General features: G+C 39.0%; 1 protein-coding gene across 1 annotated transcript; it reads left to right on the plus strand.

Annotated features, from left to right (window-relative positions):
- Positions 1-101,017: 101,017 nt before the first annotated feature.
- CDH6 (cadherin 6) lies at positions 101,018-243,582 on the plus strand. The gene is made up of 12 exons (XM_012459927.3): positions 101,018-101,061; positions 177,686-178,041; positions 212,270-212,564; positions 216,232-216,351; positions 218,369-218,536; positions 221,157-221,344; positions 223,928-224,181; positions 232,208-232,344; positions 235,223-235,344; positions 236,386-236,503; positions 236,659-236,910; positions 241,825-243,582. Exons 2-12 carry the CDS (start codon positions 177,814-177,816, stop codon positions 242,313-242,315), a joined length of 2,373 nt encoding a protein of 790 aa, XP_012315350.2. The 5' UTR covers positions 101,018-101,061; positions 177,686-177,813; the 3' UTR covers positions 242,316-243,582.
- The last annotated feature ends 34,363 nt before the right edge of the window (positions 243,583-277,945 follow it).

Below are 277,945 nucleotides of genomic sequence, written 5' to 3' on the forward strand. Positions count from 1 at the left end.
AGCTGACAGAGGCTCTTCCATAGAGAACTACCCATTACTGTGGCAGAGGGAAACAGAGCACAGAAAAATGGTATAAAGTGTTTTAAAGCTTCCACCCAGAGTGTTATGTTGACTCCAATCACATTTCATTGTTCAAAGCAAGTCACATGGTCATGTTGAATTTAAAGAGAATAAGTCAGTGCAATTCTATCGCATGCCCAGAAGGAAGAGAGCCAGAATATCTGAGACAGACTCAGGACAGTCACTGCAAACCAGCCAAAAACAGTCTGAAGGAGAGATGTAGTTTAAGGGCTTTTGCTTGTGGAGACTGCACCAAAGAGAGCATGACACTGTAATTTACCAAAGTCTAGATTCTCTGGCTCTGAGGTCATAGAATATTGGTAAAAATGCTAAACCATTCTTACAAATCTTACAAATCTTGTGACAAAGATTTCTTTAGCAGTGTGAAGAGTTATTCATCTGACTGAAATGTTAAGTTTTGGTTTTCTTTTTTCTGAACTCTTGGGCATTCCCAGATTCCATTTATTTGATGTTAATAATAATTCCTTGGTAATTTCCAATACTTAAAAATAGCCACCAAAGTTTACCTGTGAGTATTCTTAATGTTTATAAAAATTTATTAGCCACACAAGTAAAACGTATTTTTAAAATCATTTTTCCACTATTAGAAAGTACATTTAGGCTGGGCATGGTGGCTCAGATCTGTAATCCCAGCACTCTAGGAGGCCAAGGCAGGAGGACCACTTCAGCCCAGGAGTTTCGACCAGCCTGGCCAACATAGTGAGACCCCATCTCAAAAACCAAAAAAAAGAGCATTTAAATCATAGTCTATTTTAGTTTCTAAAATTACTTTCCTGCATTTTTGAAAGAAAACAATTAAATTAGAACTCACAAATGATGTGCCAAATTCTTTTCATTTAAAAATCTATTAAAAGGGAATGAATTTGGTTGTACTTAACATGCTGCATTTACATGTTAGTTACTTAGCATACCGGAGTGGTCAGACATAATCAAATAATTTGTGCCAAGACTCCCTTTTGAAAGTTACATCTTTAAATGCTATTGATCAATAAAACTTCCAACGCAACATATCAGAAAAAAGGATATCACAAAATCATTTTCATATTGCAAAAAAAAAAGGAAAATTTTCGTTTAAGGTTAGTTCGATATGGGATTCAGAAACTCCATAGTAAATCCCTATATTTAGTGAACACTCTTAAACTCTTGTTACAGTACAATTAATAATTAATATGTAGGCATGGAACTGTTCTACACCATCAGTATAGGATATTTTTTTGCAATGATGGCTTAAGGAAAACAATTATCAATAAAATATATATTGCTTTTTTGGTCAAATACAAGTTGATTTTATTTAATGCAAAAAACAAGATTATTTTCAGTCTGAGTGTCTTCACTATTGATAAAATAGGCTGTGGATGGGCTCCTCTAGCTAGAAGGACCATATGCACAAGAAACTGCTCGCAGTGAACATGACATATGTCATACCATGTGCCAAACACCATCCTAGATCTGGAAGTGACAATTTTCTCATATATACTGGCACTTCGAGCTCTGTAGCTCTGGATTCATTTTCTCCATAAGAGCTCAAATGTGTGTTTCTGAAAAGCTTGGTAGGAGATTTTCTGGCAATTAGCTGTACTGCATTTTATATTTCTTATCTAGTATCCTTTAATTAATATGCTTTGTGGACTATTTTTGTTGTACCTCTCAAAGGTCAGACATGAGCTTGAATAATGTACTCTATATAATCTTCCGATTTCTAAGGAAAATGGAACCATATCATTGGACAAACAAAATAGATATAAACTTTGCTCCTTTATGAAATTAACCTAGTTTCTCTAGAAAATGAGGCTAATTCTACTGTCTTTATGTACCTTACCATTCTAGTCAATTCATAAAAAAATCCATATGCTGAATGGCCAACTGCCATATTTATTAATGAAATCGATTGATCAAAATAGTTGTTTTTAAAAAGCTTCTAGCAATTTATAGGATGAGATGGTTTCTGATATATTGAGGGTTCCTGCAAGGTTTTAGTTGACTGATTTTTATTTCAGAATTTTATATGGAAATTTTTCAGTTAATGCTGATGTTTCTCCAATTCTTTTGTGTCATTTCTGCTTTTAAAAATATACACCTGTGAAACTCAAAAAAACATGTTGAGATTCATTTACCAATTTTCATGTAGCATATCAACATTAGTAGGTGATTTCCAGCAATCGATAGCCAAAATGTAACATGGAACATGATTGTTTTTCTCTTTCCCTAATTCAAACTTCCTATTTAGCATATTTAAGGTTTTATGATTTTTAAGATTTAACCAAATTCATGTGGGGTTTTTTTAGCCGTATATTGCTCTTTTCACTTGCGGTTACTCTCTTTCCATTGTTATCGTAAGTGTTAGTGACACCTCCCATGCATTCTCTCTTCTTTCCGCTACTTTGAAAGGTGTCCGAGTTTTGTCTTGAATCTCTTTGCTAACAACTGCCAGGTCAACATATTCCCCTTGTTAGAAACCAAATTTTGCGGGGGGTGACATGATTATTTTGGCCTCTTCCGATTTCTATTACGCATGTCTAAGAGTTATTTACTTTCTATTTTTAAAATAAAGTGTAGGTGTGTTTAGTATTCCACGCCAATTCTTCAATTAGTACATAAGCCTTAATTTGTGTTTCTAGTAATAAAGGTTTACATTTCAATGTGATGTGACTTTTTTTCACCTGCTTTTGAATATCCAAAGTTTTTGGGGAATGGATACAATTGAACACGTTGGCATGCTGGATATTTGAAGAATTGGCCATTCACTTACTTGATCATTTATTGGCTTGGTTTTGGATAAATTGGACTGCTTTCCTAAATAAAGAACATCTGGTAATGAGGAAGATGGAAGAGGTGTATGTTCTAGTCACACATATACACGTTATGAGTTACTGTATTTTTCAATTTAAACATTGAATTGAAACTCCAAGTTTCAAGTATCATGCTGGGAAAGCAACATTTCTGCCTCATTTTACCCTAGTTGTCCACTTGGCAGTGGCTCCCACAAATAAGTATTTCCAGTTTCATCCCAGATCATGGTTCACCTCAGCATTGATCACAGTGCAAAGTCTTAGACCTAGGAGTCCCAGTGTGAGGCTTTTTCCTCTCTGAGAGCAACAGAGGTGTGTGGGACAGACAATACTTCTCTCTGCAAGCTATGAACTTCAGCAGTTAACAGGAATGGCACCGTAGGACATAAAAATGGAAAGCTGAGCAACACTAGTGGTTATTCCTAGGTTTCAAGGGTAAATGACGAAATTGAGCCCTTTAGAGGGAGCATTCTCTGGGCCTGGCTTAGTCCCAACCTGGCCCCTAATCTTCTAGCCTCAATCAAGCCATGGAACCCTACCTCACCTCCTTCCAGGTGTTTCTCCTGCTCACCCCTCCCTCCGGAATCCCTTTCCTCTAGTCTGAATTTCAGTCCAAAGCAGCGGTACCCAGGCACAGCTGCATATTCAAGTCATCCAGGGAGTGTATTTTAAATTTCAATGCCCAGACCTTACCCAAAAATTATTATTTGATCGTTTTGTGGGGCCTAGAAGTGAGTTTTAAGACTTGACGTTCCCCAGGTAATCCTAAAGTACAGCTAAGCCTAAGAACACATATCTGCAGAGATTACCAAACCTTTCCATGTTACTTTCCACATTACAATCATATTTGGGGGGCACACTGCGGTGAACTGGGAAGGCTGCTGGGGGCTGGGGATAGTGTGGTGGTTTGTGGTGACAGCAAGCAGTGAGAAGTTCTTCTTGACCCTATCTCAGCTGTTTAGCTAATGAAGCTCTACACAGATAAGCCACGTGTAGCATTCCTGTTTATTTGTGGGAAAAAGATTTGGCTGCTGTGATCTATAGCAATAATCAGGGGAGCTTCCACAGACTGGTCAGAGACGATCATGACATGTCAAGTGCTGAAGCACTGTCCCCCCCCAGTCCATGGTAGGCGTGGCCCTCCCAGTATGTTTCATTTGGAGATCACCCACTGCACACACACACTTTCCAAACTGTCCATGGACTTGCTAGAAAACATATGTGCACTTAGAAGGCAAGAACCACGTAGGATGATGGGAACTATGTATTCCTCCTCTTAGATAGCCTAAACATAGACCCACAGGACACTTCTCATAATATTAACTGACTAGTTAAAATCTAATCATTCTGATCAGCAGCCATCATTAAAAGCCCATAATCAAACTCATCAAGTAGTGAAATTTGGAGAACAGGAAAAAGGCTGCAATCTCACTGACAAGAAATGATTAGTTCTAAAATTTACTGTCTTACTTGGGTAAGCAGGTAATAATCATTCCTCCCCACTCCAATCAGAACTGCGATGGAGGAGTGGAAGGTCCAACACTGAGCACTCAGAAGCCACCATGTCATCCTGTAGGAAGCTAAACAGACAGCGCTGTTTAGGAAGAATCAGCAGCAGATTGTCCTGGATTTAAATAAATTGACTTCATGGGGAGTGGGTATAGCACGTGCTCACACATGAGCGCACCAACACAACAAGCTGCAGAGCTTAAGGCAGGAAATAAGGTAGTGATGGTGCACAGACCCTGTCATGTCCCTTTTCCTTGGCCAAGATAGGGGAGCTGCCTTCTTTTTATATAGGTCCCTTGTATGTCATGTTAGGTCTCTATATACCATGTTAGGTCTTTGTGAATGGTTTAGATGATAACACAAGCCTACTGGATAAGCTCACTCAAAACTTTTTGAGACTAACACTGTCATGACTCTATCTTGAGCTTTTTTTTTTTTTTTTTTTTTTGGCTTTGCTTTAGTTCTGTTATTGTTGTTTTGTCTGAGGCATATTTTCACCTATGAGAATTAGAGTGCACAAAAGATTTTCTATTATGATGCCTTTAAAAAAATATTGATGGCACCTGCCTATAGGTACAAGCAAAAAACAAAAGATTTGGAATGCATAGGATAAGCTTCCTGCAAGGAAAATCTTTCCTTCTATGTTAAATTCAGACTTTGAAGTATCATGTTGCATGCCTCTAGTTTCAGCTACTCAGGAGGCTGAGGCAGGAGGATCCTATGAGTCTAGGAGTTTGAGACTGTAGTTCACTATGATTGCAGCTGTGAATAGCCACTTCACTCCAGCCTGGGCAACATAGCAAGACACTATCTCAAAAAAAAAAAAAAAAGGCAAAAACGAATTCAGACTTTGGTGTCCAGGAGGTAACATTATCCATGCATGCCATCCTAAGTAGTGGAATAATCAGAGGAATAATAATCAGCTGGGATTAGCTGATGAAAGCTCAAATAAAAAAATGTGGCTTACTTGGAGTAGACAACCATTACCTTTCCATTTCCTAGTTTCAAATGTTATATCATTTACTGAAAGTTGAGGGACCATGAGTCTCATTCAGTCAGAATATTGATCCAAGGAATTGATCCCCTCTGTTTGTTAATGTTGACCCTTGCCCTGTTTTCTCTAATGGAACAAATGTGACTCAGGTTGAAATTATTGGTAGATTATGTGATAAAAGTAGAAAAACGTTGGTTACTTCACTGCAAAAATATGGGACTCCATGTGGGAGAGAAGTTGACTGCTCTGTAAGATATCACAAGGGTCAAATATAAGGCTGTCTCAAACCAAACAAAGCATTAGGTGAGATGAGTGGCAGTCCATGTTTCCCCTGGCTTTGTCTACTCCCCTTGAGTTCATCAGAATCCAAGGAGAGCTGTGTAACTGGGCATTCTTCCCAATTGAAGAGGCTCAGGCTGCAGAAAAAAGCAAAATTGAATCTGTATCTGTCTAGGCATAAGAGACCAACTTGGGAAGATGGGAGCAATTCCACAAAGCAAGGGCTACCATGATTAGCCCCACCTTTCTCCAATCTCACTTAAAAAATGCAATACAAGGCTGGGTGTGGTGGCACATGCCTAGAATCTCAGCACTTTAGGAGACCAAGTCAGAAAGATTACTTGAGGCCAGGAGTTCAAGACCAGCCTGGGCAACATTGTGGGACCCCCCCCATCTCTACAATTTTTTTTTAAGTAGCTGGATGTGGTTTCATGCCCCTGTAGGCCTAGCAATTCTGGAGGCTAAGGCAAGACAACTGCTTGAGCCTAGGAGTTGGAGGGTGCAGTGAGGCACGACTGTGCCACTGCACTACTGTACTCCAGCCTGGGCAATAGAGAGAAACCCTGTCAAAGAAGGAGGAGGAAGAGGGGGAGGGGGAGTGGGGGAGGGGAGGAGGAGGAGAAGGAGGAAGAGGAGGAGGAGGAGGAAGAGGAAGGAGAAGGAAGAAGGAGAAGAGAAAAAGAAAGAAAATAAAAAGGCAATATTACATGACCTAGAATTTTATGTTTACTCAATTGTAATTATTTGGTGATGTTAGGCAGAAAAGTTTCCCCTGTTATTATATAGAGAAAAGAGCCCAGAGCAAAGATGGGATAAGGTGCAGTGCAATAGAGTTGCACTATCATTTACTGTTTAAGATCACCACTGCAACTTTCTTACAGAAAGGTGATTTTAAACATCAAATCTCTGATTGATCTAGGAGGATTGCAATGTATGTATCTGAAAGAGCCCATGAAAATGACTCTTATCCTAGAGGGATAGAGGGAACAATTTCCTCTGAGCTCCAAGTGGAAGGTAAAATAGAAAGAACACTGGGGACGTGGCGTATCAGCAATTATCTATTGCAAGAGCAGCGTACATTTACAAGTAAGGGAGCCAATGAATCACAAAGAGTTCACAGCACAGGCTGCTTTTATTCTAAGCAGGTAGCTCAATCCCTTTTAATTGTTCTGGTCAGAGCCTTACTATTGACATTTCTAGAGTGTACTAAAATGAAATAGAAACAAGGAAATTTGCTTTTTGGCCCCCTGGCAGTAAGTGGCAAGAAAGTTTAATTTTGGAGGTGCTGTTACAACAACTAACATTGCACTGGGGACACAGAAGAAATCAGACCCATTTGCTCAAGGAAACAAGCGCAGAAATGTTCATTGAAACACTGTCTATCGCAACTCAAAATTAGACACAAGACTAAAATGTCCATCTTCAGGCTAAATGAATTGCATGAATATTGCATAGAACATGATAGGAGAGGTAAAATAAATAAATTTGAGCCATGTGTTTCAAAATCATAATATTGAGCCAAAAAAGCAGTTTATAGAATGGTACTTCATAAAACGTCACTTGCTAAATATCCCTATTTTATTTATGGATATATGTGTTAAATAATGATAAAAATGCATGCATAGATGTAATAAACAACAAACTTAACGTAGCACTTACCTTGAAGGAGGCCAGAGGTCTCCTCCAAGGCGAATGAGAAGAGAGAGAAAGGGATACCCAGGTGACTATAATTGTTTCTGCAGGTTTTATTTCTTTGAGATAACTATAACAGGTTTAGAAAAATGTCAAGATTTGATTGAACTTGCTGGTGAGCAGGTATTCAGTGTTATTTTCTATACTGTTCTGCATGTTTGAAATATGCCATTTAAAAAAATACCAGAAAACAGTGTGTATGTTATGGGGCAGGCAGATTACAGTGGAAGAAAGTAATATGCAAAGAAAGAATGAGCAAGAAGCAGAACAAAGTTATTTATGATGGGCAAAAGTCACTGTTTCTGGATTTAGCAATTAGGTTTGATAAAGAGGTAGTCACTTTTAGAAGAATAGAGTGAAAGAGCTGCCTTATCATAATGAAAGGTCATACTATTCTTTTAGTGTTGCATTGTAAAATCCATCATTAAATAAAAAAAGAAATCAAGGAAAAACCAAAAAACTTGTCATAAATGGGGTCTTTTTACACAGCAATCAAATTAGAAAGACACATAAAAGTTAGAAGATGTTGCATGAGTAGATTAATTAGAGAGGAAATTTGGATTGGAGAAACAAAATGTATTACGATTATTATTAGAAAAAGAATTTGTAAAGTTAGTGACTTTAGAGAAAAGTGTATATGCTACCAAAATATTTTAGGAAAACAAACATAAGAAGAGAAAACAACAAGAAGTATAGAAGTTCTGCATTTTTGCAACAAAAATCAGAGCGAGAGAAGAGATACAAAAGGACTGTAGGAATTTAAGCCAATTAGGTTCCAGTTTTCTCTAAAAGAAACCACATCCCTCTTTGCCTTCACTGGGCTTCTTTGCTTTTTGATAGCATTTCACTAAGAAACCATCTGAAGAACAGTAAATTGTTCTTCCAGGCACAGAAGCACTTGATGAAGGTAGTTGCATCTCAGAGGAAAGTTGGAGAAACCATGAACAGGGAGGTGTGGGAGAAACAAAAGGTCAGAGTGAGGAGACAGGAGGGAAGCCGGACCCTGGCTCTGGATCCAGGTCTCCAGTTGTGCCCTCGTTATTGCTGCTGGGAACACGCTTGGCCTGTTCATTCTTCTTCAGAGGAAATGGATGCTCTAGAAAAGTCTCTTGGACTTTTTGCAGTGTCATGGTATTTGTTCATCAGAACATAAAATGCAAAATATGCCCAAAGATTCTACCAATCCAATAACAAGCAAGCAAGCAAAAAACCCTTAAGCCTGTTTTGTTTAGTTAATTAGTTTAGTGAGTGTCCTGTGTAAGCCAGTCAGCAAGTAGAAGTTGGAATCCAGAACAGAACAGTGAATTAACACCCGCTCTTCCACAAGAGCTCAAGCAAGTGTGCACAACAGAGTTAGGAGGGGCAGCCTGCAGAGAAATTTGGAAATCATACTCATCTTCTACAGAAGGGGCCAATGCAAGTCCTCTCCACCTCTTTCTCTACCCACTCAGTCCTCATCATTCTTTTCTAAAATAGCCCAGCACAGAGAATAAGACAAGAGTTGCAGACACTCATCCAAGCTCCTCCACCAACGATGTGACTTCGAGGCCCAGCAAGGCTGAGGACCTTGATCAAAACCCCACAGGCAGTTACTGGTGTGTCTCCATTATCACTCCTCTTTATATATCACTACTTTGTGAAAAAATAACATTTTTCTTTCTGGCACAAATTGACAAATAAATAATTGGCTCCTTCTTTTTAGTTAGTTTAACTAACTAAACAAAACAGATTTAAGGAGGTTTTTTGTTTGTATGCTTGCTTATTGGACCGGCAAAGAGTCTAGATATATTTGCATTTTTTGCTTCAATAACCAAATTCCATGACACTGCAAAAAATCCAAGAGACTCCTCTAGAGCCTAAATTTCCTCTTGAGTATATTTTGAGATTTAGAAAGCCTTCCTAAACATGGTCAAAATGTTGTTTTATTTTTCAGACAGTCTTGCTCTGTTGCCAGGCGCCAAGCTGGAGTACAGTGGCGCGATCTCAGCTCACTGCAACTTCCACCTACCAGGTTCAAGCAATTCTCCTGCCTCAGCCTCCTAAGTAGCTGGGACTACACGCACGCACCACCACACCCAGCTAATTTTTGTATTTTTTAGTAGAGACGGGGTTTCTTCATGTTGGCCAGGATGGTCTCAATCTCCTCACCTCGTGATCCACCCGCCTGAGCCGGTCAAAATGTTTTAATTGCATTCAAACAGGCCATACTATGTTATCACATGGCCAAAGCCAAAGTAATTGAGATTGAACGAAACAGGATGCTTGCTCTATTTTTTTAATGAAACATACACACATAGAAAATCTTTAAAAGACTAGAATGTTGTGTTCAGTGCTCTGGTAACAAAAAGTTATTCTGTTTTAGCATTTATTTACTAGTCATGCTCAATGCTGACTACACAGGCAGATCACCTGGAGTGCTTTTAAAATATCCTGATGCCAGGGCACCATCCCTGACCAATTAAAGTGGTCTCTCTGGACGTAGGCACTAGGCATTGGCAAATTTTTAAAACTCCCTAGGTGATTTCTAATATGCAGTCAGGGTTGAGAACCACTGATTTAGACATTGCTGTCCCAATTAATATTTAAATAGTCACAGCCCGTTGGCTCCACTAATCCAGTTGCATTACCAGCGGCATATAAAAGATTATTTTTTAAATACCATATGAAAAGGAAGATCAATTGGCTCACGAAGTACAAGTTACTCTGTAATCCTTCTGATGAACTGTCCATTCTGGGAGTCCTCTGGTGTTTTAACTCATCGCCCAGGCTTTTGTGGAACTGAAAGTGTTAATCCCTTTTCACGGACTCTAGTGCAAACCTCAATACTGAATAATCTACTGAGTTGTGTGTTTAAGATCTTTGCTTCATTAAGTCACCAGATATTCCTGGCAGCAGAAGAGTGGCAAGATGTCAACCTGAGCTTTGCTGAGCCAAAAGAATTAGCTTTTACCGTATTTCTAAAGATGAATGTGCTCTTACAGCATGTCCATTAGCCCCGATACTCTAATGAATGTATGGCTTGACAGACACAATAATTGGCATAGTTCAGAGTGTAAGAGAATCAACTTGATGAATCAGAATAAGGTCAAGTGAAAGAAGAAACAAGGATTTAGTTTGCACATATTTCTAACCATAGCAACAAGAAAGTTTAAATAGTAAAAAACAGGATTAGGTAGTCTTTGATAATCCATCAATGTGGGGCCCTCTCATTTTGCTAATACTAATCAATAGAAAGGTGGCTGCACTGTAAAACAGTGGCATTCAAGTTCCATAGGAGTCCCTGCGTATCCTAGCAATGTTCTTTTTTTCTTTAGAAGTCTGGGAATCTTATCTGTGGCAGCTAATCTCTGGAATTTCTGGCCTTATCTCCTCATTATTACCCAATGAGATAATTCACTTGGAATAGTATATGATTTTATTTCCCCACTGGGCTGATCATTACTTTTTCTCTGAAAATATCAGCCCTGACCTTAAATGTATCAGAGCTTTCTCTGTTGGCCATGGAGACATTTATAGCACTCAGGTATAATTCTTCTGATTGAAATATGTTTTGCTTCCACTCTTCAGTGAAACAATAAAGGCAGATTGCAGAGTGAGCCCTTGTATTCCTCCTAAAAGGACCTGCTGTGAACTACAAAAGAGAAATACAAAAGTAAATCACTTAAAACTAACATGAGACCTGCTCACTCCTGCTGGGTCATACTAAAAGAGACTTCCTTCTTTCCTGGCAGTACCGAAGGGAGGTCTAATTTCTAACCAAGCTTGACATGTGTCTGAGACAAGATTTTAGTCATGCTTGGCTTCCCCTTCTCAGGAATCTCTTGTTTAATTTAACTCGATGACTTAGGATTGTAAAGGAGGAACTGATCCTAAACCTGAGTTAGATGAAAAGAATCCAAACAGAAACTTAAAACTATTTCTACCTCCTCTGCGTTCTGACTTTACCATAATGAAGAAAAACAAATCAAGCTAGAAGAAAGGGATACTTTTCCCTGATAGAATCAGAGATTTGAGGGTTAGAAAACTGGAATCGATGGTGATAAGCTATTTGGAATTTTTGAAAGGTGCTTTTAATGACTGATAACTATCTCATGGCCTATTTTTTAAGTAGATTCAAAACAGATTTGACTTAAAAGCACAGGCAGATAGAAAAGTGATGGGCCTACTACTGATGGGCAGGGATGATGGGTAAAGCTACAGGGTTATAATGCTGAGCTAGCCAAAATAATACAGGTTTGATCTCATCTTCTTTGGTTACTCACCTCTGTATTCTTTCAATTGGTAAATTAACAAAAATGTTTCATATGAGTACTTCGTACTTCACATTACAAGACATATAAAGAATTACATGGCCACTCCTACCTCAAGCACCTTAACTTCTGTTGGAGAGATCAAAACACCGTTAAACAAGTTATGTTTTAGCAGTGACAAAGACCGTGGGGTTCTGTTTAAGGGAATTATGAATCATAGAGTCCAATGCCTTCTCTTCTTTGTTTCAGCAGTTTTCTACTTCACAAAGTTAAGGGAAAATTTGACTTGCGCCTATTTGGGGACTGGTCCTTATACCCTTGGAAAAATTTTCTCTGTGAATTATTCTTTATTTTATGTCTGATAAACCCAATCCAACCCAATTCGACATTTTCTGGTGGCTTTCACAGATTTTTGACCCCATTCACAGTGAAAAATGTGTTTTACATCATGATATCACACACGCTATAGTCATATACCTGATAGAAAATTTTTATGAAACTGTTGCAGGCTTTACAATACATGATGCCCTCTGATACTTTCTATTTGATTTAACTTTATTATACTTCCCTAAAAAAAACAAAAACCTACTGATCATGACCCACTGAATTGATTTTACAACTTAGAAATGGGGTCATCCTGCTACAGTTTGAAAAATATTATTTCAGAGTCTAGATCGTTATGTGGAATGGGCCTAGTGAAATGGGTCATGGATTTAAGAATCAGACATCCCTTAAATCAATTACAACTAGTTTTCAGACAGGGGCTTTAACAACATAAGTTGGCTTCATAAGCACCTGTAGGTATGGGTCATAGATATGTGCTTGAATCAGCCCTAAGTCCTCACGCACTTCATACTTTCAGCTTGAGTGAGTCAGAGATTTGTTTTTCCTACTTTGCAACCTTTTGGGCACTACCTCCAGCTTCTAATAATAAAACTGAAGCTTCATTAGACAAAACTTGTTTTGATATGTAGCTTCCACTACAGTCCCAGCACTGTTACTTTGGGTCAATTTAGAGAAAAAAAAAAGTGCCCCTGGGCATGAACAATCCACTGGTTTTCTTGTTAGGCACCACAAACTCAAGGGCAGACCTCTCCAATACACTTCTTGGAAATATGAAGATCTTTAAAACATTTGGCCTCAGGATCCTAAAATTATGGATGTCTTTAACTGAAACTAAAATTAAAGAGATAGAAGGGAAAGATAAACATAATCTGTCTTAATGCTGAAGACAAAATCCAATATTCAAATGCATAAAATTTATAATAAAAAAATATCAAATTACTTTCAGTCCAAGGCCAGTAGAAATTCCTTGTTAACAAAAGAAGCACATTAGAGATATTCTGTGTTATTATAGGAAAGACACATTTTATCTCATTATTTACACAGGGGACACAATTAACCAATTGGATTAGTAATGGACCTAGATTTTTTATCATTTGTTTGCAGTCTGACATGCCGGGTGTAAAAATGCAAAGATTATTATTCATTTAGTAAACAGTTACTAAGCATCTGCTGCATACCAAATACTATCCTAGGCTCTAAGGAAGCAGATGAGCAAGCCAGGCATAGCCATAAAGATCTGTAAGACCTAAAACCATAAAAACTCTAGAAGAAAACCTAAGCAATACCATTCAGGACATAGGCATGGTCGAAGACTTCATGACTAAAACACCAAAAGCAATTACAGCAAAAGTCAAAATTGACAAATGGAATCTAATTAAACTAAAGAGTTTCAACACAGCAAAAGAAACTAGCATCAGAGTGAACAGGCAACCTACAGAATTGGAGAAAATCTTTGCAATCTATGTGACAAAGGCCTAATATCCAAAATCTACAAGGAATGTAAACAAATTTACAAGAAAAAGACAAACAACCCCATTGAAAAGTGGGCAACATCGATGATAGACTGGACAGGAAAAATGTGGCACATATACACCATGGAATATTATGCAGCCATTAAAAACGAGGAGTTCACGTCCTTTGTAGGGACATGGATGAACCTGGAAACCATCATTCTCAGCAAACTGACACAAGAACACAAAATCAAACACCACATGTTCTCACTCATAGGCGGGTGTTGAACAAGGAGAACACATGGACACAGGGAGGGGAGCACTATACATGGGGATCTGTTGTGGGGGAGTGGGGGGGACAGCGGGGGGGTGGGGAATTGGGGAGGGATAGCATGGGGAGAAATGCCAGATATGGGTGAAGGGGAGGAAGGCAGCACATCACACTGCCACGTATGCACCTAAGCAACAACCTTGCATGTTTTTCACATGTACCCCAAAACCTAAAATGCAATAAAAAAAAATAAAAAAAAAAATAAAAAAAAAAAATTAGCTGGGCCTGGTGGTGCAGACCTTTACTTGGGGGGCTGAGGCAGGAGAATCACTTGAACCCAGGAGGCAGAGGTTGCAGTGAGCTGAGATTGTGCCATTGTACTCCAGCCTGGATGACAAGAGTGAAAATCTGTTTTTAAAAAAACTTTATATAAATAAAATAATGCAGCATAAAAAAAAAAAAAAAAAGAAAAGTGGGCAAAGGATATGAAGAGACACTTCTTAAAAGAAGACATTCATATGGCCAACAAACATGAAAAAAAGCTCATCATCACTGGTCATTAGAGAAATGCAAATCAAAATCACAGTGAGATACCATCTCATGCCCATTAGAATGATGATCATTAAAAAGTCATCAGATGCTGGAGAGGATGTGGAGAAATAGGAATGCTTTTACACTGTTGGTGGGAGTGTAAATTAGTTCAGCCATTGTGGAAGACAGTGTGGCGATTCCTCAAGGATCTAGAACCAGAAATAACATTTGACCCAGTAAATACTCAAAGAATTATAAGTCATTCTACTATAAAGACACATGCACATGTATGTTTATTGAAGCACTATTTGCAATAGCAAAGACTTGGAACCAACCGAAATGCCCATCAATGATAGACTGGAATGTGGCACAGATACACCATGAAATATTATGCAGCTATAAAAAACAATGAGTTCATGTCCTTTGTAGAGACATGGATGAAGCTGGAAACCATCATTCTCAGCAAACTAACACAGGAACAGAAAACCAAGCACCACATGTTGTCACTCATAAGTGGGAGTTGAACAATGAGAACACATGGACACAGGGAGGGGAACATCATACACCTGAGCCTGTCAGAGGGTAGAGGGGAATGGAAGGGGGAGCATTAGGACAAATACCTAATGCACACGGGGCTTAAAACCTAGATGATGGGTTGATGGGTGCAGCAAACCACCATGGCACATGTATACTTATATAACAAACCTGCACATTCTGCACATGTATCCTAGAACTTAAAGTATAATTAAAAGGGCTGGACATGGTGGCTCATGCCTGTAATCCCAGCACTTTGGGAGGCTGAAGCAGGCCAATCATGAGGTCAGGAGTTCGAGAACAGCCTGGCCAATATGGTGAAACTCATTTCTACTAAAAATACAAAAATTAGCTGGACGTGGTGGTGTGCCTGTAGTCCCAGCTACTTGGGAGGCTGAGGCAGAAGATTCGCTTGAACCTGGGAGGTGGAGGTTGCAGGGAGCTAAGATTGTGCCACTGTACTCCAGCCTGGGTGACAAAGTGAGATTTCATTTAAAAAACAAAAACAAAAACAAAAAAAAAGTATAATTTAAAAAAAGAAAGAAAGATCTGTATTTTGCCTGGCATGGTAGCTCACACCTGTGATCCTAGGAATTTGGGAGGCCAAGGCAGGTGGATCACTTGAGTTCAGGAATTCGAGACCAGCCTGGCTAACATGGCAAATCCCCATCTCTACTAAAAATGCAAAAATTAGCTGGGCATGGTGGCAGGTGCCTGTAATCTCAGCTACTCAGGAGACTGAGGCAGAAGAATCATTTGAACCTGGGAGGTGGAGGTTGCAGTGAGTCAAGATCACACCATTGCACTCCAGCCTGGGTGACAAGAGGGAGACTCTGTCTCACTAAACAAATAAATAAGTAAGCAAATAAGGTCTGTATTTCATTGGGTGAAAGCAGCCTAAGCACAAAAAGTATAAATAAGGGAGGTGAACACCTATAGTGGTAAGGGTATGGAGTGAATTGAAAGAGGTGATACGATGCAGCATGAGGCTACTACTGATAGATTGGTTAGGGAGAGCCTCTCTGCAAATATGACAATGTAATCAACAGGTATGTGACAGTAGAGGGTGGGCACAGAGTTAATGGAGGAATGAGCAGTCCCACCAAGGAATAGGCCTGCAGGGCAAGTGGTACCAGGGTGTGGTAGGCAAGAGGGGGAGCAGTGCAAGGTGATGTCTGGGAGAAGGCAGGGATCACATCATGTTTGGATTGTAGCTTAATTATTATAGAACGCCTTGGGAGTATTTCAGGCAAATCTGACCCAGACTTTTAAAAGACCATTCTGATTGTCATGTAGAGAGTGAATTGCAGGGAAACGGGAGTGGAAGCCAGGAGGCCAATCAGAAAGCGGCTGTGGTAACCAGGAGAGAGATGCTGTTACCTTAGAATAGGGTGGCAGTGGCAAGAGCTTTATTGCTTGTTGATAATGGATGATGTAGCTGATCGGAGGGTGAAGGTAAAATAGTATACATAAAAAGTGATCTGCAGGATATGTCCTTGTGTGAATGCCTCAAAAATAAAGCAGAAAACAAACACAGGGATAGAGATTTCACCTTTTATTCCTGTGTAGGTTTTCAAGACGCAAACAATTGTAATTCTGGCATTTTCTTTGCACTGAAAGTCTCAGAAACCACCATTGTTCTTGGAATCTTTGTTAAAATAGGGGATCATACATGACAGGGCTCAGAAAAGAAAATGAGCTTGAGAATCATTCATCAAAGAGACTTGGTTCCATAAAGAACTCATCACAATAGAGTAAGAGATGAAAATGCTAAAAAGAAACTGAGAGAACTCAGAGAGAAAAACAGTACTTCATAAACAAATAACAAAGAGGAGTTTCTGGAGGCCGAGGCGGGTGGATCACGAGGTCAAGAGGTCGAGACCATCCTGATCAACATGGTGAAACCCCGTCCCTACTAAAAATACAAAAAAATTAGCTGGGCATGATGGCGCGTGCCTGTAATCCCAGCTACTCAGGAGGCTGAGGCAGGAGAATTGCCTGAACCCAGGAGGCGGAGGTTGCGGTGAGCCAAGATCGCGCCATTGTACTCCAGTCTGGGTAACAAGAGCAAAACTCCGTCTCAAAAAAAAAAAAAAAGAAAGAGAAAGAAAGTCAAGAAAGAAAAAGGAAAGAGAAAGAAACTTTAAAATGTTCCCAAATGTTTCGGTCAAAAGTCTTCTTAACCCAGCAGGCAGCAATATAGAACTATGACTTCTGCAAGTCAGGATGGTATTTCAAAAGGCCCCCAGAGATCATCTAGCCTTCAAAAACATTTGTAGAATCAGATTGAATTCAACTGAATTTTACAGAGAAGGAATTTTTGCCTTTATCCTCACTAAGAGAGCTCTGTTGGTGATTTCAACTCTGCACTAACCACAAAATTTGATGCATTAAAATAATAATCCAATTTCGAAAGTGCCTAGGAATAAGCTCTGCCATCCATTTCTCTCTATGAGTTTATGTTCTGGAAATCTCTTTGTTTGTAAACTCCTTTTGTTATGCAATATGTGGGAATATACCTTCTCGTTATAAATTAAAACTCATTGAGAGTTACATTTTCACAGTTGGCGGGTTTTGCACCTTAGGTTACTTTAGAAACCATTACTCAGATTACCTTGAAGTTTCGTTACTTAGTTAAATAAATTATCCCTATTTCCTCCTCTTCTGGACTCACATTTTTATAGTCTAAACCCGCTCTTCCCTGAAGCACATACTTCATTTTGTCCCTACTTTGGCTTGTTGCCTTTTCCCTTCATAGTAACCAGAATTAATTTTAATCAAAATTCCTCCTCTACAGGTTTCCTTAACATCAACATTGCAGTAATGTAGCTTTTTATTTCAAAAAGAAATATAGTTACAATTCCTTGGGCTACGATGTACATAATTTCCGTAAAATAAGCTTTTTTAAAAGTCAAGATATTCTGTGTCTTTTTTTTTCAGTACTCACTTGATCGAATTTTATAACTACTTTCAGGTCTATACCATTTATAGCACCACATCTTTCTTGTCCACCTCAACCTGACTCATTGCTCTTGGCTCATTCCTAGAACTAACATCCAAAAAGGCTAAAACCAAAGGAAGTAGGGAACTGCTAGAAAAGGGATTCTGGTTACGCCAAGAGCCAATCTCTGGTTCTTCTCAGCTATGGTGATCATCCCAATCAGTATCTCTGAAGTTAGACGTATGAGTTTCAGTTCTCTATTCATCTAACCATTCTTAGAAAGAAAACTTTTCCCATCCCATCTGTTCTTTATGATTGGCTCTTCAAAACATAAGATTAAGTAGGACAAAGAAGATCTTATATGTATAGTTTAAAGTAAATGGGATTTGAGACCTAAATTATTCAATTAATTGCTTAATCATTCATTTTCAAGTGAGAGAGTGAAGAGGGAGAACAGAAGACTTCTATAAATAAAATACAATTTTTTTGAAAGCCTGGCAGAGTTTTAAAAATAAACCCAAATTGTTCAATTGTCTCTACATTTTGCCAGGAGTATAACCCCAAACAAAAATTGTGAAAAAGAGTACCTTAACTATTCCAGGGCCATTCTCTCCTATTACATGGTCAATAGGATCTTATCACCTTTGCATAGTTGACAGTGGTAGGCAAAAAAAAAAAAAAAAAAAAAAAAAAAAAAAAAAAAAAATCCTAAAATGGAATGATATAAAACAAACAAAAAATGAATGGATAAAATCTACACTTCTTGTATGCTGCAGTTGCCAAAATTATAATGCATAACAAAGATCAAGTCTATTTTTTTCCAAATTAAACAAGACTCTCAGTGTCTGCCCTCTAGGGAAGGTTAATTAATTCATATCAGGGGAGAAATAATTCCTCTGGCTCTTTCCTTCCCCTTCCAGATGGTGGAGGAGGGGAGATGGGACAAGCCAGAGCAGCCTGTCCATTGGCAAGCACAGGGTGTCAGGGAGTTTTTTAATATGCACAGTTAGGCTCGGAGCGACCCTGAATGTTGCCCTTGATAAGGTAGAAGAGATTTGCTGGAAGCCGTGGTGTTTCCAGGAGCCAGGAGAAAGGGGAGAGATTGGATGAGAGCCAAATGCATTGGAGGCTAGAGGCTGTCAAAGAGAGTTACTCAAGGATTTTAGACAATCTATGAATTTGCCTAGTAATCAATTATATGTTGTTTGTATTACAATGCCTCCTACATCTTACAGATGCATTAAAAAGTTCACTATACATGTGGACTTTTTAATGGGCAAGGGGGCTGGGGATCAAGGAAGAAGAATATTGTCACGTTTGGAACACCAAGGCATACAATAGGGTGGCACACTTGGAATGGCGAAGCAACTCATAAAATTGGCAGCTGCAGTTGAAGCCAGAGATGCCCAAAGAAACCGGAGAGGGATGCTAGAGTCCCATGACATATGGGTTGGGCTTCATTAAGACGATGTCACTTGCATTTAAATATAAAAAAGAAAGAAGAAAGTACAGGAATAGACAAGGAGCTGGAGAAGAAGTGAGGAAGGAAGGAGAAAAGGAAGAGAGGGAGGGAGGAAGGAAAAAAGAGAAAAAGGTAACTCACTGAAATTTCAATATTTGTCCTTAGGATCTTGAGATAAAATTAACACTCTCTATAAAATATGAACTTTCTGGCACAAGTATCTGACTAATACAGTAGACCCCCTAAAGGATTTGGCTCTGTGTCCCCACCCAAATCCCATGTCAAATTGAAATCCTCAATGTTAGAGGAAGGGCCTGGTGGGAAGTGATTCGATCATGGGGGCAGATTTCCCTTTACTGTTCTCATGACAGTGAGTTCTCAGGAGATCTGGTTGTTTAAAAGTGTATAGCACCTCCCTTCACTCTCTTCCTCCTACTCTGGCCATGTAAGACATACCTGCTTCCCCTTGACCTTCTGCCATGATTGTAAGTTTCTTGAGGTTTCCACAGCCATGCTTCCTATATAGCCTGTGGAACTGTGATTCAATTAAACCTCTTTTCTATATGGTACATATACACCATGGAATTCTAGCCAGCCATAAAAAGGAGTGAGATCATGTGCTTTACATGGGCATGGATGGAGCTGGAAGCCATTATCCTCAGCAAATTAACACAGGAACAGAAAACCAAACGCTGCATGATCTCACTTGCAACTGGGAGCTGAACGACGAGAACACATGGCCACAGGGAGGGAAACAACACACACTGGTGCCTGTCAGGGGACAGGGAGAGGGAGAGCATTAGGATAAATATTAATAGCTGATGCATGCTGGGCTTAATACCTAGGTGATGGGTTGATAGGTGCAGCAAGCCACCATAGCACACATTTATCTATGTAACAAACCTGCATGTCCTGCACATGTATTCTGGAACTTAAAATAAAAATAAAATTTTTTTAAAAACCTCTTGTCTTCATAAATTACCGATCTCAGGTAGTTCCTCACAGTAATGCAAGAACGGACTAACACACCACCTTATCCACAAGCCATCAAAATACATTTCAAGACCTCCAGTGGATGCCTGGGTCTGTGGAAAGCACCAAAAACTATACATACTATGTTTTTTCCTAAATAAACATGTTTACGATAAAGTTTAATTTATCAATTAGACACAGTAAGAAATTAACAATAACTAATAATAAAATAGAACAATTACAACAATACACCATAATAAAAGCTAAATGAATGTGGTATCTCTCTCTCTCTCTTTCTCTCCCTCTGTCTTAAAATATCTTCTTGTGCTGTGCTCGTTTATTTTCTGTCCATGACTGACAGAAGGTGACTGAAACTGCCAAAAGAAAAACTATGGATAATGGGAAACAACTGTATAGCATCAGCCCAGAGGCTGAGTGTCCTGGCCTCTTAAAACTGGCCCCACTTTAATAAGAGTTATTTAGGCAGATGCTATAATTACATTTAAATTGTTTTCCATACACCACTAATCAATATCATCTTTTCCACAGGTTTGCTGGTTTCATAAACAATAATTCTATTTCTTCCATTTGGTTTTCCCCACTTGCCAGTAAGCACCATATCGTGCTTTAAAAGTATGTTAAAATGGCAAGCGTGGTGTCTCACACCTGTAATCCCAACAGTTTGAGAGGCTGAGGGAGCCTTGAGCTCAGCAGTTCAAGACCAGCCTGGGCAAAATAGGGAGACCTCATGTCTACGAATAATTTTCAAAGATTGCTGGGTGTGGTGCCACATATCTATGGTCTCCACTATTCAAGAGGCTGAAACAAGAGGATCACCTGAGCCCAGGAGGTTTGGCTGCAGTGAGCCATGATCACTCACATCACTGCACTCCAGCCTGGTTAAGAGAGAGAGACCCAGTCTCAGAAAAAAAAAAAAAGTGTGTTAAATACAAAGTCAGTCTCTTCATTCAGCCTAATTTTGCAATAATGAAGTTGAAATAACAAAAAGTAAAACTTATAAATCCTATTGCAAGATGACTTGAATTTTGTAAGCTTAGGGTGATCTCTGTGTGTGTGTGTATGTGTGTGTGTGTGTGTGTGTGTGTATAAATACACATATATATACACACACACATATACATGACATGAACCATATTTGGAGAAACAATAACTTGACAAAATTTAGTACGCATGGTATATAACTTTGTGTTTTTCTATAGCTGAAAGGATGGCAAACTCCAACCCTTTGGACCAAAACAAACAAACAAACAAAGAAAAACCTTTATTGGACTTAGTCATTCATTTGCACTACAACAGCAGATGTAGTTGCAACAGATACCACTATATGGCCCAAAGAGGCTAAAATTTTTGTTAACTGGCCCTTCACAGAAAAACTTTGCAGACACCTGCGACTGCACATTATCACCAGCAGTTATTACCATGGTCTGTGTAGGTGCTCAAAAATATTTAATGAAAATCTGAATTATATAAAGGTTTATTAAGGTTAAAACAGTCTGAAATTTTTCCCTCTGCCGCTTCAGATCCCTTAGCCAGCTCTGAGCCCTGGAAGCTCGCCCCGTATGGATGAAACAGCAACAGGGTCCTTTGCCCGTGGTTTCCTATTGGATGTGGGTGTTCATCAAGGGGAGTTCATAGGGTGGAAGGCTTTAAGGTGCTCCCACCCCCAGGTGCCCTCCAGCCTAGCAGCTGTTCGGTTGGTTGTATCCCTCCATACTCCTGTCTGTCAGTCCCCTCTGAAGGTCTAGCCACTCGTTATGGGTTATGATCACTACTCCTTTCCCTGAACCCCTCAGACCTAGCGTAAGGTCCAGCAGATGTTGGTAGGGGAGCTTCACCATTCTTTGTCAGTGTTCCTGCTCTCATGTGTAAATATGTTGTTTGGTGAGGTCTCCTGGGTTACCCCATTGGAGTGGCCATTTTCTTTCAGGGACTCTGACTGAGGCACAAAGTCAATCTCCAAGGCCTGTACCCATGTAGATGTGGACTTAAATACTATGCATTTCAGTGACCAGCTGTGCAACTTTGAGAAAGCTCTTTTGCTTCCCTAGTCTTCTCTGAAAGAGACAGATAATAATACCAACTGCAAAGAATAGTTGCAAGAATTGAGTGGTATGTTGATAAAGTGCTTAATACAATGTGGGACATTCAGGAAATTCTCAATAAATAGCATAAATGGCAACGAGTATTGTTTTTCAGTTTAAACATCTATGGCATTCCCACATTAAGAAAAAAAGGATTTCAAGAATTAAGTAAAGAATGCATCAGGATGTTCATATTATCTTAATAATTTTATAGTCAATTCTACTAACGTTATTTCTTCTTCAGGCATTTTGCTTTGAATGACTACATTAAAGCAGTGATTCTCAATCTGCAATAATTCCCTCACCTTCTCCCACCCAGGGGACACTGGCAACATCTGGAGACATGTTATATTGTAATAATGGGGTGAGGATGTGCTACAAGCATCTAGGGGGAGAAGTCAAGGATGCTAGTAAATATCGTGCGATGCAGAGGACGGTCTCTCAAAACAAAAAAATTTCTGGTCCAAAATAATGAGAAACTCCAAATTAGTGGGATAATCTTAAGCCAACTTTCTGGGGAGCCCAGAAGAATGAGGAATCCAGTCAACTTTATATTCCATACACTTTCCAATTTGCAATAGCTATACATGCTAAGTAGGGGGTCGAGAGTACAGTTTTTCTAACATTTCAGTGCTAACAGGAAATATTCATCATAAATAGGCAATCCCCTAAAAAAACTGGTTAAAACTTTTTTAAGCAATAAAATTTCCACTGCTCATTAAACATGAAAGTGAGCCAGTGGTATTAACATCCATTTTAATAATTTTAAAATGGAGGAAAGCAATTAAGCACTTTGTTCATCATTACAGAATTTAATCATAATGCAGGTGGCCTCAGTTATTAATTTTCTCTTCTTCCCCATCTTCTCTCCACTCCTATGGCCTCTTCCTCTAAATCCTACAACACATCAAGGCATTTCTGCTGAGACACATTACTTTCCACTTTGCCCTGCAATTTCACCTACTACAGGTGTATGGGGACTTTCAGCAATCAGTCAAAGCAGTAGAGTATTCTTGTTGGTTTGCTTTTGGTTTTATGGGGTGGGGGGTGTTGTTTGTTTGTTTACAAAGTGGACAGACATTCTTCCCACTTTTTGTGTTGCAGCTTAGCAGTGTTGGTACCAAGACAGTGTCTGACAGAATCACTAGTCCATCCATGCTTTCAGTTTTTACTTAAGCCATCCTTCCCACCCAGGCTTCTTACACACACACTTCACAGAAACTCAGAATCCACAGGAAGGAGGCCATGGGCTGGCCTGGAAGACAACTCAGCTACAAACAAGACTCCATGCTGAACTCAAAATCCCTACTTCTTTCTGAAGATTAAGTCTTCGTTATTGGGTCAAGCTTGACTGCCGCCTCCTCCTCTCCTCAGAAAGCATCCTCTCCCAGGAAATTTCCTCCATCCTTTGTCCTTTGTGCAATGAGGAGGAAGTGCCCTGCAGGGTTTCAGAGATGACCAGACATGTCTGTATCCAAGGCATCTGGCTCAGGCAAGACCCCAGCTCATGGTATTTATAGGATTCTCACCTCTCATGTAATCAAAGCCATAAGCTTCAACCCTCCCTGATCCCCAAAATTGCTTGGAAGACCAATATTTGGCTTGCTGAACTCTTTATTAACTGATTTTTATCAAATAATCATTATCCAAATATTTAATTTGATAAAAAATTAATACTATCATAGAAGTCTCCCAAGTGAACACGTTCAATGGACACTATGGAATATCCCCAGAGAAAGAGGCATTCAGATGATTCTTCAGGTACGTGCCTTGATTATGCAACTTTAGGGAAAAACACAATAAAACCCTATTATAAGTTGCCTTCCTATACCACTAATCCAATTATAGTCTGGGACAAAATTGTATTTCTGTGTTAAGATGAAATATACCTTATTTCTCCTTCTATTATATAGAAAGTGTATTGGGTTATTTTCCTTGGTAAAAGTGACTTAATGGTGATGAATCACACTTGACTACCTTAAAATTAACTCCCAATATATTGCATTATTTTCGAATATATGAAATAAGAGCAAAAAAACTATTTTTTGTACTAAAACTCCTATTTTCTCTTACTGTGTTAATGTGCAGAACAAGGGCAGTTCATGTATTATAATTACATCTTTTTCTCTCTCGATTCAGCAGAGGATACACTAGATTTTAGAAGCTCAAACAGAAAGACCTTTGAATAGGTTTAGAACTGTGAAGATGAAATGCAGAACTGAATGTACAAAGACGTAATACTCGGGGTCATTCTTGGGCTTTGTCTCCAGAGAGTCACTTCCAATGGCACCAGAAAGGTTTGTATGAGGCAGCTGTCTGCCCACAACAGCGGGATGACTGTCTATGATTACGGAATCTTGGAGATGGTATTCTGCCAAGGTCAAAGAACACAGAAAGAGGACCATACAATGACTTACGTTCTGAGAAAAAAACGTTCTGCTACATCTAAATGTGGATTGAAGAGAAACGTGGCATTTTAGCACTTTTATGAAAATAGAAGGTACTTCGTAAACTAAGCCTGTGTTCTTCTCAGGGTCAGCTAATGTGACTCCAAAAACTATTCTGTTTAGTTAAACATGCATGAAGAAGTTATATTTTGTGTAAATGTACTTCCCAGTGTGATTAGCGTTCTTTCAAGGAGATGCCTTATTGAATAGGTTTTTCAACTTCACATGTTCACATTCTTGAAAGACTAATGGATCCTTCATTAAAGACATCACAGCTTTTCAGGTGTCATGCTTGAAGACACACAATGAATTGGTCATTAAGGAAATTCAGCCACGCAGAAAGGACAGGAGAACAACTAGTTGACTCTTCTAATGACTCAGACAATGCTGGCAAAGCTGCTTTCACTTATGGCTGGCTTATAGTTGCAGAACAAGCATTAACTTTTCAGACACAACAAATAGGTGAAAGATTCAACCACCTCAGGAGCAAGTGTTCATCTCCTGGAAAAACAGTTTGCATACTGGCATTTTTCACCAAAACAGACCTATTCACATGTGACTGCTGCCCCATCCTATTGCTTTTAGCGGAAAACTTTTGTGCATCTTAGATATAAGTCACAGTAATCATACTTGAGTACCTAATTACTTTCTCATTCGATCATATGGATTCAAGAGAGCGCACCTTTAAGGTTATAGTATTCCAGGTTCAAATCATCTGTGATTTGAACTTAGACCTGGAATAAGCAAACTTACATTTTTCTCAGTATTGTATTACACTTATTTTGAAAGTGACTACATAATTGGAAGTAAATCACTCTTCAGCATTTGCAAAAAAAAAAGATTATGGTATTTTGCAATAGAAATGCATGTTGCACTACGTTCATTGCTCTGTGTGGCTTTGTTTACCTTAGGCTGAGTCCATTTTGATTTCTTACTAGCAATGACAGCCCATTGTGTCTGGGAAACCAGGCCTTCCCATGAAAGGCTCAGGAATGAACAAATCTGTATTCCTTCATCTGAGATTGTCTAAATATTTGAACTCAAGATTTTTCTGTGTCTGGCTAAAAGGTGAATGAGAACTAGAGAGGAAACCCAGTGTCTGACAGCAACTTCACAATCCCCTTCTCCTCCCCTTCGTCACAGGGAAAAAGGTTCCGGTGAAGGTTGTTCTTTCAAGGATAAGCTGACAATTTCCTAAGCCTGTGTAAAAGTACTCTGGCAACTTCTTGATTAATTTTGAGGTTTTTTTTCACCTTGTGGTGCTTCAAGGCCAAATGAGCCTTCAAGGAGGTCATAGGAATGTAAGATCATAAGAAATGCCATCATAGGTCAAATTAATGAGCCAGTTAGTGCAATATGCTGTCTCTGAGAGTGGCAACAAGGTACATTTTGTGCATGTTGTCAACTTCAAAATATTTGAGGCTATAAGCCAGTGTTTCTCACATCCTGACTTCCTTTATTAATATGTAATACATCTCTATCCATAAATTCATTTAAACCCATCTGATGATGTTTTAAAACATGCACTACTTTTTGTATCATGAGCTTTATAAATGTTTTCTCTAATTTTGCCTAAACTGCTTGTGTCACATTTTCAAGGGTTTCCTGATTGGAACTGATAGACCAGTGACTGTGGCTGTGTGCACTTCATTTGATTGAGGTCTCTGTACTGAGTTGACTAAATGGTAAAGCCTTTCAAACAGGTAGTGGTAGACTGCCCACCTACAACTCCTAGCACTTTCGGCCAGCTTCTTACTGCTCCAGGGTCAATGCGTTCTATCTTATACTCGACTGCAATGTTTCCATTAGTTAGTTTCTTGGTCAGCTTGGGCTGCTATAAGAAAATACCATAGGCTACGTGACTTAAACAATGGATATTTATTTTATTCTCACAGTTATGGAAGCTGAGAAGGCTGAGAGCAAGGTGCAGCCCATTTGGCTCCTGGTAAGGCCCTTTTCTTGGCTTACAGATGTCTGCCTTCTCACTATGTCCCCACATGGCAGAAAAAGAGACAAAGTGGGCTCTGGTTTTTCTTCCTCTTGCTATAAAAGTGCTAATCCCATGATGTGAGCTCCATTCTCATGACCTCATCTAACTCTAATTACCTCTCAAAGGCCCCATCTCTACATACCATCACATTAGGGGTTACAGCCTCAACATATGAATTTGGGAAAGACACAAACATTCAGTCCATAACAGTTAACTAATTTCCTCTTTTTACCACAAAGAACTAATCAGGATTCTTCTCACTAAATAAATGAATAAGCAGTATTTCTCAGGACTTCACAACAGTGAAGTGGACAGATACTGGAACAGATATTTATTGTAATGGATTTCCTGTGGTGTGAAATTTTGTCATCCTTGCACTACCAAGGATGTATGGTGTACACTCGAAATGGGTCCATGAGCAGCTGGGCTGTGGAGATGTATTTTTAATTGACGACAAAAAAATTAGCAATTCAAAAACCCATTAAAAGGCAAGAATAAGGAACAAAAATGTGTATTGTGTTCTTTTATCCACAACAATAAAATAACTTTGGTACAAGATCTGTCTGTCATGTTCCAGAATAAATGAAAATCCAAATGAAACAAAATGACATTCTATCAGACTGAAAGGAAGTGAGCATTTAATTTTTAAAAAGGAGAGAAGAGGAATCCATGCCTAGAGTTGCAGAAGTTCAAATGAGGGCCTCCCTGCCCCTGCTAAACTGCCTCCTGTCTTGCCCCACTGCTATCATAATTTTTGTTTGGTTAAGAATAGAATGGCTCAATCTTAGAGCCAGAAGGGATGTGAGAGATTTTTTCTCGTATTATAGGTAAAGAAACTGGACTCCAGTGAGTTTAAATGGCTTTCTTGCAGCCACACAGCTGTTTATTTGTTTGTTTGTTTGTTTGTTTTGGGAAAAGATAGGTCTTAGATGCCAGTATGTAGGCCACCAAGCAAGCATGGACAGCAGGGCTGCCCTGACTCCATGCCTATAGAAGGGATCCGTTCCTTCTTGGGAACACTTCAGGTCACTACCAGGATGTCTTCTTGCAATAAGACCTTCTTTTCTTCTAAACTCACATATCACATGCACTTATTTAGTGAGTAATTAAAAAGAAAAAGGCAAAACAAATACACCCAAATCCTACCTTCATTTCTCAATCTATTGAGTAATCCAATAAATTATTTACTTTTGGATTACTTGGGTTAAACAGCATTCCCTGCATACTAGATGAGATGTCTTTGATCTTAGGCTTGTTTTAAATAAATAGTTCTATCAAAATAGAATGGCCTTAACTTACAGCCCTGGGAATAAACAAATAGTCTCAATCAATGATGCTGAGACAACCATTTAATATTTTTCAAGAGGCTAAGAAAAGAAATATTTTTATGCTTACAACATTAAGTCAGAAATAGCCTTTGGCACATATTTCTCTTGGTCTTTTCAAAGGTTGTGGGAAAATATGGGGAAAAATATATAAGCAAAATTAGCAAGACTACCATGACAACAGCAAGCATGCAGAGGCAGAGCTAAAACTCTGGAACTCTCAGAGGGAAGGAGAGGTGGGTCCTTAGGATAGTTTATCAGGACAGAGGCATCAAGCATAAAGAGAATTATTGCTAAGTGGACAGATACTGGAACAGATATTTATTGTAATGGATTTCCTGTGGTGTGAAATTTTGTCAAAAGGGCACTGTTACTGGGGAGAGACCATTTGTCTGAAATTATAAGTGGTTTTTATTGTATTGAATTCAATGTAGAAATAGATGTCTGACACATTCATTTCTGTGGACTGTCATTTGTTTTGTTTAATGCACAGAAGAAGCTGCATGTTTGAGAGTAAGGAAAAAAATATGTAGAGAAGTTTTTTTTTTAATTGAGTTCACCAAAGTGGCTGAGTCAGGACCCGAGAGTAGACATCGGGCCTCCCACTGCTGTTTCAATCGCAGCATGATTTTTTTTTTTCTATTTAACTTACAAGCCTTAAATGCTTACATTCTTTCATTCAATCAGCAAATATTTATAGGTAATTACTGTGTGCTGGTCTTCCATAGCTGTTGGGAACACAGCGCCAAACAGGAAAGAGAGCACCATGACCTCTGTGTGAGGGGAACAAGAAAAGACACAATAAACAAGTGAACCAATATATCAACAAGAAAATGTCTAGACAAGAGGACCAACAAATACAAAGGCCTTGAGTCAGTAAAGAGTATGGCATGTGTCAGGGACAAGAGGAGGCAAGTCTACCTGGAGTAAAGTCAGCCAAAGAAAGTATGGTGTGTGATAAGGATGGAGACGTAGGTAGGAATCAGACCATTAGAGTGGTGCAGTGGAAACTTACCATTCATCTACAACCAGATGTTTTTGAGACATCTATTAGAACTATCTAAAAACATAACTAATCTATCATCTGGATTGTTGTAGTAAACATAGATTCTTTATTCACAAGGAATGTTGAATCTAAAACTGGTAAGACATGAGAATAGTGTGGATGTGGGAATATAAAGGAAAGGAAGCAATAACAACTCCAGTGTTTTTAGCCCAAGGGAATGAGTGGATGCTGCCATTTACTGGCATGGGCAAGCCATGGAGCACGAATTCGAGGGGAAACTGCTTGATGGACATATTAACTTTGGAGTGTCTGTTAGGCATCCAAACAATGTGGTCAGGTGGACAGTTACATACATAGTCCATAGCTCAGGGGAGGGATCAGAGATGGAGCTATAAATTTGCATGGCATGTCATCAGCCCAGCAAAGCAATCGGCCCAAATGAAATCACCTAATGTGCAGAGAAGAGACAGGATCCATAGCCTAGCCCTGGGCATCTTTGATGTAGAAGAGAACAGGGAGTGGAGGAATCAACAAGAAGCCTGAGATGTCAGAAAAAGATATTAAGAATGAAGTTAGTGTGTATCAAAGAAACCAAGAGAGAAAAGCATTTCCACAAAGATAGAGTAATCAGTGAGGTCAGATACTGCTAAGTAAGGGACTCAACAACAAGGAAACATGGAAGTGTATGTTGGATTTGACAACTGGAAGCTCATTGGTGATATCTAAGACTAGTTTTCCTGCAGTGACAGAGATGACTAACAGTTTTGAGGGGATTGAATCATGAATGAGAAATGTGGAAGGAAAAGCTATTAAGTATAAGTAAACATCTGTTCAATAAGGAAAGTTTTATTCTACAAGAAAATAGAAAAAAAAAACTGAACACCTACTGAAGTAAAGGCATACTTTGTTTTATTGTTCTTGATGTTATTGTGCTTTGTAGATAATGCATTTTTTACAAATTGAAGGTTTGTGGCAACCTCCCATTGAGAGAGTCTTTTGGTGCCATTTTTCCAATAGCATGTGTTCACTTCATATCTCTGTCACATTTTGGTAATTTTCATATTTCAAACTTTTTTAATTAATATTATATGTTGTGGCAATCTGTGATCAGTGATCTTTTATGTTACTATTGTAATTGTCTTAGAGAGCCATGAACCATGTCCATATAAAATAGCGAACTTATATTTTAAATGTGTATGTTTTGACTGTTCCACCAGCTGACCATTCCCCTATCTCTCTTCCTTTTCTCAGAGCCCCCCTATTCTCTGAAACACAACAATAATGAAATTAGACCAATTAATTGCCCTACAATGGCCTCTAAGTGTTCAAGTGAAAGTAAAAGTGACATCTCTCACTTTTTTGTTTTTTTTTTGAGACAGGATCTTACTCTGTCTCCCAGGCTGGAGTGCAGTGGCACAATCTCAGCTTACTGCAACCTCCACTTCCTGGGTTCAAGTGATTATCATGCCTCAGTCTCCCTGAGTAGCTGCGATTACAGGTACTTGCCACCACACTCAGCTAATTTTTGTATTTTTTTATATATTTTTTTTTTTAGTAGAGATGGAGTTTCACCATGTTGGTCAGGCTGGTGTCAAACTCCTGACCTCAAGTGAACGCCTGCCTCGGTCTACCAAAGTGCTAGGAGTACAGGCATGAGCCACTATGCCCTACCTCTCCCTTTAAATCAAAAACTAAAAATAATTAACCTTAGTGAGGAAGGTATGTCAAAAGCTGAGATAGGCCCAAAGCTGGGCCTTTTGCATCAAGCAGTTAGCCAAGTTGTGAATGCAAAGGAAAGGTTCTTATGGGAAATTAAAAGTGCTACTCCAGTGAACACGTGAATGAATAGAAAGTGAAACAGCCTTATTGCTGATATGGAGAAAGTGTGAGTGGTCTGGAAGAAGAAGAAACCAGCCACAGCATTCCCATAAGCCAAAATCTAGCGCAGAGCAAGGCCCTAACTCTCTTTAATTCTATGAAGGCTGAGACAGGTAAGGAAACTGCAGAAGAAAAGGTGGAAGCTACGAGATTGCTCCATGAGGCTTAAGGAAAGAAGCCATTTACATAACAGTGCAAGCTGAAACAGCAGACGCTAATATAAAACCTGCAGCAAGTTATCCAAAAGAGTTAGCTAAGATAATTGATGAAGGTGGCTACACTAAACAACAGATGTTCAGTGGAGGTGAAACGGCCTGCTATTGGAAGAAGATGCTGTCTAGGACTTTCATGGCTAGAGAGAAGAAGTCAATTCATGGCTGCAACGCTTCAAAGGATAAGCTAACTCTCTTACTAGAGGCTAATACAGCTGGTGACTTTAACTTGAAGCCAATGCTCATAGACCATTTCAAAAATCCTAGAGCACTTAAGAATTATGCTAAATCTACTCTGCCTGAGCTCTATCAGAGGAACAACAAAGCCTGGATGACAGCACATCAGTTTACCGCATGGTTTGCTGAATATTTTAAGTTCACTGTTGAGATCTACCGCTCAGAAAAAGATTCCCTTTAAAACATTACCACTCATTAACAATGCACCTGATCACCCAATAGCTCTGATGGAGCTATAAGAGGAGGTTAATGTTGTTTCATACCTGCTAACACAACATCTATTCTGCAGACCATGGATCAAGGAGTAGTTTGACTTTCAAGTCTTACTATTTAAGAAATATATTTCGTAGGGTTGTAGCTGCCATAGATAGTGATTCCTTTGATGGACCTGGGAAAAATAAATTGAAAATCCACTGAAAATGATTCACCAATCTAAATGTCATTAAGAACATTTGTGATACATGAAGGGAAGTCAAAATATCAATATTAACAGGAGTTTTGAAGAAGTTTATTTCAGCCCTTATGGATGACTTTTAGGAGTTCAGCACTCCAGTGGAGGAAGTAACTGCAGATGTGGTGGAAATAGCAAGATAATTAGAATTTGAAGTGGAGCCCAAAGATGAGACTGAATTGCTGCAACCTTATGATAAAACTTGAGCAAATAAGGAGTTGCTTCTTATGGATGAGCTAAGAAAGTAATTTCTTGAGATGGAAACTACTAGTGAAGATGCTGTGAACATTGTTGAAATGATAACAAAGATTTAGAATATTATAAAAATTTTGTTGCTAAAACAGTGGCAGAGTTAGAGAAGATTGACTCCAATTTTGAAATAAGCTCTGCTGTGAATAAGGCGCTATCAAACAGCATCACATGCTGCAGAGAGAAATCTTTTGTGACAGAGTCAATCAGGAGGCCAAAGCAGGTGGATCACTTGAGGTCAGAAGTTCAAGACCAGCCTCACCAACATGGTGAAACCCCATCTCTACTGAAAATACAAAAATTAAGGTCAGGTGGGGTGGCTCACACCTATAATCCCAGCACTTTGGGAGACCAAGGCAGGTGAATCATCTGAGGTCAGGAATTTGAGACCAGCTTTGCCAACATGGTAAAACCCCAACTCTACTAAAAATATAAAAATTGGCTGGGTGTGGTGGTGCACGCCTGGAGTCTCAGCTATTTGGGAGGCTGAGACAGGAGAATCGCTTGAACCCGGAGGCAAAGTTTGCAGTGAGCTGAGATTGCACCACTGCACTCTAGCCTGGGCAACAGAGTTAGACTCCATCCCAAAAAAAATTTTTGTTTTTATTTTTTAAGTCAATCAATGTAGCAAACTTCATTATTGTCTTATTTTAAGAAATTGCCACAGCCACTTCAGTCATCGGCAACCACCAACCTGACCACTCAGCAGCCATCAACACTGAAGCCAAACCCTGCACCAGCAAAAAGTTTACGACTCACTGTAGGTTCAGGTGATTGCTAGCATATTTTTAGCAATAATATATATTTTTAATTAAGGTGTGTATACTTTTAGACATACTGATATTGTGCACTTTTAATATAGACTACAGCATAGTATAAACATAACTTTTATATATTTGGAGAAACCACGAACTTTATGTGACTTGCTTCATTGTAATATTTGCATTATTGTGGTGTTCAGGAACCAAACCCACAAAATCTCCAAGGTTTGCTTGCAAATACAGAAGAAAAAGATAAAATTTGAAAGCATTATGTTGGCCAAAAAAGACTCAACATGTGTAATCATGATCAAATTTATTTTTACCTCCAACCCTTTTTTTTAAATGCTTCTCTTTTTCCTGAAAGAAACCTTGGGCAATCCCATGACTTTTTCAACTACTCTTAGTAATTGCAAACTCCCACAGTCACCTTAAGTCACAAAACATGATCTCAGTTTGAAAATTATAATCACAATCTCCAGGGCCATTTTCAGTCAAAGCTTTCAATTTCATTCAAAGGAAAGTCTTATATATAAACTATAGTTTTATATAAAATTTCTATATAGAGTTCCAACCTTAAATCCAATAATTCCCATAGACGTAACACCATGTAAATTCCCTGGATGAGACAAGATATTAGACAAAGGAATGAGTTTATTTTCTCTTTCTCAATCTCCCCTCTCCCAGGACCAGCTACTCTTTTTCATGCAGCCTGGGGTGGGAAGGAGGAAGAGGGAGGAAGCAGAGACCATGAGAAATAAAGAGTATAGGAAAGAGGCCAAGCATGGTGGCTCACGCCTGTAATTCCAGCTCTTTGGGAGGCTGAGGAGGACAGATCACGAGGTCAGGAGATTGAGACCATCCTGGCCAACACGGTGAAATTCTGCCTCTACTAAAAATACAAAAATTAGCTGGGTGTGGTGCCACGCCTGTAGTCCCAGCTGCTTGGGAGGCTGAGGCAGGAGAACAGCTTGAACCCAGGAGGCAGAGGTTGCAGTGAGCCGAGATCGTGCCACTGCACTCCAGCCTGGAGACAGAGCCAGGCTCCATCTCAAGAAAAAAAAGAGTATAGGAAAATGCTGATAGGATTGGCACTTTGTAAGCTGACTCTGTTGTCTTGGCTTAATGGATGTTTAAAGTTGTCTTTTGTGAAACTTTCTGCACAGGTTTCCTAGGATCTTTGACACTTGTGGCCTCTCACTTGCCTTTCTCCCAGATGACTGGGCTCTATTCTAGCAGGTCCCTGATCTCTCCTCAGGTTATCTCCAGCTTCTTCTCTGCTGAAGCCTTTTCAATCCTCTAAAGATGATCTTATTAGGTCAAATCAACAATGACCTCCAGAACAGCTTTTTCTCACTTCAGGTGCTCAACAAATCCCCAAGAAACACACAAATGTTTTTTGCCCAAACAGATCCTGGGAATAAAGTTAGACCTCAGGCAGTGTCAATATGTCTTCACTTCGGTTTTCTGAACCATTCCATCTCTGCCTTTTAAGTGTCTCACTATGGGGTCGCACACCTGAGTTAAGACATCATCATGCTCTCAAGTGGTGTTTCAAAGGTCCTCTCACACACCTGAGATGAGAGACAGCGGAGAAGGGAAGAAGACTCGTCTCACAGGGGCTACTTATGTTCAAAGAAATTTTCTCCAAATATTGTTTTTAATCTGAGCCTTTTCTACTCAAAGTGAATTTAGAATTCAAGGGTCATGCAACAACTTTTCTAAAACTCCTTTGAAAATTCTGAATATTCCTACTCTGGAGTGCAGGACCTATCTTTTTTCTTTTCTTTTTTTTTTTTTTTTTGAGACAGAGTCTCACTCTGTCGCCCGGGCTGGAGTGCAGTGGCATGATCTCGGCTCACTGCAACCTCCACCTCCTGGGTTCAAGCAATTCTCCTGTCTCAGCCCCCCGAGTAGCCTGGATTACAGGTGCACACCACCATGCCCAACTAATTATTTGTATTTTTAGTAGAGACAGGGTTTCACCATGTTGGCCAGGCTTGTCTCAAACTCCTAACCTCATGATCTGCCTGCCTTGGCCTCCCAAAGTGCTGAGATTACAGGCATGAGCCATCGTGCCTGGCCACATCTATCTTATGATACTCAGCTGACATTGCAAATTTAAATCCTGTTGCAGATATTTTTAAACACAGAAAAATCCAGAGAAAGCTCATATATTGATGTGAATGATCAAGAGGGAAAAATTGATGATCCAAGAAAGAAAAGGAGTAACTACTGAGCTGGGCCTGAAAAAATTTTAAATTTAAATATGTATTTTCAGGCCCCGTGCAGTGGCTCACACCTGTAATCCCAGCACTTTGGGAGGCCGAGGCAGGTGGATAGCTTGAGGTCATGAGTTTGAGACCAGACTGACTAACATGGTGAAACCCCATCTCTACTAAAAATACAAAATTAGCAGCACGTGGTGGTGCATGCCTGTAATCCCAGCTACTTGGGAGGTTGAGCCAGGAGAATCGCTTGAACTCAGGAGGCGGAGGTTGCAGTGAGCCAAGATCGTGCCATTGCACTCCAGCCTGGGCAACAAGAGTGAAACTCCATCTCAAAATAAATAAATAACTATGTAATTTCATCTCATTCTCTTATGAAACAAATAAAAATGCTTGCATCTGTATAAACTAGTTATCAGTAATACTTATACTATCTTTACATCAACATTATGACAGAATATTTCCAAATATTTTAAAGATATTATATACATTTAATGTTTTAAAATAATCTCACTATGCATTTTTTTATTAATAAACATTTCAAAACTTCACAAAGTCTACCAAGTTGCAGCAGAAAAGCAAAATTGGTACAGACCCATAAGTCTTATTTGAAATTCCAAAATCCAAAAAGCTCTGAAAAACTATTTTTTCTTAAGTTTTGGTGACAAAATCTGATCTGAACTGAGGAGAGCATGTTCTCTATTTATCCTCCTTACTGCGAACGTTCGTATTTTCTGGAAAAAATATTAACGTGTTTGATAGTGGGGTTTTACCTAGACTTTGCTGATAGTATTGATTGCATCATATACAATATGTGCACAATATTCTCTTTCTGAAATTTGGGGGAGGGAGAATTTGAGTTCTTAAAAGCATTTCAGGTCGCAAGAGTTTTGGATGAGAGATTGTAAACCTTTTGTATAAACTAACATGCATTATTTTTGTGATTTTATGCATTTGAAGAAGCCCAAATTTACAGAATTTAATTATAATGCAGAAACTCTGCCTTAGAGTAATAGAAGAGAGACCTTTTTGTAACCTTGCCTTACCTGTATCACCAGTAGCGTGCACAGACTCCAAGGAGCAAATTAAAGCAAGACAGAGTGTATTGTCTCCAAAGAAAGCTGGGTTTTTCTGCTGCCTTCCTTATTTCATCTGGCCTACAACATTAAGCATGTTAATAACCAGAACACTCCTGGAAGTCATTTGACCAAGCCGGCCTTCAGGTCCCTGGAGTTCACGCAGAACTGAACAGTAAATCTGTTGTAGTAATTTGAAATATGTATTACAAATACAAAGGAATCCACATTTAATCCATCTCTAAAAATCATATTTAAAAATCATTGGAAGGGAGGATAAAGTTTATGGGGCATAATCCTATCCGTGTGGAATTTTGGCTGGCCATCAAAATACCTTTTGATACCACAAATCTGTTTTAATCTTTAAGAAGTTCTGCACTGAACCAAAAAGGTTTCCAAGAGTGACGGTGCTGAAATGTGTGCAGTCGACCATGGTGTTCAAGTCCTGCTCCACTCACTGTTACCACCCAAGGAAAACACTACCTTCGACCTCTTGATAATCATGACCATGCAAACGTCTCATTTCTTCTGTGTTAAATCTTACTCACAATTACATTAGACAGTAAACACAGACATGTGTAAATACCAGATAATATTTCTCAACCTGAGTTTGGGGAACAAAAATCTTTTCAAACCTTTTAATGACAACCCACTAAATAACTGAAAAATGTGCACTTGGCAACGCAGTGCTGCTGTATTCATTCCTCTGGACGCTTGACTGCAGTGAAAACAGGATACTCAAAAAGACGATGAATAATGAAAATGTAATTTTGCTTAGAAATAAATAAAATGTCTAAATGTGATTAGAACTTATACCTAAGCATCAAGTGTACAGTGGCCAGCCTGACTTCTAAAATATAAGTTCAGGGAATAAACTGTAAGCTTAACAGAAAGCTATAACATAGGTGCTCGTTACATTCCCCCAAAAACGATGTCATAGACAGAGTTCCACCTGAGAACATTCATTTGATGTCTGTATCTCAGAGTACTCAAAATATTATTTTCTGTTAAAATGATTAATTTTTATGGTTTTTTTTCTGTTTTATCCTGGTTCTTAGTAAGTGTGCTGTGCAAGGATTATTAATTTGTTTAGGTTTGTCTATCAATTTTCTTTTCTGCATGAATTTCTAGCAATTATCATGACAGAGAAGAAGGGAAAAGGGAAGAGAGGAAGAGAACAAGATCAAAGTAAATGAGGCAAGAAACTGTCCCACTTATGTACAGCAGTCAACTGACATAAATACTAATGACTGCTTAATTTTGATATGCGGGGATTTTCTTTTTTCTTTCTCTTTAGTTCACATTCTGTTTCTCTTGGTTGGGTTGTTGTTTAGTCTCTATTTTGATTTTATTAGAGACTCTACACATTACTGAGAGTAACCATTTCATCCTATCTTTTGAATTGCTGGTACTCGGAATAAATGAAAGTAAATATCCAAAAAGGCTTAGCAATAACTTACTAAACAGCCTTACCACATATGCTTAAAAATAAGCAAAAGCCAACAGCTCATCAAATGAGAGGCTGTGTAGCTGATGTTGCGTTTTGGACTTTCAAACTCCATTTGTTTTGTTTTGTTTTTTATTATTTATTTATTTTACTTTAAGTTCTGGGGTACATGTACAGATCATGCAGGTTTGCTACCTAGGTATACACGTGCCATGGTGGTGGTTTGCTGCATCCATTGCCCTGTCATCTACATGTTTTGTTTTGGTTTTTAAGATATAGGATGCCCTTGGGAGGCCAAGGTGGGTGGATCACGAGGTCAAGAGATCGAGACCATCCTGGCCAACATGGTGAAACCTCATCTCTACTAACAATACAAAAATTAGCTGGGCGTGGTGGCGCGCACCTGTAGTGCCAGCTACTCGGGAGGCTGAGGCAGCAGAATTGCTTGAACCTGGGAGGCAGAGGGTGCAGTGAGCTGAGATCGTATCACTGCACTCCAGCCTGGCGCCTGGCAACAGAGCAAGACTCTGTCTCAAAAAAAAAAAAAGATATTGGATACCCAATTGTACTAGAGTAACATGAAGACCAGCCGAAGCTTTTGTTGGGAGTTTTCTTCTGGGAAATAAACTTGCTTTCCTGGCTTTTAATGTCCTACCTAAATAATATGATTTAAGAATGTAAAGCTTGCAACTCAATTGTAGCAATTGTTTACAGACCTGATATTAGACCAGTGCCCAGATTTGCACTGTGTGATGTAAAGGACAGTGCTGCTGAGGTCAGAGCTATTGTTACAGCTTTATTTGCCATATTTTTAAGTGGGAAGTGCATGTTTCAGTCAAGTTCACTATTTTTGTTTCCTGTCTAATGCACAGCTTTCATAATTAAAAAATATTTTTAAAATAAAAATTTTAAAAGCAGAATCAATAGAAATAATGAAAATACCTATTCAGTCTTGATTCCCCATACAGGTTAACATGACCAGAAAGAAACCTCCAGCTGTAAAGAGGTACCACACATCCCTAAATGTTTTTCAGTTCCGGGTGGGAATGGAAAGCAACCTTACTTACACACCTTCTCCTTTTTCTCTAACTATAATGCTCTCTAATTCTACTTACGAGTGTATCTAATTGATTTTTCCAGTTTAGCAAGACTTGCCCTAAGTCATTTCCTTTTTCCTCTTTTTTTTTTTTTTTTTTGAGACAGAGACTTGCTCTGTAGCCCGGCTGGAGAGTACAGTGGCACAATCTCGGCTCACTCTAACCTCCGCCTCCCAGTTTCAAGCGATTCTCCTGCCTCAACCTTCTGAGTAGCTGGGATTACAGGTACCTACCACCATACCCAGCTAATTTTTGTATTTTTAGTATAGATGGGGTTTCACCATGTTGGTCAGGATGGTCTCGATCTCCTGACCTCGTGATCTGCCCGCCTCAGCCTCCCAAAGTTCTGGATTTACAGGCATGAGCCACTTTGCCCGGCCTCTGTTTCCTCTTTTGCTGTGAATATAGACACATCTCTGCAGAAAGCCTTTCCATCCCATGATAGTCTCCTTGGACCAAGCATACTCTAGTCCAGCGCTGTGCAGCCAGGAGGATGTCTGCTCCCGTAAGAACCCACATTATAGTGTGGTAATAAACAAACAAGGGAATGCAATGCAATAACAAAAGAAAGCAACTTAAAAGCTAAGGAAACCTAGCTTCAAAGTCCCTGAAAAATAAGTACACTTTGAGACAGTCCTATTTGACACTTTTTAAAGAATTTTTGAATATTTCATAACATAGAAGCCTAGACTCTCACCCTTTGTCTATTGTTTGAAAATCTTTATTGTTGAAATTAAAAGAAATTAGATAATAAAGGTCTGTTCTTTATTAAGAAAATAATTTCAAGTACATCCATATCTTGACCTCACTACTCATTATTTTCCATCAAGGGCATTACTTTCCACTTGACATAGCAGTCACTTGAATACTAAACTTCTGCTCAAGAAAGCATACACCTACCTTTTATTTTTTAATTCATACTAAATGAAAATTATTTTATTTTGGCTTACATCTCCTTAAGCTGATTTTTAAAATAGCCTTTTTGATGTGTACTCAGGCCAATAAAACCTCTCTACCACCCTGGGTCGTTCCAATCCCTTCTCAAAAATCACACTCTTACCTGCCACCATGGCAGTGCTGTGGTTTCCATTTTTGTTTGCTTCTCTCTCTTGCTTTTCTTTTCTTATAATCTGTCAGTGGATTGGCAATGGAAAAATATGAATACATCATGTGATTATTAGACACACTAAAAAAACATGATTTTTGATTTGTTTTGTTTTTAATGGGCACTCAGTTCAGAGGGGAAAAAGTATTCAAATTTTTAAAGTAGTCAAGAGAATACTGGACATATTGGGGAGGAAGCTGTGTCTCCTTACTATAACCAGGTTAAGGATTTTACTGTATTACTATATAGCAGACAATAAAAGCAATAGATATTGATATCCAAAAAAGTCATCATTTAATCATCTTAAACTTCATACATATAAGTAAACTTTTAAATTGATCATCCTTTGTGCAATAATTCACTTATTGTTCAGCCCACAAAGTTTAAAATTATGTATACTTCCTGAAGATGAGTATAGGCAGGAGAGAAAAAAAGGTAGCTTATAACAGCTACAGCTTATCTCTTACTATCCACCATCAATGCCTTCAATTGAAAACCAGCTCACAGAAACATAAAGGTAAAATTGTGTATTAGTCCATTTTCACACTGCTATAAAGAACTGCTGAAGACTGGCAGTTTATAAAGGAAAGAGGTTTCATTGACTCACAGTTTTGCATGGCTGAGGAGGCCTCAGGAAACTAACAATTATGACAGAAGATGAAGGGGAAGCAAGGATCTTCTTCACATGGGAGCAGGAGAGAGAAGAGCTAGCAAGAGCAGGAACAACTGCCTTATATAACCATCAGATCTCATGAGAACTCACTCACTATCATGAGAACAGCATGGGGGAACCGCCCCCATGATCCGGTCACCTCCCACCAGGTCTCTCCCTCAACATCTGGGGATTACAGTTCAAGATGAAATTTGGGTAGGGACACAAAGCCTAATCATATCAAACTGGTTTGTGTGTTTTGCAAACACAACCTCAGAAAGCAGCCCCAATTCACCTTTTCAATCCCCTCTCTAGTTACCAGGCACACACATGACAGGCTTAAGGGCCATTCGCAAAGATCCCAGTTCTCCACTGACTTTGTGGGAGGGTTGTGCTTCCTATCACGTCATGTGACTTGTTGTGGCCAAAGAAATAGAAGCACAAAGGAAACATATCATTTAACAGAAGTTTTAAGGACCACGTTCTCTAGTCCCTGGGAAATTCATGTCCAAATTGAGCCTCCACTGGCTTCTTCTATCCATGAGTGACAGCAATGAGTAGTGCCCCTTGTCTCTGATTCACAATGAACATATAACTTGAGCAAAAAATAAACTTTTGTGCTAATTCACCAAAACTTTGAGATTTGTTTGTCTTACAGCAACTTAACCTTCCCTTATACATCATCTCATTTAGAAACATAAGCGATGCCACAGGAGACAGCAAAAATTAGCAAACATCATAACAGTTTTATTCAAAATGGCATGAATAAAATATTACTAAAAATCTATAAAAAGTTGTTCTTATTAAAATCTAAAGATTTGAAATCTAAAAATTCACTGCTTTTCCTTAAAAAATAAGTTTTTACATATGAAAAAAAGCTCATCATCACTGGTCATTAGAGAAATGCAAATCAAAACCACCATGAGATACCATCTCACGCCAGTTACAATGGCAATCATTAAAAAGTCAGGAGACGACACATGCTGGAGAGGATGTGGAGAAATAGGAATGCTTTTACACTGTTGGTGGGAGTGTAAATTAGTTCAACCATTGTGGAAGACACTATGGCAATTCTTCAAGGATCTAGAATCAGAAATAACATTTGACCCAGCAATCCCATTACTGGGTATATACCCAAAGGGGTATAAATTATTCTATTACAAAGACACATGCACATGTATGTTTATTGTGGCACTGCTCACAATAGCAAAGACTTGGAACCAACCCAAATGCCCATAAACGATAGACTGGATAAAGAAAATGTGGCACATATATACCACAGAATACTATGCACCATAAAAAAGTGTAAGTTCATGTCTCTTACAGGAACATGGATGAAGCTGGAAACCATCATTCTCAGCACACTAACACAAGAACAGAAAACCAAACACTGCATGTTCTCACTTATAAGCAGGAGCTGGACAATGAGAACACATGGACACAGGGAGGGGAACATCATACACTGGGGCCTGCCAGGGGGTAGGGGGTGAGGAGAGGGATAGCATTAGGAGAAATACCTAATGTCAATGACAGAGTAATGGATGCAGCAAACCACCATGGCATGTGTATAACTATGTAACCAACCTGCACGTTCTGCACATGTACCCCAGAACTTAAAGTATAATAATAATAAATTAATAAATAAGTTTTTAAACTATAGTGATGTTTTCAGCAGTTGTGTTAAAATAGTATTTAACAGTAATAGCGATAATACATTTGCTTAGCACACTGGTTAGGCAAAAAAGAATGAAAAAAAAAAGAGTCACATTTACACAGCACTCCAAAACAGTTTAAATCTGTGTTTTGTGTTAATTTAATTATGATTGAAGGATGTCTCATTAGAAGTTTCTCAGTTTTATCATGTGTGTTGTACAGAAAATATGACAATTCCAATGTCACACTGAAATGCATTTTGAAAAATAATAGGAGAGTAAGTAAAAATATTAGACTTAAGTGAGTAGAAGGAAATTAAATACTATTTCTATCAAAGAGAGAATATGGTCTTATTCTAAATGCTGTAATGCAATATCTATAAGAACAAGAAATAGCTCCAGGTTACACTACTTGTCAGAATCCTAGAAATGTCTCAAAGAAATTATTATGAGGTTCAAGAGCAGTAGCTCGAGGTCTCAGTGTGCACTCACATGAGATGGCAGGGTTGCAAATCCTTGCTGAATGGTGTGGCTTCATCAAGCCTCTCAGGAAAGTAAAATCACAGAGAAAGCCACCAAGTGCTATCACCTACGAACCACGAGATATGACAGTGTCGAAAGTGACTGATCATTTTACAAAGCTGGACAAATGACACTTCTCTGATGGTTTCAGGCAATGTAATTAACAGAAAAATGTGTGAACTGGAGGAAATATTAGGACCCAAGGTCATCCAATAGTATTTAAAAACTCAATAAAGGATACAATTATTAGTCCTATATGAGTGTGTGTGTGTGTGTCTGTGTGTGTGTTCGTTCTACACAACTGACCATTATTTGACAAGTATCTACTGAGGACTTTTTTTTGGAGACAGAGTGTCGCTCTGTCACCCAGGCTGGAGTGCAGTGGCACGATCTCAGCTGACAGCAACTTCTACCTCCCAGGTTCAAACAATTCTCATGCCTCAGCCTCCAGAGTAGCTGGGACTCCAAGAACGTGCCACCACACCAAGCTAACTTTTTTTTAATTTTAGTAGAGATTGGGGTTTTTACCATGTTACCCAAGCTAGTGTCAAACTCCTGAGCTCAGGCAATCCTCCCACCTCAGCTTCCCAGAGTGCTAGGATTACAGGCGTGAGCCACCACACCCAGCCTATTGAAGACTTATTGTGTAAAATTTTCTCCACTTGGCAGCATGGACAGTACAAAAATGTTTGAAAAACAACCTGTGGTCTCCAAAAAGTTACAACCTATTCCATGCCAAGCACACTAAGCCCTGGAGGCATGATATATGCCCCCTAGAGCACTTTGGAATCCAGCCCACGCTTTGATTATAGTAAAGATTTCATAGATACTTACTTGAATGAATAAACAATTATTTAGAATTAACCTCCTCCATTTATTTCTTATATATAAACCTCAATTTCTGAACATTTGCTGTTCTTCATTTAGGATATTCACAAACTCCCTGAAGTATAGTTTCTCTCTACCCCACAGCACGACGAAATATTGTGACAACTTTGTAATAATAATGATATTCCAATTTAAAAGCATATAGCCAGAGTCTAATATATGAAAAAGAGTGAATAGTTGAGCTACAGACAGCCAAAAGGGAAAAAGGGGTTAAGGAAATAATGATTCTAACCAAGAACATTGAAGTAAAATATCCCATGAGATTTTGAGTCAGCTCATGTTCATTTCTTGTTAATTAGAAACAGTGAGGACAAATATTTGGTAGTTAGTCTTTAACTTGTATACTCTTTCTATATTTAAAAATACAATCCTGGTGCAGCAACTCATGCCTGTAATCCCAGCACTTTGGGAGGCCGAGGCAGGTGGATCACTCAAGCTCAGGAGTTCGAGACGAGACTGGCCAGCATGGTGAAACCCCATCTCTACCAAAAATACAAAAGTTAGCTGGGTGTGGTGGTGCAAACCTGTAATCCTAGCTACTCAGGAGGCTGGGGCAGGAGAATTGCTTGAACCCAGGAGGCAGAGGTTTCACTGAGCTGAGACTGTGCCACTACACTCCAGCCTGGGCAACAGAGCAAGACTCCGTCTCAAAACAAAAGCACAGAAGAAAAAAGACAATAGGGAAAAGTAACATTTATCAAGTTTTAACCATATAACAGATAGTCTATATGTGTATATATTCATGTATATTTTTATTTTTTCTCTCATCTATTCCTAATACTGGTCTTTTGGAAAATAAAGCCTACTATCTAGATGTTTTAGGATGCAAATAATTAACCAACAAGGAAAACCTACTCACAATGGCATAAAGGTTTCACATATCAAGAAGTCTTGGTTGGTTAATTCTGTTGCCCATCAATATCCTAAAAAACCTCAGTCCTGTTCAAATGGTTTTTGAGTCATCAGCCTATCTCCGTGGTTTCAGAGGCCATCCCTGCTGTCTGCTGTTCTAGACAGGCACAAAATCTTTCAACAAAAAAAAAGAAGAAGAAGAGTATCTCTTCTGGTGTGTCTTTTCATCAGCAAGAAAATCTCTCTTCCCTCCACCCCATCCCTCATTAGCTAGACTGAGTCACATGCCCTTCCCTAAACTTTTCACTGGCAAAAGGAATAGGGGTCCTCATGAATGTTGGAGTTGATTATGGTTTAGTGGGGGATGGGGCTCTCTGAGCACATGGCTATACACAAAACAGTTGGCAAACAAAGCACAAGCTGGACACGGAGGGTAGAAAACCGAGAGTGTCTGCTAGCAACACATCCCTTTTCATGTACAGTTCATCTACTATCCACAGACTGAGATCTGAAAATGCATCTACTCTATCAAATTTACTTTAACTCCCAAATCAGTACTCACTGCATCTTTTCAGTCATTTCCAGACATATGCAGCAGGGGATGAGGGCTGGTAGACATGAATATTTTGAGTCGCCCAATGTGCACTTCCATTCCAGACTGAGGCCAAACCCGGTGACTCTGTGTCTTCTTGTTTCAGCTCCCAAACTATGAACAAGTGTCCTTTTCACAGTCTATTTGAAAGTGCCATGCTTTTTGGAGTTTTGTGCTTTGTTGATTTCACCATTTAAAATGGCTCCCAAGCATGGTACTGAAATGTTATCTAGTGTTTCTAAGTGCAAGTAAACTGTAATGTGCTTTATGGAGAAAATATGAGTGTTAGATTCATTTGAGCATGCATTATTATTCTGTTACCCAGGAGTTCAATGTTAATGAATCGACAATATATACTTAAGAAGGTGTTAAAGAAACACATGTAAAACAAGGTTATATATTGATCTGTTACCAAAAGTGGTGTAACCAGAGGCTCACAGGAACCTAGCCCTGTATTTTCCCAAGGAGCAATGATTCAATATTTGCTAATTTAGTGTTTATGGAAAATTTGCAGAGCATGACTACCACAAATAATGAGAATCAATGGTGAAATGAAACTGAGATGTAACTAGGTCAAGTCACACAGCCATAAACAACAAGCCAGACCTCAAATTCAAATCCTATCCACCTTGTTAGGGACTTTAAATTTTATTCTGAAAGCAATGGGAAGACATTAAAAAGGTTCTAAGTAGGGAAAAACATGAACAGATCTGTATTTCTGGAATATCGTTATGGTTGCAGCCTGGGGAACAAATGAGGAAGTAGGAAGATTGGATTTAGGGAAACCAGGTACGAGGGTTTTTGCACTAATTCAGACAAGACGTGATCATAGAGAGTGACAGTAGAAGAGGAAGCCATGAACTTAGGCATCAATTGCTTTCCTCTGAGACAACAGAAGATAGACCCTCACAAAAATGTAAAAACTAGTCACCAAGAAAGGATATAAAAGGAACATAATTTTGAGAGAGAAAGGGATACAGGATACAGAGTTTTTAAAAGGAAAGAATTGTCCAATTTTTAAATATTGCTAGGTACTGGCTAAGTCTGGCCCATTTTCAGATTCTCATCTGAAAATCTTAGCAAGAACCTAGTTCATAGCCTCTATTAATATTAAAGCATTAAATTTTAATGAGTGGAAAAATGGGATTTCTAAGCTTTCTCAGTTGCATCCAATAGGGAGCTGCCCAGTCATTTGTGATTTTACACATCTCTTGGTTAAAACAAAGTTACAAACACGTAACTCAGCATTGGGATGCATCATGCAAATGCTTGACTCTCCCTGGAGGACTTTGTGTCCCCAGAGTAATGACGGAATTGCAAATGAGTTATAAATATGATATTTCCACCTATGATCAACAGTAAAACTTTCCTGATGTAGTGTTTTAAAATATATCCCAAACCCCTCAAAGCCTTCAGGACTATTGCACATTTGAATGAAGGTAAGTAAGATGAGAATTATGATCTTAATTTTTACTATCATGTCACATTTTCATTGAGACATTGTAGAATTTGAAGTATTGTCAAGTCTCCATGGAATTATATGAGAGAAGGAAAGAGTAAGGAAAGAAAGAAAAACGTCCATGCTAAATGACAGTGAAGACTAGAATGTTGGGACATGTATAATCTTTTCCTTATCAAGTGTTGATATCCAGTGTACTGTCATTTCTAGTTCTTATGACATGTGAACAATTTTAATTATCTCACGACAAGTATATCATAATACATTGTGCTGTACAATATTCAAAACACGAATGCCAACACATGGGCCCATGCAAACCCTTACACGTCATACCTTTGAATCACATGCTGTATATTATTATACATAAATGATACACACACCCTTGGATGACCCACTATACAAGAAACCTGTAAAATAAACCGTCCTTTGAAACTTAGCCTTTCAAAGGGCTTATAAAAGCCTTTCAGGCAATACTGTCAGTTAGGAAGATAATCAATAAAACTAGAAATAAATGAATCATTTTAGAGTATTTTCCAAGTATTAAGATTAGAAAAAGGCACACAGTAAGGATGTATTCAGTTTGATTCTTCCTACTGTTGACTATGCTGCACGTGATTTGTGCTGAGTATCCCAAAACCAGAATAGGATATTTTTCATATTACATTTATCAAAGTATTAATAAATGCTAGCTGCTGCACCAGAATTTTTTTTTTTTTTTTTAGATGGAGTCTCACTCTGTCACCCAGGCTGGAGTGCAGTGGCACGATCTGAGCTCACTGCAACCTTCGCCTCCCTGGTCCAAGTGATTCTCGTGCGTCAGCCTCCCAAGTAGCTGGGATTACAGGTGTGTGCCACCACACCCAGCTAATTTTTGTATTTTTTTAGTAAAGACAGGGTTTCGCCATGTTGAGCAGGCTGGTCTCGAACTCCTACCTCAGGTGATCTGCCCACCTCAGCCTTCCAAAATGCTGGGATTACAGGAAAGAGCCACCAGCCACTGTGTCTGGCTTGCAAACAGATACTTCTCACATCAGAATCAGTGAATGTCATCTTGGTTGGGTGCCTTCCACATGATCTCTTCTTCCATCTTAGGCCATGGGATGCTCTTCACTCAGCTGGTAGATGGTGAAAGACACTGTGGGGTGCCAAGGCTCACCTGTTTCTTAATCACACTGGTATGGATGTCACTCCTCTTCATACTCCATTGGTGAGAACTAGTCACATAGCCCCACCTAGGAAGCACAATGGGACTGGGACACGCAGCCGGGAGCTGAGCTGTTCACTGCCCAATAGCATCTCCTCATTGGACACACCCCACAGACTCCTCAGCTATGTGTCTCGGCCACATGTGGCATTTGCATTTCTTGCCAATATTCTTTGCCTTTAAAGATCCAAAATTGGTTACAGAGGGAGTCAAATCAACACACATATTCCATATGCAATGAAACTTTCTTGTTATGGGACAGAAATAACCTTGATGCCTCTTTCATATACTAAATTAGACTGCAACTGCATCTGGATCTTTATATAAAATAGTACTGCTACTACAAATAATAATTATGATTATCATTGAAAACTGGGGTGAGAAAAAGAAAAAAATGTCAGAATATACAAAGAATATTCTTTCTTTCCCATTCCACTCTTCATTCCTCTTGAAAGTTTTGGCCAGGCACGGTGGCCCACACCTGTAATCCCAGTACTTTGGGAAGCCAAGGCAGCCAGATCACGAGGTCAAGAGATCAAGACCATCCTGGCCAACATGGTGAAACCCCATCTCTACTAAAAATTCAAAGATTAGCTGGGTGTGGTGGCACATGCCTGTAATCTCAGCTACTCGGGAGGCTGATGCAGGAGAATCACTTGAACCCAAGAGGTGGATGTTGCAGTGAGCTAAGATCACACCACTGCACTCCATCCTGGTGACAAGTAAGATTCCATTTCAAATAAAAAAGAAAAAAAGAAAGTTTAAAATCTATGATGAAACATATTTTCCCATTTTCTAAACAAAAAATTATAGGAATATTAGGTACTACATTAATGAAGAGTCATTTATCCATTAGGGCCTCCATTAGCATCTTGTAGGCTGAGGCCCGACAGGATAGTGACCTCGTTTATTTACGCTTTTTCAGATCTTACCAAATCGCTAACCAAGATTCACACCAACATCCAGACCCCACTGATCAGAACGCAGTTTGCTATGACTATAACTTTAAGTTGTTGTGCAATCCAAGACTTGCCTTTTTTCCTCAGTGCTAGAGAATAAATCATGTGCCAAGGAAAGTAAGTGCTTATCATTTGATTTCATATCAATGAGCAGTAAATAGAAGATCTGTGTGAACTATAAATGTAAAAATTACCTAGAAATGATCCTAGAGATATTTTAAGTAAAAAAAGAAAATGAAGGGATCTCATTTAAGATGAGGCAGAGATCTTACAGACAGTAAGAAAGAAATGAGATGCCTTTAGGCTCAAAAGAAATTATGCTGAACTTCAACAACAGGATCAGAAGAGAAGAAATAATGCAAAAATGTTGAGGAGCACACTGGCATGGTTAATTAAAAATGTTCTTGTTCTTGAAAGACCATTTAATTGCCATAATGATATTTCTTTTCTTTTGAGATGGAGTCTCTCTCTGTCATCAGGCTGGAGTGTGATGGTGTGATCTAGGCTGGCTGCAACCTCTGCCTCCCCGGTTCAAGTGATTCTCCTGCCTCAGCCTCCAGAGTAGCTGGGATTACAGGCACGCGCTACCATACCCAGCTAATTTTTGTATTTTTAGTAGAGACAGAGTTTCACCATGTTGGCCAGGATGGTCTCCATCTCTTGACCTCCTGATGCACCTGCCTCGGCCTCTGAAAGTGCTGGGATTATTAGGCATGAGCCACCATACCCAGCCCAATACTTCTTTAAAAGCCTAATAATGATGGGTGGTGATGCAATGAAGTAAGGGATGTGTCTTCTGAGTACTTTCTAACAGGCACCTGGCAGATGATACCAGGTAAGGGTTCTGGGGCTGATAGACGGAAAACATAACATGGAAAGAAATGAAACAAAATGTTTTTGGTTTTCCCCAGCATGGAGGTTTATCTATGGTTCAAATGGGATTCAGATTTAACAAAAAGCAGGGATCAACCTTAAACAATAATTTTTCCTCCTTCAAATAATTGTCCTGAAATTATTTCAAGCCTTAATTAGAAAATCTGAAAAAAAAAGAATTTTCTGGACAATGAGATTCTCCCTAGTCTGCTGCTTTTAGCAGCTCCACTCTGAGTACACCTCACATTGCTCCTAGCTAGTGTACACCATGCACTGAATAGAACATTTTCAGATTGAAAATGGCATTTATTGGTTGTCAAGATAACCCTTTCTTTAACAGCTCAATTTGGCATGACTTTGTTTTTAATTTAAACTGAATGAAAATTAATTTTGTCTTCAAATTTTCATGCCACTTTCTGGGATGATTGGAGCTACCCTGGAGGGTGATGAAACTGGAATTGGGGATCAGTTTTTGGTCTCGAGAGAGAAAGAAGCAATTGCCATAATTTCAAAATCATTTCATTAGTGAATATAGATGGTTTGAATTCTCAAATCTAGGGAGCTAACCATATGCTCCCTCTCCTCTGACGGAAATAGTGGCAAATTGCCACCATCCAACCCAGAAATAATGGAAGATGTCTAGCAACAAGGAATTATAAATACAAATATAAGCATACTTCATGACGCATATTATTTAATATAAATGTATAGTATCTGTGTTAATTGCAAAGTTTTTTCTTTCCCAAAAGTTAGAGAACAACGTATATTATCTTGGAGTTACTAATAGGTCAGGCAGAAGCCAAATGCTGAGAAAGAAAAATGCATTGCAAAATAGGCACTATAATCTACAGGAAAGAGTCTACTATGTAGCAGCCTTACCTGTGATTTGTATTTTGTGGATTGTTAATAGGACCTCGGGTTCCAGTGATGGCAATATTCACTGGGGACCAGATTCACTCCCTAGGTTCAAATTAACAGCACAGTGTTGCAGATTTCTCGGGAAAGATATATAAGGCTGTCAAAAACACAGCATATTGTTAAATCATGTGTTAAAAATAAGTTCCAGAAGTCACAGTAAAAAAAATTCAAAAACTGTAATTGTGCAATGGAAATATTATTCCTAAAAAACACACATTGTTTTCCAAAACAAAATCTGCTCTCTGTTTAACATTTCTGTATTAAGCCTTTTTAAAAGCATTCTTGCATGGAATTCAGAGAATTTAAAGCAACTTTCACACATGATCTGAAAGCTCCTGGCATCGCTGGGAGTCCAGGAAGGTAAAATTATATTCTCTTTACTATTTTACAAAGAAGGAGGCAGTGAGCAGATAGATTTTGTGGGTTATCCAAAGTCACAAGGCAGAAAAGGGGCAGACCCAGGAATCAAACCTCTAACAACAAATTCTGTCCAAGAAAGGGGCCACCAAGTGAACACATGATCTAACGTTGTCCTCTTACCTTCCCACTTGTCTAAAGCATGCATGGCCCAAGCAAACAGAACCCTAATTCATTCTTAAATTTGTAAGGTAATAAGCCTAAAATGAATTAAAAGGCATATCATGCCATGGCCTTGGGAAAAAACATCCTCTCTCATTGCCATTACAGAGAGAGACGAAATCATATCAAAGTAAGCTAGACAGTTGAAAGGGAATAGGAAATAAAAAGGAAGTGGCCAAGCGGTGCTGGTGGCAGCTGTCTGAAAGGGAACATCAGCAGGATCAAATAACAAAACTTTCTTAGTTGATTCTTGAAAGCACAAACCAAAAAAAAAAAAAAAATCATACACACTGTTATGCTGAATCTAAATACACATCCACACACACAGTTTAGTTTTAGAAGGTTTAATGGTGAGCCTCTCACAGGCAGACCAGATTAAGCACCAAAACTAAATGCCTTTGAAGTCAGCGTAGACAGTCACTTACATGGCCTAGTTTGAGATGAGTTGAAAGCTCACGTCTCTTCATGCCTGGTATGGGGCCTGCAATCTCCTCCAGTAAAGCCATTTCTGAGGATTCCAGCTCAAATGCAGATATATGACAAGGGAAGGATAATATTAATCTAGACTTACCCATTATTACAATAGTTTGTCAGGTTATCTGGGAAAGAATCAGGCATTTTAAAACGCAGAGAAGGGAAAACAATAAGGAAAGGTCCAGAGGCCTTTATGGCACCTACAGACTGTAAGTCCTGCCACTAGGAAACCCAGGAAATTGCTCTATTTGGTTGAAACAATGTCAGTTTATGGATGCTAGAGAGCAGCCTGCTAGGTGGTATAATAATGAATTCATTTGGCTCCAAAGCAGCATATCAAGTAAGTTGGTCTAACCGTATGCAATTGATTACTTGTTTGAAATCTTTCAGAAAGTGCCCCTTGCCTCTTCACCCTCCCTCCTACCCCCAAATGAACGACTCAAGTCATTCCTCCAGAAAGCCATAGCCTAGGCAAGATAATAGGTTCCATTTTTATGTTTCAAGCGCACCATATCGAAAGAGATCCCACTTAGAATCTTGTGATACAGAGTTGTTCAGAAAGTTGGATAAAAACAACCGCAGAGCAATTATTGTCCAAATCAGGATGCCCATTGACTACCACAGCTCAACACGTACAAAAGGAACTGGAGGTAGTCCAAAAAAAAATATTCAAAGCAGTAACCTGTAGCTCAGATAGTCAAAACAGAAGACTTAGCCATAAAAACAGAATCAAAGTGCTTGCAAAGGATCCATGTACACGTGAAACTCTTCTTCGGCTCTTAGAATATTTCCAGAACTCTCAATCTTGAGTTATCAAAACAATAAAGTGGCAAGGCATGGTGGCTCGCACCTGTAAATCCCAGCACTTTGGGAGGCCAAGGAGGATAGATCACCTGAGGTCAGGAGTTGGAGACCAGCCTGGTCAACATGGTGAAACCCCATCTCTACTAAAAATACAAAAATTAGCTGGGCATGGTGGTGCACACCTGTAATCCCAGCTACTCAGGAGGCTGAGGCAGGAGAATCACTTGAACCCAGGAGGCAGAGGTTGCAGTGAGCCAAGATTGCACCATTGCACTCCAGCCTGGGCAAAAAGAGAGAAACTCTGTCTCAAAAAAAAATAAATAAACAAAGTATGGTTCAAGGTGAGGGGTCTTTTTGCCCTTCACATACTAGCTCTAATGATGAGAGGAAGAAAAATGCAAATATGTAGCTCAAAGTTGGAAAAAACATATGATTTCCCCATCCACTGTGTAAAATGTTTCTTTCCTAAGAGAGCATACTCCGCCCACTAGCTTCTTTAAAACTAGAACTAGAAGGGAGGGGGGATTATTTAGACCTTTGAATTAAACATAGTAGCTTGAAGCTGGGCCTCTAACCTAAAAATAAATAAACCAACAGAGTCAAAACCAAATAGCAATTAACTTTGAAAATAATTAACTGGAACATCTGTACTATCCAAGTGACCCTTTCTTCAGGAACAAATCCTAGAAAATATAAAATAGTATAAATTGCTTAATTAGATTTTTGGCTGTCTAGGTAAGTGTGTTTTTACTTCAATGTATTATGCTTCCATGATGGTAGCCAATTTTTCAACACTGTGTATACCCTATGTACTTAGGAAAAGGTAATTACTTGGAAATTAGTGAATAATGATAACTCATTCATTATTATTGATTCTGATTATACAGAATGATATAGGGAAGGAAAGTAGAGATATAAAGACCCAAGTTTTATTTCTGACTCTGAATTTGATTATACATAGTCATGGAATTTGACTGGAATTCTAGTTAGCCTGTTTTGGAGGTACGGAATGGATAGATCATGAACTGTGACCAACCACTGAATTAACATTGTGTCAGGTAAAGATATATGAAGTCTCATTACTAATGGTGGCAACATTTGAAATATATCTGTAATCACCGTGTCTATCATTGGTTCTATTTTTTAAAGTATCAGTAGATCATGAAATAAAGTATTTTATTTCCTCTTGACTGATAGCAAACGAAACTGCCAATATACATATGAGAAGCAGATGCTTTCCAAAATTTTGTTATGAAGGCCGTTGAAGAAAGTTAGCCATAGGATGACCTTCACCATTAGAAATCATGAAGCTGAATATCTCTGCTTTTCATGCAGTTTTCTGTATCAAGAGATACCATCCAAGGTGGGATTCAGAGCATGAACATAGGCATGATTTAATCAAAAGTCCTTGGTGCCTAGTCCAGCATTTCAACTTAAGAATTGAAATCCAGTCTCTGCATTTTAAAAATCAAATCCATTCTCTACAGAAAATTTTTACAAAACATCTTGGCACCTGCATTGCTGAAAATAGAACCAATTCTATTTAAGAGAAAGTAACAGCAAATCAGAGATTTGTGCAATGGCAATAAAATGCAGTTAAGTGTGGTAGTGCCAGGTTTTAGTCCAGAGACAAGAGGTTTTTATAGCACATTATAAACTTCCGAAAGGAGAGGTTATTAGAGGATCAGTTCCCTAACTGTGTGGTTCTAGCAGGCTCTGCTCTGTCGCACTCTTTATTCTCCTGCTGGGAGTTCCGTCTTCTGAGGTGCAGAGCACATCCATCAGCCTTTTCAGCTGTTAAGGCACTTCATTTATTCTAGTGTTCCCTTCATCGTATTCCCTTGCCCCTGCCCCTGTGGACCTCAGAGATCTACAGTTCTCTTTGGCCTCTTAACAGGCGTAATGGATCACCAGCTGAATGAACCCTCGTCACATAGCCCTTCTTGCTCAGAAATTATTTCTCTCCTGCTTCAAATATTCTTCCTTTTCACTTGGTGGCTTTCCTTTTGCTGCTATTCTTGTGGTGCAGTCGCCTATATGCAAAGAGATAAAACTTAGTCCAAAATACTGGTTTCCCTTTTGAAGTGGCCTCTTGAATACTGGTCTTTTGATCTTTTCCAACTGACAGTAGATATATAGAGAAAGATAGATCTATATTCAGACATATATCTAGAGATATATATAGATACCTATGTCTGAATATAGATATATATATCTAGATATATGTATATAGATACAGATATATGTGCATAGAGATATATGTATATAGATATACATATGTCTGTGTACATTTCCAATGTGCAAATATTTGCTCAAGAATAATGAGTTATTATTATTGCATGTTATTGGTGTCCTTCATAGATTATTATTTATTTGGAAAATTAGCTCTATTATTAGTATTAGAATCCTTTCATGTTCAAAGTCACTTTCCTAGCTCACACCTGTAATCCCAGCACTTTGAGAGGCTAAAGCAGGTGGATCACTTGAGGCCAGGAGTTCGAGCCTGGCCAACATGGTGAAACCCTTTCTCTACTAAAATACAGAAATTAGCCAGGTGCAGTGGCACACACCTGTAGTCCCAGCTACTTGGGAGGCTGAGGCATGAGAATCGCTTGAACCCAGGAGGTGGAGGCAGTGAGCTGAGACCATACCACTGTACTCCAGCCCGGGTGACAGAGCAAGACTCTGTTTCAAAAGAAAAAAAAATGGAATGAAAGTCACTTTCCTAAACACAATATTCAGTTTTAGGCAAAAAGAAAGCTACTACATTTTGTGAGTAACCAGGGAAAATAGGAGGTACCAAAATTCCCCAAAAGAGGCAATCCTGCACCCTTGGGATTGTTAGCCATCTTGATGTGTTGATGTCCATATATGTTCCACACTATTTTCATTCATTAATGATGATCTGGCTGATCTAATACCTCCAGGAATAACTAAAATATGTACAAGTAGAAACACTGGGTTGGTGGCTGCAAGACCCAGATTCTAGTTTTAGATCTATGTTGATTAATTAAATGGCTTTGGGAAAGTCACCAAATTTGTGGGGCCTCAGTTTCCTTGTCTGTATTAAGAGTGGGGTGGAATCGATCACCAGGATCCATTCTAAGTCTAGAACTCTGGGAGAAATTTTCAACTAGCTCCTCCTCCTGTTGTTGCTGGACTCTGTCCTTTACTTGCCTCATATATTCTTCCCTTTCCCTTTTGCTCCCTTTTTTTCTTTTTTTGCTGAGTCATTGTCTTGCTTTTCTCTAGTCACGGCTCATTCATTATAAAGCATCCCTCTTTATCAGTTCAGTTTCAGGACAGCCTTGAGCAGGGAATTTTTTCAGCTTTTAGCTTTGAAGTCCTGTTGGTTCCCTACTATGTCCTAAAGTGAAGGTACATTCAGTACCAGGATTAACCAACCAACAGATTAAGAAAGATGTTGTAATAGAATAAAGATCTCAGGAATACCATGGCCCTCCTCCAGTCTAATCCCAATCCAGTATTACATAATGGATAAAATTTAAAGATAAACAATTCCTATTGAAAACATGGGAGCAATGTAATTAATCACCAGGACAGATTATTTTTGTTTAGGAAAACATACTGAGGGTCTTTCTTGATATGAAAAGCTGGTTCCCTCTACTCCCTGCACTGAAAAATAGAGAACTAAATTGCCTTTGGAAAGGTATTTTAAGTTTCTGCCCCTGAAGTGGAAATGATGAGTGCCCCCAAAATTAAGGAAGAGGGCATATGTAAGGCACCTTAAGGAAAAGAAGGATTTCTAAACACCACTCACTTTTAGGGGCCAGCCATAGTGGTTCATGACTATAATCTCAACATTTTGGGAGGCTAACGCAGGAGGATTGCATGAAGCCATGAGTTCAAGACCAGCCTGGGCAATAAAGCAAGACCTCGTTCTACAAAAAGTAAAAAAGTAGCTAGGCGTGGTGGCACATGCCTGTGGCCCCAGCTACTCAGGAGGTTAAGGAGGGAAGACTGCTTGAGTCCAGGAGTTCAAGGCTGCAGCAAACTGTGATCACACCTCTGCACTCCAGCCTGGATGGCAGAGTGAGACCCTGTCTCTAAGAAAACAGAAAGTAAATATAAATATAAGTAAACTTCAGGAAACACTTAGACCTAAGTGTTGAATGTATTCTAACAATTTACTCCCTTCACCACCAGCATCTTCTGCTGCTGCATTCTAAAGCTACAATAAAACTCTGCTGCCCATAACAGGCTTGTCTTACTGATACTTTAGGTAAAAAATAAAAGAGGTGATGTGCAGTATGTGGTGAAACAGTAGGAAAGTGGAGCCTCCAGAACCAAGGGAGACAAGGAATGGGAGGCAGGCTCCAGCATGTGCACGTGGAAGAGAGGTGTGAACTCTCATTGTCGTGGGCAGAGCCACCCGGGCCACTGCTGAGCATGCCGGGAAGCTCCCAGGGCCCTATCAGTGCGTGGCATGGAGGCTGGAATCACTTTATTTGAATATTGAAGTCTACAATGCCCCCTGAAGTCTGAAGATGAGAACCCTTCAAGGTGACAGGCCTCGGCCCATCCCTGAACCCTTTCCCTCACCCTCCCAATAGTCCTTCTCCAATCCCTCATTTTCTTCTACTTGCAGCAAAAACCATTCTTATCAACTCAAAAATTAACATGTCTCCAGAGTACAGCCATTCAACATCCAGTAATCAAGGAGAAGGTTATGCAGCCTCAGGCTGGCTAGTGCCCTCTGCTTGCTTTGTGGGTGTCTAGTCATCTCCCTTGTATATCAACACTGCTACAGGAGAGAGGTATGGGAGACTCACTATCTTCTAGACCAGATGCCTGTAAAGCTGCACACAGGTTTGGGACCAGCTCCAGGTAAAAAGTAGGTTGTAGATGCAATTCACCTCCCTCCACATTTTCTAAGAATTGCAAATTAGGACAAACCACTATCTTCTCCCTCTTTCTCTCTTCCTTGGCTCTTTCTCAATCTGTATTACCCTTTCACTTACACACACACACACACACACACACACACACAACTTAGACTAGAAGAGTCATTTAATATGAGAACATGAACGTCTAGAGATATGGATTGGCTGTGTCCCCACCCAAATCTAATCTTGAATTATATCTCCCATAATTCCCATGTATTGTAGGAGGGACTTGATGGGAAATAATTGAATCATGGGGACAGTTCCCCACATACTGTTCTCATGGTAGTAAATAAGTCTCACGAGATCTAATGGTTTTATAAGGGGAAACCCCTGTCACTTGGTTCTCATTCTTTCTTGCCCACCACCATGTAAGACATGCCTTTTGCCTTCCACCATGATTGTGAGGCCTCCCCAGGCCTCCCCAACTGTAAGTCCATTAAACCTCTTTTTCTTTATAAATTACCCAGTCTCAGGTATGTCTTTATCAGCAGCATGAAAATGGATTAATAAATCTAATCTTTATATGTTGCTTAATGATGAAATATATATTTTACTTCATTTTTCCAAAACAGACACAGCTTTTTGTTTTTTATGCTTATCAGTGCTTATCATAAAATAATTAGAAATTGTAGAAATAAAGAAAGAAAAAAAAAGGTCATTTGAGATGGTACTAGCCAGATGACATAGTTTACATTTTAGGATATAATCTTCCCTGTTTTTTCCAAATACGTTGTTTATTTTTCTCATCAATTATTCATAGAATTTTATACCCTGCTTTTTTCAACTAAATATTGGATCTCTTTTGCTATCAATAAATAGATATCTGCCTTCTCATGACTAAGTAATATTCCACTTTATAAGAGTACATGAGTCATTTAGCTGTCCCATTTATTAATACTTGTTCTTTTACTAATTTTTCCTGTTAAAAATAACACTACAATGTTTAGCCCTGTGTGACTATTGTGTTTGTTGAACTATTTCTGATATAAAATTCCTAGAATTAAAATTTTGGTACATAATGTCAAACAACTCCCTAGAAAAGGTAATCCAATTTTTGACCCTGACGAGAATAGTATAAAATAAAAATTATCCTCCCCACTCTTCTTGCCGACATTGGACATTGTTAATTGTTTCAATTTCTGCTAATTTTGTTGTAATGAGAATTCATTTGGTTACTGCAAATGAGATTAAAGAGCCTTTCATTTGTCAATCAGCCATCTTCATGACTTCTTAGGTGAATTTTTTTTTCTTTACATACTAAAAATATTAGTTCTTTTATTTTATATATTTTGCAAGCACATTTCCAGGTGGCAATGGTCTATGTTGTTATTGCCTGGAGAGATTTTTAATTTTTATGCACCCCAATCTAGCAATGGTTTTCTCTATCTTCCTGCCTCTTTGATGCCATGCTTAGAAATGCTCTGCACAGATCAAGATTGTAAAAATATTCATCTCTATTTTCTGTTATTTTTCTTTTTCATATTAAAACATGTAACGCCTTTCAAATTTTATTCCTATAAGATGTAATTTTTAAAAGCTACATGGTCAGCAGGTTGCCCAACAAATTTCTCATCTATTCACTATTAAAATGTCATTTGTATCACATATTGAAGTACTATACTTATGTGGATCTTTTTCTAGAACTTCCACTCTATTGTGTTAATCTGTATATCCTTGTAATCGGTAGAGGGGTCATGAAGACACTCTACTCTTATGCACAATCCCTTCTGGTTTCTCTACACAATACCCACACATTTTTTAACTGTTCTATTTTTATATCCTTCCAAATTTTCTATTTTTGTGTGCTTTCTGCTTCTTGTGGAGGCCCTGCTATGCCCACACTATTTCAATTACAATAGCATTCTATTATGTTTTAATACTAGAAAAGCATTCCTCTCACTATTCTTTTTTTCTTTCCTTTTTAATGTTTTTCTCATACAGTTCTTCATCCAAGTCAATTTTAGAATCATTTGCACTTTCAAAAAATATCCAGTGCTGTCTTAAAAGGAAAAAAAAAAGTCACTAAAGTGAAAATCAGATTGAGTTGTCTGAAAGAAGAGAGAAATTTTGACAGAGTAGAAAGAGCCAAAACCTGCACTTGAGGTTTGACTCCCAACTAAAGCTATAAATTTGGCAAGATTTTTAGCTCGTCTGAACCTCAGCTCCTCATCTGAAGATGCAGTTAATAAAACCTACATGTAGCAGGCATCTCACATGCTCCTTGGCCACCCACCATTGGAACCTCATTCCTAAATTTGGAGAATTCTTTTCTTAAAACTCTTGTGAGATGCACCGATAACTCTATAGAAAGCTAATAATGCTGAGAACTCACTCTTCCACCCTCCTTTGTAGTGATGCTCAGTCAAGAGATCTAGGTTCTGCCAATCATAGGCACATGCCCTGGTTGGAATTAGTAGCTGATAAAACAAGGAAAAAGGTCCATGAGGAAGAATCTCTAGCCATGAAGGCATCTTCCACTGTGGCTGGAGTCTTGGAGCAGTCGCATCTGTGATATAAGCACACAGTAAGCAGCTGTGGTGTCCTCCCTGAACCTGGCTCTCCAGCTCTCCCAGAGATCCCAGAAGGATCTCAGTATCCTCTCCTGTTTGAGCCAGCCAGTCGGTTCTGTTGTCTGCAATTAGAAATGCTTCCTGATGCAATTCACGCTGAGATAGTGTACAATGAGATTGCACAATGAAATGAGATAAAGCATGCATTCTCAGTACATTTCTTCCTTCTCTACCCTGATCTGTCCACTAAAATGTTAATGGACTGCACTAAGGAGCTCCCTTCTGCTCTGGTTTCCGGTTGACTTCAGCCAATAGAACGCCTCAGCATGAGATGTGATGGAGGAAGGAGAGTTGGGGAAAAGCATCCATTCCTTCAGCTCTCTCAAGGGTTGCTGTTCACTGCCTGCATGGTTCCATAGAGCTAGAATTCCTGAGTCAGCCATGTATCTCTGAGTTCCATCTGCCCTTCTGGTTTAGGGGTCATGAATACCTCCTAGCCTCGAGGTAACACAGGATCCCTTCTGGTTCTTCTTCTGTGCAATACCCACAGATTTTTAATTGTTCTATTTTTATATCTTTCCCAAATTTCCTATTTTTCCTTTGCTTTCTGTTTCAATCTGGGATCCCAACATGCACGCAAAAGCTCTTACTCCAGTACCTGGCTTATAAGAGGGCTCCAGAAAATTTCCATGAATAAAGATACAAAATGTATTTTTTTTCTCTTATTCAGTGGATGTGGTAGCAAGAGAGCCAAGAATAAGATAAGAATTAATTGTATGTATATCTGCAGTCCTCTGGTATTTTCAAACAAAGGTTACTGGAGTTTTTTACCTCCTGAGTCTCAGAGCAGAAAATCAAAAGCAGGTCCCTCAAATAGAAATTTTCCCAGTTTAGCATTCCCAGTAGACCCTCATGCCAAAGTTTCTGGAATCTTTGCTAGGGTATGCATTTAGGCACATTCCTAGGTGTCAGAGTGCACACACATATGCATAAGAATGTCACCACTGCCACCTTCACCACAGCCACCTGTTCCCTGCTCCACTCACCTCTCAAATCTAATGGGCATCTATCATAACCATCAAGATCCCCCCTTCCTGCCCTCATCCCCATTCCACTTACCAGTACTCAGGTCTAGCTTTGGATGGATTCAGCAATCTATCAAACCGACTCTTGGGAGCAGTAAAACTTCCCTTCAAATGCTCTTTCTGTATTCATATAATAAATGATCATAGAGGCTCCTTTGCTGTCCGGTTTTTTGCATCAATATATGAGTGTGAAGTGCAATTAGCCATTGAAATAAAATTGGTAATGAATGCTAATTACTTCATTCTATGGGTTTTGGAGTAATGTATTCCAGGGTTTTTCTCATTACTTTCAGAAATTGAGAGGTGGCTCTGTAGCGATCTACAGAAATTCTGAAACATACTTAAAGCATCAGACATTAGCTGAAGCTCTGTATAATTGGATCTGCTCTGCACCCCTTGCATATAAGTTTTCTTGATGCAGAGCCCTGAATGCATAAAGAAAAGAGAACGTGGAAAGAAGAGCAGCTTCAATCTGCTTTGCTGTCATTTGGATCTTTTGAGTTCTGAATTCTTTTGGCAGCTCTAATATAACAGAAGAGCTTTTCCTTCGGCGACTATAAAATCCCAATTTGGAATGTTTTTCTCACACATTTATGTGAACGTTGCCAATGGCTACTTTTCACAAAATTAATTCTCACCCTCAATAATGATTTACAAAAGTTTACTGAAGTACTGATGGTAAATACTAGGGACTGTAAAACAGAGAACTTTGCCACAGAAGAAAAGTGCCTTCTCTACCTACACAAATGCTCAGGAATCAAACACAAACAGTTTCATTCGATGCTGAAATAAATTTTGAAAAACGAAAAATGTCACCTCTTATAATTTATTATACTCTACATTATTATCGGTAATTTTTGTCACAACAAAAGCAAAATGAAATCACTCTATAAGGACCGAAAATTCCTGACATAAGGAGGAACTTGTTGTTGGAAATACACAGAAAACAGAAGCTTTTTCTATCAGGCACATTTTACACCTGAAGTAAAGCTAGATTGTGGTCCCCACCCCCCACCCCCCGCCGCCACCCGCCACTAGCAGACCTCGAGAAAAGTCACTTGACTTCTCTTAATCTCTCCCATCTAAATGATGACTGAGTTAGCCTAAATTGTTTCAAAGAGCTCTCCCAGTCCCAATCTTGGTTTGTTTTTTAATTTCCTATAAATATCCAGTAAATTTCATCAAGGCAGAATCAAACTAAATCAAATTTAACCCCTCCTATTCTTTAGTAGTAAGGATTTTAAAAATTCACTTTATTTGAAGGTTTGCTTCAACTTTTAATATTATAATAACGATAACGATTAAATTTGAAAGTCCTAGTCAGAAATCAAAGTTTGCATCACATAATACATGTTTTGCTTTTGTGCCAAGATATCTGCCATAGCACTGGTAAGGAGACACTTCTTAATAGGTAGCAGCTCTCTTAGTGATGTACAGTGTCCAGCAGGAATGGTCTGAAAAAATGCCCACTTTTCCTTACATCCTATTCTGATCACAGGATATTAAAGACAGACTCTCGCCATCTTCCTTTGGGGGCTGTAAACTTTGTGTGGATCTTCACTGGTCCTCCTGAGACAGGAGGCATGACGCTGTTGCCCTCACCAGGGTCTCACCTCTCATTATTTGGTTCTGAATTGCCCCAGGCTGTGGATGAGAGACTATGGAGAATGCGGTGTGTGTCCATCTGCAGCCTGGGACACTGGCACAACTAGCCACTTACTCTGGTCTTCGGGATTGCTGGACGATGAATAGCACTATGTGGAGTCATATTCTGTTTTATTCTAGTCCATTTATTTCTGATGAGCTCAGGAGCAAGTGGATTGAATACATGAAGGTCAGCCAGCATCATGGCAGGGTGAGAGAGATGAGAGGGCTGAACTTCCAGCTCCCAGCACTAGTTAATGGAAATAATAGAACCAGAAGAGATTGGTAACAGTTTGCAATGAATGACCTCCCTCTACAAACTAACATACACATATTTCCATTTCTTTCCTTTTTAACTACCACTATTAATAGGATACTTGCATGAATCCATCAATCCATTAATCTGCTTTTTTTTAGAACCAAAACATGCATAGGAGAAGGTTAATCTGTCTTCTCTCTCTCTCCTTTCTCTCCCTGAAAACAGAAAACAGTACCAGCAAGAGCAGCAGTAGAAAGGCAAGGGAAATCTAGCCCAGAATAAATTGGTTGTGCTGAAACATTTGTAATTAAGCATGATAACCAATTACAGAAATACCTGGGGTAGTTCAGTGATTCTTTCTCCCACATCAGAGGTCTCCTAATCAATTTGAAATAACCAAACGCTATAGAAAATAAACAAGATCACAGCGTTTGCTAATGAGTCTCAAAAACGGATTTCACTGCATGAAAATGTTCATTGTCAAGAGGAAGACTGTTTTCACAATCTTGCAGATCATTTGCATTTGCATTTGATTGGAGAAAAGTCCTTTGTTCTTTTCTCCCTTCTCATATCCTTTACAACACTACCGATTTTTTTTCTTCTGGTAATTTAGTATTTTTGTATCAGAGTGTTGTACCAAGCCCTAAAAATACACCAAAATAAAACCTTTTGTGCTGAAGTAGCTAGTATCCACTTTAATTATTACTTAATTTCACTGCATTGAATGGGTTTCCTGGAATTTAAATGAGCTGATTTATGACATTGAGAGAGGTCGTTGGACAGAAGTTGCAGTTGTAGAACTCTGAAAGCATCATGAAAACCACACACTATATCATGGACAATGCCATTTAAAGATCTCTACACTGCCTATGAGTGAGAACATGTGGTGTTTGATTTTCTGTTCTTGTATCAGTTGAACAATGAGAACACACGGACACAGGGAGGGGAGCACTATACACTGGGGTCTGTTGGGGGGAAATAGGGGAGGGACAGCGGAGGGTGGGGAGGTGGGGAGAGATAGCATGGGGAGAAATGCCAGATATAGGTGAAGGGGAGGAAGGCAGCAAATCACACTGCCATGTGTGTACCTATGCAACAATTTTGCATGTTCTCCACATGTACCCCAAAACCTAAAATACAATAAAAAAAAAGTTAAAAATAAATAAATAAATAAAGATCTCTACACTGCAAAGCCCAGCAACCCTCTCATCAGAGATTTGAATGGGCAAGCATTTGAGGGCTCCTGATTCAAAAAAAAAAACCCAGACCATTCAAAATCTGTGATGGTCCATCACAACCCAGATGAATTTCTGCCATTTCCACAGAAAAGAAACACAGAAAGAAAGGTCATGGAGTTGGAAGAGGAGAGAACAGGACACGTGATACTTCCACTTTCTTAAAGGCATCATTACATAAGACATCTGCAGCGCTGTGCTGGTCAACGCTAGATCGGGTGGGTCTCTTAGTAAGTTTCATCTGAGTCTCTTAATAAAGCTATAATTTATTCAAAAGTCTCTCAAGTTCACGGTTTAAGTAGTCTTTCCAAAATCATATGTTAGGGGAATCTGTGTCTCTTCTCTCATCTTTCTCTTCCATCCTATCCTATTCCACTACTATACACTCTATGATCCCTCTCTTCTCTCCCCCATTCCCTATTCCCTCACTTCTCTTTTCTCTTAGCTGTTCTAGCTCTCTGTGTGTATTTGCAAAGCCTGCATGACTGAAAGTATGTTATCACTTCCTGTCTTCCTCAGGACTTAGACAGCATGTCCTCCAATGTGTGCATAGCTCAGCCATATTCACAGCAATCCTAGCCTTGCCCTCTTCCTGCTGCCTCTTTTAACAGAAAATCGTCACGCCCACAACTCAGTGTTCCACTCAGAGAGGTGCCTGGTCTGTGCTAGCTAATTTAATCCTTCACATTTTTTAAAATTTTAAAATAGAAGACATTTTTATTCTGAATTATTCTCACAACTCTTGCTTAACTTTTTACACTTGACAAAGCACTCACACTTTTTACGTTAGTTAGGAGACTATTTATCAGACCCAGTACGAGAAAAAAATGATCTAATTTCATCCTTGGCAAATATGAGAGTCCTATGTCTTCCTAGAAACGTTCTGCAAAATTCTGGGGTCCAATCCTTGAAATAGTTTTGGTTTCTGCACTTACCTTTCTTCCTTTGCTTCCTCAAGATTTCCTTCTTTCATTCTTACTACCCTCCTAATACACACCTGCTCTCACGTGCACACACAGCCAAGGGGAACTAACAGGATATTAACAAGTAAATGTAAAAATATGTACCTTTGCTTGCCATGTTTTTTCTTCAGCTCTTCCCAGTGCTGCTTTATTTGTATCTTTCAAGTATCAACTCAATTGTCTCTTCCACAGAACCTTGCCTGAGTACACTGAGTGGAGTTCATCTCCTGCTTCCACCCTGCCACTGTCACTTCCCATCATATACATTTAGTGGCTTTTATCAGTATACAAAATTATCCTACTCATACATTTGTGTGCACGTGTATTATATATAAACATCTGTATATGTGCATATATGCATATGCATGTATATATACTGTAGGAAATAAGAATAAATAAAAGGTTTCTCTTCAAAGCTTTCCTCCTAGTTTATTGAGAATAAATAACAGTTTCTTCAAAGGTTAATTTACTTTAAAGCTTTTGCTAATAATCTTAAAGTAGCTATTGGTCATAATAAAGAAATAAGTGCATCCTGTGTTCTTAGTTCTTACGCTTTAACCTAGATATTTGCCCTGACATGCCTGGACAAGCCCAGGCAAGTCTTAGGTCATCACTTATCCTCCTTTCTTATTTGGAAATGTTATCGCTTCTCTAAGCATTCCTCAAGTTACTTCCTCTTTTCCTTTGTTCTCCTCTACCCTTACCACTTTAGAAAATTTCCGAGTTTTTAGCCAGTCAGGTCAAGCACAGAATGTGAGGTCCCATTCCAGCCAATGGAAACTGGACACAGCAACAGGGGATTGCATCAAGTTATGAAAGTTATAAATGTCCCTGTCTCCTTTGTTCAGGTGTGCTCTCATGGCAAGACTGCCGGCGAGCTGCACCCTTCCTGCAGGAAGTGAAGTAGCCTTGCTGAGTGATCCATTGTCTCCGTGTGGATTGTTCCCGATGCTATAAACTGGTTTCCAACATATACACATTTGTATATGTGTATATATGTGGGCGCATATACACATATATGTGTGTGCAGCATTCCTAGGAAGTAGTCCCCAAGTTTACTGTGAATCCCAACAGAAACAGGAAACTTCAGAGCAGCCAGACCCTGTGCCTTGAACCAGCTAGCCCACACCAGAGTCCTGCAGCCGTGACAACTTGTTGCACTTTCCATTTCCATCTTGAAGGCTTTAGTCTCATATCATCTTAATAATCGTTATACTTTACACTTATACACTCCTCTAGACTCTTGTAGAACCTGTCTTTGGTCTCACAAGTGTCCTCTGGACCTGATACTCAGTACTGCTTCTATGATACTGAAATCAGCCCTCTTCCTCCACTGCAATCTCTGTTAAGTCTTACTAGATACTATAGGAGAAACCTCTGCCTAGTGGATATCAGTCCTTCTGTTCTACCCCATCACTATCTTATGCAGCCTTTTTTAAAGAAAAGTTTTAAGTCTACAGAAAAATTGAGTAGCAAGTACAGGGAGTTCCCATATCCCTCCCTCACCCTCAACTCCCACAGTTTTCCCTCTTATTAACATCTTGCATTACTACGGTACACTCATTACTGTCAGTGAACCTGCAATGACACCTCATTATCTGCCAAGTCCATAGTTTAAATTAGGGTTCACCTTTGGTGGTGTACATTCTGTGGTTGTGTGTAAACATATAATGGCATGCGTCCACCATGAGAGTATAATGCACATTCATTTCACTGCCCTAAAATTCCCCTGTGCTCCACCGATTCATCGTTGCCTCCCTCCCCCTGAGCCTCCACCAAACTCTGATCTTTTTACTGTCACTATAGTTTTGCCTTTCCAAAATGTCATATAGTTGGAATTCTACAATAGGTAGCCTTTTCAAATTTACTTCCTTCATTTAGCATTATGCACTTGTTTCCTCCATATCTTTTCATAGCTTGATAGCTAATTTCTATTTATCACTGAATAATATTCCATAGTTTGAATGTACCACAGTTTGTTTATCCATTCACCTATTGAAGGACAACTGTAAACATTCTAGTTCAGGTATCTACATGGTCGTAAATTTTGAACTCCTTTGGGTAAATACCAAGGAGCATGATTGCTGGATCATAGGGTAAAAATATCTTTAGTTCTGTAAGAAACTGCCACACTGTCTTCCAAAGTGGCTGCACCATTTTTCATTCCCAGCAGCAATGAGTTCCTGTTTCTCCACATCCTTGCCAACATGCGGTGTTGTCAGTGTTCCGGATTATAGTCATTCTAATGGGGGACAGTGGTATCTCATTGTCGGTTTCATGCAGGCTTTTTCTTATTGGTGCTTTCCTCTTTTAAAAAGAAACTGGACAACTCAATGTTTCACTGGGCAAGCTATGACCTAATCAGGAGCTGACCATGAAAAGTTTTTCCTTTAGATTTAGCCAAAGTTTCTTCCCTATAACTTCTAGATACTAATGCTAGTCAAACCTTTGAGACCATGAAACTCCAGACAAATATCTTTTCTTCATGATTACCCTTCCACTATTTTTTTTTAAAAAGACTATATTTTCCCTGAGTTTTATCATAGAAAAGTACTCATTTAACAGCATAGATTTAAAAACTTTTGACATTGTCTAACTACATTCCAATTTGTCTATGTACCTCTGAAAATATGGCACCCATAATTGTCCATAAACCATATGTAAATTGTACATAAGCAGATGGGGTCTGACCAGTACCAGGGGGTAGGTCTTCAACTTCCTCCTTCCCTTCTCCAAATAAGTCTAAGATTTCATTGACCTGTGTGGCTACCCTATCACAGACGACCTTCTCTGAGAATCTGCTACATTCAGTTGCTAAGCAAGAAGATTTTTTGCTTTTGAGGTAGGACTTTACCTGTATCCCTATTAAATTTCATATTGTTAGAGGAACCTTGTCAAAACGTTTTCAGATTCTGATTCTGTCATCTAATATATTTGCCATCCATTCCAGCCTCAGGTCATTTGCAAATCTGATAAGCATACATTCTATCTATTCATATACATCACTGATACATGAATATAACAAGATATGGCTAAAAGCAGAGCTCAGCAGTCCACTGTTAGAATCGCCTTCAGGCTGGCATCTTCGCATTAATCAGCATCCATTGAGCAACTCTGTACAAGGCACCATACTAGGCACTGCAAGGGATGTAAAGTGGCCCAGTTTACTCCTTCCTAATAAGGATGTTTTAAAGAATTCTTAGTAAAGAGAAGACATGATGAAAGAAGTGTTTCTGGAAGATAAGCCTGACTGTGTTGTCCACCAGGAATTGAGGTACACCAGAAATAGGAACTTAATACTTTCTTATAATATTACAAATGGGAAAAAGAACAGTCTGAACTACAATCGTTATTTGAGGAGACAAATTATTGTTCACTCATGAGATCACAGCAATTTGTTGTACATCTTTCTATAAAAATGAAGCAACCCCCCTAAATTTTCAGATGAGAGTAGGATTTACTTTTATTCATCTCAATAAGCAATAGATAATATGCACCGTCTGTGCCAAATACTGGGCTAAATGATGAGTAAACCAAGATACAAATATAATTTTCTTCTTATCTTCTCCATTCACTCAAAAGTCAGGTACATACACAGCTTATACACAATCAACCATAATATATGTGCTATATTATTATATGATAATAATGTAACAGCAGTCAAGGAATACTTCCCTGAAAAAAATGACTGTTGGATCAGAAACCAGGAGAGTAAGATGTTATTTAATGAAATTCAGATCTTTCATGAGGTGGGATATTACGATCAAGCATGATTCAGTAGATCTATGACATCTGTACACTGTCTCAAATTCCAGAGTGAAAAAACTCAAGCAGACATGTTGGTCAAGTTGCTTTCCTATCAAGTATAAGGATTTCTTGTCCTTAAAGTTGACCAGTGCTTAAAAACTTCATGGAAAAGACAGAAGCAATTTCACTCACAACAAAATAAAAAGATGAATTACTAGCATTCTTAGGAGGAATTAAACATGAAAATGATAAATGTTTGGCTAAAAATAGGAACCTAAATGGAAATGAAGGAGCACTCCTTTTTTCTGGGTTATGTGCCCTTCTTGGAATCTTGTCTTTTTAATGCCTTGCCCTAGGCTAATTTGTCTGGAGCAAAGTTCACTTAGGGTATGCACAAAAGAACAAAGGATGTGATCACCAAGCAGGAAGCTTCTGAATACATTCCCTCTGTCTATAAAGTCCAAAGGCTCTGGAATGTCTGTCAAAGCAAATTGTAACTTTCACTTCCTGTGGTGTGCACTCAGAAGAAATAAGAAGAAAGACAAGAGAAGGTGAGCCTTGCAGCCCAGCAGTAAACCAGTAACTCAGAATTGCAAGCTAGCAAATAATGCATGCCATCGAGTCACCGAGGATTCAGAGACAAGCTCGTTATTGCCCTCACCATTCACAGGCCATTCACTGCTTATCGGCAGCTCCTCTCTTCTCATGTTGCCTTTCTAAAACTGCTTGGCAGAACTTCTCCAAATATAAGCACATCATCAGTCCTTAAACCAGAGTGCCAGAGCGCTTTTCCCACTGTTACCAGAACTAGCCCAGGATATTTGAACAAAGCTTGAGGAAATCGGTCCTAATTTTTTTTTAAGCATTTGACTCTTTTTCTTTAGTTTTGCAATGTTGCCATTCATCTCAGGCAGGGACTTTGAAATTCAGTGTGATGTTTCTTACTTTAATGAACTAATTTGATAAGCACCATTAAGACCAAAAAAAATTAATACAATCCAATCAAATAATTCTATAGATAGCTATTAAATGTCAAAACATTGCTAAATAGTTTAATGCAATGGAGGAAAAAAATACAAGAAACATACATTAATCTCCGAGACTCTTATTGGATTTTTTTCTGAAGTAATACACAATTGTAGAATCTTTGAAGAAATATGTAATATCTATCCCCAATTCTGTTGTTTCCTCTACACATAACTAATCAATAATAATTTCCTTTTAACCGGATTCTGTGTCTTCTACACAATTCACAGTTAATTTGAACAGTGTTTTCCTAGTCCATCTTTCCCCACTGAGCGCTAGTCAAGAAACATTTTTTGAAAGCCTTCTAAAGAGCCAGATAGCTCTTAAATGTCTGTTCTCTTAGGCCTTGAGAATAGCAAGACAAATTATCCTCAGCAAACTAATGCAGGAGCAGAAAACCAAACACCACGTGCTCTCACTTATAAGTGGGAGCTGAACCATGAGAACACATGGACACAGGGAGGGGACAACACGCACTGGGGCCTGTTGGGGGATGGAGTAGGGAGAGGGAGAACATCAGGATAAATAGTTAATGGATGCTGGGCTTAATACCTGGGTGATGGGTTGATCTGTGCAGCAAACCACCACGGCACACATTTACCTATGTAACAAACCCACACATCCTGCACATGTACCCCAAGAGCTAAAAAAAAATAAAATAAAAATAACAAAAGAATACCAAGGCAAAAGTCAAAATTCCTTTCGCTAAAGAACTCACTGTTTTGTCAGAAAAGTCAACGTGTAGAAAGATAGCAACTGTTCGATATGACTCATAAAAAATAAAATATTGGAATAATACAAAGCAAAGAATAATTACCTATGTATGGTAATCAAAGCAAAAGAATCATATAATTTATATAGACCTATTATGAAAATTCTGAACTCCAACCTGACCATTCCTGGGCATGATGCACTATCCCTTCTTTGAACAGTAACTTTGAACAGTAACTCCAGCTCAGTCTGGTTCATACACTCCCTGGATGACATGCCAATCAAAAAAAAAAAAAGGTAGGGGATCCTAATTTGATTCTGGTTCAGCTGCCTGGATTCTCCTCTTAGACTGACATGGTCTTAGACCATAAGGACAATGAACATTCTGGTCTAACGATTTTAGACAAGGAGGCTACTACCCCTAAAATGTCTCAGCGGGTCAAAGTTGGGATACTTTGGATCTTTATAAGTTTTATAACAATGTTCTCTCCTAATATCTCACATTTCTGGATTAAATGTCTGAACATAACGAGGCAAGGTTTGGAAAATGGTAAAGTAATTACTACTTGAAGAAGAAAACAGGACAATTTGTGCCATTGGAGGAACAGCAACAGGAAATGAGAAAGGGAACATCTTATATCCTGGAATGTTCAGAGGAAAGAGAAGCTTCCCACTTGTGACTTCCTGGGGGTGTGTTGCGGGGAGAAGCCCCAGTGAAGGTCTCCCAGACTGCTGACAGTCTGTTAAATTTAACTAGCTGACAAGGTCTACCATGCCCCGCTAGATAGCTCTGATTGCAGTTTGCTCACCATTTTTCTCACTGAGACATCCATCAGAAAGAGCAAGGAAGGCCTCAGCTTCTGTACCTTCCATGCAAAATATACATCAATACTGGCTTGATGTCTCCCAGCCAGTTTCAGTCATTCTATGGGGCACACCAATGCCACCTGGCTACACGTAAAAAAACAGAAAAGATTGAACTGACTGTTCTAGGTCATTCCTTCCAAACACTCAATCATTCAGACTGCACTGGGAACCCAAAGGCTTATCAGTGAGCCAGAAGTCAATGTTGGAAGCACTGTCAACCTGTCTCTAACATAGGTCCCACTTGGGGGGACTTCAACAAATAGGAACAGCGCTTCCTTTCCAAAGTCCCTATGTGTGCCCCAAGAATCATATTTCTTGTAACTGACTCTTGGTGGAAGATAATTAGCTCAATTTGAACTTGTTGAGGTTTGGGAGTCTGTGAAGCAACTGAGTGGAGAGATCTAAAAGCAACTTGATCTAAAAGCAAAAAGAATGACCATGTCAGACTTTTTCCATCTGTCTCTCTTCTGCTTACTGTTCTCATCCTCTCTGAACAAAAGCATTTTCTTCGTTGAATTTCCATAATTAGTTCCTTTCATAACTCATTTTCACTTCTCCATTATTTGTAAAATATTCATCAGATGATTGCCCACACACATGTGCACACTCACACATATGTGCAAAAATGTAAATGTATTTGACTGAGTAATTCAAACCCTTGCTGCTCAAGGTGTAGTTCACAGACTGCAGCGTTCATGTCACTTGGGACTTGGGTAGAATTGCAGAATCTCAGGCCCCACCCCAGGCCTTCGAAATAAGAATCTGGACCTTAACGAAATCCCCCAAAGATTTGTATGCACATTGATGTTTCAGAAGGTTTGTTCCAAATTATCTATTATTCTTAATCAAATATAGGCACATAGAGGGGGCAAACACATATCAAAATAAATATATCTAGCTTACATGCATATAATAGATAGCTCTTTCTAATACTTCTCTAAAATATAATGATCTAACTCAAATAATAGGAGAGGTGTATGATAAGGCTGAGGTGGAAATATTGCTGTGCATATGGTTAATGCCGGCCATGTATTTAGCAAGTGGTGGCTAAACAGATGACTTGTAAAGTTCCAACTCAATAGTTCTGTAAGTGATAATGTAATAAAGAGCTTTGGACTGAAAGTCATGAGATGTGGCTTGAAGTCAGGCATTAGTCTGCTATGGGATCTGGGGACTCTGTTAATACTTCTGAACCAGTTTCCTCCTCTGTACAACACCAAGCCTTCTGTCCTTACTCCACAGTGTTGGTGTCAGAATCAAATACAATATTACACAGCATAGGAGTTGTGAATTATAAGCAAAAGTGAGGTGGTATTGTTTTAAGCTAGCTTCTACATATACAATTATACAGAGACATGTACTGTTGTATATTCATCCACCAGAATTCTCAACATGCCATGCCTATTTTTAAATTCTGTATTTCTGAATCTAGTGATATTCATTGTAGAGACTCATATGTTACAAATTCATTTCAGATAAAAGGAAAATATAAAGATTAAGAATATTTACTGACTGCCCACTACAAAAATGCCTTGACCTAACTTCTTTACATACACGAGTTTATTTAGTTCCCTAAAGCAAACCTATGGGGCAGAAACTATTGCTATCAGGCCCATTTAACAGATACAGAGACCGAGGGGCAAAAAGTTTCAATAACTTGTCTGAAATCACATAACTATTAAGCGACATAGCCAAGACGTGGTAGGGTATTCTGGTCCCAGAACCCATGCTCCTACCTACAGTGGTATCCAAGCTCACCACTCATTCATTCCTGCATTCAACAAATCTTTATTAAGCACCCACCATCTGTCAGGCCCTGTTCAAGGTGCTGAAAATACAGAGATGAACAAAATATACATTCATGTCCTTGTGGAACTTACATTCTGGTGGTAGGAAACAATGAAAAAGTGTCAAATAATGTATAATTACAACTCACATAAAATTCTATGAAGTAAAGGATTGGAATGCAGTGAGAACGGAAAATAGAAAAGGGTAGAGCTTATATTAGACTTGGAAGGACTCTCTAATGAGGTAACTTTAAATTGAGATTGAAAAATGCTTTCTAATGATTTAAAAGAAGCAAAACCATAAATGCATACATAAGCATTGCCACAGTAAACATAATAACCTGCTTATTATTGACAGCATTTGACAATTCAGAGGATGCAAAATTATGTCAAAAACTATTATTGACCCACTACATGTAAGGAATCCATGTCGGCAATCACACCATAACCTATTTTCCCTATCTTTCTCTTCCTCCTTTGCTGTAAAAACCAAATATGGAAAAAGGAATTTATTTACCCATATCGTCTTTCTAATCTCCCAGGGAAAGCATAGGCCTACTGACTCTCCTGCCCTCCCAGGTGGAATATACATTGTTCTATTAATACGTGTGTACTATTGTCTTGCAAGAACAGACAGGAAACCATATGAAGCCACTTCCTACCAAAAAATGTTTGTCTCCTTCACAATCGCAAAGACTTTGATTTGCACATACGTAAAAGAGAGCCACCCGTATTTTTTTATGTGAGCAATTTATGGAACTCATTTACTGTGAAATTAAAAAGGGAAAAAGATAAACATGGTTGATGACTTTTGTCCATAGAAGAGAAATAAGGTAAAGTCTTTGATGACTCTTAGTTTAGCTTAGAGATCTTCAAGAGAAAAATACACACACAGAGGAGACAAATACACACAGACACAGATACACTTGCACGTGTGCACACTTAAACATACAAGTGTGTATACATTACACATATGCATTATGGGTGTATATATTGCTTTATATTCCTCTTCTTTCTATAATTATGTAAATCCTGAAGTGAACCCATGGAAAAGATGGTGATATGGAGAAGCTTGGCTTATTTATTCTTTTATTCACCCGTGGAAAAAAAAGTTTCCCACTACATAAATGGACTTGAGAGAGTATTGTTGCCTTTAAAGGTGGTAACATTGTTCTCATGGGGAGGTTCAAGGTGAGACCACACTGAGGGCAAAGTGGGTCACTTGAAAACTGGTTTGAAACAACAATCATATTTATACATCAAATATAAAATGAATGTACATAAAATATAGAATTATGTAAACATACGCTTATATGTTCATATCTATGTATTGTATGTATACATACATATGCATGTACATATATGAATATATGAAATGTTTTATATGACTTCAAGTTTTATTTTAGATTAAGGGGTAAACATGCAGGTTTGTGAAATGGGTATATTGCATGATGTTGAGGTTTGGGGTACAAATGATCTCTTCACCCAGGTGGTGAGCATAGCACCCAACAGGTGCTTTTTCAGCCCATGCCCTCTCTCCCCTCCCTATATATATGAAATTTAAAGAAGATGCAGTGCTATGTCCCTTTTCCAATGGAATGTCATCCAATCATCACCCAGACTAGCCTTAATCTTATGAATTGAAAGTTTCTATTTTGAACCCTAATTTTGAAGGGAGAATTTTTGAACTCATAGACTTCATTTTTTTAGAGCAGTTGAGAGGAGTCAAAACATGCTATCCCAAAATATGGCACCTTGGCATTTGAGAAAACAGCAGAAGCAGGAAGGTCTCTCCAAGAAGGTCTCTCTGACCTTTTCCTTCCCTTCTTCCCTGAGGAAGGCCATAAAGGCAATATCTGACCTTCCTCTAAGTAGGTGACAGACCCTCATTCAAGAGGTGCCTACGGTATACTAGAGGAAAGGAATGTCACATAAGAACACAGGGAAAAATCTGAATAAACAGGCCTTGCTAAATTCACCCCAGTTTATTACCATTCTAACATGCTCATTTGTCCTCTGATCATAATTCTGCATGGCTGTCCATAAAAATATACACTTTCCCCTGTTGTTTCGTGAGGTTTTCAATTCTAAAGGCTTCCATGTCACATAGAACTTATATTAAACACATTTGTATGCCTTTCTCTTATAAATCTGTCTGTTGTTATAGGGATCTCAGCCAAGAACCCAATAATTGGTAAGAAAAGAAGTCTTTTCTCCCCTGCACAGTTTTAAGTTTACAGAAAAATTGTACAGAAAAAAAGAGTTCTCATATATCTCCCCCTCCCCTTCACACACACAGTTGCCCCATTATTAACATCTCATTAGTGTAGTACATTTGCTATAATTTATGAGCCAATATTGATACATTATTATTAACTAAAGTCCACAGGATTCAGGTTTTATCAAATGTATAATGCAATAGTCCACCATGCCAGTATCAGACAGAGTAGTTACACTGTCCTAAAATTCAGCTGTGCTTCATTGATTCCTCCCTCCTCCTCAGCCATCCCACCCCTGTCCCTGGAAACTACTGGTCTCACTCTGTCTCTGTTGTGATGCCTTTCCTGGGATGTCAAACAGGGGAAATCATACGGTATACAGTCTTTTGAGACTGACTTCTTTCACAATTCTCTATGTCTCTTCACAGCTTCATAGCTCATTTCTTATCACTGAATAGTATTTCATTGTATGGACATACTAAGTTTATGACCCTCTTCACCTATTAAAGAACATCTTATCTCCTTACAAGTTTTGGACATTATCAATAAAGCTGCAGAAGAGCAAAATTTTAAAAATGTATCTCTACCTCTTCATTTCTAAGGATCCTAATTTCTAGAAAAGTCAACCTACCAGAAATCCCTCTAGAGTCGTGCTGTTGCTCATGTATTTTAAACCATGGCAAGAAAAAAAATGGGAAATTTTAACAGTGACCTTACCTTCACAGAACACACACAGAAAATTATTTTAATGTTCAGCTGACACTGAGGAACTTGAGTATACACTCAATTATTTCAATCTAAATGTTATTAGATTGCCTAAGCAACTTATATTTTCATTCTTCTCAGGAAATGTATAATACTGTTCCATAACCTGAAAAATACTATGAGTATCATATACATATGTGCTCATATGTCGTAAATGCATGTGCAATGGTCCTGTTTGTAGAGAGAAAAGGTACTTTTCTCTAAAGAAAAATCTATCTATTTGTAAAAATAAAATTTAATAAAACATGTTTGAATTATCACACCCAACTTGCCAGTTTCCACAAATTAATTATATCAATGTCTAGGACTGCAATTCAAGCTAATCATTCTACATAATTAGAATGTCATTTATAACATATTGACAGCCTGATTCCTTGTTTGTTCAAGGAAGTTCAAACTAAGCCCGCATTATCCATTATTGATAGTTATCCATAAAATAACATTATTGTATCTTGTAAGTCTTATATTGATTTTTTAACCCAATGTCAGGTATATTGAAAATATAAGTTCTAAATTAAATGGACAGATCCCTTCCTGACCAATAAATGTGGAAACAAGATGAGGGAAGTCCAATTACTGAGCGGGCATAGGGAGATGGATGGTGTGTGCCTTTGCTCATCATCTAACCACACCAACTACAGAGCAGCATCTTTGCTCCTGGCCGTGTGCCTCCTCCGAGCACCTGAGGCATCTGACCTCATTTAGTGCTGTGTAAAACCCAGGAAGCGGGCACAAGGCTGCCCTTTTGCATTAGTGTGGGTCACCCTTAGTCCCTCCATAATGAGTGATTTAGCTCAGCCTCCATTTGTCACCAGGCTGCTCTTCACGTAGGTCCCCTTAGCCTGGATCTAAATGCTGCCACAAACTTTATTATATCACATTGCTTTTCACTTAATGTCTGCATCATTTTATTACTAAACCACATATAAATCATTTTTATCCCAAGTCCACTCCATGGTATCATTTAATATTATTCCAACTATTTTGTGCCTTTTTCCCTCTTTTGATTTCTAGCCAGAAAAAAAACCGTCCTACTTCCGAAGCTGACATCAAGGACCTTCCTGCCTAGGAACTGAATTACTAGATAAATCTCCCTAACTTTTCCCCAAAGTATTCATTCTAAAATGGCTAAGTGCCTGCTCCCATATATAAAATCCTCATACAAATATTCACTTATGTATCTATGTTTTTTGAAATATGCCTTAGTTTTGACTTCAGTTTTGTTAGGTTTTTATATCAGCTTTTGCCTTCTCTCTCTCCATCTCTTTTTTTTAATAGAGGCTAGATAAAAAAAGTATCCCTTATGTGAGAGTTGCTTTTCCTTGTAACTTCTTAAACAACAGGTGAGCTCTTTCGAAGGCTGTCTTCCACCAGGTGTTCTTCAGCATTCCTCACCTCTTCCAGATATAATGGAGTGGTCCCAGATAGTAGAGAAGGCCAAGGGTAAATGCTTTATTTCATTTTACCAAGCCTAAAAGGTGCTAAAGGATATAAACATTAACAGATTTTGAATAACAAATTGGTAATTCAAAAGCAGCATTTTGGTGAAGTGGACCTTCACCAAAGGAATTATGGATTCCTTCTCTCTAGGTTTTATTATTAGCTTAGTATGGGGCAAAGGCCATAATCACTTCTCATCACTAATCTCTGAAATTATGATTTTTCTGGTGATTTTTCTACATAAGAACAAAGTGTTTTCTCAGAAGAAATGACAACAGTAAGCTGCTGTTGATAAACAGAAGTTAACATATGACCTGGCAGTGAAATATCTCCCACGTGGGAGATATCATAACTACAAGTTGGGACACTGATCAGGGTAAAAACTACATATATTTAAATATGAAATTTTAAATGTCTAGCTTGATGTATGCTGCATAAAAACATAGAACAGGCCAGTTGCAGTGGCTCACACCTGTAATCCCAGCACTTTGGGAGGCCAAGACAGGCGGACCATGAGGTCAGGAGATTGAGACCATCCTGGACAACATGGTGAAACTTCATGTCTACCAAAAATACAAAAAAACTAGCTGGGCTTGGTGGTGCATGCCTGTAACCCCAGCCACTCGGGAAGCTGAGGCAGGAGAATCCCTTGAACCTGGGAGTTGGAGGTTGCAGTAAGCTGAGATCGCACCACTGTGCTCTCTAGCCTGGCAACGGAGCAAGACTCCGTCTAAAAAAAAAAAAAAATAGAACAAACCCATTCCAAAAAACCCATCACAGAAACTGTTATATGAGAGAAAGAAGGAATAAGACTGGAAAAAAGAAAGCGATTTTAAATGCAGTTTGGTACTTTAGAAACAAATTTCTTACTCTGAGAAATCAGAAGACAGATTTCCATGCTGTCTTATAAAAACATAAGTAGAGAGGACAAGTTTTGCATTTTAGTAATTGGAAGTTGTGATCCACTTCTTTGTTTGAGGAGAGATGATGAATTTTCTCCTTGATTGAAATGCCAACTTGACAAGAGAAACTTAAAACTTTTTACAGAAGAAGTTTGAATCTATAGAAGTGCAAGAAAAAAGAAATAATGATCTCATATTTTAAACCTTCACAGATTATTAAAACATGACATTTGAAGACCTAATGTTTATAAAAGTATATCTTCCAATTGACAATTACTTTGCAAAATTGGTATTTATTGAGTCATCTTATGGTCAGTACTACATGTTAACAAGAAAAGGAACCAAATGGCTCTGAAATTCATTATCAGCAACAGGAATGCAAGCACTCTCCCAACAGACATGGAAGGGACACACTTTCCTCCTCCCTATAGCCCAGTATGGAGCATCCCTTGAAACCAGGTTGGTGCTTTGAACACTCACCATGGCCATGTCTGAAGAGCACCTTCAGTGATCAGGCTAAGCCCTAATGATCATTGCTGCTTTACCCCTATTGGAAAAATGAAAGTTGGCGAGAGTACAAAGTTACATGGCTGTGTAATCACAAGCCTAACTCACTAAAAAGCCCCAAACTTCAACTCTGGACAGTTATTTTTATTCCCATCCTTTTTAACAAAGTTCAAAGAAGTAAAAGCGCTTTCATGACTTCTCCAGTCTATTTGCCCTTTCAACTACTTCACGTTTTTAGCTTTTTTTTTTTTTTTTTTTACCAATTGGGGTCATATACTACTTAATATTTAATATTTTCTTAAGGTTATATAGAAATACATGCAAATATTAAAGAACTGTCATCACACTACTCATTTTTTTCACTCATCAATATAACACAAATGTTTCTCTTTTTTTGAGACTGAGTCTCGCTCTTGCTGCCCAGGCTGCAGCGCAATGGCACAATCTCAGCTCACCACAACCTCTGCCTCCCAAGTTCAAGCAATTCTCCTTCCTCAGCCTCCCAAGTAGCTGGAATTACAGGCATGTGGCACCACACCTGGCTAATTTTGTATTTTTAGTAGAGACAGGGTTTCTCCTTGTTTGTCAGGCTGGTCTTGAACTCCTGAGCTCAGGTGATCTGTCCGCCTTGGCCTCCCAAAATGCTGGGATTACAGGTGTGAGCCACCGTGCCCAGCCTTTTTTTCATGTTATTACATATAACTCTACCTTATTCTTTTTGATGGTTACATAAAGCCCATGTGAAGATTTATTCTACCATTTTCTTAGAGCACTTAGAATGTTAATAGCTATTACCAAACTAATCTCCAAAGGTCTTACAAATTTACTTTAATACTGTAGGGAATGAGAAGGTTATATTCATGCCACAGATTAGCCCAGTATAGCACAGCACAGAATGTTTATTTTCTTTATATTATCCCAGTCTAAAAGCCAAAAAGGGATGTTATGTGTTGATTTTCTTTTTTTAATTAATGCTGAGATTGAGAACTTGTATCTGTTTATAGGTCGTGTCTAATTCTTCATCTCTGAATTGCCTATTCATATTCTTTGTCCATTTTTCTGTTAAGTGGTTATTGGTTTTCCTCAATGTACTGATGTCTTAATGTAGTGATTTAGTGTCTTTAAATATTAGGAATATTTGTACACACACCTATTACATAAGGGACAAATATTTTCACATTAGCTGCTTGTATTTTAGCTTTTCATTTGCTGTCCTTTAGAGAATTTAGAATTTTAACAACCTCAAATCTGCCCAGGACGTTTTCTTTATGGGGTCTGGTTTCCATGTCTTACTTAAGAATGCCACTCTAAGCTTATAAACATTTTCTATACTTTGTAGTTTTTACATTTAGATTTTTTTATCTATCTGTAGCTTGTCCTTTTCATATGGTGTGAGGGAGGAATCTAATTCTGTGTTCTGCTTCTGAATACCCAATTGTCCAAACCTCTCATGGATTTGAAATAACCTGCTTAACAAGTACTATGCTCCCTTATGTAGGGATGTGTTTTTGGCCATTGTCTAGTTGGGTTTCATTGATCTGCCTGTCTGTTTATCTTTTGATATCATTTTGTTTCACTGAAGCAATTTTTATCTCTTTCAATATCACTGAACATACTTCATCAGTATTAATTCTACTGGATTTTTTCATATGAAATTTATGTCTTCTTTAGATACTGATTAGTATTGAAATATACATATACACATATATACACAAATATACATATGCATATGTGCATACATATGTATATATGCATATAATTTGAAATATATATACATATGTATACATATATACATATTATATATTATATATAAACAAAGGTATATGTGTGTATGTGTATGTGTGTGTGTATATATACATACACATACCTATATATACACACACACACACACACACATATATATACCGGTATATATATATAGGTATGTGTACGTGTATGTCTGTGTGTGTGTGTATATATGTATATATATGTGTGTGTGTATATATGTATATGTGTGTGTGTGTGTGTGTGTGTGTGTGTATATCAGTAGTTTTCTGATCTCCCTAGTGGATGTGCTATATATATATACTTTTGTTTTTATGTATTTATTTTGAGACAGGGTGTGGCTTTGGCACCCAGGCTACAGTTTAGTGGCACAATCATAACTCACTGCAGCCTCAACTTCCCAGCTACCCTCCTGACTCAGCCTCCCAAGTAGCTAGGACCACAGGTATGCACCACCATACTCAGCTAACTTTTTATTTTTAGTACAGATGAAGTCTTGCTGTTTCCCAGGCTGGTCTTGAACTCACGGGCTCAAGCAATCCTCCTGCCTCAGCCTCCCAAAGTGCTGCAATTACAGCATGAGCCACCACACCCAGCCAGGATTGAATTTTTATTTTTATATTCATTTAGTAAATATTAACATCTTATTATTAATTATTCCTACCCAAGGAAGGTTCTTCGAACTTCATTTTGTGTAAGAAAAAGATGTTTTTAAAAATGTTTCCATGGGTCCTGAAGGACAAGCATTGATGAGAGTAAATTTTAAGTCAACTCTCTAACAGGATGTAAAGAAACTATGATGTTAACTTTATGAATCTTTTAAATCTACACTTTGCTCTAAATGAGGAAAAACGTGTCATTTTCAGGACTATGTTTTTTTTGTTTTTGTTTTTGTTTTTGCTTTTCTAACACTGCTTTTGTCCCCCTGGGGGTGAAGATGCTGGACTAAATTCAGCATGAATAAAGATTTGGTCACAGAGATAATCAAAAGATTGAGGACATGTCATTTAAGATGGGCTCAGTTTAACTCAGGTTGCAACAATGAATGGTTTCCTCCTCTCTGCCTAGTGAATAAGATGACCTGGTGCAATGAGCTCAATACATGAGCAATGGTGTGAAAAGACAGAGCATTTTGTCACCTTTCCTTATGACCCCTTTAACCCTGTTGCTGAGACTATCAACCAGGGAGACAATTAGTACCAGTTACATTCTAGTCTTGTGACATGGACAGCTATTCACTAGGAAAGAGACCAATTCATTTCATCCAGGTCGCTGAACAATCGCTGGATCATAAAGACTTTTAGTCACTGCCAAGCTGAACTACATTTGAACCACCGGACCTAGTTCTGTGAGTCCATCGATCACTGCCATGCCAACTGGTCACCCATACAGACATTGCATTAAATGCAGTAGCCCCCAAGATGATTTATAAGTTTTCTTCTAAATACAAGTATATGTATTGGATATGGGGGGAAAGTTATACAGCAGGAATATAATTATACAGAAGATTTTTTTATATCTCCTGCTTCTTCATTCTAATATGTCTTATTGAATGCATCATTATTTACTATTTGCAGTTGTAAAGCGTAAGTCACAGATAGTTCTTATTTCTCTTCTATCTCAATTTCTCTTGGCTCATACACTGCTTGCTTCACATAAATACTGTAGAACATAGGAAACAAAGGACCCAAGGTTTAAAAGCATACCGAGAGTGTCTTACAAAAGACAGAGGTTTGTAATATCCAAAGGTCCAAGTTACAAAACCTTTTATAACTGGTCTTTTTTCTCTTCTTCAGACCTAGACACAAGTTTAGTGAATTTGTTAAGTGTCCACCTAGAGTGGACAATAAGAGATGGTGGTTGTATAAAATAATAGAAGCCTGAAGAGTTTCAGATGCTGCTGGGGGCTGGCAAAGTGCATAGTTTGGATACTGGCTATGCCTTGTAAATACAATATGAGGTCTCAATGGGATAAGTTTTCCGAGCCATTCCTGAAGAATAACCAGTGTTTCAGCATCTTGAACATTGAGGTTTTTTGTCACCCAACACAAATGAAGATAAACCAGTCTTCTAGGTTAAAGAAAAGAACAATTTTGTGTGTGTGCGCAACCAGAGTTCATTTTGAATGAACAGCAAATTCTCAAGTTGAGAGTAAATATAGATATTTCCATCACTTTCTCAGATTAATTATATTTTTTAAACTGAATTAATTTTATGGGCAAATCAAAAGAGATTTCTTCACTTGGAACAAGCACTAAATGAAATCACAACCAGTAGTTTTCTGGTCTCCCTAGTGGATGCTGTAATGGAAATGGACAAAGGGTCTGTGTATCAGATGTCAACATACCATGCCAAGAAACCATGTAAATGCACCAAGAGATCCTGTTTTTGAAGTCTCCTCTTTAACACTCAGAATCAAAATGGTAACATCCATGATGGAGAAGGAAGACGGTCCCCAGCCCCCACCAGCCAGGAGAACTCTGATGAAATTCAATGTGCAGTCATGGCTTGGTATCAGAAACCTCAAGGGAGTCGGCATCTTTTCTATTATGGTCATAGTCTTGTAACAAATCATCTATTTAAAAATGTAGAGCCATTTCCTTACTTTGTTTCAAAGGACTCCTCTGAGATAACTGATAAAAAGCAATTCATCTTCCAAGGTTGGGGGGGAACCTGTCAGTGACAAGAAAACTCTAATTTGAAATTAGAAAAAATCACAAACTCCAACTAAGGCGTGCTGTATTTTTATAAAACTAAGCTCAAAGAAAGAACTGAAAGTTACTTTTTGCAGGAGGAGTATTTTGTAAGGACTATATGAATAAACAACACCAGGTATGAACCTGAGGTTTGCAAGGTTTTAAAATACTGCTCCACGTTGCAGCTATGAAAAGCATGAGCAAGTGAACTGAAAGAAAGTTTCAGTTGTGTATCGGAGCACATTACATGGGGCGTGAAAAATAGACGCTAGTAACCATTGCTCAGTACAAGAAGCAGCACCTACTGAAAAAGAGCAAACAATTTATGCTATAAATAAAATACAGAGCCTCAAATACAAAGCTGTGAGAAAAGGAGAATAATTTTACTTGCTTAATGGGAAGTATATTCAGGACGTTTATTGTTTTTACCCTTGCTTTCTCTCCACAGAATATATAACTTGAGCTCGTGTTTCTGTCCCAGGAGAGAGAGATGACCTTCTTCCTGATGCTTTCCCACTTTAGTTTTCATCTTCCATAATTTAAGAATAAATGCATAAATTGGAAATGGACTTGAATATGACACACAATTGAAAAGAATGAAGTGGAAGTGCCTAGCAAAAGAGCAAAAATGTATTAAATGGTTGAATTTATTTTCATTGATCACTTTGTATGCCCTTAGCCCTGGATTAGGCACCTTACACAGACAATCTCAAGTTTTTTTAAACCAAGAGGTTTCAAAAAATTACAGTGAAATCGAGGTGACAACGATCGAGTTTAAGTAAAAATTTCAGGCACAAAAATGATATTCAAGAGCAGAATAAATCACAAAAACACATAGAAACAAGATCTTCCTATGTTCAGTCAATAATCAGCAGGAAAGGAATTAATTTAACAAACATTTATTAGTAACTTGCCACAGACAACCCGAAGCACTAGGTTAACTGTTGGGTTACTAAGATAGTAAATCAAGACAAGTAGGAAAGGAAAGTGCACCATCAGAACACAAATGAAGAATGAAATGGGACACAGCTTTTGGTTTCATTTCCATAGACTATAATGGTAACAGCGTCTAGCAGTTCAGTACTCAAAAGCACACTAGTATTTGATTTCTCGACCAGATCATAAGCTCCCAGGAGGCTCCAACCATGTCTTGTAGATCCATTATCCCCAGCACAGTCCTAGATATACTCAAAAAAAAACTGGTTTATTGAGTATTGATATTAGAAACTAGGATACTTGAACAATCAATGTTCAAGATGTTTTAAATTCAAGATAACCAAATGAGATTTTTGATCACCCCAATTGTAAGGCATGATGTATCTTCAACTATCAAGGAGGTAATACAGTGATAAACACCAGCTCTACACATCCAGTTACAGTGTGGGAATGGGCAAAAAGAGATGAGGCATTTTCAGGTTTTCCAGCACTTATCATCAAGAGGAGAATATTGCTTTAAGGCCAATTGATATTCCCCGACAGTCATAATTGTTCCATTTTATATGGTATGCATTCAGCATTTTTTGTCTTCTTTGGCCCAGAGGGGAATTGGGAATTCAAGCCAGTCATTTGAGAATCCATGCTGTGCTATGGAGAAATCCTGCTGATATCCTATGGCTGTGTTGCTGCTGGTCCTGTTAGCTAAGTCCTTCCTGGCTCAGCAATGTTGTGTTACACTACACACAGCTGTAGGGAGAGGATCATGCCAAAAACCAACAGTCAGGGTGTTTTTATAGACCTAACATTTACTCCGTGCTCATAATGTGCCTGCAAATATTCTGAGCTCTTTACAAAGATTCATACAAGCCTCACACCAACCCTATTGGATGCATACTGCAATTATTTCCAGTTTAAGATGAAGAAACTGAGGCAGAGAGAGAGAGAGATTAGGAAACTTGCTGAAAGCCACACAGCTATTAAAGGGCAATACTGGGATGTAGATCCAGGCTCTGAGGCTGCTAAGTCCAGAGTCTCAACTGTCTGACACTTTATCAGACTTCGGAGGTCCCTGCCATGACATCACCTTTGCTGAGGGCCTCTGCTCCTGCTTGCTGGAATCCCTGGCCTAACAGCTGCCCAACTGTTCTCTACATGCCTGCTACATGGCACAGTAGGACCTGAGCACTGCATCCCTTCATTCCACCTTCTCATCCTCATGTGATCTGGATCTGTGTCCCCACCAAATCTCATGTTCAGTTGTAATCCTCAGTGTTGGAGGTGGTGCATGGTGGAAGGTGACTGAATCGTGAAGCTGGATTTCTCATGAATGCTTTAGCACCATCCCTCTTGGTACTGTCCTCATGATAGTGAGTTATCTTGATACCTGGTCATTTAAAAGTGTGTAGCACTGGCTGGGCATGATTGCTCATGCCTGTAATCCCAGCACTTTGGAAGGCTGGGAGGTGGGGGTAGATCACCTGAGGTCAGGAGTTCAAGACCAGCCTAGTCAACATGGTGAAACCTCATCTCTACTAAAAATACAAAAGTTAGCTGAGCATGGTGGTGGGCACCTGTAATCCCAGCTACTCAGGAAGCTGAGGCACCAAAATCACTTGAACCCAGGAGATGGAGGTTGCAGTGAGTTGAGATCACGCCACTGCACTCCAGCCTGGGCAACAAGAGCAAAGCTCCATCGCAAAAAAAAAAAGAAAAAACAAAAAATGGGTAGCACCTTCCCCTTCTCTCTCTTGTTCCTTCTCCAGTCATGTAAGATGTGCCTGCTCCCCCCTCACCTTCCACCATGATGGGAAGTTTTTTGAGGTCTCCCCAGAAGCTGAGCAGATGCCAACATCATGGTTCCTATACACCTTGTGGAACCATGAGTCAATTAAACCTCTTTTCCTTGTAAATTGCCCAGTCTCAGATATTTCTTTATAACAGTGTGCAAACAGACTAATACATACCCTAAATCCTTTCTTTCCATATCCCCCCATGTGCCATGTGCCCACTGCATACCTGCCATATTTCTGCCAGTGGCTTGAGACTATATCCTGTGGAATCCCCTGTTTAATCTTCTAACCCTTTCTCAGGAGTACTTTCAAAGTAGGAACAAAAAAAAAGAGGCCATAGATACAGAAAGATACCAGGCAGATGCAAAAATACATGAAGGTTTGGTGCAATCAGATAAGCACAATTCCTTAATTGTCTTTGCCAAGTGTAAGATAGCTATACACGAATATTCCAAAGCCTAGTGGTGAGAAAATACCTATGTTACATAAGGGAGTGAAAATAAAAGTAACTAGGGATCTTCAACACCAGAAACACCATAAAAAATACTTTGTGTGACTGTCGAGACAGGCCTTCATGTTCTTCATGTTTGTAAAGATCTATTCCTGGTACAATAAATATCACTCCCAAAAGTCACTTTGAAAAATTCCAAAACTGCTTTCCAGATTCATTCATAAAGAGTGTAAAAAATGTACCATGCACTACAATCAGCATCAATGACCACGGAAGGATGATCAATTCATTCCCGTAGCCTCCCCAGCTGGTGATGTGGGGTAGGCTGGGCTTCTGGGGTAGAGCACTGCACTCAGGCCAGACACAGCTGGCTGAGAGTGTGGGGACATTAACATTTCTCTGGACAGAATCTGTGGACTTCACCTTTTCCCTTCCTGTTCCTGGATGATACGCTATTAGATATAAACTCAGAAGTGTAACATTATTTATCTCTACATTTCTCACCTGAAATGTTAGTCTTTGCCTTGTTATTATCAATTCCACCATGAGTATAGTTGGCTCCATAAACTATAAAGGGAGTAGAGAGAGAAGGCTGAAGTTACTGTAGGGTTTGATGTCACTTCTTTACTAGGTAGAAAACTAGACTTATGACTGTCAGGTGTGTTTTTGTTATTTCACTTGTAAGGAAATAAGAGGCTCTGAGAGAGGTTATCTGTGAATGATCATTTCCAAATGGGCTTCATATTTTTGCTTCTGTTTCATTCAAAATTAAGTAGAGTGACCATATAATTACTTATCATCGAAGCCCAAACACTTTTGACAGTGAAATAGGGCACAATTAATAATTAAATCAGTGTAACTAGTATACCGGAACTATCTCAGACCAACTAGGATGGATGATTACCCTAAAGCTAGGCTATCCTACTACAGAATGCTTTTCTACTTGGAACTGAGATTGGTAGAGTTTACCATTAGTGCTCTCCCCACACGAGCTGAGCCACCTGACCAATATTTCACGTGACGTCCACACCAGCTACAACCACAGCATCTCCTTCACCACGGATGTACTCTCCATCTCTTATTCTCTCTTGTTATTACCGCTCAAAAATATGGCTGTCCATGTAAGTATGTATTAGCTCGAATTGAACATATTTATTATTTCCCTGGCTGACTTACACAATGTGGCCAATCATCCCTGAGTTCTCTTTGCAGAAAACTAGATGCAGTTTAACTGCAAGGTTTATTTTGCATTTGTAGTATCATTAACTCAGCAAGCTTGTCATGGAGTCAAAAAGAGTGACCAACCAATACATCAGCTACAGCTCACACTATGGATGGGAGTTCCCAGTGCATCAAGCTTAGATTTCTATTCCCTGGGAAGGTGAAAATGAAAGTTGGGCAACTACTTATAGAGCTGAAACAAGCTGGATGAATTTGTCTTTAAAATCTTCCTCAGTATCCAAAGCATGGAGATCATCATAGCTCAAGAAATGAGTGAATCCTCATTCTGCATCAAATTCTCACAGTACCTCATTGCCATCATAATCTAATAATTTAATACCAATGGGTTACCAGCATATAGTTATTTGACCTATTGACATTTTAATTTTAACAGGCAGTTTGTAAAATGAAAATGTCTTCAAGGCCCACAGAAATAAATCTCCATACGAATGACATCAGATATTTGACCTTCACCAGTATTCCTTGAATCATTATTACCCAGGGAAGAACACAGTGTTTGATTTGATATGATGCAACTTGCCTGCAAAGCTACCTGACCATCTGCATCACTGGGAACTAACTATTCCACATAAATGAATTACCAAACTATCAAAGCACAGCTATTCAGCTGCCAAACATCATCAACTCATTCTTCAGCTTCTTAAAAAAGTGTTAGTAGCATTCTAAGGGAAAGTGACTATAAATTAACTTTTCTTGAGTTTTAGAGTCATCTTCGTGAGGCTTCATCATAGTATTTCCACAGCAATACCCTCAGTGTCGGGTTGTTTTTTTTTCTTTGTGGTGGTGGTTGTTCTCCTTCCACTCAAGGTCAGCTGTCACTTCCACTGTCAATAAACTTCCTTCTAACATTATGTCACCTCCTGTCCTTCTAATTTATTGCTGCAAAACTGCTAAGTGGCCAAAAACTAGATGGTGAATATAATTAAGGATGGATTGTTAAGAAACAGTCACGTGGATACTATCTTTGTTTTTCTGCTTTTGAATTTGGAACTAAATTGTCAAAGTTCAAAATGAACCTTCTAAGCAGACTGGGACTATCATCCCTTACTGAGTCTTCCTTCTAGCCCTTTCTGTGAAAAACGTGATTTTCTTCTCTTGTTAGTCATTTCTTAGCATTTTGTGATTTTTACATCTCTTATTAGTTGAATAAATCCAAAATATAGGGTTCTTCATTTTTTACACTATATTTTAAGAGTTTCACAAGAATAAGAGAGTCAAAAAACTAAACAGGTGAAAACCCATTTCCAAACATCTGGTCTATTCAAGAGAACTACAGAAAATGAATCACGATTGCCTGAGCTGGGCTTCAAGATGATCCGAGAGGGGAATAGAAAACGAATGCACACAGCTGCCAAGCATTCCATTTCAACCTCACGTTCTAAATTTCAAAATTCTCGTGCTGGAGGCAAAGTCATGCCAAATTCCCTCATCCCGTGACATCAGGCATTCCTGAATTACCATTGTTTTGAGTTCTCCTGAAAATAGCATCATAGAAGGTCCAGAACACTGATCAGAACAAAATAATGACTGGTACCCCAGGCTGAATTACACAGATCACAGGATGCCATCAACGTGAACCTGACTGTCACTGTCATCTCTCCCAACCTGCATAAACCAGAATGTCGTCAGCAAAACAAGGCAGAGCACAGAAGTCATTGCCTGGATAATTCAAACAGAAATAAATGCCTCTTGTTTGTTGGCTACATTATTAAGGGAATCCAGGCGGAAGTGTCTCTCCTACCTGAATTCTCTAAGCAATTACCTCAAACATCCACTTCATTCCGAAGCCTGTCAAAGAATATCCAGTCCTCAAATTTATAAACAATAGTATCTCTAAGCAAATTACTGAAGTAACATTTAAATCCAGCTGTCGATCCCTCCAAGGTAAAATTCATAGCATTTTATTCTACAGCTAGCTATGCAGAGGAGGGAAATGGTTGAAAGAAATGCTAAAATCCCCAGCACAAATTTGCTATAGAATTAATATTACAATTTGTCACTGATAATGAAAGCATATAAAACAGGTCCTGACAGCATGTTATTTCTGTTGCAGATCATTCTTCATAAAATCCAAACAAGGTTTCCCTTGCAAGTGTGGAAATTATTTTTTCCTTACATTTACAAAGCAAAATAATATTAATATTGTGGTTAGTAGCCATCTGCTTCATGAGAATCCTGCGCAATCATTAGTCTAAACTGATGGCATCATGGCAAGCTGCCACCTCCCAAGAGGCCAGCCTCTAAAACCCATCAGCATCTTGGAATTAGTGTCAAATCCAAGAGGGCAAACCACAAACCCAGAAGTCGGCTCTATGGGAAGATCCATGTCATTAAATTCTATTCCTAGATATTGAACCCCAAAATATTTTCATACCCCAGTTTACATTCAGAGCCATGCATCAGCTGGGCAGTCACCGGGCAGCAGCAAATAAACATGAGGCATTTGGGTCCAATGCCAAGTCCAGCAGAGAAACTAGCAACCTGTATTCCACTCAACAACAGTGGTTTTCACTACAAAGTCAGAAGAGGATCAAGCTGTGAGGAGTTCAGCTTATCACAAAATCTCACTGAAGTCACTGTAACTTTTTAGTTTAAAAAAAATAAAAAATACTGCCACAGAGGCAGCACCATGCAGAGGGATTCAAAGGAGGTGTGAACTAAGTAATATTTCTCACGCCATAAAAACTTGCACCAGAAATATCTGAATTTAAATGTTTCATCCGATAGGCTGTGTACTCTCTTGCCATTTTTACTAGCCTGTTCTAATGATTTTCATTTAGAAATGCAAAAGGATGCTATATTTTTAACATTTAATCAATCCTCAAGAACTCTGTATGTTTGTAATCATGGGCCATATGAATGCTAGCAGAGTAAGATACGTGCCCAAAAATGATTTAGCAAGGCACACTGTAACTGCTCTTTTCTGGTATCATAATCACATAATCATTTTCTTTTTGGGTAGCCTAGATGCTCCAAACAGCGGGTGGAAAGGGGGAAGAAGAGGTAATAAGGAATGAAGAAATCAAACTAGGATGTCACAGTTAAATGTAATCTTGCAATACTTGTGCAGATAATTCAAGTTCCACCAAACCTTTTGCCTCATGTAGAAGTTTATGGGAAAACCTGAGAGCAGGAATGGGGGATGCATGTGATGGAATTAGGGTCTAACTACATGTACACATGGAACACGTCACACTGTGAGAATCTACTTGTTTTCAGGATAAAAATGATATTTTTTGATGAAACTTAAGTGGAGCCTACATGCATTTGTAGATAAATGTACAAATAAAACTAATACATGAAACCACCATCTTTAAGTAGAGCCATATAACTTGCATGCACTTATCCAAAACCCTCATTGACAAACTGTCAGAGATTTTTTTTTAAAAAAGACAAAGCAGAGACATATAACGTTGTGCGATGTATTAAACTAATCTTATATGTACCATCAGTTATTTAAAATAAAACTCTTAGAAGAAGAATCATCCATTTAATTTTGAACTGTCATATAAAACTATCAGGTCTTTCCCCTTGTCCCGTGGCGTCTTGAAGGTCTGAAGGAACCTGAGGAGAGGCAAGCTTTGGGCTTCCTTCTTCTTCCATTTTAGGTAAATATCAAATTAAAATGAACAAAAAGCAAAACGAATCTTAAGAGATGAAAGGCTGAGCTGTGAGGATCAAGTAGAGACAGAAGAGTCTATCACCCATTACTAGAGGTGGCAGAAACACTAACTAGTTGGATATCATCATATCACTAGACAGTGTTTGGGCTCCAAGCACCACGATTCACTGCTCAGACCCAATCCCTCCACGGTAACAGCCCCAATTTGGTGTACAATAGGATAGCTCTGCACTTATTTTTCACTAAAAAAAAAGATCATATTTTGCAAAATAAACAGCAGACTAGCAGAAACCTTACCCTCCTCTTCTATTGCACATAATCTCTCACCTCCACATAAAGCCACGGGCTTCTTTCCTGCCTTATCAGCTGCAACTTGGGTCATATTCATATCTAAGAATAGAAAGTGTCACCACAACCATTTGAAACAAATAGAGACCTTGAACCTCATTAAGTGCATTGAGTTCAAATCACTCGTAAGATTTGGGTTCAGCTCTGACCGCTCACTGGCTCAGTGACTTACGTATGTTATTTAATCTCTCTGAGATACAGGTTTCTCATCAATAAAGTGAGATTATAAATAAAGTGAGTTACACGACTTTAGAAAGTTTTCGTAGGGATCAAAAGACAACTTATAAAGCACCGTTTGTGCAGTTCCTGGCCCATAATAGGCACTCAATAAATGCAGTGATTATTGTTGTTCAAAAACATGAAGTTCTAAGTTTTCTGAGAATTTTACGGTCTTGTTTTTAAGTTAGAGACAAGTAAACTAGAAGAATAAGCTTTTCAAAACAAGGAGCTCAGGATTTAGAAGTTTTTATCTCATCCCCAGATTCTATTTCTAATAGTTGAAGATAAAGTACTCTTGTGTCTACTATAAAACCACCAGAAGAAAACAGAGAAAACACTTCGGAACATTGATCAAGGCAAAGAATTTACGGCTCAGACCTCAACAGCACAGGCCACAAAAACAAAAACAGACAAAAGGGACCGTATTTAACTAAAAAGCTCCTACATAGCAAAGAAAACAATCAACAGAGTGAAGAGACAACCTGCTGAATGGGAGAAAATATTTGCAAATTAGTCATCCAGCAAGGGACTAATATCTAGAATATACAAGGAACAAAAATAACTCAACAGCAAAAAATTGTAATAATAATTTAAAATGGACAACGGATGCAAATAGACATTTCTCTAAAGAAGACATACAAACGACCAACAGCTATATAAAAAAGCGCTCAACATCACTAATCATCAGGGAAATACAAATCAAAACCACAGTGAGATATCATCTGACCCCAGCTAGAATGGCTAGTATTTAAAAGACAAAAAACAGATGGCAAGAGTGTAGAGAAAAGGGAACTCCTATACACTGCTGATGGGAATGTAAATCAGTACAGCCACCATGGAAAACAGTATGGAGATTCCTCAAAAAACTAAAATTAGAGCTACCATAAGATTCAACAATTTCATTACTGGGTATTAATGCAAAGGAAAAGAAACCAATATGTCAAAGGAATATCTGCGCTTGCATATTTATTCCAGCACTATTCACAATAGCAAAGATACGGAACCAATTTAAGTGTCTATCAAACGGATTGCTAGATAAAGAAAATGTGGCATATATACACTATGAAATACTATTTGACCATAAAAAAAATGAAATCAATTCATTTACAGCAATGTAGATGGAACTGGAGATCATTATGTTAAGTGAAATAAGCCATGCACAGAAAGACAAATATCACTTCTTTTCACTCATATGTGGGAGCTAAAAAAAAAAGTTTATTTCATTAGGTAAAGAATAGAATGAGAGTTACCAGAGGATGGGAAGGATGTGGAGAAGAGAGGAGATAAAAAGGGGTTGAGAGGTTAGTTACTGGGTACAAACATACAGTTAGATAGAAGGAATAACTTATCACGTTCCATAGCACAGAAGCATGACTATAGTTAACAACAACACGTTATATATTTCAACATAGCTAGAAGAGAGGACTTGAAATGCTCCCAACACATAGAAATAACAAATACTGGAGGTGATGGATACCCCAAATACCCTGACTTGCTCATTACACATTTTGCATGTAACAAAATATCATGTTTCCCAAAAATATGTACAAATATTATATATCAATTTTTTAAAAAAACCTCTTGTTTTTAAATCCCTTCTGCCTAACTTGAAATAGTAGATTGTTGTTTAAGATTCTCAGCCTGTCTGCATTTGCCTGCCCTACCTGGGAAAAATAATGGCCAATGTAAATGCACCCTCTACTGAAGAGAACTGGAGTGAACATGCGAGGAGTAATGGACATGAAGCATTTCATAATCTGGAAAGTGCTGTATAACACAGGCTATTACATGTGGCAGTGATGTGTCATACTGATGTGGGGTGCCAGAGTTCAAAGCTCCACTCTGCTACCAGCCGGCAGTAGCAGTGTGAGAAGGCATGGTCATTAAGCTCTGTAAATCTCCATTTACTCACAAGCATGATAAGAATGATTACTTCACAGAGCTGTCAAGAGAAACAGAATATAAACAAAAACTTTTAATGCATCACCTGGCACACGGTAAGTGTTCAATAAAGGTTAACTACTAAAATATATTATGGACCTTTTTGATTTACAAAATATTGAATTCCTTTTCCACTTTGCAATTAGAAATGTTTCATTTGTGTTGCTTTAGTTTTTTTAAAGATTAATTATTAGCAATTTTAATAACCACTAAAAAATTTCAGAACATCCTTTAAATGTCTTTATCTGCATTTTTAAGACATCGTGGTCTGTGATATTTTTCAAAGAAGACTTATATCCCTGATTTTTAATGGGCTTAGTGAAATCTCCTACATGGTAATATTCATGGAGATACGTGATTACGCTTATAAAGACTTTACTAGTCACAGAAACAGTAATAATCGCTTTCCTCAAATTCTTAAATTTTACAAAGAAGTACCAGTTCATATCATACTGTAATACCAATTAATAAAAAGGCATTTTAAAATATTCAATGCCTCATTAAGAAAAATCCGCTTTCCCTGTGGTTGTTCTTGAAGACTATTATTCAGAATCCGTAATGGGCAGCAACAGTCTCAGTGGAAAGAGCGTTCCTTAGTCCCCCTAGTGGCCACATGCAAAATAACAACAGGTAAAGAAAAGGTTTTCAGAACTACTGGAGTAAAAAAACTATTCAACGCCTTCATTTTACAGAAGAAGAAACTAAAGCCAAGAAATGAGGACTTGGCCAAAACCACACAATTTTTCAGCAAGCCACCAGCTTATGAAAAGGATTTTGGATATTATGAATATTATGCCGTCTAGAAAGGTACCCCCAAAATGGACTTACCTAAGATTTTACAATTTTCTTGTCAATTGACACTGAGAAGCTTTATTTCCAGTTTTCTTTTTTTTTTCTCAGAGAGATAATAAGTACAGTTTCCCAGGGGCAAAGATAAGACCTCAGCTGTGACCAAGAATTCTGCCTGAATCCTTGGTGAAGGATTCCTTTTTGAGGAATAAAGCCTGCCCCCGAGGGTTGAGAAGTGTACAAAGATAGCTCTCCACAGAAAAGATCAGCGAGAGTCAATGCATCTTTTTAGATGCCCAAGGGCCACAATGAATAAGACATAAAGGTCAATAAATAAGTTAAATTCCATTTTTCCCAACTTTAAGTTACCCGAAAATAGGGAAAAATTGGAAGCAGGCAGGGTACACACGTAGCAGAGGATAAAACTGAATTGTCCTGATTTGAAAAAAAGAAAAATTACTTACATTATTAGTAAGCCTTCTGTTAGCCCAAAAATTTAACAAAAGTACAGATTTTGTTTGAACATAAATTAAGGAGCTGAAGCCATAATCCAGATATTTTGAGGCAGATAATAAAGAAGACAGTCACGTAACACCCAAAATATGTTTATCTTAAAATTAGAAATTTCAGACTACAGCAGGTTTTAATTTTTGCATCACTGCACATAGATTCCACAGAAAGTTCTGTCAATCAGGAAGCATCTACGTGATGGTTAAGAGCACAGAAATTCACCTCAAAGTGTATGTTTAAACCTCAGCTCAGACTCATACTGACTGCGTGATCTTAGGCAAATTACCTGACCTCTCATTCCTCAGTTTCCTTATCTACACACAAGAATGATAACAGTGTCTACTGCATAGCCTGTCAGAGGATTAAATGCGAATAATATACACGGAGAACAAGTACTCGGCACATTGTATATGTGCAATAAATGTTAGTTACTGTTCTTATCAAAATATTGAGGAACCCATTTTCTATACATTGCCTGAAGAGAAAGCAAAGATAAGCAGTGAATAAAAGTAGCTTCAGACTGGATCACGGGAGGCATGCTAGTCTGGCCTCTCTAGCTCTAATGAGATGTCTGGCTTCGGAAAAAAAATCTCTCCACTGGTGTGATTCTTGTTTTCTCATCTGCCAAAAAATAAGAGGTTGGATCCAAGTTGAAGAACCTCAAGTTTGACAAAAATGTAAAAGATCACTCCATTCCAAATCTCATACTTGAGCTCATTTACAACAAGTGCTTGTCCAGATTGTGATTGAATGTCTTCGGGGATGGGGCTCACCTCTATCCTAAAGCTGCCAGGCTCTTTCATCTTGAACACAAATGTCTTGAAAATCCTTTTGCATGTGGAGCTGAAATCGACCATCTGCATGTCATCAGGGCTGCAATACCAATGGTAAGAAGTAGCACCATTCTTTGAAGTGTTACTGAGAAAGAAGAGATACTGAGAATTATACCGTGACATGATGTTTTCTTATCATGTCAATCATAAAAGACATCAAAATTTCAGAGTGGTTAAATTATGAAAATATGGGTGTCTTAGAATCAACTAAATGCACTTATCTTCCAGTGCCTTCACCAGCTGATCCTAATTGAAGTCTATGGCACATTAAAACCCAGTCTAATTTTCTTCCATAGGACAGTTCCTAAAGTATTTGCAGAGTATCTATGACCAACTTAAACATTCCCTTTTCCAGTCTTGCCACTTTTAGCTCATATGCAAATCTTAAGACTATAAACCATCTCCAGCTTCTGTCTACAGAACCCATTCTAGTTTCTCTGAATCTCTTCTTATTCATACATGCAAGCACTAAAGCACTTTTTCTACCACCCTAGACAATGACTCTGTCATCAATAATTCAATAGATATGCACTCTGGAACATGTCAACAATGACATCAAGCCAGAGTACTATAGGTATTCTATGAAATGCAGTGAAGACATCAGCAAAAGGGGAAAAAAGTAAATTTAAGTGTAGTGTTTAAAAAGCAACAGAAGGCTGTAGGTGAGGTCTGCTCTATTCTGAAGGAAATACTAAAACCTAGACAGAGGGTGGTCTTCTTTCCACCTTCTCATCTTAATCTTTGTCTTCTTTTTGACAGCCATGATATACTGTAAAATTTTGATGTTCTCACAATCTATAAAATCCCAAAATATTTTTTAACACATGCTATTATATTGTCTTTCCCACTCCAACCTGTCACTCTTCCCATCAAGTGCTTCTATAATTGGAAGGGGGTTGGTGGGAGAGAATTATTTTTCCCTCTGGAGGAAAGTATAAGATGTTCTGTTTATTCTGGTCTATACCACTTATTTAGAAGAACGTTCTGATGCAACACTTTTCCTCTTAATGAATTGTTTCTTCTAAACAAGGACATGCCCTTTCATTGCCATAATACAGTCTTGATTTTCAGTCTACCAAACTTGAGTTGTACATACCTGATCAGGCAAATTTATATTTTACTACAAAGCAGTGAGTAGAATGTAAAAAGAATTCAGCAACACTGAAGTCCACACTACCTGCTATGAAATACCCAGAGTACTAAAATACCCTGTGTAGGTCAATAACATTTTGCTGCTGTGCATTTAGCTCATTTGGAAATCTTCTGGTTTATTGCAATCTACCTAGTGATGAGTCCAATATAATGATCAAGAGAGAAATGTCTTAATGCATCCTGGGATCCAACCCACTTAAATATAGTACTGGAAGCTGTCCCAGGATTAGAAAACCTGGATAAGCACATGAACTTTGTGTGAATTTATTTTAGCTTGTATTGAGACGTCTATGGCTCTTACAAAAAGGGAATTCCATCGAGATTTCTTGTCTCCTTTGTTTCAATTCAACAATATCCAGAGTGGTTAAAGCCTTTTTTCCCTCCTTAAATACAGTATGTGTATGGGTGTGTGTGTGTATCGGGGTGTGTGTGTGTGTGCGTGCGCGTGCGTGCACAGCAGAGGTAGGGGATGGTCATTTATTCCTCACTGAAATCTGTTTGCTTGTGCACTCCGTGATGATCAAGCATAAGCATTGCACTATGTGGCTTTTCCTAGCAGCAAAACATTTAGGGTTAAGTTTTAGATCGAAGATTTGGATTGGTTGACCAGAACTGCCGATGCCAAGATTCTTAATTAAGTTCATGGTTTAAAAACTAAATTTTTTATCCTAATCAAGAATCATCGTTAATGATCGTGAAAATGTTTTTATCAGATAATCGTTGCATACAGATGTGTATTATCTAAAAGAAAGTCAGAAAGCTTGTAATTATTTATGTATATGCATCCCCATTATAAAGATAAGATAGCCTCTTAATTATCTGAAGAGAGATTTAGTGGAAGTTGGAAAATCCTTCATCAAAATTAATATCCCTAGTAATGGTTTATAAAGGAGATTTTTTTAAAAAAAAAAGAAATTGAAACTTTGCAAGCTGTGAAAGGAGAGAAGTACCAGTGATTTTGACTGAGGCATATAAAGTAATGAGGTAGCCTAAAAACTGATGACATGTTTCAGCTGTACCAAACTACTGAACAAAACAAGAGGATATGGGGAACAGGACACTTTCTAGATTGTCTTTCCAGTGTACAAGGACATTCCTTAAATGCTCCCCCTCTCTTTGGTCCTGAGGGTGCCAGCCCCACCTGATGGGTACAAGACAATGCTACCTGACCAATCAGGGCCATTTCCTTTTTTTTTTTTTCTTTTTTTTTTTTTGAGACAGAGTCTCACTGACGCCCAGGCTGGAATATCATGGCACAATCTCCACTCACTGCAACTTCTGCCTCCTGGGTTCAAGTGATTCTCCTGCCTCAGCCTCCTGAGTAGCTCTGCCCTGTGGGCTGAAGGATGAAGGAGGCAGGTGTGAAGGGAGACAAAAGGAAAGCAGAAGTTCCCTGAGGAGGAGATCAAGCTGGGGGTAGAATGCTGGCGGCATCCCATGCCTGCCCCTGGGCCTTTCCAGAGACTGCAGAATTTCCACTCTTAACTTTCAGGAGAAAGCCTATTCAGTAATAAGAGACCTGTTCATTTGTTTAACTGTCTCTGATGGGCTACTGTTACTTGCCAACATGTTTTGGCATGATGATAGAGAACAAACCAGAAACAGTACTTACACAACTCCAAGTAATCATTTAACCTCAGTTAGTCTCAGTTCCTGGTCTCCAAAATGAGGATAAAATAATTCTGAATATTTACATCAATCCTGTATTTTAAGATTAATTATTGCTGTGACAAATGTTACTAGAAAGCCTCAAAAATCACATAAAATCCTTTAGTACAAGTGCTGTCTTTTATATAATTTAATGCTGCCACCTGAACTGTTGAGAAGGAAACAGATTGTCCACTCATAAAGTAGTTGTTCTAACCACCTTTGACATGTAGCTTAATGGGGTTTGAAGAATAGTATATTGCAAACAATTAGAGGTTTCCTCTGTGAGATATTCACTGGTTCAACAGATAGAAAATCAGCTTCACTATCAACCCTCTTATACCATAAAAATCAGCCAATTTGCACATTTTTTTCTGCTAAAGGTGGTCTTAAAATATGACTTATTTTATTGACATATTTATATATTATGTATTCATGCATTAGCCTACCATATATGCTAATAAATTATACCTGCATATATAATCTGTGGGTCTCTATGTCTGCATATACACCTGTACACCCTTTTACCAGTAATATTTCTGCTTCTTGTGTGTTCCAGTTTCATCGCCTTGGGCATATTATGTAACCTGTTGTCTCCTCATCAATCTGTTTTCTCTGTCTTAATAGAGAAAATATTACACCACTTGTTGAAGGAAGGATTAAATAAAATAGTCTACAAAAGTACTTTGTAAGCAGTAAAGGACTACACAGACACACAGAGCTAATATTTCCAATTAAATGTATAAGAAATTTCATAATCTGAAGAATGAACTATGAATCTGAAGCAGCTTTCTTCTCCCCCATTCTTTCTTCATAGGTGTTTAAAGAGCTGTAGAAAAATAAAATGTTCAGCCTTTTTTTGCAAATTGGTAGCAATTCTTCATTCAGCGAAGGTCTTTTCCAGAAAGAAACTCAAGTCTTTCCGTCATCCATGTGCGGAACATCTGTGCTAAAACCTTTCCATGCACGCTTCTTTGAAGCACTGGCTGCCTAGAGGAATACTTTGATTTGAGCTTTATTTAAATGCCTGAACTTCTATTGGAGAAACAAAAGGTTTTCTAGTAAGAGCTCAGTTGGGAACAGGACCAACCTCCAGCCAGTTTAACCACTCAGAGGCCAAGCAGCCTGGCACTTCTTAGATCTCTGTGCAGTGGAAATCTTCCTGAGAACTTGCAGCACAGGCCAACAGCTAGTTTGGGAGGCTAGCGACCCTACGTGCAATCACTGTGGTAATTAGATTTAGTTTTCCTAATCCAGCAGTGGCTGATCCCATCATGCTTGTGTCTCCTATGTAGAAAATCATTACTCTCGTTTAATAATACTTTGACAGTTTTCATATTTTTGTAGCTTAGTACCTTAATAGTAGATATTACCTCTTTGTAGCTATTAATCTAGCCATTCACACAGCTCCGTGTACCAAAGAGTTTAATTTGGTGGTTATCCTACTTTGGTAACTTTCCAGAAGGATCGTCAAACGTGAAGCAGACCTTCAATATCATTCACTGAATACACCCCTCTTCTGCAAGTCGTGTGTATGCTTGTATCCGTTCATTTAGAACGATGGCATCAGCCATAAGTCATTGGCAAGCCTGAGGGTCTGGGTTTTGAGTGTTTCTGCAAGCCCAGGGAAGCATGGCTTCGTACTACGACATCCTGGGGTCACTCCAAAAGAATCACAGAGATCATGGGGCTACGTGAAAACGTGTCTTCCTGGAAGGAGAGAAGGAAAGACACGCATGAATCTATCCATGTCTGCTCGCGTCTGGAGAAGGGCTGTTTATGTTGTAAAGAAAAGCCATCGGTATTGTCATCTCAGGAGACCGGCTCGTTTTATGTGTGTGCATGTTATGCGTCCTATCACACGAAGCTGGCCAACTGATAGCGTGACGAGGTACTGTGTCCCTGGGAATTGTAATTGCTTGGTCGGCGAAAAAAGAACATCAGATCGTTGCTGATAACAGCACAAGGTGCATTTTATAGTATAAAAGAGGAAACAGACGGAGTCATACAAGTTCTGAGTATATCTTAAACCCCCGCCCAAGAAAAAAAGAAAGAAAGAAAGAAAAAAGGAAGGGAAAGCCTGGGGCTGGAGGAGTGTTCCAGGGAGCGAATTGCTCAGGACTTCAAACACTGGGAGTCATTCTGTCAAGGGGAGGGGGCGGGCGGGGGCAGGCTCCGGGCCTCTTTAACAAAGTCCTCCTCTCTTTGCTCCCTCCCACTTCATTCACTTGCAAATCAGTGTGTGCCCACAAGAGCCAGCTCTCCGGAGCCCGTAACCTTCGCATCCCAAGAGCTGCAGTTTCGGCCGCGACAGCGAGAACGGCAGAGGCAGCGACCGCGGCGGCGGCGGCGGAGGCAGGAGCAGGCTGGGCGGGTCGCAGGGTCTCCGCGGGCGCAGGAGGCGAGCAGAGGTGGGTTCGGGCTCCGCTGGCTGTGCCTACATCTCCCCTTTTTTTTTTTTTTTTTTTTTTTTTTTTTAATTCTGTAGCGTTGATGGAAGCCAATCAGAGAGAGAGCCCTCTCCGCCCGGTGGGTGCCGCGCGCGGAGTTGGGAGGGATGCTCTCAGCCTGCGAGCCCGGGTCGGGGCGGGCGCGCGGGTCCGGCTTTGCGGGCGGCGCTGCTGCCGCTGCCCGGGACCGACGCCGCTTCCCGGGGAGCCTGGGCGCCGCTCCTCCGCCTCCTGGTAAGCCCGATCCGCCGCGGGGCTGGGAGGGGGCACCGGGAAGCGGGCGCCGGAGAAGAACCCGCCGCCTCTCTCCGCGCCGGCAGAGGCTGCCAGGGGAGCTCCGGCATTTGCAAAGTTGGCTGGTCAATGACCAAGGGCGCCGGTGCGTGCAGGACCCGCCGAGCCGTTTGGGGCTGGATGTATCTCCACCTGCCCGCATCAAAAGGGTCTGTGCGGTGACTGCTTGGGCTGGGTTACGTTTCTTAGCTTTGGGGGGAAAACAGAAAATCAGGTAGTCTGAAAACTCTGCAATGCTCCCAATAAGGAAAACTTAAACTAAAGAGACGATTTGACTGGGAGAAGGAGCTCAAGAAAACTGTTAGCTTGCACGTTCCGGGCAACGCCTGCGTGCTCATCTAGGACAGAAATGCTTAGGTTGCAAGGAAAGTCTAACATTGGACTCGGAAAATGGAGCACACTGTCCAGGGAAAAGTCATGTGGAAGGCGCAGCTCGCTCGTGCTGTTCACGGCTGGCCAGCCTCAAATCTGGGGGAGAAAGCCTTCCCTGGGCTGACTGGAGAGTGCTTGGAGTGCGCTTGGTTTTAGGTGCCAGATGCAGAGAAATTGGAGACCCCAGTGCGTTAATCCCAGATAAAGACGGACGCTGCAATGTTGTGGACTGCAGCAGTTGCAGAGCTGAGATTACTTCTTCTGTAGTTAAGAGATTCTTCTGCCAAGAGTTACCGTAGATCACGAGATGGGGGATGCTGGAGAGGTCAGTCTGGTGTTAAGAAGTGTTGTCACTGCTGCAATAAAATCCATATTTTATGGGGAGTTAAATGCAGGTCTCTGTTCGTGCAAGGGGCTGGCCACCTGAGTTAACTATGACTTGGAACATTTAAGAACCAAGAAGTTTAATCATCTGGAATAGCCACACGTTTCTCTCTCCCACTCTCATTAAAAAAAAAAAAAAAATTAATTATGATAGTCACCCTATAGAGGTGTATCAGACCGCGTCTCTGCCAGTCTTCACTTTCACTTTGCAAAGCACACAGTGGGAAAGAAGGAAAAGGTTTTCCCTGCAAGAATGTTGAGGAGTGGCTTTTGTGTACATATATGGCTGCTCTGGACGGGTGCAGACCAAAATATGGGCTTTCTGAGTGGTTAATTATCAGGGGGTTGCAAACTCCTCCCTGTTGGAAAAGGAACCCGGGGATATGCCTAGTTAAAGCACAACTCTTCCAAGAAGGACTAACAAATATGCTTATGTGAACAGTGCCAAAGCGTTGCTTATTTTCTTTATTTTCTTGCTGAAAGCTTTACCTGAAAGGGAAAATCCTTAGGATTTTACTTTGAGAGAGAGAGGGGAATAAAAATCTCTTACAGTTTCACTTGAGACTTGAGCATCTTCCTTTGTGAAAAAGTATTTGCATGGCTCTATGCTTGCTATTTTAGAGAACCGTTAAAACCAGCTGTGGGAAGAAAGGGGTATGATAGAGCAGATGTCTTCATTATGCCATAACCAGGAGGGCAAAATTTATGCCAGAGGCCAGATTGTCAATGCAAAGCTCAGAAACTTAAAAGAAATTCAACAATCGACTGGAAAATGCAATCACATAGGACTGTATCTCATCCCCTTTTGCTCTTTGGCATATTCTAATTAAAAAGGTACTGAAGGAAAACACAAGGCAGATCTTTCCCAGCTAATTTAATGGTTCATGCAATACATTTGAAGCAGAGGAAGTAACCAATTTCTTCAGAAAAACTAAGAGGCAGCAGCCCATTTTTGAAGGAAAATGGCACTGATTTAGTTCTACTGTATTTGTGTCTACAATTATCTTTTGCTACCATTACAAGAAAGTGACAGGTTGGTATCTCCATAGGGACTTTTAGTCCCTTTACTATCTGGCTTTTATACCAATTTATTGCACTTACATTTTGTACTGCTAACTCTGCAAAGATAATATATGGAAACATAATCATTTTCTACCAAGTTGCCTACTATCAAAAAACGTGTACCCTACTTCTTCCACCCACCACTTCCATCAGCTTTGCAAAGAAAAACTTACTGAGGCACTCTTCTTTTAAAGAAAAAATTTATCTTGCAAAATAACTGCTTGAGACACTTGAAAACAGCTAAAAAATTTCTAGAAAGCACAGCTACAGTCACAGAGTATTATATGATACTGTGTTATGGTATGAATGCATTGCAACAAGTTCTGAAATTTTAATTAGGACTAATTGAGTGAATGTCCCACATAGGGATTTTTTTTTAAAAAAAGGAATGAAATGTGACAAATATTCTGAGTAAAATCACAGCCTTTCTAAGGAATTGAAATGTGTGATCCCCTCTTCTGGCCCCATAGTTGCTTTGCAGTCATGAATGCCAACTTACTAAGGCTGCATCCTTTGAACTATTGAAACTTTTTTTAGTTGGAAGGGACCGCTAGTGGGTCACTCCATGCATTTCTCCCTGGAGTTCAGTTGCAGAATGGATTTTGTTATCTAAGATAATAAGAGTAAAACAACTTTTTCTCTGTAAACAAATTAGTATTCTCTAAGCACTCTCTTAATATTTGTGACAGGTCATATAATTATTATTGCCATTCTTTCTGTACTTCCTCTAATTTAGGGGACTTACAAATATTTTTATGGTTTTCTGGATATCTAGACTTTTGGTAACTGCTAGATGTTCCAAATGAAAGCAATGTCCAATTAATAAAGAGTTTACCATCATCAATATAAAATTTTCTTATTTGTGACCTTTCCAAGACTCTACTTCCTTACTTCTAATTTACTCAGAAATAATATTATATTTAGAGCCCCAAAAGTTCTACACAAAGAGTGCCCCCCACAACAAAAGAAATATTTGAAGGAAAAAAATGCAATTACTGTTTCAGAAATCCATGAACATCCACAAGTTGTGCTGAACTAAAGGCATCTAATTCAAAGAATTCCCCATTCAAATAAATATATGTTAAACATCCAAAAGATGTTTAGATACCTGTGTCACCCTTACTCCAGGTTTTTTCTGCTTCATTTCTTTCTTTGATATATCATAACACATTTTGGGTAACCTACTCCTTAAAATACTCTGCCTGAAACTTGGAGTAAGATAACTTCTGGAGGGTGAATCAGCCTCTTCTGCTGACAGTCTGCAGGTTTCAACTTCCAATTTAAAAATCTGTTCTAAAGTTTGAAATGTGTTCCAAATGAGATAACATCCGGCAGAATCCAGTTGCCTTGTGCTTCTTGCTTAGTCACGGCTGCTTATTCTTCGGTGTCCATCAGAATTAGGGTCTCACTTATAAAAATAACAAGCAGTGACTCAGTCTGAATTGCATTTTTAATAGTGTTTCAACCTAGCTAGTGTCTACTGAGCACACTGTATTTACTTCACAAAAAAAGTGAAAATGTGGATAATCAAACCTTCCCTGATTTAAATATTTTTCTGAATAATGATTCTAAATTCAAAGACTCAAGAACATTGTGGTAATAGGAAAATTGCAGAAAGAAAAACGCACACACGTACGCACACATACACACGCAAACACAACACCCAGTTGTGACAGTGTTCCAAGAATATTAGAGAAAAAATACAGAAATAGAGCATTTGGGCTGATTTTCTTTTCTCCTTCTTTTTTTTTTTTTATATTGTTTTCTCCATTGGGATTTTTATTTTATTTTGAAGGCAGATGAGTGCTTGAAGCACTTTCCTGAAACTAAGTAGTGATATTTTTGTTCAAGCTTGCCTCTTACAAAGATTAACTGGTCTACTTTTTTTAAAGTTTCTATTCCTACAGAAGCCTCTCTTTTTCAAAACAATCTTATGAGGAACTTCAGCTTTTCTCTAAGTAACTATTGAACCAAATGATAGTCTTTGTCATGCTATCACTCACAAAATAGGAAGTAAGGGAAGAGAGGAGAGTATCAATAACCCTTCACAAAAGTGCTACACCTGAATTTACTACAAAATAGTTGGGTCAGAGGGATCCAGCTACACCCAATAATCTAGTTGTTCAAAACTGAACTATCCAAGAAATTTCCAACACCTCCAACAAAGAAAACTAACTGAAGGATGAAGGATCTGAGCATACATTCATAAATGTAGAGTAGACACATATGCAGAGATTACTGGAGATTAGTTCATCTTATTTCATCTGTTTAGTACCTTTACACTAACACCATTGGGTGCTGGTTTCTTCTAGCAATCACATCACCTTGCTGTGATTTATAAGAGGTAGAGCTTAATTAATGCCAGAGTGTTAATATTAAATTTGATTTGTCATGTAAATGGGCAGCATGGGTTACACGCTTTTCTTAGTATATGTGGTACTATCTTGTGAGAGAAATGACTTATGAAGAAGATGAGGCCCATAAAGCTAGCATACCACAGGGTATGATTTATCTTTGTATTTTGTCACTTGAAAGAATGCTGTGTTTTTCTCTTTCTCTAATTTCCTAAACTGGTAGGTCTGGCCAGAAATATCCAAGAGACCTAATACATTATAGGAAGAGAAAACAGCAAGAAAAAATTAACTTGGGGAACTGTCCAAGTGAGTAAAATGGAAAGAGATGAGGAGGTACATTTTTACAGCAGAGGGAAACATAAGAATAGAAATAGAATCAAAAATAGCCAATTTTATACAGGGTGCATTTTCCTCTTTATAAATGGTGCTACTATTAAATGTCACTTTATAAACATAATTACATCATTAACATATTTATACACACTACTATTCTCTACCAGAAAATGCAAACTTGAAAATTACCTTTAAAAACAAAATCACCATCTAAGGGAGATAACCCTGGATGGATGGTAAATTAACTAGAAGAATATCTTTTTTAAAGTGGTCTGAAATTGCATCAGAATCAAGGAAAAAATTTTCTTAGTGCATCGAAGAATATCAATTCTTTTCCTTCTATTATCTTTATTGTCCTGCCTGCTAAATAGAAAAACCATGTGTTCCTCTGATGCCTGCAATCCAAAGTATACAGTAACAATATAGACTAAGTATTCTACTTGTCACCCATTTGGATCCTGTGTTGTGATACAGCATGATGAAAGGCAGAGCTACAAGACAGCAGGCACCCAGCTCTTTACATGGTAAATATACATGTGGTATTGACCATGTATATATACCATGTAAAGAGGTGGGGGCATTATTTACATGGTATATATGTGTGTATATATCCATGGATATATATATATCTTCATATATATATCTTATTTTGTCTGTTTAGTGTCTTTACACTAACCCTGTTGGGTGGTTTCTGCTAGCAATCACATCACCTTGCTGTGATTTATAAGAGGTAGAGCTTAATTAATGCCAGAGAGTTAATATTGAATTTGATTTGTCATGTAAATGGGCAGCATGGGTTACACGCTTTTCTTAGTATATGTGGTACTATCTTGTGAGAGAAATGACTTATGAAGAAGATGAGGCCCATAAAGCTAGCATACCACAGGGTATGATTTATCTTCGTGTTTCAGCACTTGAAAGAATGCTGTGTTTTTCTCTTTCTCTAATTTCCTAAATTGGTAGGTCTGGATATATATGTATATATCCAGCAAAGATTAAAAAAAGAAGCACTAACAGTATTTTGGCTCGGAATTTTTATACATCCAAATAATAATGATAATAAATAATAAACTAACCTTTGTCACACCCTGTTCTACGTATTTTACATGCATTTCGCATAGCAATAATTACACAGTAAATCAAAATGACACTGCTATACTTGTATCCTCTATACTTAGCCCTTTTTTGGTTTGAATTTCCAGGGAATCTCCATTTGAGCCAAGCACTTAATGAATGTGCTGTTAACAAACACTTGTGATGTCTTAAAAGTAAAAGTGTGACTCTCTCTCAGTACTGCAGAGCAGCAGAGGGCATGGGAATGATTTGATTATTTTGACCAGAGCTTGGCAGATGTGAAGTCTGAGGGAGATGTTTTTAAGTTCTTCATTTTTGATAAATCATTTGCAAGCATGTGTCAGAATTTATAATTGTAGAAAACATTGTGTGGGCCATTTTTCTGAACATAATGATGGTACTTTTTATAAGAGAATAAATTATCTTCTCCTACCTTCAGAGGGATCTTTATGAGGGAGGGGATGTTTCAGGAAGGTAGCTAAAATGACACTTATTCATTGCATTGAAGGGGAGGGACATCTCCACCTCACAGCACCCACTAAGGGCGTTAGTCCATCTTCAGCTCATTGACATTACCATGGATGTAGCATTTGGGACTCTGGGTAAAGCTAAATAAGGTCGTGTTTATGTCCTTCCTTATCTGATGAGTAAAGTAATTATTCTCTTTTATGAACACAATTATTTTGTTACTTCATTAGTATCACAATTTGGTATTTGTTCTGAATGATTTACCAAGTAAAATTACACACACACACACAAACACACACACATATGCACCTCTACCATGCCACCAAAAAAACAATCCCTACAAAAAAAAGAAAGAGGGAAGGAGGAAAGGAGAAAGGGAGGGAGGGAGAGAAGGAGGAAGAGGGGGGCAAGGAGGGAGGAAGAGGAGGGAGGAAGGGAGGGGGAAGGAGCAACTCTCTTAATACAGTCACATTTTATATGGTTGACATTGATGAGCCATTTTCATTATATTCTATTCTTTCTATTGCCACCAATCAAAAAGCCATGTAGTTAATCTAGCCTTCAAGGAAAGTTTGATATTAGAAATATAATCAGAGAATGTGAGACACAGGAAGGAGCTTAGAGATGACTTTATCTAATACTTCATTTAACTATGAGATAACTGATGACCAGAGAGATGAATGACTTATCCATAGATATATTTGATTTATTTTGTTCTCTTATCTCTATCTTTCTCTGTTGTAGCTTGATTTCTAGTTATTGGATGTTATTGCTTTTTATCATCATCACTTAATTCTGGCATTAAAAATTAAAGAGGAAATTTAAATCTACAATATTATTATTTATAAGTATTCTGTGAAGGGACAAATGTGGAAACTTATGGTGAAAATAAGGATGTAGGCTTCTTTAGGAATTTCACGTGTTCCTACATTTTGTAAATTTCCTATTGCAAAGAATTAACATTTTCCCTCAAAATATTGACCACTGCTAGGGAGACATATGACAAGGTTTGAGGTTTTGTTTTATTTGTAATGGGTTGATGGCAGTCTTGAGTAGGCCTTATCTAAATCTTTGAAACAAAAAAATTATTGGTTAGGGGTCAGATATGAAAAATGATGACAACCTATTGTGTTTCTCCTAAATCTCTATTTGATTTAAAGAATTCAGACAGTGACCTTCCCACTGCTTTGAAGTTAAAATGTCAGTTCTTTCGTGGAAGTATGGGGAAAGATTATGATGGCTTTTTTTTTTTTTTTTTTTGGCAAAATTAAAATTTAGCAAGTAACTCAATGTCAACCCTCTCCCCTTTAAAAAATAAAACTGTTAATGTTCCATGAAATCCAAAAGTCCGGGGACCACTGGTTTATACAATGGCTGACATGATGCTGAAAAATGGTTGACCTCGTTCTCTTTTTTCTTATTTGGATGAACAAAAAGTAAAGGGGAATTATAATTATATTTAAAACACCAAAAAGACAAACTAAACAAAAACCATTTAATCAAAAGATATCCTTGGGTCTCTTAATTAAAACGTATAGAGATTAATACTAACATTTGGAATGCTATATGATCTTTGAACATATTAACAGATCCTTAAAAAAATATATGCTTTGCCAAGCTCATGGCCAGAATGTGTCATTAATAATGAATTTGCCCACTTGATTACAGAATGGATAATTCAGTGGGAAATGAAAAGTTTTACATTTATATCTAACTCTATAAGCTCACCTTAACCACATAAATTATAAAATGGGTTCCTTTTTTCTAAAAGTGAACTTTGTATAATTGTAGACAAACAAAAATTTACTAACATGTTGATCTGTATTTTGAGTTATGCATTTTTACTTCAAAAAGCAATTGCCTTCTAGTGTATAATATAGATTTCAGTCATGAAAATGAGCTTATCATATTTTTAACTACAAAGTTTAAACCTCCTTTTGCAGAATTAAAAGAGAGAGAGAGTTTCATTAATCTACTATCATCCATTTTAAAATATTCGCAGTCGAGGCATGGTGGCTCATGCCTGTGATCCCAGCACTCTGGGAGGCCGAGATAGGCAGACCACCTAAGGTTAGGAGTTTGAGACCAGCCTGGCCAACATGGTGAAACTCCGCCTCTACTAAAAACACAAAAATTAGCTGGATGTGGTGGGGAGCGCCTATAATCCAGCTACTCAGGAGGTTGAGGCAGGAGAATTGCTTGAACCCAGGAAGTGGAGATTGCAGTGAGCCGAGATGGTGCCATTGCACTCCAGCCTGGGCAATAAGAGCGAAACTTCATCTATATATATATGCAACTGCTCAGTTTCGAACTCAACAAAATATTCTAAGCTCCCCTTAGCAACAGGCTCTAATTTAACACCAATCAAAGTGGTGTATGGTCAGTCTAATTACCAATGCAAAATGATAAAATCTACCATGACTGTTATATTACTTCTGGCTCCTCATTTGAACCAAGTTCAGCTCCTTTTCTCCAAACAATTATTCTTATATTAAGCTACTTGTTTAAAAGTATCTAGTAGAGATATCGTCAGTGTTTCACAAAGAACTAATTCTATGAGAGTGGCCTTGTGTTAAATATCAGTGCCACATTTTCACTCTCTGATTCACCTGTCTTTTTATTAAAAGAGGGAGAAAGAGCGAGAGAGACAGACAGAGAGAGAGAGACAAGTTTGAGGTGAGTTCTAATTCAGACAACAGAATGAAGTGGAGTCAGTTACTAGTTAATATACCCAAGAGGAGGTGGTTCCAAACCTCCAGATACAAAAGTGCCTGCTCAGCAATAACTTTTGCATTCATAGCAAATGTGATTACCTGGAAGAAAATTGCATTTAAGATAAGAGTGCAGGAATGTCAAATGCAAGTGCTATATTTAGATACTTTGTCATATGATACTTTCTTTTTTTCCTCAAGTTCACTTTTAATTGTGATGCCACAATCCAAAATATCTTTCCAAAGAGCACTGTGGTTTTTCTTAGAAAACTTTTTCTTCTTGAATTTAAATGGGCTTGTATTTTGTGTTCCGAAAAGCAATGAAATTAAATTGAAGAGATGACCTCAGTATATGACTGGACAGAGCAAGGTGTTTAGTGATTATCTGATAATCACTTTCTCCCCATATGTAACACTTAGGAGGACGAGTGTTTATTTATTTATTTAAAATATGAATTTATTTATTTAAAATATGAAGTTGGAAGCAACGTAAGAGTAAAATGCTCTCAAGCAACCGAGTTTAATTTGATATAATAAAAGATTTCCATGTGATGGGCAGAGAAAGGAGAAATTATTGAAACCCTAGGCTGGATTAATTGGGCACTACAGAATAAAAACTTTGCTTTGTACTTGTGAGGTTCTGAACATTAATTAAGCATATGTTTGCTTCCCAATTTCTCACTAAACCAAAATGGATTTTTAAATGGCTTTTTTCTCTTTTTTCTTTGTATGATAATCTTTTCATCATGGCTGGTTAAAGAAACCAATCACAGAAGATGAGAGCCAAACCTGTCCTGTTCTGTGATTTTAAAATATGCACTAATGTCTATAATCTATAAAAGACTTTAAAGCAAGAAGTGAAATTTGGACTGCATGTTAAACTCCACAATCCACAAAAGCAGCTACAGGCCTCTGACTGCTAAGGAGATGCTGAGTTTGTCAAGTACTTTCCAATTTAGGTTTTACCTGACTGACAAGTGTTCCTAAGAATGATATTCAGCCAAGGCTTTTGGAAAACCCATTATTTGATTCCCTGCACAGCAAAAGCCCACCGGATATAAACATAAGATGCTTTATGGAATAGATAAATCCAAGTTGGGGGAGAAATGAGAAAACGGTTTTAAAATATCACTTCTCCATCTCAAGATGAGAGTTTTAAGATGAGGGCATCACTTGTAACTGTAAACACATAGGGAAGGCTCAGTAAATGCTTACTAGGTGAAATTCTTCTCATGTAAGCTACAAAAGCATCTTGTAAATATTTTTACAACTGATTTCCTTTTCAAGCTCATTCATGCCAGTGAAAATGCAACTTTTCCATCTCATGCTAACAACTTAATTTTTCATACTTCTGACTGCTTTCAAATGAGCCTATTTCAAAGGAAGCCCTATCCATGGTGTCCTGAGAGCCAGGACCACTAACCAGGTTGATAGGGCAGCCCAGTTTTCAATACCAGGGACACCACCCCTCGCCTTCCTCCAGGCAGACTTTTTTGTTTTTTGAGACAGAGTCTTGCTCCGTCGCCAGGCTGGAGTGCAGTGATGCAATCTCGGCTCACTGCAACCTCTGCCTCCTGGGTTCAAGCAATTCTCCTGCCTCAGCCGCAGGAGTAGCTGGGACTACAGGCGCGAGCCACCACGCCCAGCTGATTTTTGTATTTTTTTAGTAGAGAGGGGGTTTCACCATGTTGGCCAGGATGGTCTCAATCTCTTGACCTTGTGATCCACCTGCCTCAGCCTCCCAAAGTGCTGGGATTACAGGCGTAAGCCACCGCGCCCGGCCCAGGCAGACTTTTTATTAAAGTTGGTATTAAACATTGTTGCCTGGAGCCTGATTAATAATTTATGCCTTCCTAAGCAGATTAGCAGAAGTCTGTCATTTTTTTAATTCTTAGTTTGTGTTTGGAAACAGAATGTACCCCTGAGTTTATACTTCTAATATATTTTATTTTTTAGAATTCATACCTAAACAACGTCCTTGCCAAGCTTTTTTGCCTTACAGTTTTAGTATCCATGTGTGTATTTTCTATAATAAATTTAAAAATTGCTTATTTGCTAAGTGAATGACCTTTTTTTCTCCTCTCATCCAAATAATCCTATATGTTCGTTGTAAAGTATTTTGAATTTTGTTATTTAAGGAGTAAAAATAAGAAAGATTGGGAAAATGGAGTAGAATAATGAAAGCTAACACTTAGCACTTTTAATATTTCATGCATTATTCTAAATATCTTACATGAATTTAATGTTCACAAGGCTTTCAAGTAAATACCGTCAATCTTCTCAATTTTAAAGATAAAACTAGGTAACAGAACAGTTAAACAATTTGCTCAAGGTCAAACAGTTGGTTCTTTCTGGAGCTAAAATTAAGTCCTGGCAGCCTTGAGAACCCACATTGTTTTAACTATTGCATTCTTGTTTCTTTTATGCTCTATATACACGTACTGAGATCATAGAATAGATAGATGACAGATAGATGATTGATTGATTGATTGATAGAATAGATGGAAGATAGGCAGATAGATAGATAATAGGATAGACAGATTCAAATGTATGAATCTCAAATACAAAAAAGACAAAGGTATAGAGATTTTATATATACATATACATGTAACATGTACACATTACTCAGGGCTTAAAAATATAGTTACAAAGAAAACTCATTTTCTTTTTCATCCTTCAGTGAGTGTATCAGTATATTCTATAACAAGTGAGATCAATTAATTATAGCCCAAAGCGACAGGTTTCAGCCTTACAGAGGACTTTTAGCTTTAGGCTTGTCTGTTCGCTTTAATTTGAGTCAGTCTTATAATCACTTACTGTTGGTCCCAAGGGAAACCTCGCAAGGGTGTTTGAAAGGTTCAGATTCATCATTAATTACTTTATTCATTCTATAATGTTTATTGAGGGCCTCTGTGCTCAGTTCTGGAGAGAAAGCAGGTAACAAGACAAACATACATTGACTAGCAATTTAGGGCAAATAGATTATTTCCTCATACTCTATCCAAGACCAATAATAGTAGCTTTGTTTAAAATGAATAGGATATTCAGAATTGATTCTATTTTCTATTCTTCCATACTGACATCTTGCATTAATACAGAAATTAGCTTGCAGTTGCAAGATTTGTTAGGTTTCTATTCATCTTCAGGTTTAGCTTTGAACCTCCTACTCAACTTAGAAGCACCATGCCTGCCTTCATCACCAAAAGCTTAAGATAGTTTTATATTTTTGATAGGTATGCTTCAGAATATTTTCATGGTGGTTCTTTCACGAATCCCTACAATTTTCCCAGTGATCTTGCCATAAAGCACAAAGCCATACATATACTGGTCACTCAAAATACAGTTCAGCAAGAAATCACTCTACACGAGAAGACTAGTTAAAATTTAGGATTGAGGTGATAGGATTTCAATTCAACTCAGTCATTTAATGAACACTTTTGGGCAAGGCATTGTGTTGAGTGCCACAGATAATGCCACACTTTGATGTCAGATGATGCACAATATGTGGTCGAAATTAAATGTAACCATTAAAAGCTGCCATTTTAGAAAGTTATTTTGTCAGAATTCAAGTCTTTTAGTCATGAAATAGATTGGGATCTACCGCTGCTAACTCTGGAGTTGAATGTGTTGACACTCACACTCTGTACTATATTTAGCTGACCAGGGCTCCCACTCATCTTCACCTGGCCAAATCTTACTGGATCTTCAGGACAAAGACCAAGAATCTGCTTCTCCAAGAAGCGTTCCCTGACCCCCCACCTACCTGTCTCGCTCTCAGCTGAGATTTCTCATGGTGTGAGTGTGTAAGATCCTTTACTTAGTCTAAGTGTAACTGTAACAATATCTTTTCAAAAGTCTCTACATGACTGTCTAGGTCTCACCTATCACACTGCAAGCATCTGGAGAACAAGGCCTAGCCCTGTTTTCGGCAAATGGCAAGAACACATTAGATGTTTGTTGAGAGAACTCTTTATGACTCTCTGGACTACATTTACATACTTCTCTACATTTTTCATGTTGGAAGTTAGTTTTCTTTTCCAGTAATTTGATTTCATTTGGATACACTGTGGCAATACACTTAAGAAGCAAGAAGGTTGGAGCCTTCTAGACTGTTCAAAGGGGTACTCCTAACAGAAGGGAAATATTCCCAAGATGACCTTGGTGCCTTTGGCCAAATGTCTGAAATACAGTTACAGTTCTGTAAGTAATAGGTCTCCTAACAGAATGATTGAGTGTCTTATCTGAAAGTTGACATTTTTTTGGTTGCTCTACTCCAAGGCATTGAATTGTTTACATGTTTTATTTGTTCAGGGTGAAAACTGTGGTTGCATATTATTTCGTATTGGTGTAGTCTAGTACAATAAACTTTGATTATCTTTTAGTTTATTATCAACCCATAGTAGTCCATCAAACTGAATCTATAAAAACAAACTATGGAAAACTCTTATGTATGTGTTTCATGAGCAAAATTACCTTTCCTTCAAATTCCTACCTTGGAAATGTTTCTTGAGTTTCTACAGGAAGTCTAATACCAGATTCCATGTACCTTGTTGTAACCTTGAACATGGCTGTACCAAAAGGAGTGAATTAAATTCAACTGATTATGTAGTCCAATTTCATTCCTTAAGTGGCCGTCAATGCATGGAATAGCATCTTCATGAATATTGCTTGGCAGTGAAACATGCAGTTCAACCCAGCTCTATCTGAGCTGCCAAATGTTTTGTAAGGTCGTGAGATGAAGTGGGAGAGATTTGGATGATTTCCCTTATATTTCCCCTATTTAATGTGACATCTATCATTCTGAAGCCAAAGGTATATAGAGAATTTTAAACTTACTAATCAATAGAATAGAAATTCGTTTTTTATATATATATATATATATATAAATGAATTTCCTAGATTAGAGTAGGTATCTTAGTAGCTTCTGGCAAATTTTCTACTGCATCTCACCACTGTGGGAAACTGTAACTTCCAATGAAAAGGAGTAGAAACTATGGGCTCAGAAAAATGAGATCAGTGATTCCCAGAATTGTGTTTCAGCCTCTGCGCCGTTCTCTTGCTTAAAGCCTTCCAATCAGTAACCTCTCTTATTAACACAAGTAATCTAAACTGGGTAAGGACATCCTCTCCCACACTGCTCATCCCCAGCTTCAGAATGAGAAGCAGAGAGCTAAAGAATTTTCAGGAGTGATTAAGCTAGTGGGAGTAAAGGGGAAGCCAATAAGTAACCCTATTAACCGGAAGGGCGGTCAGAAAAGCAAGCTACAGTCATTCATGTTCAGCATCCTAAAGATCTGATTGCTTCTTACGCTGGTTCACTAAGTGTTTTGTATTGGGATACTTTGGACTATGAGTAAGAGAAAATCCCATCTCAAACTGGATTACAAAGAAGTAAAATCATTTTTTTACATAAGAGACAGTCTATTGGAAATCAGGCTCCAATTGATCTGTTAGATCAGTGATATAACCAAAAACTCAGGATCTTTCTCTCTTCTGCTATCCTCAGCATCGAAGTCATTCACCTGGTGATTTGCCTCAGAGTTGAAAATGGTTGCCAGTGGCCATTAGAGCTACACCCTTACTTATTTTTGTCTAGTAGGAAAGAGAAAAAAAAAATCTTTCTCACAATTAAGGATTAAAGGTAACGTCCTTCAGCCCATTGTGGCAACTCAGGTCATGTGACCACTCAATACAATATTAAGTGCTGGAAATTCTAGGTGCTATTTAGATTTTTAGACTAAAGACCCATTCTTGGGATCAACTTTTCTTAAAGAGTGTGTGCGTGTGTGTGTGTGTGTATGTGTGTGTTTTTACAAGGAAAATACTTGAACAAAACTGGGATTCCATTTGGAAGAAAGAAAAAGGTGAGTAAGATGCTGGGTAGTCAACAAACACCATCTACTATAATTTAGTCACTTAAAGTCAGTATTGCCGGCCCGGCACTGTGGCTCACGCCTATAATCCCAGCACTTTGGGAGGCCAAGGCTGGAGGATTGATTGAGGCCAGGGGTTAGAGTTAACATGGTGAAATCCGTCTTTACTAAAAATACAAAAACTAGCCGGGCGTGGTGGCGCGTGCCTGTAATCCCAGCTATTCCGAAGGCTGAGGCAGGAGAATCGCTTGAACCAGAGGCAGAGGTTGCAGTGAGCGGAGATCGCGCCATTGCACTCCAGTCTGGGCAACACAGCGATACTCTGTCTCAAAAAAAAAAGAAAAAAAAAAATCAGTATTGCTGACATGTAGTTGCTAGAAATAGATGCTCAGTGCCGCAAAGAAAAATTAATACTGGGACAAAGGATCTTTCAGCAATGCAATTTTTACTTCCTGGACTGCAGGAAAGGTACTCTTGCTAGCCATCTTGCCACAAGAGTACAATGAATAAAGAAAAACACACAAATTACTGATACTAAGTGAAAATATAAGTACAGTCATCAGTATCTGCTGAGAATTGGCTTCAGAACACCCCTCCTTCCCCCCGGCAGACACCAAAAAATCCAAGGATGCTCAAGTCCCTTATATACACAGTGAAGTATTTGCACATAACCTACACATATCCTCCCATATCCTTTAAATCATCTCTAAATTACTTATATACCTAGCGCACCATAAATGCAATGTAAATAGTTGTTTTACTATATTTTTGTACTTGTATTATTTTGTTTTTTTAATGGTGGTTTTTTTTTCTGAATATTTTTGATCCATGATTGGTAGAATCTGTGGATGCTGAACACACAGATACAGAGAACCAACTGTATTGTATAAGCAAAGGATTCAACGGAATTCCATTTAATAAACTATAGCTTTAGAGGTAATAGATAACAAGACCCAAACCCACGTATTCTCTTCAGTGAGGGTTACCTGCAAAATGGCAATTTAGAGCAATACTAACTCTTTGAATGACCTCTGTTCCTATCCTTTATTTTAGCCTGTGTGTGAAATGGGTTTTTGGTGTGTTTGTTTTGGGAATAGACTGACTAGAAATACATCACTGTCCAAAAAGAAAGCATTTTTTTCATCTGGGGATTTGAGGCTTAACTAGCTGGAAGGAAAATATAATTTCATTTTGTTCTCATAGTCTCATTTAGAAATAACCTTAAGAGATTCAAAGGACATCATGTTATGTGAGCACTTTCCTTGCTCTGTGGGGTGAGGGGATTTGGTTTGTACTTCAACTTTAGGAGTATGTTCTGAAGTGTTTCTTAAGCAAAATTTTGCCTTTAGCTCAGGCCTAACCACTAGAGCTTTAAGAAACTTTTAAGAAGGTGTTCTTCAAAAATGGAATCACAAAACAGTTTTCTTTCTTACTATAAATATCCCAAATCCTTCTTTAGGAACTTTTTCTTTTTTTAGGTTTTATTGGAAAACAAATAAGCTGAAATGCAGATGTTTATCTAAATCCAAGTCAAAACAGTATGAGAACTAATTATAAAATATAAAATGAAAAGCCAACAGAATTCTATACCTATTATCTGGGTAATTTTAGGCAAAAAAAAAAAAAAAAAATGAAGTTCTAGGATTGCTTTTTTATGCATTCAGGTGGTTGCGATGCGTGCCGCACAACAGAACGTTCCCAAAGTGGAATAACATCTACAGTCTTACATTTTGTTCTTGATCTTGTTTGTATTCCCCTAGAACTGACCTCGCCACAGTGTGAATTCACCTCTCTGCAAATGTAACTAGGACAAAAATGTTTCGTTTGTTGTTGGGGTTTGTGGGTTTTTTGTTTGTTTTGACTAGCAATTTGGTGACAGAATTAAGGAACCATAACCATAAAAGCTCCCTATTTAATAAGGAGACTAGCAATATGTGTGTGAAATTTGGAGAAAAGGGGGCATCTTATCACTGAGCTCTTCAACTGTCTTAGTTTTGTATGACAAAGGGAATCCCAAGTTGATTGTGTAGGTGTAAGAAGTACCTTGTCCAGGCCAGACGCGTTGGCTCACATCTGTAATCTCAACACTTTGGGAGGCTGAGGTGGGCGGATCACGAGGTCAGGAGTGTGAGACCAGCCTGACCAGCATGGTGAAACCCCATCTCTACTAAAAACACAAAAATTAGCTGGGCATGGTAGCATGCACCTGTAATCCCAGCTACTTGGGAGTCTAGGGCAGGAGAATCGCTTGAACCCGGGAGGTGGAGGTTGTGGCTAGAGCCAAGATCATGCCATTGCACTCCAGCCTGGGCAACAGAGCAAGACTCTGCCTCAAAAAAAAAAAAAAAAAAAAAAGAACTACCTTGTCCAAAAGAGATGCCCTATTGGACATTTCTCTGGTACAGTTTCCTCCAATAAAATGAGAATAATGATAGTTTTGACTTAATCAAGATGTTGTGAGGAATAACTCAGTTACTTGCAAAAAGAATTTCCACAAGGGGCCTGGCATGTGGAAACCCCCAAATGTCAGATGTTTCTGCTGCTGCTACCACTGTTGTTACCATTATTTCCTCCAAATTTTCAGTCAACTTGGAGGTCTTGGGTATTTTTAAGCAACCTGCAAGATTTTTAAAAAAAATTTCACTAATTGGAATGAGCCATGACATTTTTTGTATCACAAATATAATGTGCCACTGGGGGCAATATTCCCATAATTCTACTCACTGAAACGTGATTTGGCTGAAACTGCCATGTGCCAAATGCGGCTAAAATTCAGAATTCCTCAGAGCCTCTTCGGCACCATTCCCTAGAAAATCTGCACCCGATTTCATTTCTCATTTGGGCTTAGGGAGGTGTGAACCAACTACAGCCAAAATTGAGTAAGAATGGGAGATGTGAAATCTGGGAAGAAGTTTATCGTCTTGGCCTGCGGGTATTACTCTAACCTGTTTGCCTGCCTGCCCTTGTCCATGGGGTGAGGACAGGAAAAAAGCAACAGATCACAACTGTGTCATCAAAAACGGTGTTCACATGATCGTGCGTGCGCGCGCGCACACACACACACACACACAAAAAAAACAGCACCACCACCAAAAATGCCCCAAATAAAATGGGAGAATTGACTTACAGTTCTAGAAATCAAAGCGACCAGCGAGTTGAAGCTGCTTTTTAGCCCACATAGGTGCCCTGAACACCTTCCTTTGCTCTTCCCCACTCCTATTTTTCCGGTAGTCATTCATTCGTACTTAGTCATTCATTTACTCATTTCCATCTTCAACAAGTACTGATTGTTTGTCTACCATGTACTAATTACAGAAGATAAAACGATAAGCATAATTACTTTTCCTTCACCAAGAGCTTTACGTCTCTAGAAAAATTCTCAAAAAGATGTGGTAAGAGTTATTTTGAATGCATACTCTTCAAATTTGAAAACACAGATGCAAGCTACATCACTGGCTGGATAATAGGGATGTTATCTATAGATAATAGGATGGGAAAGAATGTTAGAACCCAAACAATGAACGTACAGAATGAAGGCAGCAGTACACCCATCAGAAAATCTCCCAAGCAGCACACGTTGCAGATATTCAAATATAGAGCAGATGCATTTTACTGCAAGGAGGAAATGCTTAAAATCAAAACTCTATCTCCAAATCACACTCAAAGGAATTAGCTATTGGTGTCTCTATCCTGTGCAGAGCTCAGCAAGAAAATAGGGGTGTTCCTCAGCTCTCAAGTGAAAGGCTCTAGAGAGTGGGTGGTGGGTTGGTAGGGTGGTGGGTAAAGGAGAACGGCAGACTGTTAACTGAAAGAAACAGCCCAGTCTGTGCAATAAACTGCTGCTTAAACAGGTTTACACAGAATGTGATTGTATGTCTTTTTAACAGCCTCTAAAAGTCCTTTTTTTAAAGCCTTTTCGGAAGTAGTTTCCTCTTTTCCTGTTGGACTGTCAGTTGGCAGATACCTCTGGGAAAGGGGGATCTGCTTTCTAAAAGGCTCTTAAATAATGTTGGTTAAAAATTGCTTTAAAGCTATCAGCTGAATGCCCTCTTCCCCTCACCCTCCCCAGCCCTATCTGATTTGTCAATTACCTCCTTCAGAAACCTCTCTCGTTCTCTGACACCTGTGCTGACATAACATTCCCCCTTCTGGCAGGTACCTGCCAATTCTCATTGAAAAATGATTGCTAAACATTTCAGCACCAGCTCCCAAGAAGAGTTCCCTCCTCTGCCCATTGGCACCATAGAAACGGCCATTGTTCCTCGTAATTGTGAGTCCGAGGCTTCTGCTTTGTAACTCCCTGTCCCTGTGGCCTTCATGAGTTCTAAAACGACACAACTGGGGAGGACCTGTGTTGAAAGGGCAATGATTTACCAGAAGGACCCTTGATGACCAGAAAGGTGCACAGAAAGGAATCTGTGCCTTAAAAAAAAAAAAAAAAAAAAAAACAGGCAGCAGGCTGGGAAAAAACCAGACACACTGGACAGTGCTTCTGACTTCAAAAAGAGGTCACAGGGCATGTCAAACCACTCAACCACTCTTGTTTTTAATGTTTTTCAGGATTAAATTCTGCAGGCCATTTTTCTACATTCTAGGGGAACAAAATATCATCCATATATTTTTAAAGGCATTAATTAAGTTTAGCTCTGACACCCAAGAGTAATGGTCCCTGACCTAAGCCCCAACCTCCAACTAGGGGATTTGGATGAGGCTAATGGCAGTTGCACAATCAGATCTGTGTCGCATACTGAATATAGGTCAAAGGATGACTGCTCTCTGCAGAAAACAAAAATAATCTTTCTAAGACACCATTTCATATTAGCATAGGCCCATATGCTCAGGATCAGAAAGAAATTATGTTGTATCTAAAAGAAATCACTTTGGAAGAAAATCACATTTGAAGCTAAGGCATTTGGCAATGGAACTACATTTCTGTAAGCCTTTATTTACTGATTGCAGATAAATCTTGACCTGAAATTAATGAAAAAATGTGAGTATGTCTGGCAAAGTTTTGGAACCTCATAGGAACTGTCAACTTTGAATGATTTCATACTGTAGCATTCATCTTGCTACTTTCAAAATGTCTAGCTTCAAAATGTTTGAAACTTTGATGAAAAAACTTCACAATTCATTTTCTTTCCTGAGATCCAATGGAAATGGATTCAGTTGCATATATGAGTGATTAGGTTTTACTGTTTTTTATCTAGTTTCTACAATTGAAATTATAGTCCTGCTGCTGAGGAAGTATCTTACCCACTTTGGGATAAATTAGCAACTTTTTTTCTACTATAATTCTCATTGAATATTCTCTTGAATGATGTCTATAATTAACAATATATTTTCAACTATAATTACAAGAAAAGTCCTTTAGTAAGCACCAATCAACTAGTTAGTGATGCTCTCTGACACTTTACTTGTTTATTGAAAATACTTAATGACTTTTTAATCCTTTAAATACAATTCACATAGAATTAGATACTGCCTTTATTGAACCATAATAAACTGCTGTGGTATGAATATTATTCAACCTAGGTTTCAATATGGTTTCTACACTGGGTCCCTGAAATAATTTAAAACATTTAATTTTCTCGTTTTACTATTCACACCTTTAAGAATGCTGTGAAGGTAATAGGTTTGGGAGTGCCATCAATATTTAGGTAGTAAAAAATATATAACCAAATAGCTTGAAGCCAGTTCAGTTCTACCATGTAAAATAATCACTGACTGGAGCAAATCAATGCTTTGAAGATGTAACCTAATAAAAAATATAGCTCTGATAAAGTTAGGTAAATTGAGAATTCCAGCTCTGGTGTACAGAAGACTCATTATTTATTCCAAAATGATGATTTTAATGTCTCCATGTCTATTTCCTTTTCTTTTTTTTTAATTGTGGGTATTCAAAGTCTCCATGTCCGAAGTAAAGAGCTTTGCCACGGGTATGCAGATGCAGGATGGAACCAAGTCCAAGAGTCAGGGCCTTCCTCTGGTACTCATTAGCAGGGTGAGCTTCAGTAAATCACTCAGTCTCTTTTTCTCTCCATGTCCTACCTCCTAACATTATTGGGAAGATTAAACAAGTTGGATGGTAAAGGCTTTGCACAGTTCTTGACTCACATGTAAGGCAACTAGGCAGCTCCCTTCATAAAATCAAACCTGGATTATCCATTTTGACAATGGACAGCAAATCTCCACGTAGGAACCAAGAGACAGATGACCTAAAACCTGAGTTTCCTGACAATGACTGCATGTTTACAGTCACCGTCATAAAGCAGGAAGAAGCCTCTTTGATTTTTTTCAAAATCTATGCCCTCCTACAGCAGGAGTATAAAGGGGTCTTAAGGTGTTTTTAAGTTCTACAAGATAGTCTATTATATCATTTAAATCATTCATTTATGCACACATTCAATGAAGTGTTGGAACTTAAAATACATCTGACTTTGAAAACTTTGGATCTGTTCTAAAAAATGAAATAATTTCAGAGTTTAAGAAGTTTGCTTACAAACTAATGCTGATTTTGTCAATTCAGTTGCACATAAACATTACAATATATGCTTTGAGGAAAAAAACACTGTCGCTCCAATTGAGGGGCCAGCAATCTCTCAAGCCAAATCCAACTACTGCCCACTTTTGTGTGACCTGCAGGCTAAGAATGGTTTGTCCATTTTAAATAGTTAAAAAGAATCAAAAGAAAACAAGTATTTCATGATATATACTGTATTACACATAATTTTATATAAAATTCAAATTTCAGTGTCCATAAATAAAATTTTTGGAACAAATCGTGTATGTATCGTCTATAGCTGCTTTCACTGTACCACAGCATAGTCACATAGTTCCAGCAGAGGTGAGTATGGCCCACAAAGCCTAAAATCGTTACTATCTGGCCCTTTAGAAAAAGAGTCCACCAAGACCTGCTACCAAAAAAAAAATGCAACAAGGGGTATTCAACTTAGAAACAGGTTTTATACCAAAAATTCATTTGGAAGTCATTTGTCCATGAAAACCAAATAATAAATGGCACTTTGATTCCTGACTAGCCCGAAATGCTGATTAACTTATAATTGATTTTAACTATAGTACTAAAAGCCTGTGTTATGAAGTTTAGAAATTCGTGGCTGTAAGTTGCAAAAGACATGAGGAAAAGATATCCGTAAACTTTTTCTGTTGAGAGACTGTAGCGAGTCTCATGTGTGGCTTTAGGGCCCTTCTCCCTGGATACTGTCGTGCTCTTTGAGCAGAGAGACCTTATATTATGCATGTTGATATTCCTCATAATACTCAGCCCAGGGCTTTTATACCTGCAACAATATATCCCTGTTAAATGAAGTGGGGTTCATACATTTCTATGTTCTGTGTGTAGAACAGGCAATTTTCCATATAATCTTTGTCTCTCTTTTATTAGTAGGCAACATTTTCATAAATTTATAGCCTTTTTAAGAAAAACACATTGAACAATGAGAACATATGGACACAGGGAGGGGAACATCACATACTGAGGCCTGTTGCGGGGTGGGAAGGCTAGGGGAGGGATAGCAGAGGATGGGGGGATTGGGGAGGGATGTTACATCAGGAGGAATACCTAATGTAGATGATGATGACAGGGGATGGATGCAGCAAACCACCATGGCACGTGTATACCTATGTAACAATCCTGCATGATCTGCACATGTACCCCAGAACTTAAAGTATAACAAAAAAAATAAAGAGAAACATTTTAACTTTCAAATATAGTGGTTTTCAACTTTTTAAATTGTAAACCACGGTAAGAAATACATTTCACATCACAGCATAATGCATGCATCCATATATACTCATAATTAAAACAAAGGATAATCAAAAAAAGAATTTTTCTACATGCAAAAGTATCTGTTCTTTTATATTCTATTCCATTTAACTCTTTTTAAATTCTCATCAGTCTTACCAGATGAGTTTAGTGGCCTACTAATGGGTCATGACCAACAGTGTGAAAAGCTGGACCTATATTATTTCAAAATAAACAGCTAGATACTCACAAGTGAATTGATTCAATCGGTTATTTCAGGACTGTTAATTAATCACTTTAATAAGCACGTGGGCCAGACACCATGCCAGACACCAGGATGCTGTGACCGACAAGACACCCTCCCTGACCTCAAATAACTGAATGTTTAGGTGGCGAGGCGAAAAACAGTAACTGATGTTGAGGGGGGTGAACATTTCTCCGCTCAGACATGGGTACACATAGGTTACAATATCAAACCTCCAGAAGTAAGAAAAGAAATCCAAGTCCCAGACCCCGCCTTGCCTTATTTAACTAATATTTTCATTAAACTTGGATTTAAGGCATGGCTTCCTGTTTTGCTATTGAAATGTAATCACTCTCCAAAATTTAAACCAGTTTTTGCAAGCAGAAAGAACTTTAAGCTATACTTAGCTTAAATACAGATAAAAATTGAATATAAGTATAGACAAAGCTAAAATTCGGTATTTAGAATTTTTCTTGCTGAAATAGAAAAGGTATTTGTTTTTTTCTATTGTCATTAAAGTCTTATAAGTTTATTTTAATTCATTTTTATAATCAAATTGATAAAAATGGTATTATTATAATACATTTAAAATCATGGAAATGCCAACTTGAAATATACTTGCAATATGTTCTTGCAACCATTACTATTTTAAGCTTAATTATAATACATTATCCAATGAAGCAATTAGACATTTTATCAGCAGATAAATTTACAAAAACAGCAAAAAGGGACACAATACTCAATCACTGTATTTAAAATTATAGCCAAAAGAAAACTATACCTGAAAGAGGTTTATCTCACATGTCTCAAAGATTTATAGTTAATTAGAGTAAAACAGGGGTAGGTAATTCCAAATGCACAGCAATTGCATCCATTTAACAAAAAGCTCATTTTACTGGTAGAAATTGTAGGTCTGAGAATGCATAGGGGTTTTTGTTTTTAAAGAAATTAGACTCACTCTCATTTATTTTGACAGAAAATTCCTAAGTGTGTTCTTGCTATCTTCCCCCATCTTACCCAAGCCCAGGACAAGCTCTGGGTCCCTTTTTGTGAGCCCCACGTTCAGTCCATCAGAGCACAGTCATCTCTTCTGCCCAAATATGTCCAGAATCTATCTCCTTTCCTCTCTCCACTTGCAGAACCTAAATCCAAACCACTATTTATTTCCTCCTGCCCAAACTCCAGCAGAGATCCCCACCTTGCATCCCTGCTTTCTCTCTCTGCTTTTTCTCTTGCTTCTGTGAAATCCAGGGTCTAACACAGAGTCATCTATAAAATTTACATCAGATCATGTTACTCCTGCTGCTTCAAAAGCTCCAGTGGTTCCCACAGCACTAACCCAGCCTCATTTCCTACCACTTCTCTCTTTCCTAGCACACTGCCCTTCAGTCACATTTAACTTCTTCTTTCTCAGATGGGATGGTTAATTTTATGTGTCACCTTGGCTGAGCCAAGGTGCCCAGATCATTATGCTGAATGTTTCTATTAAGGTGATTTTGGGATGAGAGTAACACATTTTTAAATTGGTGGACTTTGAGCAGATTAGCCTCTGTAATGTGGGTGGGCCTCATCCAATCAATTGAAGGCCAAATAGAACAAAGAATCAAACACACAAACACAGCAAGAAGGAATTCTGCCAGCAGATGGCCTGTGGACTCAAACTGCAGTTCTCTTCTGAGTCTCCAGGTTACCTGTGTTTTAAAGTCCTACAAGATAAGCCATCAGATTTTTCTGGACTCACTAAGCCTCCATCTACAACTGTGTAAGCTAATTCCTTAAAGTCTCTCTCTCTAGGTAGGTAGGTAGGTAGGTAGAGGGAGAGGGAGATACACATACACACAGCCACACGCATCACATCCTGTAGCTTCTGTTTTTCTGGAGCACCCTGAACATAAGACATCAAACATACACAACTTTCTCTCCCTGTAACACTTTTGCTCTTGCCATTTATACTCCCTGAAATAAGATTCTTCCATTTCTACTCTCTGAAATGTTGAGTCTTTCCAACTCAACTTATGACTGCCTTCTTCACATCATTCATGCCTTCTTTGAGTTGAGGCATGAATGATGTAAAGAAGGCAGTTATATGTTGAGCTCACCCCAGATACACCATCACATTACCCAGTTTCATTTCCTGCACGGAGCTTCTCATCCTGAAATGACTTCTATTCATTTATTTATTTGTATATTGCTCGGTTTCCCCTGGTGGATTCTAAGTTCCAGGAGGGAAAAGATCTGTTATATATTGTTTCCTGTTGGGTCCCCAGCACCTAGAACAATGCCTGGTACAAGTATTTAGTACACATTTATTGAATAAGTGAATTAGTTAAAATGTTAAAAGTTCAAATAACTTCTATGCATTATCAGTCAACCATCAGAATTTGTTTTGTGCCGGAGGTCAATATCCATTCATAGTTCATACGATGAAGAAGACAGTTGTATATCACATGATAAAGTTGCTCCCCTCTTAATTGCCACACATATTGTAGTGTTTAAGCCTTAAATGGGTAAACTCAGATACTTAGTAAAATTGTCTTAAACCTCTTTTATTTTGCATAGTTTAGTGTAATACGTTTCTTAATAAATTAGAGCTAGAGCCATATTCTTTCTTCGTAAACTTTCACAAAAACATTCTTTATATTTTTCTATGACACATCTTCCATGTTGGACAGCATCAAAGGGTCTTGTCAGTGTGTGGACTTAGTTTCAAAGGTTCTACCTGCTAACCAGTTCCTTTTTTGAAGTAATGAGACAATGTTGTTCATGTTGCCAAAACCAAAGCAAAATACTGATTTTTTAAATGTGAGAACTCAGGAAGCAGGACCAGCTCCAGCAGATATGCTAAATCCACTTAAAAGTGTTTGGAATATTTTAACTTCCTAAGCACATATCATACTCCTTATATCTTATAGTATCTTATACTCTTAGAGTTAGTGTAGGTTATTAAAGTGAGGGAGGCCAAATTCTCTATCCATTTATTAATTCTCTCTTCTGTTCATTGATTTCATTATGAAGCATTGCTAAGCACCAAGTACTGAGCTAGGTGCTAAGTATCATTGGTGAATAAAATAGACACAGTCCCTGTCCTTGAGAAGCTTACAGTCTCATGAAGGAAGAAAAAAAGAGGCAAACAAATAAGTCAATACATATGTACATAAAACGATAATGCACACTATGACAAAGATAAACCTAGGAATAATGATAGCAAATAACTTAGGGGGTATATTCTCTGATAGAGAAGTTATAAAAAGACTCTTTGCAGCAATGATATTTTATCCCCCAACCTGAAAGATGAAAAAGAGGAAGCCAAGAGAAAAACTGGGGATGGAAAGATGACAGCTGGCCAAGAGTCCCAGGAAGAGAGGTCAGCATGGGTAAGGAGTGTAGGGAAGTAAGCGACTGATCCAGGTGAAGAACTAAAGAGATCTTTTTCCATGGGGCATCATCCTGAACATCTGGATTTGTTATTTCCCTTAGCCTTTGACTAAGATCTTAAGCTGTCTTGCCTGAATTCTCACCCTATCCTGGACACAGGCTGTGTGTGGCGGCCGGGGTGGGGGAGAGGGGGACATTTAAATAGAAACCATGTAGTTTGTCATGCAAATTGAATCTCTTGAACAGAATTCGATTTAATAGATGTCTTGAATGTTCATTATGCAAGCATAGCCTGGCTGTACATTGACAAAGTCCTTTGTCAACAGCAGTGACTCAGTCCGTCCCCAGTCACTCACTCACTAGTCAAGCACTCCAGCAGACTGCCAGAACCCTTTAGAAAGCAAACACTACTGATTAGATAGGTTGAATCAATACTCTTCCTTACATACCAATAGTGTTGATTTTGTAGGCCAGAACCAGAAACCTTTTATTGGTCTCGTGCTCAACTCACATAATTTCGGTCATCTGCAGTCAACTTTAATTCTATTCAGAAAGAATTAATGTGCAACAGCTCCAAGTCATGGCATCCTGGAATTAAGAGAGAAATCGTTCTCTAGAATTTTCAAAAAATTTATTTCATTGATGAAGATGTTATCTTTTTTCAGTATTTTTTCACTGACCTTTATTAAACATTTTATTAAATACACCTGAGAAAAGACTGCCATTAGAGATTGATGACTCATGGAAGAAACTGGAAGGAATCAGAAAGCCTGGTTTAGAGTTCAGATAAAACTTGATGACGGTGCCATCTTGCACTTGATCTTTTATTCACAATTTGCACAAGCTAACAAGCTTAGGCACATTCGTTATTTAATCAATCCAAATGTTGTGTGAGGTACTGGGGAAAGAGTTGTTCATGATGATGTCTTGTAGTAGACAACCTTGGGTTGTAGAGTATTATATATGAAACTTAAAATTCCAATGGTTTTTGAGACAGGTAGTTCCTCAAGTTATTTAATTTTTTTTCACTTGTAACAGTGGGGATCAAATCTGCTAGACTTGTGTGGATTATATAAGAAACCATATGTAAAAACCATCAGAGAGGCTTTCTCTCAGATAGTTAGCTTTAGAATGTGTTAGCTTGCCTTCCTCTACCTACTAACATTTTGAATACAACTATATAATATCTTTCTCTATTGTAGTTTTAAAAATGGGAAAAACTTCCTTTCTATAAAACTTCTTACAAGAGAAATAAGTCTTAAAATGACCCAAGTAATTTTTTTTTTTGGAATAGAGATATTCACCACTTCTAGGTAAGTTTTAATATTGGAAATATATAACTGCTAATATCTGGTATACAATGATGAAACTCTGACAATCAAATGAACATCCCTTGAAGCCAATTTTTCCTTATTCTGAGAATGTACTCCTGCCATCTTGTAAAAGTGATTGATATAGGTATAAAAGTTTGCCCTGCACATAAATCAGAGAAAGTGGATTAGATATAAGTATGTTAAGTTCCTTATTTTTCTATTTTTCATATGAATCAAATTTTATGCATTTTTCATTTTGTCTGGGATAACGCTACAGAAAGTTTTTTTAATTGAAAACTTTCCAAAGGAATACATTAAAATGAGCTTAACAGAAAAGTGTTTTCTGCCGATGATTCAGATATCTGAGCAATTAGAATCACCTCCTGGGTGCCGAGTTCAGTGCTAAGACTTTAGTACACTTTAGCTCACTTAATCCTCTTAATATCTATAAAACATTATATTTACATATATAGAGATAAATTCATTACACAGATGAGAAATTGAGATTCAGAGAAATTAAGAACTTACTTAAAGTAGAACAATTCTTGAATGCTGATTTTATAACCTAAATCAAAGTCTGTCTAATTCCACATAGCCTCTATTACACCTGGCAAAAATAAAACTAAACCAATCTACTATAAATTTTAGGTCATCCCCTGTTTTCATTATTTTGTGTATTATCCTAATTAGTACCATGATCCTTAGATATTTGAGGGACTATATTTTCTTACAAAGTTCTCATTTTTTTGAGACAGTGAAGTCCTTTGTTCGTTTGCAATACCAACTATCTCTCTCTCCCCCACTTTCCCTCTTTCTCTCTCTCTCTCTCTCTCACACACACACACACACACACACACACACACACACACAGAGAGAACTTTCTTTTCAGCCATCTCTTCACTCTCTCAAGCTACACAGTGTCTTTCAGTACCTGAAAAAAATACATCTCATTTTCTTTCCCTGTTGACTTATATGCAAGTTCACTGATACCATCTTTATCTTTACTGTAGTAGAGATTTGTTTAGAAGCTCTTTTAAAAATGAACCACATTTTAAGGACACAGTTTCATAGTGGGAGATAAAAATTGCTCTTAAGACTTGATGTATTTTCATCTCTTTCTTTAACTGCTTTGCTCACAATGTTCTGACTTCGTATTTATTTCTCTTTGAAGAATTTGTCGTCACAAAAATTAATTACTTTGCTGCTAATAAAATTAGGATTTCAAAAAAATGGAAGCTTTGTAACATTATCCCTCCTTCTGGGAAACATACTTGTGCTCTCTAATGTGGAACTTAGGAGTTTTATAAATCCAGTACTTTGTTTAAATAGTTTAATGAGATTCTTATTTTATTCTTTTTTTGTAATTATTTGTAGAATGTGCAGCTCTCTGTGATTTAATTCTTAAAAAACTAATTAGTGTGCTATGGAATGATTTGTCTTTTGTTAATTTCTATTAACATTACATTTTGGTTCTGGTGGCGTATGTTGCACTGGGTTCCCTGCGGGCATCCAGTGGATGAAACACATATTTAACTGTGTCCAATATAATCATTACTAATGAATGAACAAGTGAAAAGAAAGAAGAATGGATATTTTGATGCACCCTTCATTTGGAAGGCTAAAGTCTGAAATCCTATAAAGGAATTTAGAACGTAGTTGCCAAAATAATAATTTTTTTAAAGCTATACTTCAGATTGAGGACTACTGCCTGCTGCATAGAGATTTATCAACGATGGTGATCATGACAATAGTGGTGGCAGTGGTGATGAACAACAATGAAAAAATAATTGTCAACATGTACTAAGTGCTTCTGTGGGCCCAACATTATGACATTATCTCACTTAATCCTCATGGTAACCCCATGTACTAGTCTGTTTTCACACTGCTGGTAAAGACATATCTGAAACTGGGCAATTTGCAAAAGAAAGAGGTTTAACGGACTTACAGCTCCACATGGCTGGAGAGGCCTCACAATCGTGGGGGAAGGCAAGGAGGAACAAGTCACATCTTACATGGATAGCAGTAGGCAAAGAGAGAGGACTTGTGCAGGGGAACTCCTCTTTATAAAACCATCAGATCTTGTGAGACTTATTCACTATCATGAGAACAGCATAGAAAAGACCTTCCCCCATGATTCAATTACCTCCCACTAGGTCCCTTCCACAACATGTGGTAATTCAAGATGAGATTTGGGTGGCGAGACAGATAAACCATATCCTGTAAGACATGGATGATTACTATCCCCATTTCATAAATGAGAGAACTTAAACTTTGAGAGTCTAAGTAAACTATCTAAGTCATATGCACAGCTAGAAGACACAGTTAAACCCCAAGTTTCCAGAGAAAACATTTTAATTACTCTCACTAGTGGTTTTTTGTTTGTCTGAGACAGAGTCTCACTCTGTCACCCAGGCTGGAGTACAGTGGCCCAATCATGGCTCACTACAGCCTTGACCTCCCCAAGCTCAAGTGATCCTCCCACCTCAGCCTCCCAAGTAGCTGGGACTACAGGCACATGCCACCACACCCCTCTTATTTTGGTATTTTTTGTAGAAACAGGATTTTGACTTGTTGCCCAGACTGGTCTCAAACTCTTGGGCTCAAGCAGTCCACTCTCCTCAGCCTCCCAAAGTGCTGGGATTACACACATGAGCCACCGCACCCAGCTCTCACTACTGTTTTTAGTATTTATAAATTAACATGTAATCTCACAAAATTTATATTTCATTCACATTCTCTGTATTGCTTAACTCATAATTTTAAGGCAATGGTTGTCAACTGGAGGCGATTTTGCTCCCCAGGAAACATTTACCAATAGCTGGAGACATCTCTGACTGTTACAACTGGGAGGTGCTACTGGTGTCTAATGGGTAGAAGCCAGGGACGCCACTAACATTCTGCAATGCACAGGACAGTCCCAGCAACAAAGAATAGTCTGGCCCAAATGTAAACAGTGCTGCAGTTGTGAAACCCTCTTGTAAGGCGTTGTCCGATGAATGATTTTCTGGTAATCATGACTTTATATGGCTCGATTTCTATTCTAACTATTCTATTTGATGCATAAATGACTCTGGGTTTTGTGTTTATAGAAGATACTGCATCAGTGTGGAGGGCTTACATCATCCCTCAGAGTCTCAGAGGATGTGAGCCATGTATTCTTCGGGCTTGTTGATATTATTACTCTTACTATAGACACAACATGAGAGATCATTCTAGACATACACTGTCTGTATTAGTCATTCCCACATTACGACAAAGAACTACTGAGACTGGGTAATTTATAAAGAAAAGAAGTTTAATTGGCTCACAGTTCCACCAGCTGTGCAGGAAGCATGGCAGGGGAAGCCTCAGGCAACTTACAATCATGGCGATTGGCAAAGGGGAAGCAGACATAGCTTACCTGGCCAGAGCAGGAGGAAGAGAGACAAGGGGTAGGTGATACACACTTTTAAACAACAGATTGTGTGGGAACTCACTATCACGGGAACAGCAAGGGGGAAGTTCACCCCCATGATCCAGTCACCTCCCTTCAGGCCTATCCTCTAACATTGGGGATTACAATTCGACATGAGATTTGGGTGGGGACACAGACAGAAACCATGTCACTGTCCCACTGTGTTACATATTTAAATGTGCATAATGATCCTGCATGATGGGTGCAATTTTCCCTATAGAGTACGGTGGATAAGGAACCTGAATAGCACAGAGGTTAAATAACTTTCCTAAAACTGCACAGCCAGTAAGTAAATGAACCAGAATGCACATTCCAAGTACACACTCTGTTCAACATACGCCAGATATAATTAGCAGGAGAAACGTAGAGTCCTAAGTCCTACCCTAATCCTTTATTGCACTAAAAATAGGGTTTTCCCTGAAATAAAGGGTTTTTCTCAGGTTAGAGAAAACTAAGTAGCCCATTGGATAGGAGGTTTGAGAAGAGATATTCTCATTACACAGAAAAATGTAGAGTCCTAAGTCCTACCCTAATCCTTTACTGCACTAAAAATAGGGTTTTTCCTGAAGTAAAGGGTTTTTCTCAGGTTAGATAAAATTAAGTAGCCCATTGGATAGAAGGTTTGAGAAGAAATATTCTCATTACACAGAAAAACACACTTTGAATACTGTATACAAGAGTATTTTTTTTTTTTTAAACAGAGTCTCACTCTGTTGCACAGGCTGGAGTGCAGTGGTGCAATCTCTGCTCACTGCAGCCTCCAACTCCCAGGTTCAGGTGATTCTCCTGTCTCAGCCTCCCAAGTAGCTTGGATTACAGGCATCTGCCACCATGCCTGGCTAATTGTTGGATTTTTAGTAGAGATGAGGTTTCACCATGTTGACCACGATGTTCTTGAACTCCTGACCTCAGGTGATCCTGAGTGCTGGGATTATAGGCGTGAGCCATCTGGCCTAGGGTATTTATTTCTGATGGCATACAAGTGATCTCTTCTAATCAGCCACTTTCTTTTCTTAGAAGAGGAACCCAGGGCACAGAGAGGTTGTGCAACTTGGCCATGTTCACACAGTGTGTTAGGGAAGGTCCCGCCCAAAGTGCAGTTCTCCTATTTCTCGTCCCTTGTTGCTTCCTCTCCCAGGACCCCCCCTCCTTCCTACCTACATGAGAAGAAAACAGCCAGTTCAAGCTCCTCTTGAACATGAAATGCTTTTACAAATTAGGTACACAAATGTATCGTCTTTGCTATTTTCAGAAACTGTTTGGGACTGCAAATATGTTGTGAAAAATCAGGCTTTTGAAGATGAGACAGTGAAATCCCACTATACTCATTATTATGCAATCGACTCACTCTGTGAGACTAATTAAGGATTTTGAAGTATGTTGTGTTTCTCAGAATCGAATGTGAAGAAAGGTGGTCTCATGGCTTTCATAAGAAAGGGGTGAGCCTGTTCCAACCATATAAGGGCAAACCCTGACAACGCCCAGTCCCTGGAAGCTGTTCCGCTTCTCCCTGCACCACACATAGGGTTATAGCAGACACACTCCTCCTAAAACGGGGCCCCTCGAACTCCAAAGCACACAAATCTCCCTGCCTAGCTGATACGCTAACTCGGAGAGAAAAGTGGAGGTATCTCCTCACCCTATCCCACTTCACCCCCTTTCTGAAACTAAGTTGGGGGAGAGACAAGGAAAGGAACATATGGCAGGAGAAAACCTTCGCCCATCAAACCACATTCTCCCAAACCCTCCTCACCCCCAACTCCACTCCACGGCGAGTGTGGAAGACAAGCTACTGGGCTTTGGGAAACTTGACATCCTTAGATTACATATGCTTTCAACTCATATTTTTATTTGCCCAGTCCCATATACTGTATACAAGTATAAAGCACATTAATATAACAACTAAACAAGCATATATGTTTGGAAGTTATTTGCTTTATAGTTTTTGGAGTGCTGAAAGAGAACTATTTCCTGACTTTTCCCCAGTGTTCTAGAATAGAAATGTACACCTCCCCCTCCCAGCAATGCATCAGAGGCAAACACCCTAGTTTTTCACCTCTTCCTGAAACCTCACAGAGCAAGGCTTCAGCCAAGGTTCCTCCAGAATTTATATCTTTATGTCCTCCAACCCCCATTTTATTTCTGCAGAGAATCAAATATAGATTCCCTCTCAGCCACAAGCTGTGGCTGCGCTTCTGAGACATTCCCTGCTCATCAACACGGCCGGGCTCCACACTCCATCCCACCTCCTGAGTTAAAGACCCCGACCTTAAGCATCCTACATCTAAACAAACAAAGCTTAAGGAGCCAGTATTATTGCTTCTTGCTGCTGCAACACATTACCACAAAACTAGGAGTTTAAATGGTAATATAAATAAATCTGTTATTCTCCTACAGATTTATAGGTCAGAGGTCATAGGTGACTATAATGGGCTGAAATCAACCTGTCGGTTTGCTTGTGTTCTTTCTAGAGCCTCTAAAGAAGCCACTTCCTTACCGTCTCCAGCTCCCAGAGGTCACCTGTTTTCCTCGGCCCTTCCCTCCATTTTCAAAGCCAGCAGCGTAGCATGTTTCAATCTCTCTCTCTTTGTCTCAGACTCGTGCCTCACTGTCACATTTCTCTGACCCACCTGCCTCCCTCTTATAAGGTCTAAGGATCTTTGTGATTATATTGACCCACCCAGATGATCCAGGATAATCTCCGCAGCTCAAGATCCTTAGCCACATTCGCAGTCTTTTTTGCCATGCCAGGTATTAATAACATAGATTCCATGGATTGGGACATGGGCCTATTTGGAAGGACTCTGTTCTGCCTGCCACAGAGCCCCAGTGAATCAGCTGGAGAAGGAAGCTGCAGTCACCTGGATTCCAATCTTTGTGGAATGGGAAAAAAGTATGTCCCGGGACCAGACACACATGGGCTCCCACCCCAGCTTTGCCAATAACCCAGTTGTATGACCCTAGGCAGCGGTCCCCAACCTTTTGGCACTGTGAACTGGTTTCGTGGAAGACAATTTTTCCACAGACGCAGTGGGATGAGCAGAGGGTATGGTTTCAGGATGAAACTGCCCTACCTCAGATCATCAGGCAACAGCTACGCACTCACAAGGAGCATGCAACCTAGATCGCTCCCATGCACCGTTCCCAATAGGGTTTGCTCTCCTGTGAGAATCTAATGCCACTCCTGATCTGACAGGAGGCGGAACTCAGGCTGCAATGCTGACTCACCTGCCACTCACCTCCTGCTGTGCGGCTGGTTCCTAACAGACCAGTTATCTTGGCCCTTGGCCCCAGAGGTTGGGGACCCCTGATCTTAGGCATGTTATTTAATCTCTCCATGATTATTTCCTTTCCTGTAATGTGGGGAAAACAATACATCTCTCACAGGGCATAAAAAATACAAAAGTACTTTAAATAATGATAGACTCTTAGTAGATGTTCAATTGAGGTTAGTTCTTCCTCCATTCTGACACAGCTCTCATCACCTGTGATACTAACCAGCGCTTGTGTGGCATTTCAAAGGTTACCAACTGCCCAGACTATATCATTTTATTTAATCTCTGCCCAATTCTCCAAAACCTGAGTTCGATCAAGGTGAAGAAACTCCGTCAGTGATAAAGGAAGACAGGGCAAAACAAAGACTGCAAACCCACTGTTTTGACTCCGAATCTGGTGCTTTTCTGCCCCGCCTAACAGTTATCTTCTGCCCCGCCTAACAACTTGTTATCCACCTCGGTCAACCATACTGGTTAGAAATTGAATGTTTGGCCAAAATAGATTTTGGGGTAGGAAATGAAGCATATTGCCTGTTATCTTTGTGAAGTTTGCAGAAAAGCAAAACAGAATGAGGAACTGGAGGCTCAGGAAAATATTTTCTCTCTGGAGCTGTTAGGCATTTGTAACAAGTTGTGAAGGCAGCTTGGCTCTTACGGCTGTACGGCTGGTGCCAATTTGGAAGCTTTTGTAGGTCTCTAGTTCCCCTGATATTATTGGCTAAACCAATAAGTGTGGTTAATTTTTTTATGTAAAATGAATTCTAACTCTGAAAACGCTTGTGAGAATTCAAGAAACTCCCGAGTCCCACCTAAGGATTTTTTAGTGAAAGAATTAATTATGACAAAGAGAAATCCAATTGTGGACCATCATCATAGCTGAATAAACATTTCTCGGTACTTAATATCACAGAACATAGGAAGAAGGTTTGTGTTCTTGTTGTTACTCTTAATTGGTATTATTAAGCAGCAGCATAATTATGAGCTGAGGCTTTATGCCCTTGGTGACGTAAGGGACTTTGCTCTCCATTCCCCTCGCTGGTGATTATCAGGCCAGTGACTTGGATCCTCGTATGACAATTAAGATTGAGTAGTGTCATCTGTTTCATAATTAAATTCTATCTTCCATATCCTTTGAATGCTGTATGGGCGTTTAATTGGCGGATGCTATTTCTGCTGCCACTGTGGCGTGTCTGAACAACAAAGTCAAAATAACAGTGATTCCACTCCTTGCAGAATATCCCAGTTGAAGAGAATTTGCTTTCTTTTTTTTTTTTTAATTGCATTTTAGGTTTTGGGGTACATGTGAAAAACATGCAAGGTTGTTGCATAGGTGCATACGTGGCAGTATGATTTGCTGCCTCCCTCCCCTTCACCTATATCTGGCATTTCTCCCCATGCTATCCCTCCCCAACTCCCCACCCCCCCGCTGTCCCCCCCTCCCCCCAACAGACCCCCGTGTATAGTGCTCCCCTCCCTGTGTCCATGTGTTCTCCTTGTTCAACACCCACCTATGAGTGAGAACATGTGGTGTTTGATTTTGTGTTCTTGTGTCAGTTTGCTGAGAATGATGGTTTCCAGGTTCATCCATGTCCCTACCAAGGATGTGAACTCCTCGTTTTTAATGGCTGCATAATATTCCATGGTGTATATGTGCCACATTTTTCCTGTCCAGTCTATCATCGATGGGCATTTGGGCTGGTTCCAGGTCTTTGCTATTGTAAACTGTGCTGCAATGAACATTCGTGTGCATGTGTCCTTATAGTAGAACGATTTACAATCCTTTGGATATATGCCCAGTAATGGGATTGCTGGGTCAAATGGAATTTCTATTTCTAGGTCCTTGAGGAATCGCCACACTGTTTTCCACAGTGGTTGAACTAATTTACACTCCCACCAACAGTGTAAAAGTGTTCCTATTTCTCCACATCCTCTCCAGCATCTGTTTTCTCCAGATTTTTTAATGATCGCCATTCTAACTGGCGTGAGATGGTATCTCAATGTAGTTTTGATTTGCATTTCTCTAATGACCAATGATGATGAGCATTTTTTCATATGTTTGTTGGCCTCATGTATGTCTTCTTTTGTAAAGTATCTGTTCATATCCTTCACCCATTTTTGAATGGGCTTGTTTGTTTTTTTCTTGTAAATCTTTTTTAGCTCGTTGTAAATTCTGGATATCAGCCCTTTGTCAGACGGGTAGGCTGCAAAAATTTTTTCCCATTCTGTTGGTTGCCGATTCACTCTATTGACTGTTTCTTTTGCCGTGCAGAAGCTGTGGAGTTTGATTAGGTCCCATTTGTCTATTTTGGCTTTTGTTGCCAATGCTTTTGGTGTTTTGGTCATAAAGTCCTTGCCTACGCCTATGTCCTGAATGGTTTTGCCTAGGTTTCCTTCTAGTGTTTTTATGGTGTTACGTCTTATGTTTAAGTCTTTAATCCATCTGGAGTCAATTTTAGTGTAAGGTGTCAGGAAGGGGTCGAGTGAGAATTTGCTTTCTCTTTGGCACAGAAAGAGCCCTGAATTTAGACACAGCAGTGAAGAAGCTGAGGGCCTCAGAATTCCTGCAGGTTCTCACTCAAGGCGGTGTTTAGGGTCCACCATTGCAAATTAAAAGATCAACTTAACATACATGAGAGAAAAGTCATATCTGTCCAGTAGGTGACTTCTCCAAAAACATAGAGAACTCACTAGGGGATGGTACACAGGTTTGTCTGTATAATCATCACAGGCAGAGAAAATATTTTTTAAAAAGCCTGGCTCATTTTCCTTCACTTACTAGAAAAAGAGTCTCTGAGAGTATGTTTTAAAGTATTTATGTTAAACACTGTTAAAATACACTTCCAGTTTATTTATTAACAGAGAACTCAGAAGCATTAGGCTTCCTCCACAGACATATCTTCCTGTTTAATCTTTAAGAAAGCAATGGAAGGTGTTTAAGATCATAAGTAATGTACTGAATGAAAAATGAGAAAAGAAACTTACAGGCAAAGCAAAAAGAAACAAATCCTCCATGAAAAATGAAAATGCTATTTTTAAAAAAACTAACCTATGATTTTAAAAACATCTGCAAAATAATATTGATTTTTGTCCTCAAGTAGAACAGCAAATCCACTGAGTTTAATCAAACTCAAAATAATTCCAAAGAGAAATTTGAGATGTATACAAAGGAAGCTAAACAATACAGTATAGCATCCAGGTAAAAATATTATATGCTAATTAATAAACAATTGTAAGAGACTTCATGAATTGTGAATGAAAAGATTAGTATGAATCTCTGTGCAAAATGTTTAAACCATGTTAAGATGAACAAACTCTTTAAAATGTAAAACCTAAGCACATAAAAATATGCAGGAAACACAATATGCTCTTTTTAATATTCCTCTAATCACATGATTATATTTTAATTATAGTTTTCATTTGTTGAAAACATATTCAAATGCAATATTTTTCTTTTCTTCTGGATAACAGTCTCCATTGCCTTATTTTCATCTTAAGGTGATTCAGCCCATAATGATTGAGAGGCCAAATGTTCAAACTCTTTTTAACAGATTACTCACGATGCAATTAAAATTAAAATAGGTGCGTAAAATTGATATTTTAATCAAATCATTGTGTATCTCCATAGTGGTTTAGCAATAAGGAGAGAAAGAGTGGCCTGAAACTCCCAGGATTTTGTCTTCCTTGCCCTTTGGGAATTTCTTTCCTTTTTAGTATCCTTAACAGATTACTGTTTTGGCGGGGTCAGAATTCCCATGAATTACATTTAAAGCAGTTCCAGCTTATTTTGAATATTTCATGCATGTTTCCTGTCTTAGTCCATTTTCTGTTGCTCTTAACAGAATGCCTGAAACTGGGTAATACATAAAGAAAAGGAATTTATTTCTTACAGTTTGGGAAGCTGCGAAGTCCAAGGTCAAGGGGACTTATCTGGTAAGGGTTTTCTTGCTGGTAGAGACTCTATGCAGAGTCCTAAGGTGGCATAGGGCACCACATGGCAAGAGGGCTGAGTGTGCTAGCTCAGATCTCTCTTCCTCTTCTTATAAAGCCTCCAGCTCCACTCCCCGTGGTTACCCATTAATTCATTAACCCACTATTTCATTAATCCATTAATCCATGAATGAATTAACCCATCCATAAGGGCAAAGCTCTCATCATTCAATCACCTCTTTAAGTCCCCACCTCTCAATAACGCCACATTGGGGATTAAATGTCAACATAAGTTTTGGAGGGGATAAAAATTCAAACCATAGCACATCTTTCATAGCTCAACCTCTAACACAAAGAGATAAAAGGGCATTACCATGTCCAGTTTTAGACCTCTGCTCTTAGAAGAACAGTATTCACTTAAGGAGTAGAGTAAGCCTACTATAATTATGTTTCTTTTCAAATCACCCTTATTTGTTTTTCTTGTTCTACAGGAATTATTTTGTATCTTCCTGTTCTTGACCTCCATGTCAAATGACTTTTCAGACTTCACAACTTAGGCATTACCATTTAGCTTCTACTTCTGGTCTCACACCACTTTGTTTCTCGCTCTTTAATTAGAAATGGTTAATTTGACTTCTTGTCTTAAGGCAAGGAGAAAATGAGTCTTAAACAGTATTAAGCTCCCATAAATATTTTACTTTATGCTAATTCCTGTGCTTCCAGCTGAGCCGTTTGAAGTTCTCAAGAAAGTGTTTCTGTTCCCCTCAATTAAATACATAACTGGAAAACAGTAAAATAATTATCAGTTTTACTACCCTGCACTTTATTTTCCAAACTTTCATTCTGACATTTTAAATTTTTCTTCCACATTTATGTAACCCAACCCAGTGTCATAGGTGCTGCCCCCAGGCTGGATAGACTCTTAAGACCCAGGCTTTGGAGAAATCTTGGAGCTCCCTCAAGTGGACATTATGTTTCATGCACCCTTAACCTCTAGAAAACGTTTTTGGCAGCACTCCCCATCCAGGACAGAAGTATTTAGCCGTCCCGATTTAGAAACAGAAGTGGTTTCTTGTTTAAGCTAAAAATATTCTGAAAAGAAATAAAAGTTCAAACAAGTTTGCCAAGCAAATGGATTTGCGTGGCCAATGAAAACATATCAAGTCAGGCTTTTTAGTTATTGGTTTTGCTTGTGAGAATGTAACCTGGAATTATTAATTACAATATCATCTATTCATTTGGAGAAAATGTTATTTGTTGAGGAATTATAAATGCAACACTTGTACGGCACTTATACTATGGCCACATATACTACACACCAGGCGTTGTTCTAAGAGCTTTCCATATATTAATTCATTTCATCCTCACAACATTCCTCCAAAATAGGTCCTTTAATACTCCCTGTTGTACAAATGAAGAAACTGAGTCACAGAGAGGTTAAATAACCTTTCAAAGGTTACAGAGCTAGAATATGGAAGAGCCAATATTCAAACCTAGTCAGGCAGTCCAAAGTCCACTAAACCATGCTGTTTCTTACCATGTAATGAACAACTGAATATACAAATACACACACACGCGTACATAGACATATCTCTATAAGCACACTTATACATGCACATAAACACACTCACATGTTACACATCCACACACATATATACATGCAAATGCACACATATACCCATACAGAGTGTATATATTATAAGGAGCGTATTTTACACAAAAAAAAAATAATGTAAAGTATAAAAGCTAAAAGAGAAGAGAGATTAAATTACAAATATTGTAATTAAAGCTTTAAAAACTTTGCTTATCCAACCTGGGCAACATGATAATGTCCTGTCTCTACAAAAAATACAAAAATTAGCCGGGCGTGGTTGTGCACACCTGTAATCAGGGGGCTGACACGGGAGGATCTCATAAGCCTGGGAGGTGGAGGTTGCAGTGAGCTGAGATCTCGCCACTGCACTCCAGAGTGGGACTCTGTCTTTGAAAAAAAAAAAAGAAAGAAAACTATGCTTATCACATTTCCTTATTATTGCTTATCATTACTCATGACAATTTCTGGTCATCTCATCTCATACTCGAATTCGGTTACTCTGACCTTGCTCCAGTAAGACCGTTGAAAGCTTCTTTCCCGTGTGGCTACGACAGTTGTTTTTTTCTCTACTGGGAACTTCTGCCAGTTCTTCCCGTGAATGGCTTATTGTCATCAGTTTCCTCACAGAGAGGTTCTCATTGACTTTATAAAACACCCATGGCCTCACTCTCTGCTACTCAGCATCCCTGTCCACTTTATTTCCATAGGCTTCAACAATTCGAGTGTGTTTCCTCTACTAGAACATAAACTCCATGAGTTTACACCATGAGTTCCTAACATGTTGTGTTAGGAACTCAAAAGATAATTCTCAATGAATGATTAAATTATTAAATGCTCCGTTCTGATGGCTTCTGAATGAATGAAAAATTGTGGTGATAGTCTATAATCACAAATAAATTTTTTCATGTTTTTCTGTAAAGTGTGTTCTTAATATTTTGACTAAATATCGAATTTTAAAGTCTGAAATGTTTAAATCTCTAGCCTCACAACAATTGTGTTTAAAGGTATATTTTTATTCCTTATCAACATGTTACTCTTACCTGATGTAACAAAAACTGATGATACACTAGTTGTTCCAGTACATGCAAAACTTGCGCTAAAATAGTACCAGAAAAGAAAATTGGTGAATCTCCAAATTTCTATAAACTGGGATAAAATTTTAAAAGACTGTTTTTCTGGTTTTCTTCATGGACTGTGTCATGATTTTAGAATCTTATCACATATATTCAGTGTATGTCTACTAATTAAGTCCTATATTTCAATTTAGCAAAACCATCATAGATTGATAATGGGAAGGCATCCACAGAGTACCTACCCTAAAAGAGTGTTACTAATAACTAGATGTCATTTTCCTAATACTTGCCATTCAGAATCTTATACGACTGATAGGTGGGGAATCGTATCTCCACCTCCATTCCACCACTGGGTTCTCACTGTAAATCACAGAATGTCCACATTCCTTCCTTTCCATTTCTTTTCTTCACTTCTGTGACTCTTCTCACTCCCTACCACAAGTATTTAATCAGTTTTTGTAAAAATAGACCTGTCTTTTCTAGGCTCCAGGCCTTCTTTCATAGGCCTATCTCTCTTTCATCAATATTATTATATTAATGATTAGCCCAAATTATATATAAAAACATATATACATATATGCACGATGCATACACATATATATTTGCATACACATACACATGTGTATGTAAGTTTGCACATATGCATACGTATATACTCTTTATGATATTGAAGCTACTTTAAAATTAATTTCTTGCTCTATTAGCCTAAGCAACTCAAAGCATCCTGTCCCCAAGCACTCCATGATCCCCAGGTGTGCAATACAAGGCATCACTGTGGTGGGGGAGGGAGTTTGCCATACTGTAGTCAATATCATCAATTAATAGATTGGTTCAACCTATTTTAGATTTTGAGGCACTGAGTGAGTTGCCAAATATCCAGTTGAGAAGATCATGGGGTAGAAGAAAATTTTTGAATCACCCATTCAATCCTAGGTCCTACTACCATATAATCAATTTCTTTAGGGTTTAAATATATTTTTATGATACCATAGTCTTTCACCTTTTCTATTCCTTTTTCTTTTTTTTTTTCATACTTTAGGTTCTGGGGTACATGTGCAGATTATGCAGGACTGTTGCATAGGTACATACATGGCAATGTGGTTTGCTGCCTCCATCCACCTGTCACCTACGTCTGGCATTTCTCCCCATGTTATCCCTCCCCAACCTCCCCCCCCCACTATCCCTGCCTTGGCCTCCCCCAACAGACCCCAGTGTGTAATGCTCCCCTCCTTGTGTCCATGTGTTCTCATTGTTCAACACCCACCTATGAGTGAGAACACGCAGTGTTTGATTTTCTGTTCTTGTGTCAGTTTGCTGAGAATAATGGTTTCCAGATTCATCCACGTCCCTACAAAGGACACGAACTCATTGTTTTTTATGGCTGCATAGTATGCCATGGTGTATATGTGCCACATTTTCCTTGTCCAGTCTATCATCAGTGGGCATTTGGGTTGGTTCCAGGTCTTTGCTTTTGTAAACAGTGCCACTATGAACATATGTGTGAATGTGTCTTTATAACGGAATGATTTATAGTCCTTTGGGTATATAACCAGTAATGGGATTGCTGGGTCAAATGGAATTTCTATTTCTAGGTCCTTGAGGAAGTGCCACACTGTCTTCCACAGTAGTTGAACTAATTTACACTCCCACCAACAGTGTAAAAGTGTTCCTATTTCTCCACATCCTCTCCAGCATCTGTTGTCTCCAGATTTTTTAATGATCGCCATTCTAACTGGCAATGAGGTGGTATCTCAACGTGGTTTTGATTTGCATTTTGCTAATGACCAGTGATGATGAGCATTTTTTCATACATTTGTTGGCCTCATATATGTCTTCTTTTGAAAAGTGTCTGTTCATATCCTTTGCCCACTTTTGGATGGGTTTGTTTTTTCCTTGTAAATCTGTTTTAGTTCTTTGTAGATTCTGGATATTAGCCCTTTGTCAGATGGGTAGATTGCAAAATTTTTTTCCCATTCTGTGGGTTGCCAGTTCACTCTAACGATTGTTTCTTTTGCTGTGCAGAAGCTCTGGAGTTTAATTAGATCCCATTTGTCTATTTCGGCTTTTGCTGCCATTGCTTTTGGTGTTTTAGTCATGAAGTCCTTGCCTATGCCTATGTCCTGAATGGTTTTGCCTAGGTTTTCTTCTAGGGTTTTTATGGTATTAGGTCTTATGTTTAAGGCTTTAATCCATCTGGAGTTAGTTTTTGTATAAGGTGTAAGGAAGGGATCATCCCTTTTTCTTTTTCTTTTTTTTTCTTTTCGCTTTGTGTGCCATTCTTTCAAGCCCAAAGTTAGAAAAATTCCATTTTTTTCAGTCAATCCATTATCATATGCAACACCATATCAGATGCAAGACCAACAAAACTAATTTTGTGATTTGAGAGGCTTTTCTGTGCCCATAGAAAATATTGCCTTGTGATTTTATTTCAAAGTTGACGTTTATATAGCTATCTGCCATTCTGATACAGTCAGAGTCTTCTTCTATTTTATTTTTACTGTTCTCCCTTATTCTTTAGTCTCCAGTTTGCTCTAATGATAGTGAAAACTAAGTACTCATACAATTTCTCTGCAAGCAGCTACTGAGCTAAGTGGGGGGAAATGGCGAATTTTATGCATGACTTACTACACAAACCCTTTACTTTAGAGAAACAAGCCCCAAATAAGTAATTTATTTGTAGCAATAAAAAACCAAATGAATAAATCTTGTTTACAGAGAACACTTGAAAGACAGTCTCATTTCCAAACATATTTTCTGGTTTTTTAACCCCAAAGGAAAGGCCAAAAACTGAATATACTGAAACACAGGCAAGAAGCAATACTTTAGCCACATTCTAGAATGTTAATTTTTTTATTTACAGAATTTAAATTTATTATAAAATAATTGTTTTACAGTTTTTCTTTTCCTTTGATCAGAAAGGAATTGTGGACATTTTGAGACATTCATTAACCATATTTGTATTAATTTATGCCCATTATGTGTACTAATATGATTGATATTTGCATTTCTATTTGCTTTTAATTGCTAAGAATTTATTCTTTTTTCCATTCAGTTTTTGAACTATAGAAAACATTTGTCAGATTTTTGAATGAGAACCAGATGTCTAAAAATATGTAACAATTTATTATGCAGTATTAATTTTTATTAATGGTCTGTATACAAATAGCAATTCTATACTCTGGCAAATGATTTGTATTTTCTATAGTCAGTTGGCTAAATGTAAGTAATTTTGTTTGATCACAGGAAAATTAATGGGAAAATTTGAAGACATTCCTAAATAATGACAACATTCACATCAGTTATCCTCATGGTACTCCACAGTTTACTAATAACCACCTCAGTCAAGGTGTCTTTCATGAAACAACTCACTCAAGTTTATTTCAGTTACAGTTTATAATGACCCATTGAAGGATCATAATATACTCCTCTAATTAATAAGGGATAGGAACACAATGTGAATGAAGGTGATGGGAAGCAGAGAAAAAGAAGCACGTTTCTCTCTGATCGCCTTAGTTCCCCAGGGTGCCCTTCCCAGGCCCTGCCACGTGGTGAGCTCAGGCATCCTTCCTTGCCACGTGCTGTGTCCTACCGCAAACACCATTAAATTCTCTCCAACTTTGGCTGGCCTCTCTGCTATTAATCTACTGGAACACTACTGGGGATTTAAAAAAAAGATGACTCTGCTTGGGAGGGATTCCCTGCCCCTCATCTCCCAGTGTCATTGTGTCCTCTCTTTGAACTTGAGTGTGCTGGCTGTGAACCTGTTTTGATCAGCAGAATTTGAAAATCTGGTCCCTCGTGCTGGGATTTAATGTCAATATTTGTGCCCAACATCTGAACAGAGAAGGGGGTCCCCATACGCTGTTCTCTCCTCTAACTGTCTTTCATCACAGTTACTGCCTTATTCGATGTGATTTCAGATGCTTGGGGAGTACTGTGGAATCATGCTGATAAGATGGTTAGGAGAAAAATTTATCTCATTTTGGAATAAAATCCACATAGATTTGTGTGTTTAAGAATACACTGCCACTTAGCCATCTTATATTTCTGAACATGCAGAAAAATAACTTTTTGGCAAGATAGTATGTTTAAGAATGAATGAATCCATTTTGTTTATTTAAACCTTGCTGTGTTTCAGAGAGGACAGCTGAATGATACAGGTTCATATAAGGAATAATATTTAGTAAATAACAATCAAAGACATGTCTTCTGGAAAAGAATGAATCAGGCACCAGGTTTAGGGCCCATGTTATCACAAGGCTAAAAGGAGCTCTCAGTAGACTCTCCAGGGCATTGCATGAGGTGAGCAAATCTGTGTCCTTAAAAGGATGGAGGTGTCAGCAGATGGCGATGGGCACATGGTTTCCCACATGCTATCAGCACCCTAGATCATACGGTGGACACTTTGAACCACGCTATCCACAAGCTATTTATTTATTGTCCAGAGAGATCATACTTCATGTTGCTCACATCAGGGTCAAGGGCAGGCTGAAGGCAGAGTCCAGTCTCTTTCTTATGTCAGGAGGTTTATTCCTCACCAACAGTGATAAAACTGAGCCTCTCTCCATATAGAATCTCCAACACTTAACTCAGCATTTTTGATAGGCCGGCCCCCAGACAACCTTCACCATATAATTAAAAATTGACTTTTCATCCCTGAGACAGAGGTAAGAGAATGGATCTGACCATTTTCCCCCCAATATGTCTTTGTGTGTGATACACATGTCACATCCTCAATTCTTTTCACACCTTGTTATTCCTTTCACATTTTTTTCCGGGAGACAAAGGAGAAGCAGCAAAGTAGAATGGGCTTCTCTGTCAGAATATTATGGGATGCATTACTGATTCCCGTATTATGCATTGTGCAAATGTGGGCAGCCTGTTCAACTTCTTGGAAACTCTGGAGTCAGTTTCCTCCTCGGTCGATGGAGATCATGAAGTCTACCCTGCAGGAGTGATGCAATAGTTCAGTATTCCCAAGATGTTTTAATCCCCTTGCCTAGTGCCTGATACCTAAAAGATGGCCAAAGGATGTTAATTCCTTTCTCTTCTTTCGGCTCTTCTCTTTAATGATAATTTGAAGGAAGAAGAAAAGACATACTCTGAAATTAGGACCACCTAAATCTTTGTTCAGAAATTCTTTAAATTTTTGCTTTTTACATAAGTAACAAATTGATATTTTTTCTTTTTTCCTTTTTCTTTCTTTTTTTTTTTGAGATCGAGTCTCACTCTGTCTCCCAGGCTGGAATGCAGTGGCACAATTTTGACTTACTGCAACCTTTGCCTCCCAAGTTCAAGCAATTCTCTCCCTCAGCCTCCCGAGTAGCCGGGATTACAGGCATCCACCACCATGTCCGGCTAATATTTGTATTTTTAGTAGAGACGGGGTTTCACCATCTTGGCCAGGGTGGTCTTGAACTCCTGGCCTCGTGATCCACCCACCTCGACCTCCCAAAGTGTTGGGATTACAGGCGTGAGCCACGGCGCCTGGCCACAAACTGATTTTTAAAATTATCTTAAGGTGTACATTTAGGGATTTTTCAGTCTGGTATGTAACTGTCAGAGGGTGGCAGCTGACGATAATTTTATCAATTTCTGTTGTGCATTTTACATATTCTTAAAAACAATCAAATTGTTGTTATTCCTTTCACATTCTAGGGAGAGCTAGAATAATGCCTTGTGCTCTCTGGTGAGAACTAAAATGTACCCATTACAAAGTATATTACTATTTCAAAGAAAGAGAGGCCATGCGTAGGGGTGGCCTTCCCTGTCACCCTCTCCCCAGACCCTCTCACTCCAAACCTGCTCTACTTTCCCCCATCGAGCTATCTTGGTTCAGCTGTTCCCTTGAAAGGAGACAGAAAGAACTGTCTTTCTAAATTATTTTTCTCTTCTTTTTTTGTTTTCACTATTGCAATCAAAACAATTACTGCAATCATGGCAGTAAGTAAGAAGGTGGTGAAAAAAATCATATGTGTTTTAAGAGAATGGAAATCATAAGGATTAAAGTAAAAATAGACATAAAAGTTTTGTTTAAATACTGAGATATTTTACTTTGTTTTGTGCTGAGTCTTCAAAATCTGGTGTGTTTGTTATGCACATCTCAATTCAGACTAGCAAGATCTCAAGGGCCCAAAAGACACATGTGGCTAATAGTACTGAATTGGACAGCACAGCTCTGAAGAGTTTTGCCTCTTCTCTATGCTGGGTATATGCCAGCTATTTCCTAATTTGTTCTTAATGGCAACGTAGGATATTCAAAAGCTAAAAGCTAGTCTGAGTTTTTGATCTTACATTTACTTCTCTACATATGTTTAGGAAAAAGTAACACACTTAAGTAATCAAATGCCCAAATACAATTTTGACCGATGGCTAGAAGAACAATGACAATTCATCCTTCATAAACTAACAGGGAATGATACTGCTGGTTAGGGCATCTATTTTAATGTACCATGGCAGTGCAGTTCTGGAAGTCATAACTGTTTCTCTGCAGGGCATCATAGGGTAGATACATACTGAAATCTGCTAAATGTGAAAATTTGGAAAAATAGTAGGAGAATCATAGAATTTTATAGCTTTAAAGGTCTCTAGAGGATATTGTGTCCAGCCTTCTTATTTTATAGTTAAAGAAACTGAGGCCTAGAGAAGTTAAGAAACTTGCCAAGGGCCCCAGAACGTGTTGGGAACACAGAAGAAATAGAAACTGGATTTCTTGGCTTCAACTTCAGACTTATTTTATTTTACACATAATGAAAAGTGGTTCAGTTATTGCTGAGATACTTCTGATGATTAACAAATCCATATTTCTAATCCATACTATTTTAGTGGAAGTTTACTTCTCCATTTATGTTTAAAAATAAAATTTATCTTATTAGAAAACACTGATATGAAATGTGAAATGATATAAAGAAGCATCCCTAGAAGTCTATGGAAATACGTATTTACAAATGAATGGCTAGTAAAAGCAAGGTGAATTTAGGGTTTGCCCCAGTTATAACAAAATGTGTGACCTGCCAGCACGGCTTCTCTTATCCTCACAGGCAGTTTAAAGGTGGCGCATGGGATGAAAAGGGAAGAATCTGACAAGGCAAAGGCATCACATTCATTTTAAAACTCGCTTGCACAAAGGCTGTCTATTAGAAGAGTCACAGAGGAATCCATAGCTCTTTGGTGCTGAGATGAAACATGCTTGCCAGTATCACCGGCCTTCACTTTATGAGGGGATGATCTACCCCTCTCTCTAGTCCAGGAAAAAAAGCCCATAATCTGAACAGAGACAATTCTTCAAATGATCTTTCAGATAAATGAATAGGATTTTACTTTCTCTTTTTATTCAATATCATTTTATTACCTGTGAATTTTTCTGCAAAGGAGGGGAATGAATTGGACCAGCAGGTCTCAAAGTATTAGCTGATGAACATTCACTCCTCCAAGACAACCTAGGGTGAAAAGAGAGTCCCAGGCCTTAGAAGTCTGTTGAATGACTTTATATATAACTGTCATGAGATCCATCCTACACGTTAGCATATTAAAGGCTGTGAAAAGACCTGTGGTAAAGAAAAATCGATTGCCTTTGTTTAGTCCAGATTTACCCAAGTTATTTGACCACAGTGATTTTTTTCCTTCTATAGCATTTACATATATATCCCATGGAACTAGAGTCCTATGAAACATACCTTGGGAAATGCTAACTTTAGGTATTTCTTTCTTCAATTTGTTGGAGTAAGAGGCCCACCTAAGACCAGAGATGTTGATTCGTGTAGGGAATGAGGAAAAGTTTTCACCAACAGTAGTACTCTGAAGCTCCCTGGCCTTTACTTAGAGACCAAGGTTGCAGGATGCAATCGGATGATTTAGGGCCACTCTTGGAGCAGAAAATGAGGCTAAACCAGTGACATTATCATCCTACATCTCACAGACAGCAACTCCATTAAGAAGGATTATACATCATTCTAATATAAAGACACACACACACGTATGTTCATTGTGGCACTGTTTACAATAGCAAAGACCTGGAACCAACCCAAATGCCCATCAATGACAGACTGGACAAGGAAAATGTGGCACATATACACTATGAAATACTATAAAGCCATAAAAACGGATGATTTTGTGTCCTATATAGAGACATGGATGAATCTGGAAACCATAATTCTCAGCAAACTGACAAAAGAACAGAAAATCAAACACTGCATGTTCTCACTCATAGGTGGGTGTTGAACAATGAGAACACATGGACACAGAGAGGGGAGCATCACACACTGGGGTCTGTTGTGGGGGACTAGGGGAAGGACAGCAGGGGGTGAGGAGGTTGGGAGGGGATAACATGGGGAGAAGTGCCAGATATGGGTGACGGGGCGATGGAGGCAGCAAACCACATTGCCATGTATGTACCTATGCAACAATCCTGCATGATCTGCACATGTACCCCAGAACCTAAAGTACAATTAAAAAAAAAAAAGAATCTAGAAAGGGGAAAAAAAAAGAATACTGCTCTCTCCTAGGAAAACTTCACTCTTCTCAGACAGCCCATCAACTACCAAGAAAAAACACAGCAATTTTTATTTATTCATATGAATTCATTTTTTCCACAACTAGAAGATATAATGCTAGGATTCATTCCGATCATCTTCCAGGGTCATCTGGCATCACAGAGTGAAAGCTAGAGAAAATGGGTGTGTGGTGATAGTGTCACTCTGAGTTGCATGTAACAGAGTTGAACATTATGAAATGGCTATTTTTCTTCCATTGCTACATTCTTTCATGCTCTCTGAATCTCTCTCTCCCACCCTATCAATAACAACTTGGACAAATTCCTTAACTTTCTGATTGCCTTGTCATTTTTATAGTCCAGTCTGGTCCTGTCCAAGTGGAAGTTCCAGTGTCATATCCAATCTAAAGCTTTTTCAGTTTTGTGGCGTCACCCAAGCTGCAGCCCCAAAGGAAATTGGACTGGAGAGAGATTGTTTCCGTTTTCCTCATTCCCATGAATCTTCTAGTTCTACCTCCTCATCATCAGGTGCAGAGAGGAGAAACTGGACAAAGCAAGTGTCTCTTATCTTACTGGTCATGGTATCTCTCAGTCCATCTTCGCTGGCCATCAGTGCTGTCTGTGTAGCCGGCATTCAAATAAAGCTCTCCCAGTGTGAACCAAGGCTGAGTTTTCAGGCATTCAGCTGCCCGACTGCACAGTTTCCCAAGATGAGAGATCCACTCCAGCTCAACCTCCTCCAACCCTTGTTTTTGCATCTCCTTGTGGGCTCTTGCTGTTTGGATCCCCTCATCCAGAAAACACTCCTCATGGATAGAATACAAGCATCAAGGCCTGCGGCCAGGCTCTCATCTGAAGTGTGCCAAAGGGTTAGCTTTTAAGGGGTTTGCTATTAGTTGGGCTAATGCCAGCTGCTATAACACATAAACCTGGAAATTAAAGTGTTTTAACCGCCAGACGTTTATTTCTCTTTTAAGTAAAGCCCGAAGTGGGTGTCCTTAGTCAGATGATGATGACTTTCAGATACCCCTGCTCCTTCTGTCTTACAGTTCCGCCCTTCTCTAGAGCCCTGCCATCATCAGCATTAAGCCGCTGAACAAAGAGTGTAGAAGACTGTATGGGAAGTTTTTATAGGATAGGCCTGGAAGTAGGATATACTGTTTTTTCACAGTCCATTAACAGACCTTCGTCACATGGTCAAAACTAGCTGCAAAGCAGGTTGGAAATTATAGTCTTGCCATGTGCCTAGAAGGAAAAAGGAAATGTTTTGGTGACTTTATTGCAGTATATGCCATAGAGTTGTTCCACTCTTCCGTTACCTTTTCCACTCTCCGTGGCAGTAATAGGTGTCATTCAACAGGGTCCCTGAGCTACTCTTGGCTCCTATTGCAAAACATCAGCCTTACTCCCCTTGATAATTAGGGTGAATCATCCCGCAACACAGTGGCTTAGATTTTACCTTTTGGCCCAGTGGCCTGCAGAGCCCAATAATATGGCAATGTCAACATTCAATTAAATGGACCCATTGTCCCCTAGTGGAAGGAATTTTCTTTTGCATCATGAAGTCTTTGAGCTAGCAGAGCCCAAATCTGTGAAATTGGAAAACAAAATATTTGCAAGTGATATTTACACGTAATAATGAGAACTACCATTCTACCTATAAATTCAGTTTATGGAGACATTGAGCTCTAGATTGAGCTCCTCTAGATCAACTCAATGTTAATCACTAGATCAGAGCATCCCATGGGACGGTAACCTAACCTCACAATGTTGTCCCTCAACTGTTGCTGCAACTGAGTTCTCAACAGGCCAATTCACTCTTTTGGGTAACGAGGAACATGGTAAAAATCAGAGAATCCCATGGGCCTGAACCCACTGCTTTGCTTTTTGTTGTTGTTGTTCAAAAGCAGTGTTGGGTAGCTCACTATAACAGTGAATGTTGCAATGTAAGTCCATTGATGGTTAGCAGTGGCAGAATCATAGCATGCAGTAAAAGCAAATCTATATCCAGAATTAGTGTCTTTTATGAGAAAGGAGATTTGATAGAACTGACCTGTGATCAAGATGCTGCCTGGTCCTCCCCACAGAATGATAAGAATTTTGGGGGGATTGGAAAAAAATATATGCCACATTTTGGTCATGTGCAGTAGATCACACCTGTAATCTCAGCACTTGGAGAGGCTGAGATGGGAGGATCGCTTGAGCTCAGGAGCTTGCAATCAGCCAAGGCAACATAATGAGACCTTGTCTCTACTAAAAAAAAAAAATCAATAAGCCAGGCATGGTGGCATACACATGTTACGGTAGACGAGCAGTCACAAAAGATAAGTGCACTTCAAGTTTTTATCACTCTAAGTCTTTGGATTCCTTCTGCTATATTGTACCGATGAATCCCTGGCACTGATAGGACCAGTTTTGAATCAACCAACCAAGTCAATAGAACCAAGAATATCTGCTAAGGGCACACATGCACAATTTAAAATTGTGTTTCTCTCTACCTGGTATAACACCCTTAGAATCTATTTCTTCTCAAAATCTTGCAGTTCTTCTGGTGTGAGAGCCTTTCACTCCTGGGTCTAATTTTGAAATTGGCCAATCAAACCTGCTGAGGTCTGCTGCTAGATAGGTCTGGAGGCAGTGAGGGCTGGTAAGGTGGGGACATGAGGAGAAGTGGCACGCCTTGCAAGGTCACCATCCCAATTAGGTTACTAAGCCATCTTTAAGCCAGACCATATCAGTCTCAGCAGACAAAGGAAGATGGCCTGCTTTGCCCAGCAAGGAAGCACAGAGGGTGGTTGGGGTTTCAGGATAGTCAGCTCATCTGAATCTTCAGTGTTTCTAAAGGTTTTAGTAAAAATAGTCCTTTCAGTTTCTACTTGCAGCCCCCTCTCTCCCTAGGACTCACATATCTGAGTCCCTGTGGGGACAAATCCAAGTGACAGGATCCTGCCATGCTCAGAATTGTCCTTTCCACGTGATGGCTGAGGCTTCTTGACTGGTCCAAGCTTGCCTGCTTGACACTTCCCTCCCTGAGAACAAGTTCTCTCCTGGGAAGCATCATAGCGTCTCCAGCTCAGACTCCAGGCAGGCTGACCCCAAGTATGCCAGGCACATCTAGACCTGTTAGATCCCAGAGGTAAACCCAGCTCATGCTGAAACAGGGATCCCTGCTACATATCTTTAAAGCAAACCTCGATTCTATCTACTCTTTGCTCAACATCATCAAAGACATCTCATGAATATGTGCAAATGAAATGTTTGCTTCCAATCTCATGTATAGGTTGGGCACCAAGCCTATAAATATTACTTTTAAAGGAAAGTTCATGATGTGAATTTGAGACAGTTTTAACGTTCATTTCTTTTTATGACAATTTTCAAGCCAATTTTGTGCAGACTTGTTTTTATGGCCAAATCAACTCAAAGTGCTGGATTACCTGCCCAAAGATGTTAAATGTGCTGCAGTGACTTAATTTTGGTGTCATGTCTATATATTTTTAATTGTATTTATTAGGAAATGTTTGCTTATTTTTCTAACTGAATTAAGCCAGACATGTGTATGATAAGGATGAAGACTTCACAACTCAGTTGAAACTGATTACCAAGATAATGTGGACAAGGATATAGATGCCACCCCCATCCTGTGCAGAATTTACAGTGGGAATGAAGGACAATCTCATCAAATCAAGAATATAAAAGGTGGTCAGAGGGAGGATTCTGAGATGAGATTACCGAAGGAATTCCTTTGGAAGGCTCTGTTGTTGCAGACTCCCCACCCGCCTTCGTAAGAGGAGCTGCTACCTTCCCATCTGAAGCCTAATTAAGAGAGACTTCATTAAGGGGGACTCAATGGTACCACATGGAGAGCTATGAAATGTGTTCCCTGCAGTTGGGAGGCTCATGCTGGAGAGAGGAAAAGCAGGCAAGAACCGGGGACTGAGAGGGGCTGACGCACCAGGTAGGTGACAGAGCCAGGGGCATTCTGCTTCACTGGGATCAACAAGAGTTTTTCAGTATACAGATGTGTTTCCCATCAACCAGATGTGGGCTGCTTGGAAAAGAACTGGCATGGGGTTGCCTTGGGCTGTAACCAATAGAGCTGCCTATAGGAACAAGGTGGCCCCAACAGTGTCTTGAAGCGCCCAGAATCTAGGAAGGTAGCCCGAAGCTGAGTAGAACCATCTATGCCTGGGCAAGGTACTTACTGTAGGAGAAGAGGGGCCAGAGTTAGACAATGTCTGAGGACTCCGTCAAAGTCTCCAAGAGAGGAAAGGTACACTCTAACCATATGCTGAGCCCCCCAGAAACAGCAGCTTGAACAGCCAGGCCCAGAAAATATAAAGAAGAGTCCCATGATCTTGCTATTTATCCTTACTAGCAACTTTGACACTGACACGGAGCAGAAAACAAAGTCAAAAATGGGGATCTGTGGCTAGGAAAGAGGAAATAGAACCGCATCTCTTTCTCCAGTCTGAACTTCTAGCACGAAGCAAGTCCCAGCAGAGGAGGGAAGATTCACACCAAGCTAAGTTTGGAGGTTTGATGACTGCATGTGTATGACACAGTCTAATTGCTGAATTGAGCCTATCTATCTACTAAGAAAGGCCAAAATAGTTGTAGACCCTGGAAAAAGGGCAGATTACTTCCACCGAAGGAAATTTCAACAGACAGCAGAAGATCACTTTGCATGGTCATTTTAGTTCTTCTCTCTGTTATAATTATAAATAGACCATCACTTCTCCCTATTCTCTTTCTCTCTCTTTCCCTTTCTTTCTCTTTTCCTCTCTCCTTCCCATCAGCTTAGGGGCCTTTGTCCAGGATGAAATGTTAACAAGACATTTCCAACCTCTACAATTTCCACAAATTGTGTGTCCCAGCTCACAGAGGTTCAGAGGGTTGCTGGCTAACAGGGGACATTGCATGTTTTTACTTTCCAGTTGCATAGTAGTTTAACTCATCAGAATGGCAGAAAGTTGAAAACTAATACAAACCATGATTATTCCTCATCATGGATTTTTATCTACAAGAAATTGTTAACCTAAGCCATGAACCCAGTTGTCTATATAGCCAGCCCATCAAAGCATGTTTTTAATCTTCTTCTCACTTAATCTAAAAGTTATCCACAAATTTCTAAAGACTCCTAGGATGAGATTCAACCTCTACTGAGCATATGCCATAATTTCTAGAGCAAGTCTCCTGACTCAAACTATCTTAATCTTTTCTTTTTTTTTTTTTTTTGAAATGGAGTTTTGCTTTTGTCACCCAGGCTGGAGTGCAATAGCACAATCTCTGTTCACTGCAGCCTCCACCTCCCAGTTCAAGCAATTCTCCTGCCTCAGCCTCCCAGGTAGCTGGGATTACAGGAACACACCATCATGCCCAGCTAATTTTGTTGTTGTTGTTGTATTTTCAGTAGAGACAGGGTTTCACCATGTTGATCAGGCTGCTCTCAATCTCCTGACCTCAAGTGATCCACCTGCCTCGGCCTCCCAAAGTGCTGGGATTACAGGCATGAGTCACTGCTCCCAGCCTTAATATTTTCTTAATGGACTCCAACATAGGGATGTGACAAAAGCAACATAGGGTGGCACATGCTTTACTGTTGCTTAATTTTTCTCACTAAGGAATAGAAATTTGTATTCTGCATCCCTCACCCTATTTCTCAGCCAAATGAGTTAAAATTTTAGATGAAAATGTCCAGGATAATTTATAAGTGAGAACCTACCCTGCCTATGTTTCATCTGGGGATGAAGTGGGATGTCAGGGGGAGGAAGCGCCACCTATCATCTGTACAGTAGAAAGCCGGGTTTATAGACGTCTGTGTTATCTGGTGTTTCTCCAGCGCAGCCCAGGTGACCACACTCAAGCCACAGTGTGAAGGTGGCACTAGAGCATCAGATTTGTAAACTTTGAGCGGCAAACGTGATTTTTGGCAAAATAAAATACTTTAGAACGCTTATTGAGTAGAATGCAAAATATGCATAGATGTTTAAGATAACATTGAAGACTTTTTTTTTTTTTTTGAAACAGTCTCGCTCTGTCACTCAGGCTGGAGTGCAATGGCCTGATCTCGGCTCACTGCAACTTCCACCTCCAGGGTTCAAGCAATTCTCCTGCCTCAGCCTACCAAGTAGTTGGGATTACAGGTGGGGGCCACTATGCTTGGCTAATTTCTTTGTATTTTTAGTAGAGAAGGGGTTTCACTATGTTAGCCAGGCTGTTCTCAAACTCCTGTCCTCAGGTGATTGCTTGCCTCAGCCTCCCAAAGTACTGGGATTACAGGCATGAGATACTGCACCCAGGCTGAAGACATTTTTAATTCTGCATTTTGGGTTCTGCCGTCATACCTTTCAGGGATCTTATCTCAGGACATCTTTGCAAAAGAGTTTGAGAATGAGTTGGCTACCATAAAATCAAAAGTTATCAATGATCAAGAGTTATCAATTCACCAAACCTTTACCAAAAATGACCTAATAATAGCTACTAGGTATCTGCTCCTCTGTACACCTGAATCATTTGGTCTCCACATTAATACCATAGAACCTGAATATATATGGTCACTCCTCAGTTTAGAGGTAAAGAGGCTAAAACTTTAAAAGGTTAAGTGATGTGTCCAAAAACTCGTAAGTAAAGTAAAAGTTTCAACCTGTATCCAGCTGATTCCAAAGCTCATTCTCTTAATGGGAACATTCCACCTGCTTCTACCTGGTGGCATACTGGTTTGCTGCCCCCACGTTGTCTGGAGAGGATTCCCTTACACAAGAAAACACCCAAGGATGCTGTGGCAGGTGTCTTGGTGCCTCACAGGCAATTGCAACTACAATTGCTCATCACAGATAAAGTGCCAAAGTCATTTCTCTTTAATCATAAGCAGCAGGAAGCGTTGTGCATGCAGACAGCAATCTGTTGAGCTATGAAAAGTGATGATTCATTCTGTTTTTAAAAATATTTTTAAATGACTTTAAATGAAAACAAATATTTTCCCATTAGTAGTAGCATCGGAAAACATAGTAAATTTCAAAGTACCTGTGACCAAAGTTTTAGGATGAACACTGCCTCGTTCTTAGCGGCTTTTCCGGTTTATATAAAGTGTGGCTGACTCTAATTGCATTCGCAAAATAAAGGATTCCTGTAAAATTACCCTGCAGCCCAAACAGAAACAACCAGAGAAGGCCCAACCAAGAGCTGTGAGAGGTTATTTATTTGCTGCAATATTATTCTGGAGATTTTTTCCATATGGTTCAATGTAATTTAGTTTTAAAAACTAAAAGCCTGTCTTATGTAAATGAGGGTGCCTAGCCAACATAAATTGTTTTAAAGGTTTTTATTAAGTATGTGTATTATATATTTCTTCTTTTAAGCAATTACACTCTCTACTCTGGCCAGGAAAGCTCTCTTCCTAATGATATTAAAACAAGAAAAAGGATTCATTGGCATGAATATGATATTTAACTGTTCAAATTAAAAGCAGACCTCAAAGCAGCCTTTCAAAGCAAGTATTTGAAATAACTTTTCTGTGAACTAAAGCTGGTAATGACTTGGGGGAAGAGAAAGCACCTCTCTGTCCTTTTTCCACTCATTTCCAACAACTCTGGGCTAAGGTAGTCCCTGCTAATCATACATATTTAATTTTCATCGAACTTATCAGGCACCTTAATTTAAAAAAGAATCCCATAGTAATGTACTTACTCAACACGATGAAAGTTCCCTTGCTTTGTGCAATTTCTATTTCATGACAGCCTTCTCTTTATATAGTTCTTTTCATCTCTTTACTTTAAGGACTTGTTTTAGGCTCTAATTATTCTTGAGACTTCGGGTTAACACTACCATTAAATCTTATATAGGTAGATAATAAATTGGTGACTAACAAGTTGTACTGATCTTTTTCTCAGAATTCTTCTTGTTTGAACTCAACCATCATAAAGCAATATTAAGAAATATCCACATTCCGGAATCCTCTCACAAGCAAAACACACACACACACACAAACACACACACACACGCACACACACACACACAATTGTTCTGCCCAAAAAAACCTAGGTATTTTGAGAGATCATGCATTGTCTCTAGAAAAGGATTTATGTTGGCCCTTTGGCGGGCAATTTGGGGAAAATCTCTAAATAATTTATGTCATAGTTTGCAAATTTCATGCTTAATGGCTTTAACCATCTCCAAAGGATCTTAGTCTCCCCCTTCATCCCCTCAATGAGAATTCATTTAATTAGTGTTCCCTTGAAATAAAGATAAGATGGAATGCAGAGAGGTTTTTTCCTAAAAAGAAAAATCCTTCTCGACACAAAAATAATGACGATGTGAGGTGAAGCATATGCTAGCTAGATCTACTCATTCCACAGTGTATATACTTCAAAACATCACGTTGTACCCAACAAACACATTCAATTTTGTCTATTTTTTTAAATAAATTTGGAAGAAAAATGATAAGCCTAACCACTGATAGTCTGTGTTCCTTTCCTTCAAAGCACAAATGAGGATATCCTATTTTCTGCCTTTTGGGTTTTAAGAGCTGCTGTAGGTGTTCCACACTGCCTAGTTGCAGCAGGCTAGTTGCCCTCTGTCCAACATGCAAGACTGCTTGGGATCATTCATGGTTTGAGCCTGAGAATAACCCACCTATATAATTTTCCCCTTTCATGTCATTCCACTGACCTCAGTCAACTGATTTGGTGACGAAATGAAACACGTTCATGGAGAAGCTGAGAAAAGTATACAAAGTACACCTGCAAGGAGAGATTCCCCATCTTTTCCAAAATGTGGCCATCCAGAATGAGGAGGGAACATACCTGAACATCACAGAGACAAAACCATTTCCATATGTCAGAACCAGAGAGCCTGGGATCAAAGTTATACTTGGAAGAGAGCTGTAAGAAATGAAAAACTACCTAGCAGCATCTATAGTTCCCTTAAAATTCAACCTCCACTGGCTTCCTCTGAATCCATCAAGATCTGAAATATTTAAAGAAAGGCTAAATTCAGCCCAAGCACGGTGGCTCAAGCCTATAATTCCAGCACTTTGGGAGGCCGAGGCAGGCAGATCACCTGAGGTCAAGAGTTCAAGACCAGCCTGGCCAACATGGTAAAACCCTGTTTCTACTAAAAATACAAAAATTAGCCAGGCATGGTGGCAGGTGCCTGTAACCCCAGCTACTCAGGATGCTGAGGCAGGAGTATCGCTTGAACTTGGGAGGCAGAGGTTGCAGTGAGCTGAGAGAGCGCCATTGCACTCCAGCCTTGGCAAAAAGAGTGAGACTTCGTCTCAAAAAAAAAAATAAAGGCTAAATTCAGAAGGTGTTTAAGAAGTGGATGGGCTTTTCTGGGTCCTGATGAGTCCAGTGCCTCCGGGAACTTCCCAGTGAGCCAGCCGTCTCTGTGGAATCCAGATGACCCTTGCCTCTAGGGATTGGACCAACACTTCATGTAGCTCTCTCCCAAGAGGACTCCAATAAAGGAATGTTTTGAACCCAAGTCAAAAGGATGCCCCTAAGCATAGTTTGAACAGGACCTCTACCCTGGTATAACTACCAGAGAACAACTGACCAGAGAAATTGACTCTCTACAATTTAGAACACAGATTTGGTTTCAAAACCAGAGGATACAACACCTCAGGCAGAGTCTATTGGGGTCTGGATTGAGGTCAATTTCTTGGAATTGCTATCAGGGAAGAACTGGCTGCACAAACAGGCCTCTCAGAGTCCAGAACCCAGATACGATTTCATAACCAAAGAGCTCGGCACTGTGGCCAGAGCTGTAGACTTGTGAATTCCCTTGCAGAAGGGCCCAAGTCAGAGATGCCACATGACTGAGTGACAAAGAAAGGCAACTTGTGCATGGCCCCTAGCACTGGGGTCACTTCCCTCCCTCCAGTTCTTTCAGGAACAACCAGTCACGTGTACCATCTCTTCTTCCACCTCACACATGCTTTGGTTCTTGAGTTCCCCCTGGGGTCCAAGTGAGCCAGGCACCAAGGGTCACGATGCTCCAGCCACCAGGCTGTGCTGGGAGGAGAGATCTCTCCACCTCCTCTGACACTTAGGAGTCACGTGTCAACAGGCCCAGCTCTAGGAGGGGCATTCTCACATCTTCCGACTCCTTTCCAGCCCCCACACCAAGGAAGATGCCAGGATGACAAGGACAGTGACACATGGCCTGGTAGTACTGCCCTGTAAGGACTCTACACAGCTTCAACCTGGTAATCCTAAGCACCAGCAGGGAACTGGTCAGCAAGACACATCTCACCTTATGCAATGGTGGCACGAGGGCCCCAGGGAGCGATGGTTAAATGTCAAATGGCCAGCTGGAACAGGGGCACCTCAGCAACCCACGCAGCCTGCACACAACTGGACACTCCTGTGGCAGCAGCGGCCACCACCAGCTGCAGAGCCATCTGAGCCACTCGAGCAACCACACAGCTCTCTGCAAAACCCATCCTTTTAGTCAATGCCTGTCAATCACAGAGTTTCAGGGAAAGGCACAAGCCTGCCTGTATCTAAGTCCACAGGAAAAGATCCCTCCACCATTTGAACCACCCCTCAGTGAGGAAGAATTTCATGCTCTGCCTGATGTGATGCAGAACTTCACTAGGGTGTCAGCTTTGGGAGGAGCAAGGCATCCTTCTCATAACCGTCATCCAGGCCTCTTTCCTGGACGCAGATTCAGTGTGATACCAAGAAGGACGAACAATGCACTTGCTGTGTTTGGCAGCAAGACCAATGCAAGAAGCACCAACCACTTAGAAACCCAACGGGAGCATTTTGACTCAGTCTTGTGGGCAGCGCCTGACTTCTGCTCTCACTTAATGGCCTAAATGATTGTCTCAAAGCTCCCCACTGCCCCTGGAAGACGTCATGGACACCAGGTCGTGAATGCCTTCACTGCATCCTGAAGTACCAAGGCATTTTTACAGCAAACATCACCTTCTCCCTGCAATCCTCACCACTTGGGCAGTCTGGACTATACAGGAACTGAAAGCAAACCAAACCAGGGCAAGGAGACTAGGTCTAAGGGGGACCCATCCACACTTCTGTCCTGGCAAGTTCAGAAGTCACGCCCGAAGGCAAGTGGATGTCTAGAAGATGGGGGGAATGCTGTATTTCCTTGTTCTGTGAGTTGATAACAAGGAGTTTTTAATCTCAGCTCTGAAATTTGAAAGGGGAACTTGAAGTCACTTCACTACCCTCCTCTTGGGAACTGATTCCACAAGTTTATATCCATAATCCTGAGTAGCCTTCATGATCAGTTTTCTCTCTGAACATTGAAATGTAGAGAAAATGACAGGGGAAGTTAGAATAGCAACTCCATTAGATCACTGAACAAAGCATATGAATGTTACTCTTCTCACACTAGCATTTCCGTATATGTTAACTTGTACATCTACCCATGAAGCTGCCCTTTTTATTACAAATAAATATGTCAAGTTTAAATAAACAAATACAAATAAAAGTCCTGAAGTAAAATTATTTTTATTTTCATATTCTGAAATGACACTTCAGAACTTTAGCAAAAATTCCAGGCCAAGCAAAATAAAGACTGCACCTAATTTCCTCTTTCCCATATAGCTGAAGCTGTATTTTCTAGATATTTTAGTCCATATCCATCAAAAAAAAAAAAAGTGTGGGACAAAAATTGGAGGCTTTCATGCTGATCCTTTGCATCTTAATTAATGGTTGCCCCTGACCTGGAACACCAAGTATTGCACTTCTGGCATTATTTGAGGGTGGCTGTGATTCAATTAATTGAAATTTTTTGCTGTGGCTAAAGAAAATGTGAAATGAGGTATTTATAACCATGGATACCTGGTTTTTATTTACAGTCATATGAAGGAAATTCTACATTAGCAATAGAACCACAACATCTTCTAAAGACAGGATGTCAGAAATACTTGACAGAATACTTTTAAGGTGTATTGTGTGTGTGTGTGTGTGCTTGTGTATTTTTTATTCATCAGAAAAATGCTCATTTTACAAAAACGTTTTACTGAGTTGTGGAAAAAATAAGCAGCTGCATTAAGTCCATTAAACAATTGCTAATCAAATAGTAAGCCTAGATGCTCCAAATGGAACAATATCTGAGTTCGACAGTAACTTATAGAGCTAAATTATATTTTGACTTAGTTTTCATATTCAGGGAAACTCATTTGGTAATTAGTAGGTGTGCAAATATACTGGGACTTTAGGTTCTCATTTTATAAGGAAAAATACATTAGGAAATTCAATTTGTCCTTTCAGATGAAATAAATAAGAGCAAGTCAATGGCATGCTTAAGTACCAAACCTTGCCTGTTCATAGGTATAAAGTTTTCTTTTCTGAAGAAAAATAATACATAGAAGAAAGAGCTTTTTGTTTTGTTTTGTGTTTTAGGAAGACTGCCTTTTATGACACTCTGACTTAACATTCTTTACTGATACCAACTCAAAGACAGTAAATTGTTACATGTGCTAGTCTCACATGGCTCTTTGTAGACAATAATATTAAAAGTAGTAGTAGCTACAGGAGGCTGAGGCAGGAGAATTGCCTGAACCCAGGAGGCGGAGGTTGCGGTGAGCCGAGATCGCGCCATTGCACTCCAGCCTGGGTAACAAGAGCAAGACTCCGTCTCAAAAAAAAAAAAAAAAAAAAAAAAAAAAGTAGTAGTAGCTAATATTTACTTCCTGATTATGTAGCAATGTGCTAAATGTTTTATATACTTTTATATCTTAGTCTTCTCAGGCTGCTATAACAACAACAACAACAACAAAATACCATAGACTAGGTGGCTTATAAACAACAGAAATTTATATCTCAACATTTTGGAGGCTAGGAAGTCCAAGATCGAGGCATCAGCAAATTCAGCGTGCAGGAAGACCTGGCTTCCTGATTCATGGACTATCTTCCTGCTTTGTCCTCACATGGCAGAAGGGGGCAAGGGATCTGATATGGTTTGGCTGTGTCCCCACCTAAATCTCATCTTGAATTGTAGTTCCCATAATCCCGCATGTCGAGGTAGGGACTCAGTAGGAGGTAATTTAGTCATGGGGCGGTTACCCTCATGCTGTTCTCATGATAATGTGTGAGTTCTCACAGGATCTGATGGTTTTATAAGGGGCTTTTCCCCCTTTTGTTGGGCACTTCTCCTTCCTGCCATCATATGAAGAAGGGCATGTTTTCTTCCTCTTCTACCATGATTGTAAGTTTCCTGGGGCTTCTCCAGCCCTGCTGAATTGTGAGCCGATTAAACCTCTTTCCTTTATAAATTACCCAGTCTCGGGTATGTCTTTATTAGCAGTGTGAGAACAAAGTAATAGAGGATCTCTCTGGGATCTCTTTTTTAAGGGTACTAATCTCATTCATGAAGGCAATGCCTTCATGATCTAATCACCTTCCAAAGAACTCACTTCCAAATACCATCACACTGGGGATTAGGTTTTCACATACAATTTTTGCAAGCATACATATATTCAGTCAATACCTCTATATCATATTTAATTTTTATAACAAACCCGTGGAGGCATAGAAGAAACCTAACTCAACTATCTCACCTGGAGTGAAATTTCAAATAGGACACCCACCCAAAGAGGCCTGTTCCAAATTCCATGTCATTTCCCAGACCTGTGCAGGTTGTGCCAGAACTTGTGGATTTCAGAAATTTGGCATTCAGTTTCAGAAATATGGAAACAAACTATAACAGGACTAATATAAAGTTTTTTTCAGAAGCGGTTCTGAATGAACTTGTTAATATTGAATAACTTTTCAGAAAAAGATCATGGGATGTGTTGGTGAGTAGATCTTTAAAAAAGAAAAGGTAAATACAATAATCCATCCTCATCTAAGGTATCTCTTTCCATGGCTTCAGTTATCCACAGTCAATCACAGTCCAAAAATATTACATGGAAAATTCCAGAAATAAAGAATTCATAAGTTTTAAGCTGCACACTGTTCTGGACAGTGTAGCGAAACCGTGCCCCCTCCCACACCATCCTGCTTGGATTGTGAATTTTTCTTGTTTCCAGCTTATCTATACTGCCTACACAACCCACCTGGTAGTCAGTTAGCCCTCGTGGTTATCAAATAGACTGTCGAGGTATCACAGTGCTTGTGTTCAAGTCACCCTCATTTTATATTTTAATGCCCTAAAGTGCAAAGTAGAGATACTGGCCATTTGGAAATGCCAAAGATAAGTTGTAAAGTGCTTCCTTTAAGTGAAAAGGGGAATGTTCTCGACTTAATAAGGAAAGAAAAAAATTGTATGCTGAGGTTGCTAAGATCTTCAGTAAGAACAAATCTTCTATTCATTCATGAAATCATGGAGAAGGAAAAAGAAATTTGTGCTAGTTTTGCTGTCTCACGTCAAACTGCAAAAGTTATGGCCACAGTGCATGACAAGTGCTTAGTTAAGATGAAAAAGGCATTAAGTTGTGGGTGGAAGACATGAACAGAAATGTCTTCCAGTTGACAGCAATTGAGTTTGATACTATCCTTGATTTCAGGCATCCACTGGGGATCTTGGAATGTGCTCCCTGAGGATAAAGAGGACAACTGTACCAGTTATGCTGTGTAGGAAAACCATTTTCTTAATAATGATAGTGATAATTAGTGGGATGTGTGCATTTTATTTCTCCAAAAGATTTCAAACTTATTTTTGATATTTTTTCTTCTGATTTTTTTTCATAAAGCTACTGAGATAACAGGATGTATCTTAGAAAGATTGATTTCATTTTGTTTCTTAGCAGATCATTCACTGCTTTCCAGTATCAGTCTTTACTAACACAAGTAATCATCATTAATAGATGGAGAAAGTGAAGAATCTAAAAGAATAAAGAAAGCGGAAAAGTTGGTAGTCTATTAAAATTAGGACTAAAAACTCAGTATCATCAAAATATTTCTTTTTCTACACAAATGCTCTATTAAAAAAGTATTTTTCTGTAGTTTTCAATAATCAAAAGCTCACATTACTGGCCAATTAAAAACGCAACATCCCAACATTCTGATATTCTCCCATGGAATAACTGAATAGATGAAGGAAATTGAAAAGCACTTGATTTAATTACTTCGAAACATCAAGCAGCAATGAGCAATTATTTTGAGCAACAGCTCCCAGTGGGAATTGGCTTTGCCTTGGCCCTCACTGCATTCTTGTGCCCGTTGTTTATAATTACACAAGCGACAGTGCCGTCGTTACATTAGAAGTGGGGCGTCTTTGACAACTGCAGTAAAATGCAACAAAAGACGAGTGTGTTTTTTTTTTTCTGCTTACCTTCTTCTTTCACTTATTTAAATATGCATAATTAACTTGTTCTGGCAAGTGTTTAGTAAACATTGAACAACGGCATTTCTTTAGTGGTATAATTAAAATTTTCTTTTAAAATGTTTTGCATGATATTTTATGTACAATTTGACTCTAGTAAACAGAGGTTCCAATTAAAGTTTTTAAATTAAGGCAATCAAAATTGATAAAACATCCAGCATCCCATTCAAACACATTTTCTTCCTGTCTAGAGCGAGTTTAATTTGATGGTCAGTTAACATGAACCTGAATTAGTGAAGATATCCACACCTTCACAAGCCCCCTTCTATCTTATCAATAGTTAGTCTCAGGGAAGAAGCCTTTTGGTGTTGCAGTACCCCTTTAAGTTATTATACAAAATTTATTAAATTAATTATTCTAAGTTATTATACCAAGATATTTATGAGAAGCATCTGATTTAGGTTATGAATTCTCTGCAAATAAAGTTTCATAAAACACATTGAATGAACAAAGCTATCCAAACAGCAAGTGGAGCTTTGATTATTTCTTTCCATTATAACTTGGCGTAAAGGGTTACACCTCTGTTAATACTGCTATCCTTTTGGGGGAGAAGTGCCGTGGTAGTTTTTCAATGCTAATAGGCAAGCGTCTGAAGCACATAAAAATCTGGATCACTATCCCTTGTTTGCTGTGGGTGTGGGCGGGTGTGTGTGTGTGTGTGTGTGTGTGTGTAGTGGGAAAGGTGAAGAGAGACAGAAAAGAATTCATTTTGCCTGTAATGCATTGATTGACCTGAAGTGAAAGATATTTTCAGGGAAACTTTAAATTCCCCATCTTTAAATTATTCATACTTGTTTTCCTTTTAGTGATGCTAAAACAACTCCAAAAAAGCAGAGCTTTAAATAACAGAACCATTGGTAAATAATAAGTGATTTACTGGCTCTCAGGATTACTGAGGTCTCTAATGATCTTTTTTAATTAGTGGGGATTAAAACAGATTCCTCCCCATCACTTTCTTCAAACCTTGGGGTCTGCAACTGAGCTGAGCAAGGGTGAGAACAGAAAGGCATTCCCTCTGGCTCTGAACTTAGAACTGGAGCTTGACACCCAGAGGTAAGAACCACTTGCACTTTTGTAAGAGAAAGAGCAAAATAAAGTGTAACTCCCGCTCCATGGAGAGCTTGTCTGATTCTGGGGTTTTCTTAGCAAGCCCTCCCTTGTGGCTCCTACACTAAGCCATCTTTCCAACCTGCCTGGTTTTTGTCTTTTAGTAAGAAAGGTGATCTATTGGTCTTCATCCAACACTCCTGTATTCTTCATCTTTGGAGTTTGGAAGAAAAAGGGAGATGCTATTTATCAGGTGCCTCCACTGAGACCCCAAAACTTTACTATTCTTGATTTAAAGATGAGGAAATTGGAACACAGCATATCAAGTCACTTGCCAATGTCTCATGGCTAATAGGTATTGACGCCGGGATAAAAACGGGTAAACAGGCTCCTCCTGTGCTCCTAAACACCGTGCTATTCTATCCCTGAGGATGAGCACATCGGCCCTAATTTTATACATGAGAAACAAGAGCTGAGAGAGGTGGAACAGCTTGCCTGAGATCACATGGGAAGAAAGAGAGTGAGATCTAAACCCCGGCTCTTCTAAATATCACTATCACAACTTTCCACAGGAATTTTCCTCGTATTTATTCTGCACATCCATGCCTTTTCAAACCAAACATTCAAAAGAACTTGGACCTTCCTTGAATGATTCAAGGTCATTATTATGAAAATCAGTGTGCTGTATTTGAAACATGGTGATATCTCCAAGTGCTGTGAAGTACTCGCATGTTCACTCTGATAGTCATTAGTCATATCATCAATTCCTGCATTTAGTCATTCAGCCATGCGCGCCTTCATCTAGACATTTGCTTATTTCACCAATGTTTATCTGGTGTTACTATGTGCCAGGCACTGCTCTTGGTACCAGGATGTAGGACTTCATCACTCTCCCAAGACCAGCCCCTGACTTGTTCTGTTCTATGCTCAGTTCTTCTGCCTGCCTGTGGTAGCTACTCTGCCTGTGCCTTTCAGCTATCCCCTCCCACTAATGTTGAGACTCCAGCCTCCAGCACTCTTTACCTCATCCCTTCAATTTGCTGGGGATTTAGAAACCTGATGATAAATTTGTTCGAATTTTGTCTGAAATGAGAGTAAATACAACCTAGATGCTGTTTCCATAAGCAAAATACAAATGAGATTGTGGATGTTATGACTAAGAAGGAGCCTCTAGATTAGTTGGGTTTTATCCAAATTCTGCCACTCTCTAGCTGTGTACTCTGGGCAAAGTATGCAGTCCCTGTAAGCCTGTGTTTGTCTCTAAAAGATAGGATAAGAACATGGTCCCCATCACAAAGGACTGTTGTAAGACTTACACGTGGGTACAGCATTTATCCCATTACCTGGCACATTTGTTTGCTGCTCTTAGTTAGCTTGTAAGTTTTGAGACAACTATTTTTACCCCTTGGAGACCTGCATTGCTGTTATTTTTTAGAGGATTCAAGAACACGCAATTCTAAGGCCACAGCTAGATTGAGCACCTGTCATGTGGGCAGCAGCCTGGCCCGCACCCCCTTCAAGTGTATTCAGAGTGAGGGCACCCTAGTCTGATGCACGGCTTGGGATCTGGCTTCATTGCATATTCACTGCATGACCTTGGACAAGGTATTTGACCTAAGTTTGAGTTTCTCATCCGCAGAAATTGAAAGAATACTATCCACCTCTTAGGATTGTCATGAGAATTCGTGAAAACACCTTTGTGATATGCTTAGCAAAGTACCTAGCACGTGACAAGTTCAGGGGTAGAATATAGCAACTGTTAACCAGTAGTATTATTTTTGAGTTAGACATAGTATAATTGATAAAAGACTTACACACATCAGCCAAAATTAATTTAAACATCTTTACTCTTTGTAACACTTTATGCAAGTATTAGCCTCTAAAAATCATCTATGATGTGCCAAATTCACAATTACTTAATGGTAAACTAAACAATGTGATTGCTTTTGCAATTTAATAAAGTTAAATCTGTTTTGGACTTCCCATCCTCACTAAGATACCTTCATCTCCTGCAGGCACATAGCTCCCAGCCAATACTCTCTGGCTGCCCTCTCATTGAGCTGTTAAGAGCCAGCTCACTGAAATCATCCACGCTAATTTATAAGAGGGTTTTGACATCTCCCAGTCTTGTTTAAGCTTCATTGTCTTAAATGGCCATGTGTCTAAAAAAATTAATGTATCCACCAGAGAACCTAATGTATAAGCAGAGAATAATATGAAACTCTGTCTTTCCTACAATTCTGGAACCTAAATGTATAGTTTGCTACAGAAATGTTTAAAATTCATACCATGAAGAGCTAATTAAAAGTATAAGAATGCTTTCTCTTCTTCTTTGTTTGAATGAGTAAATCTTCTGGGAAAAGACAGGGTCCACATGCCCAAAGGGCCCTCAAGAGCCAGGCAAGGTGCTTAAAGGAATGAAGCAAGCGAGTCTAGGAAAACCCCAGTTGGAGGGAAACGGCAAATGGCATTGGAACACAAGACCCCAGCAGGGGAGCACAGGAAGGACAGTGGGGACCGCAGCAGCCCAGGAAGCCCTTGTGTTGCTGTGGGAGGCAGCTCCCTCCACTTCAGAAATAAAGGCCACCAGAATTTTCGAGGTTTCAAGTTAATCCAGAAATGAGGATCTACTGATTTCTTCTGTGTGTGTGTTGTTTTTTTTGTTTTTTTGTCTTTTTTTTTGAGACGGACTCTCACTCTGTTGCCCAGGCTGGAGTGCAGTGGCGCGATCTCGGCTCACTGCGATCTTGGCTCACTTCAACCTCCGCCTCCCGGGTTCAGGCAATTCTCCTGCCTCAGCCTCCCAAGTAGCTGGGACTACAGGCCCACGTCACCACGCCCAGCTAATTTTTGTATTTTTAGTAGAGACGGGATTTCACCATGTTGGCCAGGATGGTCTCGATCTTTTGACCTCGTGATCCACCCACCCTGGCTTCCCAAAGTGCTAGGATTACAGGCATGTGCCACCACACCCAGACAGATCTACTGATTTCTTGAAGAGTAGCAACTGACTTAAGTTTCTTAATTGTAGAATAAAAGGTATAACCAAAAAATGCACAAGAAGTAAATATGTCCCTGGGAGCTAAGACCTTTGGCAGTTTAAGCCATTGTAGCCATCTTAATGTTCATAAGTAAGGCCTCACATGAATTCATTCATTTTTATCCTCACAGCTATCTTATGAGGTAGGTACTATTAATATCATCCCATTTTATAGATAAAGAAATTGAGACACAAATTGGTCCCCTCTTTGTCCAGCCAGCATTGTGAGGGGCTAAGATTCTCACCTCGACATGTGGCACGCCGGAGTCTGCTCATCATATTCTCATATTTACATAGTTTAGTAGCTCTCATAATACAATAGTTTGGGCTTTTCCCCCACATGTGGTAAAAGAACTTTGTCTTTATGCTCTAATTTAAGTTTTGATCCATTTCATTTTTTGTTCCAAGTCAGTATTTCAGTCCCCCACTGCATATAAAATGCCATTTTATATGCTGTAACACATTGGGTTTTATCTTTATTAATGCAATGTGTGGAATATGATTTCAGAACAAGGGTAATGCTGTTAAAATCGCTTCATCTGGAAATACGTCTGTTTGCAAACAGATTGGCATATTATTCACAAATATAAACATTTACAAAAAAATACATCAGGCATCATTTGATGGCTCTTGCCATAATGATTCATTGGCACAAGAGAAGTGCTTGGTGGTGAGAGGTGCCAAAGCTGTTTGACACATTTCAGTGGAGTTCATTACACACACGAAACGGAACCAATTTTACTCAACAGTGACTTTGACATTTACAGAAAAATGAAATGGAGGTTTAAAAATGAAGACTTCATGTGAAATCCCTACCAAAACTTTTAAACTGGTTCTACCCTTATGTTACCACTTCTAGAAGATCGGCCATGTTCTACAGACATATTTTTATTCACAGCAGGTGGCCACCTATTCAAAACAAAGTTTCTTGAGTTGTCAGGAAATTGATCTTGAGCAAACTTAATTGGCTGCAAAAGTCTTCTCTCAGAATAAATATATTTTTTTTCAGATTTACTTGTAGGAAGGCATGTTTCCCTTTGGCTTCACTCTGTTTAATTCATCTTGAAATACAATCTGTTTCTTTAATTTTCTAGGCTTTCATGGATTAAGTACCATCTTCATCCTTATCACACACAAAGACAGAGCAGGACTCTGAGATTTCAGGCTCAGAGTTGTAATGCAATAAGAGAGATGTCAAAAAGTCATAAATAACCAGCTGTTTTCTATTTCATTAATGCTATAATACAAGAAAATGTACCAAAAATTGATAAGGGATTTATGATACATATGCTAAAAAGAGTTCTACGTTTATGGGTTAGGAAGAGTTAAGTATAGATCATCCAGGATAGGATGACTTAAGTATAGACCGTATTTACAGAAATATAAGGTACTATGCCTCAGTATGCCTATGCAACACCATTTAGCTGAAGAAACAATTCATAATAGGTTTCAAAACATTCTCTTACTATGGTAACTGGTTAAATTATATTAATAACGTTGCTTTACTGAATGCCTACTATGCTTTCAATGCCAAAGTTGACTCTGCATACCAAAGAACAAATGTGCTTGCTTTAATTTGTAAGTCTAGATAGCATTATAGCGATACTGCACTGATCAGAATTAATCAAGAACACCAGAACAAATCTATGTCAAGTCTGAATTTCAAAACTTGAATGCAATTATATTGCTTTCAAATCTGTCTAATATTTATTTATTTGTCTGCAAATAGTGTAATAAAATCAGTATCTCAAAGCCAGGTAAGACATTTGAGTCATTCAAGCTGTTATCAAATCTAAGTCACTGGAGAAGCAATTCAATCAATAAAAAAAATTTCTAATTAGCATGTTAATTATTTGTGAATAAAAGGTGATTCCAAAGTACACTAGGGAACTTGAGGACATATTAGGTTGTCTTCTCATTCTATATATCCCTATGAAATATTTTTGCACTATTAATTTCCAATAATCTAGGGGAAAAGATTTTGCTAATCAAAAGAAAACATCAGCCCAGCCTTTGCATTATCACATATTCTAACTTGATAGGACTTGAATTAATGAGGCCCAGGCTCCCCAAAATGGAACACATTAAATAAAATCTGGACTTGACCATGTACTCTTGTGGATATTGAAGTACGTATACACATTGGCTGCCAGGCAAATAAATTTTCACAGTATGCAATTACCAAAGCTACGTGGGCCTTGCTCTGCTATCCCTAAACATCTCAATTACCTTCTAGTCATCGGTAAAATAAGGTTCTGCAAAGATTCAAACTGGATTTCTTGACCACCGACTACTTTTGCATGTCAACTTTCAGAGCATACAAATGATTACCTATAGAAAATGGAAAGTTCCTCAGAAAAAACTGAGATTCCAACAAATAGAAAAGTAGAGACATAGTCTACTAAGTAGCCTTGTATGTCCACTGCTAAACTGTCATTAGACTGTAATTACGTAGCTCACGTCTTATTTTTAGAGAGTTGTTCATGTTTCTAATTCATTGGCTCCTAATGCTAAGAGGGAATGGAGGACAGGATGAGGGCAGCAAAAAGGTACGATATCTACTTTGTTCAGCACCGTTTAGTCTTCAGGTATTTTGTGGTTGAATAACGCTGCCTGCTATTTTAAGTTCAGTATCTGAGCATGCCCTTACTCCTTTCCTCTTTCCATTTACTTCCTGACGTCTACAAAATGAGCCACCACATCCGATTGTCACTTGCCACAAGGTTCCCCTCTACTTTGCCTGCTCAGAAATCAACGGTTTCCCACAGTTCTCAAAGTTGGGCTACTTCCGGGCCATCGTCTTCCTTTGCTTGAACACATGACCATTCTGCACCGTAAGAACCCTGTTTTTTGCATTTAAGGGTATGCTTGCAACATACTAATTTTTTCCCATTTAATGTTTTTTAGGTTAAGTAAAATCTAAAATTTGGACACCGTTTTAGTTCACTTTCTGTTGCTTACAACAGAATACCTGAAACTGGAAAATTTATAAAGAAATGAATTTTATTTCTTTCTTTTTTTTTTTTTTTTTTTTTTGAGATGGAGTCTTCCTCTGTTACCAGGCTGGAGTGCAGTGGCGCAATCTCGGCTCACTGCAACCTCCACCTCCTGGGTTCAAGCAATTCTTCCGCCTCAGCCTCCCGAGTAGCTGGGACCACAGGTGCATGCCACCATGCCCGGCTAATTTTTTTGTATTTTTAGTAGAGACAGGGTTTCACCGTGTTGGCCAGGATGGTCTCAATCTCTTGACCTCGTGATCCACCCGCCTCGGCCTCCCAAAGTACTGGGATTCCAGGCGTGAGCCACCGCGCCCAGCCGAATTTTATTTCTTAAAGTTACGGAGACTAAGTGCAAGGTGGAAGTGCCACATCTGGTGAGGATCTTCTTACTGGTAGAAACTCTCTGCAGAGTATCACATGGTGAGGGGGCTCAGCATGCTAACATGTGACTCAGGTCTCTCTTACTCTTATTTTCTTTTTGAGCTGGAGTTTCGCTCTTGTTGCCCAGGCTGCTGGAGTGCAGTGGTGCGATCTCAGCTCACTGCAGCCTCCACCTCTGGATTCAAGCGATTCTCCTGCCTCAGCCTCCCGAGTAGCTGGTTTATGAGCGCCCACTATCATGCCCAGCTAGTGTGTGTGTGTGTTTTGGTAGAGACGGGGGTTTCACCATGTTGGCCAGGCTGGTCTTGAACTCCCGACCTCTGGTGATCTACTAACCTCAGCCTCCCAAAGTGCTGGAATTATAGGTGTGAGCCACCATGCCCAGCCTCTCTTCCTCTTCTTATAAAGCCACCCATCACACTCTCATGATAACCTATTACTCCATCAATCCTTGAGTGGGTTAATCCATTCATGAGGGCAGAAAGCACCCTCATGATCCAATCATCTCTTAAAATCCCCACCTCTTAATACTGCCACATGGGGGACTAAATTTCAACATGAGTTTGGAGGGGGCAGATATTCAAACCATAGCAGATATCATTCATTTTAACTTGTCAAATTCTTTTCTGATATAACATTAGAATAATACCAGTATATTAATTACCAGTACCTTTTTTACAGGGGCAAAATTACTAAGTTAAAGCTAGTTCTGATTTTTTTTCACCTGAGTAAAGATGACTTTTAAAACCTTAATGTAATAAAATGGAAAAGAAGAAAATATAGATTTAATGAATGAGTCCAACCTCCAGGGAATTTTCTTTTTGGCCCATATTCTTTTCCTTCATGCAAACAGTGGTGACAAGGCACACAGTATCCCTGCCTTCCCTGTCCCTACACTACTACTGTTAAATGCTGAATTGAAGTCCACAGAAAACAGTTAGTATATAAGCCACTTCAGGATTTTCAAGTGCTTCTATTCTTTAATTTTAAGAAAATTTTGACTTGTGTGGAGATGTTTTCTGATCTATAAAAACGTGTCTAGGCCTAAGAGGGACCTATGCTATCTTCTGCAGATGTTTGCAATGTGTTGTAGACGGAGTCTATATATGCAATACAAATGAGAATAACAACAATAATTAGTAATTATAATATCTAATACTTATTAATACTGTACTAAATGTCAGGCACTGTTCTAAGTGGTTTGTGTGTAATGCCTCATTTAATCCTTATAACACCCTATGAGGTATATAGTATAATTATCCCCATTTACAGAATAATGAAACTGAGGTACATTAAGATTAAACCATTTTCCCAAGTTCACAGAGATTAATGTTGCAGACCCTAGCATTAATGATCATAACCACTATGCAATCCTGCCTATTAAGACCCAGCAATCCCATTACTGGGTATATACCCAAAGGATTATAAAACATTCAATTACAAAGACACATGCACATGTATGTTTATTAGGGCACTGTTAACAATAGCAAAGACTCAGAACCAACCCAAATGCCCATCAATGATAGACTGGATAAAGAAAACGTGGCACATATACACCATGGAATACTATGCAGCCATGAAAAAGGATGAGTTCATGTCCTTTGCAGGGACATGGTTGAAGCTGGAAACCATCATTCTCAGCAAACTAACATAGGAACAGAAAACCAAACACCGCATGTTCTCACTCATAAGTGAGTGTTGAACAATGAGAACACATGGACACAGGGAGAGAAACATCACACACTGGGGCCTGTCGGGGGGTGAGGGGTTGAGGGAGGGATAGCAGGGGGTAGGGGAATTGGGGAGGGATATCATTAGGAGAACCACCTAATGTAGATGACAGGGGGATGGATACAGCAAACCACCACCTTAGCACGTGTATACCTATGTAACAAACCTGCACGATCTGCACATGTACCCCAGAACTTAAAGTATATTAAAAAAAGGGAATATTAAATGAGAATTGCTAAGTTATAAATTCAACAGTTTAAAGGGGTTTTAAAAAAAAATTATAATTTCACGGAGAAATCTATCCCTCTAAAAAACTAACATCGAATATGAGTTTGAGCATTGATCATAGTAATTCAATTATATATGTTAAGTTTTTAATAAGGAGATACCCTGTCAAGTTGATACAAAAAGAGCTGGGCTATAGCAAAATTAGAGGTTGTAGCCTACTTGGAAATACTACTTAAATTTTTATCACTTAAAAGCTCATTACCAACTAAGAAAAAAATGAAATACTTGACATTTTGGTATCTGTGATATTAAAAAGAGCTAATATTTAATATTCAAGTGGCAACAGCTTGTAGAGTTTGCACACAACACCCACAGGGATCGATTTTTCTCTAAAACGGCCTTCAGGAGTCTGCCTTTTAAACAGCTGACACCTCCATTCTCCTCATCCCTCTTTCCTGCCAGCATCATGGTGCGCTCACGGAGTGCAGCAGCAGACATGTAATTCTTCACTGCAGGATTTGTCTTTGCAAATAATGGAGAATGAGGGAAATTAAGAAAAATGTAATTTCCACAGAATCAACCTCAGTGTAATCTTTGCTACTAAAAATGAATAGATGTCTTCGGAGGGCTTTTCTCCATATGCCCTCTCAGTCCCCTTTATATACCAGCTATGAGGAGAGAGAAGAATCATTCCTACCTAATTGAGCATCAGTCATTCCACACCTGTACCAAGGCTGCATGATGACAAGTATACTGTTGCCTGGCATTTTTCCAGTATGACTAATTGTCGCAGTACTAATTTACTTACCTGTGTAATTTTCAACTTCCCCAGCCTGCCGTCAAGAAGATGCATAAGAATGGAATAAAAGATTTAAAATGCTGAATATTATACAATATTTCACTTATCTCTCAACAGAAGGCTTTGACTAAGCCAGGTATTAAGTGGCTATAATTACTCATGGCTGGAGTAAAAAACAAACGACAACCTTGTCGCATATACATTTACCTGGTAGAATGACAAGAATCAAGTGAACCCATTTTTTCTGATGTAGAAAAAAAACTACTAATCAGATTACCTAAAACACGTTTCTTGATCTGCAAGGTTTAGAGTAAATGTACCAGTTCAATTACGAATAAATTCCGCATTACAAAACACTTCCTTGTTGTTGTTGTTAGTATTATTTAAGACAATGATTTTTCTATATCAAATAGTAAGACAAAGGAGTAATTTACGGGCTTTTTTTCCAAAAAATGTGGAAAAGTTTATAAAGGAGATATAGGCATATATGACTTTAACTGCATAAACTAGTAAACCAGTTTGGGACATCTACACCAAGCAATCTGGCCACCGGGATTTTTTAATGGTAGATTGTGCTTTTGAAAATTAGTATTTCCCGTGGAAAATTATTACCCACAAGTATAATAGCTGACTTTTCTGAAGATCTTATCGTTGATGACCCTCACTGTGGTACTTAGATTTGTTTGATGCACCTGTGAAAATTACCTAGCAACTATGCAACTGTAATTTTTGTCACAAATATAAATGTAATTTGACCAGTTTGAAAAAAATATGCTTATGATACAAGCAAAAAATTATAAAGTTCAGGATTTCCTGAGGAAATTTGAATAGAATCACTCATTTAGTCTATTAAATAGTCTATTAAATACAAAGTCTATAGGTTGCTTAATCACTCATCCTATAGTATTATTAGGTCCTCTAAGGAAAAAAAAAATGTTTTCTGGTCGAGTTTGGGAAATGCTGGATTAATTATGTATAGGCTTAGCTTCATTGTTGCAAAATATCACTTTAGAAACTTTATTTCAGGCACTTTGATATGCTAATCTGCACTCCGAAGAGACAGTGTATGGTCTTTTCCAACCTCATTTGACCCAAAGGTCCTATCACAGCTCATCTCTGCAGCCAAGAGTCTGCAGAGCAGGCTCTGCCTTGACTCGCGCCTGGCACATCTCAGGGATTCAATCCATTTTAGCGAAGTTCCAACATTATGCACTTTCAATTGAATTCAAATGGTCTGTGATGTTCTTTGCCTTAGACTTGTTCATGAGGATAAATATGCAAATAGAATCAGAAACACAAACTCATTTTTTCTACCAGATCTCAGCCCACATATTCCAAGGTAAAGGAGTAGCGCAATAATCCATTCTGGCACATTGACCTACAGCAACACTAGTCCTTAAAATAGGATTTTTAAGCGATAGAAAAGGAGAAAGAAACAACAGCTTCCTACCCAGCACATGCCTTCCGTTTAGCATGTCTGGAAGACCGTCTCCTTCATTTCAAAATTGATAGCCAACTTTTTTTGTTGTTTTGCTATTCAAATTTCTGTCCTCTTTTTTCCAGCCTATTTGCTCTAACACTGAATTTTAAGCATCTCTAAAAATGCTTGATATGTTATTATTCTTTCCAGATATCCTCTGAGAGCCAAGCAAAGAACATTAAGGAAGGAAGGAGGAATGAGGCTGGATACAGTGCAGTGAAAAAGGCAGTTCCAGGAGAGGGGCACTCACGACCCAGAGACTCGACGGTGCTGTCAGCATGAGAACTTACCGCTACTTCTTGCTGCTCTTTTGGGTGGGTCAGCCCTACCCAACTCTCTCAACTCCACTATCTAAGAGGACTAGTGGTTTCCCAGCAAAGAAAAGGGCCCTGGAGCTCTCTGGAAACAGCAAAAATGAGCTGAACCGTTCAAAAAGGAGCTGGATGTGGAATCAGTTCTTTCTCCTGGAGGAATACACAGGATCCGATTATCAGTATGTGGGCAAGGTAGGATTCCTTTGATGTTCTGGGTTTAAAAGCCTGAAGAAGTTACTTCTAATAAATAGACGGGGAGGATGCGAACTATTCCCTAAAAGATTGTTGCTTATCTGGTAAGACTTTTTTTTTTTTCTACTTGAGTAGTTTCGGGAAGAAGACTGTAGCAAGAAGCTGAGAAATGTTAGCCCTGCAATAAAGAGAGAGAAAATGCTCCAGTTGAAAGTGAAACGCCCACAACCATTCGCATAGGATTATCATAAATCCTTTAATTTTTACTGTAGCTTGAAAAATGTGGTCTGGCTATTCCATAAAGTAGGGTGTATTCAAAATAGGAATGGAGAGATTAAGCTGTAAAGAAAGGAAGTCTCCTTTTTCTCTCGTTCTAAAAGCAAATATTCTGAGCTATCGTCCTTTGGCCAAGTTCAAATTAACAGCCTCTTAACCCTGCTACCTCTGGCACCATCTATTCTCTGGCCACATGGAGCCCTTTGCTGTCAAAACCCACCACTCCCTTAGATTTGGCAGCTGCTGCTGCTACTGCTAAGTCTTATCTCAAATAGTTGGCAAAAAAAACAGGTATTTCGAAATCTTGTGATCTAACTGTGGCAAAATTTGTAAAAGAGAAAAATGCTCTGTAAACGTACTCTTTCCAAATATCATCTGACCATTTTATTGACTCCAGAAAGTAAAGTGAGGAGGCATCACTTATTATAGCCCTCACAGATTACTGGAGCTGAGTCAGGGAAACAGCTTGGTTAGCCTGTCATCATGAGTTTCGTTGGAATTTTATCATCAGCTCCAAACTCGTTGCAGAATATCTGCATACTAAAAAGATGTTGAAGAAAAAAACAGGGTTGCAGGTTGGTACTTTGTAGGTTCTGTGCCTCATAAGGTAATATTGATTTTTTAAAAACCATTGTCACACGTCCCTTCATAAACAAACTAAGAATGAACATTAAAATATACATGAGAAAATTCATTCATTTATGATTACAGCTATGATTTTAAGACATCTATATTGGGATATCATGCAAAAAAAAAACATACTTTTTGCAGATTCCAAAGGCTGCATGTTCACACTTCAATCTGCGATCAAATATCCCTGAATAACCATATGTAAATATTCTTTTTTTTTTTTTTTTTTTTTTTTTTTTTTGAGATGGAGTTTCACTCTTGTTACCCAGGCTGGAGTGCAATGGCACGATCTCGGCTCACCGCAACCTCCGCCTCCTGGGTTCAGGCAATTCTCCTGCCTCAGCCTCCTGAGTAGCTGAGATTACAGGCACACGCCACCATGCCCAGCTAATTTTTTGTATTAGTAGAGACGGAGTTTCACCATGTTGACCAGGATGGTCTCGACCTCTTGACCTCATGATCCACCCGCTTCGGCCTCCCAAAGTGCTGGGATTACAGGCTTGAGCCACCGCGCCCGGCCTGTAAATATTCTTTTTAAGTATTTACCACCATAAATGAAGGAAAGCCATCCATGGCTTGGGCTGACGTAACCAGGAAGTGTTCCAATGATGTGAATCATTAATGTGGAATAAAGTAAGAGAGGAAGTATTCAGGGAAGGGGTGAACATCAGCACAGAGCCCCAAGGATCTAGCCATGTTTGCTGTGAAATTCACACTCTGTATGACTCCTAAAGACAGTTCAGCTACTTGTACTTCACTCCATTTCCTTTGTGAAATTTGAAGAACACTAGGTTAACTGGGTGATGGTTGTAAAAAATCGTCATCATCTTAAAAATCTTTAAAGCAATTTTTACAACACAAATAGCATCGTTGCCATAGAAGATCAAGTTTTAAAAAGTGCTTTATCTAAATAACGGCTCCCCTTTCTCCTTTCCAGTTTTCTTCTCCAATTATAATGCCGTTTTACACCTATAATGCCATATATTCTTAAAAAAAAAAAAAAAAAAAAAAGGCCAGGTTATGTCAGGATACTAGAAACAGCAGTGGATAAAACCACGTAAGAATCAGTTTTACAATTATAATTGTGAGAAGGAATATTGCCATGGGGAAAAGTTACAAGCTGTGGACTCGAGCAGATCTGAGAATGCGTCGCTGTGCTGCCAGCTGCCAATTACATGACCCAGGACAGGTTATTAACCTTCCTGGGCTTTAGTTTCTTCACCCAGAAAGTGAAGCAATGCCTACTGGTGGAGCTGCACTAGTGGCAGGGACAGAGTAGGTACATAAAGAAGTTACTATTACTGGTAAAAATCCACTGCCTACGTTCTATTAAATCTACATGCAATGCATTGAAACGGCATATTGACTTCTATATCACTGCAGAAGTAAAATGAGGTAATTACCAAATCTTGGTGGAAAATATAGAGAAGCATTGGCAAAATCTCTTCACAGCTACAACTTCAACTAGATTAGTTGGATTTGGATAGTTTATTGGCAGCTAGATAAATTTCCCTCCCTCCTCATCATCTGTCCTTCCCTGCTGCCCCTCCCTCTCCTCCTTGTGGTTATAAGACAGGAGATATTTGCCAGAAAAAAAAAATCAAGGGTAACAACTGAAGTTGTCCTAGTTGTCACCATGACTGTATCAGACACATGTTAGAGGCGGATTTGAACTGTTGATATGACATTTTCTCAAATTCGTCTTTAAAGTTATAGGATATCAACAGACAAAACAATTTCACTAGTATTTTTTTACCACCATTTAAAAAATAGAAAAACACATTTTTTAAAAAGAAGATAAAGGAGAGAGTTGCCCCTCATTTGTGACCACAAGTTGGTCCACCTTTAATTTACCTAGAGCAAAAGAGACACCTCATATGATTATCCAGCTCACTAGGTCAGGAAACTTTTGGAAGAAAAAAAGTGATTAGACCAGAGCAGAGGTTCCAAAACTTTCTTGGTTCCCAGAGTCCTTCTTCACAGTGACCTCAGACTCAAAGAAACACCTCATAGTGCCATGTATTAAATAGTTAGACTCAAACAACTTAATAAGTATTTTTGTTCTAACAACTTAATAATTATTTGAAAAACCAATACACATAAGTTGACAAAATTTATTTTCCTCTTAACCACAGTTACAAATGGTATGTGTGCATCGCTTGAACACTGCACAACTTCTCAATCGGATCGGACACAGCCCTCTCGTTTCCTTTTCCATCTTGATTTTTGCACTGTAATTGCTTTTTGTCACAGCCACGATGAAAAACCCAGCTTTATAAGTATAAATCATTGAAATGAATGCAGCACCACCTACTGTTGAAACTGTGAACTACCTTGAGCTAGTAATTCACAAGGGGTCTGCAGAGGTCGTGCTGCTGTATTTCTCTCCTTTTCCCTCCTTTTTTCTTTTTAATTCTTTTTTGAGCTGGGGTCTTGCTCTGTCACCCAGGGTTAAGTATAGCAGTGCATTCTCTGCTCACTACAGCCTCGACTTCCTGGGCTCAAGCTGTCCTCCTATCCCAGCCTCCCAACTAGCTGAGACTACAGCATGAACCACCGTACGAGGCCAACCCTCCAAATTTTACAATATTTCCTGTTCAGCTCCCTCCTGCAACTCACATTGCCTCAGTGCATACTCCGGGAACCATTAGAATAGTTAGGCTGACATAGAAAGGTGTACCAAGGTTAATAGAACCTTTATGCTATTTGAGCAGGTTACTACTAACTAAAAATTACTCAGAGCCTGTGGTGGGTGCCTAACACTCAAAAGATCGATGTGTATGTGGAAGGACAGAAGCATTAACTGAGGGAAAGTAATGCTGTTGAGAAACTAACACTTAGAAGAAAAAAATGTTTACATTATAAACATCTGTTTCTCTTTGTGTTCATTTGAAATGATGATGCAGATTAATTGGTGGTAAGTCATGGTGAGGATGGTGGAGTGAGAAAAATGTGAGAATAAGTGAGGGAAGCAAAGGGCTTTCAGGTGTAAAATGGAGGAAAAAAAGAGAGATCATGGGCGGGCAGGGGGGTCACAGCAGCCAAAGAGGAGTCCAGGGGCTGGAATGGCAATGACGAGAATAGACAAGAGGGTGCTTTACAACCGAAGCATACGCAACTGCAGAGAGACCGGCCTCCTCCTCCTCCGTCTTAACTTTCCTCAGCCTTCCACTGCGTTCTAGTGCCAGCAAGATTAATGCAGAGACAGGGACAAGACAGGGTGGGGGGAATAGTGGTGAAAGCCAATTATAGTTGAAATATTGATAAACCAAATTCTGATTTATGAGAAAATGTCAACTTCCACTCATTTAAAATGGTGGTGGCAGGAACAGGTAACAGGATAGGAAGAAATAAGTGGTCCTGTATCCAGTAAGTTTCTGAGTCTAAGATACAAAAACAGGATGTGATTGCTTTCTAAACCGCATCTCCATGTGGGGGCTGCTTGGAGCTGCTTTAGCGTGAGTGGCATCTGCCTCACCTGGGAACTTGTTAGGAATGCAGAGTCTCGGGCCCCACCTCTGATCTGAGTGAATCAGAAATCTGCAGTTTAACAAGATCCCCAGGTGAATTGCACGCACATTAAAATTTGAGAAGTGTCGCTTTTAGAAATACCTTCCCTGTCTCACCTCCCCAGAAATTCTGATTTAGTTGGTTTTTAATTCTTTATGATTCCAACATGTTGCCAAATTTGGGAGGCACTGGCCCAGAAGGATATTATTGCCAATCATGATAACAAAATGTGGCAAGTTCAGTGATAAATTGGGCATCCACAAAGTATTATCAAAATGAAAAGGAGAAGAGGCAACCAGGCTCTGGGGCTCAGCAGAGCTTCCCAGGTGTTTGAACTCCATCTAAAGACAGAGCAGGTGTTAGCTTACACTGCAGTGGGAGAACTGCTAGGACCTCCCAATTAATCGGATGTAGAAGCCAAAGGACCAAAAGCTGGAGTTCAAAGAGTCAGAGATTTAGAGACTGAACAACCAGCAGAGTAAAAGAGTCCTAACGCCGACAGAAAACACAAAGAAGTACAGATTTTCTTGTCAGGCTGAAGAAAAGAGTGTTTTATTTTCGTACAAATTCCACGTGGGTTATCTTTGGCTTATGTAAACTTAATATCATAGAAAAATGGAGGGAAGCCTTGTAATTCCACATTTTCAGAGATCCCTGTACCCCTCAACCCTGTTTTATGTAACATAGCAATTTCTTGATGATGATTGGTACATAGTCTAAGATTACATTCCATAAGAAAAAAAAAGCACAGGTAGATATAGATACAGATTAGATTTTGAAGACACAGGCATTCATTAACACAAAGATGAATTTCCTTAAAATACCAGAATGATGCCTGACTTTAGGCAGAAGATTTGCACAGTACATTAAACAGCCACAGCAACACTTAATTCCCGTCTCCTCCATTTTATCTTCCACAGCGTTCTTTAACCCCTCTTTCCACATAATGTATACATAAGATCAACCTCCACTAAAGCATTTGAGATGCTTCTATTTTTAGTAACATGCCAGGAGATCTGTTTTTATGGAATTTAATAAACTGTATATTTTCAAAGGTATTTTTTGATGAAAGCTGGTGATGGTTTTGGGGGGACAGTTTTCAAAAAAATTGATAGGCTGTATTTTTTTTAAATATGATGAAAATGTGGGCTCTATTTGAGGCTCTAACATACAGGCCTTCCCAAAATACCTTTCTCCTCAGTCTTTAAAATTAATGTCTACCCAATTCAATGAAGCCACTCTTCTCAAGATAATTAGACAGTAATGTTTTCACAGACCATAAAAATAAAAGTCGTCAGCCATACACACCTTTAAAATTAGAAATGAGCAATTATTTGTAACTATAATTACATAATCCAAATTAGTAAACATGAAGCAATATTTTATCCGTTCTGAAAGGTTACTTACAAGATGTCGTGGTTGAAATGTTGCTTTTTTAATGCTTTTTTTTTTTTTTTCCTAAAAAGAACATAAGCTGAAGAGTTGAAACCTCCTGGCACTAATCCCGTGTGTGATTCAGAGAGTCCCTGGACCACTTGTTGCTTTAAACAGCAATGTCAGATGAAAGCATCATCATAGCCGATATTTTCTGAGCATGACTCTGTCCCAGACCCTGTCCTAAGTACTTCAAGTGTGTTATCCCATTGGATCCTCACAGCAACCGTAATGCAGGGGTATTGTTTCCATCGCTGTGTTACAGATGAGTAAACTAAAGCTCATAGCAGTCAAGTATTTCAGGCCATTGTCTCACACTGCTAAGACCCTGACAGATGATACTGTCTGACCACCTACCTACTCAGTTAAATACCTTCCCCTATATGTCCACTTTGCAAAGCCATTTTGAAGCACAAGTGAAAAAACCCCAGAACATGCATTGGCATTCAATGATTGCATTCTACTCAATACCACAAATACTTCTTGAGAATCTATTGTGTGAAACCCAAAGGTAGAGAGAAAAATTTTTTTTAAAAAAAAAGGTTACTTTTAAAGAGCTCACGAGTATGTTTGCATTATTGTTATGCACAATCGTTTTACTTTTCTCTTTTAATTTCCAGAACACATCAGTGGTATTCAAAATAGTTACATGTGAGCATTTTAAAAGTGGAAATGCAATTCGTGATCTTTCTGGTCATTGTGATTCTTTTTAAGTGTCTCTTTCTTTCCCTTGATAACCTTCTCTAAACTTCTGTTCTGGTTCAGTGGCCTGCAATCATCTTTTCCCCCAATCAGGGCAAGTGCCTTGGGCACATCTGTCTTCTTCATCATTTAAATTTAATGCTCAGCCATTTAACTAACATTTGTATATTTCTACAAGTTAGCATATTTAAGAGAAAGTGCATGCATACACTTGCTCATTGGATGTACTTCTTAGGAAAGTTTTCTAGAAGTAACTTTCCAACAGCCACTGTTGGCAATAATCCTCATCTGTTTCCACTGAAAGTGAAACCAACTGATTTCACTTTCTTAATGACAAAAGCTCCAGTTTGCTATTTGTTACTAAGAAAATGTCTTGTATAGCAGCAATTTTCTGGCTCTTAAACTCCCCTCTGTGCACAGTAGCTCATGCGAAGAGCAGAAAAGTTAGAATGTCTGGCCTTGGTCATAAACCCAAGGCGACTCTTACCTTGGGCAGCCACACAGCAGAGTAATAGAGAAAGCCATACAAGGAACCAATCCTGCATCCTCCAACTTCCATTTCATCATGCCTGTGGAATCCTGTAGCCTCCTGCTTGAATTCAATTTGTTTAACAAAATGGAGGGATCGAGCTGGGCGTGTGGCTCACGCCAGTAATCCCACCACTTTGGCAGGCCGAGGCAGGCGTACCACTTGAGGTCAGGAATTCGAGACCAGCCTGACCAACATGGCAAAACCCATCGCTACTAAAAATATGAAAATTAGCCTCGCACGGTAGCACGTGCCTGTAATCCCAGCTACTCAGGAGACTGAGGCTTGAGAATCGCCTGAACCTGGGAGGCAAATGTTGCAGTGAGCCAAGATCACGCCACTGTTCTCCCAGCCTGGGCAACAGAGTGAGACTCTGTCTTTAAAAAATAATAATAAAGAAATAAGAAGTCAAAGTAAATAAAAGAGTGAAGAGATTGGATCCTTTTTGTTTCCACTGTAGCTGCTACCTCCACAGTCCAACGAGTTAAACAGAGGTGGAAGTTGTTGGAAGATTAGAGAGGCTCCCGTGCTCATTATGGACAAAGCCCCTTAAATCTATTCTATAGGCATTGTTAAGTATTTATTTCAGCATAACTTGATCGCAGTATTAGTAAACCATGTAAATACTGATTGCACCAGAGTTCTTCATATTTGTCATAATATGGATCTGTAATAGTAATAGTAATATAAATAAGTCGAATGCCAACATCCTACGTTACATTACTTTTAAAATCGAGATCTCTAATTGTTTTCAACTTCTATTTTAGCTTCGGAGGGTACGTGGGCAGGTTTGTTAGCTGGTGATATTGTGTGAAGCTGAGGTTTTGGGTACAGCTGATCCCATCACCCAGGTACTGAGCATAGTACCCTATAATTAGTTTTTCAGCTCCTGCCCCCTCCCTCCCACGTCCCGCTTCAGTCTACTAGTCCCCAGTGTCTATTGTTGCCATCTTTACGTCCATGAGTACCTGATGTTTAGCTCCCACTTATAAGTGAGAACATGCAGTATTTGGTTTTCTGTTCCTGCATTAATTCACTTAGGATAATGGCCTCCAGCTGCATCCATGTTGTTGCAAAGGACATGATTTCATTCTTCTTTGTGGCTGCATAGTATTCCATGGTGTATATGTACAACATTTTCTTTAGTCTACTATTGACGGGCACCTAGGTTGATTCCATGTCTTTGCTATTATGAGTAATGCTGCACTGAACATGTGAGTGTATGTGTCTTTTTGGTAAAACAAAAATTTCTAATTTTAGTTTTGACTAAATTTTATTTCAAAAATCAGATAATACATTCCTGACATATTGTAATCAACCATTGACCGATTCCTAAACCACTGGCGTTTTTCATTTCCACTGATATGAAAAGCCAAAAATATAATGCAACCAGAATTATACATTTGACTTTTAGAGGTCTCAACCTCTCTAGCCAAAATTTTAAAATGCTTTCCTTATGTCCCAACCACATTTTCCAAAAATAAACAGCCATTTGGGAGGGGCCCTCCCTTTGATAGCCTTCATCAAATTAGGAGATTATGTTTAGATAATGTGCCATTGCACCCTAGAGGAGGCAACTCTGTGTGTTTGTGTAGGCTGCTGGGAGCAAACTCCTCCTTCCTACAAGCTTTTATTTTTCCAGTTATTAAGATGACAATAAAATATAACCCTCATGAACATGCTGAATATATGTGTTCTTGCAAACCTTTATTTCCATCTAAAATTGAAGATAGATAAAAAAGTACAGAATTCCCCATAAGAAAATTAGAGCTTTTTTCATCACAATTATTAATAAATGAGTAAAAGTAATGAATATTCTCAAAGGCCAATGTAAGGAGTCAAATTTGAAATTGTATGACCTGGAATAAGAGAAGAAGCATGCCAAAATATTTCCAGGGGAAAACATTTACAATTTCTTCCAGTTTCTTATTCACAGAGAATACATATGCACAAAAAAAAGAGGGGCATTTTAAAAGATTAAAATATATACATGTGAGAAAAATATGAATCAGTATTTTAGGTGAATTGATGTGTTTCAAAGGACTTGAGAGCAGTGATGAAGGCTTAACAAAAAGCTTGAAATCTCACTCTGAATGTGGGATTTAATGCCGACTACAGGGAATGGAGATTGGAGTTAGGAAGGTAGTTGAGGAAGTTATCTCGGTTCTGGCCTTTTTGGAATAGATTTGCAGAGAAAATTTTTTCATTCATTCAACAATTACTCGCTAGAGAGTGTAAGTCAATAGCATGGGCAGAATGTCTAAGTTTCAGCCTCAGCTGCACTTCTGACTACATGTGTAATATCAGGCAAGTTATTCAGTCTCCCTCTGCCCCCTCGTTTTCTCAACTGTTAAATGAAAGGGGTCATGAAATTATTGAGGTGAAGATTAAATAAGTTAATATACAGAAAGGGCTTAGAACAGGGCCCAGCATATCACACTAGTAAAGAACTAAGGCAAGACCCATGTAAGGAGAGAAGGTGCCCTGCTGTGAAGTGTGCCTTCAAAGAACAGGTGAAATGAACAGAAAGAAGAGCTGAAGGTGAACAGGTGATTCCACTCATGGCCGATGTTGTGAAGCCACGTGTTATGGGTCAGAAGATGGTGCCGAAGCAGTGAAGGCAGCTGAGTATGATGCAGCAACAGCAATTCAGGGCATGAGTAAATATAAAAATATGAAGTTGCCTTTATTATTCTAACCATAAGAAAAGTAACATGCACACCACCCCTCACATTGTTTGATGATCCCTGGTAACTGGTAGATTCCCCTCTATTTAAGGATATTTATCCTTTCATTTGAAAACATCATCACTTTATGGTACAATCTGTGGTTTACATTATTTCCATTGCCATGAATGTTATTATAGAATCTGGTTAACTCTTGTTTGTTTTAAGGCACCCAAGTTTAAGTTCAAGGCACCCAACAATTTTTTTAAATGATCTTTTCAGTTGGGTTATAGTAGGGTTTTAAGTAGGAATTGTTATCACAGTTAAGTTACAATTAATATCATAATCTCCCTATGTAATAGAACCAGAGTTTTATTGTGAGACAATTACTATTGGTTTAATTATTTAATTACCTTGAATGTTTCACCTTTTTAAGAGCAAAATATTTAATTCTTTAAGGTTGAACTTTGACCTTAAATATATTGAGTAGTATTTTGAATTAGATCCCACGCCTACTCTTTCAATTAGTACTTCAGATATTCAATGTTAACTTTGGAATACTTACATCTTTACAAACTCTCCAAGACCCTAGCCTACCTGCCTTACTCATATACTCAACGGTGTCTATCACATATTTTTGCACATAAAAACAGCCAAATACTACTTGAATTAAGCTACAATGAACACAAAATATTTGAAAAACCACCCTGTTATCTAAAAACTGCCTTCTGATTTTTTTCCAGCTTTATTGAGGTATAATTGACAAATAAAAATGATACATATTTAGGGAGTATAAAAGTATAATATAAATATTATGCTCCCTAAATATGTATCCTCCCACTGTGAAATGATTACTGTCATGCTAATTAGCACATCCATCACCTCACAGTTACCATTGTGTGTATATTTGTGTGTGTGATGAAAACATTTAAGATCTATTTCCTTAGCCAATTTTAAGTATACAGTACAGTATTAACTGTAGTCACCATGTTCACATTTGATTTCTGTGCCTCCCAATCGATGGATATAATGGTTTGTTACGAATATCATTGATAGTGTTTTATGGCATTGGATTGACAATGGAAAATCTAATGTCTTTAAAGTTCAAGTATGTATTAGATAGTAGATATATAAACCAAGTATATTATGAAAGTCTTTCCATGAAAACTACCTCTGGAAATTTCACATCAAAATGGCACAAATATTTTATAATACAAAAGAAGAAAACTCAAGCTTCCTTAGTGCAAAACAAGTAAACGAAAGACAACACAGTGGTCCGTGCACAAACTAACAAGAAAAATGAGAAAACACATAACAAATAATATTGTATCATGAAAGCTGGTTCCTTTGAAACTTTTACAAGTTAAAATCAAACATTATTTAGGGTCTCGGTAGAAGAAAATTTGAAACAAAATGAGAAAAAGGCAAACAGATTTGGCCAATGGAAAGCAAATTTCTTTTTCTTAAAATTGCTAAGAATCTACATTGTACAGACAATTCAAGTGTTCAGTAAAAGAGAAATCGTTTAAAACCTGAGATTTTTGATTGCAACGAGTCACAAAAGTATCAACCATAGAGAGAAATGTGATAATATAGGGACAGAAAAATTCTGTGCACTGACATTCTTTTTTTAACCAACTATATCTTTTAATCAACATATTTTGAGTTCTCACAGAAAACAATCATTTCTGGAAAATAATCTCATCTCTTTCTACTACTTAGGAGTACAAATCAGAAAAGAAGCACAAAAGAGGAAATGCAGAGGAAATCCTGCTTTAAAATACAGTTATGCAAAACTTTAGCATGCTGGATGATTTGTTTTCATAAATGGTGAAACATAAAAATCTGACTGATTTCCTCATTATTATGGAGCATGAGGCTTTATGAGGGGTCAGGGGTATTGGGGTCAATGAGGATCAATACCCCCCAAGAAGCAAAGTTTCCCTTTAGGAAATAAGAAAATCATTATACTTGACCATTGAACAACCTAAGGGTTAAGGGCATCAACCTGCACAGTTCAAAATTCTTGTATAACTTTTGACTCCCCAAAAACTTAGCTGCAAATAGCCTTCCATTGACTGGAAGCCTTACCAATAGCGTAGTCTATTAACACACATTTTGTATGTTATATTGATTATATACTGTACTCTTAAAGTAAGCTAGAGAAAAGAAAATATTGTTTAAAAAAATCATGACAGGGCACAGAGGCTCACGTTTGTAATCTCAGCACTTTGGGAGGCTAAGGTGGATGGATTGCTTGAGCCCAGAAGTTCCAGACTAGCCTGGGCAACATGGCAAAACCTCATCTCTACCAAAAAAAAAAAAAAAATTACAAAAAATTAGCCAGGCATGGTGGCATGCACCTGTAGTCTCAGATACCTGAGAAGCTGAGGTGGGAGGATCTCCTGAGACCGGGAGGTCAAGACTGCAGTAAGCAAGATCATGCCACTGCACACTAGCCTGGGTGACAAAGTGGGACCCTGACTCAAAAAATATATATAATAATAATAATAAATAGGCTGGGTGTGGTGTCTCATGTCTAGAGATCTCTCACTTTGAGAGGTCAAGGCAGGCAGATCAAGAGGCAGGTCAAGAGATTGAGACCATCCTGGCCAATATGGTGAAACCCCATCTCTACTAAAAATACAAAAATTAGCTGGGCGTGGTGGTGTGCACCTGTAGTCCCAGCTACTGGGGAAGCTAAGGCAGGAGAATCACCTGAACCTGGGAGGCGGAGGTTGCACTGAGCCAAGATTGTGCCACTGCACTCCAGCCTGGTGACAGAGCGAGACTGTCTCAATAAATAAATAAATCATAAGGAAGGAAAAATATATTTACTATTGATGAAGTGGAGGTAGATGATCATAAAGGTCTTCATGCTCATAGCCTTCATGTTGGGGAGGCTGAGGAGGAAAGAGGGGTTGGTGTTGCCGCCTCAGGGGTGGCAGAGGCAGAAGAAAATCTAGGTATAAGTGAACCCACGCAGTTCAAATTCATGTTGTTCAAAGGTCAACTGTACTTTCTTATCCTGTTTGTGCCTTGACTGTTCTGTCCATACTCCCAAGTGCATGTATCATGTTAAAAGAAAAAAAAGACAGCTATTTAGCTTGTATTAAAGCTATGATCTTGCTGATTGCCAATCCACTTGCCTCTTTTTTTTTTTTTTTTTTTTTTTTTGAGGCGGAGTTTCGCTCTTGTTACCCAGGCTGGAGTGCAATGGCGCGATCTCGGCTCACCGCAACCTCCGCCTCCTGGGTTCAGGCAATTCTCCTGCCTCAGCCTCCTGAGTAGCTGGGACTACAGGCGTGCGCCACTATGCCCAGCTAATTTTTGTATTTTTAGTAGAGACGGGGTTTCACCTTGTTGAGCAGGATGGTCTCGATCTCTTGATCCACCCGCCTCGGCCTCCCAAAGTGCTGGGATTACAGGCGTGAGCCACCGCGCCCGGCCCTCCACTTGCCTCTTAAAGGAAAATAGTCTTCAAGTCAAATCGAGAAAATTAAGTGACTTGGGCAAACTCGAGTGATGGTACTTCATTTCGTTTTATCTCCTTTTCAGCAGTAGCCATTGCCTCCCTGAGTTTTAAAATGATAATGTGGCCATCGGAATCTCAACTGCCACACAAACCAGCAAGTAACACCTAAAAGAGGGGAAGGTGCAGGATGAGAGAGAGAAAAGAGAATACAACACAAGAGGAAGTATTCCCTGGCAGGCTACAAGCCATCGCAGATTATCTTGTAGCAGAGTTTCATGGCAGAAAATTTGTAGTGAAGATAGGGAGCAATGATAATATTGTCTCACACTGTGTCGGGCTTTACAGCTTATAAAATGCTGTCACGTGTACGAGCATTCCTCAGGTGATCCATATAACCGCTCTTCTAGTTGAACATGATTCATTCCTTTTGTGTGTGAGCAAACACAGGCTCAGAGGAGGTCAGGGACTGCAGGGCCATTGCCAGCACAGTACCAAAGCCGAGGCTAGTATTCAGCTTTTTTGAGGGGTTTAAGTCTGATATCCTTTTCGTGTATCACATTATTACAATGTTAAAGTAGCAGAGAGTATTTCAGATACGGTAGACAAATGAAACAATGACACAAGTGGGAGGGAGAGGAACAGAAAAGTTCATGGCACTGACACCACAGTGAGGACACCTTCCCCAGCAGAGCCATCAGATAGTATGAATTTCTGTTCACTAGTGTTTCAGTTGGTTCTTTAACTGAAGGAGGAGGGGTGAGAGAAGGAGAGCTTTTGAAATAGAGGAGGAAGAGGAGAGAAGGAGAAGAAGAAGGGCAACAGAGAAAGGAGAAAGGGAGTTTTCAAAATGAGGAGGAAGAGGAGAGCTTTGGAAATCTAAGCTGGTTCCCAGCAAGAAAAACTCATAAGTGAGCTCATTATCTTCTTTCCTAGAATCATTTGCCATTATTTCCCTGATGGTATGAACGGTTATGGAATTCAATTTACTCATCATTTATTGTGCACACACAGAATGCTTGAGAGTTATGAATTTAAGAAATAGTCACATGTCTTATAGAGATATATACCTTTAACTTTTTAGATCCTAAGTAAAAGTCAACATAAAAGAATATAATATCCAATTTTTTTTTTACCTTTCAAGAAGAACACATTTTGGAAAAAGTCCATTTGCTATTAAGGAACACATTTTATTCATTTCTGCCTTTGAATTATCATATCTCAAATGTCTGCATTTTATCTATTGATATTCTCCTCCAAGGCATATGTATCAAAGAGAAAGAGAGAGGGAGAGAGGAAGAGAAAGGGGGCTGGGGGAGTGTGTGTGTGTGTGTGTGTGTATCCTTTTTGGCGATTGCTGAAGAGATTACACTATAAGGCAAAAAGGTAGCATTCTAACTGGTGAGTTACAATGCCCTACTAAATGAGTTTTTGACTGGGATCTGGCTCTCAGCTTGATTTACCACTGGCTTTTTGAAAATGAAAATGTTAGACTAAGCAGGAGCTGAGACTAATGTCACAGTCTGCCAAGGCAAGAGGGACCTTGGACTTCACAAGCCAAGCATAAAGCAGTAAACAATGCCTTTTTGGGGAAATAATTTTATGCAGTTAATAAACCAAAAGGCAGTTGTTTAATTGACAAATCCCAAATGTACAATAACATTTATTATAGTTTGTATCATTTATGCCAGTAGAATTTACAAATAACAATGAATTTACAAATTATTTACAAATACAATGAATACAGAATTCTTTATAATCAGTGAAGGGAGAGTTGCTTTGATGTGAATGAGAACAGGCTTTGGAGTCAGGCAGGCCTTGGTATCCTTGCTGGCTCTGTGCTTAATTTTGGATAAATTACTTAACCTCTCTGGCCTCAGTTTCCTAATCTGAAAAAAATGGAGAAAATAAAAATTACCTCCTGGAGCCGTCGCGAGAATTAGCGGATGTAGCACACAAAGCATTTTTGCAGTACCTGACACACAGTAAAGCATCCAGCAAGGGTTAGTTTTCTTCCCTCCTCCACTAGGATTCTGGAAGGACCACATGCAGTTTTAGTTCACCTTCAATTTCAGAAATATGGAGTTACTGTCTTAGTTTCTTGTCGCTGCTGTAACAAATCACCACAAATTTGTGGCTTAACACAATATAAATTTCTCATCTTATAATTCTGGAGGTCAGAAATGGGTTTCACTGGGCTGAAATCAAAGTATCTGCAAGATGGCTTCATGGAGGCTTCAGGGTAGGATCCGTTTCCCATCTTTAACAGCTTCTAGACACCACCAGCATTCCTTGGCTTCTCACTCATGGCACCTTCCTCCACCTTCAAGGCCAGCAGCACAACAGCTTCAAATTCTGTCTCTCTCTTCCTCTCTGTCTCTCTCTATCCTTGGCTCCTATCATCACATTCCATCTCCGACTCCAGCTCTCACTTATATCTTTCCCTTGTCAGGACCCTTGCAATTACCCTAGGCTCACGTGGGTAAATCCAAGATAATCTCCCCATCTCAAAATCCTTATCTTGATCACGTGTGCAAAGTCCTTTTTGCCATATGAGGCAACACAGTCACAGGCCCCAGGAATTAGGACATGGACATCTTTGGAGAAGCGGGTGCATTAGTCCGCCTACCACCACTAAAATCGCACTAAAGTTTTGTTCGTTTAAGTTACTCTAGTACTTTTGACATGAAATTCAAGGTATTGAGTGTTAAAAATAATTGTCAAGGGAATTAGTAAACTTCTGCTATGTTTAGGCTTAAAAACTTCTTTTGCTTTTAGCACTTTGTCAAAAATTCTCCTCCACATAACACAAGGTCTGTTTCAGGGGTTATTAAATGTAACAAAAGATAAAGAATTGAATTGAGTATGGTTATGCAGAATATTTGCAAATATAGACCCCTTATGGTATTATTTAAGTGTATTTTAAAAGTCACAAGGTACACATTGAAAAGAAAGATGGAAGGATGGACAGACAGATGGACGAATGGATGGAAAGACAGATGAGAGAGAGAAAAAGACAGAGACAGACAGACTGATATAAAAGCTTGATCAGTGTTCTCAATTTTCTGACCCAAGGGGACATTTGGAAATATCTGGAGACATTTTTGGCTGTCATAACTTGGGAAGACACTACTGGCATCTAGTAGGTAGGGACAAGGAAGTCTGCTGAACATCCTCTAATGTATGGGACAGCTCCCCAAACAGTTAACCAGCCCCAAATGCCAACAGACCAGAGGTTGGAAAACACTGAATTAGATAAATCTTTGTAGCTCAAAACATTGTTTGGGACAGAGTAAGCCTTTCATGGATGTTTATAGAACTAAATGTAAAAACACAGAAAAAAAAATGTGTTGTAGTCAATAAAGTAGGCCACCTGGACTCCAATCTTGCTCTTCTTCATTGTGGGATGCTGAGAAGGGGTCTACCTCCTATATTGCCTCAGTTGCCTCATCAGTTAAGAGGGGATAAGAATAAAATCATGATGAGTAACAAATTATGTAATCTTTGTAATGAGTTCAGGTCATGTCCTGGCCTATGGTATAAGCTTAACAAATATTTGCTATTATCATTTTCCCAAATACCAGCCAGACCAATTGCCAGATGATGAATCACATAAGCGAAGACTTAAATGATAAAATATTTACACTGTTACAAAAATCAATTAGATGTGGCTGGCAAGATGGCCGAATAGGAGCAGCTCCAGTGTGCAGTTCCCAGTGAGATAAAAGCAGAAGGTGGGTGATTTCTGCATTTCCAACTGAGGTACCCTCTCATCTCACAGGGACTGGTTAGACAGTAGGTGCAGCCCACAGAGGGCAAGCCGAAGCAGGGTGGGGCATCGCCACACCCCAGAAGCACAAGGGGATGGGGAACTCCCTCCCCTAGCCAAGGGAAGCTGTGAGGGACTGTGCAGTGAGGAATGGTGCACTCCAGCCCAGATACTATGCTTTTCCCACTGTCTTCACAACCCATAGACTAGGAGATTTTCCCCCCATGCCTATGTGACCAGAGCCCTGGGTTTCAAGCACAAAGCTGGGGGGACATTTGGACAGACACCAAACTAGCTGCAGAAGTTTTTTCAAACCCCAGTGGTACCTGGAACACCAGAGAGACAGAACTGTTCACTCCCCTGGAAAGGGGGTTGGAGCCAGAAAGCCAAGGGGTCTAGCTCAGCAGATCCCACCCCTACAGAGTCCAGCAAGCTAAGATGAACTGGCTTGAAATTCTCACTGGCAGCACAGCAGTCTGAAGTCAACCTGGGATGCTCAAGCTTGGTGGGGGAAGGGGTATCCGCCATTACTGAGGCTTGAGTAGCCAGTTTTCCCCTCATCATGTAAACAAAGCCACCAGGAAATTCGAACTGGGTAAAGCCCACCACAGCTTGGCAAAGCCTCTGTAGCCAGACTGCCTCTGTAGATTCCTCCTCTCTGGGCAGGTCAACTGTGAAAGAAAGGCAGCAGCCCCAACCAGGGGCTTATAGATAAAACTCCTATCTCCCTGGGACAGAGCACCTGAGGTAAGGGGCAGCTGTGGGCGCAGGTTCAGCAGACATAAACATTCCTGCCTTCTGGCTCTGAAGAGAGCAGCAGATCTCCCAGCGCACAACTCAAGCTCTGCTATGCGACAGACTGCCTCCTCAAGTGGGTCTCTGACCCCTGTGCCTTCTGACTGGGAGACACCTTCTAACAGGGGTTGACAGACACCTCATACAGGAGAGCTTCAGCTGGCATCTGACCGGTGCCCTTCTGGGATGAAGCTTCCAGAGGAAGGAACAGGCAGCAATCTTTGCTGTTCTGCAGCCTCCACTGGTGATACCCAGGCAAACAGGGTCTGGCGTGGACTTCCAGCAAACTCCAGCAGACCTGCAGCAGAGGGTCCTGACTGTTAGAAGGAAAACTAACAAACAGAAAGGAACACCATCAACATCAACAAAAAGAACATCCACACAGAAACCCCAACCGAAGGTCACCAACATCAAAGACCAAAGGTAGATAAATCCATGAAGATGAGGAAAAACTAGCGCAGAAAGGCTGAAAATTCCAAAAATCAGAATAGCTCTTCTCCTCCGAAGGATCACAACTCCTCACGAGCAGGGGAACAAAACTGGATGGAGAATAAGTTTGACAAATTGACAGAAGCAGGCTTCAGAAGGTGAGTAATAATAGACTCCTCCACGCTGAAGGAGCATGTTCTAATCCAATGCAAGGAAGCCAGGAACCTTGAAAAAAGGTTAGATGAATTGCTAACTAGAATAACCAGTTTAGAGAAGAACATAAATTATCTGATGGAGCTATAAAACACAGCACAAGAACTTTGTGAAGCACACACAATATCAATAGCCTAATTGATCAAGTAGAAGAAAGGATATCAGAGATTGAAGATCAACTTAATGAAATAAAGCATGAAGACAGGATTAGAGAAAAATGAATGAAAAGGAACAAAGCCTCCAAGAAATATAGGATTATGTGAAAAGACCAAACCTACATTTGATTGGTGTACTTGAACGTGATAGGGAGAATGGAAGCAAGTTGGAAAACACTCTTCAGGATATTATCGAGGAGAACTTCCCCAACCTAGCAAGACAGGTCAACATTCGAATTCAGGAAATACAGAGAACACCACAAAATACTCCTTGAGAAGAGCAACCCAAGACATATAATCATCAGATTCACCAAGGTGGAAATGAAGGAAAAAACGCTAAGGGCAGCAAGAGAGAAAGGTCGGGTTACCCACAAAGGGAAGCCCATCAGACTAACAGAGGATCTCTCTGCAGAAACCCTACAAACCAGAAAACAGTGGGGGGCAATATTCAACATCCTTAAAGAATAGACTGTTCAACCCAGAATTTCATATCCAGCCAAACTAAGCTTCATAAGGGAAGGAGAAATAAAATCCTTTACAGAGAAGCAAATGCTGAGAGATTTTGTCAACACCAGGCCTGCCTGACAAGAGCTCCTGAAAGAAGCACTAAATATGGAAAGGAAAAACCAGTACCAGCTACTACAGAAAAAAAAAAAAAAATTGTAAAGACCATCAATACAATGAAGAAACCGCATCAACTAAAGGGCAAAATAACCAGCTAGCGTCATAATGTCAGGATCAAATTCACACATAACAATATTAACCTTAAATGTAAATGGAATAAATGCCCCAATTAAAAGACACAGAGTGGCAAATTGGATAAAGAGTCAAGACCCATTGGTGAGCACCATGGTTATTCAGGAGACCTATCTCATGTGTAAAGATACACATAGGCTCAAAATAAAGGGATGGAGGAAGATTTACCAAGCAAATGGAAAGCAAAAAACAAAAAGCAGGGGTTGCAATCTGAGTCTCTGATAAAACAGACTTTAAACCAACAAAGATCAAAACAAAGTAGAGCATAATGGTAAAGGAATCAATGCAACAAGAAGAGCTAACTATCCTAAATATATATGCACCTGATACAGGAGAACCCAGATTCATAAAGCAAGTTCTTCATGACCTACAAAGAGACTTAGACTCCCAAACAATAATAGTGGGAGACTTTAACACTCCACTGCCAATATTAGACATATCAGCAAGACCAAAAATTAACAAAGATATTCAGGACCTGAACTCAGCTCTGGACCAAGCAAACCTAATAGACATCTACAGAACTCTCCACCCTAAATTGACAGAATATACATTCTCAGCACCACATCACACTTATTCTAAAATTGACCACATAATTGGAAATAAAACACTCCTCAACAAATGCAAAAGAATGGAAATCATAACAAACAGTCTCTCAGACAACAGTGCAATCAAATTAGAACTCAGGATTAAGAAACCGACTCAAAACCACACAAGTACATGGAAACTGAATAACCTACTCCTGAATGACTACTAGGTAAATAATGAAATTAAGGCAGAAATAAAAAAGTTCTTTGAAACCAGTGAAAACAAAGACACAACACACCAGAATCTCTGGGACACAGCTAGAGCAGTGTTTAGAGGGAAATTTATAGCACTAAATGTCCACAGAAGAAAGTGGGAAAGATCTAAAATTGACACCCTAACAACACAATTAAAATAACTAGAGAAGCAAGATCAAACAAATTCAAAAACTAGGAGAAGACAAGAGATAACTAAGATCAGAGCAGAACTGAAGGAGATAGAGACATAAAAACCCTTTAAAAAATCAGTGAATCCAGGACCTGGTCTTTTGAAAAGATTAACAAAATAGATGGACTGCTAGCCAGATTAATAAAGAAGAGAAGGGAGAAAAATCAAAGAGACACAATAAAAAATGATAAAGGAGATATCACCACTGATCTCACAGAAATACAAACTACCATCAGAGAATACTATAAACACCTCTATGCAAATAAACTAGAAAATCTAGAAGAAATGGATAAATTCCTGGACACGTACACTCTCACAAGACTAAACCAGGAATAACTCAAATCCATGAATAAACCAAAAACAACTTCTGAAATTGAGGCAGTAATTAATAGCCTACCAACCCAAAAAAGCCCAGGATCAGATGGATTCACAGCCAAATTCTACCAGAGGTACAAAGAGGAACTGGTACCCTTCCTTCTGAAACTATTCCAAACAATGGAAAAACAGGGAATCCTCCCTAACTCATTTTATGAGTTGAGCATCAACCTGACACCAAAACCTGGCAGAGACACAACAAAAAAAAAGAAAATTTCAGACCAATATTCCTGAAGAACATTGATGCAAAAATCCTCAATAAAATACTGGCAAACCAAATCTAACAGCACAACAAAAAGCTTATCCACCACGATTGAGTTGACTTCATCCCTGGGATGCAAGGCTGGTTCAACATATGCAAATCAACAAACCTAATCCATCACATAAACAGAACCAAGGACAAAAACTACATGCTTATTTCAATAGATGCAGAAAAGGCCTTTGATAAAATTCACCCCTTCATGCTAAAATCTCTCAATAAACTAGATATGGATGGAACATATCTCAAAATAATAAGAGCCATTTATTACAAGCCTATAGCCAATATCATACTGAATGGCCAAAAGCTGGAAGGGATTCCCTTTGAAAACCAGCATAAGACAAGAATGCCCTCTCTCACCACTCCTATTCAACATAGTATTAGAAGTTCTGGCCAGGACAATCAGGCAAGAGAAAGAAATAAAAGATATTCGATTAGGAAAAGAGGAAGTCCAATTGTCTCTGTGTGCAGAAGACACTATTGCGTATTTAGAAAACCCCATCATCTCAGCCCAAAATCTCCTTAAGCTGACAAGCAACTTCAGCAAAGTCTCAGGATACAAAATCAATGTGCAAAAATTACAAGCCTTCCAAAAACCAATAATAGACAAACAGCCAAATCATGAGGAAACTCCCATTCACAATTGCTACAAAGAGAATAAAATACCTAGGAATACAACTTACAAGGGATGTGAAGAACCTTTTCAAGGAGCACTACAAACCACTGCTCAAGGAAATAAAAGAGGACACAAACAAATAGAAAAGCATTCCATGCTCATGATTAGGAAGAATCGATATCGTGAAAATGGCCATACTGACCAAAGTAATTTATAGATTCAATGCTATCGCATCAAGCTACCATTGACTTTCTTCACAGAATTAGAAAAAAATTACTTTAAATTTCATATGGAACCAAAAAAGAGCTCATATAGCCAAGACAATCCTAAGCAAAAAGAACAAAGCTGGAGGCATCATGCTACCTGACTTCAAACTATACTACAAAGCTACAGTAACCAAAACAGCATGGTGCCGGTACCAAAACAGATATATAGACCAATGGAACAGAACAGAGGCCTCAGAAATAACACCACACATCTACAACCATCTGATCTTTGACAAACCTGACAACAACAAGCAATGGGCATCTCCTGGTCTGTGGGCAGTGAAAGCTTGTTTGGAAATGTGCTGAGCACTCACCCTCTGTGCTGTTCTCGCTGGGAACTGCACTCTGGAGCTGTTCCTCTTCAGCCATCTTGGATCCTCCTCTTATAGTCATATATATTTTTTAAAATAAAAAATAAATTATTTCTGCTGGAAAAGATAAATTTGGGGGGTCATTAGAGCCAACATAGTATAACAGAAAATGAACTTGAGATATGAAGGCAGCCCTCTGTCTTCCAGGCACAATCTCGGCTCACTGCAACCTCTGACTCCTGGGTTCAAGCAATTCTCCTGCCTCAGCCTCCCGAGTAGCTGGGCCTCCAGGTGGACACCAACATGCCTGGCTGATTTTTGTGTTTTGGGTAGAGAAAGGGTTTTGCCATGATGCCCAGGCTGGTCTTGAACTCCTGAGCTCAAGAAATTCACCCACCTCAGCCTCCCAAAGTGTTGGGATTACAGGCATGAGTCACTGTTTCTGGCCCTATTTTCTAGATCCTTTTTGAGCCCATTTTGTAGATCGAAAAATAAGCTGGCCAACCAAAATAAAACTCACCAATCCCATTTATAAATGTAGTCACCAAGCATTACTTGCACCATGCTCTGGTATGCAGGTCATTTTTCCATCCCAGCTATCTCCACAGGATTTGTACTGGGAATTGGGCCTTCCATCTACAGAAGCTTGTGTGGTAGGGTATCCCTGAAACCAAGGAAGGGACTTCACATTCCTGACTGCCAAATACACACAGAGAGAGACGTATTTCTACTGCCCTGAGCCACACGAATCTGAATCCTCAGGGTGGAACAGTGACAAGGTTGTAGGTAAAGGTGAAAGTAGAGTGGGTTTTTTCCACTTCCCTCTTGGGGAATCGTGTGGTGAGAGAGAAGCCCTGTTTCAATCCCAGGAGGCTTTCTGTGCTTCTCCAGAGCAAGAAGTGGGTGGATTGATCCAATAGATGGTCCAATAGAAGGACAAAGCAATCCTGTAGCTAGCTCTACATGTCCTAAGGGCGACAAAAGACATAACCAGACCTCCGGGGCAGTAGGTGATGCCAGTGGTGGACGTGAGATGAAGCTAGTCACCTTGATCACTGGAGAGCAGAGGTCATGATCTGCCAGAACCACAGATGCCACTGAGGAAAGTAATAGATGAGAGATATTGTCTAGAGACCAGAGGGTCAGGGGGCAGTATGAGGACCGTCCTTGGCTCCCAAAGCCCCCAAATTCTTCACTGACAAAGGCCATGTGGCTTCCTCTCCTTCGTACACGCAGATGTCATCTTGGACTGGATCAGGAGCAAAGTAGGAGGAGAAAGAAACCAGAAAGACTGGGATTTATCCGAAAGAGTTATCCAAAGAGACCGTATTACTGAATCAGGCAGACTTTATTGGGATTGCAATAAATTACTGAGTCGATATTCAACCTGTATCGAGTTTCTAATCCTCAGAGGGACCAGAGCTTGAGGGAAAAGCTATAAACAAAAATAATAAGAAGGAAGCTGCATCTTTCCTTGCACATTTGAGTGCAGTGTGAGAAAATATGTGACCCTGCAATGTAAGGGAAGGAGTGTTTCTATTTTTGCTGACTTTATGGCTTTTATTACCCCAGGCACATACTCAAGGCCTCTTCTGATTTTCTCCCACACTGAGCCTTGAAACCATGCCATGCGCTTTTATCAGTTGCTAAATCATTTTTCTCCCCATCGGTAGTCTGAGCTTCTCAAAGAAGTCTTCCTAAACCATCAAAGAGCTTACACATTCCCTGATTCGGTCTTTTCCAACTTACAAGTTCCTTCTATGTGATTTACTTACCTTGTTAATCCTAATACCTAATGAGAGCATAGTGTCTAGTTTCTGCTTTTTTCTGTATATTTTATTCCAAACCTAAATTGCAAGTTTATAGAAGGCAGAGTTTAGATGCTTTTATTTATTGCCTTATGCAACTCTTCAGACCAATAAGTGTTTTTAAATGGTCGTGGTTGGCAGAGTTAAATTATTTTATTATGAAATAATGTCTCTGTGAAATGGAGCATTTCTCTTTAGTTTCTGCAACAGGAGGATGCTTGAAATATGGTTCAGTAAAGTTTTGCAGCTTTTATACCTTTAACTGATGCCTTCTGACCCAGCACCCAATGTATTTATGATGGTCAATGAATTCAGTGTGCTTACAATTGGTCTATTCTTGTCGATAAATCCAATACAAGTTGGCTTTACTATTATATTGAGGTTGAACTTGTTATTAAATTTTTTCAGGTCTGAGGCAATAACTTGAATTACATCCCCAGATTGTTCAGATTAGACCAAGTGTCTAATGTTTAGTAGTAATTGCTCAATTATCTGGCCATTTCAGGAATGTATATTTTTGATCTACAGAATTATCCTAAAGTCAAGTAAGAAAGAGAATGGAGGACACTGAGATTTACTGAGTGTCTGCTATGTGCCAGAGAGCTTCATTGATCATTAATATCTTATCCAGTTTAATCTCTGCAAGATTTACTTATTCATTCAATCATTCATTCCTTGCTATTATTGATTATTAGTATCTATAATATGCCTGTATGTTGAACTCTGAGGATACAGATGTGACCTAGACAGGTTTGGTGCCTTCCTTTATGAATCCTCAATCTAGCTAGGAAAACAGCAGTAAAACACATCATCAATTCCATTCTATCAGCACAATAGAATGTGCTGATGGCTACGTGGGGAATAAATTGATTACGTATAGAAGGAGAATCTAACTTAGACCAGCAGCTTAAGGAAGGCTTCCCTGAGGAGAGAAAGATTAAACAGGCCTGGTACAGGAGTTGTCTTAACCAGGTGAGGATGTTAAAAGGGCTTGATGTCAAAGGAACCATGTGTGGGAAAGTCTAGCTACGAAAGAACTAGTTAGTGATGTATCTTCAAGAAACTGCAAGAAGTAGGGTGTGGCTGGAACCAGGAGAGTTAAGGGGAGAATGATGGCTGATGAAGCCAAAGAGAGGAGAAGCAGAGGCTCTGCTGGGCTTTGGAGGCCATGTTAAGAGGTGGGGATGAGGACTTTACCCCAAGAGTAAAGAGAAGACGCTGCAGGATTTCATTAGAGGACAGTGGCATCTTCAGAGCTGGTGTTGTTCTTAAGTTGATCTAATTACAGAAAGGAAAATCTAAAGAAAGCCAACCTGGGTGTGTGTTTGGAGGACCTCCTTACAATAGACCAATGAGAAAAGGCAGTGGCATGGACCAAGGTGGCAGCAGTGAAAATGGAAAAATGTAGGTGAATCAAGATATACATAAGAGGTAGAATTGACTAGAGTTGGTGGCTTAACGAATGTGGGGATAGTGGCAGAGGGGATGCTCTAGGATGACTCCCTGGTAGCTTTCACAGAGGTGGGAGGAGGAAAATGATTTGGAAAGAAGGTGATGAGATCGGTAGGGAGTGCTGAGTGTATGTTGTCTAAGGGACTTGCCTAAGAGGGGACAATTTCTTCCTGATATAAACTCTACTCAACAATTTGCTAGACCTCAAAAAAATGCTCTTACCTGGGTTCATAGATAGATTTGGGCACTGATGGTACAGAGACAGCAATTGAATCCATGAAAATAGAAAGAGGGTCTCATGTGGGGAGAGCATGTGAAAGGAGGGAAACAAAGACCAAAGACACAGGCCTACAGGATGCCAGCATTTAAGGGGCCGATGGAGGGCCGGGCGTGGTGGCTCATGCCTGTAATCCCAACACTTTGGGAGGCTGAGGAGGGTAGATCACGAGGTCAAGAGATTGAGACTATCCTGGCCAACATGGTGAAACTCTGTCTCTACTAAAAATACAAAAAAAAAAAATTAGCTGGGCATGGTGGTGCATGCCTGTAGTCCCAGCTACTAGGGAGGCTGAGGCAGGAGAATCGCTCAAACCTGGGAGGCGGAGGTTGCAGTGAGCCAAGGTCACGCCACTGCACTCCAGCCTGGCGACAGAGTGAGATGCCGTTTCAAAAAAAAAAAAAGTTGGGGGACAGATAGAAGAGGCAAAGTTAATCACTTCCAGTTCTTTATTAGGACTGAACAGAGACTAAGATTCATTCGTTTATTTCACTGATTAATAGGAAAGTCAGAAATCAGATCCAAATCCCACCACTTTCCCAAAATCCACCTTTGGATACTTCATGTATATGAATTGAAGAGTAATTTATTGAAGGTTTTCTCTGAGCTAGGCCCTCTACTAAGCATCTTACACACATTATTTTACTTATTGTCAGAACAACCTACTTGTAAATTAAGTATTATTATTATCTCCATAACATAGATAAGGAAATGAATACCTGGAGAATTTAACTAAGTTTCCCCAAGGTTATGTGATGAGAACATAGCATGAATTTACACTCACGTCTTTCCCTTGCCTATGTCCCCGTTGTAACTATTATGATTGTACTAGTTAAGACAGTGGCTCTCAAACTTGAGCACTCGTCAGAACTACCTAAGGGGCTTCTTAAAACAGTGCTGCGTGGAATCCCCTGAGTTTTTTATTCTGGAGGTAGATGGCGCCAGAAGTTTCCATTTCTTTTTTTTTTTTTTTTTTCATACTTAAATTCTGGGGTACATGAGCAGAATGTGCAGGTTTGTTATATAAGTATACACGTGCCATGGTGGTTTGCTGCATCCATCACCCCATCATCTACATTAGGTATTTTTCCTAATGCTATCTCTCCCCTACCCCCCCACCACTGTACAGGCCCTGGTGTGTGATGTTCCCCTTCCAGTGTCCACATGATCTCATGTTCAACTCCCACTTATGAGTGAGAACATGTGTTTGGTTTTTTGGAAGCATTCCCTTTGAAAACTGGCACAAGACAAGGATGCCCTCTCTCACCACTCCTATTCAACATAGTATTAGAAGTTGCCATTTCTAACTAATTCCCAGGCAATGCCAATGCAGCTGGTCCAGGGACCACACGTTGAGAACCACTGAGTTAGGGTCAAGGCAAAACTACAATAACAACAAAAACACTTCAAAAATAGAATGGCTGAAGTGCAATGCCTTTTTCTTCCTCTTTCAATTACAAGCTGGTGGGATATGAGGTTATTCTAGAACCTGAGTTCCTTCCACGTTGTGGCTTGCCATCCCCTTGAGCACTGTCTCATCAGCCTGGTGGAAGCTAGGTCACTGCCTCAGTTACATTGCAACCTGTGGGGGGAAAAAATTGGACTACAGCAAGCCACTTCCTGCTAAACCAGGGACACTGAAGTTGCACCCTTTCCATTCATACATATTACAAGGTGAAAACTGAATCACAAGGTTGAATAGCCACACACCCAGCCGACCCACAGCTGGGAACCTGCCGTAATCGTATGCTGCCGTCAACTTTTCAATTGGTAAAATAATCATCACATATAAATGAGTTAACTCATACCAAATTATTAACATTCAAATACAGCATAATGTTTCATATGGAATTTTATTAAAATATACTTTTATAATTCCATGATCTCTAAAATAGAATAGACTCTAATCCCTGCCATATACTTCAAGCAGGGTTCTATTTCTTCCTGATATAAACTCTACCCAACAAGCTTCTCCAAGCCTTCACAACACTAAGTCTCTTTATTAGCATTACGTATACATGCATTATAAATAAAGATGTATGTATACACGCAGACATCTGTACATATACATAGATATTGATGCAGTGAAGCCTCAATTGCTCATAACTTGATCAAAGATTTCTTGTTCTGATCTAAAGTAATATTCCACCTATTTAACACAAAGATGTTCTCTCTCTGCTGTAATTGCTGTTTCTCTCCCTCAATCCCAATCACACAGCATCTTTTCAACACCAGTGTTCTCTAATTGTCTTGTGACATCTCAGATCAGCAACCATAACATTTCTTAAAGAGCAGCGTTACATTTGCATTACAGCCTACAAGCATATTAGCCATAATTCAATTTTCCATTTTAGCCAAACATCACTTTATACCTTTCCTAAGCCCATGTAAGGCTGCTGTAGGTCCTTTCCTATGTGTGTCATCTAGGTAAGCTTTTGCTTGAACTGTTTTTTGGTGGGGGGAGGAAGTTCTTTTATTTAATTTTTTTCTTTCTTTTTTTTTTTTTTTTTGAGATGGATTCTTGCTCTGTTGTCCAGAATGGAGTGCAGTGGTGTGATCTCGGCTCACCACAACCTCCACCTTCCAGGTTCAAGCGATTCCCCTGCCTCAGCCTCACAATTAGCTGGGATTACAGGCACGCACCACCACACCACTAATTTTTGTATTTTAGTAGAGACAGGGCTTCACCATGTTGGCCAGGATGGTCTTGATCTCCTGACCTCATGATACGCCCACCTCGGCCTCTCAAAATGCTGGGACTACAGATGTGAGCTACAGTCTTCTTTTTAATTTATACTTCAAGTTCTGGGGTACATGTGCAGAATGTGCAGGTTTGTTACATAGGTATACATGTGCCATGGTGATTTGCTGCACCCATCAACCCATTATCTACATTAGGTATTTCTCCTAATGCTATCCCTCCCCTAGCCCCCTACCCGCAAACAGGCCTGGGTGTGTGATGTTTCCCTCCCTGTGTCCATGTGTTCTCATTGTTCGACTCTCACTTATGAGTGAGAACATGCGGTGTTTGGTTTTCTGTTCCTATGTTGGTTTGCTGAGAAGGATGGTTTCCAGCTTCAGTCATGCAAAGGACATGACTCATTCTTTTTTATGGCTGCATAGTATTCCATGATGTATATGTGCCACATTTTCTTTATCCAGTCTATCACTGATGGACATTTGGGTTGGTTCCAAGTCTTTGTTATTGTGACCAGTGCCTCAATAAACATAAATGTGCATGTGTCTTGATTTATAATCCTTTGGATATATACCCAGTAATGAGATTGCTGGGTCAAATGTTATTTCTAGTTCTAGATCCTTGAGGAATCACCACACTGTTTTCCACAATGGTTGAACTAATTTACACTCCCACCAACAGTGTAAAAGCGTTCCTAATTTCTCCACATCCTCTCCAGCATCTGTTTCCTAACTTTTTAATGATCACCATTCTAACTGGCGTGAGATGGTATCTCAATGTAGTTTTAATTTGCATTTCTCTAATAACCAGTAATGATGAGCTTTTTTTCATATGTTTATTGGCTGCATAAATGTCTCATTTAATTTTTATTTTAGATCAGAAGATACATGCACTTGTTATGTATTATATATGTAATGGTAGGGGTTGGGTTTCTAGTGTACCCATCACCCCAGTATTAGACATTGTGCCCAGTAGGTGATTTTTCAACCATCACTCTCCTTCCTCCCCACTTTGGAGTCTCCAGCGTCTATTTTCCCCATTGTTATGTCCATGTGTACTTTTTGTTCAGCTCCCACTTATAGATGAGAACATGTGGTATTTGATTTTCTGTGTCCGTGTTAGTTCACTTAGGATAATGGCCTCCAGCTCCATTCATGTTGCTGCAAAGGACATGATCTCATTCTTTTTTACAGCTTTGTAGTATTCTGGGGTGTATATGTACCACATTTTCTTTACCCAGTCAATTGTCGCTGGGCACGTAGGTTGGTTCCATGCCTTTGCTGTTGTGAATGGTGCTGTGGTAAACATATGAATGCAGGTGTCATTCTGATACAATGATTTCTTTTCCTTTGGGTAGATGACTGAATGATTTACTGAATTGCTGGGTCGAATGGTAGTTCTCTTTTTAGTTTTCTGAGAAATCTGCATACTGTTTTCCATAGAGATTGAACTAATTTACCTTTTCACCAACAGTGTACGAGTGTTCCCTTTTCTCCACACCCTCACCAACATTGTTTGGACTGTTTTCTGTCTCAACAATGCATATGCTTAGGAGATTCCATTTGGTCCCTGACTCAGATGGTGACTTGCGGACACACAGGAAATGGGAGCAGTAGGGCCACATTAGCTGGCTTCATAGACCACTAAAAGTCTTTGTTATGCCTTTGAATTTGATTTAAAATCAAGTTGGGAGTTGGCACATTTAGCATGTAAAAACATGCTGTGTCCCCAGGAAACCACAACACCCAGCAGGCAAAGATGCTGCTATGGTTTTGGTGTCACCCACTATGGAGCAGCTGGGCACAATGGCTCACACCTGTAATCTCAGCACTTTGGGAGGCCCAAGGCAGACAGATCATTTGAGGTCAGGAGTTTGAGACCAGCCTGGCCAACATTATCTTTACCAAAAATACACAAAAAATTAGAGCCAGGTGTGTTGGCAGGTTCCTGTAATCCCAGCTACACGCCAGGCTGAACCAGGAGAATCACTTGAACCTGGAAGGCGGAGGCAGCAGTGAGCCGAGATCACGCCACTGCACTCCAGCCTGGGTAACAGAGCAAGATTCCATCTCTAAATAAATAAATATTAAAAACCAACAGAGGAAACAGACGGAGACCAAGAGCTCCCTCTGGCACAAAATGCTACAGGTACAGTAGTAAAAAGTCTTACCAGCCACAGGTGAGATGTGACTTTCTGAGGCAAGTGGATAATTTTTACTTGATGGTGAATCATTAAAAGTGAACCAGATGATTAAACTTAATGGAACAGCCACATTAAACTGAAATTAGTAAAAACATGCCTCAGGCAGCCTACAACCTTTTATTTGCTGTTGTTTAACTTCTGTCTTTTACAGTATCCATGATGGATGACATCACAAAAGAAAAAAATCCAATTAAAATCTAAGTGCTCAATAAACCCCTAATGCCTGGTTTTCACCACCACTTTCACAGGCACTAATGTCTTATGTTTCCTTTTTTTTCCCCAAGTAAAGAACTGGCCCCAGGGGAGTTCAATGGCAGAGGAGGAGTGTGGGAAGAAAAAGCAGAGGCTTTGGGAGGGCTCCGCTCCTTGTACTCTGACAGACCCAGAAAACGCACTTTGGAGCGAGGAAGCGGGAGGAGGTTAAATTGCTTTTTTACCAGACAATGCAAAGAGAAGAGATGCGTTTTCCCACTAGTTTTCAAATATTGATAAATCAGAACTGTAATCTGCAAAGCAATCCTAGCCCACGCTCCTCTTTGATGTTTCCTCTGCCCTTTTACAACGTCTCGGGTGTTTGTTCTGTAAGTCATAGAAATGGTCTCTCCTGACAGCTAAAAATAAGTTTCTGATTACTTTTACCTGAATAAATCTTGTGCGCAGGTGTGGAATTCACCTATTAAGTGTGCAGCAATTACATATTGAAACCGATGAAAGAACTGGTGGAGGAGCGTGTATAATCTAGTGGAATACAGAATATAATAAATCACATGTAAAGACACCAGTTGCCCCCTCCCCGGTAAAGAATACTGGCTTTTGATCACAGATTTTACCTTAGAGATGCTATGTGTCTGTAAAATTGCATTTTCAAAGTCTTCTAAACAAAGTTCTCAAAGTCAAAATAGGAGCAAAAACATGCTGATTATGAACTAAGAGTTAATAACGGTAGCACTCTCTTAAATTTGGGAAGCACTTTGTAATTTATAAGACACTACCATGCTTTTATTGCATGTTTACATGGTGGTTAATATACTATTTGCATGTGGTCTTCAATTAGATCTTCACAACAGCCTCACTGTGTAGCTCTTATTATCCTCATTTTGCAGATAAGGATTCTGGCTGAGGGAGGTTAATTGACTCTGCTGTGGTCTTACACTTGCTGAGTGAAAAAGAATGAACATGGCTCATGCCTAGGACCGTGCCCCCCACACTGTGCCAGGCTGCTGACCACAGCTGCCCTACAGCAAGGATCCGCCAGGCAGTGGCATAGGTTTCCTTACTCATGGGTTAATGAAATCGCTTTTTAAGAGCCTCTTCAGTCATTCGAATTTGACGATGGAGCGTTAAACTTTCCCCAGTGGCTCTTTCTGTGGCATCAGGGTTTCAACGTTTCCTTAGCATATCCCATTACTCAAATCATGGGATGCTCTTGTTTTACATTTCTGATCGCATTTATCTCACTTCTAAGCAATTTCCTCCCCATTCGAATTTATCTTCCATTATTTCTGCCAAATTGCTTTCAAGGCTACTAATTATATGAATAATATTCTCTTCCCCAAATGCCGGGATTAACTCGCTTTAGCTGTGTTACATTAGACACAGTTTCTCTACCTCTAAAAATGAGAAAGTTGCACCACACAATCTATAAAGCCTCTTCCTGTGCTCAAGTGTTAATCTTCAGACTCTCTCACGTGAGCTGTGTGATTTTGGAAACAGCACACACTGGATTCTCAGTTTTCTTGACTCTACGATGATGGATTTTAAATTAGTTCATGTTTCCCAAAGTATCTTTTTTGGAAAACTGGTATGGGAGATATGAATATAAGTTACATCCAAAAAAGATTATTTAAACAAGAAAGTTAGGGAGAACTAGATTACACCAAATCCAATATAGTTTCAAATTGCAGACACTCAGAGCCTTTGACATGTTAACCATGACTGCAAGAAAGGGGCCGTATATAAAGTATTTCTTTCCCTCAGCGCTTCCTGTATGGAATACTTTTAGACTAGGTTAGATTATTTTTAAAGTATCTTTTTGCCCTGAGTCTATTTTCATACGTGTAATGCTTCTCTGAGCACTTTGTGCAGTATTAATCGACAGGAGGAAGGCTTGGCATCGCTGTTGTTGTTGCCATTTGTAGCATGGCCCGTACTGTTTAGACAGAATTGAAACAAGGTAGAGATTAGCAGCCTTCCCGCTAAGACTGGCTGCTCTATATACCATGGACGCTTATAATTCTGGGGGTTTATAAATAGTCCTCCCTAATAAAAAGGACTTTTTGAAAATTTGCAAATAGGGTTCGATTATCTGAAGACCTACAGACCTAATTTTATATATATATATATATACACACACACACACACACACATCCTATCCTATGTGTATATATAATTTTATATATAGAAAATTATATATATTATATATATAGGACAGGATATATAATAATATATATAAATTATATATATACAATATATATAGAAAATTATATATATTATTATATATCCTGTCCCATATATATATAATATATATAGATAATGTATATATATAATTTTCTATGTATATATAGGATAGGATACATATATATATATCCTAATTATAAATGTGTGTGTATATATATCCTATAGACCTATAGTTAGGTCTAAGTACCATCTAAAGGTATCATCTAACCTACTGGGAGAGAAAAAGGGACGTCAGGAAACATTAGAAACTCAACACTGTGGATATAATCTTTGGGATAGGAAACACGGACTACTTATCCAAGTTAGGATTCTCATCTTCTATTTCCATAGTACCCTCAGAATTCACTTAATTTCACCCTTTACCCAGACCCATATCACTGACAGTTAGTCATCAGAGTCTCTGCTTGATTAGCTTTAGGAGCAGGGAACTCACTACCTCATAAGACAGACTGTTTCAATTTTAGGTTGACTCTAATTATTAGAAGATCCTTTCCTATCTTATACTAAAATCTGAATGTGAAATGTTATTGTTCCAAGTGAACTGTAAATTATCTAGTCAGGTGATTTTCAAGTTATTGCCCATGGCAGCCCTTAGGATATTTCTCAAATGCTTCGAGATGAATTTCATAAATAAATAAACATCACATCCTCTTAGAAAAAATGACTATAATCTCCAAGACTCAAGGAGGTTGCCAAGCTTCCCTAAATTCACCAAGATAATAAATGTAAGGTAGAAACAGTATATGCCCAAGTCTCTCTGATTCAAAAATCAAAGTCCTTTTCTCAATAGGATATTGCTTCTCTAATATGTTTGTGTACATACAAGTGAGGGCAAGAGTGTATTAGTGGAATGTGAAAGCTGTAGTGAAAACAGTGAAAAGAGTTTCATTCCAGCCAGCCTAATATGTCCTTGATACCTTACTATTGCTCTTGCCTTTTGTTTTCCCTTCTTCAAAATAAAGATTACTAAATTTTCTCCCAAACTCTGATCCAGTTCTGGAAAATGCTATAGTTATAAGGACACATGTTCATTAATGAAGGAATATACCATTGAGAGGTTATGTAAGTGGTAAAAAGAAAAAGACCTGCAAGTCTTAGAAATAATTGAACAAAAGTTAATGTAGCATGCACCAAAGAGACAAAAACAGTTTAGGACCACATGCTTGACTTTTACTTTCTTTAATTTTTTTTTCTACACTAGTTACATTCAGACCAGGATAGAGGAGATGGATCACTTAAATATATCCTTTCAGGAGATGGAGCAGGAGATCTCTTCATTATTAATGAAAACACAGGCGACATACAGGCCACCAAGAGGCTGGACAGGGAAGAAAAACCTGTTTACATCCTTCGAGCTCAAGCTATAAACAGAAGGACAGGGAGACCCGTGGAGCCCGAGTCTGAATTCATCATCAAGATCCATGACATCAACGACAATGAGCCAATATTCACCAAGGAGGTTTACACAGCCACCGTCCCCGAAATGTCTGATGTCGGTGAGTGAGATGTGACTTCAACCAAAAACTGGCTCTCCCCTAGTGCATCTGCTGAGTAAGGAATCCCATGAGCTCCAAGTACTGAGCTGAATGAATTTAGATGCTCACTTCTTCAATCCATATACGTCCTAATACATGGGTGGGGAAAAGGGAATTTTTCCTCTTCCCTGTTTCCTAATATTACTGTAAGTGCATATGTTTCCTAGTATTACTCTAGTCTCATTTTATTTATTTTTCTTTTTTTTAATTATACTTTTTCTGGGGTACAAGTGCAGATCGTGCAGGATTCTTACATAGGTATACGCATGCCAATGGTTTATTAGGTGGTTTGCTGCATCCATCCCATCATCAAATAATTAGGTATTTCTCCTAATGTTATCCCTCCCCAATCCCCCACCCCCTGTTAATCCTCCCCTATCTCCCCCACCCCCCAACAGGCCCCAGAGTGTGATGTTCCCCTTCCTGTGTCCATGTGTTCTCATTGTTCAACACCTGCCTATGAGTGAGAACATGCAGTGTTTGGTTTTCTGTTCTTGTATCCTGAGAATGATGATTTCCAGCTTCATCCATGTCCCTGCAAAGGACATGAACTCATCCTTTTTATGGCTGCATAGTATTCCATGGTGTATATGTGCCACGTTTTCTTTATCCAGTCTATCATTGATGGGCATTGGGTTGGTTCCAAGTCTTTGCTGTTGTAAACACTGCAGCAATAATCATACATGTGCATGTGTCTTTATAGTAGAATGACTTATAATCCTTTGGATATATACCCAGTAATAGGATTGCTGGATCAAATGGCATTTCTATTTCTTATTTTTAAAACCACATCTCCTCTAAAGAGATTCTGAAAAGTGGCAGGGTGGGAGTAGGAGGTCGGAAGAGAGACCATCTCCTTTCTCTCCCATCCTGAACGCCCATTCTCTTTCTTGGGCTGAAAGACAGCAACCTTCTCCACTTCTCTTAGCCCACATTGGTGTTAGAGTCCAAGTAACAACCTCCCAGATAGAAAATAAAAGCTTAAATTTACAATCCAGTCTCAAAAGTAGTGATGGTAGCTTTAAGTAACTAGTAACTGTATATCTGGAAAAGAGATTCAAAGAACATTTTTTAATCCATAAACAATAGGAAGGTTATGTCTAGGGAGAGGACCCTTTATTACCTGGTGGAAATGAAGAGACTTTCATGACATACACAGAGTGAATTAATACTTTATACACAATTCCACTACTTATTTTAAATAAGTAGTAGATTTAATTTGTTTAAATTAGGAGAAGTAAACAGGATTTAAATTAAGAAAAAGAATTCTACTGACACCACTCTTAGCCACATTGAAGTACTTCATGGGAGACAGTGACAAATTTTAAACTCCTTATATAAAGAACTATTTTTATTTTCACTCTGTCAAATTCAAAAGAGCTGAAATTACATAACTTTATTATGATTCTGTCAGTTAGATATCAGAGACATGGTAGTTCACAAATCCAAGACATAGAAAATAACCAATCCATGGAAATCATTGTAAAACTTCTACATTTTTCTTATGAAGAAATTGCTTATCTCATTATGTAAAGCCACTTTGTTTTGTTACAAAAATTGCAAGCTTCACAAAGCAAAGAGAGAGATGATTGGATTTTGTTCTTCTTCTTCTTCACTGGTTATAGCAGCAATAGTATGGCATTCTTTAAAGAGGAAAATTTGTTAGGAAAAAAAATTTCTCCTTTCCATGGTAAAAGGCAGAAGAATTCATGAAGAATAGTCTCTTCATCAGCACCATTCAGAGAAACTGTAACCAGATATGCTGGTATTGCACTGCACAATTCTAAGGGGTGTCATTCACTTTTGAAGTCATTATAGAATTAAATTTGTATTACAAACATTTAGGGGTAGTTGACGGTAACAGGTCTTGAGGGTCAAAAATTCTTTTTTCAATTTGCACACAGTCACAGTTAAGCTGATATTCATCATCCTTAATTGATATGTCATTATTGTGATTACACAAAGGCATCTTCAAGAAATTACATAAAGGTAGTGGGACAACAGCGTGGGAGCAAAGATGGACTTCCGTATCAAACAGAACTGAATTTGAAAAGCTCTCTACTAGAGCCAGCAGTGTAGCCTTGGGCAAATTATTTGATTTCTCTGATCCTCCAGTTCTGTATCTTGAAAAAATAAATAATAAATGTTGACTCCTAAGGGCTATCATGAGGATTAGATAAGAAAACAGGTGCAGAGCCCCTAGTGAAGTATCTAGCAATGAATAGACATTTAAAATGTCCAGATATCATATTCTAAAAGCCATCAAATTTTGTGTTAATGTTAAATAAGAACTTGAGTGTTTGTTGACTTCACTCTGACTCTAAAAATCATAAGATGTTCTCATTCTCCCCGCCTCCCTTGACAAATTGCAAAGGTAGGTACTCTGTTTTGTGGATCAGCAATATACATTCAGGGTAGCCAATCCTAACGTATTACAATCTATTTCTTCAATAAGTGAAATTGGCTAGCTATTACAAAAGCGATGTAGAATTCCTAATATTCCCTAGATGTAACTTCCCTTCCCCTTTCATGGAAAGGGGAACTCCAGCAGTATGCTTACTGGATACAAATAACAAAAAACAGCCATTAGGTGATATTAATCAGAGACGCTTATCCTTTTGGGAAGTCACAGAGCCCTTTGAGAATCATATAAAATCTATGGACCTTCTCTTCAGTGAAATAGGCATGTAGGCATACACATGAAAATTTATGTGGAATTTCAGGGCGTTAGGAATACTTTGAAGATTGTTAGGTGACTGTGGTCTCTAAAATAAGAATACTGATATGAAATGTAATAGCCTTCTTTGTATATACAATTTAATTATAATAACCTTTTGGAATTACAGATTCCAGATGTTCGTGCTCTGCTGTTTCAATTCATTGATTCTTTATGTAATCCATAACTACAGCCTTTAAGGTTCAAAGTCTTTCAACCGTTTAGAATTGTCAAATAGATTTATCATTTAGGATGCTTTTATTGGTAAATAACAGGAAACCCAACCCACACTAGTTTAAACAACAACAAATAAGTATTTATTGGTCACGTCACTTAAGTCCAAAAGTAAAACAGGCTTTGGACAGGATTTGATCTGAGTTCTAGCTGTTTTTCTGTAATTTTTTATTCTGTTCAACTTTGTCCTCGGGCTGGCATTTCTAAGGTCACAAAATAGCTACTGCAAATGTATATCAGCACTTTAGAGTCCAAGAAAAAGAGTATCTATGACAGAATTTCAGCAAAACCATGAGTGGCCCCTGATTGGACAACACCTAAACTAATTCCTGTGGACAAAGGAAGCAAGATGCTGATTGACTGTCCTGGATAACTTGAAAGAATCACTAAAGCAAGAGTCCAGTCAAATCCTGCCATTGGAAACGGGCTGGAATCAGTTCCACCTGAAGTCATGATCATTCCCATGCTTCTCTGTAACCTAATCCTTAAAATATTTATAAATGTTGATTATATTTCTTTAAAGAATTCAGTTCTTTTTCTCCTAGCATCCTATCAAAATTCTCCACTCCTCAGCATGATATTTCCGTACAAAATTCAGATTGTGTGGTTTTTAAAGTGTGTGTCAAAGATTGATATGAACTCTTGATGTGTTTTCACTTTATGTTTCTGTCATTACAGGTACATTTGTTGTCCAAGTCACCGCAACGGATGCAGATGATCCAACATACGGGAACAGTGCTAAAGTTGTCTACAGTATTCTACAGGGACAGCCCTATTTTTCAGTTGAATCAGAAACAGGTTAGCCTTTTTGATCTTTCTTTTTACAATCTGCAATTTTAATTGGCATGCTCAGCTGAGCTAGCATATTTTTTAATAAAAATAATCAGTGTGATTGGATTTTTCTTACATTCATCTACCAAATGCTGATGATATATTTATAAACATGACATCTGAATCATTTTAATCAAAAAGTCTGACAATGAATCTTTCACCCACCCTTTATATGGAGTAGATTGAGAAAAATTATGCATTGCCTTAGTTTTCTTCCAGTTTGGGGCAAAGCTAAAAGGTCAACCCCTTTTTGATAGCTATTGGCCTGTTTACAGATATTCCAAATCTTTTTTTTCTAAATATTTAGTAGGATTGTGTCTCTCTATTCTGCTCTGAAACTAGATGTAGCCATGCTATTTAGGATGATGATACGAGTCGCTTCTTAGTAAAATTTTCAATCCGCCACATTCCTATCCCTTCCCACAGTGATCATGAAAACCAGTGTTGAGATGTAGTCTATAGCCTGAATGTCTGAGTGGCATGGTGAACAGAACTACCTGCTTACCTGTCTGGAGCACAAGCAAAAAATAAACTTTACTTGTGTGAAGCCACTAAGATTTTGCATTGTTTGTTATCACATCATGGTCTAGCCCTCTAACTGATGCAGTCCTAATCAAAGTGAAATGCCATCTGGAATGCTTTTGTCAACATCTCATTTTTCTGTTTTCTGTATTTTCTCCACAAAGTACCATCCTATCTTATAATGATTTGTTTTTAGCAAACATCATTTTACTGTCTAGTAAATTCTACACTTTTTTATCATAATGAGTCAATTTCCTTTTATATATTTTTTAAAACATCCATTATTCTCAGTAGAAACCAAAACCTCTCTAGGTTCCCACATCCACTTGGAAATCTCCGTGTTAAGTGGTGCAATGAACTTGGAAAGAATCCCAAGGAGAAAGAAAATGTTGAGTTGAAAAACAATGAGGATGAAAAATTAGAATTATTCAACTTAAAGGACAAAAGGCTAAGGTGATCTCCTGTATTTAAATAGAGAAGTACTATTATTTGGAGAACAGAAAGCAGCTGCACTTTCACTGAAGCCAGGACTATAGGAATAAAATTGACCTGTTGTCTGAGGTATTCTTGTTAAAAATTTTAAAAAGCTATTTTTGCTTCATTAGTTGTTAAGTACTAGAATGTGCTTCTGCAGAAGGTTATAAAGCCTTCTCCAGTGAAATTTGAAAGCAAGTTAATTTAAGCATAAACCTTACATAGAAACTGGGAAAACGTTTAGAAGTTCTTTCACTATTTTATAACTACCTAACAAAATTAACCTAACTTAAAAATTTTGATTGCCGTTGGGGTCAGTTGAACTAAAGTTCATGTTGGCTTTAGGAATTCTAAAAGGCTGAAAGACCTTGAACTTTAATTCCAAAATTCTCTAGGATCATACAAGATGATCATTATGAGAGAACTGATGTTATGTTTTCCAAAGACCATAGTTTTATAATTTAGAAAATCCTCAGAGCATTCATTATGGTAGGTATATTCAAGGGATAATTAGCCAATCCATAACGGGAAACTCAAGAGTCAGTTCAAGTATGTGGCTTTCCTAACAATTTCCTCATAATTCACCTAAATGTCTTTTATCAAGCAGCTATTGTAGTACACCTTTATACCACAAGCCATTTTAGATTTTGCTGTGTCATCTTACAACACTTAATATTTATATATCCATAATGTAATTATAATATTGAGTGTCTTATAACCCTTAATAGTCTATACAATTGCAGCATCTGACTTGTACTTATTTTTATTCTCATTGTATTACAGACTTTTTTAAATGTATCTATCTCCCCTGCTTGTGGTTGTAATATCCTTGAGGATAAAGGCTGCATATAATTATTTTTATATCACCATGACATCTGCACAATGTTTTGCATATTGTGGGTGACAGTTTATGATTGCTTGCATAAATAAATGATTCCATAAAGTATTCTTAATGCATCCTTTTGACTCTTAAATTTCACATCCACAGGTATCATCAAGACAGCTTTGCTCAACATGGATCGAGAAAACAGGGAGCAGTATCAAGTGGTGATTCAAGCCAAGGATATGGGCGGCCAGATGGGAGGACTATCTGGGACCACCACAGTCAACATCACACTGACTGATGTCAACGACAATCCTCCCCGATTCCCGCAGAGTACGCACATTTGATTGAATGAGTTTCTTTAATGCGCTTTTACAAAACTTGAACTTTAAGAATTTTTATTTTCCATTGTCATCATTACTGTCAAAGTTAGTGGACTTAAGAAGAACTGGCACTTTTATTAAAAAGTGAGTTGCCAACATGGCATGCACTCCGGAAATGTGAACATTTACATTCCTCTATTGGTAATTAGCTGAGTGATTTTTGCTGTTGTTGTAAAGGCAGCATCATTGTTTCATTTTTCCTTATTAAGAAAACTACCACAGACATAAATCTGCTCATGCAGAACATATGTATACAAGCATGCTGCAATTTGTTAGGAAAAATTTGACTTTATGTTCTGTGAATTTAATCAGGCATGTAATCTCTTTTAAATCCTCACAAAGCTTTGTAAGGGGAGGATTTATCATTTTCCTGTTTCTAAAAATATAACTGTGGAAGTAACTAGGTACTTAATCCGTTTGTAATCATAAATCGTTTTCTACATTATGGTTAGTTGAGATACCGAAAGTCGTCTCCAAAATTGTTAACTCTCGTGATTAGATAAGAAGGAAGAAGAAGAAAAAACAACATCCATGAATACCAGTGTGATTTCAGGCGTATGCTAAAAACTCTCACATAGAGCTACCCAACAGGGAACTGGTTTTAATGCAACTTTTCTTCCAGGAACAAAATCCCTTTGGGACCATGATCTTCTACAAAAGCTAGCTCAACTATTAAATAGAAAACCCATTCGTTCTATCACGGCATTTTTAAAAAACTAATCAGCTAATATGGGCTTCCTTTAGGATAGAAATATCATGGACCAACAGGAAGTAGTCTTATTTTCTTTATTTTTTCAAGTTTTTCATCAGTTAGCTAAATGCAAAAAGATCAGAGTTAATCAAGGAATATCTGCTATAACAAGTAGAAGAAAGGTTCTGTGAGGCCTGGAATTTTCCTTACAGAGGCCTGAAATGAAAACCAGCAGGCCCTATGTAACAAACTTGCACAATCTGCACATGTACCCCAGAACTTAAAGCATCTTAAATAAATTTTTTTTACAAAGTATTCATAATGAAAAAAAAGAAAAGAAAAGAAAACTATCGGGATCACCAACAGTTTGCCCAAAAACCTCCTTTTTAATATGGAGATTCCCTGGGGAAGAATAACACACAGATTCCCTCGCACCTCGGTATCACAGGAATTTGTTACTCACTCTGCTATGCTTAGATAGCCTGTGACTTGTTATTGAGCAATATGCCAAGGCAAGGGAAAGAAGAAGATGCAAAGGGGCAGGAGGCCCTAGAAACGGAAGCTGAAAACACTAGAGAAATACTTAACCTGGGGCGCACCAACTCATACCTGTTATCCCAGAGCTTTGGGAGGCTGAAGGAGGAAGATTGCATGAGGCCAAGAGTTCAACACCAGCCGAGGCAACATAGTGAGATCCTGTGTCTACAAGTAAAAAGAAATTAGACAGGCATGACGGTATGCACCTGTAGTCCCAGATACTCAGAAGGCTGAGGTGGGAGCGTTGCTTGAGCCTGAGCAGCAGGACCACTGCACTCCAGCCTGAGCAACAGGACGAGACCCTGTCTGGAGAAAAAACAACACACACACACATGCACACACACACACACACACACACAAACTCATTTTGAGTCATGTACTTGAGTCAAAAAAACTTTAAAAAACTTTTTAGCCTGCTTTATCATTTTACCAAGTATGAACTCAATACTTAGGAGATTACTATTATTGAATGCCTACACTTTAGTAGTGCCACAGAATGTTTAAATTCTTTTCAAATCATTTGTATGAATGGTTGAAAAATGTAATGGAAAAGGTAGAATAAGCTTTGCTTTTACCATTTGATATTTCTGGTGATAAGTACATGGTGACGCAGCAGATGCAAACTGAAACTCATATGTAGTCTCTCTAAACCCAGTTGCAACAGGTGCATATTTTTTTTAAAAAGGTGTCTAGGAAACATAGGTTTCAAATTAGTAATACAAATATAAGTATGGGAGAAACCTATACATAAAATAATATAGTAATAACATTTAAAAGAGTCAAAAGAAAAAAATTAGAAGTTTTATCACATAACGTATTTACCTATATCTCTAACTCTGCAACTAGGTCCAGCTCCATGTATGAGTAAAAGAATAGCTACTTGGATACACCCTCCAACTTGCTATAATTTCTTTCCACCTCTAGCTATTATTAGCAATGGTAGAAGGAAAACTTTTAAAGAATATCTAGTAATTAAAGTTGCAGTTCAGATTAAATTCTTCTCTAATCTTTCTGTTAGATTAACTGAACAAAAAGCTTTGAAACCTTCTGTGCCTCCTGTAGCTGTTCGGTTGTTCTCACAATCACATCATAAACTTAGGAGCCTGTTTACAGGACAGAAAAAGTGTTCTTCATTTGCAAGGAGACAGGTCAAGAAGAAATATTCTTAACAACCATGAAAGTAAAGACATAAGGGGAAGAGGCCACCATTAGTTATTTTGAGGAAAGCACAAATCTACCTGATGGTAATGTCTTAAAGAACTGTTAGAGAATGGGTTTTGTTTTTATGACAATAGAATACAGTTAGTCTATGTTTGACTTCTATCTGTCTGGTGATTAATAGGTACATACCAGTTTAAAACTCCTGAATCTTCTCCACCGGGTACACCAATTGGCAGGATCAAAGCCAGCGATGCTGATGTGGGAGAAAATGCTGAAATTCAGTACAGCATCACAGACGGTGAGGGGCTGGATATGTTTGATGTCATCACCGACCAGGAAACCCAGGAAGGGATTATAACTGTCAAAAAGGTAATGCCACTTCTTAAACATCATACAAAGTGAACCCATTTACTTTTCTCCAGTTCCCAAGTTACCAGGGGCAATTATATCTTACATAAACATTCCTTTAGATTTTTATTTTACTTACTATTTTCAGAAAAAATGCTAATTCTGGCCGGGCGTGGTGGCTCCTGCCTGTAATCCTAGCACTTTGGGAGGCTGAGGCAGGAGAATCTCTTGAAGCCTGGAGTTTGAGACCAACATGGCAAAACCCGTTTCTGTTAAAAATACAAAAATTAGCTGGGTGTGGTGGTGGGTGCCTGTAATCCTGGCTATTCTGGAGACTGAGGCAGGAAGATCACTGAATCCTGGGTGGCAGAGGCTGCAGTGAGCCGAGATCACACCACTGCACTCCAGCCTAGATGACAGAAACTCTGTCTCAAAAAAAAAGAAAGAAAAAATGCCAATTCTAATGACACTGAGATCTCTTGGGTTGGCTTTCAGGGGTCTAAAATGATATGCATTCATGTTAATTCTATATATCCAATGAATTTTTATTAAGAAACTCCTAAGTAAATAAGTAATATAAATAAGTGATATTCATAAAAATACATTAAGTAGGCCAGGAGTGGTGGCTCACGCCTGTAATCCCAGCACTTTGGGAGGCCGAGGTGGACAGATCACGAGGTCAAGAGATCGAGACCATCCTGGCCAACATAGTGAAACCCCGTGTCTACTAAAAAAATATAAAAATTAGCTGGGCGTGGTGGTGCGTGTCTGTAGTCCCAGCTACTTGGGAGGCTGAGGCAGGAGAATTGCTTGAACCCAGGAGGCGGAGGTTGCAGTGAGCCAAGATCATGCCACTGCACTCTAGCCTGGCGCCTGGCGACAGAGCAAGACTCTGTCTCAAAAAATAAAAATACATAAAGTAAATACTTTAAATGAACAGTAAATAAACAAACAGCGCCAGACACTGCTCTGGGTGCTGGAGGGGCACTGGCACATACAACAGATGCTCTCTGCTCTCGTGGAACTTCCAGTCTTGGCAGAAAGAGACAAGGAGGCAAGTAAACAAACAAACAAATGTATAACTACAAATCGTGACGCACACTGTGAAGGGAAAGAGCACAGCAAGCAGTGATCAAGATGACTCGCCTCACAGAAAGAGGATATATAAAGACCACAAATTTAAATTAAATACCATAAATTTCCTGTGACTGCTTTAGCTGCTTTTTGGGACACAACAATAAATCTTTTTATGTTCTGATTTCTATTTTTTTCCAAAGCACTGGTTCATTATTTTATCCCCCAAATTGCCTAGCACCACAGAGCGGTATATAAAAGTATGGCAAAAATTCAAAACCAATACATTGTATGCTTGAAGACTAAAAATAATATTGATTTTCATTACATTTTTATGATTTCACTTTTATCGTGTATAGTGTAATATTTTCTCTCTCCTTTAGCATACTATTATCTTTTCTAACAAATACAAGCATTGGTGGATGTAAATAAGGAGATATTTTTTCCTCCCAAGCTTTGGATTACGTGTCTTAATATCTGGAAACACAATAAAACATGTTTAAGTGACACTCAGACTAATGTTTTATACTATAATATAATTAGGAAGCCCATTAGTGTGCATTAACCTTTTTAATTTTCTTGGTGCCTTATCAGATTCGAACTGAAATTTTGCCTAGACGACTAAATCACATTCACTAACGTCTTGATTAATTGTGTTTCTAGTGAGCCTTGTCATATTATCATCTAAAACTAAAAGTCAGCAATAAGCATTTGGGTTCGCCGTGTCTCCAAAACAAGCTACTTTTCCTAAAGACCCTTGACAACAATGATCATTACTTTCTTTGGCAAATAATTAGCCCAATACCCTTATCAGGCTACCATTTGGAATATTTCATTACCTCATGCAAAAAAAAAAAAAAAAAACTTTATGTTGTCTGAATGATGGCAAAGGATTCACAATGCAAACCTGTGACTCTCAATTCTGACTGCACCATAGAATCACTAGGGGAAGTGTTTAATAATCTAGATTTTAATTGGTAACCCCAGATATGTTGGTTTAATGGTCCAGGGTGGGGCCAAGACATTGGCCAGTTTTAAATACTCATCAGTAATTAAAGCCAGATGTGAGAACATCTGACATGGAATAACTCACTGCGTATTTGCCAACTTGCCTCTGATGGCCCCCTCTAGTGAAACATGAGGATTTTTTTAATGGGGACAGAGTGGCTTCTACCAGACTCCTGCTTCCAAGTGCCCTTCCTTCCTGGTACGATGCCTTGCACCTCAGTACCCACTTTTAATCGACAGTAGGAATGGTTTCAGCCCATACATTTTTCAGGCCTATGTGGCATCTGAATTCCTTCACAGATTTTGTAATCGTTTCCTGCCTAACAGCCTAGATGTAAAAAAAAAAAAAAAAATGCATCTTATCTTTTCTGCCTTTGTCCAATATCACACTAATGTGTTTCTCTAAGCAATATGATTGCACTCGTTTATCAGTGATTTATACCAAAAATGTTTCATGTCTTGGCTTTCTGCATCTTGGTTGCTTTAAATATGTCACTTCTTCCCCCACTCCCCCACCCCAAGCTCTTGGACTTTGAAAAGAAGAAAGTGTATACCCTGAAAGTGGAAGCCTCCAATCCTCATGTTGAGCCACAATTTCTCTACCTGGGGCCTTTCAAAGATTCAGCCACGGTTAGAATTGTGGTGGAGGATGTAGATGAGCCTCCCGTCTTCAGCAAACTGGCCTACATCTTACAAATAAGAGAAGATGCTCAGATAAACACCACAATAGGCTCCGTCACAGCCCAAGATCCAGACGCTGTCAGGAATCCTGTCAAGTAAGCACACTTCTGCAACGTGTCTCTTTCATAAGCTTCAGTCAATTTATATTTAAATAAATGCCTGCACTTTAGAAAAGATGAATCCCTTTTTTTCCAATTAGACAATTGTGTGTTCCTGAAAAACTATTCTAAAAGCACCTTTAACTCTCTTTGCTCATTGCATAAATATTATTTTGGCAGAAGTACAGTAGTCCCTTGTTATCCCTGGGGGATTGGTTCCCCAGGCCCAACTCCATATTAAAGTTCACGAATCCTGAAGTTCCTTATATAAAATGGCACAGATTTGCAAATAACTAAAGTACATCCTCCCCTATGCTTTATTCATTTCTAGATTACTTAGAGTACCAATTCAATGAAAATACTATGTAAATAGTTATTATCTTGATGTTTTTATTTGTATTATTTTTGATTGTTTCCTTTTTCTTTTTCCCAAACATTTTTGATTTGTAGTTGGTTGAATCCATAGTTGCAGAACCTGTGGATACACAGGGCCAACTATGTAAACCTTAAAAAAACACACATTTGGGAAGGACAGCAAGCTATAAGGAGTTTACTGCTTAAACAGAAATAGTATAAGGTGATGCAGCTGAATGACCTGGGATTATTTTTCAAGATTTGAGATTTTTTTAAGTTTAAGATTTGTCAAAGAGTGGTGTAGAAAAAGTATGATTTTTAACAAACCGGGTGCTGGGCTTGAGAGTCTGTTTTTCAAGTGTAGAAAAACCTATCGTGTAACATTTAGAGACAGAATTATCCTCTATTTGGATGCATTTTTCTTTTTGCAGATGTAGATGAAAACAAGAATCATTTCATGATCTATGTCTGTGAAATCCTAGGGAAATTAATAGAACAGAATCCAAATTTATGCTATGTAAACTAGTTCTGTTTTCCCTGTGCTTTCCTTACACCTTAGTTGTAAATCATCTTGCAAGAAGACCTATTGCTCTTTGGGACCACTGATGCTTCAGTATTCTAGAATCTTAACAGGAAAATGCGGGAGTCAACCAACCTCCAGCCTTCAGCCAGTAACTTAGTTGACTAAATAAGAAAAGTGCTAGCCGGGCACAGTGGCTTACTCATGTAATCCCAGCACTTTGGGAGGCTGAGGTGGGCCGATCACTTAAGGTCAGGAGTTCAAGAAGAAAAGTGCTACACCAAAATAGCATTGTGTCAGTTATTCCTCATAAACAAAGTAAGCAGACTGAAAAACTAGAGAAACTCTTGCCATGAGTTCACACATAGATTCTGGTCGGGGTGCCAGCCAAGTGCCAGGTACGTTCTAGGCACTAGGAAATACATCCCTGATCCCATGAAGTTTACATTCTAATTGGGGCAGACAGAAATAGACAAACAATAAATACGTAATATGTCAGGCAACAGTAAATTTTAAGTAGGAATGTCTATGGAATTTTGTTCTGGACACAAAAAAATTTAAGCAGGAAAATAAGGCAGAATAAGGAAATAAAGAGCATCTGGAATACTATTTTAGATAATGGGGTCAGGTTTGGCATTTTTGGTAGGGAACCATTTAGTGAAGATTTGAATGAAATTAAAGGGTGAACCATGTTCATAGCTGGGGGAAGAATATCCCAAGAAGAGAGAAAAGCAAGGGTAAGGTCTGATACCAGAGCTTGCTCAACAGTTGAAAGAGCAACGAGGAGGCCTCCGCAGCAGGAAGAGAGTGAGCGAGGGAGTCGGGTATGAGGCACCAGAGAGATGTGATAGCTGATGGTGAGTGTGGCAGGTACTGCAGGGCTTTGTAGTTCATGGTAAAGACTGGATTTTATTCTGATTGAGATAAGAAGCCACTGGAAACCTTTGAGTAGAAGAGTCACCTAATCTAAAACTCCATTTTAAACAGATAACACTGGCTGCTGCATGAAGAATCTTATTGAAGGTAAAAAAACTTGGGGCTTTAAGGCAGCCATCATTTTCTAACTTTTTCCCAGTTGAGCCCTTTGTTCAAATGAAACCTCATGACAAGCCCCACATCTCAAACACAAAAAAAGCCTGGCTTACTTTCAGGGAACAGTTTTATATCACTGGGCAAATAAACTCTTATCCTACTGGAATATCTATAAGACACTTTGAATTGGGCTATGGTCAACCCGGGGTAGCCACATGTGAGCTCCATGGATCAAGTGTTTCTCCACATACATTTAATATTATTGATAAGGAAAATGAATGATGGTTTTCACTAATATAGCACAAATAATGTAAGTACTTTCACAACTACTCTCTCACTTGGAGTTTGTTGTAACTATACAAGGGAAAAAAATCTTAGCAAGTATCAAATTCAATTTGACAGTGTTAATGCTGGAAGTTTACAAATATAAGCTTTTGTTATCTCCTTGGTAGACCAACATGTTTTTAATTAAAAGAGAGAATGTTCTGTGAATTCAGGCTATATTTTCATATCTATATTACTTTTTAGACCAAATACCATTTTACCCACTGCATTATTTTCTGTTTTATGAAAGAAAGTAGTTAGCTTGTCAGATTATGTTGGCTGTCAGCTAATTTTTAAGTTTTTTGCTGCCAGCCTTTCCTTGGTACATATGGATTCGATAAATAGATATATATTTAAGACTAGAAATACTTATATATATATACACACACACACATATATATGTGTGTATATATATACACACACACACATATATATATATATATATATATATATATATATATATATGGTATTCCAGTGTCCTTTTATAGGATAAAATTCAATCTTATATTAGAAAAGTACATTCATACATAGTTTTTGATTATTGAAGACATAAATGTTGAACGACTAAATGCTAGACAATATGTTAGGTGCAAAATTAACACTAGAGAATTCTTTCCCAGAGCACTGATTTATCATTACACAGGCACAAATCTTTAATCCTTTAATCACATAAAATTATTTTCTTCTAATAACTTCATCTCAAATTCCCTTTGGTTTCTGTGAAAGAATCTTATGTCACTATAAATACAAATTATGAAAAATTTGTGCAAACACACTTCCTTTCCAGGAAGAACCACAAATCTTCCTGATTTTAGGATACATTAGAAAACAAATTATTTAATCACAGAATACAATGAAGTACTAGGAAAAAAAAAAGAGCTACCTAACAGAAGGATCTGCTATAATCATGATGGGATTGATTATCTTGTTTCTTATCAGTGATAATTACAAGTAATGTGACTGGACAATAAATATCCTTGATATAAATTTAAACTACCTTGGAAAGAAAAAACGATAAACAATCAAGGCTTTGTGTACAAGCATTTTCCCTCAATGATGTGGGCATTTTAGATTTTCTATTAATTTTTAAGTGTCCCAACAAAAGGAAAAAATACAATTTTGGTATTCCCTAAATAGTTACTTTCTCTTTCAAATTGAAAGCTGCCTTCAACTAAAAATTCTCACTCTTACCCTTTATGTCAAGGCTTGATAGGAAAATATAACTACTTGTAAAATTTAAAACTACAGCAGGAGGAAAAGACACAAAGAACAAAACAAGATTATTGCTGTATATAATTGTAACAGCTTATAGAAGCAGCACATCTTAAGCTTAGCATTTTCCATGAGAAAAAAAAGTATGTAGATAATTATTAAATTTCTTACAGTCTATGAATATTGAGATTTGCTTTTTGTAATTAACTATGTGCTATAAATATTTATCATTCTCAAATTTAAAATAAGAAGTGATCAAGTAAGCACAATACTGTTGCCTAAGTTCTTAACAAATGTTGATTCATGACATAAGTGGCAAAACTATAGCTGTTTTGTTTGTTTTAACCCTTTTGATAATAAAAACATAAGTTCATATACATTGAAACTGAAATTCAAATTCAACTTGGTATTACACCCATTGTGAACTTCATTAATTCTCTTTAAAATCAGGTTTAAATGTCCTATGATAATTGAGTATCTATTTCATTTAGACACTCACTAGATGACAAAAATAAATTTTATGAAGGTAAAATATATTGTTCATTATAATTCACTACTCTTGTTTTAAACCAAAATAATATATTCAAGTAGAATCTTGGATGCAGTATACTGTGGCAAATTAGTAGCAAGCATTTATTTTTCTTAGCACACTCATAATAATTCCACATATGTCTGCCTAGTTAGGTCATTTACTTAAACTGAATTTCTACTGAGGCAATGTTTTTAAACCTCATAAAGTTTTAAAAATCCAGCTGAAATGGGCAATATTTTTCCTAATAGCCTTAACATATCAACTTTCTTCCATTTTCTCGTAATATCCCACTCCCACCCTGCTCATAAATATAGTGTATTAGTTCCGTTTTACACTGCTGTAAAGAACTACCTGAGACTGGGTAATTTATGAAAAGGTTTAATTGACTCCCATTTCCACAGGCTGTACAGGAAGCATGGCCAAGAGGCCTCAGGAAACTTACAATCATAGCAGAAAGAGGAAAGGAAAAGGAAGGGGAAAATGCCACACACTTTTAAACCATCAGTTCTCATAATAACTCACTCACTATCACAAGAACAGCAAGGGGGAAGTCTGCTCCATGATTCAGTCATCTCTGACCAGGTCCCTTCTCCGACATATTGGGATTACAGTTCGAAATCAGATTTGGGTAGGGACACAGCCGAACCATACCATTCTTCCCCGGCCCCTCTCAAATCTCATGTCCTTTTCACATTTCAAAACCAATCGTGTCTTCCCAACAGTCCTTCAAAGTCTTAACTCATCCCAGCATTAACTCAAAAGTCCAAGTCCAAAGTCTCATGCAAGACAAGGCAGGTCCTTTCAGTCTATGAGCCTGTAAAATAAAATACAAGTTAATTATTTCCATACAGTGAAGGTACAGATATTGGGTAAATGTTTCCATTCCAAAAGGGAGATATTGGCCAAAGCCAAGGGGCTACAGGCCCCATGCAAGTCTGAAATCCAGCTGGGCAGTCATTAAATCTTAAGGCTCCAAAATAATCTCCTTTGACTCCATGTCTCACCATGGAGGGCATGCTGATAAAAAGGATGGGCTCCCGTGGCCTTGGACAGCTCCATTCCTGTGGCTCTGCAAGGTACAACCCCTGAGGCTGCTTTCACGGGTTGGCATTCAATGCCTGCAGCTTTCCCAGGCTCATGGTAAAAGCTGTTGGTGGATCCACCATTCTGGGGTCTGAAAGAGAGTGGCCCTCTTCTCACAGCTCCACTAGGCAGTGCCCCAGTGGGGACTCTTTGTGAGGGCTCCAACCCCTCATTTTCCCTCCACACTGCTCCAGCAGAGGTTCTCCCTGAGGTCTCCACCACTGCAGCAGACTTCTGCCTAGACATCCAGGCATTTCCATACAACCTCTGAAATGTAGGTGAAGATTCTCAAACCTCAACTTTTTGCCTTCTGCACACCTTCAGGCCCAACATCATGTGGAAGCCACCAAGGCTTGGGGCTTACACCTTCTGAAGCCACATCCTGAGCTATACCTTGGTCCCTTTTAGCCATGGCTGGGGCTGGAGCAGCTGGAACATAGGATGCCATGTCCCAAGGCCGCACAGAGCAGCTGGGCCCTAGGCATTGCCCATGAAACCAATTTTTCCCTCCTATGCCTCTGGGCCTGTGAGGGAATGGGCTGCCATCAAGGTCCCTGAAATACCCTGAAGACATTTTCCCCCTTGTCCTGGCTATTAATATTTGGCTCCTATTTACTTATGGAAATTTCTGCAGCAGGCTTGATTTCCTCCCCAGAAAATGGATTTTTCTTTTCTACCACGTGGTCAGGCTGCAAATTTTCCATACATTTATGCTTTGCTTCCATTTTAAATATAAGTTCTAGTTTCAGATTATCTCTTTGTTCACGCATATGAGCGTACAGTTTTAGCAACAGCCAGATCACTTCTTGAATGCTTTGCTGCTTACAAATTTCTTCTGCGAAATACCCTAAATCATCTCTCTCAAGTTCAGAGTTCCACAGATCTCTAGGGCAGGGGCAAAACACTGCCAGTCTCTTTGCTAAAGCAAAGCAAGGGTGACCTTTAATCCGGTTCCCAACAAGTTCCTCATCTCCATCTGAGACCTCCTCAGCCTGGACTTCATTGTCCATATCATTGTCAGCATTTTGGTCAAAACCTTTCAACAAGTCTCTAGGAAGTTCCAAACTTTCTCACATCTTTCTTTTTTCTTCTGAGCCCTCCAAACTGTTCCAACCTCTGCCCATTACCCAGTTGCAATGTCACTTCCACATTTTCAGGTATCTTCATAGCAATGCCCCACTTTCCTGGTACCAATTTTCTGTATTAGTTCATTCTCACACTGCTATAAAGAACTATCTGAGACTGGGTAATTTATGAAGAAAAGAGACTTAATCAGCTCACAGTTCTACAGGCTTTACAAGAAGCATGGCTAGGAGGCCACAGAAAACTTTTAATCATGGCAAAAGGTAAAGGGGAAGCACTACACTTTTAAACCATCAGATCTCATGAGAATTCACTCACTATCACAAGATCAGCAAGGTTTGAAGTCTGCCCCCATGATACAATCACCTCCCGTCAGGCCCCTCCTATGACATATGGGGATTACAATTCAAGAACAGATTTTGGTGAGGACACAGAGCCAACCCATATCACATACCTATTCTAAAAACTAGTAATACATTTATGAGTAAGACAACATTTCTCAAAATCCACTAGTATTCCGCCAGTGTTAGGGTTGAAATGCTTGGTTTCCAAAATGCTACTCTTGGTTTTCCTTGAATTTATTCAAACTCTCCTTCTTAAATATTTATCAAGTTCCTAGTCGGTTCCAGGCACCACTGTGTGTCTCTGGTCTCCCATTGATTTCAGTGATGTAAGTGATTCTGTCTTTAGTGTTTTTCTTCCTCCACTGGACGTTCTTTTCTTAGATAGCTGAATGGAAATCTGGGATCAGTCCAGCTCTTAATCTTGAGCTTCATACTAGATGTGTCTTCCCGGACTTCTCTCAAGCACCTCAGCCTAGTTATCAAAAATGGAACTTACCTATCTTCCCAGAATCCTGTTTTTCACTTCTCTTCTTTCTGTTTGTGGCAGCACCGTCCAACCACTCTCCTCAATTCAACCAGTGATCTTTGTTAACCATGATTTAGATTGCAGCACTCCCCTGCTTAAAACCCTTTGTAGCCAGGTGTGGTGGCTCATGCCTGTTATCCCAGGACTTTGGGAGACCAAGGTGGGGCATCACTTGAGCTCAGGAGTTCAAGACCAGCCTGGGCAAAATGGTGAAACTCTGTCTCTATAAAAAAAAAAAATACAAAAATTAGCAGGGCATGGTGCCACGTACCTGTGGTCCCAGCTACTCAAGAGGCTAAGGTGGGAGAATCGCTTGAGCCTGGGAGGTCAAGCAGTGAGCCAAGATCATGCCACTGCACTCCAGCCTGAGTGACAGGATGAGAGAGTGAGACCCCCATCTCAGAACAAAGTAACAAACAAAAAACCCTTTGTTAGATTCTCATTGCATTTAGAATAAATCCCAACTCCTTATCACAGCCTTCTTCTGCAGTCTAGACTCTGGCTGTCTCTCCAATCTCATCTCCTGTCTCCCTCTTCTGCCTTACTAACCTTAGCCACAGTAGCCATCTTTTGCTTATTTCAACAGAAGGTTTTTTAAATTAAATGGAGAGTAGAAAATAATCAACACCCTACATATGCATACAAACACACACACACATATATTAAAGTCCTCAGGTTGTAAAAACTTGAGTTAAAAATGAAACAATTACTATATAAACTTGATCCAAATTTATACATAGTAGAAAAGAAATTTAATGGTGATGCTCAAAATCATGCAACTTGTCTAGTGTAGTGAGTTTACTATTAAGACCTCCATTGTAAGGAGCTAATTTCTCAAAATATTTTACTTAATGTCAAGTTGTAGATATTCAAATATGCGCTAGAGATAGAAAAACAATCCATGCCACAGATATTCTAGGACATGATGTGTCCCAGATGTTTTATGGTGTTCTATAATGTGGGAATAGGAAATAGAAGGAAAAGCCTTTCTTAATTCCACTCTGCATTTTCAGGTACTCTGTTGATCGACACACAGATATGGACAGAATATTCAACATTGATTCTGGAAATGGTTCCATTTTTACATCGAAACTTCTTGACCGAGAAACACTGCTATGGCACAATATTACAGTGATAGCAACAGAGATCAGTAAGTCCTACCTAAATACCACTGCTGTCCCCATTGATAGAGTGAGTGAGTGTCCCAGCAAGGGCTGGGGAGCATAGCTTATCACCATGTATTGACAATCCCACCTGACATATATATTGAGGGAAAGACCCCTGGAGTGATTTCCAGTAATGCTTCTTCTAGACATACATTGGCTCATTCATAAATGGAGAGGCAACCATGGAAGTTCTGCAGTCTGGAAACAATAAAATGGGAATGTATCTCACAAATGAGATTGAATTGGTACTTGATGGATTTAATTCCAAAAAGCTTATAAATTAGAACATTACATAAACAGCTGCAGAAAAACAGACTCTCAATTAGACATTGCGTGGGGAGCAAAAGATGAGAAGGGTCAAGTATATTGTAAAATGTGGGCATTGTTTAGAAAGTTTTTAGATATCAATTCTCTAGCTTACAATAGAATTTCTGTTTCAAAGTCTTTATAGAATTAAGAGATAAATTATCACTTTTCCATGGTATACCAAAGTGAGTAATATAAACTACAAAGTAATCAATAAAATGATTAGGATGAATTTTATGGTAGCCCCATGAAACTGAAGGCAATGAACAATAGTGCCAAAATAATGCTTCAAATAAAATGATTACACACAATGAAAACTAACGTATATTGTAAATACAATGTGCAGACTGAAGAATATAAGTGGAAAATGATCTTTAAAATAGAAGTTTGATGTTTAAAAATAGGCTTCTAAATTATAGCTCACTTTTTAGTTTTTGTGTTTAATTTTAAAAGTTCTAAACATTTTTAGCTCACTTTGGGTATCTCGTGTGAAATATTCCATATCAAACAGGTTATTACAGTTGTATTTTCTGTCAGTATAACTCATGAGATTTGAAGTGACTAAAGGATATTTGGTAGAATAGTAACCAATATGGGCAAAATGAAGCATTGCTTTTAGGTAGTGATAAGGACAGTGCATTAGAAGTAAGCTAGGGGGCCGGGCACGATGGCTCACGCCTGTAATCCCAGCACTTTGGGAGGCCAAGGCGGGTGGATCACGAGGTCAAGAGATCTAGACCATTCTGGTCACAAGGTGAAACCCCGTCTCTACTAAAAAATACAAAAATTAGCTGGGCGTGGTGGCGCATGCCTGTAGTCCCAGCTACTCGAGAGGCTGAGGCAGGAGAACTGCTTGAACCCAGGAGGCGGAGGTTGTGGTGAGCCGAGATCGCGCCATTGCACTCCAGCCTGGGTAACAACAGCGAAACTCCGTCTCAAAAAAAAAAAAAAAAAGGAAGTAAGCTAGGAATTTCCTCTTTAGAATTTATGTCAAGATTTAGCTTGAAGTTTATGTTAATTTATGTTAAGGGACGAGTGTGGATACCAAAGACAGAGCATCTTTAAAGTTTTTAAATTATAAAATTATTTTCCACTGAAAAGGACCATTAAGACCGTGAAATTTTATTTTTTACCAAAGCAGTTTTTCAGAAGTTTTGTGCCTAAAAATTTGTTTTTGAGATTTAATGTTTCTATGACACATTTAAAGTATTAGTGCTAAGATCTCTTAAAAGTTAATATTCAGCTGCTCTAACTTTTGAAGAATAGTGTCAGTAAAATTTTAGACACAAGTGATCTTAAAGAATCTTACTGTCTAATCTTCTTAACAGTCTTTGATATAACAGAAACCAAGAGCTTGTATAAAACCAGCTCCTGCTCACTTCAGGGCCTTTGCATATACTGATTGCTCTACCTGAAAAGTCAGAAATATTCACATGGCTTAAACCTTCTCTTCATTCATGTCTCTGGGCAAATAATGTCTCATCAGAGAAGCAGTCCTCTGTCATCATTCTAAGTAGCACCTCTATTTATCTCAATCATTTTTCCATGCTTAATTTCTCTATAGCATTTACCATCTGACACATTATATGTTGATGTGTTTATGGTTTGTCCATCCCCATTAGAATAAAGCTCCAGGAAACAGGATCTTTGTTATGTTTCCTACGAGTATCCCAGCATCTCAAGTAGAGGCTGCTATATATTAGGTATTAGATGCTCACTAAATACTTATAAAGTGAACAAACTAATACTAGTGAAGTAAATGAAGAGAGCTGAGTTGATAGATTCTAACTCCTAATTCTTACACCAGGAAACTGTCTTCCATACTGTGCTAGAAGATTATCACAGAAAGAAACCAAAATCCTTTATTTATCTCAGGTCTGCAAACATTGATTCTGCTCTATCATTAATTCCAGATGAACAGCTTGGGCTTTCAGCCTGGGCTTGGAGTCAGACAGACCCAAATTTGAATCTGGACTTCACTCTTTACTGTCTCTGGAAACACAAATAAATTACTTAACTTCTCCATGCCTCAGTTTCCTCATCTACAAAATGGGGGCAGTAACTCTGTCTACCTCAGAAGTTTGTGAGAATTGAATAACATCATATAGCAAAGGGTTTAGCATGACATCTTGCTCTCACTCAGCACTCGAACTAAAACACTAAGATCGACAACTATCCTTTGGTCTTCTGCTGTTTCATTCATTTCTCCCTCTTCTTCCTTTTGTCCATCTGCTCCCCATCTGCCTGCTTCCTTGAAAATCTACCTCCAAAATGCCTTTTTTGGTTTTGTGTTACCTTAAGGTTTATTATGCAGTTGAACTATGTCAACACAAGTAGCTTTGTCCCCCAGTTAACTTCAACAGGTGTATCCAACTCCAGATGTACCAAACAATCTAATTCTACTTTTTGCGACCACACTGGTACTTAATGCCCAGTAGTCCAGCAGCTTGGGGAATCCGTGCATGAATGAGAATGAAGGAGTTGAGTGGATGTTGCATAAAGGGAATCGGCAATCAACATGTAAATGCCTTTTTCTTTCTTTTTGGTATGTGACAGATAATCCAAAGCAAAGTAGCCGAGTACCTCTGTATATTAAAGTTCTAGATGTCAATGACAACGCCCCAGAATTTGCAGAGTTCTATGAAACTTTTGTCTGTGAAAAAGCAAAAGCAGATCAGGTGAGTTTCATTAAAAAGTACATTCAAGTTGAAAGATTAATTTAGATCTTCTAATCATTCAGATGATTCACAGGGCTGAAGGAGAGTTGTGAATTATCTATGAAGTGAATGCTTCGGAAATTAATGCTATAAACAAGAACCAGGACTTATATATGAGAACTAACAGTTTTGAAGAACTGGAAGTTCATAAGAGACTGATGCTGATTCCAAATCGATCTCAAGTTTTCATTAAAATAGATTAGTCACAGCTTTATTGGAAAACTCTGTATTGGTGAACAGATCGTTTAATTACCATATGTACTTGAAGTAATAACTAGAACATACTTTATAATGGCCTATAATTCATAATTTCACTTATGTACTTTGACCATCTGTATAAGTAATACAAATTCATGAATGTTTTACTGTTTTACACATTCATCCCCACATGAAATAGGTCTTTGCTGCCAGTGATATAAAAATTATGTTTCAGTTTATTAAAATCAAAGTACACTGTTAAAGTACATGTGCAAGTAGGAAACTGAAGTTACCAAGTTCTATACACTCATTTCCTTTTTTGTTTTTTGCAAGTTGATAGCTCATGTAATGCCAAGAGTGCCTTTCTAAACAGACTGTCCGAAGAGCACTTCTACTTTGTGAAGTTGCAATGTTGTCACAGACTATTGGGAAATTTTATAGCTTGGCATCACTCAAGGCCAGACGTTTCTCAATCAGGGTGATTTCCTCCCTGGGGATATTTTCAGTATCTTGAGAGAGTTTGACTGTCACACTAGATGGTGCTACTGGTATCTGGTGGGTAGAGGCCAGAGTTGCTGCTGAACATCCCACAATGCACAGGACATCCATCCCCACCACAAAGAATCGTCCCCTGCCTTTTGGTTTTCTAGCCCATAATAAAACAGATTCACTGTACATGACTTAGAGGCTATGATTTCTGTAATTAAAATTTTAAATCATTTTGTCAAGAAATTTATTGCAAAATTGTAAGAAACACTTTTGAGTTATCAAAACTTTATGGCAGCATTCTGGTTTTTCTCTTAGTTGATTCAGACCCTACGTGCTGTTGACAAGGATGACCCTTATAGTGGACACCAATTTTCATTTTCTTTGGCCCCTGAAGCAGCCAGTGGCTCAAACTTTACCATTCAAGACAACAAAGGTAAATGAGTTCAAGTTACCTTCTCTCTCTCCATCTATATCCATACCTGTATCTGTACATGTATGTATATCTGTATCTCTATCTTTTCCCATCACAGTTGATTCAATACATGACACAGTATCCACATACATTCACCACTTTGCTTTCCATTCCAGACAACACTGCGGGAATCTTAACTCGGAAAAATGGCTATAATAGACACGAGATGAGCACCTATCTCTTGCCTGTGGTCATTTCAGACAACGACTACCCAGTTCAAAGCAGCACTGGGACAGTGACTGTCCGGGTCTGTGCATGTGACCACCATGGGAACATGCAGTCCTGCCATGCGGAGGCGCTCATCCACCCCACGGGACTGAGCACGGGGGCTCTGGTTGCCATCCTTCTGTGCATCGTGATCCTACTAGGTAAACTGGTTCTCCCTGCCTCCTATCTCCCCATGGTGAGGGGCTCACACTGTTACTGTGACACTCTAGATTTATCTGCCTCCCCCATTAAGGCATACAGCCTGATCTAGGTGAGTAGAGTTACATGCTGAGAATCTGTGCTGTACAATGTGAACACATTTTTTGCTTGAAAATGGCTTGGAGAATGAACAGACGTGAAAGTTGCTCGTGTCTTTGCTTGCCCAGGAATCATTCCACGGAAAGAATCTCTTGTCTATCAGACTGGGAATGAGTCTTGGGGGACTTCAGGGCAACATCAATGTGCTCTTTTCATTTCACTTGTTGTATAATTTTTTTACTTGGAAAACATTGTTGTTAAGTGTCTGGCATGGAGTGTATGATGAGGGCCCTTTCTATTAAGGTGAAGGTTAAAGTTCTATGGGAAAGTGGGAAGAGGAATGTGATGACTTTTCTCTCATCCTGGAAAAATAAAAGCTATGAAAACTTTTTAAGCCAGCCAACTAATGTTGATCTACCATTTATATGATTACCTTCTTAGCATTGCTCTCTGATTGCCACATACATAAGGTCTATTTCTCACATAACCATAAACAGCCTCTGTGATTGAGGAGATAAGTATGGGGCCCCAAAAGAAATGAATGTAATAAAAATGAAAATCAGGGTCTAACAAGGATTCAAATGAAATTTTTACCCCTAACCAACTAATTAAGCCTACAAGTCGAGCTCAGATTTCTCAACAGGCCCTTGACTGTTTTGCAAACTAAGAAATCAAATATTTGTTAACGCAGCCTTTCCAAAAATAAAAGCAAGATTTGTAAAGCTTGCCTATATAGTGAAAAGAAAAAGTAAGAAGTTAAGAGTCAACCTGAATTATACAGGGGGGAAAACTCTTCTTTAAAAAATGAAGACAGAGTGACTTTGAGAAGAGTAAAAGAGAACCTGCATTTCGCCAAGAACAGAATGCCTAGGGATTCCTGCTCGAGAGCTCCTTCACTTTCCACATCAACCCTGCTAACTCTAACAGAAGCCTTGAGACTCAGCTACAGAACTGTGATTCTCTTTGTCAATTGAGATTTGGGGAAAGTATTTTAAGATATGAGCGTAAATAAAAGCTGACAGTGTGCAAAGACAAATGAGTGTTTCTAATGGTGTGAGTCTGTGAACATTGTTTTGGAAGAGAAAGATATGAATGTTCTTTTTGCTGAAAAGGGTTATTTTTTAGAAACCTTGGATTGGTAGGGCTGAACCCATGGACTGTTTTAGTGGTCTTTGGAAGGAGAGATAACTCACATCTGACAGAGGTGATTCTTCCTTTCTCTCATCATCTACCCATTTTCTCTTCCCCCTTTTCTTCCTTCTAGTCAACTCACTGAATCTTCCCCCTCTCATTTTCTTCCTCCAATGAATTAACTGTCTCCTCCTGACTTCTAATTGGCCTCTGTAACTCCCACATCTTGTTTAATCTCTTCAGAATTCTATACCTAATAAAAAGGAAGGAGAAAGATGGGATTTAGCCTTTACTAGGTACACACCATAGGTCAGATGCGGTGCCAGATACTTTACAAAGGTTTCTCTCACCTAATCCTCAGCACCATTTGGTGCATACTTAACTGTACCTTAAATATGAAAACTGCGGCTCCAAGATGGTAGAACTAAAGTTTCCAACCCAAGTTTTCTTCCCCAGGCTCGGGGCCTGAAGACTGCACTCTGCTCTCTTTTCAAACTTATGAAATGCAGGGCAATTTCCAGGCCGAAAGACGGCCCAAACTTTAAATGTGGCAATTGAAGAAAGTGGAGGAAAATGAAAGAGAGCCACATCGATATAGGAAGAAATCTGGAGTCAAGAAAGTAGATCATATGGTAATGGATGTTTTACAAAAATAAAGCAACAGTGAGAACAACTAGACAACCACTACATCTCATGTCTTACGGTGCCTTAGAGTTTGCAAAACTTTCACATTTATTAACTCATTCCTGACAATAAGACTGGGTACTGCTCTATTGCTTTTCTTTTACAAATAAGAAAATTGGCGCAGAACAGTCAAATCATTTAATTTAATCCAGATCTCTTGACCCTCTAGTTTTATGATGAAAGTCTGAATACAAATTTGCCCAATTGTCCCTCTATCCCCCCAAAAAACATTTTACTGCTGTCTTCTGGTTCTAAAAGGGTAAGGGAAAGAGGGAGACTCAGTTCCTGCTGAGGGCACCTCATCAGGATATCACTTTCTAAGAACGCCTCATGTGCTTACCAATCACATTTTGACATTTTATAAAAGTTCGCTTTGAGAGCTCTCCTTCTAGACAGTGATACTCTCAAGAAATTCTGTTCAGATGTGCACTGGGCTAATAAGAAAAGATATAGGCCATTTTCGCTGTAGAAGAATTAGGCTGAATAAATGCCTTTGATTTCTTGAATGTGCCCTCTCCCTTCTAAACAGTTGCACTTCCAGATGTGCATAGGACTAAAATAAAAGCTATAGATACCTTAAGCCAGGGAAGAATTAGGAGGTGATGATAAAAGCCTGCCTCTTGCCTTACATGACTGAATGAGCCCATGTACATAAGTGCTTAATTTTTGGAGAGACAGTTGGCTTGATTCTATTCTCTAATCCCAATGGCTGTCCTTACTTACAACCCTCTGTTTCGCAAATCCATGTCATTCTTCACACTGGCAACCAATATGAAAGGTAGATCATGAGCATCGCTCTGCCCAAAGCCCTGCAGTTCTCTTCATGTCTTTGTTCAAATTATGCAACTTCCCTCCAATAACATATACAAAACTGTGCTGGCTGGGCGTGGTGGCTCACACCTGTAATCCCAGCACTTTGGGAGACTGAGGCAGGTGGATCACTTGAGGTCATGAGGTTGAGACTAGCCTGGTCCAACATAACAAAGCCCTGTCTCTACTAAAAATACAAAAATTAGCCAGGTGTGGTGGTGGGTGCCTGTAATTCCAGCTACTTGGGAGGCAGAGGCAGGAGAATTGCTTGAACCTGGGAGGCGGAGGTTGCAGTGATCTGAGATTGTACCACTGCACTCCAGCCTGGGCGACAAAGCAGGACTCCATCTTAAAAAAAAAAAACAAAAACTGCTGTATGATCATATGGGCTCCTCAAACATATACAGTAGCACTTTTTCTCCACCTTGTTCTGTTCTGCTCTTTCTTGTTCATATTGCACTTATCGCCTTCTAACAATATCCTTATTTATGACACACATTGTTTATTTTGTCACCATCCAACTGTCCCCCAGCCCACTCACCCACTCACTCAGTGCCTAGAACCGTATCTGGTACAGGGTAGGCACTACATAAATATTTATCAAATGAATGAATGAATAAATACCCTGAATGGATGTGACACATTAGGCATCAGGATACTTTCTGGCAACAAAAGAGAGTGTGTACAATTACAAAACCACACACTTGAAAGTGACAAAGTTACATTTCCTTTGGAAATAGACTATACTCCAAACATGCTTCAGAGCATGGTCATTATGAGTGCAGGCTTTTTAGTCTGACCAACCTGGATTTGAATTGCATGTACATGTAACATCTTTAAACTTCAATTTCCTCTTCTGTAAAATGGGGTTTTAATGAGGGTATCTACTTTCTAGGACTATTGTGATAATTAAATGAGATTCAGTATGCTATGCACTTAGCACAGTGCTTAGCACATAGAAAGCTCTTCATAGGTAACCAATTATTATTATTAATACTAATGAAATTTTAACATATAGACACATGGGTGTGGCTACATCTATTATTATATAGGTAGTTATGTATACTCACTAAAGAGGCATTATTCCATAATTCTTATTGCAATAATTCAGTTTTCATGGCTCATAAAGATTGGGCCTTGTTATGGATGACCTAGTAAAGAGACATTACTGTGACTTCCTGTAATAAACTCCTCTGCACAAACCCAGTTTAACAATGCACTTTGTGGCCTAGATGGCTGTTTTCTCTCTAAGCTTTTACTATGCTTGTATTTTTTTCACCCATATGTCCATTTGTAGATAGATGTGTCTCTCTACAGGTAGCCAGCTGTGTTCCACCCAGCCAGCTGTGAAGAAAGATCAGGAGCTATTTAAACACAATTCTTGCTTTGCCTCTAATTTGAGTCAGGAGGGGAAAATCAAAAGAATGAACATTCGCAGTAACAAACTTATAGAACATGAACCTTGGAAAAATATTTTTTTAAATCACATTATTTCATTTAGCTCAAACAAAAATAATATGGCATGTGGATTCTTACACGCCCACTTCAAGTTAGCCCATCTTGAAATCCAAAATGGCTTTCTGAATTATATCCCGGTCTCCAGGTATTTTCTGGAATAATATCACTTTATATGTAGGAAAGGTATGCAAATATTCACATGTCTACCTTGGGTTTTAAACTAATTTTACACTTTTCTCAGGAAAACAACAACAAAAAAAAGAAGGCACAGCGCAAAAGTTATTTTAGACGTGGAGTTATGCAATCCCCTCGACACATCCCCAAAGGTGCCAGTCTTGTTTTTATAACCAGTTTCAGAGCATTTTAGGTGTTCAGCATAATTTGCACCCTGACTGCAGTACTTTCACTGAGGCTGAGCTTCTTTTTTTATCTTATTTTTGTCTTACCTTGAAACTAGTTTATCATTTCAAAGTAAAAAGGAACTACTGTCAAAATACGATGGTGTTTTTATCCTCTACTTAAATTGTAACCTTCTTTCAAATATTTGGTCCATTTTGAGGGTCCTGGTTTGATCATGGATGGAGGCAAGTGCATCCTTAAAGACATAAAAGTTGAGTCTGCGTTTTCTAGAGAACTTTTAAAAACTTCACATTTGAGCACGGTGTTTCTTCCTGACATTAATTGGGCAGCAAATTAACTCTTCCTTCCCTTTCTGTTTTGTTTTCTGCTTCCAGTGACAGTGGTGCTGTTTGCAGCGCTGAGGCGGCAGCGAAAAAAAGAGCCTTTGATCATTTCCAAAGAGGACATCAGAGATAACATTGTCAGTTACAACGACGAAGGTGGTGGAGAGGAGGACACCCAGGCTTTTGATATCGGCACCCTGAGGAATCCTGAAGCCATAGAGGACAACAAATTACGAAGGGACATTGTGCCCGAAGCCCTTTTTCTACCCCGACGGACTCCAACAGCTCGAGACAACACCGATGTCAGAGATTTCATTAACCAAAGGTTAAAGGAAAATGACACGGACCCCACTGCCCCGCCATACGACTCCTTGGCCACTTACGCCTACGAAGGCACTGGCTCCGTGGCGGATTCCCTGAGCTCGCTGGAGTCAGTGACCACGGATGGAGATCAAGACTATGATTACCTTAGTGACTGGGGACCTCGATTCAAAAAGCTTGCAGATATGTACGGAGGAGTGGACAGTGACAAAGACTCCTAATCTGTTGCCTTTTTCATTTTCCAATACGACGCTGAAATATGTGAAGTGGCTATTTCTTTATATTTATCCACTACTCCGTGATGGGTTCTCTGTTCTACCCGTTTTAAAAGCCAATGGCTGCCGTCTGTGTGGATCCAATGATAGAGACTTTTTTCTAGTACACTTTTATGAGCTTCCAAGGGGCAAATTTTTATTTTTTGGTGCATCCAGTTAACCAAGTCATCCCAACAGGCACGGGCCAGAGGGGAGGACAGGGAACAATATTTCCATTTGTTCTCAGGGCAACGTGCTCACTTCTGCTGGCCTGGTGATTTACCACACGCCGTGTCAGGCTGGCCTACTGCCCTAACTATACATTTCACAGGTTTCACAGGCTAATGGGATAAGCGACTGTACTTTAAAGATAAAAATATCATAGTGAAAGAAATGAGGGCATATCGGCTCACAAGGAGATAAACTACATGGGGGGGTTATTTCTGTCGCAAAGAATTTAAAATAACTCTTGCCCATCCTATTTGTTCTTCAAGAACTTTCTCTGGCATCAACTACTATTCAAAACTTCAGATCCACCCATATGTTAAAATTCTCATTACCCTTAAGGAACAGAAGCAAATTAAACAGTAACATCCAAAAACAACAACAAACTTAGTATGACTTCATTCCTTCCACTAACTCATAATTGGTTATATCCTACACTAGACATGTGAAAGTTTGCCTTTGTACCATATAAAGGGGGAGGGGAAATAGCTAATAATGTTAACAAAGGAAATATATTTTAGCATACGTTAAAAGTTTTGGCCACCACATGTATCATGGGTCCCTTGAAATTCTTTCAACTATCAGTAGGCTAATGTCAAAATTGTTTAAAAATTCTTGAAAGAATTTTCCTGAGATAAATTTTAACTCCTTGTCTATAGTTGTATTATTCTACTATACTGTATATGAAAGTAGCAGTGTGAAGTACAATAATTCATATTCTTCATATCCTTCTTACACAACTAAGTTGAATTAGTAAAGTTAGATTAAATAAAACTTAAATCTCACTCTAGGAGTTCACTGGAGAGGTTAGAGCTACACTTGAACCTAATACCCTGCCCTTGACATCTGGAAACGTCTACCTATTTATATAATGTGATACATTTGGATAAACAACGTTGAGATTATGATGAAAACCTACATATTCCATGTTTGGAAGACCCTTACAAAGGGAAAATTGGATTCCTTTAAACAAAAGTGTAATTAAAATGATAGTTGATTTTCAAAAGCATTAATTTTTTTTCATTGTTTTTAACTTTGCTTTCATGATCACCCTGCCATCCTTGACTTTGAACTAAAGATAAAGTAATGGTCTCAAACTATGACAGAAAGGTAATGCAAAATCCATCCAATCTATTATTTCTCTAATTATGCAATTAGGCTCATAGTCAGTTATTATCCAGAGGACTCAACTGAACTGAACTAATCCTTCTGGCAAATTCAAATCATTTCTTTCACACAGCTGTTCTAATGACTTTTATCATTAGAATCTCACCTTGTGTAGTCATCAGAAATTTCCAACATACTGTAATGAAAACAAACATCCTTGTTTTGAAAACCTAAAAGACAGGATCTGTATATATATAGACTTAAGAATATGCTGAGTTCACTTATTAGTCTTAAGGATTTATTTTCAATTAATATTAATTTTCTATGAATAATTTTAGTGTCATTTCCATTTGGGGATATAGTCATATCAGTACCTATTTTCTGTCTGGAACACGCTGTTGTTTAGTTGTGTTTTAAATAGGCGTATTACCCAAGAAGTTAAGATGGAAACTTTAAAAGAAGAGAAGTGTAGTATTTTGGGTTACCTGATTTGAGTGAAAATTTTTTACAATCATAGTGTCTTCTGAATGGTTTCCAATTTTATAATAGACTGCCCTATATATTAACAAGTATTTCATGCTTGAGGTATTTCTTGCTTTCAGGGTTTTCTTTTCTCTAGTTCTTCATATACACACAAATACACACACACACACACACACACAGAGAAATGCAAACAAAAGGCTATATGAGGCCTTCACTCCAATAAATTGATATGTATCATAGTCACAGGTAAGTGTTGAAAAAAGCTTAGTAAAGTTAATTAACAAAAACTAGTTATTCATAGCAATAGAACAGCACCTTAATCACACAATTTACTGTAAAATTAAAGAGGTCTCTATTCTTATGTTTTATGTCATGTAACAAATTGAATCAAGAAAGATAATCCTGTAAAAAGAAAGGTATCATCTGAAATTGAGGATTGACACTAGCAATTTCCAATGTTTAAGGGAAAGATCTGTGTTCTCCTAATAAGTGAAAGTAAGTTCTATGGCGGAATACCTGAGATGTAATTGGCAAGGTCCTTTATCCCTCCCTGAAGATGATACGGCATACCAAGAACAGGTTAATATGACTACTTACGGAAATAACATTAATCTCTTATCACAAAAGCTGATGATGAAGTAAATTTATAGGAAACTGGATAATTTGAGACTGGGGCTGAATATTTAGTACCAGGGTACTGTAAGTATCAAGTTGGAGTGGCATTTTCCTATAATTCAGACTCTTTGGCATCGTGGAACCAATAGGAGCCATAGTTCATCACTCTCCAGCTTCCTGTCCCTTCCTTCCCTCCCCAAGTATCAGGTCAAACATCATTGCATGTACAGGTTTTGTTTTGTTTTGTTTTTAATTGCTAGGTCCCAGGCAACATGAAAGATTACTGGAGAAAAAAATAATTTTCAGCTCAGTTTTTTTTTGTCTGTGTCCTAATTTTAGATGTTGGTGATAGGAAAGATGGAAGGAGAGTGGGAAGAAGTAAAATTTTAATATTTGTTTCGATCACTGAGAAACTAAAATTCATTAAACATACCAGATTGCTTTTGTGGGTTGTTTCAAGGACATTGAGATCTTTCTGATGATGTGTTTTTGCCCTCTATTCAAAAAGAAGAGTTCCTTTAAACTACTAAGATGTTCCCCAGAATACGCTGAAAAACATTAAGCCATTGTTTAAAGCCCCTTCACTTCCTGGCCACTTTCTGCTGAAAGGGCTAAAAAACAGTTGTGCCCAAATAAGTAAATAAATCAAATGGGAAAGAAGCGAAGATGATTCCATAGAACCACAAGAGAGGAAATTTGGGCACAATAAATAAATAGATGTTCCTTCCAGAACTTTCCTGCCTTTACAGTTTGGGTACATAAAGGGATGTTCAGCAACAAAATTACTCCCTTTTCAGATGGAACAAAACCTGCCCATTTAATTTTAACTCAGTATTTTTAAAAAAGTGTGGTTTAGTTTTTATTTTCAGTTCCCAAAAAGTTGGGCAAAAAGTTCTTAAAAATGGAATCTGTATCTTAGAAGCATCCAAATTTTATGAATCCAAATTAACTTTAGAATGTTTCCATTACTTTCACTTTTACATACATAAATTGTCAATGTCCTGATCAGCTGAACAATATCTCACATCAAATTCTTTGCCTGGAAATAGATATTCCATCAGGGATAATGGTGTGTAAACTATGAATTGGACAATTCTGTATACTCAAGCACCATTAAAAGCATGCAGTTGAAAAGAAAGATCAAAGTTGATTCCTGGGTGCAAACTAAATATTTAAACCAGATACTCATTCTTATCAACTAAATTCATTTTCACCAGGAGCAGACCACCAAATAAATTACTTTATTCTAATCACTAGTTTTGAAGCAGTGTAATTACTCTGGAAGAAGACTCTAAAAAGTCATGATTCCCTACTATTTTGAAATGTATCCTCTAACAAGGATGATTTTAGTGTAACCTTAATTCTTATCTTGATAAAAGATGAAATCTTTTTTGAATTTTGACATTATAAAAGGGGACTCAAAATCCAAGCAGTCTGTGTTTAAATTAACACTACAACCTTCCTTATCAGATTATAAGAGTGGAAAAACTAACACTTGGTATGTGAATCTTCAGGAAAATGAGCTGTTTCCTAAGCTCAAACGAGCAGCTTCCTTTTCCAGAGAATATAGAATTATACTGTGGTCTCCTTAAATGTTCAGTACCTCTTACGGTCACAGCATTTTTAATCTCCCTATGGCATCTTTATGGAATAATTTTCTAAAGGGATAATTCTCTACTAAAAATATCAGACTCCAACCATATTTAATGTGGAGAGCAATACCCTCTTAGAAAATACATTGACTCATACACTTGTTAAAAGTTAATAAAGAAATAGCTCATTTTTAAAGCCAGAAGTTTATGGTCTCTGCATCGTCAATTTAATTTAAGCATTGCTGAGACAATCTTTAATCTACTCCCCACTTTGTAACACCTTATTTATGGTGCATTTTCATCTTTATTTGGGGGAAACGTTAGCCCAGCAGAGCCGGCAGATGAAAGTGTTGAAAAGAGGTCAAATGGAAACAAAGGCTCTTACCCACTGTATTTCAGACAGGACTGAGGCACTTAGCTGAGGAGCCACTGGGTTATTAGATTAATTTCAAAAGAGCTTTACAAGTTGCTTAATTCCCTTTTTTTTCAAAAACCCATGAACCACAAACTCAAATTTCTCCTCAAATGGGGTTAATTTGACAAATGAGGCATGGATCCAGTCTTGTGGAAAAAGCATTCCACTCTAATGAGGTCTTGGTCTTTCTTGTGAGGCGATGCTATTTATGTAAATATGTCTGAAGGCACCTTCTCTAAGCTTTTAGTTTTCTATGATCTATTAGTTTAGTGTTTATTAAAGAACCAAATGTATAGAATTACTAGGCATTTGGGGAGAATGCTGTGTAGCAAATGTAGAACTGATCCGCTCAGAAGAAACGTAGGAATGCTTCAAACCCACTGTACTGTTTTGTTTGAGATTATTTTCATTGCTTTCAGAGTGAACTGCTTAAGAATCGGCCTTATAATAAATGCTATGTGCGTCTTCAGTAGTACCAAGCTAAGGCAATTTGGCATTCTCCCACTGTGATTTGTGATTTTCAAACCCAGAAAATAAAAGCTTTTTGGTATTGATTGTTTTTAATTAAAAACACTTGCAAGTATAAATTGAAATTGATGCCACCCTTGAAGACTGACTGGCGGGCGTGCTCAGTTCTTGTTTTCCTCAGTATCGTTCATGTCTTTGGCAACAAAAACACCTGATGAAAGCAAGCCCTGCTCAGCTTCCGTTGACATTTCTAGGTAGGCAGATCTTCATAACCTCGAAGTTTACCTAAGAAAGTTTTCGGTGTTAGAAGAATGGGGTTGAGAGTATTCACTTTGAGCTCAGTGTGGCCGGGCCTTTTGTGGCAGTCAAATGGCAAATACGCACTCCTTGAAATGGCTTCTTTTATCTTGTTTTGTTTTCTTAGACTTATAAATTTGAAAAGAATGCAATTTAAAAAGTGATTTCTCACAAAGAGTAAATATGCCTTTTGCAAATCAATTTTTGTAACAAGTTATTTATATGATATTACTTAATAAACTGCCTTTTTTCTAACTTGTTTTTTTTTTTTCAATTCTCTCAAACCATTGTTTGTAATCACAGGTTTTTTAAATATACATGCTAACACACTTTTATCTTTCTGAACCTGCTGTTTTAATCTCTCAGAGAGTTAACAAAAGCTGACTTATTGTACAACAATTAGCTTGTAAACAATAGTTTTTCCCAGCCAGCAATCTATATCATTGGCACTGCCCTGCAGAATTCTTACTGCTGGGACATCAAGAATTCTACTATTATTTATGGAATTGCTTTATTGAGAAGAAAGCTGTTTATCCTCATGGTAATTGCTTTAGATTAAAAAAAAAAAAAAAAAAAAAAAGGACAGTGCTATATTCTCGCCCCCTCCCAAATCTTCATCCATTATTTTACTCCCATAAAAACAATTGTCTCTGGGTTGATTAAACAAAAAAGATAAAGCAAGAGTCAGATCCAAGGAACATAAAAATAAAACCCTTCCAGCATCCTGATACTATGAGTAAATAAAATGTTTTTAGCATATTTAGAGCTGTAATATTTAACATGCCTGTTCTTTTTTAAGCTGCCTCCTATTTTTACAGAGGACATTTCATACTTTTTTTAACTGTGAGAATTTCATAGCTTTGCAAAGAAGATTCTCATTTATTCATTCATTCGTTCCATATGTATTAGGCGCTCCACTGTGTGCTGCCAAATATTTGACAGTAAGTCAGATTGGTGTACTTTCCTTCCTCTCCAGAAGCTCATGGTCTGGGGGGAAGAAATGCAAGAAGCTCATCATCACAGTACACACTAGAAGATGCTGTGGTGATGTCTCATGAGAGGTACTGATGAAAGTATCCTTAGGAAGGAGAAACTGTTTCTGCCCAGGTAGAGGGGTGTGGGGGAGGTTTAGGAATTGGTAGGATTGATATAAAGTGAGATAAGAAATCAAAGAGAATAGCAGGGGAAACAGAAAAGAGATATTTAAGCCATGTCACTGGTCTCAGCTGAGGTTCCTGAAAGGGACTAGTCTTGGAAAAGTCACATGACATCAGAACACAAGGATCACAAATGCCAGAGAAGATGACATTGTTGTTTTGCTTTTGCTTTTGGTTTCTGGGTTTTTGTTTGTTTGTTTGTTTGTTTTGCCATTTAGTTTCAAGTTAACTTGGTCAGAAACAGAAACCCACGGAAGGGAATGACGCAATTAGAAATACCATTTTTGAACATGTGCGTTGTCCAGTAGTATGCACAATGCTCTACAGCCAAGTCCCTCCCCACTCCGCCTCACCCTGTCCCCAACTCTGCAACACCCCCAGGGGTATATGGTATTCCTGAGGCAACAACAGAGCAAATGAAGTCTGCAGGATTCTAGAAAACTTCCCTGACCTAATGGTAAGGTAGGCAGGAAGCGCAATGTGAGGTCTCAGACCTGCAAACATTTAGACAGAGTAAGCTTTTCCCAACACCCTAACAAACCACTTCCCATAATAATTATATATTTGGGCAATTAACCTGGCAGCGGCAACAGACAAAATCCAACCTCTCCATAAAGTGTATTCCTCACTTTAGCGAAGTTCAGGGTGGCTGTAGATCTTTCTCCCCCTATAGCAATGCCATCTGGAGCACACTGCCTGCAAGGTGACCCTGACAAGGAGCATTCAGCCACCTGGCCCCAAACTAATTAGGAAGAGGCAGGGAAATGTAGACAAGCACATGTGTATCCACTGAGCGCTAAGAGCCTCGGCCACATACAGCCTCAGTCCCTGTCAATCTTGCAAGATCTTTCCCAAATTCCCCTCAATTTCAGTCACCATAATAAACTACATCCCATAATAATCATGAGGGTGTTATTATCAGAGAAGGTAGGAAGTTGTTCACAAATGCAATCTTCAAATTAAAAGCCTTTTTAAGAGGTGTTTATCCACCATCCCTCACTCCAATGCCCATGCCAGACATTGTCAATCAATTGACATTTTTTTCCATGGATCGTCTAGATAAAAGCTTAGAATCCCTAAAGGGAAGGCCCCAAGCAGCCGCCAACGGCAGCGTAGTGTGACCTATGTGCCATCCAAACCTGAGTTTTCCAGTTAAAAAAACTTGTTTTCTTTCATTCTAAGTTTTGTTGACTACTCACCACCAACATCTGCAAAAAACATTCCGGTCTTGTGATTGCCAAAAGTTTGGAATAATTGAAGAAGCTAAAAAGCTATGGCATACATCTTGATAATAAATCTGAACCAGTAAGTAGGTATCTCTTTGCACAACTCAGACATTAATTTCAGCTTGGTTGAGTCATCTCCCTTCAGGGATCCTCCTGAACTTTTACATTCATTCTACCAAAAATCATTCGAGAACCTACTCTGAGCTAGGCACAGATCAAGGTGATAGGGATACAGGGTTACACAGGACACACACCCTGTTTTGTGCACTCTTCCAGCAAAGGCTGCCATGGTTTAATATCTTGTCATTAATCTTAATTTGCCTGACTCAATATTTTGTACTGAATTACAAAATGGTGATGGTAATTACCATTACCATCGGTAGGCTTCATTTTCCTGAATTCAATACTTTTCCAAATATGCTATGAATACATAAGCTCTTTAAAAGAAGTAGATTGTCTCCTACTTCTCTCTATAATATACTTATTCCTTTTTTAAAATGTCTTCTTTGACATATTGGATCATCTTTATTGCTTCCTGAGCCATTTGGTCCCCAAACCTTAACTTTTAACGGCGAATATATCTTGTTTGCACATTGGTTTTTTTAAAAAGCCTCCTTACAGTCAGTAAAGGATAGGTTTTATTAAAGCTTTTCACTTTGCTTAGCAGCCTGATAATAATGCCTTACTTTTATACAGCACTTTAGAATAACTATCATCTATATTACTTAATGTAACTCTCACGAAAGCTCTGTACAATAGGTTCCAACATTCACAAAGAAAGTGGGGTCATTTGCCTTTAGGTCCCCATCGCAGGAATTCGAATTAAACTCACTTCTTTTAACTCAGACTCTGCAATCTGCCATCGAGCCCCACATTTTTCCCTTTGAATGCATAGTCCAATCCTACCCATTTGTGAGAATATTTATTGGGAGAACAAAAAGGATACTTTTTTTCCTTTATACAGATTCAGAGGATGTCGGACACTGCTGATGGCTGCAGCCCAAAAGATATTCCTCTCCATAACATCAGTCCAAAGCCTCTGTGAAGAAAAAAAAAAGAGACTGAAGAGCAAAATTCTGCTATTGACCCCAATTACCTAGCTGATTCCTATTATAAAATTAGAGCAGTATTCCTAAGGAAAAATATCCCCAAGACACATAAAATTCCACCCAAGACTACAAAAGCTCTAATTGCTTTTATAAGAATAAGCAGTGGACGTAGTGGCTCTCGCCTATAATCCCAGCACCTTAGGAGGCCAAGGCAGGTGGATCACCTGAGGTCAGGAGATGGAGACCATCCTGGCTAACATGGTGAAACCCTGTCTCTACTGAAAATATGAAAAAATTAGCCGGGAGTAGTGGCACGCACCTGTAGTCCTAGCCTCTCAGGAGGCTGAGGCAGGAGAATCGCTTGAACCCAGGAGGCAGAGGTTGCAGTGAGCTGAGATCGCGCCACTGCACTCCAACCTGGGTGACAGAGCAAGATTCTGTCTCAGAAAAAAAAAAAAGAATAAGCTTGATACTATTGAAACCACAAATATCAGATTGTAGGGGGGGGAATGCTCCGTGAAAGGAGAGGAAAAAGGAGAGGAATTGGGACTCCCTGTCGCTCCTTAGGTGATTTAGACTCTATGACAGAAGGAGTTGTTGTAGGGGAGGAAGAGAGACTTGCTGGGTCCCTAAGCAACCATGGAATCCACTTCTTCACCCCAATAATCCCCAGAAAACCCACTGCTCAGTTAGCTGGGTATCCGTGTAGCAGAAAAGCAGCTACAAATCTTTGTTTCCAAACTAGAAGAAACATACTTACCTAATTTTTCTGTAACTGAGCTTAATTTCTGTGTTAAACCCTGATTCTTCTGAGGACCAGAAACTCAACTTCAGTCATTTAGGGTTTCTTTCCACAATCATCACTGATATTACAGCTAAGTTCTAAGGGACTAAGGTGACGTCAAGGGTTGAAACTTGGAGGAAGATGAGATATAGTCAAAGCTTAAAGCTAATCTGCTAAGAGAGCTAGAAGGAGGAGATGGATTCCAGAAAAAACATGGTAATTCTCTATCCTAACCCTCCCTGTCTGTCCTTTCACCCACCGCAAAGTGAGAAGATAGAAGTTTATTGATCAGAATTTTTTTGTTATTGTCATTTTTTTCTTATTCTCAGAAGTCAGGATCAAAAGCTTAAGAAAGACACCTGATTCTTTCCTGACTTATGGCTTTGGCAGAGACTCAGAAAGAGCTGAAAGTTATCTCAGAATGCCACTATTTCCAATTTAGTGCTAATTTATGACAATGTTTTCTTATGTTTTACTACCTCAAGCATTATTAAATGTATTTATAGTACTAAAATATATTGAATAGTATATTAAGGATTGAGCTCATTTTCAACGATTTTTGAACATCTCTTATGTGATACTTTACTAACTGCTTTATGTGAAAAATATATTCTGTCTTTATCATAAATCAAGAGGAAAATGACAAACTATTTTTTAATTTATGAATACATTTATATAAAATCCTACAAAGTTACAAAAGTTAAATCACAAATAAATATTTAGTAAGTAATTTGTACTGAAAACAATAAATGTGTTAAATCCAGATTTTCAGCTCCGTCTTGGTCTGATATGGTTTGGCTGTGTCCACACCCAAATCTCATTTTGAATTGTAGTTCCTATATTCCCCACGTGTGGTGGGAGGGAGCTGGTGGGAGGTAATTGAATCTTAGGGGCAGTTACCTCCATGCTGTTCTCGTGATAGTGAGTTCTCACGAGATCTGATGGTTTTATAAGGGGCTTTTCCCTACACCTTCACTCTGTACTTCTTGTTGCCACCATGTGAAGAAGGATATGTTTGCTTCCCCTTCCACGATGATTATGTTTCCTGTGGCCTCCCCAGCCATGCTGAACTGTGAGTCAATTAAACCTCTTTCCTTTATAAATTACCTAGTCTCTGGTATGTCTTTATTGGCAGCGTGAGAGCAGACGGGATTCAAAGACATACATTTACCTTAAAAGAACAGGGAAAAATAAAATGATACAACTGATAGCTAGCAAGTGAGAAAAGGTTGAGGGACAGATTGGTTTGGGCATTAGACCTGAGCTGGGCCTCCAAAGAGCGCTAGAACCTTTAGCAAAATCACCAGAACACTTCTCTAAAGTGCAAATTCCCCAGTCCAACTCCAGAAATAATCGGGGCTATTTTATGCACTCCACAGGACTTAGGCATTCCTAAGGGATGAGAAGGGAAGTTCTTATATTTTTAATATTTTATGTTGTATTTAAATTGTATTTATTCATTTAAATATTTAATATTTTAATATTAAATATACTTTACAACTTTCCCATACCTCTTGGATGCAAAGCATGGTCTTGTTTAGTAAATAAATAATAAAGGGATTAAAACAGATGCCCTTTCTGGAAAAGGTTGCAGGTTTCTAATTAAAATACCAGGAGTAGTTCAGATGCATTTATTTAAAACCTCAGATGAAGCTTCCCACAACCCCTCATTTTTTTCAAAACTTTTCTGGCTACTTTCCCTGCATCTGTCAGTCAATAAGTAGATTGAAATCCCTCTAGAGTTGACTGACTAGTCTTCCTAGGCATTTGCTTCTATTTTTCTCTTTTTAGAGTCAGATGTTATTCTATGAGCCTTGGCTGGGGAACTCCCTCTCTCCCAGGGCCCAATCAGAATTCCACTTCAATTAGCTTAATTGGAGGAAGACAAGACCAAATTTTCAATTAAAGTTCTAAATGAGCTATTAGAACAGACTATTTTTTGTCTTCCAGAGTAAGCTCTCCTAATAGTCATTTTTTTAAAAGGTAAAAATCTCAAAGGAGAAAAGGTGGTCACAATTAGATCAATTACTGCTATTAATCATTTCTCCTAGTAACGTTGGGTCTTTTCACTTAGGTGATTTGGAAGTAAGACACTTATTCATTTTTTATTAACTTTAATTTTATTAAATTAATCTATTGTTTAAAATGCCAAATAGTTCTTCAAAGCTTATGGCAAAAACTCTGCACTCCACTTCCAATTTGTTACTCACAGATATCCCCTCAACTCTTCCAGATAGCTCTTCTGGTATTGACATTCTTCTTTCTAAGTAACAGCAATCATTAGAAGCTACCATTTTTGTAGGTGAAAGGGGTTAATATCAACAATTTTAGGTGGTTCAATTTAACACTACTAGTTCTGGGGTTTATAGTTTTGACTATTGTCTACTGACTTCTCACAATGAAGAGTAAGGATTTGGACTACCTATGGCATTCCCAATAGTCAGTCTCTATCTGTCTCTCTCTCTCTCTCTCTCTCTCCGTCCCTCCCCCCACCCTCCCCGCCATTCCCTTATCCTTCCAATAGGGGGTTATAGCACAATTGGTAGTTCAACATTCAAGGTTTCTATTATGACTCCTATGTAAATATGGTTCACACTTGAGTCTTATAGTGCACTATAATTTCACTTTCTTGTTCAACTTTCTGTTTTCCTGAAATTAACTGCCTATTTTTTTTAATTAGTTACTTTTCTGTAAACCTGTCATAATTCAGACATAAACTTCCTGACATGATCCTTAAATTTCTCTCAACCATGTAAGGGAATCTCAGCTTGGTTTTTATTTTTGTTTGCAATATCACTCTCCATCTCTTTGAAATCATAAAATTTTTTTAATGTTTTCTTCTGCTCCCTGCTGTTATCTGGTTTTTGTTTTTCCTGAGTTTCTTTTCTCTGTTTGCTTTGGTCTTCTTTGTCTTCTAGATAAGAAGTCTTCCTCAGCTGTCTGGTGATCCTTAGCTGCCTTTTCATAGTTAATAGTGAGGTACCGAAAAGCTAATTAGAAGTGCTATATGTCAGCTGGCAGGCCTCACCACAGAGTAATTGAAGAAAACTGATGGTTTCATTGGAACGCCTAATTGGCAACATTTGTAAATCTTTCATTTTGGATCCATCAGTTTCCCCTGAGAAGATTCCTTCAATCTCCTTTCTGTGGGTGTAATTCTGGCTCCTGTTATTCGGAGAGCATTACAGGGGTCCCAATGTTCAAAATACAGATTTTTCACTTAATCTACCTTTGGAGTACTTGTCACTGCCTGATGTTCCTGCACGTGGGTTCTCTTTGATTCCGCTTTTCTGGAGAGTAAATCTCCTACCTTCTGCTCGGATGGGGAAAGGATGCTGAATAAGTCATCCAGCTCTGCAGGGTAGGGAAGAGGATCTGGGATCTAACTGCTCCTTATACAGATTTGTAGTCAATCTGTTTCAGCCGCACTCCACATCCTGGCAATCAGAGATACTTGGCATCTCTGATTCCTGATCTTGTCTGAGTTTTGCATTATGAATCGACTTGCTTCTTATTGAATCCTACCACTGTGCTAGCAGTTAGGCCTCAGTTTCTCCATTCTGATAGGTAAGTTACCATTCATTTATCCTTCTTTCATTGCTTAAGCTTTTAGAGACATAATAAGTGGTGAGTGCAGTAATTGAGACAAGAGGTAAGAATGGCCAGCACTAGGACAGTGGTAACAGCAATTTGAGTTTCACATTCATGGATTCATGAGAGATTTTAAATGAGTTTGTGTTTTGACTACATTGTGGACCATCCCTGCCTGTTTCTGGACTGAGCATTTATGTAGCTTGTGGTACTATTACATAGAGGGTCTAGGAAAAATAAAATATTTGAGGAAAAGATAATGTGTTCAATTTGAGCATACTAAATTTGAGATATTTATGCAACATTCAACAGAAGTCAAGCAGCAGTCGAATACATAGATTTGATGTTTAAAATAGCAATTTGGGATATAGATGTTGCTTTGAGAATCAGCAACATAGGGATAATTTCAGGCAAAGAATGGATGAGATTGTGCAGGGAGAGTCCCTAGGGCATAAAAGGAGGAGGGGACACGGCAAAACCTACCAGAACACCCGTATTTAAGGAATAAACAAAACCAAAAGAACTTGCTATGCAGACTGAGAAATATTTGCTCAAGAATTAGAAGAAATGGGCCAGGCACGTTGGCTCATGCCTGTAATCCCAACACTTTGGGTGGCTGAGGTGGGTGGATCATGAGGTCAGGAGTTTTAGACCAGCCTGGCCAACATAGGGAAACCCTGTCTCTACTAAAAACAAAAAATTAGCCAGGCATGGTGGCAGGCACCTGTAATCCCAGCTACCCAGGAGGCTGAACCAGGAGAATGGCTGAACCCCAGAGGCAGAGGTTGCAGTGAGCCAAGACTGTGCACTCCAGCCCGGGCAACAGTGCAAGACTTTGTCTCAAAAAAAAAAAAAAAAAATGCAGGGAGACTTGGTGTTTCCAACTTTAGAAAGAGGTATAATAAAGATGGAGATTTAGCCCAGAGATCAACTAAGCTAAGGACTGAAAAGTTTCCAATGGACACAGAAAAGGGGAGGTAACTGAAGACCCTGACTACAGTAATTTCAGTGGGAGATGATAGGTCCTCAGCTAAGTTGCTATGGGTAAGGATGGGAAGCTGGTGAGCTTTTCCAACTCTCTGGCAGTTAAGAAGCGATGAAAGAAAGTGTGCTGGCGAGGATGTAAGGTACACATCCTCTAAGATTAATAGACTTGGAGTCAGGAAGTTTTGGTGTTCCTGTGGAGAAGTAGGCATAGTTACCCCTACGGAGAATAAAAGAAAGAGATGACTGAGAAAGCGAAGGCTTTCCAGATAGTATTAAGAACCAAGTTGGTGTTCAAGACCATGAATTTGTAGTAACCCTTTTCTCTATCCTAATGTGATTAAGACTTGAATCATCTCCTTTTCTCCAAAAATATGAAAGATGTAATGTGATATAAGGCCATTCACCTTTCCATTAAACTTGTAAGCTACATAGAAAATGTAGGGAAATGGTAATAATGTATTTTTACACAACAGTTCAATGACATATTTGACAATGTTGAAAATTCAGTCTCTTGACAATCTAGTTCACAGTTTGGAAGATCATCCTTCTTCACAGAAAAAGCCAATAAATGCTTCTCTTAGACAACTTATCTGTTTATTCCTGCTTCCTTAGTTTCAAGGGTTCCTGGAGAATAAGTAGGTTGCCATATGTGCAAAATCTGCTCATCTAATCATGAGATCCCAATGTTGCTTTGCATTGACACCTTTTGATTTAAATCTGTATGATTATCTTAGGAAACAGGACCTCTTTAAGAAAGTCAGACTTATCTCATTTCACTTGGAAATTATTTTTAAAGCATCAGTGGTTGGTTCCTCTATCCACAATCAAATTTGCCTAGGTCTACATTCTCCATACAAGAGCGTTCTTAAAATTCTCCCTGGTTATCAATGAGTAATATATAATGTCTTTGGGGGAATAAAGTTGTTAAAGGGACACCTGGTGTCATGTTATTACTGTACATAAGGAACAACTTTCATCACCATTTACAATAATCAGTCTCCTTTATTTCTGCTTTGTTGGAAAAGCCTTCTAGGAAATGATACATACATGGCCAATATGATACAGTGTACATCTTTGTTATCTATCAATGTCTGTTGTGCTACATACACAGTAGGCTTCCAATGAATATTTATTGAATACCTGAATGAGTGAATTTTTCTATTTTTGAAGAATAGTTACTCTTTAATATCTATTCTTCAAGAATGTCATGCTGTGTCTAAAAGTAAGCAAGTGTGACAATTGTAATATTTCCTTAAGCTTTTATGGCTCAAATTGTGCACCCTTTCACATTCGCTTTCAGGTAGCAAGTGCATTGAGCATCTTTTTCAGGTTTGCAATGATCCCACACATTATAGATTCTCAGAGTCGAGTGATAGGATGCATTGACCTTGAAATCCCCAGATACATTAGTGGATAGTGACTCAGGAAAAGACGTAAAATTTTTTTGTGTTGAATATCGCAGCTGGGCTTCTTAATCAGGAGAAGAAAGATTGAGTACCTGGGGGACAAGTGTTATATACACGCTGAAAGACAGTGCTCATCTCTTCTGAATACGTGACAATGGAGAGGACAGTGGTGCTGAGCAAATGCAATGTCAAGGGATTCATGTGGACCATGAAAAGACATTGCACAATCAGTGCTGAGGGGGAGCATCTCATCCAGCAGCTTTGAAAATATTTTTTAAATTTGTCAAAAGTTAGGTTAATTTTTTAAAAGATTTGGAATTTTCTTTGTAAAAAAACACTGTGGGCCAGGCGTGGTGGCTCACACTTGTAATCCCAGCATTTTGAGAGGCGGAGATGGGCAGATCACTTGAGGTCAGGAGTTCGAGACTAGGCTGGCCAACATGGTGAAACCTTGTCTCTACTAAAATACAAAAATTAGCCAGGCGTGGTGGCACACACCTGTAATCCTAGCTACTCAGGAGACTGAGGCATGAGAATGAGTTGAACCTGGGAGGTAGAGGATGAAGTGAGCCAAGATTGAACCACTGCACTCCAGCCTGGGCAACAGAGCAAGAATCTGTCTCAAAAACAAAGGAAACAAGAAAACATCATGCCGAGCACAGCAGTGGCTCATGCCTGTAATCCCGGCACTTTGGGAGGCAGAGGAGGGAAGATTGCTTGAGGCCAGGAGTTTGAGACCAGCCCGTGCAACAGAGCTGGACCTATTGTTGGGATAAGGGTGTGACAAAGAGTGACAGTTGAGAATCAGCAGCAAAAAGTTCCCAGTAGGGAAAAAAAAATTCTTTAAAAAATTCTTTAATCACTGGTTTAGATGAAAATAATGATTTTCCAAATGGGAACTAATGGAATGAACACTTTTTACATATACAAACTGTTTTGTTTTCACTTCACTGTCAACCTCCCAAACACCCCAGACATTTAATGTGGGGTTTGCTTTCAGTGTATTTTGGCACTAACATCCCTGTTTCTGGATCCATTTATTCAATTGTTTCTAAAAGCATTTGTAATGCACCTGCTCCATGCATCCTTCTTTGCAAAGCTCTGTCAGAGATAAAATGAAAGCAACATTCTTGCTTTTCCTAGAAGAGTTGTTAAATATTTTCATGCTGGGAATGTTTCAGCATTGCTCATTAAAAATGGCTGTATATACTCTCACCAGTGAGAAGAAGAAATTACTTGATTTCTCTACCTATTTTACCCATAATGGATGCTTGTTAGGTGGCTTGAGTTAAAAAACCCCCAAGGAGAAATTAATAGGCTACCCTTCCATTTGTGGAATTGGATACATTGAATCATACTTCTAAGTATTTCAAGGTGTTTAACTTTACATAATTTTGCATGAAGTGAGGAAAGAATAACAGCTAAACAAGTATTCCTTCCCATTTGTAGTAAAAAAAAAAAACTTTTAAATTAGAATAACGCTCCAAATGGCTAGTGTTCTTTATCATATGAATTACTAATTCTTTCATATTAGAGGACAATTATAAAAATTAAAATTTTAAATATTTTATTGATGCAAAAATAGTATTTGATGAAGCTCAAAGTGTAATCTTTTGACATATCTTTTGATTATTAATTTATTTCTATTTTCTATAGAAGAAACATTTATATTTTTAAATAATTTTCAAATTCAAAGGAAGACAATATATCTTTTTTTTTTTAATTGCATATTAGGTTTTGGGGTACATGTGAAAAACATGCAAGGTTGTTGCAAAGGTGCATACGTGGCAGTGTGATTTGCTGCCTCCCTCCCCTTCACCTATATCTGGCATTTCTCCCCATGCTATCCCTCCCCAACTCCCCACCCCCCCGCTGTCCCCCCCACTCCCGCCCAACAGACTCCCGTGTATAGTGCTCCCCTCCCTGTGTCCATGTGTTCTCCTTGTTCAACACCCGCCTATGAGTGAGAACATGTGGTGTTTGATTTTGTGTTCTTGTGTCAGTTTGCTGAGAATGATGGTTTCCAGGTTCATCCATGTCCCTACAAAGGACGTGAACTCCTCGTTTTTTATGGCTGCATAATATTCCATGGTGTATATGTGCCACATTTTTCCTGTCCAGTCTATCATCGATGGGCATTTGGGTTGGTTCCAGGACTTTGCTATTGTAAACTGTGCTGCAATGAACATTCGTGTGCATGTGTCCTTGTAGTAGAACGATTTATAATCCTTTGGATATATGCCCAGTAATGGGATTGCTGGGTCAAATGGAATTTCTATTTCTAGGTCCTTGAGGAATCGCCACACTGTTTTCCACAGTGATTGAACTAATTTACACTCCCACCAACAGTGTAAAAGTGTTCCTATTTCTCCACATCCTCTCCAGCATCTGTTGTCTCCAGTTTTTTTAATGATCGCCATTCTAACTGGCGTGAGATGGTATCTCAATGTAGTTTTGATTTGCATTTCTCTAATGACCAGTGATGATGAGCATTTTTTCATATGTTTGTTGGCCTCATGTATGTCTTCTTTTGTAAAGTATCTGTTCATATCCTTCACCCATTTTTGAATGGGCTTGTTTGTTTTTTTCTTGTATATCTTTTTTAGCTCGTTGTAAATTCTGGATATCAGCCCTTTGTCAGACGGGTAGGCTGCAAAAATTTTTTCCCATTCTGTTGGTTGCCGATTCACTCTATTGACTGTTTCTTTTGCCGTGCAGAAGCTGTGGAGTTTGATTAGGTCCCATTTGTCTATTTTGGCTTTTGTTGCCATTGCTTTTGGTGTTTTGGTCATAAAGTCCTTGCCTACGCCTATGTCCTGAATGGTTTTGCCTAGGTTTCCTTCTAGTATTTTTATGGTGTTAGGTCTTATGTTTAAGTCTTTAATCCATCTGGAGTCAATTTTAGTGTAAGGTGTCAGGAAGGGGTCGAATTTCTGCTTTCTGCATATGGCTAGCCAGTTTTCCCAACACCACTTATTGAACAGGGATTCCTTTCCCCATTGCTTGTTTTTATCAGGTTTGTCAAAGATCGGGTGGTTGTAGATATGTTGTGTCACCTCTGACGCCTCTGTTCTGTTCCATTGGTCTATATCTCTGTTTTGGTACCAGTACTCTGCTGTTTTGATTACTGTAGCCTTGTAGTAGAGTTTGATGTCCGGTAGTGTGATGCCTCCCGCTTTGTTCTTTTTGCTTAGAATTGACTTGGCTATGCGGGCTCTCTTTTGGTTCCATATGAAGTTTAAGGTGGTTTTTTCCAGTTCTGTGAAGAAGGTCATTGGTAGCTTGATGGGGATAGCGTTGAATCTGTAAATTACTTTGGGCAGTATGGCCATTTTCACAATATTGATTCTTCCTAACCATGAACATGGAATGTTTCTCCATCTGTTTGTGTCCTCTCTTATTTCGTTGAGCAGTGGTTTGTAGTTCTCCTTGAAGAGGTCCTTGACGTTCCTTGTTAGTTGTATTCCTAGGTATTTTATTCTCTTTGTAGCAATTGTGAATGGCAGTTCGTTCTTGATTTGGCTCTCTTTAAGTCTGTTATTGGTGTATAGGAATGCTTGTGATTTTTGCACATTGATTTTGTATCCTGAGACTTTGCTGAAGTTGCTTATCAGTTTCAGGAGATTTTGGGCTGAGAGATTTAGGGTCTTCTAGATATACAATCATGTCGTCTGCAAATAGAGACAATTTGACTTCCTCCTTTCCTAATTGAATACCCTTTATTTCTTTTTCTTGTCTGATTGCTCTGGCTAGAACTTCCAGTACTATATTGAATAGGAGTGGTGAGAGAGGGCATCCTTGTCTAGTGCCAGATTTCAAAGGGAATGCTTCCAGTTTTTGCCCATTCAGTATGATATTGGCTGTCGGTTTGTCATAAATAGCTTTTATTATTTTGAGGTACGTTCCGTCGATACCTAGTTTATTGAGAGTTTTTAGCATAAAGGGCTGTTGAATTTTGTCGAAGGCCTTCTCTGCATCAATTGAGATAATCATGTGGTTTTTGTCTTTAGTTCTGTTTATATGGTGAATTACATTTATAGACTTGCGTATATTGAACCAGCCTTGCATCCCCGGGATGAATCCTACTTGATCATGGTGGATAAGCTTTTTGATGTGCTGTTGCAATCGGCTTGCCAGTATTTTATTGAAGATGTTTGCATCTATGTTCATCATGGATATTGGCCTGTAGTTTTCTTTTCTTGTTGAGTCTCTGCCGGGTTTTGGTATTAGGATGATGTTGGTCTCATAAAATGATTTGGGAAGGATTCCCTCTTTTTGGATTATTTGGAATAGTTTCAGTAGGAATGATACCAGTTCCTCTTTGTATGTCTGGTAGAATTCGGCTGTGAACCCATCTGGACCTGGGCTTTTTTTGGGTGGTAGGCTCTTAATTGCTGCCTCGACTTCAGACCTTGTTATTGGTCTATTCAGGGTTTCGACTTCTTCCTGGTTTAGGCTTGGGAGGAGGCAACTGTCCAGGAATTTATCCATTTCTTCCAGGTTTTCTAGTTTATGTGCATAGAGTTGTTTGTAATAGTCTCTGATGATGGTTTGAATTTCTGTGCAATCTGTGTTGATATCCCCTTTATCATTTTTTATTGAATCTATTTGGTTGTTCTCTCTTTTCTTTTTTATTAGTCTGGCTAGTGGTCTGTCTATTTTGTTGATCTTTTCAAAAAACCAGCTCCTGGATTTATTGATTTTTTGAAGGGTTTTTCGTGTCTCTATCTCCTTCAATTCTGCTTTGATCTTAGTTATTTCTTGTCTTCTGCTAGGTTTTGAGTTTTTTTGATCTTGCTCCTCTAGCTCTTTCAGTTTTGACGATAGGGTGTCAATTTTAGATCTCTCCTTTTTTCTCATGTGGGCACTTATTGCTATATATTTTCCTCTAGAAACTGCTTTAAATGTGTCCCAGAGATTCTGGTATGTGGTGTCTTCGTTCTCGTTGGTTTCGAAGAATGTCTTTATTTATGCCTTCATTTCAGTGTTTATCCAGTCAACATTCAGGAGAAAGTTGTTCAATTTCCATGAGACTGTGCGGTTCTGGGTTGGCTTCTGAATTCTGAGTTCTAACTTGATTGCACTGTGGTCTGAGAGACTGTTTGTTATGGTTTCCGTTCTTTTGCATTTGCTGAGGAGTGATTTACTTCCAATTATGTGGTCAATTTTAGAGTAGGTGTGATGTGGTGCTGAGAAGAATGTATATTCTGTGGATTTGAGGTGGAGAGTTCTGTAAATGTCTATTAGGTTTGCTTGTTCCAGGTCTGAGTTCAAGTCCTGGATATCCTTGTTAATTTTCTGTCTCGTTGATCTGTCTAATATTGATAATGGTGTGTTGAAGTCTCCCACTATTATTGTGTGGGAGTCTAGGTCTCTTTGTAAGTCTTTAAGAACTTGCCTTATGTATCTGGGTGCTCCTGCATTAGGTGCATATATATTTAGGATCGTTAGCTCTTCTTGTTGCATTGATCCTTTTACCATTATGTAATGTCCTTCTTTGTCTCTTTTGATCTTTGTTGCTTTAAAGTCTATTTTATCAGAGATGAGAATTGCAACTCCTGCTTTTTTTTGCTCTCCATTTGCTTGGTAAATCTTCGTCCATCCCTTTATTTTGAGCCTTTGTGTATCCTTGCATGTGAGGTGGGTTTCCTGGATACAGCACACTGATGGGTTTTGGCTTTTTATCCAATTTGTCAATCTGTGTCTTTTGATTGGGGCATTTAGTCCGTTTACATTTAGGGTTAATATTGTTATGTGTGAATTTGATCCTGTCATTTTGATGCTAGCTGGCTGTTTTTCCCATTGGTTGATGCAGATTCTTCATTGTGTTGATGCTCTTTACCATTTCGTGCATTTTTGGAGTGGCTGGTACTGGTTGTTCTTTTCTATGTGTAGTACCTCCTTCAGGAGCTCTTGTAAAGCCGGTCTGGTGGTGATGAAATCTCTGAGTACTTGCTTGTTCACAAAGGATTTTATTTTTCCTTCACTTATGAAGCTTAGTTTGGCTGGATATGAAATTCTGGGTTGAAAGTTCTTTTCTTTAAGGATGTTGAATATCGGCCCCCACTCCCTTCTGGCCTGTAGGGTTTCTGCTGAGAGATCTGCTGTGAGTCTGATGGGCTTCCCTTTGTGGGTAACCCGACCTTTCTCTCTGGCTTGTGGTGTTCTCTGTATTTCCTGGACTTGAATATTGGCCTGCCTTGCTAGGTTGGGGAAGTTTTCCTGGATAATATCCTGAAGAGTATTTTCCAGCTTGGATGTATTCTCTTCATCACATTCAGGTACACCTATCAAACGTAGATTAGGTCTTTTCACATAGTCCCATATTTCTTGTTGACTCTGTTCATTTCTTTTTACTCTGTTTTCTCTAATCTTGCCTTCTTGTTTTATTTCATTGAGTTGATCTTCGACCTCTGATATCCTTTCTTCTGCTTGGTCAATTCGGCTGTTGAAACTTGTGCATGCTTCGCGAAGTTCTCGTGTTGTGTTTTTCAGCTCCATCAATTCGCTCATATTCCTCTCTAAGTTGTCCATTCTCGTTAACATTTCGTCAAGTCTTTTTTCAAGTTTCTTAGTTTCTTTGCATTGGGTTAGAACATGTTCTTTTAGCTCACGAAAGTTTCTTATTATCCACTTTCTGAAACCTGATTCTGTCATTTCATCACACTCATTCTCCATCCAGTCTTGTTCCCTTGCTGGTAGAGAGTTGTGCTCCCTTGTAGGAGGAGAGGTGTTCTGGTTTTGGGTGTTTTCATCCTTTTTGCGTTGGTTTCTTCCCATCTTTGTAGATTTATCCACCTATCGACTTTGTAGTTGCTGTCTTTCTGATTTTGGTAATTTTAAGTCTGCAGTAGCTGAACTCATAAACCCCCTTTTCTTCCCCCCAGGTGTTCTGTCCCAAGGAGTTAGGGCTTTATGATTTTCCGCTGGCTTGCAATTGTTTTCCCTGCCCACAAGGTGGCAGCCTAGTCACACTCAGCCTGCAGAGGGTTCGCTGAGCCACTGTGGGCTCCGCCCAGGTTCCCTGTGAACTTCCCTGCAGTCCTATTTATATGGGTGTAGTTAGAACTGTTTCCGCTATGCTGGCCCGCCCCTGTAGTGACAGAGTCTCTGTAGTGGCGAGTTGTCTTGGATACGGCAAATTGCCCTGGGAACTGCAGGGTGTTTCCCGGTGGGGGACGCCCCTCCTCCACAGAGCTGGACCGTCCTGGGTTCAGCCGTGTTTCCAGTGGCGCCCTCTTTGCCAGGGAATCTCTTGGCTTGACTCCCTGCCTCAGCTCCCCTTGCTGGCCCAGAGGGGATCCAGTCTCGCTCACTCTGCACAAGGAGCCACTCCTCCCTGTCCCAGGTGTAGGCCGAGCGGCCTCGCCAGTCCAACCAGCAGCACTGGCAACCCATAGAGCTCCTCCACCTGTGAATCTCCTGGTCTGTGGGCAGTAAAAATCCGCTGCCCTGTGAGCCGCTGGATCAGCCAAAGCAGCGGCTCTGAGATTCATGGCGCACCCTTGCCTGGGAGTCTTCTGGCTTGAATCCCTGCTTCAGCTCCCCTTGCTGGCTCAGAGGGGACTCAGTCACTCTCGCTCTGTACAACGAGCTGCTGCTCCCCGCCTCAGGGCGTAGGCCGAACGGCCTCGCCGCTCAAACCGGAGGCGCTGGCGACCTGTGGGGCTCCTCCTCCTGTGAATCTCCTGGTCTGTGGGCAGTAAAAAATTGTCTGGAAATGCGGCGTCCACTCACCCTCTGCGCCTTCTCTCGGAGCTGCAATCCCGACTTCCTCCTAATCAGCCATCTTGGATCGTTCCTCACAAGGAAGACAATATATCTTAAGTATATTGCTAGAGCAGTGGCTTTTTTTGTTTTTGAGACAGGATCTCGTTCTGTCACCCAGGCTACAGTGCAGTGGCATTATCACAGCTCACTGCAGTCTTGACTTCTTGGACTTCGGTGATTCTCCCACCTCAGCCTCAAAAGCAGCTGGGACTACAGGTGCACTCCACCACACCAGGCTAATTTTTTATTTTTTTGTAGAGAAAAGGTCTTGTTATGTTGCCCAGGCTGGTCTCAAACTACTGGAGTCAAGCAGTCCTCCCACCTCAGCCTCCCAAAGTGCTGGGATTACAGGTGTGAGCCACCATGTCCAGCCATAGAGCAGGGTTTTTATTATAACTTTCATAGCATTCATCTGATTAGAACACTGAATGATATTACTAACAAATCTGCATCAAACATTTTTCTCAAGTATCAGAATAACTGGTAATTAAGCAGCATACTTAATGATCAGAGTTTATCATCCTTTGAAAATGTGAAACCAAATATAATTATATATATAAAACGAGGACATAAAACCCTACATTTTAAAATTTTGTTTAATGTTTGTTTGATTGCTTATTATGAGCAAGGACTCACTAGAAATAGAAAACAATAAGACCTGAAAATGTTTATAAGCTGGTTGGAGAACCAAACAGGTAAACCAGTAAGTACAATTCAGTGTTACTGTAGTCACCTGGTGAGGTTATCTGTCAAGCTTTGGCTCCTCCAAGAAATGACAATCCCATCCCAGCATGATTCATTTCTCTTAGCCATACCCGGTTAGACAAATGTTTTAGGTAGGTCACATTCATTTCCATTAATTACACCCAAACAAAAGTTGACTAAGAAAATGATGATGATTAGTAGTTTGGAGTGCAAACAGCAAGCAACAGGCAGATCCCAGAGCTCCAAGCTCCAACACCAGTATGCTGGTAGCTGAAGGCAGGGCATCCTGTCCTCCCATCTCCAACATGCAGAAGCTGCTCTAGCTGAGTAGAAGTTGGTGACAGCAGATCAAGTCCAAAGCAGCACAGGTGGGACAAAGTCCCTGCCTTATCAACCACCAAAGTAGTGAAGGCTCCACAAGGGCGCCCAACCACTCCCCAGTGTTCCCTCTCTCTGGACTCAAATTAGCGTTACCTGAACTGCCTTGCTATCTTTCCTGCCATTAGACTGCTGTTAGGTCAAACCTGTAAACCTCAGCATCTCCACAAACTCAAATTTCAAAGAAAAGGGATAGAAGGATAATTGGACCACCTTTCCCAGACAAATTTCCTATGCAAATTGCCCCATCTCTGCTTTAAAGCTGGTCATCCCCTAAGTCAATAATGAAGACTGAGTTATACTTCGGGTGCTGGGCTGGACGCAGTCTGATACAAATCTGCATGACCCTGGTCTAAATCCACGGTCTTTCTGCCTGTTGGGAAAGTGGTTGCCCGGGTCTCTGAGTGATGAAGGGGGAAAAAGTGCTAGGGTACTCAACTTTCTAAAACTGAAGGGGATTGTGAGGGAGAAGTGTCAGTGTCTCACTCATAAAACATTTTTGAGGAGGGATGACATTCAAATTGAGTTTTCAGGATGAATAGCAGTGTTTCTGATAGAGTTGTCATAGTCTTCCAAGCACAGAGTAGTGAAAAAAATGTTTCACTGTAGTAAAGGCAAGTCATTTAGTATAACTAAAGCCAACGATAAGTGTGGAAACATTGAGCTGGAAAAACAGTGCCAGGGAGAATGAATTTTCTTCTGCAGGCTGTAGGATGTCCTTGAAGGAGGCAGAGTAGAAGAGTGCCACGATCAAATTAGGGATCTAGAAAGTTTAAAACGAGAGCAATTTAGAGAATTAAAGCAAAGCTCTGAGTTAGAGGCCTATTATAGTAATTTCATCAAAATGTAATGAGTGTTTCTAAATAAGACCACTCAGTGAGAATAAAAAATAGGGGAGACATTTTGGAAGGATATGTGCCAGAACTCATTGACTAGCTGAGGGTGAGGAAGAGGGAGGAGTGAAGGCTAGCATGACCACTGGCTCTGGTGACTTTGAGAACAATGAGCAGGCGTGAAGAAAAAATATAGGCTCTGTTTGTTTTACCACTTGTTTGCAAAGGTGTTGCAATGTTCCCTGATTTCTTTCCATCCAAAATTCATCAGATTTTTCTGTGAAGTATATTAAGCTAGTGAGTGATGTTTATGTATTAGTTTTCCATTGCTGTGTAAAAATTATGACGGACTTAGTGACTTAAAACAATACCCACTTATTAGCTCACATTTCTATAGGTCAGAAGTCTGGCATGCCATGCCTAGCTTCTCTACTTGAGGTCCCAGAGGGATGGGATCAGCTGGGCACGGCACTTCTCTGGAGGTTCGGGGGAAGAATCTCCTTCAAAGTTCATTCAGATTGTTGGCAAAATCCAGTTCCTTGTAGCTATAGAACTAAAGTCCCCATGTATATGCTGGCTGTCAGCCAGGGAGGCTACCTGCATTCCTGGGCACGTGGCCCCCTCAATCTTCAAAACTAGCAGTGGTGTGCTGAATCCTCATGATGCAAATCTCTCAAACTTCCTCTTCCACCACCAATCACAAAAAACTCTGCTTTAAAGGGCTTGCGCGATAAGGTAAGGAGCACCCAGGTTGTCTCTATTTTGCTATTGACCATGACATCATCATAGGCATAACAAAAAATGAAGGCCACAGGGGTTATCCTAAAACTCAGCCTATCACATCCTCTAAACAGAGCTAAAAGAAGTGATTCTCCTCCAAGGCCTGGTGGTATGAAGATATATATTAAGATCAGAGTAGAGAGTTGAATTTAAAAATAGAATCAGCCAGATGGAGAAGTCAATGTGTCTCTGAAGAGAAGATCCAAAGCAGAGGCTGCAAAAAGGATAGGGACCCCAAAAAGCAACGGCCAGGAATCTGGGTCTAATAAGTCAGGATAAAAGGGAAAGAGGTAAGCTTGAGGTAAGAGGGCGACTTGAACAAAGCATCTCACCTCCTGCCCAGCCCCTTGTGATAGTGACACAATGATTTTGAAAATAGTGAAAAAGTTCTGTGGACGCTTGAACAAGGGAAAATTCTTCCACATGTCATAACCTCAAAGAGTTACAGTTGAGGTGGAACAAGATGACAATAAGTAGAAAGGCATTGGAGAAATCCCAGCAACATTCTCCAAGTTTGAAGGGCAGTATCGAAGAAAAGGACAGACGGTAGAGCAAGCAGGAAGTGTATCCCAGGGAAGCATGATTACTTGGAAGCAAATATGCCAGGACCCCAAGAGTGCAGCCGACCCACCTAGGGGAGAGTTGGTGGCCGCTGGGCTGGATGACATGACGGATGGAAGAAACTGAAAAGAACAGCCACCGCTTGTGCCTGGAGTAGAAGGTTGAGCCACACCAAAAACTTAGACATAGACATTTGGCCCTTGGAAAACAGTCAGCAGAGATTCAACATGTAGGTAAATGGAATTTCTGAAAGAGAGACTAAAACAAATGGAAGAAAAGCAGTCCTCAAAGAGATAATAGCTAGCATTTGTTGAGAGCGTACTGTGTTTGAGGCACCATGCCCAGGACTGAACTCGTATCATCTCTGCCTGTACTCCTTTCATTAGTCCTGGGGTCAATCACAACCTTGATGAGGGCTCCTCCAACACTCTGCCTCCTCAGTTCATAGCCAGTTCACTGCTCAGAGCTCCAGGCCATATTTCAGCTACTTCCTCAGCATCTCTATTTTTGCTGCTCCTAACCCTCTCAAACACAGCATGTCCAAACTTGCCATCTCCCCTAGCACAGTCCTGGTCTCCTTCAGTGTTTTCTATACCAGGAAAACCATCCTCCAGCCTTTCTCTTTGTGAACACTCAAAACATAGGTGTTATCTGTAGTGTATCCTTTGCTCTCATTTTCATAGCCAAGGTGTCACCAAAGTCCAGATATATTGATCTTTTAAATATCTTCCTAATCCTTGCTCTCCACTACACCCTGATCCAGATAGCACCGTTTCTCGTTTGGAGTAACTTCCCAGCTGTTCTTCCCATATCCTTTGATCCCACCAGTCCATTCTCAATACTGCAGCCAAAGAGATCTTTTCAAATCATAAATCTGAGTGTTTCACTCCTGCCTAAAACTATTGAGTGTTTTCCCACTGCCGTTAGGATTTCCCTCTTCCCTAACAGAGGCTACAAAACTGCCTGGTGGGGCGCGCGCTGTGCACTCTGCCCTCTGTCACTGCACTGACCTCTCTTCCTCCGGCACACATCACCCTGAAAGTCCTCCGTAAATGCTGTTCTCATCCTTGGGATGGTCTTTTCCATCCCAACTTGATTTATTTCTTATCCTTCAGCTCTCAGCTGGGTTCACCCAGTTCCCTTCATTTTATTCACACACTATACCACATAACTTTCCTTCATATATCATTTATCACATTGCAATTATACATTTCCTCTGTGCTGATTTAATGTCTGACCCCAGTAGACTGGAAGTTCCATGGGGACAGGAACTTTTTCCCCTGTTGTGCTCCTCGAAAATGTTTGCCATCACTTAGCACAGCACCTGGTAAGGAATAGATGCTCAGTAAATATGTGTTGGTCCAATAAATGAACGATTTACTGAATGAATGTTTCATCTAATTCTAGAAGAGGGCCAGACAGTCTCTACCATACTTGGGTTTCTGTATATTTGTCTTCTATTTCATACAGCTTTATGTTAGGAATGTTGACCTAATTGTTTTTAGCATGTAACCATCAATGACAGACCATTATTGTGGATTGCAAACTTTGTAAGCTTTTTCATTACAAGTGCCTTTTTCTCATTTAGTTTTTGCCCTCATTTCAGTCTTGGATCGTGGATAATATTAACATTGCAGCCCCTGCTTCCTTTTTGTTTGCATTTGCCTCGGTTTGTGGGGCTTTTTTTGCAGGGGGCACAGGAGTTCGCCTACCTTTGATTTTTTTTTTTTTTTTTTAACCTTACTGAGTTTTTATTTTTCTTTCTCTCAAAATCTCAACAGATGCTTCCTCCCCTTGCATTTATTAATCTGATCATATCTTTGGTATTAGTTCTACATTCACTGTATGTTTTATGTTTTTAATACTTACATTGTCTTTTGTATTTTCCTATGTGATCCGATTTCTCTATTTTGTTTTTGTATGGCTTTCTGTTTATAATAAATTTTTAGTTTTTTAAATGTTATACTTTTGAATAATACATTTAAACAACCTGAAGGAGTAGCCATACAAACTTCCTCCAAAGGAGATGAGGAAATTATCATGCATACCTCTCTTCCCAAATTTGCACACCCCTCCATATACTGATTTGGTCAGTTATATTGTTATTTTAAATTATTCTGATGTTATCTTTTTGCATTAAAATAATACACTTAAACCTTCATCATTTGAATTATCAGTATTAGAATTTCTCAAGCTCTGTAATGAAATATTAAATAAGAGGAAATGAAGAAATGTACACTTCTTCCCATCTCTACTTCCTTCCACCTCTTGACTATTTTACTAAGATCATTATTTCTAATCAGTTGCAATTGTTAACATTCATTCTTTTCTAATGCCCTAATTCCGAGTTGTTTAGACTTGGTGCTATATCTAAATAGTTTCAGTACTCATATCAGTATTCTCATTTCCTATTCCTGAGCTCATCATTTTCATTAATCTCTTATCTCTTGGTTAGCTGGATTGCATAGTTAAGTAGATTATTTTTTTTGCCAAAAAAGAAAGCTAATGTGTACCATATTTCCTGAGCGCTTTTGTGTGTCAAAATAATCTGTTTTCTATATACCTGAATGATATTTAACTGAGTATAAAAGTCTCAGAGCACATTTTCTTTCCCCAAAGACTTTGTAATGATTGCCTCACCATTTTCTAGTATTGTTGCTATGAAATTTAATACCAACTTGGTTTTCCCTTGATCTAAATAAATTACCTTATTTTCTGGTTTGGTTACAATCATTTATTGAACAAATATTATTTGAGTATTATGTAATAGGTACTATTCCAACTGCTAGGTGTATATCAGGTTCTGTATTCTTGACACCCAACAACTTTACCATTATCCATTGTCCCAGAACAGGAAGACAAGGTATGTACCTTCAATCCACAGAATCAAGTCTTCTTTTATAGTAGCAACTTTTTATAGCATTAAAAGCTTTTTCGGGGGGTCTATTCTGTTCTCTTCTTCATGCAAAAGTATTTAAAATTCATAATTAAATTCACCTTTTGATGTGTATTGTCTATTTGCCTTTATTTTGTTTTTCCCCCATTCATCCCACCTGCTTTTGTGGTCTTTCTTTTTTGCTTTCTAGCTGTCAAATACCTGTACATTAGTCTATACTAGATTCTTTCTCATTATGACTTTTTTTTTTTTTTTTTTTTTGAGACAGGATCTCACTCTGTCACCCAAGCTGGAGTGCAGTGGTCTGATCTCAGCACACTGCAACCACCACCTCCTGGGTTCAAGTGATTCTCCTGCCTCAGCCTCCCAAGTAGCTGGGATTACAGGTGCCTGCCACCACCCCTGGCTAACTTTTTTTTATTTTTTGGTAGACACCAGGTTTCACCATGTTGGCCAGGGTGGTCTCAAACTCCTGACCTCAAGTGATCTGCCTGTGATTGCAGGCGTGAGCCACCATGCCCAGTCACATTATGAGTCACTTTTAAACAAGGGAAGCTCCATCTTGTTCAGATTTTTGCTCAAGAGTTGTATGAGGAAGGAAAAGGGAAGAAAGAGCCAAATCTACAGGAGTAATATTGTCTTGGATGACTTTCTCATCAACTCTGCTGTGCCTTCACTGCAAGGACATTTCTCTTCCTACCGACCCACATTCCTTCTGAGAATGAGCAGAAGGTTTTTGTGGCTCACAGCGAAGCCCCATAAGGCTCTAGTTCTTTAGACAGTGACTTGGCATTTATTTTCATTCTCCTCAGCTGACATGGGTTTACTGATCAAAGGTGACCCCATACCGAGAGCAGATATGCCACAGGGCATGGGGATTAAGAGGACAGGCTTGGCATTTGAACCCAGGTTCTGTAACTGACTTGTAAAATTGGGATAATAATAGTATCATCCTCATATAAATTATCTTTGAAGATTAACTAAGTTGATACATGTAAACTACTTAAATCAGTACCTAGCACACAGTAAGCACTCACTAAATATCAGCAATTGTTATGCGGATATTGTTATCAGTGGTATTATTCCATCATGTGTCACCAGCACATTTCCTGGAAAGTTCATGGATTTTTCTCCTTCCAGTCTCTAGTCTGCAGTTCCTCAGGGTAAGATATAGAATTAGTGAGTCCCAATAAGAGATAACTGGAAAAGTCCCTTGGAGCTGTTCCACCTGCTGTTGGAGAACTCTGCAATGCGAATGGACTATCCAGTGTGAATCTACATTTGGCAACTTCTAGAATTGGGGCCAAATCCCCCTATATTTAGAAGCAATTCTTCATAGTTTGGGGTTGTGTCTATCCTCTGGTTTTGCTAACAATGGACTCTTGCGTTAGAATTTGTGTTGCTTTCAGTTAATATTAAAGACTGGAGCTTAGTGCAATTATCTTTATGCTGTCATCTTCAAGCAGAAGCTCTTAATATTTTTAAATCCAGAAGTATTTTTAAATAAGTGAGAGAATGGCAAACTCCTTTTTCTCCACTGAAGCTTAAATATGAAGACATTATAAGAAGGATTTAAGAGTTCTTAATGCAATGTTCATAAAAGCACAGTCTAAACCTCAAAATCAGTTCCTAAGGGAGATTATTAAATCTTATTCCACTTTTGCACTTGTGACTAAATATTTTTTATTTAGAAAATGGTTTTGCATGAAAAATGGAAATATAGTTTTAATATAAAATCTTAGTAAACACATTTCAAATTATTTAAAATTTTCATGAAATTTTAACTGAGTATAGATATGCCTTATTATCTTTTTATACATAAGCATATATTTTTATATTATATATAGTGTGTATATATGTAAATATAGATATTCAAAAGAGATCTATCTATAAAAAAGACATATTTTTCTTCAAATAATATAAGCCTAGTTTCAACCTATCTTGCCCAGATGAGTTTGAATTTTATGGATTTTACTTTTCCCTTGAGTCTATGTCTTAGCAGATTAAGAAAAGCAAAATATTTAAACTAGTTAAAGGTTATTTGTTATTTAATGGTGGTGGTGGTGGTGATAATGAGGATGGTAATGATCTCACATTTATAGTGGGTGGGCACTATGTTTATAAATTATTTCATTCTCTTGTCAAAACAACCACATGAGGTAAGATCAATTATTATGCCTACTTCACAGATAAGAAAACCAAGAACTAGGAAGTTAAGTCACATTCCCAGCATCATCCAACCAGCAAGCAACAGATTTGCCAAGCCAGACTGGCTCAAAATCCACGTTCTTAAATAATGAGTGAAGTCATTCCCCCATCTTCTAATACTACCTCTCCAGTAATATGGTTACAACAATACTCATAGGAAGAAAGAAAGTATATTTTCAATTCAAAAATTGACTCAATTTCACCTAATTCAAAGGAGAGAGAATCTTAACACACACTAATGCTCTTTTCACTACAGCTCTTGAATATTAGAAAACTGAAGTTATGTGTTCCAGAATAAGTGAGAAACTTTTAAGCAATATTTTTTAATTCACTTATAATTCTTTCAAGACCTATTTTCCCTGTCCTAAGAAAGAAGCAGAGGCAAATGCTCTCAAAAATATTCTTTTCCATGGGTGGCCAGATCTTCTAAAGCATAAATGAATCTCCAAAACAAATAATCACTTGGCCATTCAATTTAGGAAGAAAGAAAATGCTCTGAACAATGATGCATATAAACTGAATTTTTGAGGTGTAATAAATATGATTCTCCTTGAAGGAGTTTTTTTTTTAATCAGGTTGCTAAAGTAAGTCAAAAGAGACAAATGCAACTCTTTGCTTCTATATGTGGAGGTTAATCATAAAATGCATCTTTGTTTTAAAATCTCATGAATGTTGGAATACAAGACCATCCAATGTCAGTTCATAAATGAACCATTCCCTTTGAAACTTTGACAAATGGCTCCCTGATGTTGCTTCTGTTTGCTGAGGAGCGAAGCAGTGGCCTTCTGGGGCAACACGTTAAAGATCTTTCTATGAGATTTATGTGGCACAAAGCACTCTCAAAGACAAATCAAGTATCCGAGTAGAGCATTCTAATATAATCACACTGATCAAGAAAAGTGTTTCATCACCACAGATCTGTCATTTCTTCCTCTCATTGTATGGAGCTGCCTAAAGGTTTTATGTCCCTAAAACAAGGCTCTGAACAGCAGTCTTCAGTCACATTAGATATTAACAGAATTCCATAAAATCAGTCATCACCCTGGATGCATATTCTCTCTTAGGAAAACCATTTAAGTTCAAACTTGGTGAGAGAAATATCAGAGAACAAAACTACTAAAGAAGCAGGGGGACCAGGCACAGTGGCTCACGCCTATAATCCCAGCACTTTGGGAGGCCAAGGCAGGCAGATCACTTGAGATCAGGAGTTTGAGACCAGCCTGACCAACATGCTGTGAAACCCCATCTCTACTAAAAAATACAAAAATTAACCAGGTGTGGTGACAGGTGCCTGTAGTCCCAGCTACTCAGGAGGCTGAGACAAGAGAATCACTTTAACCTGGGAGGCGGAGATGTGGTGAGCCCAGATTGTGCCACTGCATTCCAGCCTGGGCCACAGTGCAAAACTGTCTCAAAAAAACAACAAAAAAAAGAAGAAACATGGGGGTCCTTTAAAGAGGTAATTAAGTTAAGACGAGGTCAGTCGGGTGGACCCTTATAAGAAGAGGAAATTAAGACAAAGAATCACACAGGAAGACCCCATGAAGACACCGGGAGAAGGTGGACATCTACAAAGGAGAAAAGCCTCAGTAGAAACCAACACTTCGATCTTGGCTTTCTGGCCTCCAGAACTGTGAGAAAATAAATTTTTGTTATTTAAGCACCCAGTCTGTGTCATACTTTTGTTATAACAGCCGCAGTAAACAAATACACTGTACTCCAGAGTTCAGGACCACTGACAGATAAGGCTGGACACACAGCGATGGGGCCAAAGAGTCAGCCATATTAGTGATTAAAATTCACTTGAGAACATGGCTTTAGATCAGCAGTCATAGGGCTTGCATGGAATGGATCCCCTCAAAAGAGGCAGTCTGCCCTGGAAACATGTCATACAGAGGAGCTGAGGAAGTGCTCCATGGATGAGCAGATATAGAAGAGGACTCTCAAGCCAGGCGTGGTGGCTCACGCCTGTAATCCCAGCACTTTGGGAGGCTGAGGAGGGTGGATCACCTCCTCAAGGAGGGAGGTCAGGAGTTCAAGATCAGCTGGTCAAGATGGCGAAACCCTGTCTCTACTGAAAATACAAAAAATTAGCTGGGCGTGGTGGTGAGCCCCTGTAATTCCAGCTAATGAAGAAGCTGAGGCAGAGAATTGCTTGAACCCGGGAGGAGGAGGCTGCAGTGAGGTGAGATCACACCACTGCATTCCAGCCTGGGAGACAGAGCAAGACTCTATCTCAAAAAAAAAAAACAAACAAACAAAAGGACTCTCTTGGAGGAGTGAGTAAGGGGATGGGGAGGGGCTGAGAGTGTTCCTCCTGTCCTTTTTTCTCTGGGTGGGGCAGCGAAAATCCCTCTCTTCTCTGGAAGTATGAGAAATAGAAAATGAGTGTCTCCATGCTCTCACCCACAGTGGATCTCAAGCTTTATTTTGCCATGTGCTTCCTAGAGAGGTGAGGTCAACTTTCATCATCTTCACTTGGAAAGGCCATATGTAGCTAAAATGCACAAAAGGAAATCTCACTTTCCCCTTCAATGTGCTCATCTTTCTATAGTTCTTTCCCTGGAGGAATGATATCTTCCAACCCTAGGCCAGGCTGTCACTTGGGGTCACCTAGTTTTCTCTTTCTTCCTGTTTCATGGATTCTTCCTCTTAAATGGCTTGCAAATCCATCTGCCTGCCTCTAGTCCATGGTTAGGGCTTCAGTCAATCCCCTCGTTACCCTCCCTGCTGGATTCCAGCCCAATCTTCTCTACTGGCTTCTCTGCCATGTGCCGTTCTTCACATTGTCACCAGAGTGAAATGCCTAAAAGCCCAGTTGGACCACAACAGCCCATAAATTAAAATCCTTCTAGCTGCTGAGAGATCTGCCTGATCTGGCTTCCTCTACCACTGGGTCTAGCCAGGACCAGGGGAAGCCAGAGTCCAGGGGTCCTCAGATATCGGAGATACTTTGATGATGAACAGCAGGAAGACAAGTTCTGCACAAGGTCTTGGGGGAATCTCCACTGGCAGTGAGGAAGTTTATCTCCCACACCACCTGGAGGGACATCCCGGAGGTGAAACCCGAGCTTTCCTCCTCCCCTCTTCTCCTTCCTCCCCACCAGAGCAAGAAATGAAAGAACTGGACCAATATATCCCTCTTTTCTGGCATCTGCCTGCCCATAGAGAAGGTGTCATACTCTTAGGACTAAGGGTAAATGTTCATGTAGAAGCTTTGTCCCTGCAAGAGAAAGTGTGCATCCCAAACACCACCCATAAAGCAGTGAGTTGTTTGAATTCTCCGGGGCAACCTACAGATGTCCATTTGACTCTCACACTAAGCCTCAACCTTTTAACGTTTTTCAGCACTGAAAATAACATGTTGATCTCCATCTACCTGACTCTGGAGTTTCCATTCTGAACCTGCTTAAGGAAAAATGTCTTTCAAACTCACTCAACGCTAACAGTTTTGAAGACTTGTGATTCTGCCCCTGGGTTATGGGTCTGTGATGTTAAGAGATTATAAATGAACATGGTAGGAAATGTCATAGTTAACGACCTTTGCTCATAAAAGGGGTGAATTATAGCAGAGAGGCCCCTTTGATCGTCACGTAATTAAGGCTCATCTATGACAGGGGTTTGCAGTCTTTATCACTGGCTGTTTCTGGACTCTGTTGCTCTCGAAAAGCTCCTCCTTTTGAGTTCCCCATTTGCATCTATAATACCACTTTCTTGATAATCACCTGACACCAGAGCTCTGTCACTACTCATCCTCCTTTAGTTCTTTCCAGTGAAGATATTATCAAGCCATGAAGATTCTACATCATTCCGTCAGCTCCTTCCACTTCTTAACTGTCACCCGTCATTGTTGCTTCTCGTTGGAATATGACAATAGCTTCCTCACCAGCCTCTCTGAATTTTGTCTCCCTCTTCTGAAAGTCATCTAATTCATTGCTAGCAGATGGATATTTCTGAAGGGCATATTTGGTAATGCCTTTCCCCTATTCAAAAACAGTCAAGGAGTCCCCACTGGCTTCTACATTAAATCTGATTTTATCTGCTGGAATTCAAGGAAAGCTCTT

The sequence above is a fragment of the Aotus nancymaae genome, unplaced genomic scaffold, assembly GCF_030222135.1.
Source record: "Aotus nancymaae isolate 86718 unplaced genomic scaffold, 86718_ANA_hifiasm-v0.15.2.pri h1tg000014l, whole genome shotgun sequence".
NCBI classification, from domain to species: Eukaryota; Metazoa; Chordata; class Mammalia; order Primates; family Aotidae; genus Aotus; species Aotus nancymaae.

Excerpts from the sequence above, each read along its gene's own strand:
- CDH6 (XM_012459927.3), top strand. The coding sequence starts at position 177,814 with ATGAGAACTTACCGCTACTTCTTGCTGCTCTTTTGGGTGGGTCAGCCC. Across the intron at positions 178,042-212,269 it reads ATTATCAGTATGTGGGCAAG|TTACATTCAGACCAGGATAG; the intron begins GTAGGATTCCTT and ends TTTCTACACTAG. Across the intron at positions 236,911-241,824 it reads GTGCATCGTGATCCTACTAG|TGACAGTGGTGCTGTTTGCA; the intron begins GTAAACTGGTTC and ends TTCTGCTTCCAG.